This window comes from Patagioenas fasciata, chromosome 1 (genome assembly GCF_037038585.1).
Source record: "Patagioenas fasciata isolate bPatFas1 chromosome 1, bPatFas1.hap1, whole genome shotgun sequence".
Classification (NCBI taxonomy): domain Eukaryota; kingdom Metazoa; phylum Chordata; class Aves; order Columbiformes; family Columbidae; genus Patagioenas; species Patagioenas fasciata.
Genome location: NC_092520.1, coordinates 169,489,274 through 169,710,042, shown reverse-complemented (window position 1 = coordinate 169,710,042; position 220,769 = coordinate 169,489,274). Strand labels below are relative to the sequence as shown.

Below are 220,769 nucleotides of genomic sequence, written 5' to 3'. Positions count from 1 at the left end.
GGGAGGAGAACCTCTCTCGACCTACTAACCACCCCTCTTCTAATACAGCCCAGGATGCCATTGGCCTTCCTGGCCACAAGGGCACAGTGCTGGCTCATGGTCATCCTGCTGTTCACCAGGACCCCCAGGTCCCTTTCCCCTACACTGCTATCTAATAGGTCATTCCCAAAATCTTGTTGAGTCTTAAATTTTAAAAACTGGGAAATAAAAGTTCCTTGTGGATGCATGAGTTTTATAAGTTACTTTAGTAACAAGACAGCATTTTAGTTCTGCCTCCCAAAGATGCCCCAATAAATTCTTAGGAAAACACTATATTTGCATTTGCACTCCAGTGTATTCAGCCGTGAGATCTGCACCGATTTCAGGGAGAATTTTCAACTTGGTAGTAAGATTCTTTTTTTGTGCTCACCGACCAAACACATTGATAGAAGCACTTTAAGGAGATGTGATGGGACTTCAGTAGTTATGAGCTAATGAAACTCTCAGTGGAGATCTCACTTGACCCCATTAATGCAGACAAATAGTAAAATAGAAAAATAAAAAGTAATTCAAAGATGCTGTAAAATGTTCCTGCTATTAAGAACATATTTCCACAAAATCTTCTGTAGGATCAAGGTCACATTAAGGAGTTAATAACTTCTTTCAGCTTTGTGTCGCAATGTCCTATTGTATGGGGATATAGCGGAAGATTTGGGGAGGAGGTTAGTTAAATGTAAATACGCTCAAGTGACTTGCACCTGTCTATAGAAAAAGCACACACATCACACTAATTGTCTTACTGACCTTGTGTGCTTGAGGAGTAGAACGTCTGTGTTAGATAACATAGGCCTGTGAGAAACTCTGGGCACCTTATCACTATGTCTGAGATTCCTGCTTTGTTGTGAGAGAGAGTGGGAGGCTGCGCCTGCCTGAAGCCTTGAAATACAGGCGAGCTCAGCAGGCCCAGCGATCTTCCAGCAGGGCTGAACTGACCAGCACCTGCGTCCCCGCTGGTGTCACCTCTGCCTGGGAGCTCAGGTGTGGCTTCGGAGATCCCCCAGTAGAGAGGTAACTAAAATAAAACTTGCTCTTTGCAATGCATTTGTGGCCTCTGGCTATTCCTGCAAGTGCCTGCATATATGTACACACCTATCCTCCACAGTGGTCTGAGAACCACGGTGCCATGTGAATCAGTGAAGTGATCCAGATCTTTTTAACCCTTGGGGAAAAAAAATAAATTAAAAAAAAAGTTATTTCTGTGCCAGCAGAGAAAATGCTCATGGAATCATACTCTCAGCCAATGAAAATTATCCTAGTTACAGGAATCAGGAATAGGCTTAGAAACTGGTTCAAGAGTTGAATCTATCCAATGCTTCCCAATGTAAACTAAATTTCTTTCATACTTTACACTCCACCATCAGTAGTTTATATCAAAATAATGGTTTCTGTGCATGAAGTTGCAGACAATAAAACAAGTGAATTCTGACTGTAAATGTTCCTTCCTGTTTTTCTGCCTGCTAATGTACAATTATCTGAGCATATTTTACATATTTAATGAATTTTCTAAGAGTTTTGATTGTGAAAATGCAAATAACCTGCCACAAGTGTACTGATGCCTGAGAGCTACCATGGAAGAGATGCTGTGGTTAGAGGACTGAGCACTGAATCAGCAGGGCTTGCGTTTTGTGTTTGAACACAAAATCACTTGTGTTGAAATTAAAAAATTTTGAATGGGAAACTTAGACCGCTAGACTTTACATTGAAATGAGTCTTATATTTCCAAACTGCAAAATTGGCTGACAGACCTTTTTTCCCAACCTCATTTTCCTTTCAGGTTTAATGCCACCTATTTCATTTTTCACTTCAGCTCCAGCTTTGTCCCTTTCCAAATCCTCAGTTCTGACAATGTTAGCACCCAGACGCTTTTCTCTCTGTGCTGACAGCCAGGCTCCGCTGATCGGCCAGTGCCGCCTGCAGCACTGATAAGTCCTGCCTGTTCTGACAAGGTACCATGGATCTATTTTTGGCTGGCCTGTGTAGTCCTAGCCTTGTGAAGGTCAGTGAAGTCTTTTCTGCAACCTGCCAGATCAGCCCTGCAGCGAGAGCAGCAAAGTACTCCCAATGTCCACAGCAGGGTGATCAAAAATACTTTTTCCTACTGGTGCAGATGCAGGACAGTGGGACGAGACAAAGATGGCAGGGTGGAGAGATGAATGAAATAAAAGATACACATTCCTGAGTGGACCATGAGAGCTGGGAAAAGCCAGAGAGGGGCAAGACTCTGAAGCTCTTCTCTGACCATCACCCACAGTCTGCATGGGGTGAGATGTCACCTCCCCTGTCTCCTAACTTGATCTAGGCAATCCTGTACTCCTCACTGCCTGTCTTCTTAATCCTTTTCTCGTTGTTCACCTCTGTGAAATAAGGGACAGACAGGAGAGATTTCCATAAAAAGGAGCGGGCATCCCTATCCTGAAGTTGTCTCTTGCTGATCTTCACATGTGAGCTGTAGGCAAATGCTCTTTTATGGATCTAGACACTATGCAGACTGGAAGCCCGAATCTCTTGTGTCTTCATCAGAAAATCCCCTTCAGCAACTTTTAACAAAAGCCAGAAGAAGGGTCTCACTGGTGGGTATTTTTCTGCATAGTTGTTCTGTTACCACAAAGCAAAACACATGCTAGCTGCACTGGGAGAAGTGTGGTCTGCCAGTCCAGGGAAATTATCATCCTCCCCGGCTGGTCAGGCTGTACCTGGAACACGAATGTTGAGATCCTGCTGCAGCAGCAGGTTGTGAACAGCCAGGGACATAAGTATTTGTGAAAGCAGGTTTTGAGGGAGTTGTGCACCCGCTGCCTGGTGAGGAGGTGGTCAAGGGCATCTGAGTGCAGCCCACTGCTGTTGGCAGGAGGGTTAACAAGGATGATGGAGCCACATTCCTCATCCAAGCAGCTCACAGAGGAGGTGGCTGATGAGCTGCCTGTGAGGCCGAACTGTAGGAAACTATTACCTTGCCAATATAATAGGCCCTGGCAGGATCTCTCAACAAAGCATACTTTATTAAGCAGTGTAGGGGAAAGGGACCTGGAGGTCCTGGTGGACAGCAGGATGACCATGAGCCAGCACTGTGCCCTTGTGGCCAGGAAGGCCAATGGCATCCTGGAATGTATTAGAAGAGGGGTGGTTAGTAGGTCGAGAGAGGTTCTCCTCCCCTTCCACTCTGCCCTGGTGAGACCACATCTGGAATATTGTGTCCAGTTCTGGGCCCCTCAGTTCAAGGACAGGGAACTGCTGGAGAGAGTCCAGCGCAGGGCAACAAAGATGATGAAGGGAGAGGAGCATCTTCCTTATGAGGAAAGGCTGAGGGAGCTGGGTCTCTTTAGGTTGGAGGAGACTGAGGGGTGACCTCATTAATGTTTACAGACATATAAAGGGTGAGTGTCACAAGGATGGAGTCAGGCTCTTCTCGGTGACAACCAATGGTAAGACAAGGGGTAATGGGTTCAAACTGGAACACAAGAGGTTCCACTTAAATTTGAGAAGAAACTTCTTCTTAGTGAGGGTGCCAGAGCACTGGAACAGGCTGCCCAGGGAGGTTGTGGAGTCTCCTCTGGAGACATTCAAAACCCGCCTGCACGCCTTCCTGTGTAACCTCACCTAGGTGTTCCTGCTCCAGCAGGGGGATTGGACTGGATGATCTTTTGAGGTCCCTTCCAATCCCTAACATTCTGTGATTAACGATTTTGCAACCTCGGGTGTTTTACCAAAAGCCTCTCCGGTGCCCCTGAGAAACTTGGCAAGCCCCAACCAAACGGCGTGCGCTGCCTCAACACCTCGACCTTGCCGGTCGGACGAGGCGGTGCTGCCCCGGGAAGGGGCGGGCGGCGGTGAGGGGCGGCTCCGCCCCAAGATGGCGGAGTACGTGCAGCTGGTGAAGCGGGCGCTGAAGCACCTCGGCGGCCATGGCGGCGTCCGCGGCGCCCTGTGGCAGCTGCTGAGGTAATGGGGCGCCCGGCGCGCCAAGGACAGGCGGCGGGGGGGCTCCGCGCTCCCGCCTCGCTGCCCCGCGGGGTCACCTTGGCAGGTCGCGGCTGGCCTGCCCCGCACCAAGCGAGGGCGGCGGGGGGTGGGGTGAGGTGATGACGGGGCGTCCATCGCCGGCGTCGGGCCCCGCCGCGCCGGGGCGGTCGGGGGCTCTGGGGAAGGGTCGGGCGGTGCGCGGTGCCGGGCCAGACCGGACCGAGGCGGCTGGTGGCGGCGTGCAGCGCCCTGGAACCAGCCGTGCGTTCCCCCGGGGGCGGCGACCTGGCGGCTGCAGCCCTCACTCCCGGTCGGCAGCCGGTGCTGTACTCAGAGCGGGCCCCGGTATGGCTCCACCAGTGTTCTCTTTTCTTTAGGCATCTCAGTAGGTTGCTCGATGCTGAGCTGTCATTATAGCCCGGGCAGGGTTTCCTGGTGTCCGACTTCAGCCTCAGAGGTCGAGAATCTTAGACTGTCCTGAGTTGGAAGGGACCTACGGGGATCATCGAGTCCAACTCCTGTCCCTGCACAGGACAACCCCACAGTTCACACCATGTGTCTGGGGGTGTTGTTCAGTCTCTTCTTGAACACTGTCAGGCTTGGGGCCATGACACCTCCCTGGGGAGCCTGTTGCAGTGCTCCACCACCCTCTGGGTGAAGAACCTTTTCCTAATGTCCAACCTAAACCTCCCCTGGCACATCTTCCTGACATTCCCTCGCATTCTGGCATTGGTTACCAGAGAGAAGAGATCAGCGCCTGCCCCTCCTCCTCCTCTTGTGAGGAAGCTGTAGACTGTGATGAGGTCTCCTCAGAGAAGAATTAGTCCTGTTGTTGCAGCCGTGTCTGCCGTGGTGCCTCTCTTCTCTGCTGCAGCCACCTCCTGCGCTTCTGCTGAGCACTATTGCGCTGGCCTGACAGCTGTTTACTCCAAACCACCTCAGATTGGCAGTGTCCTTCTTGAACTGTTGGTGCACAGATCTGAAAGCCGTGCTTCTGCTGAAATCCTGCGGTGTAAAGCAGAGAAATGGTTCATCTGCTTGACCAGCTGTAATTCTTTAATACTTCAAACCCCACATCTGTATCTTTGGCAACAGGTTGTCACTATTGACCTGTGCTCAACTTTGAATGCCCTTTAGCCCCAGTGGCATTTTCTGCAGAATTAGTTACAGCTTTTGTTTTCAGTCATGTCTATGCACTTTGTTCCTCAACACAGAACCTTGCATTCATCCGCATTAAACTTCCTCCTATTTTTTCCTCCACTTGCATTTCTGCCTTGTTTCATGATGAATTGGTAGTAACAGACAGTTGAGACGGATGGTAATGTCTTCAACTAAGTGAATTAACCTGTGTCTCTGGGACTCTCTTCCACAGTATATAAGGTTTTGTGGATGTTAAACTGTGCTATATTGCAGAGTTGCTTTATCTTGCCCTATAAAGAGCTTTTAAATAAATAATAGGCCCCCAAAGCCTTTTTGTGTGATGCTTATTATCCTGTCAGTGCGGCACACAGTAAAAGCATGCTGACGTTAGCTGAAGGAATTGGTGATTATCTTTTGCAATCATTAAGCTTGAATAGTTTTGGGTTTTTTTAATAGCTTTACATAGGTGTGTTTAATAGTTTTCATTACAGATTTTTTACCATTCCCTAAGAAACTTCTATCACAACTTTATTCTAAGGTGATGTCAATTGGAACTGTTGTCTTTGTAATTTACAGGGTCAATGACTTGAAGACTGGTACGCTGGTAGGAACTGATAAATATGGAAACAAGTACTATGAAGACACAAGGAACTTCTTTGGTATGTGTGTTAATGTGAACATCTCCTGACTGACTGTCTGAGCATGTATAGATTGCGTGGTTTCTGCTGGTGACATAGAACTTGTTGCCTGCCCAACTTCCTCGCACTTGACTTGTGTGAGTCTTTGAAAGGGGGCTCATAGAAATGCTCTGAAACCTTCTGCCTCTCTACTGCTTCCCTCAGTCCATTTGCAAACATATTCAATCTGACATAATAATCATGGGATAAATCTAAGCCAGTCAGGTGCTTTCCATGTAGATATGCCGATATGAAAGTGTGGTTGAGTTTTTGTGATATATGATAATGGGATGAGTTTGGTCCTTGACTGAAAAGCTGGTAGCTTAACAGGTGAGGGAAGAAAGAGAACTGTCTTTAAAACTGCCTCATAGCTGTTCTTATTTATATGATCACTTCAGGGCAAGAAAACACAGGTTAGCTTAAACTTCCCCTTACCTTAAGTAATTGGATTTTAAATAACATTCGTAGAGTACTTAAAAAGGTAGCCCCTAAACCAGCAAGGGTGGTAAGTGAGGTCAGTTTGGGGATTTTTTTCCAAGCTCTGCCTACTGTAAGTTAACTTGTAGGGTACCTGGGGAAAGCAGCTGCTAGGAAACGTTGCTTGATAGTTTTATATGGCTGAAACTTGGTTTAATCTTAGGTTACTAATGGCAATGTCCTTTTGGAAAAAGACTCCTAATGGGGTGAAAAAACCCCAAACCTCTTTTTCTGCCTGAAAATTTTGTAAGTTCCTGTTTCCCATTCTTTATACAATAGCTAGTATTTGCTTCCTTGTGAGAGTGTTGGATTCAACCATATGAAAATACAGTAACAGTGGAAATACAGAAGACTTACAAAAATAAAGCTGTACTGACTTGAAATAAGTGCGGATAATGGTAAATACTTTGTCAAGATGCTTTTCGTTGTGTTTCCATGAATTCTCTCCTTTATATGATTTTTTTTGAGCTAATACAATATTTCTGTTTGTTTATTTAAGGTCGACACAGATGGGTCATCTATACTGATGAGATGAATGGCAAAAATACATACTGGGAAGTTGATGGAAGTATGGTGCCCCCTGAATGGTAAACCATTTAACTTAATAATGTGGACAGATACCAGTTGTGTAATTTCCTTTATATTTTCTTCTGTTACAAAGCAGAAGATTAAAGAAAACATAAAAATTTTATGATAATGAAGTTTTATTGGATACGGCTATCTTATGTATGGCTGGAAGATTTCAGGCTAGTTACTTTTGAATTTGAACTGCCTTCATAATGTTATATTGCTCCCTATCCTGGCAGTTGCACTCACTGCTTCTTGGAATAAGAAAAGCATTTTGCCAGCCATATTGAGCAGGTCAAGCCAGTTTTTGAATTTTCCTTATTAGCTGTGATCTCATCTTAATGGTTTGGCAAGGTCTACAATAGTGTTGAGCAGCCAGAGGTAGAAAAAGTATTTTTATTATCTGTTCTAGACAAGAACCTAAAGAATGTAAAGCAATGATAGAACATTCTTTAATTCACAGCCATGAAATAGGAGGCACTTGGTTGTACTGAACATTGGTAAACATTGGTCTTTATTCTTCATGTGATAGATACTCTGTGCTAAGGCTGAGTGGTTATCTAAACTCCCAGATTGTCGCTCTCATTAGAACATTTGCGACATACAGGGGTAGACTGTCTAAGTAGTCAATTTTGTTTCAGATTCTCCCAACCATAAAAATATGTTTAATGCCATCCATATTTTTTTCTGTCTTCTCCAGTAAGAGCTTGATGGCATTGTTTTACAGAAGTAATGTTACAATCTCCAAAACTAGCATGTTCCTGCCAGTATGGGGCTTTTCCTTGTTATCCATGTAATAGCTGTTGTTTGGTTCTGGTTTTTATCTTTTCACTAGTAGGCCATGCTGGTTTTCAAGATTTTATTGATTTTTAGGCATGTTTTTTGTTGGTATTCTTTGCTTGTGTTTGTGGTGTTTATTGTATCCTTACAAACCTCAATAAAGAATTTCTTCCCGAGCATCAATGTCATATTTCTAGGATTAAGCAGCTTGTTTAGATCACATAAATTAGTGAGGTAGAAAAACTTGTTTTCTAGTCAGCGGGGAAAAAATTGCCCTAGAAGAAAAATGTTTCAGTATTGTCAAGACTGCTCAGTGCAATGGAGCATGAAAGGGTGGACAGTCCTGTGTTCTGAGGTATTTTAGTCAGGAAACTTAGTTGTGCAGGACTGTTCAGGTTTTTCATTTGTTGGTTTTCATTTTGTTGTTTGTTTTTTTTTTCAGTTGCTGATAAATATTTGTGTACCATGGCAAACTTAGATGTTTATTCTTATGTAGGAATCTGATCTTTGTGACACATCTAAATCACTGACCTGTAATTCTATACTGCTTAGATAGATCTTTAAAAATAGGAGTATTTTGACTGGGAATAAATGCTGTCTTTTGAGACACTGGGGTTTTTTATCTGATGGTGTAATATCTTGAATTTTTAACATGGCATAAACTTCTGAATTGAGACAATATATTGTACAAGTTGCTGTCGATGTAACACTGGGGTTGTGCACCTATATAGAAAACGAATGGGTGGTTTTGGACCCAGAAGTTCATTGGAAATAAATTAGATTGCGTGAAATTACTTATATTAACAGAGATTAATTTGGTCCTGTATCTGTCCTGTCAGTTATAAAAAAATGTTTATTTCTTAAAGCACTAGCCTGCCCTTCAACAGATGGACATTTGAATTGCATCAACGGGGAAGTAGATAAAGTACCACTGTAACAGCTGGGTTGTGATCTGGACACTTCTTCTAAACACTGATTTTTGACTCTGGGTAGTTAATTCCGATCAGTAGAGCATTTTGTGGGTATTTTGTTTTACCCTCTGCAGGTGGAAGGAGCTTTTAGTACATCCTTTATGCTGGTGTTGCTTTCAGAAAATATTTTGCAACTGTCATGCCTAAAGATGGCACTTGTAACAAAACCAAGGTTTAAGACCAGGACTAGCCTGGATTTCAGATTTTTCCTTCTTTTTTTTTTTTTTTTTTTTTTTTTAATAGTAATGCTAACTAGTTTATAATGGTTTAGTAGTGCTCTTATAGAGATCCTATTGTACATGTAGTTACACTATTTTCTTGGGAAGTATAGAGAGCACTAGCAGATGTGCAGGAAAAACACTTATTTTTTCAGTATAAGTTGTAATAGAGGTTCTTTTTCTCTGTGTTTCTGGTTGTTGAATACACTACATCTTGAAGTGTAATTTTGTGGCCAGTTCTGTGCCTTCGGGATTGTGGAATATGATTGTTGAAATACAGTCAGGTGGACCTTGCATTTCATGTGTGATGAATGGAAAAAAGCATTTTGATATATTGAAAAGTTCTGAAAACAACTCTCTGGAAAAAAATAAGATGCAAATTTATTTATATACCCTTTACCTTCTGTCAGATACTGGAGAAAAGGAAAAAGCAGCAAGGAAAAACATCTCATATGTAATAAAATATGTACCATCTTTAGGAACAACTGGATATTTTCAGTATTCTGAAATAAGTGGTGTAAGGTCTTTTGACAATGGATGCACTGAAATCGCAGTCTGAAGGAAATCAAAAGAGTTGTTTTGACATATGTCTGCTATACAGGGAATTCAGTCTGTTGCTTTTTCAAAATATTGCCATATCAGATTATGTAGGCTTGTGGTTTATTCTGATTTAGTTGCGTTATTTAATGTCATGGTTACTCCGGGTTTTCTTTTCTTGTCTTCAAAATCTGATGTTAGTATCTACTTTGGAGACAAGTTAGATTTTTTTTTTTTTTTAAATTCCCTCAATACTTTTGCCTTGGGAATTATTAGTATTCTTCTTGTAATGGTATACAAGATACTGGGCGCATTTTTTTCCTATATGAAGACATCTTTTACTGTTAGGCAGTTATGAAAGCCAAAAGACTTGTTTCTTACTGTTCAGGGCATGTTGCTTGCAGAGACTTAGTGCTTACATTTTTGAACACAGGACTGAGTGTCCTCTGTGAACATCTGAACAATAAAAGTTAAATCTGTTTATACCGATGCCTGTTTGCACTCTGTTTAGTGCTTTCATACAAGTCGCCGTTACACAGTTGCTCTAATTGGTGGGCTGTGTATTGAGCTCGTTTCCATTTTACTGTTATGTTAGCAGGCTCAGTATTCCTCATTCATTTATCTCCCAACCTAAAAATGCTACAGTTAGTAAATCATCTCCAGGAGCACCAAGTGATGCTGTTTTATACCTCTGGTGTACGCTGCTTCACGCACATGCTCATATTCATGCGTGGTCACAACATATGTACAAATGTACTTGTTACAACCAAAACTGCCTTCTCTTTGCTCAAAAAAAATCAAAAACGAGGCAAGAAGATGGTACAGGTAAATTATTTCCAGGTTTAATGTTTTATGCTTTTGGTTCTGCAGAGAAGTTTTTGAAAGGTTTCAGGGAAGAAAATGTTAATCTTAAGAGGAACATGTGACTCTGTTGAAATCCCTGAGCAGCTTGTAAGTTCTAGTCAGGGAACCAAAAGTATTTTCACAGGCAAAGAGTTTTCATAGTAAAAAAGGGCTATCTTGAATGTGTACTTCTTGATAATAAAGGAGTCTGCTCTCTTCCTAGGGCAAGGGCTATAGGGTTTATAGTTCTCTCCATCTACGCGCCCCAGCAGAAGCAGATTTGGATCACAAGCAAGCTGAGGCCTAGGTGAAGTGTTCTGGGCAGGTTTGATAGTAAGGAAGTGTGCTTAAAGCAGTATTAGCTATTTATTTATTCATTCATTCATTTATTTATTTATTTTTACCCTCCTTAATCAAAGGGTGCACAGAGAAGTTAAATATTAAGGGTGTAAAATATAGATAGATGAATCAGAGCTCAGTTCTGCTTTTTTAAATGAATGTTACTACCAGCTCCAGATTATGTGCACTCAAAGGTTTAACAACATGGCAAGTTGCGTTTTCTCACTTTGCAAACACAAGAGGAAAAGGAGTGAAATCATATGGCTGGATGTAGAGATGGAGGGCAGGACCTTGCTCTTCTAGTACCAACAGCCTCTTACTTTATGGTGTGCAGGAGGAGAGCAACAGGCAGTGCTGCAGGATGATGTAGGTGTTATGGGGACGGCAGGTTGGGTGAGTCCATGTTATTGTGCTGCTGAGAAAGAAGTGTGCCATCCAGAGAAGTAGGAAGAATTACTGCCTGCACTCATGCAAAGTGACTTTTCCTTTCTGCTGTTACCAGGAAGGCTTATGTAGGGTATAATGCTCAACTGTGGTACCACGCTCTTAAAAAAAACACACACATAGACCAGTGGAAGAAGCCTAGGGAAGAGCAGCAAGAACAATCAGACCTCTGAGGACAGTTGGAAAGAATTGGGGCTGCTTAAAAAGGAGAGGAAATGACCATAGATAGAATCTTGAAGCATTTAATGTCTTGCAGGAGGCAGAGGCATGGTCTGTCTGCCACAGAGAGATGGGTAGAACAGGAAGCAGTAGGTTTAAATTACTGAGGAGGTGATGCAGGTTGGACATTACTATCCTTACCACTAAAAAATTCCTCTCATCCTCCCTGGCATAACTTGGTTTGGGAAGATGAAGACAGTATTACAACAACTGCATAACAACTTCAGGAGATGTCTGCTGGGAGTGACATGGATGTAACTGATACTTCTGTGGGTCTAAAGCACATGCAGAGACTCTAAATCACTTCCAGACTTTTATTTCTGGATTACTTGGCCCTTACAATTAAGGGTTTGTTGGTTATTTCCACTGAAACAAGAGGAGGGGAGAGGGCTGAGTATTTTACTGGTCTTAATCTGTTTGGGATTAGCAGAGAGAGTAGCCTTTTTTCCCCCCAGTATTTTCTATACCAGTCTTGATTTGCAGGTTATGTTCACATCTCATACAAAAGTTCCCTATTTGTCTGCTTATTTGCTATTCAGCGATCAGGGTGTGCTTGTAGCTGAAATTTAGAAGAGCACAGATTTGCATTTGGAGGATTCTGGGAGGTTCAGTTTGAGCCCGCTGAGGGGAGGCAACTTAGAACCCAATTTTCCACTTTGAAAAGGGTTATGCTGCGGAATAAGGGTTCCTTTTGAGAGTATATAAAGTCTGTGCAAGTCAAGGCCTGACATCCTGGATGCCGAGTGTGCTTTTCTTGCATCGCATTCAAAGCCTTTTGTGGCTACCCACACACTGTCCCTTTACCATTTATCTAGTTTAGAGTAATTTGGTTTGTGTTTTGGCCAAAAACAAATCAATGACTAGTTTATGTATACAAACTAGTTAAAAATAATTTGTTCTTTCACTATGTTATGTCCTGTGCTGTTTATTTCCTTATGGTGCAAATCTGACATCTTTGGAAGGAACTAAAGAAGTGCTAACGTAATACAATGAAATATTTCAAATTCAGTTGAATAACATACGTCTTCATTGTTAGTTGATCTGACAGCTGAAGGAGGGAGGAAGGTAGCATCTCAGACTTAAAGTGCCAGCCTACTAAGAAATGTAAAGAAATGTGTGGTTCTCTTGTAAAAGTGCTGCTTTTCAAGTCTGCCTCTAAGGAAAACAGAACAAAAAGATTGAACAGAAAAGGAAGGGTGGGGTAAAATTTGCATCCTGTCAGTAGCTTCACAATAAATTTGTGTGGTATATAATTAAACGCAATGCTGGTGTGGTGTTTTTAGGTAAATAGGATGCTGTCTTATTGCTGTGCAGTGATATCTTATTGTAGCTTTAATGAGAAATCAAAATTATCTCCCTTGCTTACACAAACAAAAACATGTTTCTTGTTCCTTTTTTTTTTTCCTATGCATAGACCTGGAATAATAAGTGAAGACTATCTTTAAAATAACAAATTAAAAGGCTGCTTCTTATGCTAGTCAAAGTTAAACCCCTAATTTCTCATTCACTGAAGTACTTGGGGAAACACTGAAATACTTTTTGCACTTTGACCATAACACACATCTTCACTTCTTGTTTGTCTTATTGCAACATGATTAACTTGTTAAAAAACTGGATGCCAACAAGTTGGCAAACGTCCTGCACTTACGTAGACGGTGCCTGAACCCCTTTGCAGATGCACATATGGTAGTAGCTACAGAGTTTGTGTAGCATCCGTTTGTTTGACAGCTTGTACATCATATAATTGGCTCCGGTCCTTTGCATCTTCACTTTGAAATCTGCTTGCTTTTAAATATTTGTCAAAGACTTGGGAGAAAATTATACATAGTCTTGAGAGCATTTGAGGGTGCTTTGAGATGTCTTTCTTCTGGGTACCCAAGGAGAAGTCCAGAGGCTTTGCTGGCCTCAGGCTGCTTGGCCTCTTCAGAGCTTCTGCTGTTCTCCTGTCTTCTTTCCTCTGCATAAGTTCTCTACTGCTTTTTAGGTTTTAGGTCACTAATTGCTTTTGAATCCTGTTTTTCCCTGCATGGACATGCAGAGTTTGTATAGAAATCTGGACATGTGCCAATATGAATGTGGTTCAGTCTAGTGCATGAAAAGCTTTTTCTTGAGCATCTGGGATTAGAGTCTGAGACATCAGGGCTTCAAAGAACTCTTTAAGGGAGATTCTTAAGGGGAAGGTCTTCCCAAAATACAGTTTTCAGTTTTTATATCTTTTAAGTGGAAAGCAGGAACTTTTGTTTGAGAGAACAGGCTCTTTGCAAATCAAAATAGTTTTATAAGTCACATTTTGGGCTTCTAAGGGGATTCTGTTGTGACCAGGCTTAAACACTGAAACTTTTATGTATAAGTGGATAGAGTTCCAAACAGACTTTTGAAATCTCTTCAGGTATTTCAGTACCTGTGACTGTACTGACATGTCTTGTAGGTGAGCAATTGTTTTCTACCTTTGGTGAGAAAATAGAATTTAAGGATTGGTTTTGCTGATCTGTTTAAATTTGAACCTGATTTCTTATTGATGTTACAGAACTTCAGAAAATCCCAAAAGCAAATATATCAATTACTCCAAAATAATGTATTTTAAAATACTTTGTGGATATAATATTAGAAAAGCTGCAAAACAATATTTTAAATGACAGAATGAAACTGTTCTGGTTTTGTCTTCTGAGTTAAATGAGTAAATAAGTCAATATTTTGATAGTTTTTCTGACATTTTAAGGAGTGTATGATGGAACTACGCTTGTAACAAAAGAGGTACCAGACATCATGCAAGCTTGAAATTGAGTTGATTTTGACTGCGCTTTAATAGAGTCATTGTGCTCCACTTGCTCCAGCGTGTCTTTCAGGTCTTTTGTAACTACATTTCTGTCTGAGAAAACATTTTTTAATTTGTCCTGCTGACATGCATGACTCTGGGGGGAGCGTGAGGATGGTGAGGTGTGGTGACAGGTGCACAAATTGGGTTTTGTCTGCAGGACCCCTAACCCACTATTACCAGAAGCGTCTCTAGGTGAAGATGTGTGAGTTCAGGTTGCCTCTGTATGTATGATAAGCAGGTTTGAAAAGCTGACGCTCCTCTGGAGTGATACTACGAAGCATTTTGAAATGCGGTCCTTAAGTCAGCATTGACAGAATGTGTGTGGGTACATGGGCTGTTCTCTTCCCCATCTTCCCATGCCACAAACTGTGTGTTTCTTTGTGTTAGCAATGGAGAGCTGGCTTGTTAGGTATGAGCACATGATCCCACCTCTGTCAAACTGGCTGTTTTACAGCGTTTCTGCCAACTCAGAGGCTGGGTGTCACAGGACACGTGTTATCTCAGGTAGCGTGAAGCCCACTCATGGTACACAGAATTTTTCTGATGGACATGAGTGAGGAGAGGGAGTTCACGTAAGGCCAGAGCTCTGTGTAATGTGGTCAGGGCTTTTTGGAGGCTGGTAATACCAGGTTTAAAAACGAGCAAGGCCTGATTCTGTATCCTCAGAGCACAAGCTAATTAGTAGTGTTATGGGGCCACCTTCTTCCAGACAAAAATCATTACCCCAAGTAATCTCTTTTTAACAGAAATAGTGGGAAAAGCATACTTCAAATGACAGCAGATTTACACAGGAGAGCAGAGGGAAGACAAGAGGAATCTCCCTCCCATCACATGCTGCATTGGGTCACTTCATCTGAATGTGTGTATAACTTTCAAACTCACTAAGTGGGTGCTTTTTCCCACAGGAGACCATTCTTTACCTCTAAACAAGCTTTTACTTCTTACTTTTAAAGGATCTTATGGTTCTGTCCAGTTTGGTATTGAAGCCAGTTTCCTGGTGGTCCTTAGTCCTACAATGTGTGCTTTTTGTTTGTGGATTTTTGTGTGGTTTTTACTTACAGAAAATGAACATATGGCTGACATTTTTTTTTAAAGTGAGATTTTGTACTGAAGTTATATCCAAAGTTGTGAGGTCTTTTTTTCTTCTGAAATAAATGTCTAGCATCTATTTGAAAAGATAATCAACCTTCTGTAGAGCTCTTCAGATTTAGAATATACTTGTCCATCTGTTTCTCACTACATTTATTGTGGTTTTGTTTTGCTGTATCAGTTAAGTGCCCAATTTGTTGCTGAAGGGGGAATTTTTAGGCTTTCTAATAACAACTTGAATAGAAGACTCCTTATTTTTAGGTCAAGTCTTTGGCAAAAGCTGATTAGCAGAAGCTTCTTTAATTCTACCTCAGAAAAAAAAAAAAAAGTTTGCAAAAAACAGTCATAACCTCACTTCTGTCATAACTGTGCAGACAGTGTGAAGTACATGTAAACTGGCAGATAATTAACATGTTATTCAGGTTTGAAAGTTGCTTTGGGCACTGAAATAGAAATGGGATGAAATAAATTCCATTAATCCCTGCTGTAGTGTTTCAGTAAATTGTTACGGAAAATACTTTGCTTGATCATTAATGTTGTTTACACAGGGGAGAATTGACATTTAGTTCATAGGTAAAAGATAATCGCTTGGTAATTACCCCATTACTGATTGGTATTAATCATTTTAGTGTGTAGTCAGTAAACATTTACGTGATTGTTGTAGGTGAACCTGCATCATTAATCCATATCCCAAGTGGCAGCCTCATTAATGCTTTGGAGATCATATTGATATTATTGTGCAGCGTAATCCTCTGCTAATTAAAATGAAACAAAACAAACCCAACACAATACCCAACAAAAAAAAGCAGAGACAGCAAAACAAAACTTTGTGGTTTTGTCATTTGTAGTGCCTACCTTGACCTGGCTGGCTGATGAAGGCCATACAAAACCATTAAATACTCTCTGCCCAAATACGAAGTGTACAAAGGAACAGGAGATTCAGACTCAGGTGTGCTTTCAGATGCTTGGAAGCAGAACTGTTATTTATCAATTATGGTTGTGTAATTACTTTAAATCATTAGTCTCATTCAGAGTCATACAAGATTAAAATTCTTTTTCTCTCCTCTCAGAGCAAATACTAGTGTCTTTTCAGAGGAGAATTCTTGGGAGTTGGGAGGAAGGCTTGTTACAGATCATGTAATGCTCTTGATAACAACGTGTCTTTTTCCTCTTAAGGCACCGCTGGCTTCACGCAATGACAGATGACCCTCCAACTACTCATCCACCAGTTGCTCGTAAATTTATCTGGGAGAACCATAAGTTCAATCTGAGTGGCACTCCTGGACAGTACGTACCTTACTCTACTACTCGCAAGAAGATACAAGAGTGGATCCCACCTACAACAGCTAGCAAATAAGTACAACAAAAAATGTGATCTGCCTCAGCTTTGGCTTTTGTTCAAAATAAAAGCCTCCTGTAACAGCTGTCGTTTAGTTTATTGAATTGGAGGGAAAACAAGTGAGAAAACATTGGGAAGAGGTAGAAGACAGAATACATTACAAGTCTTAATCTCATCAAGACATTGGGCTTTTTGTCATATTGTCAGTGGCTCTTGTCTTCCCATAAGCAGCTCTCAGACTCTTTTAGTATGATAACCAGTCCTGTGACAGTCACTTCTCACATTTGTGCCGTTCAACAGAATACAAATTTGAAAGACAGGCTTCTTCTCTTTAACATTATCCTCTTGTAGTCTCTGCATGGCAAATAATGTACTATTCATGTACTATTTTTAGAAAGCCATCTCTTTAAATATTTATAAGACTAGTTAGAATAATAAGGCAAATAGGAGATTATAGTTTTTATTCATAAATTCTTTGTGCATGAATATGCATGCATTGCTGTATTACAAGATGATATGATACGTAATATAAAACTTGCAAAGCTACAAAAATCAAATGACACCTCAGCCCCTAAGGGAACTTGACCATAAGCAGAAGGCCCTTGTCACAAAAATATTTTTTGTTACTTCTGTTACTGAGATTCATTAGGAAGATGTTCTCACAAAGGTTTGAGATGGGCTGTTTGCCCTGTTGTGACAAGACTTGAAAGGGCTTTGGAAGTTTGAAAATGCACACTTTTTTTGGAGGCTGTGTACACATATGCAGGCACTTGCAGGAATAGCCAGAGGCCACGAATGCATTGCAAAGAGCAAGTTTTATTTTAGTTACCTCTCTACTGGGGGATCTCCGAAGCCACACCTGAGCTCCCAGGCAGAGGTGACACCAGCGGGGACGCAGGTGCTGGTCAGTTCAGCCCTGCTGGAAGATCGCTGGGCCTGCTGAGCTCGCCTGTATTTCAAGGCTTCAGGCAGGCCCAGCCTCCCCCTCTCTCTCACAACAAAGCAGGAATCTCAGACATAGTGATAAGGTGCCCAGAGTTTCTCATAGGCCTATGTTATCTAACACAGACGTTCTACTCCTCAAGCACACAAGGTCAGTAAAACAATTAGTGTGATGTATGTGCTTTTTGTAGAGACAGGTGCAAGTCACATGAGTGTATTTACATTTAACTAACCTCCTCGCCAATCTTGCACTATATTCCCATACAGAGATAGAGAAGTAAAATGTACCAGAACCTAGTCCCAGAAATGTGAAGTTTGCAAGTTCACATTTGAAAGAGAGTTGGTTGGGGCTGTGGCTTTTTTTCTGTGTCTTACAGTTGGTTGATTCTTAACTCCAGCCTGCTTATATTTTTTTAGCAGAGGTGCCTTCTCCCCAAGGCTTCCTATATCTGATGGCCTAGTCTGTAGATAACCGACAGTGGTGGGATGTCCATGCAGCTCCTCACTCATTTCACTACTTCAGCTGGATGGGACAGAAAATAGAAAGCTCATGTGTTGAGATACAAATTGGGAGGCTGCTTGCCAGTCACCATCTTGGACAAAAGAGACTTGACTTTAATTTATTGCCAATTAAAATAGATTTGCATAGCGAGAAACAAAGGCAAAGAAATGTAAACCACCACTTTCCCCCCCAACCCTTCTTCCCAGGCTCAACTTGCCACCTTCATTCCTATCCCCTCCAGCTCCCACTGGCAGCAGCAGCCGCCATGTTGGGCAATGGGGCTTGTGGTCAGTCCATAATAGCTCCTCACAGAGGCCCCTGCAGCCCCCCACTGCCACAACCTTGACAATTACACACAATATAGACTTATAAAAATTGTTGTTCAAGGCAACTAGGAAGGGATTTTAATGTAGTCTATGCTTGCAATTGCCTGTCGAGAAGAAAAAATCTGCTTTGCTCCCTAATAGCCACAGCAGTGGCTGCACTGCTGGCTCTATGCTGGCATTTTTTCCTTCTCATCCCCTCCTGGCTGCATCATTTAACCCCCAGTTGCTTCCTTATTAAATCAAATTCCATAATAATTCATTATTTAAAGGTGGGGGGTTAGCTTTAATTGCTTTAAACCAGTTCTAGTTTTAAATTAGGTTCGGAAGTGCTACTACCTACTATCTAATTAAAAAATGATAATGTTTAATTTACTTTAAAGTCAACAAAAGCACCAAGCACAGCCGAAATGCAATTTGAGCCATACTGAGCAGTGTACATGGAAAGGACTCTTTCAACCTTTTCATCTTGATAGATTATTTGACGTTAAGAACAAAGTTTCCCCTAGCACTGTTGAAGAGCTTAATTACTAAAGCTCATCTATACATACCCTATGGGCACAAACCTGGGTATAGCAATTACTTCTTATTAGTTTCAGCCTCTCCTTCTTTTTAATGTGTTTTTTACTTATTTCATTCCTCTTTGTCCTGTGAATTTTTTAGATTGCAGCCTAAACACTTCAGGAGGTACAGCTGGGAATGAGATTCTCTGTTCAGGGGACAGACAGGAATGCGGTGACTCTTCTGCAGGCCCTGTGCTGAAGAGAGAGGCCTTAGAGCTGGTTTGTCCTTTTGTTGTCAGTTGGAACAGAAATACTGAGGGAGGAGGCAATTTTGAGCAGCTTTCTGTGCAGCAATACTGCACAGAAAGGCAGGAAAATGGGCTTGTCGTCCTGCCCTGGCTGGGCTGAAGCAAGCCTAGGACTCAGTAACATTGTTTGGGAAATATCATCGGCCCTGTTTTTGGAGAGGACAGAAACCCAGTCATCCTGCTTTAATCAATCAGCAGAAACCACAAATGCCAGAATTTAAATGCAGAATGTCACTGACATCTCTTGAAACACTGCTTCTCCAAGGTAGATTGCATAAGGCATGTACAGGAAATAAAGACTATGCAGAAGAATCAGAAGTCTTCTGCAGGGCTCTCTATATATGCTTCTGCAGTTCAGTCCTTTTGTCAGCAACCTCAGTCACTTAGGGAAGCTGATCTTTGCTGATATCTGCCTCAGTACCCAAGCTCAGTTGCTTTCCAGCCTAAATGACATTTTAAATGCCAATGATGTGGCTGAGTGTTGCAGCAGATGGTGTCTTCAGCCAAGTGCAGCTGAAGCACTGACAAGAATGCACTAAATGTCCAGTTAACATGGACAAGACAGCTGAAGACATCGTTTCAGGCTGTGGTGCACCTGCCTAGGACCACAAGGCTCAACCACCAAAAAAGAAGCCGAAAGCAAGCTTTCTCGTGCCAAAGCTGGTGGCAGCAGTTGCCCGCTCAAAGCCTGGGGCTGGCTAGGCACCATCCTTAGCAGATCTGTTTGAGCCAGGAGGTATCTCCTCAGCTGTGACAATGAACCTGCACAAACGGACTCTGCCTCCCTCCTGCCTCCAGCTGTGCCCTGTCATTCTGCAACTCCATGTCCTGCTCAAGGAAGCTCGACAACAGCCAGGCAAGAGGAAAGGAGCCGCCTCTGCTTGCACGAAGGCCCGCGGAGCTCCACAGAAGGGTCACTACGGGGAGCAGGCTGGCAGAGCAGGGCAGAGTGGCGCATCCGCTGGCTCCTGTCCCAGCTGGGGCGGGCCTCCGGTAAGGGCGGCGCTGTGGAGCCGGCCTGTCCCTAGGGTTTTGCGATGGTGTTGGCCCTTACTGGCTCTTCCAGCCAGAGCATGCGTATCTTCGCTATGGGCACTGCCCGCCTCTTACTGCTTGTTGGCATCCCGTGAGTGGATGTAGGATTTCTTCTGCCACCAGCGCTGCTGCAGCCAGGTCTCCACGGGCGGCCGCGCTGTGCAGCCCGCCCCGGCCCTTCTCCCGGAGCTCCGAGGTCCCGGCGGTGCTGGGCGCGGAAGCGCTGTCGGACGGCGGCCGCTCCCGCACCCTCCTGAGCAGTGCCATGAAGCTCTGCATGCTTCGCGGCAACTGGGCACAGCCCGTTCCGGGGTGAGCAGCTGCAGGAGGCGCCTGGCGGACTTTGCCAAGTCCCGGAGAGCAAGGGGAGTGGGCGCGGAGAGGGCAAGAGAAGCCCAGAACCGAGCCCCTGGCGGTCAAGGATAGAGAGCACGGAGAGGGCGAGAGCAGCCCAGAACCGAGCCCCGGCCGAGCTAGGGTAGAGGGCGTTGAGAAGGCGAGAAGGGCCGAGAAGAGGCGAGTCCCGAGCTGGGTCGCAGCTCCCGACGCTCCGAGCCACACACGCACTGCCGGCGCCTGCAGGGGGCGGCGTAAGAGCGGCAGCTCGGGGCGTCACAGCGGGTGGGGCGAGCGGGCTGCGGCTCCGTCTCTGGGGCTGGGGCTCCCGCGGGGCCGGGCGGCCGGGAAATGCGTTTGCGAATGTGCCGTTTGCACAGCTGCGGTTCAGGAGCCCAATTCGCTGCCGTGTGCAGACTGTTGAAGGATGCGTCCGTCTGCGTCGGACGCGGTTCTGGAGGAGAATATGGCGGGGGTGGCCACAGACGGGGCTGCTGAGGAAGCGCTGAGCGCGCAGCAAAGCTTCACCCTGTCCCACTGTTGCTAGACAGCCCAAAAGACCTGACCGTGAGGCTTACGCAAAAGTTCATGTTCCACTAACAAGAAATGAGAAGTCCAGCAGTAATTAAGTTCCAATTGTAGAGCCAAGCCTATGGCGGAATTGAGAAGTCAACCATGGACAAAGGCCTGCTGAGCTCCACGGATCTGTCACTGTAGGGAGCAGGCTGGCAGAGCTGGGCAGAACTGGGCAGAGCGGAGCATCTGCCCGCTCCACCATAAGGGTGGCTCGTGAAGGGATGGGTAGCTGGAGACTGCGGCAGTGGCTCTAGCACCCTGGCCTCAGCAGCTCCCTGTTATCCCTCAGCGCATGGTCGTGAAGCCGGTGATGTGGGTCCCCAAAAGTGGAGCTGCAGGCAGCCAGCGCTTGTCTTGGGTGGGCAGGGACCTCGGGAGCTCTCTCACCCAGCTCTCACTGTCACTCGCAGTGACACCCCCTCGGGACTAATGTGAATGCGCACCATGCTGGTTTGAGTCGCGTGTTTGCATGGCCAGATTTCCTCCAGTGAGCTCTTCTGCAAGGCTGCTCAGCTCCTGTGACCCAGAGGAGAATGTGCCTCAGCTGCTCTCTGCATGGTGCTGGGCACTTGAGGAGCGTGACCCCTGCCCAGAAACCAAGGGGGCAGAAGAGGCTCAGAAGGACAGCAAGGCAAGAGCTGGGGAGCTGCAGGCCTGCTCTATGGGCTGAAGTGCTGGCAGACCAGCCTGAGTCCTGCTGGTTGACTCCTTTTTGCCGGCGCGGTAGGGTAGCTGCGCCCCGGCAGGCTGCAAGCAGCCAAGTGCACTTCTGTGGGAATCTCGAGGTCCGTTGCCACCTGGCTTCCGCCTCCTTGCCTGCCTTGCGTCATCAGATTGTGTTGTGCTGCAACAGTTGGCTCTGACTGTGTTCAGTGCCACCTGAAGCCAAAACCCCAAGCAAGCCTGACCTTAGAAACTGAAGGGCAGGTAGATTTGCAGTCTGCTCCATTTTGCATGCAAGAGGGGGTGGGCTATTGAGAGGGAGGCCCAGATCTGTCTAGGAAAATGTGCCATTTACAGCATATGTGCTGTTCAGGAGCCCTATTTGCCTACCCCTTAGGAACAAAAAGTTGAAGGATGCGTCCCCCTGTGCAGTAAAATGCAGTAGGAGTGGACACAGAGGGGCTTGTTGACGGCCGCTGTACAGATAGAAAACCACTTGGTCTGGATACGCCATTCTTTCAATTCCTGCAGCTGTCAAACCACAGCAAGAATCCTCAGCAGCCAGCTTAGGTTTGGTAAAAAGGAGTGGCCTGCTTTGACTCTCATGACAACTCTCACAAGCCATGTTACTTCTTCATCTTTTCTACTGACCCCTCTCCTACATCTGCAGTGATTTCCTACAGCCTTTCTTCAGTGCTGTCACAACACTCGTCCTCACTCTCCAGGACTCCAGACACTCATTTGATGAAGGATCCGGGAAGGACAGCAGTTGTCCCAGAGCAAGAGCTGTCAAGTACTGCTGGGCCTTGTGTGCCTCCCACAGGATATTCTCCTGTCCTTTTGCAGCCCGCATATTGCTGCAGCTGCTTAGGAAGGCTACATACAGAAAGGAAGGAAATGCATTTGGTAAAGATACTGATAACAGGAACAAAAATCTTTTTGAAACTCCTAGGCATAATGTAACAAGACTAGGCCTGGTGTACCAACGCTAAGCATAACGCAGCATACACCTAACAGAGAAACAATAGCTCTATAGAGACTGGACATGAGGCAAAGTAGGATGTCCTTGGCTTGCGGGCTGTGAAAGTGGAAAATTCCACTAAATGAAGAGCGGGGTACATGACTTCTGTTGAGTAGCAGCACAAAATGACAATATGTTTGCTGAAGAAATTAGGTCAAGAGGCTGACACCGGGGCAGGGAGCCACACCAGCTGCAAAGACCATCGGGGAGCACTAGAGACCCCCGATGAAGACTCTCGAATACCAAAGATGGACTTCCAGGAATGGGTGGGGTTATGTAAATAATTTATGTGTAATGCATTAACTAAGGTAGAGACAAATGAATATGCAACAGGTAAGTGTAATAAATACCAAAAAGTGCAAATCACACGCACACTTGATTAGAGGAGCAATCCTGTGAGCGTCTGGCGTATTGTAATAAAAGTGCTTGCTTTTTAACACTTTCAAAACAGTGCGAAAGAGTCTTTTTCAGACAAATTTCGGTATCAATACCCCACACTTGCATGCACCGTGTACTGGAAGAGCAACAACCATTCATGAGCCATCCTACACATCTTCACAGCCAGCTGATAAAGAGCAAGGCACACACATGCACACGGAGAACTTACTGCACTTCTGCTGGAGACCGAAGCGCCCACTGCAGGCATGTTCACAGTGCAGGTGCTACTTTCTAAGCACCGCAGGGTTTATCTGGGTTGTGTAGCCGCCTCGCCTCGTGCTAACGGGAGCTGGGGCCTCTCTCCTCTGTGAAGGAGCGATCCACTTTTGTCTGGAGCGCTGAGGTGGAGGCAGCAGTCCCACGTCTGTGGGAGAGAGAGAGCTGGCAGCAGCTTGGGGTGGACAGGATAGCAAGCAAACAAAAGATTCCCTTGCACTTGATTGCTGTGCTCTCGTCAGCTGTTGCTGCCAAACATGGAGGGTGGCTGGGGCAGGGATGTGCCCAGAGAGTCTCCTGCGTGGAGGAAAGACCCATGTGTACCCTTTCAATGGGTGCTCCTAGGACCGACACTCGCACACTGCGGGGAACCAGTGCAAGACATGCAGGGATGAACAATATTGCATTTGGTCAGATGGGCTGCGTTCCCTGACGCGACCTGCTGCCAACTAGAGAAGAGATGCTGAGTCAGGCTTTTTGTAATGCCGGTGCTGGAGTTCAGAAGCTACATCCCGCCTAGCAGCGACCTGGTGGTGGACAGGAGGAGGGAGGGCCAGATCCGTTCTGGTGCTGTCTAGTGCTCTCTGTCACTGGAGCTGTCTCTCTCCCTACACACTCCCAACATCAGGGCAAGTGCTGTGCTCAGCTGTTGCAGAGGGGTTGAGCGGACTGCTAAGCAGCCAGATTGCATCTCCCTACACATCACCACAGAAGTTACTGCTGCTTATGTTCTTGGCCTTTATGGGGAGTTCACAGGACTGTTCCTGGGTGGAGGTCCCATTCCCAGTTATGTGAAGAGTGGGTGCAGTTTCCATTTTGAATATACCTTTGGCATCTTCTAAAGGCTGTTTTTTGTTTTAGAGCCCAGAGATCCCTTAACATTCACCAATGTGAAAGGTTCTTGCCTGGAGGGGAAATGGAACATAATTTCAGTCTGGTTTTGCCAAGTGTGCTTCGGCGTCTTTGTGAAGGTTGGCTTCTCAAAGTTGTAATGCCTAGCTGTCTGTCTGCTTGCACTTGAAGTGATGAGGACTGGGCCAGGTGAACCTCCGGAGCTGGCTACTTCTGCTGCTGCCCAGCCAGACCTGGAGCACGATGGTTCTTCTGCACTTGCAGGTCTCAAAGTGGGGGTTAGAAATTAAGATTCCCTTGACTAACCCTATGGCTGTTCTTCACTGGCAGCCAGCATCTCCAGGCACAAAGATGGCAACAACATTCTCAGACACCAACTCATGTTCTTATAAGAGCCACAACGCAGGAGTTTAGATAACCACTCTCAGCCTTGGCACAGAGTATCTATCCCATGAAGAATAAAAACCAGCGTTTACCGATGTTCAGTACAACCAGGTGCCTCCTGTTTCATGGCTGTGAATTAAAGAATGTTTGTCCCATCATCTCCCTCAACCGGTCCTAATCAGACTTGTGCTCCAGGCCCCTCACCAGCTTCATCACCCTCCTCTGCGCTCTCTCTAGTACTTCAATGTCCTTCTTCGGATGAGGGTCCCAAAACTGAACACAGGGTTCAAGGTGGGGCCCCGCCAGTGCCGAGTACAGCAGCACAATCACTCTTCTAGTCCCGCTGGCCACACTATTCCTGATACGAGTCAGGATGCTGTTGGCCTTTTGGCCACCTGGGCTCACTGCTGGCTTGTGTTCAGCCAGCTGTCAATCAACACCCCCAAGACATTTTCCACCAGGCAGTTTGCAGCCACTCTTCCCTGAGCCTGTAGCACTGCCCAGGGTTGTTGTGACCCAAGTGCAGGACCTGTCACTTGGCCTTGTTGATCCTCATGCAGTTGGCCTCAGCCCAACGGTCCAGCCAGTCCAGACCCCTCTGTAGAGCCTTCCTACCCTTCAGCAAACCAACACTCCCACCCAACTTGGTATCATCTGCAGACTTACTAAGGGTGCACTCAAGCCCCTTGTCCAGATGATTGATAAAAGACATTAAACAGAACTGGCCCCGATACTGGGCCCTGGGGAACACCACTCGTGACCGGCCGCTGACTGGATTTGGCTCCATTCACCACAACTCTTTGGGCCCGGCCTTCCAGCCAGTTCTTTATCCGTTGCGGAGCACACCCATGCAGGCCGTGAGCTGCCAGCTTCTCCAGGAGATTGCTGTGGGATACGGTGTCAAAGGCCTTACTGAAGTCTAAGTACACAACATCCACAGCCTTTCCTTCATCTACCAAGTGGGTCACCTCGTCGTAGAAGGAGTTCAGGTTGATCAAACAGGACCTGTCTTTCATAAACACCCGTTGACTGGGCCAGACCGCACGGTTCTCTTGTACGTGCCGGAAGGAGAAGGGAGGAGGCCTTGTCCTTTCCTACCCGACCTGTGCTGCACTGCTGACTCCTGCACGCTGTGCCACCCCTGGGGAGCACACAGAGAACATTTGGGTACCCACCACCGCCTCGCATTTCTAGGTCTTACAAGTTCGGGCTTCTAATTTTGAGATGTTTCCTGCTAAGGCTGGTGCTGGGAAGCAGCCGGGGAATTGCAAGGATGATTGTTTTGGATACAGTTGGAAGTCATCAGCCCAGCAAGCTGGGGTATATATTTTCCACAGCTGTGATGTATTCAGTGTGAAACCTGTGGGGTTTATTCTTCTATTATTATTTGTGTGGGGCTTATTATTCTTCTGGCAACTGAGAGGGAGAGAGGGAACAGATCCTTGCTTGGCTAGGAGGTTAAAACAGCTGCAAGTCTAAAGGTTCTCCCTTCAGGTGGCGTTCGCGAAGGATGTACACAAGTGGGTACTTTGAGGTGGGGGGACAGTGGCAGCATTTACATGGCACTTCAGGTTGCTCATGCAAATCCCACAGTAAATGCTGGGTTATGCCAGGGAAGGCCCACGTCAGTGGGAGAGGTCAGAGTGACGCGTGTCAGCTGGGAAATGCCCAGCAGGGATTTCCTCCCAGAGTCCTGCTGAGCTTTGAACCCCACCCTCCACTCCCAAACAGACCAGGGCCCACACACCAGAGTCAATGAAGGTTCTTGCTTCCAACCGAATTTCAGCGTGGAGTCCAGGAAGGGGAGCGCTTTGCTGCACGTGGTGTTCCCAGCTGCCAGCGGGACCACGACCGTGACCACGCTCAGCCCACAGAGGATCTCAGTGGCCCTGGAGACGTCTCTTTGCTGAAGAGCCAAAACCAGGTCCGGCCCTTTCCTTTCCTTGTTTCTGAGTCACCTGAATCCATTTCATTTCCTTGACACTGCTCTCTCACCACCCTCACAACAGAAAAGCATTTTCCTTTGGCGGAGGTGCCATTCCCCCGTCCCAGCTTGTGCCCACTTCTTCGCACCTTTCCCCTCGGTGGCCTACACATCCATCAGATCCCTCTGGGAACTGCAAAGGTTCCATGGCTACCAGAAGCTCAACGAACACCTTCTGCCCAGACCACCAGGAGGATTGCTCTAGGAAGGCAGGAAGAGTCTGGTAACTGATTATTAGCAGTAGCTCAGCGCTAGTCCCTGATCAGAGCACAATCATGGCTCAGGGCTCCCGAGAGGAAAAGGACACGGATGTGTGTTCGCTCCTGGAGACGTCTGCACGACTGATATTCCTTCAGAGCAAGGGCAGAGAGAGACGTGCTAAGCGCCTGCGAGGGTTGAGATCCTGAGTGTACCTCCAGCGATAGGACTGTCCTCATCCAAAGCCGCGAGGTCCCAAGCACTCCAATCGGGCAGCAAAACGAAGACACGGACTAGACAACACAGTTTATTAAACAGCACGCTGCAACAGTACAACTGGCACTGGATGCAGGGCAATGGCTGCACAGGATGGAATGTCAAGGTTTGTAGGCTTCATTCCTCTCTCTTGTGACCACTCTGTTTTCTGGCACCAGCACTTCCTCTGCTCTGGCCTCTTCTCAGTGCTCATGGCGCTGGAGGCTCAGCAGTGACTGCGGAAGGGTTAGCGTGGGGTGTTAGTTTATGCAGCAGGCTGGGCCAAAGCTGGCACTGGAAACTGGATTCTGGAAGTACAGCGCTAATGGAAGGGCACCAGAGCGGAGGCAACTGAAGAACTCCTGTCACAGTCTGACGATGCCACTCAGGCCTTCAGGATGAAGCCCTCGGCACCACCAGGGCCCAAGGAACATCTGCAGCTGAAGGTACCCAGTGCCTCTACGGCACAACTGTCTGAAGTGCTGCCTGAGGTCTCAACCTCACAGGCGTTCTAAAGCAGAAAATACCGAAGCCAGTCCCTGACTGCCAAGTCCTTCACAGAGGCGGCATTAGGTGGGACTGAAGTAGGACTGGCTATAGGCTCATGGGGCAACTCTCAAAGCCAGAAGGCTGGGAAACGGGGCAGCAGGACTTCGAGGGCAGCCTCAAAGTAGTCAGTAGAAGAGAGAAAATGGTCTCTCCCAGGCTCTCTGGGAAAACCTTCAAATTTCCCCACCCGAAGATGGAACTGGGCTCTGGTAGCTCACGAAAAGGGAAGGTTCTGATGAGCTTACTGAGGCTTGCAGGTCTTGCTGAAGGGCTTCCACGGTCTTGGCTTGTTGCTGGGCTGTGGCTGCCAGCCTGGCCATTCCAACTTGGAGCCTGAAAAAGAAGTGCAGGTCTTATCACACAAGTCCACATGAGCACAAATCCCAAAGGAAGAGTGTGATAGAACCTCATCTAAAACAAAAGCATCTTTGAAAACCATGTGATGCAGGAAGACAGTCCAGTTTTCCCACAATCGCAGAAAGCAAAGCCTTGCCCCACTGCGTGACTTCCTTACTGCTGCAGGCGTTCTTCCAGCTGTGGGGCAGCCGCAGTTCCAGAAGATTTGACCAGAGGTCTCTGCATGTTCTTGGAAGCTGTTAGCTCCTTCTCCTTATTCTTCACAGCACTCTCCAGGGACTCGCCATAACGCTCGTTCCGGATAAGCCGCTCTTTCAATTCCTGCAGCTGTCAAACCAAAGCAAGAATCTCCAGGAGTCAGCTTAGGTTTGATAAAAAAGGAGTGGACCCCAACTAAGGCTCCGTTCCTCACTCTGGTTTGCAACAGAGAAGGCCTGGGCCCCTGCCAAGAGGCAAGAGACAGGCTTTCTCCCTACCTGAGCTTTAGAACTGTCCAGTTCCTTCTGCAGCTGCAGTTTCTGTTCCTGCAGCTCCCTGCTGTTGCGCTTCTCAGCTTCAAGCGAAGCTTCTGCCAGGGAGCACTTTCTGAGAGCGCTGGCAAGCTCCTGCTGCAGCCACCTGACCCGTTCCTAAAGAAATGGTGCTCCATGAGCAGGGAGAAGCCAGGAAGAAGATGACAACAGGACACATGGGATCACATCATTAGATTGATCTTCAGCACGGCCAGCAGCTGGAGGGAGGTGATTCTCCTCTTCTGCTCTGCTCTGCTCTGCTCTGCTCTTGTGAGCCCCACCTGGACTACTGCCTCCAGCTCTTGGGTCCCCAGCAGAAGGAAGACACGGGCCTGTTTGAGTGGGTCCAGAGGAGGGCCACAGAAATGATCAGAGGGTTGGAACAAGGGTGGTGGGACACTGGAGCAGGCTGCCCAGAGAAGCTGTGGGTGCCCCATGCCTGGCATTGTTGAAAGTCAGGCTGGACAGCGTGTTGAGCAAGCTGATCTAGTGGAAGATGACCCTGCCCACAGCAGGGGGTTGGACTAAATGATCTTTAGAGGACCTGTCCAACCCAAACCATTCTCTGCTTCTATGACTCAGTGAATTCAAAGACGAGAGATTTTGGCCACCACCAGCAGGCATCTGCTGGCACCTTTCTCAGCTGAGCACATCCAAACGACCGGCAGCTCAGCATGATACTTTCTCTTCCCTGATACACAGAAAGGGCTTCCGTATTTTCCTCCTCGGAACAGAGGCTGAGCGTCTGTGCCACTAGCTTTTTTCTAACCGACTGTTTTCCCTCTTGATGCAGCACTTCTGCTTCACAACGGGAACAAAATGAGGTCTGAAATAGACTTCAGGTCCCAATTCAAAAACTGCCTCTCAGCAGCACTCCAAAAGGAACTTCAGTAGCACAAACAGGTCTCCTTAAACTGACGGGCTTGATTTACAGATATGGGCATCAGGCCCTAAGAGTCACCTGAGTGTCGCCTTGGCCATCGGTTTGTGTTGAAGCCTCCTTCTTGAGCGGAAGCTCTTCTCTCCCCAGTGCAAAATCCTGAGCGAGCAAGAACACAGACCGACAGACAGTGAGGAGAGGAATCCGCAGCAACGCTGCAGCATCGCACTGCCTTGCAGCAGCTGGGCTTAAGAAGCGCAACAATTCCGCTAGCTCAGGAAGACAAAGCACCTCATCCAAAGAAGAGAAGTCAAAATCTTCTTCTTCTTCTTGTGCTGCTCCTGCTGCTGGCAACACACCTGCAAAGAGGGAAGAAGCGCCACGCTGCTGTGAGTGCTTATTTCACTCTGCTTTTCCCCATCCGCTTCACTCCAGAGAAGCTTACAAAGGGAACCATTTAGTCCGTCAGGAAATTACCATTGTGGCGCTCCTCTGCAACAGGATGCGCACACACTCCTTGTTGTTTTGCACCTGGAAGCAGCACGGCATCCAGCAGCGCCATTGGACCTTCGGAATCCGTCTGTGGAAATGAAAAGACGTGAGTCGGAAGTGGCACAGACTCCTTCTGGACCCGTCTCCACGCACAAAGCTCCCGTTTCAGCCAACATGCGTAATGTGGTACGGAAAGATCAAAAATGCCAAACACAGCCAGCGTGTTAGGCATCTGTGTCAGTCCCTTTTGCCAAATATGCAGTAATAGTACAAGAAGAGCGAGCCTTACGTTGTTCCAGGAAAGGTTCAGATGGGATATGAGAGAAATTTTGTCACTGAAACGGTTACCAAGCACTGGAACAGTCTGGCCAGGGATGTGGCTGTGTCACCGTTCCTGGTGGTATTTAGGGGACGTGTACATGTTGTCCTTAAGGACGTGGTTTAATTGGGGACTTGGCAGTGCCAGGCGTGCAGTTGGACTCGATGATCTTAAGGGTCTATTTCGACCTAAGTGATGCTGGGATTCCAAGCCTGAGTCAGAAGCAGCAGCAGAAGGAAAAGAGCCAAAAAGTAAGCACGCCCAGTCGGACCCCACCTTCAGAGAAGATACCTCAAAATCAGACAGGGAATCAAAGTCTTCCTCTTGCTCTGCTCCAGCTTCTGGCAAGACACCTTCAAAGGAAATAAGAGGCACCATGCAGCTGTGAGTGCTTCTTTTACCGTGCCCTCTCCCAGCCCGCGGGCCCTGCATTTAACACAGGGCTCTCATTCTCCTTCAGGCCACAGCGATTTGTCCTCATCAGCTCCTCCACGGTGGGGGATCCTACCTCCTCCAGTCTGCGCAGCTGCTCCCACGGGAGAGGCAGCAGTCATCCCGGAGGAAGAGATCTCAGGTACTGCTGCACCTCCTGCGCCTCCTACAGAGCATTCTCCTGCCCTTTTACTTCTGCCGTATTCCTGCAGTGCCTTAGAAAAACTGCATACGAAAAGGAAGGCAATGAAATTGCTGACCGCACCCCCACACTTGCATACGCTCTCTACTGGAAGCGCAACAGCCATTCAGGAGCCATTGTTCACATATTCAGAGCCAGGTGCAATTGGCAACACACACACACACACACAGAACTGACTGCAGTCCTATCGCAGACTGAAGTACTCACTACAGGCATGTTCACAGTCCAGGTGCCTGTTCTTGTTGATGGGGTAACTCACCCCTGCTGGCTACAGTCTCATGTTATAAACCCCCCTCTCCATTTTGGGGGCCAGTGAGACTGGCATCTAACTACAAGGCTTCTACCTCAGCGGGATGCTACACTAATGCTGCAGCCACTCTTCACGCCAAGCTGGGGTAACGTCTCCTGAAACTCCTTCTGGACTTCAAAGGGTTTCAGAAATTCCCGTCCTTATTCTGAGGCCCTGAGAGTGTAGAGAGCTCCTAAGCGGGATGTCAAGAGGCCAACAAAGATTGTGGTCGCATTCCAAGCACTGCAGGGGTTAATTACATTGCACAGGTGCCATCTTCTAACAGCCCTGGCTGTTAGAGGGTCAGTTTGGCCTCTGGAGAGAGACCACTTTCAGGGTTGCTTCAAAAGCGCAAGTACAAACAAAACAAAAAACCCCCAAAGAAACTAGAAAATAGTAAAAACGTGCTGCAGGCCAAGGCTGCTATGCAAAATGGTGCACTAGCACAAGACTGATACTGTGCCAGAAGCCTGCTGCGAAGGAACCAAGCTCTTGTTTTGCTAGGGCAATCCCCAAAAATGCTTTGTTCCTAAAGGGGTTTTTACTCCACAGTTTACCATCGCTAGGAGAAAGGGCTATTTCCTTCAGCCTGGCTGTTAAGGACATGTAGCTGACCATGCAGCTGCTCTTAACAAGGATGTAAAACACTTACCCAGGAGTAAAGTGATCCAGATAACCCATATTTGTGAAGCCGTCCTGGTCTCGATGAGAAAGAACAGCACCGTGCTGAAGCAGAAGCCGTACTACATTCGTATTCCCGGCATAACCAGCAATCTGAAGAGGGGTCCTAGAGCGTCCAGGAAGTGATGGGAAATACATCAGCTTCTGCAGACATTGCCTTGCCATTACTTGAGCCCTTCTTTGCTCCTCAAACAATTCATTTCCCCTCCTACTGGCAGAGCAAAATTACAGCAAAACACGTGGACGCGTCGGAAAATGGAGGGTGGTGGGACCTCAGGAGGTCTCCAGGCCAAGAGTCTCTCTCCCCAAAGCAGAGTCAGGAGGTCTGTGTGTGTCTGTGTTTCTGTGTGCACGCGTGCGCACGCTCACAGGCGCGCGCGTGTGTGTGCGTGTGCGTGTTGGCACCACAGCCAACGCTTTCTTGCAGTCCTCGGTGCAGAGATCATCCCCTGAGGCAAGAGAGCAGGCGAGCGCGGGTCTGCTTTCACAAGCGGCACAGAAGGAGCTCCTTCTGGGCAGCTCCTGGTTCTTTTTCAAAGCTCATTCCTACGGCTCCCATCCAGCCCATCTGAACAACGCTCGGCAGTCCCACGCACGCTTGTGACAAAACTTCACCTTTGCTGAATATCTCGAGCGTTCACGTCGGCTCCGTTTTGAAGGAGGAACTCGACCATCTCTTCACGGCGCTCGATGATAGCAACGGCAAGTGGAGTGTATCCTAACTGAAAGGAGAAATCGTCTCCCTTAGAAGAACGCAGGAAAGTCAGGCGAGTTTGGGGAAGAGAAGCTTACCCAAAGCCCAAGCTTACGTCATTCCGAGCATCAATCTGGGCATTGTGCTCGAGCAAGAGCTCCACCATCGCTTTGCTGGGCATGAGGGCAGCCATGTGAAGGGCAGTGTTGCCGCCGGCACCTTTGTGGTCGGCGTCGGCACCGTGCTCCAGCAGAGCAGTCACGCAGTCCTTGTGCTGGTGCTGTACTGCCTGGAAAAGGCCACAAGGGAGGAGCAACTTCCAACGTGTACGTTCCTCTCTGTCAGAACACCTGCATCTTTGCAACACCGGAAAGTACCAGCGTCTTCAAAGATTAGGCAACATATGCCCCTTCCCCGCTGACTGCAACGTACCTGTGCCTACGCAGGCCTGCGTAAAGAATCACGCAAGGCAGGTATCGCTCAGTGCATAACTGACAAGCCCCACGTACAGCAGCGTAACGTATTCCACGTACCAGCATCAGTGGTGTTTTCTTATACATGCCATGCGGGTTCAGCTTGCACTTCTTTCCCGCCAGGAAGCGAACGACATCTGCATGGCCGTTCGCACAAGCAAGATGCAGAGGCGTCCTAGAAATTAAATACGGGCAGTTAACACGGACAAGACATGGTTCCAGGCTGTGGTGCCTACCACCCAGGGGCACAACGCTCAACTGCCAAAAAAGCAGCCAACAGCAAGCTTTCTCGTGCCAGAGCCGGTGGCAGCAGTTGCCCACCCAAAGCCTGGGCCTGGCTAGGCACCGTCCTCAGCACATCTGTCTGAGCCAGGAGGCATCTCCTCAGCTGTGACAATGAACCTGCACAAACGGACTCCTGTGCCCAGGCACTGCTCCCTGCCTCCAGCCAGGCCTGCCCAGCCAGCCAGCACAGCAAAGGGTACGGCGTCTTGGCAGCCTGGAGCCTCTGGAGGCGCAAGCCGCCTCTGCTTGCATGAAGGCCCGCGGAGCTCCACAGAAGGGTCACTACGGGGAGCAGGCTGGCAGAGCAGGGCAGAGTGGCGCATCCGCTGGCTCCTGTCCCAGCTGGGGCGGGCCTCCGGTAAGGGCAGCGCTGTGGAGCCAGCCTGTCCCTAGGGTGCTTGCGATGGTGCTGGGCTTCGCTGGCTCTTCCGGCCTGAGCACGCGGATCTTCGCTATGGGCACTGCCCGCCTCTTACTGCTTGTTGGCATCCCGCGAGTTGATGCGGAATCTCTTCCACCACCAGATTCCTTGCAGCCGCGCCAGGTCTCCGCGGGCGGCCGCGCTGTGCAGCCCGCCCCGGCCCTTCTCCCGGAGCGCCGAGGTCCCGGCGGTGCTGGGCGCGGAAGCGCTGTCGGACGGCGGCCGCTCCCGCACCCTCCTGAGCAGTGCCATGAAGCTCTGCATGCTTCGCGGCGACGAGGGCACAGCCCGCTCCGGGGTGAGCAGCTGCAGGAGGCGCCTGGCGGAATCTGCCGAGCCCCGGAGAGCAAGGGGCCTGTGTGGGGAGAGGTCTAAAAGAGTCCAGAACCAAGTCCCTGGCGGACAAGGCTACGGAGAGGGTGAGAGCAGCCCAGAACCGAGCCCCGGGTGAGCAAGGCTAGAGGGCACGGAGAGGGCGAGAGCCGCCCAGAACCGAGCCCCGGGCGAGCTAGGGTAGAGGGCGTTGAGAAGGCGGGACGGGCCGAGATGAGGCGAGTCCCGAGCTGGGTCGCAGCTCCCGACGCTCCGAGCCACACACGCACTGCCGATCCCGCTTTGGCGGCGACAGCACTGAGCGCCGGCGCCTGCAGGGGGCGGCGTAAGAGCGGCAGCTCGGGGCGTCACAGCGGGAGGGCCGGGGGCATCACAGCGGGCGGGGTGACGCCGGCCCGGGGCGAGCGGGCTGCGGCTCCGGCGCTGGGGCTGGGGCTCCCGCGGGGCCGGGCGGCCGGGCAATGCGTTTGCCAAAGTGCCGTTTGCACAGCTGCGGTTCAGGAGCCCAATTCGCTGCCGTGTGCAGACTGTTGAACGATGCGTCTGTCAGTGACACCCCTCTCGGGGCTGCTGGGAACGTCCTGAGGAGAAGCTGCTAAATTAATGGATACTGTGATTAAGTTCCGTACCCATCGTTACTGAGGTAGCCGTCATTAACCAAGTGACATGAGATAAATGCTTCCTGACCACCTGCAAAAGGAGGGGCCATTTTTCCAGTTTTGGACCCTTCTGCATGGCAAGAGGGAGACAGAAGATTAAGTGATACATTGCTTAGAAGCAGAGTGCTTAGTTGATATGTAACTAATAACTACTAGTTTTATTGTAAGTAAGAAACTAAACAATTATAACTAACATCATCCATTACTTCCTAGTATACTGTATTGTATGTCAAAATTTTCAGGAATTGGAATGCATATGTAATAATTGTGTGCATACAAGCAACACAAGAGCATCCAGTCTTTGGAGCACTTTTGGAGGATGATCTCCAGTGTTCCCCAGCACGAACAAAATAAAGATTGTCAACAGTACAACTGACTCTGCTGTTCAGTTTATTTCTCTGTTTCAGTAGACGGTGCTGGTTTGAGGCGCGTGCTTGCCAAGTGTGCTTTGGTGTCGTTGTGAAGGTTGGCTTCTCAAAGTTGTAATGCCTAGCTGTCTGTCTGCTTGCACTTGAAGTGATGAGGACTGGGCCAGGTGAACCTCCGGAGCTGGCTGCTTCTGCTGCTGCCCAGCCAGACCTGGAGCACGATGGTTCTTCTGCACTTGCAGGTCTCAAAGTGGTGGTTAGAAATCAAGATTCCCTTGACTAACCCTATGGCTGTTCTTCACTGGTAGCCAGCATCTCCAGGCACAAAGATGGCAACAACGTTCTCAGACACCAACTCATGTTCTTATAAGAGCCACAACGCAGGAGTTTAGATAACCACTCTCAGCCTTGGCACAGAGTATCTATCCCATGAAGAATAAAAACCAGCGTTTACCGATGTTCAGTACAACCAGGTGCCTCCTGTTTCATGGCTGTGAATTAAAGAAAGTTTGTCCCATCATCTCCCTCAACCGGTCCTCATCAGACTTGTGCTCCAGGCCCCTCACCAGCTTCATCACCCTCCTCTGCGCTCTCTCTAGTACTTCAATGTCCTTCTTCGGATGAGGGTCCCAAAACTGAACACAGGGTTCAAGGTGGGGCCCCGCCAGTGCCGAGTACAGCGGCACAATCACTCTTCTAGTCCCGCTGGCCACACTATTCCTGATACGAGTCAGGATGCTGTTGGCCTTTTGGCCACCTGGGCTCACTGCTGGCTCGTGTTCAGCCGGCTGTCAATCAACACCCCCAAGACATTTTCCACCAGGCAGTTTGCAGCCACTCTTCCCTGAGCCTGTAGCACTGCTCGGGGTTGTTGTGACCCAAGTGCAGGACCTGGCACTTGGCCTTGTTGATCCTCATGCAGTTGGCCTCAGCCCAACGGTCCAGTCGGTCCAGATCCCTCTGTAGAGCCTTCCTACCCTTCAGCAAACCAACACTCCCACCCAACTTGGTGTCATCTGCAAACTTACTAAGGGTGCACTCAAGCCCCTTGTCCAGATGATTGATAAAAGACATTAAACAGAACTGGCCCTGATACTGGGCCCTGGGGAACACCACTCGTGACCGGCCGCTGACTGGATTTGGCTCCATTCACCACAACTCTTTGGGCCCGGCCTTCCAGCCAGTTCTTTATCCGTTGCGGAGCACACCCATGCAGGCCGTGAGCTGCCAGCTTCTCCAGGAGATTGCTGTGGGATACGGTGTCAAAGGCCTTACTGAAGTCTAAGTACACAACATCCACAGCCTTTCCTTCATCTACCAAGTGGGTCACCTCGTCGTAGAAGGAGTTCAGGTTGATCAAACAGGACCTGCCTTTCATAAACACCCGTTGACTGGGCCAGACCGCACGGTTCTCTTGTACGTGCCGGAAGGAGAAGGGAGGAGGCCTTGTCCTTTCCTACCCGACCTGTGCTGCACTGCTGACTCCTGCACGCTGTGCCACCCCTGGGGAGCACACAGAGAACATTTGGGTACCCACCACCGCCTCGCATTTCTAGGTCTTACAAGTTCGGGCTTCAAATTTTGAGATGTTTCCTGCTAAGGCTGGTGCTGGGAAGCAGCCTGGGAATTGCAAGGATGATTGTTTTGGATACAGTTGGAAGTCATCAGCCCAGCAAGCTGGGGTATATATTTTCCACAGCTGTGATGTATTCAGTATGAAACCTGTGGGGTTTATTCTTCTATTATTATTTGTGTGGAGCTTATTATTCTTCTGGCAACTGAGAGGGAGAGAGGGAACAGATCCTTGCTTGGCTAGGAGGTTAAAACAGCTGCAAGTCTAAAGGTTCTCCCTTCAGGTGGCGTTCGCGAAGGATGTACAAAAGTGGGTACTTTGAGGTGGGGGGACAGTGGCAGCATTTACATGGCACTTCAGGTTGCTCATGCAAATCCCACAGTAAATGCTGGGTTATGCCAGGGAAGGCCCACGTCAGTGGGAGAGGTCAGAGTGACGCGTGTCAGCTGGGAAATGCCCAGCAGGGACTTCCTCCCAGAGTCCTGCTGAGCTTTGAACCCCACCCTCCACTCCCAAACAGACCAGGGCCCACACACCAGAGTCAATGAAGGTTCTTGCTTCCAACCGAATTTCAGCGTGGAGTCCAGGAAGGGGAGCGCTTTGCTGCACGTGGTGTTCCCAGCTGCCAGCGGGACCACGACCGTGACCACGCTCAGCCCACAGAGGATCTCAGAGCCCCTGGAGACGTCTCTTTGCTGAAGAGCCAAAACCAGGTCTGGCCCTTTCCTTTCCTTGTTTCTGAGTCACCGGAATCCATTTCATTTCCCTGACACTGCTCTCTCACCACCCTCACAACAGAAAAGTGTTTTCCTTTGGCGGAGGTGCCATTCCCCCGTCCCAGCTTGTGCCCACTTCTTCGCACCTTTCCCCTCGGTGGCCTACACATCCATCAGATCCCTCTGGGAACTGCAAAGGTTCCATTGCTACCAGAAGCTCAACGAACACCTTCTGCCCAGACCACCAGGAGGATTGCTCTAGGAAGGCAGGAAGAGTCTGGTAACTGATTATTAGCAGTAGCTCAGCGCTAGTCCCCGATCAGAGCACAATCATGGCTCAGGGCTCCCGAGAGGAAAAGGACACAGATGTGTGTTCGCTCCTGGAAACGTCTGCACGACTGATATTCCTTCAGAGCAAGGGCAGAGAGAGACGTGCTAAGTGCCTGCGTGGGTTGAGATCCTGAGTGAGCCTCCAGCGATAGGACTGTCCTCATCCAAAGCCGCGAGGTCCCAAGCACTCCAATCGGGCAGCAAAACGAAGACACGGACTAGACAACACAGTTTATTAAACAGCACGCTGCAACAGTACAACTGGCACTGGATGCAGGGCAATGGCTGCACAAGATGGAATGTCAAGGTTTGTAGGCTTCATTCCTCTCTCTTGTGACCACTCTGTTTTCTGGCACCAGCACTTCCTCTGCTCTGGCCTCTTCTCAGTGCTCATGGCGCTGGAGGCTCAGCAGTGACTGCGGAAGCGTTAGCGTGGGGTGTTAGTTTATGCAGCAGGCTGGGCCAAAGCTGGCACTGGAAACTGGATTCTGGAAGTACAGCGCTAATGGAAGGGCACCAGAGCGGAGGCAACTGAAGAACTCTGGTCACAGTCTGACGATGCCAGTCAGACCTTCAGGATGAAGCGCTCGGCACCACCAGGGCCCAAGGAACGTCTGCAGCTGAAGGTACCCAGTGCCTCTACGGCACAACTGTCTGAAGTGCTGCCTGAGGTCTCAACCTCACAAGCGTTCTAAAGCAGAAAATACCGAAGCCAGTCCCTGACTGCCAAGTCCTTCACAGAGGCGGCATTAGGTGGGACTGAAGTAGGACTGGCTATAGGCTCATGGGGCAACTCTCAAAGCCAGAAGGCTGGGAAACGGGGCAGCAGGACTTTGAGGGCAGCCTCAAAGTAGTCAGTAGAAGAGAGAAAATGGTCTCTCCCAGGCTCTCTGGGAAAACCTTCAAATTTCCCCACCTGAAGATGGAACTGGGCTCTGGTAGCTCACGAAAAGGGAAGGTTCTGATCAGCTTACTGAGGCTTGCAGGTCTTGCTGAAGGGCTTCCACGGTCTTGGCTTGTTGCTGGGCTGTGGCTGCCAGCCTGGCCATTCCAACTTGGAGCCTGAAAAAGACGTGCAGGTCTTATCACACAAGTCCACAAGAGCACAAATTCCAAAGAAAGAGTGTGATAGAACCTCATCTAAAACAAAAGCATCTTTGAAAACCATGTGATGCAGGAAGACAGTCCAGTTGTTTTCCCACAATCGCAGAAAGCAAAGCCTTGCCCCACTGCGTGACTTCCTTACTGCTGCAGGCGTTCTTCCAGCTGTGGGGCAGCCGCAGTTCCAGAAGATTTGACCAGAGGTCTCTGCATGTTCTTGGAAGCTGTTAGCTCCTTCTCCTTATTCTTCACGGCACTCTCCAGGGACTCGGCATAACGCTCGTTCCGGATAAGCCGCTCTTTCAATTCCTGCAGCTGTCAAACCAAAGCAAGAATCCCCAGGAGTCAGCTTAGGTTTGATAAAAAAGGAGTGGAGCCCAACTAAGGCTCCGTTCCTCACTGTGGTTTGCAACAGAGAAGGCCTGGGCCCCTGCCAAGAGGCAAGAGACAGGCTTTCTCCCTACCTGAGCTTTAGAACTGTCCAGTTCCTTCTGCAGCTGCAGTTTCTGTTCCTGCAGCTCCCTGCTGTTGCGCTTCTCAGCTTCAAGCGAAGCTTCTGCCAGGGAGCACTTTCTGAGAGCGCTGGCAAGCTCCTGCTGCAGCCACCTGACCTGTTCCTAAAGAAATGGTGTTCCATGAGCAGGGAGAAGCCAGGAAGAAGATGACAACAGGACACATGGGATCACATCATTAGATTGATCTTCAGCACGGCCAGCAGCTGGAGGGAGGTGATTCTCCTCTTCTGCTCTGCTCTGCTCTGCTCTTGTGAGCCCCACCTGGACTACTGCCTCCAGCTCTTGGGTCCCCAGCAGAAGGAAGACACGGGCCTGTTTGAGTGGGTCCAGAGGAGGGCCACAGAAATGATCAGAGGGTTGGAACAAGGGTGGTGGGACACTGGAGCAGGCTGCCCAGAGAAGCTGTGGGTGCCCCATGCCTGGCATTGTTGAAAGTCAGGCTGGACAGCGTGTTGAGCAAGCTGATCTAGTGGAAGATGACCCTGCCCACAGCAGGGGGTTGGACTAAATGATCTTTAGAGGACCTGTCCAACCCAAACCATTCTCTGCTTCTATGACTCAGTGAATTCAAAGACGAGAGATTTTGGCCACCACCAGCAGGCATCTGCTGGCACCTTTCTCAGCTGAGCACATCCAAACAACCGGCGGCTCAGCGTGATACTTTCTCTTCCCTGATACACAGAAAGGGCTTCCGTATTTTCCTCCTCGGAACAGAGGCTGAGCGTCTGTGCCACTAGCTTTTTTCTAACCGACTGTTTTCCCTCTTTATGCAGCACTTCTGCTTCACAACGGGAACAAAATGAGGTCTGAAATAGACTTCAGGTCCCAATTCAAAAACTGCCTCTCAGCAGCACTCCTCAGTAGCACAAACAGGTCTCCTTAAACTGACAGGCTTGATTTACAGATATGGGCATCAGGCCCTAAGAGTCACCTGAGTGTCGCCTTGGCCATCGGTTTGTGTTGAAGCCTCCTTCTTGAGCGGAAGCTCTTCTCTCTCCAGTGCAAAATCCTGAGCGAGCAAGAACACAGACCGACAGACAGTGAGGAGAGGAATCCGCAGCAACGCTGCAGCATCGCACTGCCTTGCAGCAGCTGGGCTTAAGAAGCGCAACAATTCCGCTAGCTCAGGAAGACAAAGCACCTCATCCAAAGAAGAGAAGTCAAAATCTTCTTCTTCTTCTTGTGCTGCTCCTGCTGCTGGCAACACACCTGCAAAGAGGGAAGAAGCGCCACGCTGCTGTGAGTGCTTATTTCACTCTGCTTTTCCCCATCCGCTTCACTCCAGAGAAGCTTACAAAGGGAACCATTTAGTCCGTCAGGAAATTACCGTTGTGGCGCTCCTCTGCAACAGGATGCGCACACGCTCCTTGTTGTTTTGCACCTGGAAGCAGCACGGCATCCAGCAGCGCCATTGGACCTTCGGAATCCGTCTGTGGAAATGAAAAGACGTGAGTCGGAAGTGGCACAGACTCCTTCTGGACCCGTCTCCACGCACAAAGCTCCCGTTTCAGCCAACATGCGTAATGTGGTACGGAAAGATCAAAAATGCCAAACACAGCCAGCGTGTTAGGCATCTGTGTCGGTCCCTTTTGCCAAATATGCAGTAATAGTACAAGAAGAGCGAGCCTTACGTTGTTCCAGGAAAGGTTCAGATGGGATATGAGAGAAATTTTGTCACTGAAACGGTTACCAAGCACTGGAACAGTCTGGCCAGGGATGTGGCTGTGTCACCGTTCCTGGTGGTATTTAGGGGACGTGTACATGTTGTCCTTAAGGACGTGGTTTAATTGGGGACTTGGCAGTGCCAGGCGTGCAGTTGGACTCGATGATCTTAAGGGTCTATTTCGACCTAAGTGATGCTGGGATTCCAAGCCTGAGTCAGAAGCAGCAGCAGAAGGAAAAGAGCCAAAAAGTAAGCACGCCCAGTCGGACCCCACCTTCAGAGAAGATACCTCAAAACCAGACAGGGAATCAAAGTCTTCCTCTTGCTCTGCTCCAGCTTCTGGCAAGACACCTTCAAAGGAAATAAGAGGCACCATGCAGCTGTGAGTGCTTCTTTTACCGTGCCCTCTCCCATCCCCTGGGCCCTGCATTTAACAAAGGGCTCTCATTCTCCTTCAGGCCACAGCGATTTGTCCTCATCAGCTCCTCCACGGTGGGGGATCCTACCTCCTCCAGTCTGCACAGCTGCTCCCACGGGAGAGGCAGCAGTCGTCCCGGAGGAAGAGATCTCAGGTACTGCTGCACCTCCTGCGCCTCCTACAGAGCATTCTCCTGTCCTTTTACTTCTGCCGTATTCCTGCAGTGCCTTAGAAAAACTGCATACGAAAAGGAAGGCAATGAAATTGCTGATCGCACCCCCACACTTGCATACGCTCTCTACTGGAAGCGCAACAGCCATTCAGGAGCCATTGTTCACGTATTCAGAGCCAGGTGCAATTGGCAACACACACACACACATACACAGAACTGACTGCAGTCCTATCGCAGACTGAAGTACTCACTACAGGCATGTTCACAGTCCAGGTGCCTGTTCTTGTTGATGGGGTAACTCACCCCTGCTGGCTACAGTCTCATGTTATAAATCCCCCTCTCCATTTTGGGGGCCAGTGAGACTGGCATCTAACTACAAGGCTTCTACCTCAGCGGGATGCTACACTAATGCTGCAGCCACTCTTCACGCCAAGCTGGGGTAACGTCTCCTGAAACTCCTTCTGGACTTCAAAGGGTTTCAGAAATTCCCGTCCTTATTCTGAGGACCTGAGAGTGTAGAGAGCTCCTAAGCGGGATGTCAAGAGGCCAACAAAGATTGTGGTCGCATTCCAAGCACTGCAGGGGTTAACTACATTGCACAGGTGCCATCTTCTAACAGCCCTGGCTGTTAGAGGGTCAGTTGGGCCTCTGGAGAGAGACCACTTTCAGGGTTGCTTCAAAAGCGCAAGTACAAACAAAACAAAAAACCCCCAAAGAAACTAGAAAATAGTAAAAACGTGCTGCAGGCCAAGGCTGCTATGCAAAATGGTGCACTAGCACAAGACTGATACTGTGCCAGAAGCCTGCTGCGAAGGAACCAAGCTCTTGTTTTGCTAGGGCAATCCCCAAAAATGCTTTGTTCCTAAAGGGGTTTTTACTCCACAGTTTACCATCGCTAGGAGAAAGGGCTATTTCCTTCAGCCTGGCTGTTAAGGACATGTAGCTGACCATGCAGCTGCTCTTAACAAGGATGTAAAACACTTACCCAGAAGTAAAGTGATCCAGATAACCCATATCTGTGAAGCCGTCCTGGTCTCGATGAGAAAGAACAGCACCGTGCTGAAGCAGAAGCCGTACTACATTCGTATTCCCGGCATAACCAGCAATCTGAAGAGGGGTCCTAGAGCGTCCAGGAAGTGATGGGAAATACATCAGCTTCTGCAGACATTGCCTTGCCATTACTTGAGCCCTTCTTTGCTCCTCAAACAATTCATTTCCCCTCCTACTGGCAGAGCAAAATTACAGCAAAACACGTGGACGCATCGGAAAATGGAGGGTGGTGGGACCTCAGGAGGTCTCCAGGCCAAGAGTCTCTGTCCCCAAAGCAGAGTCAGGAGGTCTGTGTGTGTCTGTGTTTCTGTGTGCACGCGTGCGCACGCTCACAGGCCCGCGCGTGTGTGTGCGTGTGCGTGTTGGCACCACAGCCAACGCTTTCTTGCAGTCCTCGGTGCAGAGATCATCCCCTGAGGTAAGAGAGCAGCCGAGCGCGGGTCTGCTTTCACAAGCGGCACAGAAGGAGCTCCTTCTGGGCAGCTCCTGGTTCTTTTTCAAAGCTCATTCCTACGGCTCCCATCCAGCCCATCTGAACAACGCTCGGCAGTCCCACGCACGCTTGTGACAAAACTTCACCTTTGCTGACTATCTTGAGCGTTCACGTCAGCTCCGTTTTGAAGGAGGAACTCGACCATCTCTTCACGGCGCTCGATGATAGCAACGGCAAGTGGAGTGTATCCTAACTGAAAGGAGAAATCGTCTCCCTTAGAAGAACGCAGGAAAGTCAGGCGAGTTTGGGGAAGAGAAGCTTACCCAAAGCCCAAGCTTACGTCATTCCGAGCATCAATCTGGGCATTGTGCTCGAGCAAGAGCTCCACCATCGCTTTGCTGGGCATGAGGGCAGCCATGTGAAGGGCAGTGTTGCCGCCGGCACCTTTGTGGTCGGCGTCGGCACCGTGCTCCAGCAGAGCAGTCACGCAGTCCTTGTGCTGGTGCTGTACTGCCTGGAAAAGGCCACAAGGGAGGAGCAACTTCCAACGTGTACGTTCCTCTCTGTCAGAACACCTGCATCTTTGCAACACCGGAAAGTACCAGCGTCTTCAAAGATTAGGCAACATATGCCCCTTCCCCGCTGACTGCAACGTACCTGTGCCTACGCAGGCCTGCGTAAAGAATCACGCAAGCCAGGTATCGCTCAGTGCATAATTGACAAGCCCCACGTACAACAGCGTAACGTATTCCACGTACCAGCATCAGTGGTGTTTTCTTATACATGCCATGCGGGTTCAGCTTGCACTTCTTTCCCGCCATGAAGCGAACGACATCTGCATGGCCGTTCGCACAAGCAAGATGCAGAGGCGTCCTAGAAATTAAATACGGGCAGTTAACACGGACAAGACATGGTTCCAGGCTGTGGTGCCTACCACCCAGGGGCACAACGCTCAACTGCCAAAAAAGCAGCCAACAGCAAGCTTTCTCGTGCCAGAGCCGGTGGCAGCAGTTGCCCACCCAAAGCCTGGGGCTGGCTAGGCACCGTCCTCAGCACATCTGTCTGAGCCAGGAGGCATCTCCTCAGCTGTGACAATGAATCTGCACAAACGGACTCCTGGGCCCAGGCACTGCTCCCTGCCTCCAGCCAGGCCTGCCCAGCCAGCCAGCACAGCAAAGGGTACGGCGTCTTGGCAGCCTGGAGCCTCTGGAGGCGCAAGCCGCCTCTGCTTGCATGAAGGCCCGCGGAGCTCCACAGAAGGGTCACTACGGGGAGCAGGCTGGCAGAGCAGGGCAGAGTGGCGCATCCGCTGGCTCCTGTCCCAGCTGGGGCGGGCCTCCGGTAAGGGCGGCGCTGTGGAGCCGGCCTGTCCCTAGGGTGCTTGCAATGGTGCTGGGCTTCGCCGGCTCTTCCGGCCTGAGCACGCGGATCTTCGCTATGGGCACTGCCCGCCTCTTACTGCTTGTTGGCATCCCGCGAGTTGATGCGGAATCTCTTCCACCACCAGATTCCTTGCAGCCGCGCCAGGTCTCCGCGGGCGGCCGCGCTGTGCAGCCCGCCCCGGCCCTTCTCCCGGAGCGCCGAGGTCCCGGCGGTGCTGGGCGCGGAAGCGCTGTCGGACGGCGGCCGCTCCCGCACCCTCCTGAGCAGTGCCATGAAGCTCTGCATGCTTCGCGGCGACGAGGGCACAGCCCGCTCCGGGGTGAGCAGCTGCAGGAGGCGCCTGGCGGAATCTGCCGAGCCCCGGAGAGCAAGGGGCCTGTGTGGGGAGAGGTCTAAAAGAGTCCAGAACCAAGTCCCTGGCGGACAAGGCTACGGAGAGGGTGAGAGCAGCCCAGAACCGAGCCCCGGGTGAGCAAGGCTAGAGGGCACGGAGAGGGCGAGAGCCGCCCAGAACCGAGCCCCGGGCGAGCTAGGGTAGAGGGCGTTGAGAAGGCGAGACGGGCCGAGATGAGGCGAGTCCCGAGCTGGGTCGCAGCTCCCGACGCTCCGAGCCACACACGCACTGCCGATCCCGCTTTGGCGGCGACAGCACTGAGCGCCGGCGCCTGCAGGGGGCGGCGTAAGAGCGGCAGCTCGGGGCGTCACAGCGGGAGGGCCGGGGGCGTCACAGCGGGCGGGGTGACGCCGGCCCGGGGCGAGCGGGCTGCGGCTCCGGCGCTGGGGCTGGGGCTCCCGCGGGGCCGGGCGGCCGGGCAATGCGTTTGCCAAAGTGCCGTTTGCACAGCTGCGGTTCAGGAGCCCAATTCGCTGCCGTGTGCAGACTGTTGAACGATGCGTCTGTCAGTGACACCCCTCTCGGGGCTGCTGGGAACGTCCTGAGGAGAAGCTGCTAAATTAATGGATACTGTGATTAAGTTCCGTACCCATCGTTACTGAGGTAGCCGTCATTAACCAAGTGACATGAGATAAATGCTTCCTGACCACCTGCAAAAGGAGGGGCCATTTTTCCAGTTTTGGACCCTTCTGCATGGCAAGAGGGAGACAGAAGATTAAGTGATACATTGCTTAGAAGCAGAGTGCTTAGTTGATATGTAACTAATAACTACTAGTTTTATTGTAAGTAAGAAACTAAACAATTATAACTAACATCATCCATTACTTCCTAGTATACTGTATTGTATGTCAAAATTTTCAGGAATTGTAATGCATATGTAATAATTGTGTGCATACAAGCAACACAAGAGCATCCAGTCTTTGGAGCACTTTTGGAGGATGATCTCCAGTGTTCCCCAGCACGAACAAAATAAAGATTGTCAACAGTACAACTGACTCTGCTGTTCAGTTTATTTCTCTGTTTCAGTAGACGGTGCTGGTTTGAGGCGCGTGCTTGCCAAGTGTGCTTTGGTGTCGTTGTGAAGGTTGGCTTCTCAAAGTTGTAATGCCTAGCTGTCTGTCTGCTTGCACTTGAAGTGATGAGGACTGGGCCAGGTGAACCTCCGGAGCTGGCTGCTTCTGCTGCTGCCCAGCCAGACCTGGAGCACGATGGTTCTTCTGCACTTGCAGGTCTCAAAGTGGGGGTTAGAAATCAAGATTCCCTTGACTAACCCTATGGCTGTTCTTCACTGGTAGCCAGCATCTCCAGGCACAAAGATGGCAACAACGTTCTCAGACACCAACTCATGTTCTTATAAGAGCCACAACGCAGGAGTTTAGATAACCACTCTCAGCCTTGGCACAGAGTATCTATCCCATGAAGAATAAAAACCAGCGTTTACCGATGTTCAGTACAACCAGGTGCCTCCTGTTTCATGGCTGTGAATTAAAGAAAGTTTGTCCCATCATCTCCCTCAACCGGTCCTCATCAGACTTGTGCTCCAGGCCCCTCACCAGCTTCATCACCCTCCTCTGCGCTCTCTCTAGTACTTCAATGTCCTTCTTCGGATGAGGGTCCCAAAACTGAACACAGGGTTCAAGGTGGGGCCCCGCCAGTGCCGAGTACAGCGGCACAATCACTCTTCTAGTCCCGTTGGCCACACTATTCCTGATACGAGTCAGGATGCTGTTGGCCTTTTGGCCACCTGGGCTCACTGCTGGCTCGTGTTCAGCCGGCTGTCAATCAACACCCCCAAGACATTTTCCACCAGGCAGTTTGCAGCCACTCTTCCCTGAGCCTGTAGCACTGCTCGGGGTTGTTGTGACCCAAGTGCAGGACCTGGCACTTGGCCTTGTTGATCCTCATGCAGTTGGCCTCAGCCCAACGGTCCAGTCGGTCCAGATCCCTCTGTAGAGCCTTCCTACCCTTCAGCAAACCAACACTCCCACCCAACTTGGTGTCATCTGCAAACTTACTAAGGGTGCACTCAAGCCCCTTGTCCAGATGATTGATAAAAGACATTAAACAGAACTGGCCCTGATACTGGGCCCTGGGGAACACCACTCGTGACCGGCCGCTGACTGGATTTGGCTCCATTCACCACAACTCTTTGGGCCCGGCCCTCCAGCCAGTTCTTTATCCGTTGCGGAGCACACCCATGCAGGCCGTGAGCTGCCAGCTTCTCCAGGAGATTGCTGTGGGATACGGTGTCAAAGGCCTTACTGAAGTCTAAGTACACAACATCCACAGCCTTTCCTTCATCTACCAAGTGGGTCACCTCGTCGTAGAAGGAGTTCAGGTTGATCAAACAGGACCTGCCTTTCATAAACACCCGTTGACTGGGCCAGACCGCACGGTTCTCTTGTACGTGCCGGAAGGAGAAGGGAGGAGGCCTTGTCCTTTCCTACCCGACCTGTGCTGCACTGCTGACTCCTGCACGCTGTGCCACCCCTGGGGAGCACACAGAGAACATTTGGGTACCCACCACCGCCTCGCATTTCTAGGTCTTACAAGTTCGGGCTTCAAATTTTGAGATGTTTCCTGCTAAGGCTGGTGCTGGGAAGCAGCCTGGGAATTGCAAGGATGATTGTTTTGGAGACAGTTGGAAGTCATCAGCCCAGCAAGCTGGGGTATATATTTTCCACAGCTGTGATGTATTCAGTGTGAAACCCGTGGGGTTTATTCTTCTATTATTATTTGTGTGGGGCTTATTATTCTTCTGGCAACTGAGAGGGAGAGAGGGAACAGATCCTTGCTTGGCTAGGAGGTTAAAACAGCTGCAAGTCTAAAGGTTCTCCCTTCAGGTGGCGTTCGCGAAGGATGTACAAAAGTGGGTACTTTGAGGTGGGGGGACAGTGGCAGCATTTACATGGCACTTCAGGTTGCTCATGCAAGTCCCACAGTAAATGCTGGGTTATGCCAGGGAAGGCCCACGTCAGTGGGAGAGGTCAGAGTGACGCGTGTCAGCTGGGAAATGCCCAGCAGGGATTTCCTCCCAGAGTCCTGCTGAGCTTTGAACCCCACCATCCACTCCCAAACAGACCAGGGCCCACACACCAGAGTCAATGAAGGTTCTTGCTTCCAACCGAATTTCAGCGTGGAGTCCAGGAAGGGGAGCGCTTTGCTGCACGTGGTGTTCCCAACTGCCAGCGGGACCACGACCGTGACCACGCTCAGCCCACAGAGGATCTCAGAGGCCCTGGAGACTTCCCCTTCGCTGAAGAGCCAAAACCAGGTCTGGCCATTTCTTTTACTTATGTTTTTGAGTTGCTTGTAGCCATGTAACGTTATTTCCCAGACTGATGGATTTTGCAAGCTCTCTTAGCTTTGCTCACATCTGACAAACACAAGGGGCAAAAATCAAAGTGGGATTATAAGGAAAAAAAGCAGTGGTTTAAAAACTTACATATGAAATAATCACCTATAAGATGGTTTGGGTTTTGAAAACGCATTTGAAACTTATGTTTATAATTTCCTCTCTGTGTTTTCCTTAGAGGTTTTGGTTCATATTTTTTTCTCCTATTAAATATTGAGTAAAATACCAAAACATGAATAAGTGTGCTAAGCAGTATGTGTATACACAAATATTTATAGACACACTTTTCGTAGGAAAAGATATACCCAATTTAGCATAAAGCTCATATTTAGCTGGAAATTCACGTCACAAATTTTCCAACAAACAATGCCAAACTTTCTTCGTCAGTTTATGAAGATATGTAAAACAAGCTAAAAACTGATTTTCAAATCAAAGTTTCTCGCTTGTTAATCAAAATAACGAATCACTTCATTTATATCAGTTTGTCCTGTGCTACAAACCTGGTAAGGCAGAAGTCATTGATTTTAAAGTTGCAACCAAAATACTAGAATTACTGGGCGATTTTTATGTGGGTGTTTAGAGCAAGAACAATGATCAAAAGCTTCACAGATTGCTTCTAAAATGTAGAGTGGTTTAGAATTTGTTCCCATGAAGAAGGATATGCAGCAAATGAGGTTTTAGGAGCCTTTATGTAACTTACCCACCAAAACCTACATTAATAGCTTAGTGCTATTTAACCTCTGTAATAACAACAGTGGTTACAAAATGTATTTAAATTATCTGTACTACTGTTAGTGTCACTTAAGCAAACTGCAGGTCAAAAGACTTTTCTTTTACAAGGATTTATATTGCTAGAATATTGTATTTATTTCTTTGTCTGTGGTGTCATTTCTTTCCCACTCCTCTAACAGACTACTCCATTTTTCCCCTGTGATATAAATTTTAAGTATTTGTTTTAGGGCAAGTGGTTGTAGGAGTATTTTGTATCCTTCATAGCCCAAAGGATTTTTAGTTGATGGAATAGCAATCCATCAAAACACAGTCTGAATGTAACAGATGAAGTCTCATGTGGTCGAGCATTCAGACACAGGCCTATTAATAGTTTGTTTTTTGAGGGTAACCATCCGTAAAAATTCAATGAGGCAAAACCAAATTCAGCAATATCTATCCATGTGGTGTTTCCCTCATGTCTTGCAATGAAACAATGGCCAGAGGAAGCAAGAAAACCATAGTATGTTCTAATTTGAGACTGCTGTGTTAAAAAATAAATGGATTTATTTACCCTGGCTGTTGAGGAGTCTATGGACCTGCTTTACTTTCCAAATAAAAAAGCCAAGTGCAAGGTTTTTATAGCATGAGCCTCAGGTACATCTCACTTGTGCCAACAATGGTCTTTGCTGCTGTGTTTTGGGCAAGCGAGAGGTTTTTGTTATTTGGTAAAGCTAAACTTGATCTTGGACATCTCCATTCTGGCCTTCACATTTTTCTGGGACCCAGCCTGGGGGTGGCTTGGGCCACTTGATGCAAAGTCACGCTGAGAAAAAGAGCCCTCCACCTCTGGTGGGGAGAGTCTATCTCCAAATCTCATTCTGAGCCTTGATACTGTGGGTCTAAATCACTCTCAGCCTTCTGGGTATATCAAAACTTCATTTTTGTATGTCTGTTCCCCAGAGAGCCCATTAATAATGTGAATCTATGCAGAAGAGTGAGTCTGAAAATAGAAACATAAGCCAAGGAGGGAGTTGTGCTGTCTTCTGTCTCAAGGGTGGGAAGTGATGCAGGTGACACCAAGAGCTCTGCCAGGCACCTCGAAGTCACAGAGAGGTCAGAGGTCTCTCCAGCTAGAGTCTGGCCAGGCAGTCAGGAAACAAGTCCGTCCATTCAAGAATTCATTATTTGTGGTGACTAGGTACGAAAATGGGGGAAAAAAACCCTACCACTAAAATGGGCCTGTTACAGGTCACAGAAGGTGAGTGTAAATTTTGACTGATCAACTCATGTTTGTATATTTGAAGAGCAAGAAATTAAATAATGAAGACTAAGGCAAGATTTAGATTTTTTTTTTTTTTTTTAATTAAAGTGTAAAATTCAGACTTTTTACTCATTTGAAGGAGGAAGAATGAGAGGAATATCTGGCTTTATTTATTCTGCCTTAGAAAAAGCTGTCTTCACTAACTCAGTATCAGATGTGAGACTTAAAACCCATAAGAGAATCATATAGAGCTGACACTGACTCAGACACGGGGTTGAGATAAAAGCCATGGGCTGCAGGTCAGGACACAATCTTATGCTGTCTGAAAGAGCTCAGTTTGAAGATGTTAATTTTTTTTTTTAAATTATTTTTTAGTTATCAGATTGAAATTTACCTGGCTTTCCTTTAAGTCCTGCTATTTAATTTACATTCCCCTCCAGTGTGATCTGGTTTAATTTTTATAAATAATCTTTTTCAATTTGGGGCTCTCCATCCTGCAGTGCTCTTACTATAAATACTAACAGGAAATGTTAATTTGTGTTTCATTAACTTGAAATTATTTCTGATGGAGTTCAAATGATGGACTTCAGATAGATTCTGATGGACTTTTCTCTGATGGATTCTTTTCTTAAAAAAAAATCCTTACACATCTGTTAGTCTTTAGGCTTTTAAAGCTTGATTTGGCCACTAAAGTTTAGGTTTTGTAAAGCAGGAACGGAAGCCAAGGTGTCCTGGCAGCATCACTTCAAACTGTGTGATAAATAGCAATGTGTCTCATGACACACTTGAAAGTACGGAGCTTAGAGGGCAAAAATTAATTCAGCACCTGGCTATTACTTGCTGTAACCAATTATCAGAGCTCAATGAAGAATTCAGTTATGCATGGCTTCTCTTTTTGCACTCATCAAAATGGGTTGCACAGCTTCAGTAGGTGGGTAGGTAGGGAGGTACCTGGCAGCACAGGGCTGGGGACGTGGAGCTGGCTCCAGGCTCCCCTGTCCTGCGTTAGTTTGTGGTTATTTACATCCTAACAAACGAAACTGAGGTGCAGAGATTAATCCCAAATGGAACATCCAGCTTTGCCTGGTGGCTGGGGAGCCGTATAATCCATTGGATGTGGATCTGTGCGTGCTGTCCCTGCTGTGCTCACACAAATCCACAGCGACAACCCCCCTGCAGTGTATACATTGTTGGGAGGTGGCTACCTGGCTCTGTTTACGCTTCACCCCCCAACAAATCTGTCCTCCTGGAAAGGTGCCAGCCACTCACTTTGATCCAAACAATCATTAGCTCATCTATCATCTCTATGCTATAATAACAGCCTTCATCCTCAGAACTGGGAAACTTCTCTGCAGCACAATCGTCTCTGTTGCTTGCTAATTACCACCACAGCTTACAAAAGAAGGGATGGTAATCGCTGTGTAACCCACACCATAACAGCCACCTTACAGATACAACCGTACTGGAGCTACAGGGGGCTGATGGTGGCTTTGTCACCAACCCCTGCTGCGGCTGCAGTCCTGCTTCTGGCAACTGAAAAAAACCCACAAACTGTTTTCTAAAAGGCAAACACCAGAACACCAAATATCTTAATTGCAGGCAAGCACAGACTTGGATGCTCCAAATACAACCTGTGAGCACAATTACATACCTGCAAAAAAGAAAAAAAACAGTGAGCAGCAATTAATCTATACTATAACACTTGTCAAATTGCGTTGAGTGAACCTGAGTTTCTTCTAAAGCCCAAGTGGCTTCTTATCTGTACTTGTAGCCCCTATTAGTTGGGATTGTAATTGCTGTTGTTACTCAGCAATAGGAAAACACAAGCCATAACTGACCATCCAGGCCTGACTGTGGCAGCAAATCTTTTGCCCATTTGTCTAACACGACACTGGGCAAAATGAATGCCTTCATGCCACAACACATAATTCTACAGTATAATTAACTTCATACTCTGCAATTAACAAAATAGCATATTGATACAGAAAGATATCAAGGAAACAAACAACTTTTATCACCCACCATATGCTGCCTACAATCAAGAGTTTAGAAGTTGCTATAGACTGGCAGTTGTGTGTTATAATTCATACAAGTCTTTCAGAGAAGAAGACATTTCACAGGCATCTAGACAACACTTTTCCTGAGCAGCTTGCCACTGTTAACAAAGAATTACGAGTGAATTTGTAGGACTGTCTTGTCCTCCTTTCTGTCCTTGCCCTGTGATTCAACTAAAATAACACTAAAATAAGAATTATCAATTAAAATAACAAACTCTCCTAAGAGAGATGCTAGCCTAAATAGAGTTAATAAACACAAGTACCTTTATACATATGTAATACAGGGAATAATTGTGCTTATCACTTGAGTTGCACCTTTAATTGTCTTTTGGTAGCTATTCAGTTGTACATTTAATCTATAGGGAACCTATTCTCTCTTCCAGCATTGCCTGGAACTCCCTCTGCATTTATTCCCCAAAAGCCATGCCATGGTGGGTCAAGAAAGCCCAAGCCTGTGGGGTATAGAAGTGTTTTGTCTCTACGTTTTAGTGAAGTTGTTAAGAGCACTGAAAAGCTTTTCACTTGCTCAGCTGGATTCTTCAGTTTTCACTGGGAAGCCCCACGCTTTTGAGAGCACTGCAGCAGTAGCCGATGAGATCCAGGAGCGACCTCCTCCCTGCAGCTTCGCTTTTCCACAGCAGGACATGCTGCTTGTTCAGCGATGACTGCAGCAGGCAGTGGGAGGCTGGTAGTGCAAACAGATTTTTGTAGCTGTAATCATTTCTGAGATAAAAGCAGGAGAAACTCTCCACCGATAATAGTTTTGCTTCTCTTGACCCAGTTGATGGGCTCGTGTGTTATTGCTCTGAGGTGCATCTGTGCATCTTTCCAGCTTCCCTGCAGCTCCTGCACACTGTATCAGCCGCCTTCCCTCCTGTTCAAGGCAACTCCCCTGCTGTGCTGCCTCATTCCAAGGGCTGGCACTGAAGGGCTGTGTGCTGCCTCGTGTCCCTCTCCCCTCATCCTCAGCCACAGGGTTTTGTGTCACCCCTTTCTGCATCATCCCCTGCCCTCCCTTGTGCCAGGAGCTGTCTGACTCTCCCCTTCCCTGGCAAATCCTGCAAGCTTGCCCTTCTGGGTGTTAATACTGTGCTCCTCACCGATGGAGCCAAGTGCTTAATGCAATTGCATCAGTCCAGTCTCCAGTCTAATTAAACCCGGTATCTCATTTTCTTCCCCCAGACATCCTAACTAACAGGAAAGTTGCATGACTGCTTAGCAGTATGAAGGAACTGAGCAAGAGACATGAGATCTCCATTTTGTCCTGCTAGCACATCTTTCTTGGCCATTTTGTTTTCAAATATGAGTGGCTCTTTGTTAGCCCATAGGGACTGGAAAGTTCTCCCCTTGTTCTCCTAATCTGACAGACATCCATGAACTGAGAAAAATAGACTAAAGAACACTTTAAACCAGAAATGGTTGTTGTTGTTGTTGTTTTTTAAATAGTATTTTAATTTTATTATTTTTTTAAAAAAGAAGGCATTTGGCCATTCAGTCTGTCCTCCTGGAAATTATTAACTTGCCTTTATATTTCTCAGGGTTTAGCAAAACATCTCAGGTTTGTTTAAAGCATATCCTCTTGCAAAGCATCCTGTCTTGCTCTGTGGAACTGTCTCTCCTTGGTCGTGTGTCATAATGAGCAGTCGCCCTCACTGTTACAAAGCTGGGCCTAATTCCTAATGGAATTTGGCTCCAGCTTTTAGCCACTGGATCCTGTTGTTGTCTTTCTCTGCAAGTAGAGAGAAGTGATGACTACCTACTATTTTCTGCCTGGGAAAGCACTCATACACTGTAATCAAGTCACCTCTCGCTTTTCTTGTTGACAAGCTAAACAAATGGAATCCTCCATCTCTCCATGAAAAGCACTTTTCCCTTGTCATTTGTGTGGTTCTCTACCCTCCCTAGTTTTTCATCAGCCTTTTCAGAATGAGGATTACCAAGCATAACAATCCTGTATACAAAGTATAAAAATTGGCTTTCTGCTCCTGCTTGCTTTATTCCCCTCATACCTGCAGCAAGGAGTCAAGGACATACTATTTTTTTGGTGGTGGTTTGCTGCAGAATTGCACAGGGAGCTCTCTTTAGGTTGCCCTGGAGGCATTGGGTGAAGCAGGTCTCATCTGAGAAGCTTGGCTGTAGTTTGGCACTTTGCACCCACCCCAGGGTCTCCCAGCGCTGAGTACTGCTCACCCTGTACTCCAGACCCGCCTTTTGTCCCGCTGTTCCCATCTCACCCTTGTCCTGCCGGGTGCAGCTCCAGCTCCTCTCTCAGACACATCCCTCTAGTTTAAGAGCTGCTGAATTATATTAGCAAACACGGAGAGGGAGAACAGGATGAGACATATCCTGAAGACAAAGGTGGAAGAGCCAAATAAAAAATAAAGAAAAACACATCCATGGGAACTGCTGAATTAGCCAGTTCTTTAATCACTTAGCAAGTGCCGTTCTGACATGGCATGTTGCTAACTTTTCATCAGGATTTACACAGTACAAAATTAAACCCCTTGCAATTGTCTAGGTGTGTTACCTGTACAAACCTGTAATCTGAAATGATGAAATAAGATTTCTTTGGCAAGTCTGGGAGAAATCACAATAATTGACACTCTGTGCCTGCCATTAATTCTTGGAGTGCTGTCACCCCCTCTTGTCTCTACTGGTATGTTTATTTCCACACTCCCAGTTACTATTAGGGCCAAATCACTTCAACATTTTATATAATAGCACAATATAAGTATTCTTCCAGTCTCCTGGAATGTGCCCAGTACTTTCAAAACCAAGGTCAGTGGAAAAAGAAAGAAAAGGATCCTCAGCCAACTCTTCTACCACTCCTGGGGTTCACTGGCACCTAAACATGCCAGGTTAGACAAATTCATCCCACACATCCTCCTTATCTACTGGTGACCCAAGAACAAATGCTAATTCATACAAATACATATTCCTATTTCTTTCCAGACACAAAATAAAAATATTCAACTGTTCTATGTTATTCATGCTTTTATTGTCCAGTTCTGAACCATCTACTGCCCTGAGAACTTTGGCTCTTTGTGAACTTCTGTATTGACCTTAGCCTCACGGTTGGTATGCAGAGCTCCTCAGTAGGAACTGCCTCATCTTTAGAGGCAAGGGTGAGAAGATAAATGCTTGTATACCTCATTTTTCCACTCGAGGGAACCTGAAGACTGGGGAATCTGCTCTCTCAGAGGTGCAACCAGGCTGATGACAGCTGTGGGGAAGAGCAGGCCACAGAGCAGCATTTGTTCACCACCCATCTCTGATAACTCTTAATCATTTCGACTGATGGCGACCTGCTCACAGCCTACTACAGGTTTTAAGATTGATGATTCACACCACTCTATCTGATAAGTGCTTTTTATGGGGTAGGTGTAGTCGGGGCAGGAGGCTGTTAAGGGAAGGTGGAAACTCCTGCTCTGCTTATAGTTTCCTACTGTTCCCAGTTTTCTACATTTCTACAGACCTAAAAGCTCTGCTGGGACCACATTCCCTGATCACCAGGGATGCTCACCATCACCGTGATTACCATCAGCTTAAAATCATACAGGCAGATGGGAAATTAGAATTAAAATGAAACAAAAGAAATTAAAATGAAACAAAATAAATCAAAATGAGGATGCTCATTAGATTCTGCTCCCTGTGATACTTCCTGTTACACTAGGTTTCATTTAAGAATAAGAGGATTTTCCCCTTGTATGTGTTTTGTGTTAATTCTTTTAGTGGATTTACATCTGACTGGCATCAGAGAAACTTCAGAGAATTGCAGGTCATTTTTTTTCTGCGTTACAAGGATCTAGCAAACCAGAATGTAGGAAGCAGCTAATACTAAAATTACACCTTGTTTATATATTTAATGAAAAATTACCCTGCAGAAGGCTTTGCTGTCTGGTAGGGGAGATGTGCACTCATTTCACAGACAGGACCAGGGCTGAAAACCCCTGTAAGGCTGCTCCGGGCAGCCACTGATCGAGCTGTCGTCATAAAACTGACAGGGTGGCTTCGCACCAGCTGAAGCTGCACTCTTAATTTAGCATTTGGTGACTCTAAAAATGTCATACTTTATAGTTGCTTGTAAAAATTACCAACTGCATTAAAATATCACATCCAACGGATCTTACCTGATGTGTTAGACCTTACTTCTTCAGTGGCGCAAGCTTTATTTTGATTCTTTTACTTTTGATTCACCCTGTCATTCAGAAATTTCTGAAGGAAACCAAATTACACTGCCTCTATTTTTGACTGTGATAACTGCTATACATTAGAATTTTTTATCAACACCGGTGCTTCCTGCATCATTGGCTTCCTCATGTGTCAGCCCCATGAAGAATTTGGCACAAATGTAAAGCTGTTTTTTGCTTTGAAGATAGGATCTCTTTACCAGTGAAAAAGGGAAAGCAGAAAGTGAGATTTACAGGTACCAGGGATATCAAGTCCCTACAAGTTTTGTGAATACACCTGGGTAAAGGGGACAGAATGAATTAGTACCTCAGGAGGAGAAGGGCTGCTTGCATGAACTTCCCAGTCACTCGTGCTGCCTGGCCTGCCCCACACACCAGTCTGCGTGTCCCAGCTAGCCAGTATGCGTGGGATGCAAACCCGTGTGATGGCAGGCAGGGAGCACTGAATGCAGAGGGGAATTTAGGGTGTGTGGAGGAAACAGGGTGCGTGATGGGGTCACACAGGGAGGAAAAAGCCAGAGTTATTTGGGTTGGTGCATGAGGTTGTAGGGGATTCCCTAGTTTCAGCCCTTGTGCAACACTGTATTTACCTACATTTAACATCTGACCTATTGAAAATAATGAACTGGACCATGAAGTGAAAGGTTGGTTCATTATTACCAGTTCTCCGTGCTGTCCAAGGTTCTAGCTATTTTGTCCTAATCAGAAAGCCATGGCCTTCTATGATATGACTGAACTCCACTGCAGCAGGCACATGGCTTTTCCTTTCCATTCTCCTGCCAGTCTACAAGATCCAAATCAGTTTAGTACACGCTGCCACAGAAGATTTATTTGCATTTTTTCAAAACATGAAGTCCTACTCTGTTGTGTAGACTAACTGCTAAAAACAAAAATATAAAAAATTCGATGTCAGGATACATTGTATATTGAACTTATGGTTCTAGCATTTGATTTACTGTTCAACAGCCAAAATACATAACAGCAACATCTGTGATGGGAATTGATTTTCATATGATGGGGTTTATGAAGTAGTAAATATCACAGTACTTGGCTAATTCAGTGTAGCCATCCATGGCTTTCTGTTTTGCTCTGCACAGCCCATGTACTGCTCGCAGCATAATGTGTTGACTTAAAAGATAGGAAAATGTTAATGCCAGCTAAACAAAAGTCATCTTTTCAGTGTCTCACTTTTGAGTGTGCTAATGCTTGCAGTGTTTTATCTGGTCACAGTTTACATCACTGAGGTTTAAGTGGAGATTATCTTGACAAAAACCTTTTTAAGCCTAAGAGATTTCAATTTTGTATTGGAATACCAGATGTTATCCCAAGATTTAAAATATTCTTTCATTCTAATCAATGGCAGACAAACTGTTTGATCTGACACTACACACCGAAGTTGTATTTTTTTCCATGCTGTGTGCTAAAGATCACTGTAAAAAGCTGTCAGTAGATGCCTGACAGCTTTATTTGCACTTGGTAATTAAGGGGTCCAATTTGATGTCCAAATGGCTCTGGAAAGTGTTCCATCTTCTTTGCCAAATTTTTACTTCATATTCTTATTACTCCCGTTGTTTAAAATAGTCTTTTCTCTGTTCTGCAGGAAGGGAATTGGCTCCAGTTACTGGCCTGAGGAGTGGGTTGTTGAGTAGAGATGATATTCACGATACCTATTTTAAGTGTTTGTCATATAAGGAGCCTCCCTATAGGCAAGGTAGAGGTAAACAACTCACCAGCAGCTGAGCTAGGCACTGAGCATCTGATGTGTGAATGCCCACCAAAAGGTACCCAAAGGGAAAAGCAGAGCAATACTCCATTCGTTCTGACTTGCAATGTTCCCAAGTCCTTGCTGCTTTCAAAAGTAGGTTATCATTATCATTTTGAAGTGGTCCATGGTGCTTTATATGTCCCAAGTCATGCCATATTTATAGCTGTATGTGGATGTACACAACTACAGGGACTGTTGAGAGCTATATCCTGTGTGGTAATTTGTATGGAGAGGGGGTCTGCTTCTCAGAATACCCTTCCTGTGGAGAAGATACTGGTAGTGGATTGTGAAGGAAGACAGCAGAGAAACATTTCTAAACTACATTTCTTCTACAGAGGCGGTGGAAAGCAATGCTAAGAAAGACAGCAAGTCATTTCAGGACAGTCTAGCACTGTACAGTGTGAGTGTAGGAAATAATTTCAACATGTAGTAAACTTTAAGCACTTCAAGAAAGTGCTTAAGGGACTCAAGGATAGTATTAAATGCTTTCCTGAGTCAAGACTAATATCTGATCATTTGAATAAAATTAAGAATTCTGTAAGTTTAGTTGGAATGCAAAACTGAAGTCAAAAACCCTGTTTGATAAAAGATCTACAGCCCACGTAACCTTCCAGAGGGCAGGCGCGCTCAGGTCAGTGCAATTAAGAGATGCAAAATATTTCCTGGATGCACCAGCACCATATCTGAGTTATCCAACCCTGGGGAAGGCTGGACTCATTTTTATAGCAGCTGAGGAGGAGGAGAATTACTTTACCTATAGAGCAGGTAAAGCCAAATGCAAACATATTTTTGTATCTTTTAGAAAATCTACAGGCTGGAACTTGAATATAAATGGCTGAAATTGCTACGAATATGTAGTGTTCTCAGCTCAATGAAGTTACGTTTAGATAATCTTGTAAGTAGCAGGGTAGCTACTTGCCATTACACCATGAAAACATTGAAGAGGAGCATAAATTCTGTCTGAGCTTGTTTCTTTAGACAGAGGATAATGTATTTCCATTCATTCTGGTCTGTTCCTGATTGAAAGATGTTGTTCCTTTCAACAGATTTTTAGTTCTTGAGTTTACTCATGTGCTTCAAAATCCATGCTTATGTGGTTTGATTGGTCTAGATTTGCTTTAATAATAACTGCTAGATAGTGGTACTAATGCCATCACTGTAAGAATTTTGATCTCATGCCTGGATAATGATGTTGAAATAGTAATGTTGAATGAATATATTACTCCCTTGTCTTTTCTGGGCAAAGCTGTCTTTGTAGTATCAACTCTTACATTCTGGTTGAGTTGTTCTACTAAGATTTATCTATCTAGATCTCTCTGACTGTCTGTTGGTCAAAATATATCAAAATAGCAATACCATAACCATTTATTGAGCTACAATCTTTTCACACTTGCTTCTCCTATGAATAGGCTTGAAGTACAAGTTCTATTTTAAATGTGATGCTTATTTAACAAAGTCAATCTCTTTCGTCTTGCATTAGCTCAAATGAAAATGTGCTCATGTAAAATTTTTTACTCCCCTGCAACTGCCTATGGAGACAGAAAAGGCAGTTTCAAAATCTTTGCTGGCCCAGAGCACTTGATTCCTGACTACTAGGCAGTTGGTCAATTCATCTAATTCAAATACTCAAAAGGGTGAGTAAGCAATAAACCATCTCAAATCAATCCATCTGGCAGTAGGTAAAATAGCTATAATGAACAGCATGTTTACAGAGCACATTTCCTACTCAGTCTAGTCATTTGCAGGATTCAGGCCACGGACGTCACAGGTTGTCTGAGAAGCATTAGTTGCAGGGAGAGACTGGATGTGAAAGGGGAGTTTGAGGCTAATTTATGATGATGGATATTTACTGTGTGTGCGTACTTCATTAGCTACGTTGGTCTGGCTAGGGCTCCTGGGACTTGTCTGCTTTCCCTACTGCTTGCTGATGGCCATTTGCTCTGAGTTCATAGGTGAGTGAACACAAACGTATGTTTTTGGGTAGACATTTTTCTTTATGATGACTAAGAAATGCATGAGGCATCTGCTACGGAGCTGTTAGAAGTTGCCATGTCCTTTGGTACAGAAGCTGGGAAGAATATATAATAGTATTTCCCTCTTCTGCAGGCAAAGACACAGTGTATTAAATTTCTATTTGAAATATTGCAATTTTATTCTGACTTGAGATACTCTAGTATCTAACAATATCCTAAATTTACTCCCAACAAGAGAAGCTCCGTATCTGCCTCAACCAGTACTATCAGCATAATGTCTTGGTGTTATGAATCTTTGGATTACCTTCAATAGGAACATGTGAGTACAAAAATAATAGCAGGATTTGGCTTTGTGTATGTAAAATTATTAGGCAAATCAGTAGGAGCAGCAAAACCAACTGACTACCTGTCTGAGAAGCAAGAGCATGAAGTGCTCTCTAATGATCCTAAACACAACAGCTAAATTCACAGCGAGTTAAAAGTTACACCACAATTGTGGTAGCATACTGTTTAGCAAGTTTGAGCCAATTCTTTTGCTTTGTGAATGAGGAAAACCACTACATTTTTACAGTTATAGTAAAATTCCTCCTGTAAGCACACACAGAAGCATTCACACAGACAGAGACAGAAACAGTTACTTGATCAATGTCATGTACCTTCCAGGATTCTAGGAACAAAGGACACTGTAAAAAAATAGATACTGTAATTGTGTCTCTTCATACTGAATGACAGCTTCCAAGAAATAGTGAAAAAGACAGTTCTGATCAGGGGATTGACTCAGGTTGGTTAGTGCAGCTTGAAAAGCATGATTAGCAAGAGAGCTGAGAATATTACAGTCAGATGCAATATTGCAAAAGATAAAACAAACCCTCTTAATAAATTCAACTTACTGGTGCATCGTTTGCCATTGTCATCAAGGCACCTCTGTAGGTGTAGGTGAGACCAGACAACCAGTATGCATCAACAGGAACTGTGGTTACGTGTCTACTACATGAGCATCTCAGCAGGAAAATTGCTTTAAAGATGTGCTCCCATGTGTTAGAGCAGTTTAACAAGTTTAGTTTAAGAACTGAACAGACAAAACACTCCAAGTTTAGGCACAATGGGAGCAACCTGTTATGCTGGTAACAGAAGTGTTTACATTGGAAAGACTTGTCCTTAAAACCAATATTTGCTATCCTGGTATAATTGTCTTATAACAAATAGCTTCCTTATTGTACCCATATTTTTAAAACTAGGATAGCTGCAACAGCAAGTGCTCATACTCCTAACTGACTGAGCTAATAAAACCATGATGCATAGAAAAGGCCTCAGGACCTTCTTCTGTGCTAATTTAGAAATGTCTTCCTTCTCCTTTCTAAGGTGTTATGATTCACACACTGCGGTATTGGGCATCTCCTCAGATCAATGTGGAACAGAGGTGAGGCAACAGACCAGTGTAGAATAGAGGTGAGGCAGCAGCCCAGTTTGGTCCTCTGCATGCTAGGCATTCCAGTGTTCAAAGCTCTCCTCAAGCCGGATCTCTTAATATTCACTCACTCAAACTTGGTGACATCCAAATACTTTGGGCTGAAGTCTGTTCAGAAAACTCTTTCTGCTTCTCTGGCTCTTTATGTTGTACAGATGAACAAAGCTGTGCATCTCTCCTGTCTTGCCCACCCTAGGACTTGCACTTCCTACAGTGACAGAAGATCTTAATATCACCACAGGATGGACTGAGCCTAAACCCTGCCCACTCATTCTGCATTAGCACCACACTTGACAGCAGCCTGGCTTGCACAAGAAGCACTGAAGTCTTACCATAACAGAGATCATCGCAATTTTCCTGCTTTAAACCTTAGTATCAAATCAGGTTCAGCTGATTTCAAAAAGTTTGTTTGAATAATGCTTATATTAGACCTGAGTGTAGGCTGATCTGAAATGGTATAATTTTTGTCACTGTAATTTCCTGTGTACCTGAAAGAACCACAAAACACAGATCATTCTCCTGCCTTGGGTATGAAGAAAATAACTAGGATGATACTCAGATTTTATTTTGGTTTTGTGCATATGGTGTTATTTTATTTTTATTAGAGGCCTTATGAGGAGACAGTAACTTCCTTTTTTCTATGGACTGTCTCATAGTGTTAAATTGACAGCTCCTAAAGGAGAGAGACAGCATGTGACAGCATGTGACATGTGTGTAGAATCCAAGACTGATAAGGGTGTGCTTTCATTCATTATAATGACTAAGACAGAGTGAAGATTGACAGTTCAATCACTCATTAATAAAGACTTACTGTATTCCCATTCATGAAAGTGTTAGTCAAATTCTAAAACATTTTTAAAAGGATATAATTATTATTATTATTAAAATTTGATTTAGTACTTCCCTGTCCTATGACAGTGTAGAAAAATCTCAATAAACTGAATTTTAATTAGTCTGAAAACTACCCCAAAATTACTGATCTTTTTCCTTTTTTAAAAAAATTTTGGGAAGCGTCTTTTCTCCTTACAGACTGATGAGGCAGGACTTAAATATATACTGACTGTAGTATAACAGGTTGCTAAACCTCAGTGGAGCCAGAGGACTAATACAGCACTCCAGACAAGAAAGAAACAATCTAGGTTATGTGGCTTCTAATTTGCTGTGGGCAGAGGTCTCAGACTCACATTGACTGAATTAAAACATAAATGACAGAGACTAATGACAGGGTCCACAGTGAAGGACTCAGTGGAGCAGGGTACGAGCCTTGTCTCACAGAGCAGCTCTGTCCTCAGCCCTTTTTCGTGGAGGAGCTGGTGCTTGATGACAGGCTGATCCACGCTCCTGTGGAGCAGCAGTGTGTCACACCAGTCACTGAGGGATGCCAGTGTTGACCTTGGGTTCTGCAGGCTGCAGCTCGTGTGAGAGCAGCCTGGACATCCCTGTGGTGGGATGATCAGCACAGCTGCTGTATCAGGGTACGTGGTACGAGCTCATGGAAAAGGAAGTCATCACATTAATCCGGTCTCAGCATGCATGCAGGGTAAAGGAGGTCATCACACAAACATGTTTAGTCTTGTCGTCTGTTACAACTATTCCTCTTCCAAATTCTTTGAGAACCTCTTCAAGCTTTCTCTCCTAAAACAAGATGTAGTTAGATTTGAGCACTTTCACACCTATTTCTTTCCTTGATTCCATTGCCAAATGGAATGTATTCGTCAGTTTGACTTATTGTCTATTCATGTTCTACAATAGAATGGCCCATCCCTAAAAAGCTTATAGGTTTTTTTGGTAGTGAACAAGTCATATTTTTTCACTGTTCGGCAGTGAAAATGATTGTTCTCTGTCTCGTGTCGACTGTTTAGGTGAAGTACAGATATAGACAATCATTATTTTAGAAAACCCACCTCTTGCTTCAGCTGATTGGGTGAAGAGAAGGTTTTGTTCCCATAGCAACATTTTGCAACGGAGCCTGCAGAAATCGGGCTGTCTAGAGGCATTTCAAACACGTTACATTTAAAGAGTGGGTTGTGCTCTACAATGTGTTTTAATTTTTGCATCTGACAGAATTATTTAGTAAATACCAGAGAAACAAAAAGAAAAATCTTTGCATCCCCATAGGTGAAACCAGAGCTTGCTAAGTATGAGTGTGCTACAGAGCATTGCTTGAACTGCTCTTGTGAAATGTGCTCAGTGAAGCAACCTGACAATGTTAATATCAGTTGTCTGAACAGACACCATGACTTCAAGTAAAAATCAGTCCAAAGCTCACATGAGAAAAGGAGGCTGACAGGAGACCTTATCACTGTCTACAACTACCTGAAAGGAGGTTGTAGCACGGAGGGTGTTGGTGTCTTCTCCCAAGTAACAAATGATAGAACAACAGGAAACGGCCTCAAGTTGCACCAGAGGAGGTTTCAGTTGGATTTTAGGAAAATATCTTCACAGAAAGGGCTGTCAGGCATTGGAACAGGCTTCCCAGGGAAGTGGAGAAGTCACCATCCCTGGAGGGGCTAAAAGGACTTGTAGATGTTGCCCTTAGGGACATGGATTAGGGGTGGACTTGGCGGTGTTGGGTTAACGGTTGGACTTGATGATCTTAAAGGTCTTTTCCAACCTAAATGATTCTATGATTCTATGTCACTTTTGTAAGAGTTCTTCTCCTACCTTCAGCGGAGACAACAATGCTAAGCATGGTGTTTGGAGGGAGCTGGCCAGTGGGCTGAGGAAGAGTAAAACCCACACAGGAGGTTATGTCTCAGAGACACAGGGCAGCAGTAGGGGAGGGGCTGCTGAATTCTTGCACAAGTCCAGGTGGGGCAAAGGAAAAAAAAGGTCTTTCCCAATACAAGGAGGTGCTGGAGAAAGACACCACTGGAGAAAGAATGGATGACAAAACCAATTTATGTTCTGGTTTTTTTTTTTTTTGTACTTCACTTTGTAAAGGTTGATCAGGTAGTAGCAGGGGTAATTTTTGTGGCTAAAGAAAAAGGAATTTGACTTCAATGATGACAGAGGGACAAGACAAGGAACATATTCACTCTGGTATTTTTGGTTCATTTGTGAAATACTGGGACAGAAGGACAGAGCAGAGTAGATGTGTAGTAGTCTTTAAGGGAGATGATATAAACTTCCTCTGCCATCTATCTGTGTTTCACTGGATACATCCTCTCACTCAGCATAAATCATGTTCAGGCAGAATCGGAAGATTCCATTAATTTGCCCAAGATTTCACTTTGGGAGGGACACAGCTCAGTGGCACAGTACAAACACACATGCCAGAAGCACAGGGCTTCAGGTCCAGGAAAAAGGGTGATGGCGAGTCACCCAGAAGCACAGAACTACAAACAAAATGCACACATGGAGTCGATGTTACAGTATTTTAAGAATTATATTGTTAATATACAATTATATTGTTAATATCCAAGCTTCATCTGAGTTGACCAGCATGGGCTGGAGTTCCCATTTATCATATTCTGATTAAGTGACATTGTTGCATGTGAATAAGGCTTTTTGAAGACCAACAAACATGGCTTTGTCAAGCTTGAAAATAATTGTACAATACTTGTCAGTTTAATTTTTCATTAGAGGATTTTTGGAGGAAGGAGTAAGTTTGTGTACAGGGAAACAACTGATCAAGGGTCTTTTCCTAGAGATCATGGATCAGTCCCACCAGATTGCTTCATGCCCAGACTTCCTCTGAAGATGCCTGGTATTGCAGAAGCATAAGTGGGCTAAAGCTGTAGGAGAAAAGGGGAACACAGAGTGATGTAGGAGTGGGTGTACCAAGGAGAAACATGGAGAGAGCTTTTGGCACCAGAAGGGCAAGAGAAAGGGTGGGTGCCAAGAGCCATGCAGAGTCACAACAACTGATAAAGATCACAAAAAAAAAAAAAAAAAAAAAAGAAAAGAAAAAGACAGTGATGAAATGAAAGAGTGGAAATGTAAGCAATCCTGATGCCCTGAAACAACATTATCTCAGACAAGACAAGACAAGTCAGCAAAGTTAATTATTTGCTGCTGTTTGGCCAGATGGCTCTGGAGTTGTATCAAAAATCCCTGCCGACCACGTTTCCCTATAGGTCTGGGTTCCAAACTTTTAATCTACCTTAAAATGCTTTTGTTGTCAAAGTAAAGGGATGGACTCAAACTTTTATAGCTTCAGAAAAAATGCAGAGGTCAACAGTGCAAGAGGGAGGCAGCAGTATTCTTGCTTTTATGAGAAAACAATTAAAACACATACGCTGAGTTAACTAATACAGTTTTTGAAAGATAAAGACATCAGGGTCTGCCTCCAGGGCAAATGGCTCAGCCCTGCATTCTGAGAAAGCAGAAGCTCTGGCCTTGAGGTGGGGACCTAGATTTCCAACAACCTGTCATTACAGATCCTGAGGAGGCTGCTCTATGAAAAAACATATTCAGTTACTGAGTTCAGGATTGCTGGCTTCTGGCTCACCAGGAAGGAAAGATTGCTATGAAACCTCTTCCAATGTCTTGAAGTCTCTTAATGCATAAAAGCCCAAGCACTGAGGTTTGGGGTACTCTAAGAAACCCATGCCTTTAAGTTAAGCATTATAACACCTAAATCTTAGGATTCCAGCTCTCTTTCAATCATACTCAGAGACCTTTGTCAGAAAAGAAGTGATTCTAAACCACACGTCTTTTTGTGAGTGTAACTACAGAGAAAACAAACCAAATACCCAGAGCAGATTCCCAAATGACCTGTGGTCCAGGGTTTTTGCCGATATTCTTATTCCTCTTGATTACATCATTTCACTTTTGGGTAAACTGGTAATTTTATCAAGCTAAAAGAGTCAACCCTCACACAAGAAGGACACACGCACTTCAGTGAGAAATGTCCGGAAGAAAGGGAAGCTGTTTTAGTGTCTGTCATGACTAGGAGTGACAGCAGATACATTAAGTGGGATGTGTCCTGTAGCATTTTACACAGGGCAGTAGACTGGAAGGGTCAATGGCTGTAGCAGGTAGTATTCTTGGAAACACCACCGATTTCTGTGAACAGTCATTTACACGGACTATGAAAACATCATATCACAGCTGTAAGCTGTAACACAGAAACTTTGCCAAAATTAGGAGTTCTTCATTTTCAAGAGAGAACAGAAAGGGAAGAGGTAACCAGAGCAGGTGAACAGAAGCATGGCTGAAGCCTCTATAATACCTGAGATAGAAGAAGTAAGTAACAACTGGCATCATGAGACACAAATTAATACGCTAATAGGAGTCCAGCAAATCCAAGGCCAATAGCTGTCACCAACAATGTAACAACCATTGGCTGACCACGACCAACATAAAATACCACTGGTCACAAAGGTTCCACTCAAGTGACCTCCCCCTCCATTTTAGCACCTTAACGCAACATTGTGCTGCGTGATACCTTGCACCACAAGATCAAAGGCAGCAGCATCTGACTCAGTCTGCACAGCATTGCAAACATGATGGCTGAGGTTTGGTAGCCGAGTGCTTCTGTGTGGCTCCCTGCTCTTCATGGCATGAGGTTACGAACTCTGCATTTAGCTGCCAACTCGTGTTCAGTTGCTTCTGCTAAACTGCTCTTGTCAAACTAATGTCAAGTGTAAATGTGATGGCAATTAACTTCTTCGGCTGTTTTTTACTTACTAACTAGCTTGCTGGAAATTAGTTTACCATGGGTCAATATACACTCACAGGACTGAAGTTTCATGAAAAGAAACTTGAGAATGCATAAGGACATAGGGAAAACTGGAAATAATGGGTTGCTGTGAGATAAGCCACAACCTTCAGAACCTGAAGAGTGTGGTCCTGTCCTCCTGACACACAGCACAACCTGCTGCTGTGTTGTCTGGGTTTGGCTGCTGGACGCACAAGCTCAGCTTGAGGGGGTGTGTGTCTGCAGATGTAACACACCAAGCAATGATTCACCTCCACACACCGGACAGCAAGAGCCTCCGGTACTTACATTTAACGTTAATACAGAAAGTACATTATAATTAGCACTAAATACCTTTTGAGATCGGATTCTATTTTAACTTGAGAACAGCTTGTAGCTCTGACAGTGTACTGCAGCTAGCAGGAAAAGTAAATTGCTCCTGGAATAGGTGTAATTTGCTTTGGGTGCAAGTTGCTTCGTTATGGGAAACAGGAGCACTATGGCCACATACAGAGTGTTTAAGCACCAGCCCAACGCGGTTCGAATGCCTTCCCACGGCCCAGATCTGGCCGGGGCGATGAAGCCGTCCAGCCTGGCACGTCTCTGCTCCCCGGGAGGGAACCAGCCCTCAACCCTGCCCTGCACTGGCCCAGACCAGCCGGAGCTGCGCCGCTGGGAGCAAGAGGCTGCAGGGGGGCGGAGCCCCGCACCCTGCTTTCCGTGGGGTGCTGCCGCGGCTCCCCAAATCGCTATGAGCGCCCACGCAGCGTGACTGAGAATCCCGCAAAGCCAGGCGTCTGGCTCGATCCCCGACCCTCCCGGCTCAGGGCACCTCTTCCGCCACGGCTCCGCCAGCCCCGGGCAGCGGACGCCCGGTGCGGGCGGGGACAGGGAGGAGGTTGCGGCCGGGGGAGGGGGCCGGACGGCGGGGCGGGTGGGCCCGGCCCCCCTCGCGGCCGCGCTGCCTCGTGGCGGGCGGCAGCCGTCGCGCCGCTGCTCAGTGTGGGCAGGCGGGCGGCGCGCGCGGAGGGGCCGCCGCGCCCGCGGGCTCTGGGCACTGCACGCCGTGCCGGGGCGGGCCGGGGTGTGTGCCCCCGGGGGCGGCCGCCGCAGCCGCGCTGCCCCCTGCATGGCCGCACCGTGAGGGGCGGGAGAGCGCGGCGCCGTGGCGGGGAGCCCCTGGCGCTGCCTGCCCAGCATGCTGCGGAAGGTAAGGAACCCGCCGCTGCTCCGCGGGCGCGCACACCGGAGCGGCGGCCGGGAGCGCGGGGCCGCCGCCGAGCCCCGGGAGTCGAGGCGGTGCAGGGGGAGCCAGCGGCGTGTCCGCCGGGGGGCGCCGCGGTGCTGGGAGCGGCCCCCGCGGGGGGCGGTTGCACCGGTCAGCGCGGCCGCGGGCCGAGCGCGGCGGGGACAGCGCAGACGGCGGCGTCCTACGGCGGGACCCGCCGGGCGCTGTCCATGGTGCGAGGGCAACGGGCGGGCAAACTTTGCCTCCCGCGATGGGCGGTGCTCCGAGCGGGCCGTTCGCGTGGTGGAGTTGCCATGGATGCCTGCGGGCACGGCTGGGGCAGCGCGGGGTGCGGAGGGGCCGAAGTGCCGGGTCTCCCCCTCAGGCCACGGCCGCCGCTGGCTGCGAAGCCGGTTGCGGCGGGGAAAGCTCGGCCGGCCGGCGCAGCGTGAGCGCCGAGTGGCTGGAGCCACCCGGGGCTGCTTGCGGGAGCGAAGCGCAGCTCTGGGCATCAGCCGCGGAGCGGGACCGGCGGTGCGTGGCTCGCCCGCCCGCCACTATTGTTCCTTGCACAGCAGCGGGCGATCCCTTCGCTGTAAAATTTTGGACAGGGAGAGACTTCGGCGACCGGAACAGCTCTACATTTTTACACTAGGCAGCGGCGCTGTGTATTTTGTGTGAGGGCGAATGCAAGACTCTCATGAGTGGTGAAGGCGCTGCTAAAAGCTTTATAAAAATAACCTGAAGGTCTGAGCCGAGGGGAGGGGTGGCTACACAACAGCGCCAGACCCCACTTTGGAGCTGCAACCAAAAGCTATTAAAGTCGGTAGGAATTCTTTCCCTGACATAGGAGGGTGTGCATACAGACCTTCCAGCTCCTCTCACAATGTTCAGTACTCCCTCTGAAAGGCAAGCTGTCCATCTAGGTGGACCTGGGCTGCTTCTCAATATTGCTGGAAACTGGCTGTAACAGGAGAGTGCTGGTATAGAATCATGTAATTTCTCAGGCTTCTTGTCCTGCCATTGTTCCTGTCTTGCTCTCATTTTGTGTTATCTTACCAAATTTTGTTTTTACAGCTTTAGACCCGCTAGCTTAAGTGTGCAGTAGCTCAGTCAACTGAAGTAGCAAGACATCCCTCAAAATTTGTGATAAAAGGTGTAGGAAATCTCTAGCCTCGCTGTGTGGTGAGTGGGGTGATTTGTGCCTGGGGTCCTCTTCAGTGCTTCTGAGCCACTGATCTGGGTTCTGATGGCTGCACTTGGTTTGGCAGAGCCTGAGCGATGCAGAACAAACAAGATGATTCAGGATTTCCCTTTGTTCTGGGAAGGAACCTTCCACTTAGCCAGATTCCTAAAGCCTAGCCTTGCTAATCTCTTTGTACAAATATTCCCAGAGCATTATCTTATACTGTTAGTGTTAACGATTATGTAGTTGTTATACAGTTTGGACTGGCTGGGTAAGAGAGAGCAGATTAATTCTATCCTCGCATTGTGAATAATGTGAAATTTGAATGCTTCATTTGAATTTCGCTTTCTTCCACTACCCATCATACTCCTTTGCTTATAAGGGGGGGGAGTGTAGAGATGGTCAAGATTTGAAAATAAGGGTTTATTAAAGGTCAAAATGACCTTGGGGATTGTGTATACAAGGTATTTGAGCCTTGTTTCTTTTTCATACCTAATTCTGTGGCTGAATTAGGGCTTGAGGGTTAGTCTATGTTGGCAGCTTGTTCTTTGCTGCATGTCCATGAGCCCATTGCAGACTGACCTCTGTGTGAATGATGTGCCACCTGTGCTAAATTCTGCTGCTGTGCATGAGAACTAGAGTGGTGCCAAGAGAAGTTAAACTTAGCTAACCTTAGCTTAAAAATGATGACATTTGTAATACCTAATTCTTAGGCAACATCTCAGGGCTAGTGAAGTCTGCATGAAGAACTGCCAGAGAAAGGGAATCTGCTTTTAGGCAAAAGGGGCAAGAAATAAAAGGAAATGCGATTGCAGCTCTCACTTTGCATCATGAGTGCCCAGGTCCTATTTTAGACATCCCATTGGAGAACATTCCTCACTGAGTTTATGAATCAGGTCCAACATGTTTTGGAAAAACAGTAGTTGTGTGGGCAGCCAACAGTTAACTTAGTGCTATGGGTCTCTAAGCTGGAGTATGAAACCTCAGTGTTGATTGCTTAGTCTCATCTTTATTCTCTACCATTTGTGACTTTGCATCCTCTTTTTGCTTTTATATCTGTCAGGAAGGGAAAATAAAAGAGGGAGAAACCCCTGTTTTTCTATTGTTCTGCCTGTCGCATGATTTTATGGCTGAGAAGAGGAAGCCTAACATTTGGGACCTCTCTGACTTTGCTGTCCCTAAATGCAGTTGATATTTCATTGATTGCATCAAAAATAAATTAAGCTGGAAAGGACTGGGCCACTGAGAGAGAAAGCTTAAATGCTTGCACAGGGTTTAGCATGGGTCAACAGCTCAGTGTTCAATCCACACTTTCCATTTGGATCAAGTTTTCCAGTGCCATCTGTGCTCAGAAAGTAGGAATAAGTAGAAGAGTTCTTTCAGATGTCTCAGAAGCATAGTAAAACCTGGATTTTGTTGCCAGAGACAAATGAAATAACACCCTTGCCCTTTCTTTTGGGGGTGTACTGAATTTCAACTCTAACATGGAGAAAATGGACCTGCAAGAATGAGCGGAAGCAGTGAAATGTTAGTGTCTTGGTGGAGTTGTCACCGAGTTGTGTGTGTGGGGTGGGCTTTCCCTAAGCTGAGCCCTAGGTTCCTTGGGTGGACTGATCTCTCCCAGGAGCCTCCCTGCTCCCTGTGCGTCCGTCACCGAAGCAGGGTGAAATCCTTCAGGTCATGATGACCTTCAGCCATAGTACATAGGTGCTGGCAGTCCTGTGGCTTCGAGTGACACAGTGATGTCTATGGAACCTCGTCTGCCCTTTTGCTCACAAATGCAGGGGTCCATCTTAAGCAGATGGCCCTCCATGTGTTCCTCAGGTCCCTGCTGTAGTCTGTGGAGGAAAGCAGAGCAGCTCAGGCTATGTGAGGTCTCGCACTGTGTGGATTTGAGCTGTGTGGTAAGGAAGAGAGACCACCGTGGGGAAGGATGGACAGTAGCAAGACATGGCTAGCCTGCTGCTTTCAGAGCTTGCTGCTGAACCAGGAGCCCTACTCAGCAGCTCTTACCTAGTGCTCCTGCTGGGAAGCAGTTCAGACCTCCCATCCTTCTGCCCCCTCCAGCTACACAAGTCCAACATGTTCTTCACGAAGGCAGTGCATTCTATAGCCCTCTGGATATTCAAGAGGTCAAGGTTTCCTCATTATCCTAATGCCTTATTGGAGATGCTTTACAAGAGTTTAATCCTTCAGAGAGCACGCTCCCGTCTCTTGTCTCTACACTCTTTTCAGACTGGAGAAACGTAACGGCCGTATGTGGTTTCCTGGCCACCGCTGCTTTTCCTCCCTCTCCAAGCTGTTCAGAATAGTTAAAGATGACATAGGCATTTCCAAGTACTTCCTTGCTTGAATGAATGCATGTTTTTGAGAACATCATTGTCTCCTATCAAGGTGCTGCAGCTGAGGTAGATCCACATGATTACATTACAGGTGAAATACCTGATTGTTTTTCTTCCATATGCTCCTCACTTTTCACTCAGTTTCTTACTAGTAAGAAAATACTAATGCAAATATAAGCTGGAAGAAAATCTGTGAGGTTTTTTTCCCCTGTTTTTACCTACCTTCATCCTGGTCATTCGAATAAAATAGATTGGCATTCTAGTTAATAGAGACAAGCTGTCTATTAGAGATTGCAGGAAGGCAATAACAGAGTTAAGAGAGGAGAGACTAAATTTCCAGGCAACGGATGGGAAGCCAGTGCTCCAAACCTCAGCATTATTGTCTCTTTGGACTTGTTTCTCTTTCAACTTCTCTTGCCAGGTAACCCACCGGTCTTAATTGACAATATTAGGAGCTAATTTATTCAGCCTAGACAGTCCCTCACCAGATCACTGAAGTACATATTTGATATAAATTCTCATTTGTATCTGCTTTTATTATCTTTTTGAATATCAGTTCTGTGTGTCTTGTTAATTTTTGCTAGGAAAAATAAATTCACATGTCGAACTCTACTGGAGTTATTTCTTCAGGCAACATGTACCCACACTTGGAAATTAATGGAAATCAAAGACATCAATAAGAAATAAGTTTTTAGAGACCAAAAAAAAAGAAGAAATTAGTATGGGCAGAATATACTCAAAATCCAGACTGGGCTAAATTATGTGTGTAAAGAAGATGAAATTGTGTGCTACTTCTTTTTTTATTCTATCATTTAATGTTCGTAGGTGGTTTTGTCTCTGACACTCAGTAATCAGTAGTTGCTTTTGTAGGAAGGAAAGGGAACAGCCTTGCTTGGTAATGTTCTGTTTAGTAGATAAAGTAGTTAGGAGGGACATACATACCTTGACATCACACTGTACACATCAGTGCTACATCTTGCTATAGATTGTATTCACCAGAAGTTTGAGCAGAATGAAAGCTTCATTTTCAATGAAGTTGTCATTGTCTGTTCTTTACAACTTGTTGGGCAAAACTGCACATACTGGGACAATTTGGGCTAATGGGAGGGGGTGGCACCATAGGTCTGCTGGGGAAAAAAGTTCCCTTTGGGTATTTTTAGTTGCACAGAGATTGTCTTTACATACTGAATATCAGTATGGCACTGGCAGATAAAGACTTCATTTCAGGGTTGAGGTAGTAATGCGTTTGTCTTTATTCAGCTATTTTAGAGTCTCTACTATTTTGGCTACCCCTGGGGAATACAAAATGTGTTACCAGTTAAATCCATGACAACAGATAACTTACTTAAGCATTTGATTTAGCTGAGCTAATGTGCAGGCAATTGAACCGGCTAAGACACAGGCCACCCTGGCACAAGGGAGCAGTGAATAAATCCTTGCTCCAAACACAGCAGAGTGGGGGCTTAGATGAGGCTCTCTGGCCTTCAGGGGAAACAGGACAGACAGACAGTCAGTCAGGTGATTTCTGCTACAACTTGGGCAGACTGTGACTGGGGTGAGTTTAAGTGGGTTTTATTGGATTTTTAGTGAATTTAGGTGCCTGGAGGCATTTAAGTGCCTAAAAGATTACATGTTGTACAAGTGAGGATTTTGGTGGGACATCAGCGTAGGTTTTGAAGGCTAGGATGATTTCCTGTGTTTACCTCAAGCACTTCTATTTGCTAAAGAGTTTATCTTCCCCACTGCTGCTTCTGCTGTGGGAAAATGAGATGGAGATGGCAGATGTGCTTTCAGCTGTCTTCTTTACTGGTCCTAGTTTTATCTGCCACCTCTGTTGGTAAAGCAGAGAGGAGAGCAAGGTGTAAATGGCACGGGATAGAGGAATTAGGGAGTGACAGATTGTTCACTGTCTGTTAGTAGAAGAACTGTGGGCCTTAAATGAAACCATAAGGCCCCAGGTTCAGAGCAGAAAGATGTGCTCCTTCTTTGGCCCTACAGCTCCTTGCCATTGGGCATTGAGGGGCGGGGAGTGGGGGACACACGAGTTTCCATGGGTTCAAAAAACAAGCAGGCAAATTTGGGAAGAACGTGTCAAAGGCCACAGAGTACAACATTAACACTGCTGGCTCAGAAAGCCCTTGGCCTGCAGAGCCCCAGCAGCTGGGAAGTATTTTCGGGAGCAGTGTTACATGATTATTCTGGTCATGAGAGTCTTCCCAAAGCATCTGCTGTTGGCCACTGTTTCAGCCAAGATACAGGCATGGATTTAATGTGAGCCAGTGTGTTCCTTATAGTCCAGCAGCACAGAACTGAGCTTTTCTTTTTTTCTCCTGAGGTTGCTTGTGAAATATTGAGCCTATTAGAGTCATACTGTTGATTAAGCAGGTCAGCTGAGAAATGTTTTACGAGTCTGTGTCGTCTCAGAGAATGAGTGCATAGCTTCAGACTGAAGGAAGCAGTGGGAAAACAAAAGGAGGAAGATGGAGATCTCTTAAACATGTTGGTTTCATTGAACTAAAAAACAAAGGATTTTTTTAAAGTCACTTCTTGTATTCATGACTCCCGGTCAGGGCAATGGTAGGTCAGAGTGGCTGGTTGCACGTTTCTTGATGGTTTGGCTGTACCAGGACCTACATTCCCCTGTCCTCATGTTCTGAGGTGAGGACGAAGCAGATTTTAGCACAAAAGACACAAAAAAGGGCAGTTACTATATTTTACTTTGTATGTTTCCCACTGCTGGAATGTTGTCTTGCTTGGAAGAGAGTAAAATCTGGACTTTAAAAAATACATATGAAAAAAATCTGCAAACACGTCTGGGGGAAAAAAAAAGGGACAGATGTGCTCATTGACCTTTTTGGTTGTGAGGAGAGGGGGAAATTTTGCCTTCTTTAGCAAATGTAGTTTTCAAGTCTTCCCAGTGATAAAACTCTGATTTCCAAAGGGGAGGGCTTTTTTCATTGTTTGGAGTATGGCTGTGCTGGACCGAGTGGCTGAATAAACGGAGTTAACAGGTTCACCTTGGTATAAGTTCCTAGGAAGTAAGCAATGTGTGACTACTTTTTTCCTGTCAGCCCTTCCTGCAGCGGTTAGCAGTTACTGCAAAAATGGTTTTCTTCAATCTGCTGCTTTATCATGTAGCAGAGGTCCCTGTATAAATTAGCATGGATGGTTTGCATTTTGGTCTCTGTGGCTGCCTGTTTCCTCTGAGAGAAGCAGTTTGTCCTGCTCAGGTGAGGATGTGGCTGGTGTGTCCACCCAGAGCACCATGTGGTAATGCTCATCTTCCAAATAGTTCAGCTGAGATTGAGCAAATCTGGGTGTGTCCCAGACTGACCAGATCATCTGATGTCATATCTGTGGAGTGTGATGACAACTACGGTCTCCTTAAGTTATAATATCCAACTAATTGCGGTAGCATCTTAACTGCTTTGTGGTGGGACTTCCTGATCAAATATCCCAAATACTTCAGATTCTTGTGAACAGTTAACCCTTGTAAAACTATAGTAATAGTTTTTCAGTTGACAACTGTTACACATTTCTGGTCTGTGTGCCATTTTCTGAAGCCTCAGCGATCGCTTGCAAAAAGCACCAAGCATTCAACTTATCTCCTACTTGCTGCCTGAGGAGCAATTTCCATCTTCAGAGGATAAGTGGCACCAACCTGTAGTCCTTGGTATGATGATGCCTCCCTTCAAACAGGGCTTGTGGCTCAGGTTTTGGGCTTGGTTAAACAGGTATGCTATTTCCACTGCGCTGGTGACTTGATATGTGATAATTTTAAGCAAATTCATTTGACATTTTTCTGTTACAGTCTGTTTTGGGCATGTTTTTGGTGAAGGAACCTTTTTGCTCATTGAAGAATAACTAAGACTTAAAAAAATCTTTGATAGTCTCCAGTTGTAAGGTGAAAAATGGCCAGGGCTCACCTTTCCTGCCCTCCTACAACATCTGCTTGTGCCCTGACAGATCTCATGTGGCTTCAGGACCTATAAAAGGAGGACACTGGCTCTTTGGTCACTGGTTTCCCGCTTCTAAACAACTGATCTTAAGCTCTTGTATTTAATGTAGTGAACCCTGACCTCAAATGCCAGAAGCTGCTATGAAAGGAAATGCTTCACTGGGCCATATTCTTTTTGTCAAAGCTGTTTTTAATAGAAAATAGAGTTTCTGTTGAAAATATATTTCTGTTGAAAATATTGATTTTTTTCCTGAAAAACTAACCTCTAGTTGAAAAAAAAAAAATGCTTAAAGCTCTTTATTGTCAATGAAAAGTCAAAATCTTTTCCAGAAGGGGAAAATATATATATATATATATTTTTTTTTTTTTTTTTTCCCAACAGCAATATAGGATTAATGCTTGCTAGTTTGATCCAGATATTCTACTTTTTTTTTTGTAAATAAGTTAGTGTTTACATCTGGTGTTTGGTTTGGTTTTGTTTGTTTTTTAATTATTCTTCATCTTGGACATTTGCATACCAGTAACTGAATTTGCAAATCTCCCAGTGGTTCTCCATCCTTTTCAGATGTTCTAAAAACTGTTCTCTAACGTGTTCTCTATGTCTTTTTGTGTTTTTCAGCTTATTTCTGGGCAGATGAATAAACACACTTTTTAATGCATTTCAATTATCTTCCTTTTTGTCAAGATATATTTTCAGGTAGCACAATTAATTAAAACTCCATTAGCTGTTTAAAAAGGACATCCCCTTGTGGCAGTCCTTTGGTACTGGCCTACTTGAGTTATTGAGCGCAAATGGATGGATGATACATATTAACTTGCTCAGAAGTAAAGGGAGATTTTTGTCCTTTTTTTTCTTGCTCTATGATTTATAAAGAAGGCCTGAAGAGATACTCTTTCCATTGCTTTTTACCATGTAGATTCAGTCTGTTTGGGTCTTCCTGAGCGTTAGATTGCTGGGCTATATTGTTTTATTTCATTTTGCTCTGTTTTATCCTACATTGTTGCAAGCAGGGCTGGTTGTACAGACTTGGGATGCTTTCTCAGGGAACGGATTCCCTGTGACCTTTAGTAAGAAAGAATTAGGGCAACTTTCCTAAGCTTTTTTGCTGTTTACATCCACTCTCAGCAAAGGTATCACCTTCAAATAACCTTGCAGCCGAGAAGCTGTGTCCAGCCTCAGCGGCTTTTTTCGTTCTGCTGCCAGACTGACCCCCTCCCATCCCCTCTTGTTCCCTTCCCACTGGAGCAGCCCATCCCTGAGGATGCCTGTTCGGGCCGTGGGAAAGCTCAGGTAGACCCAGTTGTTTTCAGGTTTCTTTGTAACACAAAGAAAACTTTTCAGAGAGGGCTGCTTTCAGCACCGCTTGCTGCTCCTCGTCTGGGCAAACTGGGCTTTTGTGGTTTGCAGAGCACCTGCACAGGAAAGCTTTTTGCAGCTGAGACTACCTTGATAAGGGAAGGGAGAAGGAAAAAGGTCTTTCAGCAGAGTGGTAAATGCTATATTACATGGATAAAGTTTGACTTTTTTATTTAATTACTGGGGAGAAGTGTAACCAGAGAGCTTTCTAGGCTGCAACCCTGAGTGCCATCATTGCAGGAATTATGTAGAATGAATTAAGGGTATGCAGAATAAAATGTTCCCAGCTTTGCATGATAATAGAAGCCACAGTCTCCTGACAATTATTTATCATTCCTCCTTTCAGTGTGTGATCCACAAGGATTTTTTTCTTCAAGAGTTTTTTTTTAATGTAGCCCTTCAACAGGTGACTTAACTACTGTTTTCAGATCCTAAAAAGTAGGAATGCAACTATAGCAAGCAAGAATATATATCTACATACGTAATACTCTGGTAATTCACACATATTGGGGGAAAAATAACAGTTTTATATTCTAATAGGCTGGCGTACCAGTTCTAGGGGTGGAAGTGAGCAGTCAAGACTTTTATACTTGGCACCTGTGCTGCTAGGCTCTACAGAAATTGGAATAATTCAAGAAAAAGATGCAGTTACTTTTATTCAGTACATCTCTTACAGAAATATGGCAATGGTGGAGAATAAAGGAATTTTGAATTGCTGGTAGTGGACAGTAATGTCTTGTAAATCCCCAGGCAGGGTAAGTTAATGTATTCTCGGCATGGTGCCCAGAGTAGAGTGGGGGGGTAGGAATGGGAAGGGATGAATCAGCTCTGATGTTTTGCAAGATCCTGCCTTCTAGTTCAATATTGTCTTGTTTTCTTTGCCTGAATTTATTCCTGACAGGTGGTGACAGAATGTTTTTATTAAAGAAAGGCAGATACCTTCCTAGAATCACAGAAATCATATGAAATCTCCTTTGGCAGACTGGTATTCAGACTTACAAGTGGCTGGATTCTCTTCACAAGTTCTTTAAAGCTTTTAAATTCCTCATTACTGGCTAATGTCCTTTTCTTTTCCTGGGCCCCATTACCCAGCAGTGCAAGGATGGGAGTGCTGGCTGCAAAGGGTGCTCGTCCCACCTTTGTAAGCCGCCAGTGGAGCTGGAGTAGATCGTGATGCTCAGGGAACAAACACGTGAAGTTTGAATCTTGACCATCCCGGTGGGGTAGCTATGCCTCACCTCGGATGTCCTCAAGAGCTGGTCGCTTGGGTTTCTTGGAGCCTGTGCCACCTGCACTAGTTTCCCAGTGGTGGTTTCCTGGTGAATTGGAAGGAGAATGTGGGTCACTGTCAGACTGTGGCACCGCTGGGACAGAGGAGAACGTGACCGTCTGCACCTGAGCAAGGTGGACAGTCAACCACACGGCTTCTATTTCCAGCTTCAGGGGCAGGGACTGTGTGTGGACCAGGTCTCCGTGTATAGAGTAGGAAAGGAGGGAGGAAGAGAAGCTGCCTGGTGAACCAAACTCTGTCGTCATGAGTCTTAGCAAAGCCGAGCATGCTGGAGGAGGTTTTTAATCACTGGCTCTGGTGTGCTGAACTGCCACCTCCAGAATAGCCTGCCTGTAACAAGTGCCCAGGTGTTCAGTCTGGCTTTACTGTTCTCTATGGTATCTAAATTTAGACAGAATATAATTTAGAAATGAAAGACACAAATCACTAAATCAGAGGGAAACATGACATTGAATCAAATGAGGAAAAAAGTTAATACTTTCCCCAAGCTACATAACAATCAGTTCATTTGTTTCTCATTTCTGGAGCCCATTTTGATTTCATAAGTACATTTGTTCCTTGGCACTGCCACTGTAGTGATTTTGAAAGTACATGTGTGTCCTCGAATTTTTGCTGTGCCTAAGATCAGCATTGTTAACTTTATGCATCTGAGTGCTTAATTCAGGCCCTGGGCCTATACAGTGATCAGCTTTGGTTGTCCCACAGAACATATATTGGCAAACAGCTTTAGAGAAGCTAATATGGGATGGTGGAAGGGGAGAGATACCATAGGGCTCAGTGTGAATTAAAAACCTATTGCCTTGATGTACATTAACAGTTGTATAGTTAGGACTTCTCATCTTCACAGTGCTTATAAGCATTAATGAATCCTCATGACACCACTATGAAGTGATGTAGATATGTATTGTCACTATATTAGATGAAAGGGCAAGAGATAAGGTTTTCCTGTGTAAGGCTCACCACAGAAGCTGAGGGGAAAACCAATAGTTTTAAATTACTGTCTTTTCTGAGGCAACTAGAATTTGTCTTTTTAAGACAATGCGTTGTAAAAGCACACACTTACATAGGCACATGCATTGGTACTTTCCTGAACAAAGAAATGTTCCTAAACTAGCACTTGGGAAACCAGGGCAGCTTTGAAATAGCTGATTGATTCTGCAGGGAAGAGCTGTCAGATTTTTATATCTGTTATTGAGCTTACTAAAGCTTTTCATCCTAATAGGGTGTAGGATTAGAGCTTGTTTAGCATTTTCAGACTTTTCTCATGTCCTCTTTCCCCATACCCCAATCTGAAAAGGAGGATGGAGGAGAGGAAAAGGGACAGGACCTCCAGAATGTGTGTGTAGTGGTGCTTAAGTCACTGGGTGTTGGGTGGGAGGAGAGAGAGCGGGTGAAAGAGATGGCTCAGGGCTGAGGATGCCTGACCAGGGTTGTGGTAGTGAACCTCCAGCTTGGGGAGGAGGCAATGCTGGGACCTTCAGAGGCTCCTTTGCTTGTTCTGCTGGAGCATCCTCAGCTGGATGCTGTAGGTCCTGGGCTTTGTCTGCTTCTACTGCCTGCTGTTGTCATCCTTCCATAGCCAAAGCCTTTTCAGCGTAGTTCCACCCTTGTTGCATCCACCTCCTCCCATCTGTATTTGTTCTCTGCTCCTAGCAGCGCCTTGGCAACCTGCCGCATGAGATATAATCTGCAGCCTCACTTAGAGAATTACTCAACTCTGACCTCCTCTGTATTGCAGACTGCTTCTGCTTCATAGGGCTTAATCCTGCAAAGAGCTAAACTCAGCTTAAACTAGGCACCCTTAACTGAGGCTGCCTTCCCACAGGTGGATTTATGGTGGAAGTACATTAACTGCTACAGGGTAGAAATAAATATGATGAACTAAATTTTTCAAATGAAGTCTGTAAGCTAATTCTGGCTGTATAAAATCACTTTTGGAGAGAATCTTCTTTCACAAATAAAAAACTAAGGTAAAAAAAACCCAAAACTATTTCAGTATTAAAAATTTTTAAATGCTGTAACGTATTTCTTTTACAGGTAGCACTAATGTTTTCTGATCAGTCACTGAACATCATTCAAGATTTTTTTATATATATATAGCATAAATCTAGAGATGAATTGGGAGTAATATCTTGTAAGACAAATACTTAGGTATAGAGAAGAACTAGGACACAGATAATTATGTTTCTGGTCAAATGAAGTTTCTGTATACTGAAATATCCATGAAACAACCGTTCTAAGGCATTTTAAATGGCATAAAGCTCTCCAGATGTATCCCTGCTGATTCTAATGCCCATTGCAACCCATGTGTTCTGAGCACTCCAACCTGACACTGTGATTTGCTCAGAGAAAGGCTGACCAGATTAATTTGCCTATGATCATTGGAGCTTAAAGAACATTTTTCAAATAAGTACCAAGGCCTCATATTTATTCTGAATCTGTTTTATTTTCAGGGAATACTGTTTAATTTAATTGTCTTGATTTTTTTTTTTCCCAGAAGCTGTGAAGGCCATTTTTTCTGTATCTTGGTTTTCTCCATTATGTCTTTATTTGCTGTCCTCCATTGAAGGACATGCTTTCACAAAGGCTGCCTTCCGCCTACAATATCACTGCTGTCCTCTTGGGGTCCATCCACCAGTGCCACCTCCTTTCAGACCATTCCAGCAGGCTCTGCAGCTCTGGCTGCATCAGCCCTGGTCCCTGTCTCCTGCTATGGGACCTTTCTGTAGCTCTTCCCAGTTCCCTCATGGCTACTCTGTTGTCCCCTTTTCGATCTGCTCCGTCTTTACTCCAGTCACTGGGCTGAGGTTGGTACCAGACATTTTCCTCCCTCTCTCCTTTCTCTAAGTCTCACTTAGAATCACAGAATCATAGAATAGTTTGAGTTGGAAGGGACCTTCAAAGCCCATCTAGTCCAACCCCCCACAGTGAGCAGGGACATCTTCAACTGGATCAGGTTGCTCAGAGCCCCATCCAGCCTGGCCTGAAATGTCTCCAGGGATGGGGCATCTACCACCTCTCTGGGCAACCTGTGCCAGTGTTTCATCACCCTCATTGTAAAAAATGCCTTTCTCACATCTAACCTGAATCTCTCCTCTTCTAGTTTAAAACCATTACCCCTTGTCTGGTCTTAACACGCCCTGCTAATAAGTCTGCCCCATCTTTCTTACAGGCCCCTTTTAAGTACTGAATGGCCGCAATAAGGTCTCCCCAGAACTTTCTCTTCCCCAGGCTGAACAACCCCAACTCTCTCAGCCTGTCCTCACAGCAGAGGTGTTCCAACCCCCTGATCATTTCTGTGGCCTTCTCTGGACCCTCTCCAACATGTCCATGTCTTTCCTGTTTTGAGGGCTCTAAAGCTGGACACAAGACTCCAGGTATCTTCCTGAAATCCCCCTCAGCACCAGTGCTTTTGCCTGGCATTGCCCTGTGACCAGCACTTTGTGTACAGGTCTCTTTCAGTTATCTTACCCTGTCAGGATGCTTTTCAGATAATAAGGTATGAAAGAATGAAACTATTTACTGAAAGATCTGGATTAGATTCATGTATCACCTGTAAACCTGTCTTCCTGAAAATGGAGCAGAAGCTGATGTCCCAGTTTTTGCTAATGATAGATTTTGAGATTTTTTTTTCTGTTAGCTGGTGGGACGAGCTGCTACCTGGGAACTAGGCTGTTGTGATGCTTTGGCAGTTGTGAACCTCATATGCTCTCTGTGGGCTCTTCCCAAGAAGATGGGCTGATTGCTTAGTAAAGTGTTCTGTTTCCCTCTAGACTTTGATTGTGTGTCTTGTGGTTTTTTTTTCCCTTTTAAGAATGCCAGGCAGATACTAGTAATGGTGATTAGTGAGTCTGATGCCTTGGTACTGTTGTGTGCTTCTGCTTTTGAGATAAACACATGGCAATTAATTCATTCCAAGGAGTTTTGCATAGTCTGATACCATTATATAAAACAGAGGTATGTGAAGTTGTATGCTTGGCTCGCTCTGTTTAAGTATCTTGCATTGCCACAACAGACTAAGAACTAGTAGCTGCATGCCACATTTTCATAATACTAGTTTCAACTAATTGAGCTGTGTATGATTTGCCTTCTGGGCTCTCACTCCTACTACAAACGACTGATGATCGCTGCCAGTGTAAGTTAGACATGAGTAAAACGCTGTTCAGCTAAACAAATCGAATAACGTAACAAATGGTGCCATTTTGCATGCCTGTTCAGAGCACAGAAAATCAATCTGCTTCCAAAGCTGGAGCCCTGCCACTTGGTTTGTGGGTTTCTAGCAGTTCCAGACCTAAATCCCAGTCTACCTTATAGTTAGCATAATCACACTGTCCTGTCATGAGCATATAAACTGTGTATATTATGTTCAGGAATTACAGTGTGGAAATAAAGATGGGTCTGTTTAATGAGGTACAAAACCTGTTTTGCATGAAATGTATAAACCTCAATTATCTATACACCACAAGAGAGCAAGGATAATTTTGGTAATCAAGCTTTCAGAAAATATCAGGAATACTCAATATGATAAGCGTTAAGAATCATGACCTCATCTGGGGTAACATACAGCTTGGATAATTGAAGTACTTGTACATCAGATGCAAGGAGTGTAATAGTATTTAATGTTTGGGTTCCAATTCAGTAATTGTTTTCAGTATCCAACTCAAAGAGATCTGTATGAGCCAAGTAGGTCTAAGTGCTTATCACTGCCACTCTTTAGTTAACTATTATTGCGGGGCAGAAAAGGAGAATTTGATATTCTGCTTTTTAAAGAAAGCCAGTGGGTCATTTTTACACAGTTAGTGTATTTGGTGACTCAAAAAAAAATGAGCGAGGCTCAATTTTCTCTGCAATTTGTATTTTAAAGAGGAATTATTTTTCTTTTTGTTCAGATTTGCAGCTCAGAATGTTTTGGAATATTTTTCTTGCTCATTTAGGGTAAATCACACTTCACTTGAATTAATTACTGCTCCTATGATGATATTTGAAATAAAGACAATTTTAGATACTCAAAAGAGGGGGAAAAAAGACTACAACTCATCATATGAGCCTTACGGAGCGAATCTTATTCACTCTGAATGCTGATGTTCACAAGTTCCTCCATCCTCCTGCCTCCCACTATCACTTCCTTTTGTTTTTTAAATGCATGGAGGGTTTTTCAGAGAACCCCAGTAGAACTAAGCTCCACATTTCCTTACCAGGGTGGTAGAGATTAACTCAAAATTATCTTAGTCGCTACACACTGCAGAGATCTATGTTTACTTTCTTGGTATGAATTAGCATATTCTCCTGTTTGAAATACCAGTTAGTTTATAGTAAATGAGGATGTCCTCATGTTTATATGGATGGACCGTTGTGGTGGCTCTCCAGCTGTTTTACGTGACTGCTTTGCATTCTGCCAGACTGTGTGCCTTCTGCTCCACTGGCAGAACGAGCAGGTGAATCCAAACAGATAGATGCATGATTGAGTGGATATTGTTTGTCTCTTCAAATGCAGGCTGGGTCAATGCATTGGCCATCGCACATCCTGAAGTCAGTCTGTAGCTGACATTGCTTCGTTATTCCACCGTGCAGCATGCTTGGAAAGAGGTCTGTGGCTGTCAGTCATCTCATTGCCTTTATGAACACTTTAAAAGGATGCCGGTGCAAGGTCACAACTGAAATGTAATGCTAGATCAAAAGTACCTGTGAGAAAGAAAATGTCTAAGGCTAGGCTCAAGTAGTTCTGCTCTCTGTCCCTAATGTGTTCTTCTGCATAGCATGTGGTAGCCAGAGGTGGGCCAGCCACACTTTGTGATAGAGGCTGCAGAAATAACAGTGGTTCAGAACCTTGCATGCTCAGAGTAAAAGGTCGCCTGAAAGCTGAGTTCTCTGCAGTGCAGGAGACCAGCTGGATACAGAAGATCAAGGGTGACCTGAACTCATGGCATTGCTGTTTTCAGATCAATAGGGTCCTTATCTTTGCGCTTGAGAAGATTTGTTAAGAATCACAGTCTTGCACTATTCTCTCCCAGATGGTCATAATCCCCTTCCTTCTTATACTTGGCTTTATGTCCCTTTTGCCATTCATTTAAAATGTATCACAACAGCAAATCAACAGTCACAGGGAATGTCTGTAGCTCATTTTACTATAACCACCATTCATTCCCTGTGACTCTGCTTGCAAAGCCTGCTTTCCCAAAGTATCTGCCTGTCTTGTCCTGCACACTAGGTGTGAAACACAATATTACTTCTTAGAAGTGCCTTTGTTGGCTGTTAATGTGGCACAGGAAAAGAGCAGAATCTTTATGGTGTCACATGCCAGAGGACAGTCAGTTGCATCACACACAAACATACATTTTGAAACAGGAGGTGCAGTGCTTGACCAAAAGTATCCAAGACATTTTGTTTTTCAGGATAAAACTTAGCAATTTAAGAGTAAATAATCTATGTGAAGGTACCTATGCTGATGATGTTAACCCTCACTATATCACTGAGATTTCTGTTGGATGACTTTATTCAGTGGATTTCAGAGGGAACTCTGTGTATTCTTACATAGAAAATGCCAGGGAAAATATTCGGAGGTAATGCTTCAAAGCAGTGCCACCTTATGGTTAATTTCAGAATGAGAATGTGCGGCCTCCTACCCATGCAAAACACGCTGTGTACCTGCTCTCCAACTTTCTTAAATGGTCCCCTTCTGTGTTTCTGATTGTGGGGGTCTGTGATGGCCTATGCCTATCACTATCAGGACTAATTGCAGAGCAACAAATGCAAATATTAGCCTGCTTCTCAAAGCTCTTCTCAAAGAAGAGCTGTTCCCTGTCTACAATAAGCCATCTTATTGCTCAGATGGGCAAAAAATACTGTCAGGAGTCCTTCTCTCCCAGATTGCTTGCAGAGCTGCATGTGCAATTACTGTCATTTCTACTGAGACACTGTGCTCCAACCCAGTGTCACAGTCTGTAATCCAGATAGCTGCAGCCCATATTCATCATACCAACCTCTGTGGTCCTGTCCTTCATGCCATGGGTAAATAATCGCTGACTGTCCAAAAGCAGGAGGAAGAACTTTGAAGCAGTGCTGTTGCTCACCTGGATCCCTGATCCCTGACCAGCATGGGTCTCATGGGCCTGGATGTGACCCTGCACCCAGGGAAGGTGATCCCAGGAAAATCCTTGTGGAAGAAGCTATTCTTCTCCATCTCTTCCTGCTCTTGTTCCAGTTTCTAGTAGGTCCAGCTGCTCCCTGGATGCCAAAAGCTTCTCAGAGCTGCATGGTTGTGTGGCTGTGTGGCACTCCCTGATAAGTCAATTAGGTATTGATGTGTGCTCAGGTGTTAATTACAGGTACTGGTGCAGCTTGGAGACCTCTTTTGCCTGCAGTAGCTTTTGCAGTTTGCAAATAGTTCTGGTTTACCTGTGAAAGAAGGGTCAATGAATTACAGGACAAAAATCTTGGCAATACTTTAATTAAATTCTAGGTTTAAAAGATGTGGTTTCTTCCAACAGCCACAATGCATAAGTCCCAGATGTGGGATTAAGGAGATGGGATACCTTGCTACCCTGCTGAATGCAGAGGAAATAGATTTCTTGAGGAAATTACTATTTGAACGGGAATGAAAAGTGGTACAGGGATGGATGTGGCTGGAGCAGCTGGGATTAATGCTCAGCTGTTCCTGCACTGCTCCTCAGTGCTGTTTGCACAACCATCACCACCACCATCCTCAGTGCTGGCCCACCACTGGTTGCAATGGGATTAAAACAAAATAGAAGCCATTAGCTAGGCTTAGGCGTTCTCTGTTGGACTAGTTTATACATATACAGCCCTTTCTTCTCCTTTTAGGCACATGGACACTACGCAGCAGCTTTACTGAGCATTGTGCAGAGATGGCCAGCCCAGCATGACTGCTAAATTCCCTCAGATTCCAGCAACACCCATTTAGTGTGGAAGATTGTAAAACTTAGTAATAAAAATCTCATGATTAGTGTTACCTTAAATATAGCTAGAGGTATCAATTCAGCGGGTTCACAAAGGTGTGTGTGCTAAATCCTGTGGCTACAGTGAGTATTGTGGAAACCCAGTTTCCTATGGTCTTGAGCCTTTTCATTCATGGACTTTTAAAAATTAAATTATACTATTATTTTCTGTTCTCAACACATATCCTATAGAATTCCCATCCTTTCTTATACAGACTTTATTCTGCCAAATATTTTGACAGCTACATGCAGCCCACTTCATTTGACTGATGTGGCCAACAGAATCAAACCCATAGCTCATGCTGGTGTTAGAAAATACACTGAGACATCATCATATTTGAGATCTCCAGTATCTGTCTGATTGCTCTGAAATCAGCATTAAAGGCTTACTATAGACACATACACTGACTGATCCTAGAAATATGATTTCTGTAGGGAACCAGGCTAACTAAACTAAGTCAAAAGTATGGGATTACAACCAATATAAGATGGAAAAAAATGAAAATTATGAGAGTATGGAGATATAAGAAAGCAGTCCAAAAATGAAGCTCATGCTACTCTAGCTGCCTTGTAAGAACATCTGAAACCCTTCACATGACTGCCTTCTGTGATTTAAGGAATATTGCAAGCTTTACTTTTGAATGTCTTGACCCACAGGCTGCGGTCAGGTTCTTTTTGGGAATAAGCTGCTACAGCTTTGCTGACAGCAGTTGCAACGCCAGCACCGTGCTGAATATCGGCTGAGAGCGAGCGCATTTTGCAATGTCTCTTGAACTGTGTATTTCCAGTGTCGCTTGGAAAGATCTGTGCTACTCTGCTTCAGGGCATCCTTGGCAACTTTACTGTGTGGTACGGGTTTGAGAGGCTTGTCTATGATTTACTCTTTTGCTTGATGTTATTTCTCTATAGTCAGTATTTCCCTCTCATTGCAATAAAGATTTTTTTTATCAAATAGTGATGATATCTGTTATAAAAAAGATTTATCCTAAATGGGAGAATTCACTGACGGGGAACTTAACTGCTTTCGGCATAGTCTTTCAACAGCATCATCTGTTCCTGGAGCGTATGCTCATTCCGATGTGTGATGGATTTACGGGTGTCACACAAACTGCTGGATATCAAAATGATATATATAGAGAGAATTAAGTAACTGCAGTGTTAGAGCAGTTTCCAGTAAGTAATTTCAGTCCAGATTCGGGTGACTTGTAGAAACATATGGCAGGTCATGCAAAAATTCTGAAATGTGCCTGTGACCATACATAGCCAGCCGTGACAACCTGGTATGCTGATGGCAAGGGCTAGATGTCGGAGCACCCTGCTCACCAGGCTTCTCTCGATGTGAGAACCTTACTCAGCCATATAGGACCCTGTGGCTCACAGGTGTATAGTTCTGATCGTGTTCAGCAGCATGTATATGTTCGCATTTATGGATTCTTCACTCTGCATTACTAAATCAATGGAATGGTTTTACTTCTCCCTGTCTTTATAAGAAAAGCGGCTAATTTTTAGGAAGAAAGCTGAAAAAATGAGTATATTTTCATTCAAAGAGTGATATTAACAGAATAATTGTTACAGCTTCATTTTGAAGTCTCATTTGACTTGTTAGCATTCTAAGTGTGTAAATTTATTTTGTTTCATGTATTTTTGAGACAGCGGTTACTGGTTTGCCTTTTTTTTCGGACACGTTTTATGGAGACAGAAGGTCATTTTTAGAAGTGTTTATTACCTTTAACATTACATGGTTGAATTTAAGAGACAAACAACTCACTGATATTGATGGCCAGATTTAAAGATGCGCTGATCTTTACTTGCCTCTAGCAGCATCTGTAGGTTTATAGTGTCTCTTGTTGTCAGCCTTGAAGGTTTGCTTGCATTTGCATCAAAGATCTCACTGCTGTGTTTGTAGCTAAATGTTGTTTTATTCCTCTACACAAGAAAACCTCTCAGTTTTGTGCAAGATGAGGAGACTGAAAACTATGTGGTGTCTTGGTAGTGTTTTTTACATCTGTCAGAGTATTGTAGTTTGTGACACCTGAACTGTGATCTGCTTCTAATTGCACTATCAGTAATTATTCATGTCTTATTTTTCTGCTGTTTTCTTCTTGATGCATTTGAAGCCTTTGTATTGTTTTCACATTTGTAACAGAGGAATGTGTTTTGGAAAATTTGGTCTGTATCATAAAAAGAAACAGGCTGCTTTTCTCACCCTTTTAACCTCAAAGAAGCACAAAGGTACAAGAATTTGTGCAAAGTCATTTGGTGTGCAACACAGAATGATGCTCTATACATTGCTTCTCGTGTGAGGGTGTTTTGTTTCAGGGTTACACCTCTTGGGTGTCCCTTGGAAAATTATTATGCTTGCTACAAGCTGGATGGAAAAAGTTGTGCTGCTGAAGGGCACGGGGTAATTAATGTTATGTGGGACTTCATGCTTGTGTGGATCCTGCTGCAGGATCAATGTGTGGTGTCAGTGTGAATGTGGGTGAGAAGCTCAGCCTGCAAAGTGGAAGTGACAGGTTTAGGGTCTAAAATGCAATATAATGCTGTGTCTTCCTGTTTGTTTTTCTGAGCTCTGCAGTAAATGCTACTGCTTGAATGCTCTCCACTGGATTTCCTCTTCCTCAGAGGCCCTGCCATGCTCAGCAGGAGTGTGTTGGGATGAAGAGCCTTGAGTAGTTGAGCTTTCAGCCTCCTGCTCTGTTTCATTCTTCCAACACAGTGCTGTGAGAGAAAAAAAAAAAAGAAAAAAGAATTATTTATGAAAGAGATCATACTAGGAGCTAGGCTTCCTGAAAGAGACAGGTTAACCCCATCTCCTTGCAGAAACTGAGCCTGTCTTGTCCTATATCCTAAATTCCTTGTATACAACCTGACTTTAACCTGCCACAAGCTCTGCATCTGCCAATGTGATCAGTTCCTTTTGTTCTTGTGTACTCAGTTTTCTGAAGTTTATGTTCTGTAGAGAAATTGCACAGAATCCAAAGCTTACAGAAAGCCGCAACGTACACAGTGACTCCAGTCATCTCTGGATCCACTCCTAGATCCTAAATTCACTGATGCCTTTCAAAGGACCAAATGATTAGATGGAGTTTCGAAACAGGTAAATCAGCAGGATCTCTGTGCAAGGTAGAACACATAAGTCCTTCTGCTTCACTTGTTCTCAAAGTTATTGCCTCCCCTCAGATCAAGGGATGTGATTTTATACCCAAACTAGTCTGTGATGTGAGACTGTAACACAACTTTCTACTTTATTTATAGTTATATATATTATACATAATGCATGAATGTATAATTGCAGTAAGACCTTGCTTACCCAAAGAGCCATGGAAGTCAAATGCAGTCATTTTTTACTGCCATCTCTAATGTGGTTTCGGATCAACCCCTTACGAGGGGTAACAGCTCATGGTGTTCCAATGAGCAGGTTCTCCTTGGACCTCCAGGAGACAGGCTCATTGCATCCACTTTTCTGTGAATACCAAGGCTGGCAGACATGTAGATTTATGTAAGGTTTAACATGCTTAGAGGGAAAAATAAAGTTTAGATCTGTGTGTAGGCTGCCAGAAGAGACTACTGCCTTCAGCTGGCCTAGGCAGTGTTTACTAAGATTATGGGAACTTCAAAAGGGAGCTGGAATATTTGGAAACTCAGCAGAAGGCGGGGAGGGGGAGCAGTTTTACCTTCACAGCTACAGTCAGGTACCAGCATTTGCTGAACCCATTTTCAGGAGCAGATGGTAATATTCCAAGAGAAGTAAATACAGATTTTCATTTAAAAATGCCGTGAACTTGTAAATTCATACTTTTAAAATCTTGTAAAAATAAAATTACAGTTATTTGACACACAAAAAAGATGCACAGACTGAGAAACTCATGTATTTTGTTCATAAAGAGAGATTAGAAAGTAACTTTGTTCACTGTACTTTGTTCATCTCTCCTTTTCAGAAGTGCTAGAATGTGAGTTTTAACTGTGTGTAGCTTTGGCCTTTGCTTGGATCCTGAAGTTGTTAATATAGCAAGTACTCATTTTATTCTTGCTCAAGGACTTCTCTGGTAGCACAGAATAAAACAGTGGTTCTTATGGGGAAATGCAGTGCCATTCTCTGGCTTTAGAAGTGGGATTTTATTGTATTCTTACAGAAATTTTAGCTCTGGTTTGTTCAGGGCCACGTGGAGACCTCCCACACCAAGGCTGTGTAAATGACAAATTCAGATTCATCTTCTTGCCAGCAGCAAGAGACAGTGAGGCCTGAGCCCGGTTCTGTGTTTTCCTTACTGTTTAGTGAAAGTGGGCGCTGTTTTTGTCAATAGGCTCTTCCACTGCTGTGCCCCGTGTTTGGGAGGGATGCGCTCGGGAGAACGCCGGTTGCCCAGGGCAGCGAGGGGATGCTGGTGTAAACTGCCTCGGGGAGGCATTTATTAAACCTCAGATTGTGTGTCATCTCACCCGCCACAAGCCTACTAAAGAAACACATTCCCCAGGTCTTGTCCTTGGACCCTGAAGAGGGGCCCGTGCTCTGGAGTCACCACAATTCCTGTTTTGGGAGCAGCCGGGTGAGGGAGGCACAGGGGGGCTTTTGTGAAAGTCACTGCTCTGTGACTTCCAGGTGGGGCACTGCACTTTTCTGTGCATCATTTGCTCCCCCACCCCTGCAAAAAAGAATGCCATTCAGTGGACTCCGCAGCGTATTTTGACACACTTAGACGTAAAACAATCTACAGAAATAGATCTGTTTACATTTAGCTAAGACTAAAACTAGTCATTTGAGTTTCACTTTGATGATGCAAAATTACAGGACCGAAAGTATGATATAATAAATCTCCCAAGATCACACAGTTCAAAGGTTTGTTTTATGCTGAACAGTATACGCCTTGTGAAAGATTTGTTGATTAGGGTTGTATCTGAGCCAGTCTCTCCAAGTTGTGAAGCTAATCTCACTTTAAGAGCATAAGGTGAAATAATTCTTTACACCTGCTCTTGCAGTTCAAAAGAGGCTGCTTTTGCTGTTTGATCTGATTTCAAGGTCTGCCACAATACAAACAGAGCTGTTTTCTTCCCTGCCTCTGCTGAGGAGTCATGCGAGGCTTTTCAGCTGCTGTTGCTTCATTTGAACAAAACAACAACAAAACCTTCAGGTCCAGCACCCCTTTCTGGAAAAATGTTCAAAGTCTACTGAGTTATCATATAAATCAGCACCTAGCAACAGATCACTCACAGTACATATGGATGTGATGTGATTCAGTAATAAACAACTCAGTGATATTCACATTGCCAAATGTTTTTCCCAGAGCTACAGGACAGCAGTGCCAGCTCAGGATCCGAGCCTTTTGATTTCTGCTTGTTTGTTTGTTTGAGTAACAACACGTAGGCTGTGATTTTCATTTCAACCCCTTATTCTCTATAGCTAGCTAGGTTTCTGCACGATCTGGAAAGAGGAGGTGGATCCTGCCAAATCAAGCTCCTGTTGTGTGGTGGCATCGGCAATGGAGCTGGCTGGTGCAGTGGTGCAGTGCCCAACTGGATGCTGATGGTCAACCATGAGTGAGCTTGAAGGGGAGGCGTTGATCAATCTCCTTGTTTACCATTGATAGCCAAGGATTCAAGATCTTGAGAAGGCGAAGAGCTAGAAAAGGGCTAGAAAGGTGGGGAAGATGCCTCCCTTCCCCTCCATTTTTCATTTTGGCCAAAGGCTCTTGCTATGGACAGTGGCAGCCATCAGTCTGCCCTAGGAGAAGTGATTGCTGCGTTTGGTTCGGGAGGTGGATCTGGCAACTGAGGGAGGCCATGAGTTGAGCTGAGCTGTACCCCAGACTTCTTCCGTGACCCTCAAAGCAGTGGTGGGGTTTCACAGTGCCTCTTGCTCTGCAGCAGGAGAAGGAACAGCCTCTGTCCTTGGAGGAGGGCTGAGGTTGTACTCTTTAGAATTGGGAAAACCTTACGAAATGCAACTCAAAATACCATTTTTTTGTCTTACACAAGAGTATAATTCACAGCAAATACTTCCTTTTGAAGAGGACAGCAGTTTATTTAAAGATGTGGTTCGTAGCCATGTTCTTAGTGTGGTTTTAAAAGGGCTTACTTGTTTCTGTTGCAATATTTCTAAGAGTGATTTGGTGAATGAGGAAGAGGAAACTCTGCAAGTGGCTGTATAAAAATTTCTGTCAAAGGCCCAAAATAAACTTAAAACCAGACAGACGATGCTATTATATGTTAGCGCCTTGTTCTCTGGTAAACTTAGGAGTTGCTGCAACTATGGCAAGTAAATATCAAGCCATAAGTGTGATCTTTCTGTGTCTATAACAAGATTTTTCTTTCCCAAATGGCGGCTGAGAGTAGCGGAAGCATTTTGTTCCTTCGTACTGTATTACTTAAATAACCCTTTTTTAATAGTAAAGGGATTAGCTTCCATGTGTGTATTTATCTTGGGTCTCTTTATTAGATTTGTTATATCAAATGATGTAGAAGTAAAGGCTCAAACCCCTGAAGATACAGCACAGTATTCAACACAAAAAAATAGGAAGAGAACAAAGTTGCAGTATGTACCTCAGCATGTTTTTTATACTAGATGGAACGTTATTTGTATTTATAATGCAAATGCAGGAATTAGGTTTACATGATATGTAACATTATCAGTCCATGCCATGAGGCCAAATATAAACATAAGGTTGGGGGAAAGAGAAGGGAAGGGGATGGTCTGGCATCCTTCCTCATGAAACCAGGAGTGCACATGAGCTCAAATAGCATTGCTGAGGGTTGGTGCTGCCTGTGGTTACCTGGTGCCACTTTACCTTGGTTTAATTCCTTCAGGAAAAAAAAAAAAGAAAAGAAAAGTTAAGTCACTCAAACTTGTAAATAGATGAAGTGGAACAGATTTTTTTTCCCAAGAGAAAAAGCAGATTTTGTGGCACTATCACGTTCCATATGTATGAGACGTTAGTCAGATTCTGTGTTCTGAAAGCCCAGGTATAATTACTTTTCTAGAAAATTGCTGTTTTTAAAACTTGAAGTAAAATTAAAAGTTTTAAACAATAATGAATGATTTTGTGGAACTTGAGAATACTTTGATTTTTTTTTTTTATTTTGCTAGGAATTTAGAAAATGCTTATTTTTGCTTTGTAACAGATAATCTTCTGGGGAAAAAAACCAAACCATATGAATCAGTTTTTCACTCACCAATTCAATAAAATGCTATGGGAGTGATAATTCTTTTTATTAACTTGCTCCAAGAGCAAAAGCTAGCACAGGGACATGTTTGTCTCGTCAGAGACCCAGCAGACAAATTTTAGGGGATTCTGTGACAAGTGAAGCCTGCCAGAGTCCTTCAGGATCAGTACCCAGGGCTGTATTTTTTGAGAATCATCCCTGGGTTTCTGAAAAGCTTTTGATTGATATCATTAAACAGAGGCCATCGTAGAAGATCAAGATGCACAGTGTCCATGAGTTAGGTATGTTACCTCCATCAGTGTTTATTATAGTGCTAAGACAGGTCCCAAGCTCTTACTGTCTTGTCGTCTTCTCCATTTTCTTGTAAAACATCTGAAATCCTATCCTGAGGCACAGAAACGAGGTTGATTGATTTCAATTTCATGTTCTTTAACTAATTAACTTACCCTATTGCTTTGGCTGTCTCATGGTAATTGATCTTGTAATTCTTGTATAAGCTCTACAGGCACCTCAGGAAATATTAAGAAAACTGCAACCTGTAACTTGGAGAGGACCACTGTGAAAGACTGACCATGATACAGAGCAATGCCGGTTTTGAGAATGTTTCTTTATCAGTGGAAATAAAGCTATGTGACTGTATACTTCCAAACCACTTTTATCTTGGGTTACATAGGTAAAAACAAAGCTTTTAAAAATGGCTATTTTAAGCTGAACCTATGAAACTTGTGTGTGTGTGCAACCTCCAAGAAGTGTGCAGTGGGTGTCCCGAACAGGCAGATATGTCAGCAGGGCACAGTTCACCCAAAGAACTGAATTTCTCATTCATTTGCATCCTATAGGTTTATTTTCACATTTATGTGAAGGGAATGACAGTGTTTCACACTGAATTTACCCAGAGCAACAAACAGCTCATGAAACCTTCAGTCTTGCAGCCTTGGACATTTAGCTTTGAAATGTTTGCCCTTCTTTTTCAATGTGTGCATTCAGACTTTATTTTTTTTTAATGTTACCAATGTGATGAAATGCAGAGCTGTGGGCTAGATTCTGATCCTTTTTATAGTCTTCTTCCAGTGTAACTTGGCTGAATTTGCTGGAGCCAGTCTTGATTTACATGGAAGGTTAGTTCACAGATCCCCCCTTTTTTCATCTTTTGCCTTCTAGATGACTCTGGTTCCCTTAATTTTGTGAAAAATGACTGTTGTTACTAACACATGATTATGATGTGACTTTTCCCATGCAGACTGTAATCCCCAATAGAGTTTCCAGGCTGGTTTAAGATGACATCTTTGGTGAGGGGTTGTAAAGAAGAAGCTGAAGTTGCTTTGCTACAGGGACACCACCACCCCCCATCCCACCGCTGCTACTGCAACCACCACTGTGCTCAGGCAGTAAACACTGTGTTGGTTAGAAGGAGCAGGATGTCCCAGGCAGGAGGGATCTCAAGCAGAAGTTCTAAGGCCACTGAACTTTATCCCCTGCTTTTTGTTTAAACTACCAGTGCTGTCTGTTAGGGGCAAGGACAAGGTTTGCTTTCTCATCCTTTCACTCCCTTCTTTATTGCAGAATGGGGCAAGGCTCTGCACTAATCCCTGGCAACACTTAATATGTAGGTGTGAACAAAACCACCTCATTGATGGTGAAATATGCTGACAGACACAGATTTTGAGAATGTCCAAGAGTCCTTAGGCTGACTTAGACCTACTGACAGTCTAGATGCATTGCCCTGCTTGTTATGGAACATTGTTCCTGTTCTTAGACAAGCATATATTGCTCTAGACAAACCAGAACCCATCAAATGATTTGTGCTTTTAAAGTATGCTTGTAGTATCAGGGCTGAAAAGGGAAAAGTGGGGATTTTTTTCAATGCAACCGAATAGAATTGGCATGTCCTGCAGGACTCCCAGGCAGCAGCCTCATCACCCTTAATCCCCACTGCAAAAACAAACACAGCAACACTCGTCTGGGTGCCAGATAACTTTGCTGTAAATGAACTGGAAGGAGTAAAAGCTGCTTACTGTCATCTCTCTGAACTACAACAAGGTGGCAGCGTACCTCAGCACATCATTGACACATCTGCAGCTGGCTGGCCATTAGCCACCCCTGCTCTGGGACACCACTGGGCGTATGTATTATATATCCTGCATCTACTGTGGCAACAGCACCCCATGGCACCCAAGGGTCATGAGAAGAGATGTTATTGATTTTCTGTCTCTGGTAGAATAAGGGCCATATCAGGTCATACTGTAAGTCTCTCATGACAATCGGAATTAGATAGTAAACCATGAATCTAGGCATCAAGCTGCATGAGTGTGTATGTACAGAAATATCTATAGGTATGTATGGAAGGGATCATTGCGACAATAGCCCACTTTTGGTAATCAGTGCTTTTAGGGGAGCATCCTGAGGCAAAGCTTCTGTCCAAGTCACCAATCTTCCTGGCTACTGATGGTCACAGCCTCCATGAGATTTTCACATTTTAGCCCATTTATACTTCTGTCCTCCAGAATATCAGTGCAAACAACTATCACAATTTAATTGTGCCATGCAATGTGGGCGGCTCTTAACCACAGGCAGCTGTGTGTAGTTGTCGCAGGCAATGGATCAAAGTGGATGGTGGAGGAAAATTGTTTTTGTTGGGTGGTAAATCCATAGATCTGCTTGCGCTTATATTAGGCTTTCAGGAATCCTACTGCTGCATGTTCTCTGACTGCTGGGAAGAAGAACTGACTTAAGTCACCACTTAGGAGTCCCCACATAGATCTACCGAGCACCTCAGTGTCATGTCCCATTTGCTCCTTCTGTCCATTGCTCACTTTTCCTACTTGCTTACATCTGTGCACACAGCAACTCTTTCTGTATCCTAAGCTGAGGTTCCTGTGTGGCTCTGCACATGCCAGCAAGGACCTGCTGAGCATGGGGAACTCTGCCTTTGTTTGGGAAGATAGAATCACAGAATCATTTAGGTTGGAAGAGACCCTCAAGATCATCAAGTCAAATCATAACCTAACTCTGGTCCCTAAGAATGTCATCTAATATGTCTTTTAAACCCCTCCAGGGGTAGTGACTCCACCACTTTCCTAGGCAGCCTTTTCCAGTGATCTTGGAGCAGGAATGAGTATTTGTACCTGGGTGTGTACAGACCCGTAACAAGTGTCCAGTACTCTGTGGGAAAGGAGAGGAGGAGATCCCGGTGTTGCTTTCTCAACAGCATGTGTTGTTTCACATGCATGTTGCTCTGTCACTCCTGCTGCACCCACCAAAGTAGCTTGACAGCCCTCAGGGACTCATAGTGGGCACAGATCGCAGGGGTGAGACACCCCTATGCTCTGCGAAAAGAGGACACTGATCACAGCCTGCGGAAGAGCTTATTTGTGCTTCTTCCGCAGCTTCCTCGCTCCCAGCTGATTGACTTCTTTGGCTGCTAAAAACTCCTTCCTTTTGTTTCAGTCTGGTGCTTAGGGCTATCCTTCACACAGTTACATTTTGCAATGCTGACTGCAAGCAAGAAGCTTAGAGCTGGCTCTGTTTTACAGATCATGACACATGAAAGTCTAGAAAAGCTACCTGAGATTGACAACACAGTGTATAAGCACTGGAGAGCTGAGGAGTCTAGGACTATCTGCACCCTTCCTGAAGACGTGTCTCCATCTGTGTGTTTCAGAGGAACAAGTCTGTGTTGTTGTTGTGTTTGTTGTTTTTTGTTTGTTCTTTTCTTTTAAAACTGTGAGTGATTTTGCTTGGCTGCATGTAGGTTCAGAGATGTAGCTCTCTAGAGGAGTGGGAAAAATAATAATTTGGAAACAAGATAAAAACAGGAAAAAAGGCAGACATGATCTTAAGAAGTGTAAAATGGAGGACAAATATCCTTGCTACCTTGTAGAGATGATACCAATGTCTCATTCATTTGGAATAACTTTTGGGTTTTGGTTTTGCCAGCTGACATATGAGCTTTTTACTTTTTATTGTGTATAGAGGGTCCTGATTTATAGCTCTGTGGGAAAGTAGCATTGAGTCTTTTAGTTAAAAGAAGACTCTCTCTGAAGTAGTTTTGCCTTCAAACTTCTTCTCAGAGTCAGGTTACCTGCTTCCCACTGGAATTACATTCTTGTATTACTTTCCAGCCTGACTTTGTGGTTGGAATGAATTTGGCTATTCTTTTGCAGTCAAAACAAGAACATGTTTCTTCTGTTATTTTTGCTTCTGAGTCTTTTTGTTTTGTTTCTCCCCCCATCCCCAGGACAGTGCATGGACAGATACAGACTTCCTAAAAGTACTTTTGGAATGAAACAAGCTTAAACCAATGACTAGTCACACAGCTTTGTCTGACATTGTAGAGATCTTTCTCTTTAATAAGTGGTCCTATGGCTTCAGAGGAAATGACTGCAGAATTGGATTCAAGCTTGAATCCCTGGGGATTCATTATAGGGATATTAACAGCTGCTTCTGTTGGTTGTAAATTCTGTCACAGAACTTCAGGATTTGGTCATAAAGGTGTAAATTTCTTCTGCTAGAGTTACTTGAGAGAGACAGCCCTGGCCAGGAGAAAGGTGAGACTGGAGCAACAGGGTACCTGAATTTTTCAGCAGTTTGTTCTGAAGGAGTGTAAAGCAGAACTGCAGCTGTCCTCACTTCTCTGAGAAGATTGCATGGCAAGAATGTTGCCTAATCTTTCCCAAGAGAGGTGTTTTGTTGGAAAATATTGATTCACTAGGAGCTATTCCTCCTGAATTCTGATTTTGGGTTGGAACAAATTTCTATCTGGCCCACAGACTAGAAAAAAAATTGCTGTGGTAGATGATAAGAATATGCAGTCCTTGGCTGAAACGAGTACCTGTAATCTGGTTGGAAAATGGAGAAATTAATCAGTATGTGACAAGTCGTGGGACACGTGTTTGGTAGTTTCAGAACGTATTTCACCGCTTTAAACTGCTTGCATAACAGCAGGAAATAAAATCCAGCTCTGAGGTTTAAAGTGTTTACTCTGTGAAAATCCTCTGAGTTCAATCTTCTTCAGATATTTATGATCCAGTGCAAATTAAACCTTAGCAGAAGGTTTATGAAGCATGAACATATACATAAGCAAATGCACACACTTGGATATGCACATCTGCACATTTTGCATTAAAGTTGTACTTTCCTACTTGGAAAAAAAATAATTGGCTCAGAATTACACAACTGCATTTAGTTACTTGAAGTAATTAGGGCAGTGTATGTGGCTTAAGGAGGAGCCATGAGGGTGACTTTTTATATGAAATAATAACATCTCCTAAACTCCTAACTCATTAAAAGATGAAGTATATAAACTGGCTCCCTTGTTTCAGTGGTCTCCTGGGACCACAGACTGAAGAGCCCTGTTGAGTTGGCGCTGCAACTCCTCCACACTATGATAATGGTTCAAAAAGGAATTTCCAGATAGTGTTTTGAGCCTATCAACATACTAGCTACTTTGGAGATCAGATTCAGCTGCCTGCACAGGATGGGATGTGAAAGGGTTAATAACATATAGTTCTATTTTCAGTAGTGTTTGTGTATTTTTTACATATAGAGAAAATAGTTTAATCCTTTGTGGTAGTCCTCCTTTTGGAAGTGCATAGGTCTATCATTATGTATGTTCTGCCTTCTCTTCTTTTCCAGTTTGGGGTGTGTGTGGTGTTAATTCATATAACATCTGGGGAAAGAATCACCGTTTCAAAAGGTTTTCTTCTACCAGTTTTCATTAGCAGTATTCAGGCTTTTTTGTGGCATACTGTGTAAAAGATGCTGTGTATACAGTACATGGAGCAGTAGCAGAAGATAAACTGGTCTGGAAAAAAAGCAGACTTGGGAGACCTAGAAATACTAACACCATTTTGAGCTAAATTGCTAACACACACTTTGTAGTAGACAAAAATTTTACTGGAGTAATTTCCTGGCATTCAAACATATGTATGAGAACACCTGCTATTATAATTCCAGCTTTATGCTCCAAGTGAATAGAATTCAATAAATGTTACATTTTATTCTCATTTTCCATATACAGACTTCAGTTTCAATTTACATAAACCATACGCTGTGGAGTGTTTTTTCTGCTTCCTCTCTTTATCGTTCTGTATATTTTCTTGTACATGACAACACTTTGAAAAGATTTGCTATCTTTCTGAGGCATACTGAATGAGGAGACTTATTGCCCAGATTTATTCTCCTAGTGTTAATTATCTTACTTTGTAAATAAATCCAGCAAGCCTAAGGCAGAATATTACATTTTATGTGAAAGATAATGATAGTCAAGTGAATTGGCAAACATATGGAGCCTGTTTGTTCCATGCTTGGTAGTACTTGTATGGCCATGGTATTCTAGATTACCTGTCTTTGGTCAACAAATTGAAGTATGATAAAAGGGTTTTTTAGCCCATGTTGTGCTTCTAAATGGCTTGATTTAGCAACGTATGTAGTGATTGGCATGTTGGGAGCCTGAAGTTATAGAATATCTTGATTTACAGTACAGATGGATAAAATGATTTGAAAGTTAGTACTACTGCATTTTCTCATTTTCCTGCTACTTCTGATTGTTTGTAAACTGTACTTTCCTATTGTTTCTACTAATCCTTGGTACTGCAAGTATTATTAACAGGTTTAATAACAACCAAATGAGTTTTATTTTGAATTTTGATTTCTACATTCACATAATAACTTTGCAATTGTAACATGGAGTAGTAAAGTACTGCTTTGTTAGCCACAGCTTTGTTAGCTATGTAAAATTGTGATCATGTTATGTTTTAAAAGTAGGCATAATTGAATTATTGCTAATCAAGAAAACAAATTAAAAGTTCTTTCACTAAAATATTTAATTTGCAGTGTTAATTTGCAAAAACCCAGGGGATTAAGGGGATAGATCCTGTGGTGGGTGCTTAATTTGATGCTTCTGGTGCACGCAGTGCTCTAATCCTAATGACTTTGAAATGCTGGAAGAAATCAGTTGTGCTCATCTACCATCGCCTGAGAATCTTGCTTGCATGTAGCAAATGTTGGAATCACTTGAGAGGACTGATGGAAAACGACAGCACATAATCTCATTCCAGTGAATCTGTGTGCTCCCAGCAGGTTATTACTGGGCTTGTCTTGATACCTGTAGATTTTGCACTTTTATTTTTTTGTTTTGTAGACTTTCTAACTGATCTTCTAAAACCTGTATCACTTCTGAGGATGCAGACAGATCTCTGGTTCCTTTCTTGCTGTTGCAGAATGGCTCTTGCAGGTAGAGAAAAGCTCTAAATGGGAGGGAGACGATTTGCTCTTGTAGCTACTACACATGTCACAGAGGCGGCCATGATTTCATTAATGGGGAGGAGAGCTGGGGAGAAAGGAGCAAAAGGCCTTGTGGTCTCCCTCTTTCTCCCGTGCCCTATGGGGCAGATATTCAACCTGTAGCCATAAAAACTTCATCTGGTTGCATGTTATCCTGAAAACAACTATGAGAAAGAGATTTGTTTATAAAATCTGCCAGTGATACCTATTTTATTTCTTGGTTCATCCCTCGTTTGTCATTAGAGTGAGCTTCCAAATAGAAAATGAGTAATGAATTGATTTCATGTAGTTGACCAGAAGTGTACTGACGACATCTATGTATTAAATATACTTTTTTTATGATGAAGGTTGAAACTCTTTCCTTTGGCCCCCATGGCAAACTGAAGAAGAGCTGGATTTTGTTTGCCCTCCGACCTGTGCGTTAGTCAGTAAGGACTGGGCGATGGAGATGCCTTTGTTAGCACTGTTCTTTCTCCAGGCTAAAGTGATTCTGCTTTCCTTATCGGGCAGTAGTATCTGAAGCAAACAAAAGAGGGCTTGTGAGCCAGCAGATATCTTGTATGACATGTATTCGTACAGAAGTTGCCGTGGCCTTTGGGTTACCTTTGCTCATGTAAGGGAAGGAATGGCAGGGAGGGAGGAGGGAGGCCTGCTCCCAACCCAGTGGCAAAATAACTTCTTGTTCTGCGGAAAACAGTAAATAAGAAACACATTCTGAGGCAGTGCAGAGTAGCCTTAGCTTCCTGCAAGCACTGACATTGAAATGAAGATGGTTTATGCTATCTGGTCAGAGATAAACTTATCTTCTCCAGACATTTCCGTAACATTCCCTCAGCTGGAGGAGCTGAGATTCCTGACCCAGCTCTCTTACTTGTCTCCTCTTAAGGTGCAGTGTTTCCCAAGCATTTGGTGAGCTGAAAATACAGGTATCTGCAGCATCTCACAGCAGGTAAATGTCAAGGCTTTCTCATGAATCTCTTAAGCTTTTGACGTACTAGTAAAGTACAATAAACAAGCATGGACCCCTCTGAATTCTCATGCTGCTTCTAAGACTTCTGTTGCTTTGTTTTTTTTTTGTGTGCTTGGTGGATATTAATTAACATAAAAATAAAAGAGATACTTTTCTATTTCTTTTGGAGCTCCTTTTGATGCTAAAGTTGCCCAGGAGTGCATTTGTACTCTCGAGGACTATAAAATACAGGGAGTTCTTCAATTAGCACGAACTCTCTCCCAATACTGGCTTTCCTGCTCTGTCTTTGTAAATACGCCACTTCTGCTTCTCCTTTTGTCTTTTATCTGAGTGTTTTTTCTCCCTGTCACTTTACAGTAGCAGCTGTAATGTCACTGAGCCACTTCTGTGCCTCCCTGTCCTTTCTGTATCAGTCAAGCCATCTGGGACAGAGAGAGCACTTTGAAGGTCACAGCCCCACCTTTGCTCTGGCTGTACATTGAAATAAAAGGTAGAGGCACAAAGGAAATTAGCCATGATATTAGCAGGGTGATCTGAACCATGGGCCTCAGTTCTAGTTCTGATGCTGGCTGTCCCATTTATAACTTGCAGATGCATTTCCCTATGAGAGCAGTGCTTTGTGGTTGTTAAAGGAACTGGGATTTCTGTAGAACAAAATTTCCCATGCTGCAATATGGAAAATGCCATCTGACCAGTCTGTGATGCAGGTTGAGCAATGGGGATGGGAGTCATGTGGAAAATGTAATACGGTCAGGGATCCTGAGCAGTAGCAGATAACAGAAGGAGAAAAATCCTGGACTAAACCAAACAACTCTGGTTAGTGTTCTTATTACATTTAATTACCTGTATTCTTCTTTGGCCACCCTGTGGTAGTCCATGCTTTCTGAGAAGTGCGGTGCCCAGGCTGGGTGAAATACCCTTGCTGAAGCATTAGCATCTACAGGTGAAACAAATTTTTATATGTTCCAAGGTGACAATTTTTAGGGTCATTGTTTGTTTCTCTGTTTTTGCAACAGCATGACTCCAACATATATTTGTGACCCTATCTGACCTCCACATCCACCCATTGTCCATGTTGCATTTGTGCAACTGATGATTACTTCATTTGTTCATACTGTATCATCATCTTATTTTAAATCTGTTCCAACCAATTTCTCAAATCCTTTTAACTTGTAATTCTGTCCTCCCACGTGCTTGCAACCCCTTCCAGATGCTTTCTATACTGTGTATATTATAGAAAATGCATGTTCTCTGTTTCACTGTCTCAGTTGAGACCTAAGCAAGAATCACACGGTATGACCTTCTTGTCTGGCAGGGAACCACTGAGAAACACTTTATAGTTTTGTATTGTGAAAGAGCATTAAAAAGGCTGTATATTAACTAAAGACAGAGAGCATCTCCCACTTCTGTCTTACAGAAAGGCCTTTTATCCTGTTGTAGGAGGAAGAGTGACATGATCTGTCTCCGATAACTCCACATTATCTTTTCCTTAATACTTTACAACCTTCTGGGTGCTTGCAAAGAGAGAGCTTGTTTCCTCTCCTGTTGCCACATTTCCTGTGAACTGAAGTTCAGCGAGGCCAGGAAATTCCTAATCAGTTAGCATATTTGTTGCTCCCGGAAAGACAGCAAATTTTCTGCTGAATGGAAGTTCCCAAACACAGCCCACTCTATCTCTTATGTGGAGATAACTATTATCATTATAACAGTTTAGATTTTCACTGCTTTTTTACAAAAACTGTGTTTTCCAGCTATACTTTTAATGGAAAATTTCTGTCAAGCTTACTTTCAGTAGTCACTGCTGAATATGCTGTCCTTTATTTAGTGAATTACTATGGGAGTGAAAATTGTGGTATTCTACTTTCCAAAATAGTGGGAGTCAGAAAGCAAAGTCCTATCCCTGACGCAAAAACATTGATCTGTCTGTAGCTGTTACTATTGGGAGATCTAAATACATCAGCTCAAATTCACTCCAGAGAATTAGAAGCTTTTACATGACAACTCATTTCTCTTTCCACAGAATGTAGAGAGTGCTTGGATAGCAATTTAGGTGCCACAGTTAGGGAAAAGAAGCTAGGTGGATGATTTTGGGCAACAGGGAGACAGTAAATGCACTTTGAAGTCAGTGATTTACTGCCTGAAGTGATGCAGTCACTTAACCTCCTGAAAAAAACATGGGGACCTCACTAGAAGTGGAATGGCCTGAGAGGGACTCTTTGTAAAATCAGTTTTGGCCATGACTGTAACTGTCCAAAATACTGAGACTATAAAGACAGGCTGATCAGCCAACTAATTTAGGTCGTGATCCAAATTGCACTAAAATTAATGGATGGACTGTGACCTCATGAGAGCTGAACTGGGCTCTAATAGAATAAAAAATTCACTCAGCACAAGACACTTCAGAATAGTTTTCTTGCTGTTTAAAAGTTATATTTAGTTTAAAAGTTTCAAGCCTGCCTCTTAAATTAGTATCTGCCTATGGTGAACTGTGAATGACTGGTCTGGATTACAGCAGAGCAGGAGCTAGTGAAACCTTTGCCTGTTCTTGTCTTTCCTCAACATTTTCAGTTTAAGATTTATTCCATATCTTAAGCCTATCAAATATAACCTCCTTTGACTTTTAACTTCATGGTTTTTCTCGTTAATGTCTTGCACAGTTTCGGCTTGCTGGTTTTAGGGGAGAGACGAATCACAGAATCAGATAGGTTGAACAGGACCTCTGGATGCCTCTATTCCAACCTCCTGCTCAAAGCAGGCCCAGTTAGAGCAGGTGTCTCGGGTATGTTGCTGTTGAGTTTTGAGTATCTCCAAGGATGGTGACACTATGGCCTTTCTGGGCAGCCTGTCCCGTGGTCTGGCCAAAACAGAGCTCTGCTGAGCAGATGGCTTCTAAAATGAAGGTCTGAAAGTCATTGTCATCATCTCAGTGGATGGACAAGTATACTGGGTTTTCTCTGGAAACAAGCAGGCATTCATAATTGTAAACAGGCCTAGAGAGTATATGTGCAATAGATACCCCATCCTAGTATTTTTTGATAGCCTCTGTATGAGTTTAACTGTTGTGTACATGATCTGTAGTCTTGTTGGAGTTTTTCAAACAGGGAGAAAACCCAGTCTCATCTTGACTACTGTATCTGTCATTAAGTTTTTCTGGTTGGATTTCTTTGTTGGCTGCTACAGAACTTGCTATTTAGGTTTGATCCTTCAGATGGGCAGAGAAGATCTCCAGGAGGCCCTGGTGGACATGGAACTGTCTGAGCTGGCTGCTGAGTCCTTTATCTTGACCTAGTTGCAGTGGCACTTTCTCTTGGGGTGTTTGATGTTGGTTTGGTAGAAAGCCCGTCTGCACGCAGGCAGCGGGGAGAACATCAGCTCTTGCAGCCTTCCAGCAAATGCTTGGGACCAAAGTCTGCCATGGTGCTGGCCTCCATCCCTGATGAGCTGCAAAAATCAGTTTGAGAGGACTAGAAAAGCCCGGAGGAACTGTAAGGCCTAAGCCTACAATTAAATCTGGCTTTCTTTCCTTCCAAGCCAGGCCAGCAGACTCCAGAGCTTGTCTCATACAAGATTTAGCATTCTCATTTCTTGTGGCTGGGCCCCGCTTTGCTTTTGGGACTGCAGGCAGCTGCCTCCTCTCCTCTCCTCTCTGTTAAGGTCCATCAGTAATGCTGCAGTAAGCTACTTTTTTCCTCTTACAGCCTCCTGGAGATACGTCGATAAAACATGTGCATCATGTTCTGGGAAATACTAAATGCAGTATCTTTCTTATAATATTCAATTTTCTTCCCCTCAGTAAGCATTATATTAAGATTAAATATAATATTAGCTGAACAGGTTGCTTATATTACTAGCAGCATGCACTCATAGGGATACTCGCTACACTGCTGGGTTTAGAGTTATTTCTTTTTGGGATGATTACTCTCAGTTCTCACCTTTAAGTGCCATTTCTAGTTTCCCAAGCTCTGGAAAAACCTGGCAAAATAAGAATTTTGAGACCCATAAATCAGAAGAAAAAACCTTTAAATGTGTTTAATCTGACATCTCATTATTTTCTTTAATCTCAGGGATTCTCTCAGTATTTTAAAATGCTGAAATTCTGCTTTGACTAGCCTTGCTCTGCAGCCTTATACTGTCTAGGGCTGTTGAAAACAACCTCAGTTTGGGTCTCAAAGCTCAAATGTTAATAATGCTAATTAACTTCTGGCTTGCTAAAATGGCAAGAGTATTAAAATAGTTTTTCATTTTGTATCCCCATTTTGATTGATTGGATTGTTTGTATGTCATTAGGCTACTTATTTATAGCAAGAATATGAGTAGTGCATTATGAGCAGTGGAAGTGATTTCTGGCTGCTTAGCTGGAAGTCCAAATGTTAGTTTTTGTTAGTGTTTAAATTCAATGAAAGCACCATTTTGTTCAATTCTTCAGTATCCAAAATAAATTGATTACATAAGTGCAATTAAGAAAACAAGCTTTATCTCCCCCTTTATTGTGCAAGTTGACAGTGCCAGTATTAGCCTGCAGACTTCATGACTTGCTTATGAATATTGTACATTGTTTTGCAGTCACCTAATAAAATTAAATTTCCTGAGCTGGAGAAAAACAGTACAATTATTTTTAGAGTAACAGCCCAGATATCCATAGCATGGAGATAAGTCATATTTTATCAAAATACATCTTCAGTAGAAAACACTTTGCAAAACATGTCTTAATAGAGATAGTGTTTAATCTCGCTGTTGTCTCTGGATTTTACGTACATGATTGAGTTCATGATTTAACACTGTTTTAAGTCAGTGGTTGTGCATGATACAGTCTTTAGATTGCAGAGCTCAGCTCTTAATTAAACCAATCCTTTAAGGAGATAAACAGTCTTATGAACACACACACACACACATGTGCACACACGCAACCCCCTCCCTAAAAAAACCCCAACAAACCAACAAGAACAACAACAAAAAACAAACCAAAAGAACAAGAAAAAACACCCACACATTAAAAACAATACTTCCTGATAGGAAAAAAATTAGGAACAACCCTTGCCTCCTAGCAGAGATCTTTATTACAGACTCTGCATGTTCCTCCTGCACCAGAACTCAGTTAATAGACTTTTTTTTTTTTAATGGCTAGAAAGCACTCAGTCTTGGAGAACTCCTACCTCCCTTCTTCCACTGCATTTTTTTCACTCTTTTTCTCACTTATTCCCCTCCATCTGTAGAATAGCAGTGTAATTTTTTTTGTCGTTGTTTCTTTTACAATATTTGGAGTCTAGTTTAAGAAGTTACCCATTTGTGTTGATTTTTACCTTGAAAACTGTGTGCAAAACTTGGGATCACCTAGGGAGTTTGTTCTCTCGGATCATCTTGTCATGGTTTGATAGCTATGGAGTCCTTCTGTCCTCTGTGAGTGGAGGCTGCTCCACCTCCAGGGCCTTTGCATGGTCCTGATGACCGTGGTGTTTATGAAAAATGGTATTATTTGGTTGCACAGCAGCCTGGGACCGAGCTAAGAATAGAATATCAGTCCCTGGAGTCTCATTTTGGTTTCACATCTCCTATTTCCACCCAGACAGCCAGGGCAATTGCCGTGCCTGCGACTTTTCCTGTCCCTGGAGGTTTCTGCCCATCCAGGTCCAAGGTATATTTTGGGTCTGGCTTCAAGCTCAGGTGGACTAAAACTGAATAAATACTCCTGGCGTGACTAGGGACTGAAGGAGGAGAAGTGATCTAATGATTTTAGTTTGTTAGGTAGATGAAAAAATTACTGAATTTTAGAACTACAAAACAGTTTCTAAGTTTGGGTAGGTTTTTTTTTCCAGTTACATCTGTTAAGGTTGCCTGCTGGAAATAGAAGGAAATGCAGACGCAAACTCTGCATAAATAAACCAAAGTAGACCATCATGATATCACCAATGGTCCATGCTTTAGTATTAACTGACAGTTATGTGTTAAGTGTTCAAGTGAGAGAGTGCTCTGCAATGTTAATGTGCTTAGCCCTGAAGTAGGTACCATGATGGTCCCCAGGGGGAGAGTAAATGTTACACTTAACTCATTATATCGCTATAGAGTTAAAATCTGATTAAGATATCTGAAAGAAAACAACACAGAGAACGTATTTACAGGAACACAGATAAAAGTATGTCTAAAAGGGAAATTTAATTGAGTGGGAAACAGACTGGAAGTGCTAGCGAGCTAAGTGCTACTGGTATGTTTTAGTTGTCTCTCAGATTTTCCTCAATAGGGGTTATGGTTTGGTGCCAGAATGCTGTAGAAAGACAGCATACAGAGAAAGGCACAGACGTATGAGGTGTGAGCAACAAAATAATCTTCCTTTGTTGTACCTGTAATAAATAATAAACCCGGAATAGCGCAGGATGATGAAAGGACTAAATGATTGTCCTTAATGAATGCCTGTGTGCAGATTTAAAAATAATTCAGTGGAAACAGAGGAGTCCAGAGGTTTTCTTTGGCTGGTGTTTTGCAGATCAGACTGGCTGATGAGTATAATAGTCTTGCCGGCCTTAATATCTATTAATTCAAATCATACCAGTCATTAACTGTTCTTTTACCTCTTCTTTTTTTAGAAGAGGTACTCACGTATTTGATCAGTTCTTAATGAGGTGGCTCCATTAGATTTCTTCGTGTAATTGCAATTCGTGCACATCTGTGAGTAGCAATTTTGAGGCTTGCTTCTCATTTTCCCTTCTTCCAGTAAATCAGTCACAGAAGAAAACGTGGAGGCATCCGAGGGGAAGATCTAAGGCCAGGGGAAGATCTAAGGCCAGGCTGCCTTAAGATCAGACATCTAACAGACTGGCCCAGAAAGAACAGCACCATCTGGGCATGGAAAGAACCCTTAAGATGTTCTCACATCACACAGGGTTATTTACATGGTAAAAGTGCATCAGTAAAGCCTGTCAGAAATCTGCAAGCTGGTCCGTGTGCTTTCCAGCAGCTGTGGGTGTTAAAACTCCCTGGACTAGCAGCCTGCAGCTGTCCTTTCATTAGCTCCCCGTGAATTTCAGCTCTCACTGAAGTTCAGTTTCTAGATGGTAGGACTACTTGAAGAAAAACAGTATCTTCTGATTTATTATTTTTGGTTCCCTGGTATGAATCTGTCCCAAAAGCTTTTTCAATGTCAAAAGCTGAAACATACTGCTCTATCCAATTTAAAAGAGCACTAGTGTTCAGGGTCTGTTTTTCAGCCATCTACAAAATTCAGCTATTTTAACTAAAGCTGTTCTCAAAGCTTAAAGACTAAGCATTCTGTTCATGACCATTATCCAGCCTTAAAACTTCTTGTTCTGGATGAGCCTTTGAGATAGCTCCGTTGCGCTGTTTACCTAGCAGAAGTTCAGCTGGCCCATGTGTTAGGACGGCAAAGGCAGGCAGGTGTCATGTTTGGCCAGGTCACTCATTCAGTGTCAATAACCATCACTTACTGTGAGGGTGCCTGAGACTGGGCTTTGGGATGCAACTGGAACAATGTGTCGGCTGGCAGCAAGAATGAACTGCCTTATCAAGTCCACCAGAGTGATAGGTGCTTGCTACTAATTTTAAATTCTCAATCAGTATTTTTAGCCATTGTACAGGTAGTGGGACTGTTTTTTCAGAAGCTCTCTCTTCAGGTCTGGAGGACACAAGTGGATCTTATCCCTCCGACTTGAAGAAAGAAGATATTACATCCTGCCATGATATTGCATCTGTCTCGCATCTTGCATCTGCATCTGCACCCTCTCGCCACCCTTCAACAGCTGTCTAGGCTTTGGAGATATGTGATGCCTTCAGTGTTCTGTTAAGCAGAACCCTTTCTAGGAGCTAATTCAACCCAAATCAAAATGTGATGAAAGTGATGTGGAAAGAAAATAGGCTGAAAAGCCAGCCTGTGCTGTAATCACCGAATCACCCCATGAACCTTTCCCTCCTCATTTGGATTCATCATCCTACCTGAGGAAGCTTAAAATCTGACCAACTGCAGATGTTATCAAGTATGACTGTGTATTCTGTATGCAGAGTCCTGTGCTGCCTCCTGACTGTTTCGTTTTTAGCTTCAGAGTAATGTAGTGCTCTCATGATTTATTACACAAAACATTCTGGCAACAGAAAGGTTCAAGAGTAGGTGGGGCCATTATAGCTGTTATCTAAACCCTTTTGAATCAGCCTTTTTCATGTGTGCTCCAGGCTTTTCATTTTGTGTGGATAAAGGAATGGTCTATCTAATAGCCAGCTGACCCTTTCTAAACAGGGTATGATCCAAACACTGAAAATCAACAGCAAAAACTCCCAGTAACCTCAGAGGGACAGGCTTTTTAATCCCTTTAGTGTGACCATAGAAGAATATTCTCCTTGCTTTCTGGAGGACAGCCTGGATATCTCCCCTCCCATCTGCCAGCGTGCCTGCTTTTGTGAGATGATGCTGGAGGGGAACAGGAAGCCCCTTCCGAGTCCCCTCCTGGTGCATGGCTCCCCCAGCAGACGCCTCTGAAATTACCTGGATCACGGTGTAAGGAAGAAGAGGGAAGATGGGAGCAGACTCATACCTAGTAGTTTCTTTGCAGGCTCCTGTGGATAAAAGACAGCTCAACATGGGAGCACAAGGAAGTACTGGCAGCTATCAGAAACCTCAAGTTCAAGCACAGCATGATTATTTTCCCAGCAGAGAGGCACCACGTGTTGGATGATGCGATGGGCCAATTGATGGTCATGTGAAGAGGGAATGGCCATAGCACTAAGCCACATCTGTGAGTTTTTAGTGGGACTGAGTAGAAGGAACAGTGTCATCATATCCTCAGCAAGAATATAGGGCTGTGGCCTCTCTCCTGCTCCATGTCCCCTTGTGTTGGGTTTGTCTGCTCAAGGAGTCCATATATCACAGCAGTGACCTGTGGATGCCTTGTGTGGCAGAGGGACGTCTGTGTTTGGTACAACCCAGGCCTGACTGAAAACAGATGTGAGGTGGGAGCCAGCATTTGCTTTGTACTCAGTGTAATGAGGAGCAAATGCTGTGTCCTCAAGATACAGCTAATGCAACCTGCAGCAACGAAACAGTTGCAATTGGGTGTAGTAGGGCTATGCACAGGATGCCTCTTGGATGCAACTAATGCAGAGAGCAGGAATGAACTGGCCATGAATAAAATATCTGGAATATTTTAGAAAAAATAGCATCATAAAAAAGAAAAAAAGGCAGGCTGGTAGTTGCAGTCCTTCAGAGAAGCTTGCTCTGCAGTGCAGAAGCAATGAAGATTGTTTTACTCTGGATCAAGAAGGGCATTAGTCAAATTATTTGGTTAGTCAAATTATTTATTCATTTGCTCTTTTTTATAATAGCCTGAGAATAAGCCATGGCCAGTCTCTCCCTGGGAGAGCTTAGAGCATCTGCAGTCTGCAAGCGCTCACGTCTGATGAACTTCAAACTTGATTGTGTGTGACCATGTAGGGAGGAGGAGCAAAGGGTCCCTCATTGGCCCTAGAAATCTTGCAATGAAAATTCAAATGGGTTTACGTTTTTTTTGGTAGACTCTTAAATGAAGTTTATTAAGAAAAAAATACATAAATGGGAAAAGAGCAAACCCAGGTCCTCTTTGCAGTTTCCATTTATTGCGTATTCCTACAGGCTCTCCAGCCTTTTCATTGATATCGAGCTATCAAAATTAAACCTGGGAAGATTGCCCGCACATTTTTGCTCTGAAAGAACAGCCTCCAGAAAAACCGTGGGCACCGCATGCCCTCCAGCACCGTCTGTCCATCGTGGACAGCTGGGACGAGTAGGCTGATGGCTCGGTGCCGGGCAGGACATGCTCCCGCAGCGCGAGAGGCTTTGCATTCACGCAAGAGGAGGAGGAGTTTGGTTTTGAGGAAGGCTCTCATGCTATCTTTAGCAGACAGACCACTGCTGGGCTGCACTTCCAGAAACAGAAACAACCCTCTAGTCTGACTTCAGTGTTGTTCACATCCTTGCTGCTCAGCTTGCGCTTTTGTTTCTCTCCAGGGAATAACTCCTCCGGACCCTACATCGAGGCAGAAACCATCTCCCTTTCCAAGGTAATGGTAGCTACTTAACCCTTCTCACCTTGCTGGGAGAACACTGTCCTTCTGGACTGTTTAGGGAACACTTGGCTTCCTGAGAACAACTTGCCTGTATTTAGATATTGCTTTCATCTCCTTTTCCAGCAAGGACTTAGGTGGTCTGCTGTCATTGCAATCTAGGAGTAAAGATGTTCTCCAGATGTGCAAACACACAGTTTGCCTGTGTCTTCTGCCCTTTTATAGAGGCCTTTGCCTCCACAACAGCAAGCTGGATTATGTATGTGCTGAACAAGTAGTAATCAGCCTGCAGAGGTGACTGTTAATGTGGGATGGATTGTGTTTGTATCCTGACTGTCAAGAGTTTGGCAGTAATAACTACCAGTGATTAATTAGATTAAATGAGCTGTATGTGGTAATACCAGTATTTATTGGAGTGGTTTTACTTTTGAAATTCATGCAAGATCAGAAAGTAGGTCAATCAGCATTTCTGTAGTCCTTATTTGCAGCACTTACTGGTAAACACAGTCATTTGGCTTCGTATACCTCACAATCTTCCTTCAATCTGGAAAAACAGAGAAAGACTTGCATTTACAATGTTCCAAATATATTTGTCATGTTCTTCACTCATCTCTTGTTTTGCAAGGGCTAGTTTTGAGCATTAATTTCTCAAGTTAGCAGTTGAGTCAGTTTATGAGTCTATTATTATGTTTTTGAAAAATTCACCAGGAGACCAGTTTCACTGGTGCTGGCATGAATGTCCACATACAGAATGCAGTGGTATAAATGAGCAACAAATTTATCAAAGGTCCGAGCTTCTTTTATCTAGTACTGATTTTTAAAGCTGATTAAAATCACTGAGAATTGTCACGTTCTTTCCTTTACATGTAATGCGGTTTTCCTTTCTGATATAATAGCCAAGATACTCCACACCATATGCGTATTCTTATTGTATTGACTATAAGAGAAGAATATGTGACATTTCTTCAGAATAAGAACATATTTCTGGATTTAATGACTCTAGATTCTGAATAGCAGTTGACAGTGCAATAATGTGGGATTTTGGGGGTAGAGGTGTTCTTGTGAGAGACACAAAATACTAATTGAAAACAGAACAGGTTATTTCACATCATTATTCACTGACTGCATGGTCATCTGCATAGTAAATGCATTTTGTGGATATGGCAAAGCCGTTTTTTATAGGCAAACCTGAATAAGAATAGTTTCTGTGAGCAACACATTAATACAGAAGATAGAAAGCAGTTGACATGCGAGTCAGAATGGGGAAAACTGAATTGGGAAAGAACAGCAGAGGTAGAAAATGAACAGACAAGCAAAATCGATATTTAAAAAATGTATTGTGTGTTTTGTTTTTATGCAAAGCAACAAAATATTGGGAGTTGGGCAACCCAGTAGGAATTTCTGCTCCATTGCAGTGTAGATTTGGACTGACTGCCTGGTTCCGGGTACTCCTCACCTAACTTCAGGTAGCTGAATCTTCACAAGGACAGCCCAGGTCAGCCACCTGATCACCAATGGTAATCAAAGGGGTTGTAAATATGTGAACACCACAATGCAATGGTGTGAATAAGACCATTTACAACCTGTTTAAAAGAAGACAGTTTACAATCTGTAAGTCATGTAGATAGATGTGTACAAGGTTGTTCAAATGTTCAGGTTAAGTGGGTATATATGACTGGATTTCTTCTGAGACTGTCAGAACTCTTTCCTCTTATGAGTATTGAAGCATCAGGTGATGTGTGTGTTGGTGAAAAACTGGAGGGCCTCAGGGGAACTGTGAAAGGAAGCTTTGACAAGAACAAGTGCCCTCTCTTCCCTGCCTCAGGGAATGTTTCAGCCTAGTTAGATGTTAGAATCATAGAATCATTTTGTTTGGAAGAGACCCTTAAGATCATTGAGTGTAATCATTAACCTAACTCTGGCACTAAACCATGTCCCTAAGAATCTTATCTGCACGTCTTTTAAGCACATCCAGGGATGGCGATTCAGTTACTTTCCTGGGTCGCTGTAATTGTGTTGCTGTAATTATTGTGTGTAAATGTGCTTGCAAAATAGTAGTACTCCTGACAGTCCAGGGCTGTATGGTTGTTGTGTAGTGTCCACACAGCTCAGCACCTGACAGGATCTGTCCGTGCAGTACAGTGCAATGTACCTCTACTAGGAGCACCAAAGGTAAAAAGGCCCAAAGAAACCTGGGACACCAGAAGACTGTAGAAAGCTCAAGTTCCAGAAAATGATGTAACATCCTGCCCTTGTTTGAAAGATAGCCACTCAGGATTAAAACCATGGGCTTAGTTATCTTAAGCCAACTGCTGTTCAGGCAACTCTCACTCTTACTCTGTCTATTGGGTGGTGCTAACGGGGTAAGTCAGTTGTTCCAGAAGATGTCTATATGGAGCAGGTTAGTGGTTGTCTCCTTGTGTGTTCATGCGTGCCTGTGGGCCAGCAAACAGTGAGACTTGGGCTTGCCTTCCATCTTAGACTCAGTGTCGAAGGTTTCATCCACTGATACATATGTATTTCCCTACCTGTACAAGGATCTCAGGATTTCTCTGGCTAAGAGCAGAGGCAGTGCACAACATCTGCAGCAGGGAGTCCTTATCCAGCAGTGTGGACAACCTGTGCCAGGTCTCTGCCACATCTGCCCATTCTCTGACTGCTGCTCGCTGGTAGTACAGATGGGACATGGTGAAGCTGTTTTGCCTTGTGCACTGTCAGTGTTACTAGATAAGCTCCAGTAATCAGTCTTTACTTCCATGGGGTGTGCTTGCTTGCTTGGAGTTTGCCTGAGTGACCTGAATGAAGAGAAATGAAATTTCATGAATGACACCTGCAGGAGTCAGGTGAAATAATTGAAACCCCTGAGGAAGGGACTTTCCTGTGGTATGTGTAATTGACAGACCAACAATGGGGTTCCTAGTTGGTCTCAGTTCTTTCTTATGTCATCTGCTAGTCTTCTTAGCAGGAGGAGATTTAAAAAATAGGATCTCAAATCCACAAAAAGGGATAATTATCCATAATAATTGGGAATGCAGCATGTGTGTTAAAAATGTACAGGTAAAGGGAGGCTTTTAAATCCTTGGAGAGAAATTAGCCTGACTCATGCTTGGATTTTGAACTTCTTAAAAGTAATGCATTGTAATAGCATTACCAGTGCAAATATCAGTGAGCAGTTGCTCTGGGCTTCCTCTGACCTAACATGATTCCCCTTGAGAAGGCTGAGACTGTAGCATTTACATCCAGTTGCGTTCAGTTTTTGTCAGTCACTCCACCTGAAAGGCAGCATCTCCCCTCTGGCTTTGGAGCCTTGTCCATAAAATTATGCATCCTTTGATACCAGTCCTGGGGCCAGAGGTGTGCTGGGCTATTCTCTAGCCTTCTACTGCCTATGTACCTTGGAGAATCTGTGCTGAAGAGGAGTGAATTATATTTAAGAGAGTATGAGGTGTAGACACAAAATGAGAGAAGCCTTCTCAAGAAGGACAAGACTTTATTCTGTCTCCAGTCTACCCTAGCGGGGTAAAAAACCTCGAGTGGATGTGTGCCAGTCTTATTGCAAAACATAACCAGGCCTGGGATTTATTTCATCTACAAACTCCTGAGGCCAGTGTTTGTTCCTGAGGCTCAGGAGAAGTTCTCTCTTTACTGCGGGGACTCTTGGGTGACTTCTGTGTCCAATGTGGTGGAAGAGATCAGAGCTGCATGTTGTGGTCTTTGTTGACCTAAAATGTCTGTGCTTCTGTGAACTGGGGAACAGCAAAAAGTGGAGCGGTTCTTTGTCAGAAAAGCTAATAGAATGCATCAGCACTGTGTTATTTTGCCTCCCCTGTCGTGTTAATTAGATGCTATTTTGAGTTCAACAGTGTTAACCAGACCCTTCTTTTGCTGTTACTTCTTTGAACAATTAACTTGACACCAAGTCCCACAAAACAATTATCTCCATTATTAATGGCTTTCACCGCTAAGGTATTTTTAACCTCGTAAGAAAGCACACGAGAAAAAGGAATTCACTAGCAGATAAACATAAAGGCTTAAGTAGGGCTTTCACTGCAGCAGTTTTTCTTACTGCCTTCGATGTTGGCTGCCTGGAATGTGTATAAGGAAGAGCCCCCGTTTGACTGTGTCCTAGCTGGTGGTGTCTGTCCTTCCAAGACAGAGAATTGGATGAGATGATCTGGCACTACTGTTGAAGTTTGCTCTCTTTTCTGTTAGGACAGGGAAAAGTTTGACAAAGGAGATGACTGAAATGATGACATTTCTATCTCTGACATCCACATGCATGTGTAGCCCTTTTCTGGAAAATTAAAAGCGTAACAGTGTCAGCTGTTCAGGCCTTGCAAATTTACACCAGTCCTGAGCTGTAAAAACCACTGCTTTCCTCTTGCTTTCTGGTTACAGGCTTCAGGCAGTGTTACCTATAGTCAAGGTGACTTGGCCAACTAGTTTCAGCACTTATTAAACTGGAGTCAGAAAAAGAGAAGTTTGTAAAAGGAGAAATATAGAAGAAAGAATGGCATCCACCTTTTGGGAGGCTAGGATTTAGATGATGTTGCTAATAACAGATTTTGCATTCTACACTGGCAAAACTTTATCTCTGCAGTTTTCATTAATGGGAAGAATGGAAACAACAAACATATTTCCTGCACAGCTGAACTGAAATTTGTGCACATTTACTCAAGATGGAAAATAATAACATACATGCTGTCAGAAGAAATTAACGATTTTTCAAAATTGGGGTATTGCAGTGTGATTGCATTATTGATGGGATGCTAGTTAAAGTGTTCAGTTACTTTCTTTTTTTATATAGTTTCTAGATCAGATTCAATTTCATGTTCTTTTTACCTTTACAAACTGATAGATTTTAGATATCTTGAAGCAAAGTTACTGAATGTTTTAGGTTTGCTGTGGGGAAAAAATAAAGATACTTATCTTTCTGCATTAAACAGTATTGCCAAACCTGTACAAAAATATGTACAAAAACCTTCAGGGCAAAAAGAGCACAAGCTTTCTAGCACCTGGGTTATAGGAATTTGCTAGGATTTATGGCAAAATGTATAAATTTACAAATGTTTGCAACAGATCTATACAATCTACTAGCAAAATCTATGGTTAGTTTTTCATTGTTTAAACAAATTTAAAATGGTCTCATTTGAAGGCCAGTTGAATTTTGCCTTTCTAGAGACTTGGATCACACTGATATTTTAGAAGTTTAAGTGTTTATCTTCAGGGTACACATGTTAAGAGACAGCGAAAGCCTGTTGAATCATATTCTTGATCATTGTGAATCTTTCTGTGGTATTTATATGGTTCTTTCCACATCCAGTTGTGAATCGCTTCAGCAATGAAGCCTCCATCAGCTGCCTAAGGAAAGCGTCCCACAATTCAGTAGAACTTTCTTCCCCAAGGCTCAGCATCCATGCTCTCTCTCTCAGTTGAAACCCTCCCTCTTAGTTACATCCTGTGGTGGCAGATTGTACAACATCCCACTTGGAAAACCTGAGCTGACCTTTGAGGACATGGGGCTGTTACTTCTCCATGGAGTTTGTTTCTAAGTATTCTCTAGGGGAGCGTCTGTCCCCCTGTACTCAGTGCTGGTGAGGCTGCACCTCAAATTATGTGCAAAGTTATGGCCCTTCACTACAGGAAAGACATTGAGGTGCTGGAGAGAGTTCAGAGAAGGGCAACAAAGCTGGTGAGGGGCCTGGAGCACAAGATTTATGAGGAGCAGCTGAGGGAACTGGGGCTGTTTAGCCTGAAGAAAAGGAGGCTGAGGCGAGACCTTATCACTCTCTACAACTATCTAAAAGGAGGTTGTAGCATGGAGGGTGTTGGTCACTTCTCCCAAGTAACAAGTGATGGGATGAGAGGAAATGGCCTTGAGTTGCACCAGGGGCAGTTTAGGTTGGATATCAGGAAAAAATTTATTCATGGAAAAGGTTTGTCAGGCATTGGAACAGGCTGCCCAGCGAAGTGGTTGAGTCACCATCCCTGGAGGTGTTTAGAAGACACATAGGTGAGGTTCTTAGGGACATGGTTTAGTGCCAGAATTAGGTTATGGTGGACTCAGTGATCTTGAGGGTCTCTTCAAACCAAAATGATTCTGTGATTCTTTCCTCTCTCAGGCTAGCACTAGACAGGGGCTGCCCTTGTTGCCTTGGAGGTGTGAGAGGGGACAAGTCCTGCTTTGCTCTTCCAGCACTACCTGCCCAAAGCAAAAGCCTGAGCACCAGCAGTGATGTTCTGCTCCTGCTCTCCCATCTTCTGGGCAGGGTGAGCTCCTTGCAGCACTGGTAGGGGAAGAAGGGATAGCACTCCAAAACCAAGTGACCTGTATTCGTCCTGGTAGAAGGAATAACTGCTGCTGCTACTATTGCTAACTTTAGTACAATTACTGTCATTGTGGCTTGCATGTTTTAAAGAGCACTGGTAGGATTGGGCATAAGGCCATGGCTCTGCAAACAGAACCACCTGGATTATATGTTCTGTTCAATGCTTGTAGTGTGCCAGGCACAGTGGGGTCTTGCCCTAGACTGAAAGCGCCACTATGTTATAACTAATAAATAATAACATCTGACAGTAATTGTTTCATTACTGTAAGAGTCAGATGCTTTAGTGGGAGATTTGCAAATTGATAAACATGTTGTTCAGCTCTGCATTCCCATTAAGGAGACTGACTGTATCAGGCTTCTCTGCATCTTTGTACTGAGAAGGTGACTTGAAGTCACTAATGGTAATAATTTAAAAAAAAAAATAGACAAATAAGTTGGACTTAGGTTCTTAATGGCTTGTTTTAGGATTCTCCCCACTGCACCAGGCAAGTGAAAGATAATGAGAGATTCCCCATGCTGGTCACAGCCTGTGCCTGTAGGTGACAGGAGATGCAGGAGGCAAAGGGAGGATGGAATGGTGATCATCACAGCTTGGCTTTGACTTGCCAGCCCTTGCAGCCACACAGCTGCCCTCCCAACAGCCTGCTGGATCATACCTGGGGTGTATTGCTCCTCTCTGCCTTGGCCACCTCAGACTGCTTCACTTGTGCCAGGGGAAAGCTCCAGAGCATGAAGAGGCAAGTTAGTTTTAGAGCTAAAGCAGAGGCATGAGAGTAATCTGAATATGGAAATCCCCCCTCCTGATTCTGGCACACACCTGGGACAAGCTGCTTCTCTCCCAGTTTCCAAAGAACCATGGAAACACTTAATTTCCCACCACTTTGCCTTGTTCCCTCCCAGAAATCCCTCTGGGGAATTTGGAACATTTCTGCACTTTACTGATAAAAAATGTTTGCTTAACCTTGGCAAAATGACATTTAATCTACACCAGTGTCCTCTCATGGAGGTGAAAGATGTCAGCCCTGCAGTGATGCATTTCTCAAGAGTTTCCATCATGAATAAAAGGGGCAGCAATTCTGACTGAACTGGTGAATCTTGCTATATTAATTTCTTGTTGCACAGATGATTTTGAACAGCTTGGAAATTGTTTTCCTGCTTTATGAATAAATCCTCATTTGATAGAGGAATGACATTTTTCTCTATGATGTTTTTCAATTCAGTTTTTATCTTCCACCCTAGTTAGAGATCAGTATCTCTTTACATTCATTAATTGAAGGGAGGGAATGCTGATTTGATGGATAAGTCTCTACTATTACTGTAACCTGACTTCCCTCCAATAAACTGTGTAGCACGTGATTTTTTTTCCAACTACAAGATATGAAGTGGGATGAAATGAGAGGAAATTGTTCCATAAATCACATTTCTTACTCCACCAGCTGCGAGACCCCTTGTGTGCTTGGGAGATGATTTTTGCAGGCAGTTCTGGCTGCGATGTGTAGGCAGGGTATGGCCCAAGCCCTGTCCCTCTCTTCCAATGCAATTTCTGGCATGTAAGGGAAAAATCACAGCATTCATTTTCTTCCTGTCATTTAAGCAACGTCACCAGTCCATTCATAGCTCTAATTTTGGCCTACTAAAGCACAGAAAGATTATCTGTGTCAGGATACGAGCACAAAACCAGAAGTGATGGAATTGATTTCTCTCAAGTCATACCCACCCATCAGCTGAGCCCAAGGAGCTACTTGTGTCCCTGGAGCAGCCTGCCAAAAGCAGTGGCAGACAGAGGCACTTACTGCCAATTATACCAAGAACCTTGAGGACAGGGGAGCTGAAAGGCAACTGAACCTTCTTGGGCATTTTCCACCTTCCATTGGCTCTAGGCAGGGTTCTTGGCTAGCAACTGGCTTTCCTGTGCTTTGGTGACATCAGAGAGACTTCTCAAACCACACTGGAAATAAAATAAAATAATGCTGTCAGATCAAGGAGATCCAAAATTTCTTTGGATCAAACCCCATTTTACTGTATGCGGCAAAACTCCTCCTTGCACTCCAGTTGAGCCAGACTTTCACAGATCAAGCCTGTCTTGCCCATCAAGCCTGTCAAGCCCAAATACTGGCACAGGTTGCCCAGAGAGGTGGTAGATGCCCCATCCCTGGAAACATTCAAGGCCAGGCTGGGTTCTGAGCAACCTGATCTAGTTGAAGATGTCCCTGCTCATTGCAGGGGGTTGGACTACATGACCTTTGAAGGTCCCTTCCAACCCAAACTATTCTATGATTCTATGGTTTTATTTCAGGGAGTTTGCAGACGTGGAGCAATTTGGGCAGTATTTACTCATCCATGATGTGAATGTGTAAAGCAGAGTACTGAAGTAAAGCCAAACAAAGCTTGTAGTTTGCAAAATGCTGCAATGAAACGTTTATGAATTTTGCTACTGACCTTGGAGGGTGGAGAATAGCTCATTACCATGTAGTCCACAACATCAAATGGTCCTGCTGCTCTGCAAGAAGTTCTGATGTTTCAGTGTATTTTTCAAATTCGTTTTGAATCCAAAATGAACTGAAATACCAGTTTGTAAATGTTGCTAAATCAGTTGTTTTGGAGGGAGAAGGAGATGGGGCAGAGTTTAGATCAGATCAGTAAAAAAGCTGTTTAGTTTTGACCTTCTCTTTTGTTTTCCTGATCTCATAGTGTAAGATAACTCAAATTTTGAAAGGTATAATTCTTTCCAATTTTTGTATGTGTTAAAACAGGATAGATTGAACATTCCCATTTTTTTTTTCTTAGATTAAGATTTCCACAAATACAACATTTTCTGAGCAGTTTCTTTTAAGAAATGGAAAGATGTCAACAAGAAAAATCCTTAGAAAATGCTCAAGTAAGTTTCCAGTAAATGACAGCCCACTTCTTGCGTCTTCCTTAGGAATCAAATAAAGCGCGATCAAAAGGACAGTACATATATTATGTTTGCTAGAGGTTTTGTTTTGTATAAGGTCCTTATCATAGCTTAACACAGAGTGCTTCAGAAGCAATGAACTGTGCCTTGTATTTGGGGAGAGAACACAGTGGAAGAGCAGGAAGACAAGTTTTCTTGAAAGACTAAGTTAAGGTTACAAAGAAACTTCATTTTCCATCTGAAAAATAGGATTCCAGCCTCCTGGTGCCCAGGTCAGTTTTTGGTAGTGCAGCAAAAGGGATCTTCACTCCACTTGGAGCAAACATTTCCAGAAAACTTTCAGTGCCAAAACTAATGATGTAGCAGTTTCTTTTTCATCATGCTTATTAAACACAGATGCTGTGTTCTGCACTATCTGAGAAACAGATTTCACATCTGTCTCACCAGTAAGTAACTTCTGCTTATGAGAATCACCACACTAAATTCATGCAGCCACATGGATGCAAGAACTTTTGCAGGACATTGGTCTAAAGCAGGGTGTAAATATCCTACTTTGGAACCAAAAAAATCCTTTAATCAAAGTGTGACTTTCATTGTCAACTTCTGGTTTTTGCTTTCAATGTATACCTGTGTGCTCAATGATGGGACAAAAATTTTCCATGAGCAGAATTCAAATGTGCTGTTTTAAACTCATATAGTGGAAAAAAGCCTATTAAATATAATACAGAAAGGACCACTAGACATATTTCAGATTTTAGTGGGCACAGGAACAGAGGTAAAATTAGCATTTATTCATTATTTATCTACTTTTTAATATTTATGACTAACTCTAGTTAGAATCTATTTCCTTTTATATTTTTTTGAGAATGTGAGTATATTTAGATTCTGTAGAAGTGGTATTTTGGGGCGAATAGCAGAATTGCTGACGTCAAGCATTTAAACCCAAGACTGACCAAAAAACTTGCTTTCTTTGTTCGTCTTATAATTCCTGAGCCTTTAGATGTACTGAGATCCCATTTCACTTTTCCTCTAGGGAAGCTAAAAACTTTGAACTTTGGCATTGTTATTTTCCCTACTGGCAGGCGTTACGTTCATCTGATGACACTGATCCAGGCACTGGGATCCTTTAGCATCAGTGTGGGATTCATTATAAAATTATGAGAGCTGGAAGAGTGCTCTGGAAGGCTTGCATTCCCATGGGAGTAACTTTGCAAGCCTTTAAGTGTCTGAGCAGAGGTGACAGTGATAAAGATCCAACTTGGGCTGAATGCTTTGTCTAAAATTTGAGGGGAAAAAAAGGTTCATCCATTTTAAGGACGTAATTAAGAAAAATAGTTTGGTCTTATCTGTTTGCTGGTCTTTGAGAGCAGACTGGCAGGCTGCAAGGACCAGGTCTCCTGCGAGGAAGAAGAGCAAAAGCTTTTTGTAATGCACAAGAAGAAATAGTTTCCGTTCTTGCAAGGAATGAAGGATGTGGCACATGATCGTGGCTGATTTGCCTCCTGTCTCACGGGCTTGGGGAAGGGACTCAGGTCCCAGATTTGCTTTCAGGCTCCCCTCTACTCCAAAACACAAATCCAGAACCATTCCATCCCTTACCCTTTGCTGACCCGTGGGCTAAGAAAGTGCCCAGGTAGAAGGGTGGAAGCCTTAGTTCTGGGTAGAGTTTAAGTGGAAAAAGTCTTGCAAGAGCTGAAGTCACAGCTCACAAACACGAAGGCTTCCCAGCTCTAAAACACAAGAGTTCAGAAGCCAGATATACTTCTGTTCCTCAAAGAACCTTTTGTCTCCTTAGAAAATTTGTGTAGGAGAACCAAGCAATCCAGCTGGAAACCATATCAATTAGAGATGCACTTTGAATGTACTAAGTGCTATAAAAGCGCAGACTTCTGTGTGAAATTAACTCAAAATTTGTCAATATTATGGCACTAATATTTCTGTGTCTCGTTTTCATTCCTGTAAAATTGTACCCTGTACTTTTCCAATGCATTTAAGATAACTTCAGAAAAGTTTGGGAACTGTGGGAGCCTGATGATCCCACAGTAATGCCTTTGTAGAAGTACAGGGATTTAGAAGTGATATTACAAAATCTCAAAAACATAGTTGGAATGCTAGATAGATAATAAGAGCAAATGCCATTTTTTTCATTCAGGTGAATGATGTTTAATCATTGTCCTTTTTTCCATATTCTTCAGTGCCCATTGAAAGTACTGCTGTTGTGATATGTTCTGACCAAGCTCCCTGCAGGGGCAAGCTGAAGTCCAGGACATATTTTGCAGTCCTGGAAAACACGGCAGAGCATGGCAAGTCCTGCTCACCTGGGTGTAAGCATGTGGCTTTCCGATGCTGGCTTTATCTTACTGCTCCTGAGAGCAAGGATAGAAGTGAGAAGTACGGGCAGCCAGAAAACAAGTGTGTGTTAAGATGTGCTTCTTCCTGGGGTGTTGCTGTGTGCACCGTCTCCCAGCATGGTGAAGTTGCACCAGCTTCTGCAGAGGTGGTTGTGGTGGCTAGAATCATAGACTGTCCTGAGTTGGAAGGGACCCACAAAGATCATTGGGTCCCTCTCCTGTCCCGGCATAGGATAACCCCAGAATTCACACCATGTATCTTGGGGTGTTGTCCAATTGCTTCTTGAACACTGTCAGGCTTGGGGCTGTGACACATCCCTGGGGACCCCGTTCCAGTGCTCCACCACCCTCTGGGTGAGGAACCTTTTGGTTGTATGTCCTGCAATGTCTCTCAGTTAACAAGGCAGAAGAGCAGCCAAGCAGTGTAAAAGCTTCTTTCTTAGCCAGCCTGCTGTGTTCTGCCTCCTCCTCGGAGAGGCCTGAGAGGACTTGTGTTCCGGGAGCACTCTCTTTCCCTAGTCTCCTGGCAAAGACTCTTCGCCATTCTCTTCCATCTTTGGTTGCCCCTGGTCTACTCAAGCCTTCCTTTTTCATTCCCACCTTTCCCTTGCAGGGTCTCTGCCTGCCCATGATACTCCCTGTTCTCTTCCCCTCATCTCCTGTGCAAAGAGTGCTAATGTGTACTTTTAAGCTTTTCCTCTGTGCATGCTGTGCCTTGTGTCTGTACCTTGAGTCAGCAGACAGTGATGCAGCTTTGTTCATATCACAGGGGTCGCGCTGATCTGTGCATGCTGAAGCTCCGGCTGTGGTTAATGAGAAGCTCTGGGGGGCTGATCCCAGATGTGGCAGGTGAAGCTGGGGAAGAAGATGCACTGCGAGTTATTAATTGTGTGTGTGTGTTCTAGCCTGCCTGATCCTGTAAGTGAAGGTCTAGCATTGTGGATCCCAGTATTGAACCCTGGAGATTACTGAGTAGGGATATTTGTAGGTACTTTGGCGCTGTGTTAGTATTAAGAGCTACTTAAAATAATGAGGTGCTGCAGATTTTCTAATGATTTAGGAGGTTCTCCTTGCATCTCAGTGTGAGGCTGATCTGATGCAGCCATCTTCATGATAGCATCCCACAGTGTTTTGTCTTTATGAGTACATCTTGTTCTGGCTTGTTTCAGAAATCTGCTCTTAGCTCAAAGGTCTGCAATTGTTGGCCTGTAATTAGTGCTATTACTGTACTGGTCTGACCTGCTGGCTATTTTTAGATATGACATTGTTCAGGTTTTTGTTGTGTAGCTTGTTTCTCTCCTCATGACTCAGCAGGCCACTGAGTATAAAATAACGCTGTTTTTTAAAACAATTAGTGAAGATTTATGTAGCTACCAGTTACCCAGTATTTACATAAATGTATCTTTAAATGGAAACCATGGTCCAGTCCCAGGCTGAGGGGGACAGTGGTCAATATTCCCTTCCGGTGGCTTGAAATACTGAGTACCTGCCTTGCCCATGGGCCAGATGGTTGAGTGGATTTACACTTAATCTGCAGTGAAATCAGACACTTAGTGTGCACACGGGTCAGGTAGGCAATATCTACCATAACTGAAACTGAAGCTGAATACTATTGATGTTCTAGTGAGAAAGAGACAAGTTTATGCCTTATGGAGGGCTAATAATAGGAGGCTTGATTTCTTGAAAACTTGGGTAAGAACTAGGACATGTGCTGTGTCTGAACCCTCCAGCTAATGTCTGAATTCTCTCAACTTGCATCTTCTCTTTGAATAGTAAAAAGTTAGCCCTCCGGTGGCTGTAGCACGCTTGAGTCCCATTAAGTATCAATCATAGATTTTTCAGCTTTTGCAAATAAGTGGCAGCTTCATATTTTGGAGATCTTTGAAAGGCCTTAGATCCAATTCAAAAATAAAACTGTATTCTCTTTTTCCTCTCAGCACTGTTGTTAAAGGGAATTTGCTTTCTGTTACACCTCTAAACCAAGAACATGAGGTGCTAAATGTAAAAACCCATTGAGCCTGGTGAAGAAAAAACCCATGCAGCTATTGAGGATAGAGCCCTTGATTCTGCAGGAGAAACTTTTAAGACTCAAATATCCCAGAGAGCAGGCTGGTCCACTTAAAGGTGCAGGCTGAATGACACTTAATTAAAGCTAAATCAGAAACAGGCAGTTTCCATTTCTGATTTTTTGAATCCTAGAAAATACCTCAGAAAGGAAGTCATTGGAGTACAGAAATAGAAAATAGAAATCAGGAAGCTACCCCCAACATGGATGTCCACTGCCTATGCATACTAAGCAAGTCATCACAAAGAAAGATAGAAGTGGGGTCAGAAAACAAAATGGAATTCACCCTAAAATAAAGCTACATCTGAGGATAAATTTTCATGGAAAGAGAAATACTTGAATGGTTTGATTTTGAAACAAAATAGCAGGAGTGAGAGTGTGCAGTTAATCAGTTATGATGTTGCAATTAATATGAATTATACTGTATGATTTGATAGCATTCAGAGGTATCAACGACAACTGAGTATTTAATTTTTTCTATGGAATTTGTCATTGTTTTACCGATACTGGCTGGCTAATTATTGCTTAAATCTCAGGAGTGTTATGAAGCTTAATTCATTAATGTTTTTAAAGAGCTCTGTGCTAGAAGATGGCATCAATATAAAAATGCTGATAAGGACTTGCATTTTAGTATAATTTCTGGATTTTGTTAGTTGATCAATCTCTCTAACATGTGTCCCCCTGTACATTTATGAAAATGTGTACATTTATGAAAATGTGTACATTTATGAAAATGTGTACATTTTACAGTTTCAGATTTCAAGAATTTGTACACTGCTCTACTCTTTTACACTTTACTTCAGAAGGAAATTTATGGATAGTTACAAAAACTGCAGTTCTATATAGTGGTATTTTAAGCCTTACTTACATTTCAAGTGAGAAAAATGCATTCTGAGATATGGCTGACCAGGGCTTGAACTGCTCCAAAACAGACAGCATGCGGCAAGCTGTGGGTCCAAGCCTGTGACTCCACAATCTAGAGGGCTGCCAGCAGCTTTACCTGTAGAAGACATGAGTCTGTTCTGTGGATGGAGAGAGGATGTTTCAGCTCTTTCATAGAGGCTCTGTATCCAGCTGTCAGAAGAGACAGGACCTCATGACTGGAGTGACTGAAGGTTGTGACGTTCAGTCAGAAAAACCAAAGGCGTTGGGAGCAATCTGGTGAAAATCAAGTCAGAACACTCCCGAGCACCTCCAGCTGCAGCAATCACAGCCTTGTCTCTCTGGCTGTGAACAGGAGCCTCCTTTGCAGGTAAATGCAAGAAATGAATAGCACTGATAAAACTGTCCTGTGGACACTCATGCAGAGACATGAAATGCTAATGTGGCTGTTCACCAGAATGAAAAACTGCCTTATTTCGATAAGGGACTGCAGTTAACAGAACAGAAATATTTCTCAGGCCAGTTTTCCTCTCTGTGATTACTGAGCAATCTGCCTTCCACAGGAAAGCAGAAGAGAAACCCTTCTAAAAAATTTGGTTACTAGCTCAACTGAAGTGTAGGGGCTTTTTAAAATTATTTTTTTTTAGTTCTGGAAATATCTCTTAAGGGAAATAAATATGTCTTTATTAATCTTGTCAGGAAATATAGTGCTGAAGATTAGCTCTTTTTAGCATTTCATTTCTAAATGCATACATGCGAAGTTTTGAGGTCTCAATGAGCTTTCTCAGTGATGAGCATATCTCCTCATTTTGCCCCACTGCACACCCTACTTGTTTCATGTGAGCTGAATCTAGCAACTTCTTTCCAAACTTCAGGAAGTCATGTACCCCAGGCAGGCATCAGGGTGTTCCTGTACCTCATGCTACCTCACCCTCTACTTGAGTTGCAGCTGGTTAAGGCCTCAGCCCTTGCCTTTCTTCTCCTCTACCTCCTTGCTTGTGTGTTTGAGAGGGCAGGAGGATCAGGAGGTCTTCATGAGGACCACGTGTGCATCCCCCCTGTCCTTTGCTGTAGCTCCTGCCTTCTTGGCCAGGCTGGGTTTTATTCTTAAGAGGCTGCCACACACTCAACTCACTCAGCCTCTCTTCTTTCTGCTTCTTCCTACCCTAGAAGGTGCACAGGGCAGGCACCCAAGCCTGACAGTGTTCAAGAAGAGACTGGACAATGGGTTGTCGTATGCAGGGACTGGAGTTGGACTGGATCCTTGTGGGTCCCTTCCAACTCAGGACATTCTATGATTCTATGACCACTCCTGCCCCATTCCTGCTGTGGCTGGCTTGAGAAGCTGAAGTAATTTTAATGCCAGATCTTGTTTTTTCAGTTCTTCCCTTTCTTGGCCACTGCAAACCCACAGGAAGGTGCCGTATATGGGGAGAATCGGAGTCTCCCAGAGTGTCCTAGAAAATGGAAGGCTGTTGACCCCCGTTGGGGTGCTCCAGGCTCCAGAATTGAATATTGGGCACTACCAATCAGTCTACCTTTGTTCTGTGACAAAATACAGCTTGAGAATTAATATGAAACAGGGTGACAACTCCAGCTGCTTCTAATTTCCTTACTAGGAGCCCATCTGTCTAGCTGCCAGGTTGTGATACAGTTCTATTGCTAGTTGTGTTGACTCATACTCTCTTTTCCTAATGATGCACAGAGATCAGTTACCCATATATTGTTTCCAGTGCATGTATCTGCCTTTGATGCAGTCCTTCCTGTTGGGTTATTGATGTTCATATAGAGCATGAGAAATGAATGGGACTCTTGCAAGCAGCCTCTCTACTCATCTGTGAAGAGACCCAGAGGAGGGAACTAGGAAATTGTTTTCCTTCCCTTACAGTGTTGTGTGATATATATGCATATGAGTCCTCTCCAAATGGGTTTTTATTTTTTCTGGATTTCTTCATTAAAAGGTGTGTCACACATACCTTCTTCCTGTTCCTTATGGCTAATATGTAGCTGAGCAAGTTTTTCAGTATCATGTCAAGACTGGAAGATAGAAGAGAGTGAGCTGGCTCATTCTCAGTGTAGATAAAAAAATATCCTGAGTATGCCTGCCCCCTCTACCCCAGGGCAGTGGTTGCATTGTGGGCCACTGAGGGCCTCAGTTTGACTCCCAGATATGGCAAAGAATGAGCATGTGCTCATTTATGGTACTTGTTTTATTTGTATTCATTTACTACCCTTCACTGTTACTTTAACATTGGAGATGTTTGCAATGAATTATGTTCCGAGTTGCTTCTTAGTTGCTCCACTAAGGACTAAGCATTGTATAACACTATTAAACAGAGCATTTTGCTTCAATCATATTATATTATGTTTTGCTTTCTTACTGGAGGCTCTTGACTTTTCATTAACTGTTGAAAACACTGTTAACCCTTAGGTGGACTGGGATCTGCATGGTGAGAGAGAAATCCTATCTCAGACTGTATTATCACAGATGAAACATAAAAGTGCAAGAGCTCATTGGGTTCATTTTTCAAGAGAACCAAGTGGCTGGATCTGCTGGACTGTTTGCTCGCAGCACCCAGAGCAAGACAGTCTGTGGTGGGGCCCAGATATGGTGTTTGTCAGTGACGCTTCTCATCATCCTTGCAGAGACTTAAATCCTCTGCTTCAATAACATGCTGATTACTAGATTAGAACAATACCTCATTAACACTTGTTACTTTTAGTAGGTTTGTTTTGACTGGACACAGTGACAAGGTAGGAAGTAACAACTTTTTGTACAGAAATGGAGAGTTGACATTCTTTATCTTAGCTTAACTTGGCAGAAGCAAAACCATGCCACTGAACCTACCTTTTCAGTACATTGGACTTGGAGTATTTATTCATTCTTATCAATATAAAACTTCTTTACATGAATATATCCTCACTTTTGTTGAACAAATATTTTAAAATGCTCAATTCTTCCCTAGTTTCATTCTTCCAGTGTCCTTACCATGACAGAGTCAAAGAATAAAATTCACTGGCAGTGTTGTGGCTCTGTCTTGTGCTGTTGTACTTCACCAGCTCAACATTGCTGTAATAGGTGGTGTAATGCTGATTTGTTAGGCTGGTTGGTCTGTTTTAAAAGAATTGAATTACAGTATGAGGTATGAACAACCTGTCAATAAATAGCAGCGTTGCTGTCTGCAGATATTTCTGGGGTTTGGTTTGGCTGAATGTGGTTGTGTATATTTTTTTCTTTTCCTGTTTCATTACTTATATTTAGTGAAGGAAGCAGACTACTTAAAGGCACACAGGAGTTACCAATTTGGATCACACTGGTAGTTCACCAGCTCTAGTTATGATCACAGCTAAATATATGTGAGGAAATTATAATAATGTGCAGCACAGAGTCTACTTCATAACTTGTCTCCACAAAAATGACCTTCTTCACCTCTTCTGTCTGCTCTGCTTCCCCTCTCCAATTGTGAAGATGTACTTTCTAACATTACTTTCAAATTTTCTATTCGTAAGCTGTGTTATTGTTCCTGGGTTGTTCTCACACAGAATTGTTTGGTTCCACAAGTCCTGCCTGTTCCCCTGTCTGATGCCATTCCCTAACCCTGCAGGTTAGGTCCAGACTACCTGGGCAGACTTTGGTGGTAGCTGACCCCCAGGGAGCCACAACAGTTATAGGGTGTCTGTGAAGCAAGGGGAAATGTCTTCAGGACAGAAAGAAACCCTGCAGGAAAGCTAAGAATAGACAGATTTGGGAATTAACCTTGCATAGCAAGAAAACTGAGTATCAAAATAGGCAGGATGGAAGCTTCTTTGTGAGTTTTATATTCTTGGAATATAATTCCATCAGATGACAGTGGGGTGTGTCTCGGGCCGAGTGGAAATACTTTTGCTGCATATTATTCTGTGGGAAACCCCCAGCCTCTAGTGAACATTTTCTTGCCAGCTCATGTTCACCACTCCTTGCTGCATTACTGGCTGCCGGTGAGTCAGATGTGAAATGTCAACACTGTGCTGTGAACATCACCCAGGTGAACCTAACAGGACTGGAAGGTGCTGATCTCATCCCGACCGTTCCACAGCTAAACATAACAGCTGTGAGCTTAATTTCCGCCCTCTGTCAGGTCTCCATTTACACAGACGTCAACAGGTGACAGCAATGTGTTGAAACGTACTGATGCAGGAGGCACCTCTACAAGAGGTGAGCCTGGTCGCACTCTGGAGGCTGTGCACTTCAAGTAGTCCAGCTAGGAGAAAAAAAAATAGGTATATTTGTACATTCTTGGAAATTAACAGAATTGCATAAACAGCCCGCTTCCTTTAGTGCAGAGGAGTCAGTCAGTAACCCAAGGCAGTGTCCTCGCTCACATCCCCCACACCTGGGACAGCCTGTAACTCCCCAGGTCTCTCTCTGGAAGCTGATGTCGTCGCCTCCTGCTGCTCAAAGTTTCTGCTGATGCAAGCTGTGTCTTCAGGCGTCTCACTGTGAGCTGTCACTCACACATACATTTCTGACCAAAGATGTTCTCTGCAGAGCTTCACTGTTCAATGGCCTTTGGCCTTCCCCCCGTTTGGGTGGGGAGGAGGGATGAATACATACATCTCTGTCAACAAGCATCTGTCAAGGTCTCCTTAGCTAGCTGGTCCCCAAGGCAGCTCTGTGTCTCTTCAGCTCCTTCCCATGTTTTTTTAGGTTTCTGTGAATTTGGGGTTTTCTGGATTTTCTTTTAATTCTTTTAGGAGATTAGCTAACTACATGCCCATTTTCACAGTTTAATCCCAGCTGGCAACTAAACGCCACGCAACCACTCACTCACCGCCACCCCTACTCACGCCAGCAGGCTGGAGGAGACAACTGGAAGAGTGAAAGCAAGAAAACTTTTGGGTTGATATAAAGACAGTTCAATAGATAAAGTAAAAGCTGAGTGCACAAGCAAAGCAAATAAAGAATTTTACACTACTTCCCATAGCAGGCAGGTGTTCAGCCATCTCCAGGAAATCAGGGCTCCATCACACATAAGGGTAACCTGGGAAGAACATAAAGACATGTGATGACTCTGATTTTGTGGAAGATATGTAAACTTCTGGTGAATTTAGCTGGAAGACTGAACACTACATTAAACTAATTGTTTTAGAAATACCTGACTTCATCGACTTCAACCAAAATTTTTGTGACTTCTGGTTGACTCGCAATTTTCGCGGAGTCAACTGCAACTGCCCTCTTTTTCTGGAAAAAACCCTGTTTGTTAATATACTGGTAGCCACTCTTTCATGCTAGTCTAGTGTCCTGTTTACAGCAAGTTGAAACCATGCTCATGTTTCCTGTGTTTTTCTAACCAGTTTTATCAATTCTTTAAAAAGTGGGAAATTTTATCAATTTCTCATCACTGTCGTGGAGGCACTACTCTGGAAACGTGAGAAATATGTGCATCTATCAGAGTTTCAGTTTGATTAGAAACATTAGGTATCATCAGTTAAAACAGGAGATTTGTGAAGTGGATGCTCATTAGAAACTCAGGAGTACTCCCTGAAAGGCTAAATGAACTGGGGGACAATGTGTATTTGCCTTTCCTCCTGCTCCCTCAGATCAAGAGGAAGAGATAGATGGTATTTCCCAGACAGGTGCATCTCATGGGTGAATCCCTCTGTATTTTTTTATAATAGAACAGTGGCTTGCAAAAATAACTGGTTTGGTTTGGTTTTTTTTCCCCTAAATATGCAAGAAACTATTTCCAGCTTTGATAAAGGTGTTTTGTAGTGTGTAGTGTCTATTCTGGTGTTACTAAAGCAAGCCATTACCATTTAAATGGCCTTAAATGAGGCAGTTTATATAACGACTGAAGAGCAACAAAACCAAAACAAGGTGCTTCTAATACATACCCTAAACACATGCGTATTATTTAAAGATAGTTCAAGGACCTAGTTAGATTTGGCATCTTTCAATTAGAAACTTAACATTGAGCTGTACTAAAGCCACAATTAACTTGGACTGCTACTAATGAATTTTCTAAATACATTTTAATGCAAGTTGTTACTACCCAGTTGCTGGAGGCAAGGAAGTGCTGGGGAACCTTACAAGCAGTTTCAATAATGCCTGGGACTAATTGCCTCTTAGGGCTTGGCCTTGCCAATTGCTTGGTTTTCATCAGCTTCAGTGATTTGTTTTTCACAGAATCCGAAATATGAAAGCAATCAAGTAGGTTTGCTTTTGAAAAGCATCATCTGTTGTTCATTTTCAGTGAGCACTGAGGCAATGGTATCTTTGAGCTGCTGCAGAGAGAGTCCAGTTCCTGGTGTAGGTGAACTTTGTGACTTGAGTGAGTTGTTTCTGCCAAGACAGTCCACAATATTCATTAATTTTTAGCCTCAGCAGAGTTTGGGGGCAGGATGTACAACTTTTTTGAGGCAGCATTTAGATACATTACGTCCCCTCTGCCAACTTTTGTACTTAGCAGCTGTGAGTCAGACCCTCCAAAGTAATGAGATTAAAAACAGTGACTTTTTCCTCTTTGCCATCTGTTTTATGAGTTGTCTGGTGACACTCTTCACAGATTTTTAGCTTTTCTTTGTAATCACAAATTTACACTATTGAAAAATATGAAAGCTGAGAGTCTCTCTCACTTAGTTGTATCCTTCTGGGACAGGGAGCTTTGAGAAACTCTGAATGTCAAGAAATTTGGATAAAATTATGAGGGTTGACAGGACTGCAGGGGGACAATGCAGCCCTCCCTTGGTTCTGGAGAAGGGCTTGCACACCTCTCTCAGTGATGTCAAGTGATCAAAGTTTGTCAAGGAATCAGGGCCTCCTGACGCAACAACCCAAGAGGACACAAGCCATGAGTGACTGACAAGTAAAAGACACTAAGGAGACACCACACCACAAGCATGGTCCCCTCAGAAGGGTTGTGTGGGATCCCAGCCACTGCTCGCCCATATCCTCTATATTGGCTAGCTGTGTACGGATGGGGAGTTGAGGAAACTATCTCTTCCTCAACTGTACGGAATACCTGTCAAAAATTGATTACTTGGTCTGTGTGCAGCCATCCTGTAGAGACAGATGGTCTTCACATACATCTTCTGAGTTATGTGCCATGAGACTCTTAGTTTTGATGTAGGAAAAGTTGTGGTCTGACCTAGCCTTTGTCTGTGACAATGGTGCAGTGTTTATCTGCCCTTGAAGAAAAGAGAGGAAAGTAATATCTGAATTTCCTCTCTGGTAGTGAGTATAGGGGTTTATTTGTTTTTCATAAAGAACTGTGCAACATTAGGAAAACAGCATTTTCAAAACAGAGCTCCGGATGGCATTCAGAGCTGGTTTTCAACTGCTTGTCAAAGTGACTGCAGTATGAGCTACCAGGGCACAAGAATAAATCCTAAAATTAGCAGTAGTGGTTTGCAGTTGCATGTTCTGACCTCGTCAAGATTTTGTAGCTGCCTCCAATAAGGAATTAAAAACAAAGGGATGCTGTTAACCTTGTATAATTCTTACGCAATGGCCAAATAGGAGAATGATTGGAGAAAATGTCAATGGATAAATGACTCTTGCATTTCACAGAAATAAAGTAGAAAGTTTGTCTTTCTGAATTTCCACATTTGCATTCCATTTGAAATTGATATTTCCTAACATGATTTAAATAAGTTGTGAATCTACTTCTCTGGCTTTAAAAACCTGATTATTTTATCCCAAGGAAGATCTGTGCGTCATCTGAATGACACACATTCAGGAGCTGCTTGTGTTCTTCTGAAAAGTCATTAGACTACGGATGAGGAAAGGCATGTGTTGGAAACTTAGCAATGTAATTACATGCAAGAACTGCTGCAGCCTTTGGTGATAAACTGCAGTCTAGATCCAGTCCTTGAGGATCCAGACAGAATTACCTTATGAGTTACTTAGCCTGGCTCACTGCTGAATCTCTGTAGTCTAATGCTGTGTGGTGTGTTCCCACCCTGTGGGAAATGTGAGGGCAGCGGCCAAAAGAGCATGTGTGCGATAAAACCATTTCCTTTCAGTATTTGTATTACAGTATCACTTCCTTTTTTTTTTTTGGATACCTACAAGTGAAAGGTGTCAGCTTTGCACGCAGAACTCAAGTACAGTCTTTTCCATCCACCAAGCTAAGACTTGGTGATATGTACTAAAAAACAAAACCTCAACAACTAGGTATCTGGTAGCTTAGGCATTTCGGTTATAATGGACACGTGCTCTTTGGTCCGTACAGGCATTCGGAATCCACAAGGTATGTTATGACATTGAGGGAAGTTGTGAAATGAGCATTTAGAGCAAGATGAGTTGACTATACAGAAAGCTTGATTTCCCCACCCCCGATGACACTTTCGCTTCGTACCAGCTCTCTCGCTTATGCACCATGTACTGCTGTTCTTACGACTCTCTGTTGGCACTTTGCATGCTAACAACCAGCTGCTGCGTGGTGCTTATGGAAGTGGGCTGGCTAGAGGGAAGGATGTCAAGAAGAGGAGGCACAAACCACACTCAGCATGCAAAGAGGGCTTGAGAGGAAGAGGTGGGTCATTTTCTTCTCCTGCTTCTGTTCTGGCAGATATGTTTGCTGAGATGTGCAAGAAATTGCCTTATTTGTTTGTTTGTTTTTTTAATATAAGCTACAAGAGGGGTAGAGCTATGAGAACATTAATATTACTAAGGAACTGAGAAGATTGGGACTTGTGCTGCAATTTGCAGTAGGTATTATATTTAGTATATGCCCAGAGGAATTTTTAAGTGCTGTATTGTCTGTACTTACTGAACCCTAAAGGGTGGGTGTCAAGAGGATGAGACCAGACTCTTCTCAGTGATGCCCAGTGACAGGATGAGGGGCAACAGGCACAGACTGAAGCACAGGAGGTTACATCTAATATGAGGAGAAACTTCTTTATTTTGAGGGTGCCAGAGCGCTGGAACAGGCTGTCCAGAGAGGCTGTGGAGTCTCCTTCTCTGGAGACATTCAAGATCCGCCTGGACACATTGCTGTGTGATCTGCTCCAGGTGAACCTGCTATGGCAGGTGGGTTGCACTAGATGATCTCCAGAGGTCCCTTCCAACCCCAATCATTCTGTGATTCTGTGTGATTCTGTGAATTCTTGAAGAAGATAATGTGATTTCAGAAGACTAAAGAAATTCAGAGGGAAAATGGGAGAATTGGACAAAACAATAGGAGGTCTGTCAAGCTGAAGGAACCCAACTTTTTCTCAGAAACTGAGGTATCTTTAGGTAAAACCAGGAAACCCATACCAAACCTGCTGCAGGTAACTGTTTATTTTTTGATGTTATAACTCAATATGGTTTATTTTGAAAGTGGCTGGCAAAATTATCTCTGTTCTCATAATTCAGTCCAACTTGGTCACTGGCTACTAAGGCTGGTGTCAAGAACAGGACCTAACTTTTGCTGAAGTATTGAGGATCACAGAAATGTTATTTGCTGGATTATTTTTAGGTATATCAAACTGTCTTAAATGAAATAGCATTCTGGATTCCCTGATGCACTTGTTAGGTCAGGTCTTTAACTTTCCTGAGCTTTAGTTAGTAAAATTTGCATTCTCTCTCTTTTACTTAAAATTAGGTATAGCAAATGACATTTCTGTAACTGTTTTTTTGTTGTTGTTGAAAAATGGGATAATAATTAGCTGTTCGTGTATTTGATTTTCTCATGTGGAGTGCAAGACAACCCTCATTGGGGCTGGTTATTTTGCTAGAATGGCAGATGCTCTTCTATGGTCTTCATCAAATGAAGACATTGGGAAAGACTGGGATACTATGTTCAGGTGAGGGACACTGTCCCCACACCTAATTTAAAAAATTCAGGCAATTAGTAAGCTGCTAAGAATGGATGTTTTGGCAATGCAGATTGCACCTATGACTAGAATAACTTATGTCTAAGTGTGCCGTCTGAGCCAGACAGGTGCTTTCGATATGCCTCGGAGCCTTTTTTCGCAGGTGACACTGGGCGGCTCAGTTGGCAAAGTCTTCTTCTTGTACCAGCAACCCCCAGGTATGTGGCACAACAGTAGCTGGAGATGGTGGGTGAGCCTGTGGGTTTGAGATCCCTGAGGAAACCACCTAGAAGGGGTTGGAGGCAAGTTTGGGTGCTGTGGGACCCCCTGTGGCAGCCATTTGGCTGCTTCTGAAGAGTGGATCAGATAGAACTGCTTGAGATAATCTTTTAGCTCCCCACAGATTTACATCTATATTTGCCTTTTGTGTGGCAGTTCAGGTACAGGAAACGCCTATGTTTACACAGGAGTTTGGATAGATGAGCGAGGAGCCGTACCAGTGCGCTGCTTGCAAAGGGCTGCTTTGGAGATGTGTGGTAAGTCTCCAGCCTTCTGCAAATCAACTAAAATGTGTCATTCTATTTATTTCTGCCTTTCCCTGAGAGGCATTATTTACCAGACAAGAGCCCAAGTCACAGACTCAAAGACTTGCAGCTGAATTTTGTCATTGACTCAGCACATGCCTGTTGGTGAGCCATCTGCAAATAAGATAATTGTCTGTAATTTGGGTTGTCTCATCCAAAGACCTCAATTTCCATTGCTAAAAAATGAGCCTAGTGCATATGACACAAGCATATTGTGTAGAAAACTCACTCTATCTAAATATTGAAGAGCTCTTTGCAGGTGTAGAGTGCTTGTTAATGGCTAATTAGCATTATTTAACTGTACTTCCAGACATTAAAACTCCACTGTCCCAAATGAAACCAAATCAAGGTTTTATTCTAACCTGTATATAGAGCATAATTTTTCCAGCCATAACTGTGTGTAACTTGCCATTTGCTCTCATCTGTTCCACTTACTAGCTCTTGACAGCGAATTGAGTTCAATCTCTTCTGTCTCCGTAGCTCAGATGTTCCTAGACTTCATCCTGAAAACCTCTGCGCACAGTTAACACATTAAATCCCCTTTTTGTTTAAGGGAACAGTTGTCTCATTTCAAGCAGTTGAGAGGTGAGAGCCCTACTCAATAAGTAGGGCTGCAGGTTGAAAAATCAGTATATGCCACATTCAGCAGGAAGCTTTTTAGACTGATAGAAAAGGGACGTGATAGACTGAATCGTTGGGCAGTAGCTCACCCATTGCAGGTATCACAAAGCTGCAGAGAGACTTTCTCAAAGAAGGTACCTTCTTTGTTCAGACATACCCCGAACCAGCATGTGCTTCATCTCTGCCTATACCAAGACAAAATGAATTAGGATAACATAGGATTTTCTTTTTTCTTGGTTTCACTGGCTGGAGAAAAATTCCTTATTCATTTACTCAGAACAAGTGTCAGAACAGGCTGTGGAAAGTAGCAGAAAAATGCTTATCATTATCTTTGATTTCACTGTGATGTGTATTACTGTGTTTCACAAAAGTGATTGGCAATTTCATGCCTTACTACTTCCTAATACATTTTGCTGCTGCTTTAAAATGTACAATTTAAAAAGACATTTCCACAAAATCCTTTTCAGTTCAAAGATTTTAAAACAGTCAATATACTCCAGCGTGAATGTCATTGGACTTCAGAATCTATAGATCTACCATGTTTACTTTTAAATTTCATTTTCTATATATACTCAGTTACTTATAGCAACGTGAATGACGATACTTTTGCAGCCTGGTGGAATCCAGTTATCTGGTTCAGCAAAAGTTCACTTTCCAGGGGGTCACAGTGACAACACATTATCCTGGAACGAGCTTTTTGGCAGTTCCCGATTTCCTCCTTCTTGTGCGTATTTAGTTGCTTCAGTGTTTGTAACCCTGTGCTGAAATCCTGTCTCTACAAGCTCAATTTCTACACTGGGCGGATGGTGTATTCTCATTTGTATCCCTTCAGGTGAGCAAGCTGAACTTGCTTTCTAAACAAGATAGCAGAGCCTTGACCTAGACATCTTTGAAATCAACCTTTCTATTCTGTTTACTCTTGTTGGGCTTTACACTGAGTTACCACGGTGCTCCAGTCAACTGCAAAAGCAGCATAGCCCTTTCTCCACATTTCCCTCCCCAAGGCCCAACACAACACACCTTGTCATAATTTCTTTCATCCTTCTGCCAGTTTTTTTTTCAGCTCAGCCTGAGTGTCTGCCGTCTGATGTTTCTGTCATGGAGTGTATGCTTTAGAGTAAACAAGGATGGTTTTAATTTCTCCAAGATAAATTACCTGTTAAAAATGTTGCTTGAAAAAGCTAATTGCACTTAGTCAGTCTAAAATGCACCAGGTAATGTGTCTTGCTGCAGAGCTGGAGGCGTGTGCCTGAGCCCCTGCCCCTGGTGGACACTGTACTAACCCCATCCAAGTGAGCTCTTGTGCTCCAGGCTACAGAAAGGAGTGACTTTGCTGCACCCTTTAAACTGGGGATGGACCAGGAAGATCAAAAGGAATCAATCAGATGAACCTGAAGCTCAAACTGTAACTTAGCGGTGAGAAGTTTGTATTAGTGTGGAAGTGGGAATGGCGCACATGTGTCAAGAGAGCAAGAAAAACGAAAGAAAAATTCACAGTTATTGGAAACAAAAAGTTTTAAAGCTATATGTTCAAAAATGATTCTTGCCAAATTTCTTAGTAGTTCTGAATGATGATGAATGGAACCCCTCCGAACCTAAATATCCTTATATTGTAGTTAGTCCTGCTAGGTGTACATGGAAATCTGACAAAAGAACTTCTGTGTCCACAGATGAAAACATACCTGTGTAAATCCTCTCACCCTTCCTGCCTACCTTGCCCACCTCGAACTTCTAACTAGGAGGAATCGGGAAAGGACACTGTTGGATTTGCAGTAAAATATAGCTATGCACATATGATGTAATTGTATGTCATGCCAGATAATAGCTGTATTATGTCACCCTGATTAAAAAATGGACTGCTGCATCAATAAGCTACTGCCTATCACAATGTCAGTCTGCACAATGCTGTTGATTTGGCAGACTTTTAAGAAAAATAATTATAACCTCTTTCCCCCTGATTACTTTATTAAATCCAGACTGATCTTCCAGCCAAAATGTCAAGGAATCTGCCAGCAGCTTAGCAATTAATGAGAATAATGACCTGCTGTAAAACAAGCAACAGTGATTAGAAGTACAGGTCATGTCTGCATTTGCCAACAAGACACAGATAACTTTTTTTTTGAGCTGTTCTTAGTTCTCATCTTTGAAAAAAATCCCATGGATACTAGGGAGAGTCTGTTAATTGCAATTGAACTCAGGTTCCTATTTGAGTGTTCAAAGGTTTTGACTCACAAATAGGGACAGCTTATTCTAAGTCTGCTGCAGTGATTCTGGCCACAAGCTTTTCACTCTGCTCTTCTTCAAAGATTTCTACCCCTGCTGCTGGAATCACTCAGCTATTCATAAAGCAGTTGCAGATCTGCTTAAATCATAGCTGGATGCACTGGGAAGGACCAAAATTTATGCCAGTTTACATTAATATGCTGGAGCAATACAGCATCGACTTCACCAAAAGCTGAGCTGGTTCTGTAAGGAGGGAGGGAGGGAGACATCTAAAATGGGCAGATTACTGGGACAGAAAATTATTCTAAGCTTTTCTAAGCTCATCTATATCTACTAATGAGTCAGAACTTTAATTCCCAATGAATTAAACAGATCAACAACAGATCAGCGAGTGTTTTTCTTGAGTAGCTTTAAGAATCCAGCCCTTAAATTCTTAGGTTATTTTGGTAGTAGGACTGAAGCTCCTGAAGCACTTCGACTTTTCAGTGTTGTACCTAAAATACTGTAACTCCATTTAAAAACTCATACAACTTGAACACTATCTGTAAAAAATATTCTTGATCAAATAAAAGGTGCATGCTCCGAGTGAATGTGTTGTTTCTGGTTCACCTTTATAACTAAAAGGGCTGTATTTTAAAGGTTAAATGCTTTGTATTTTTGAGAAACATGGAAGTGAAACTGTGTTATATTTTAGTGTAAATTTTAATAGCACTTCTGCTTTCCTTTCATGTTGACATAGGCCACGATGGCAAGATTTTATCTGCATAAAAGATAAGAAACATCCCTATTACAATATCAAGGAAGAGAGGTGAATGCCTAACTTAAGTCAGAGGCGAAACTCTTGCTTAGTTTAGTGAAATCAGAGTTTTCCCAGTTTGTGTAAGAATTTTTAGTTCTTTGTAAAAAATCTTGTTCTTTCCCTTAGAATAAAACACCAGAATCTCTTAAGTATGAGGGCAAAAAATAGTCATTGTAGAATACTAGCAGAAGCCACTGAACACCATTGTAGACATTATTGCTTGAACACTGTGATTTTACTTGCTTGGATTATCCAGCACGTGAAGATACCTCAGTTGTTTCTCATATGTGTATTAATATCAAAACCAAAACTAATCTTTGTCAGATCCTGCGTGGGGAGAACCTTAGAGCTCCCAGTCACTTTGGATACAAGTCCCAACTTCTTGCTTGGCCTCCAAGCAGATATGTCAAAAGGTCTTTTTCACTTGTTTTTGAAACACGAGGTCCTTTGCAGCTCTCTGTGCTGCCTTCTCAGAGCTACAAACTGGTGGCATTGTCAGCATGGCCATCAGCTCCCAGCCCTGCTCTCCCCATCCCTCGCTCCTCTCAGCCGTGCAGTCTCCATCGCTCTCACCTTGGGCAGAGGGTGCAAGTTGCATCTCTTCCAACGCACCGCGGATTTCTTGGTGAGTGGCTTCACGCCACTTCAGGAAGATACACTATAATTTCTCGAAACCAGTGTTATTTTCTAGGGATAAAATGGCAAATGGTTGTTTTGGCTATAATGCTGCCCACCTTTTAGCTGGGGTACCAACCCAGCTGTGAGATTTGCAGTGGTTTGTGAGCATCTTCAGACAGTGCTTTTCATGCTGCTTATGCCTGTTCAAATGCTCTGTGTTTTCTGCTCTGAGACATTTCCTGACCACACAGTTGAAGTTTCTGATTAATCAGGTATCACCACGTTGAAATGTAGTTAATTACAAAACCAGAGGTAATTACTTCAAGGACAATGATTGCATATATAATTCTTTCCTGCTGTTTATTTTTTTATCTCCAAATTCTACTGTTGAAAAACAACGTGGTTTTTTGTTTTGCTGTGGAAAGACCCCATACAAAGAGGAGACACAGCTAGACTCAATTGTGTACAAAATGTTGACGAATGAACGTGTGAGAAAGTGAGGAAAGGGAAATAGTTTTTTTCACTACCTCTTTGAAATCTAGTAAAGGGGTCTGAGACTGGTAAAGTTCAAACTTGGCCGTTTACCTTAAAAGCAGAACACTAAAAAACAGGTCCTTCTAGCAAGAAATTCCTATAATTTCTCTTTAAATAGTGTGAACCTGCTTCTCCTGAATATAGAGGATTTTTGAGATATCCAGGGTAATAATATATATCTGTTTTGTACCTTATTGCATGGAGCTTCGCATACAATTGGATTTATCTGGTATGTGGTATTTAAGTGGTGGTTTTGTTTCATTTATAAGCTCATAATTTTTTATGCACATAAACATGACAAAAGGCATGCCAAAAGAAATACCTGCATTTGGACTGAAATGATCCATTAATATGAAAGACCAAGATATATCAATATAATTTGTATTCTGTATACAAGCATATGCTAAATAATTGTGGATAAAGATCAAGAGTGGATATATCATGGCTTTCTGACTGAAATAATTACAAGCATCAGCTGTAGCTGAAATGTTAGTCACACTGATTTAGCTCTGCTGGTAATGTTGTGCATATAAAAACTATTAATATGGTGTGGGGCAGCAATGGTGAAGATGAATCTGTGGATGTACTGAGTGTTCACCTTTCCGGACAACACCACTTACTTCACTGTCAGTACTTGCACCCATCCACCTGTGTAAAACTTGGAAAAACTGTTAAAATAAAATAATTGTTTCCAGTATTTTTTGTTTTTAATTAAGGCCATTATATTAGTTAATTTTCCAAAATTTTGTGTACCAATTCCCATATCCATCCTCACATGCCCTGGTGTCTCTGTGCTCTCAACACTTTTTAGTACTGCCCTATTCTATTTTGCTAATATTTTGGTTTCTTCAGCTTTTCTCAAGGTGGTTAGCGCTCACAGCTTCTTTTATTTTCCAGTCGCATTTGCAGATACTGGGTATATCTGGAAATTACAGTGCAAGTAACTAAAATAGGAATTCAAATAAGCTTAAGTACTTACTTCGGAAAACTTTGCGATTGACTTATTCATAAGCGCTGATCAGTCTGAGAAACAAGTATTGTAGTCACCACTAAAAACTATGAGTAAATTAACTTTTGCTTAAAAAAAAATATATTTCCAAATGAAGAAAAAGAAGTTGCAAGTTTAGTGAGGCTGCTCAGATGGCACTCTACACCATCCAAGTGTACGTTACCTTAAAAAAAACGAAGGCTGCTGCTCCCCCTCTTAGACAAATACAGACAACCACATCCTTGCTGTGCACTTTGTGTGCTCAGCTGCAGCTTGGGGGTTACCAAACCCGCTAATTCCTCATTCAGCAGGGACCTGAGCTAACTTTGGCTTCGGCTGTAGGACTTTTGCTGCCCCAGACAAGCTTGAACACTGGCACGCTTCACTGCCTGGGGTATGCCATCAAGTGTGTCCTCTGCTGGTTTTTACTGCCTGCAGAAGCTATCTAACTACCAAAATAGTGTCTGATCATATAGAGCAAGTCTTTTTTTATCTAACTAAACAGAATTTATATTTTTAGGTTTTTTGCCACTGAATATTTTAACGTTTCCCCCTTCAAATAAGTAGCAGTTTACTGAATCTTACAGTGGATGTTCAGTTGTAGCTCGTACCCAGAGAGCTCATTATGTTACATCTTCAGTGAATTACACGTTAACAATTGAATTTATCAGAGTATAGTGCCAGGACAGCATGTTTCAGAGCATTATTTTTTGTAGTGAAGAAAGAGAAGAGTACCTGTAGGTGGCAATAGTACTGAAGCCATAGCCACATACCATTGTGTTTTATTTAATTAGTAGGTTACCATCAGGTTAATTTTCAAGATATCATTCTGCAACTCCAGTTCAGTGAACTGCTTTACTGATGCTGGATGCCAGGGCAGGATGGTCCCTAATATCTGACTGCAAATCTATGTACCAGATCCTCCACACTACCAGCACTGGTCTGGCTTAGGCAAATTCATGGGTGGCTTTATGCATTTTGTTTCAACGTCTGTCTGCCTGTCTATCTATCTATCTATCTATCTATCTATGTACCTGTTTTCAGTCAGTGAGTGCTGACATGGATTTTTAATGACAGCACTGAGAGGAGTGTGACATTTTTATTATTTGCAGTATTTTAATGCACAGTATAAGAAGCTACAATAATGTAGTCACAAATTACAGAATTGTCTCAGTGAACTGGTAAGATAAAAGGTTGTGTGCACCCAACATATAAAAAACAGTACTGTCCGTGGATGAAACCCAAGTTCTAGCCTGCGGTTGCTCTTTTAAGGTGAACTCATGGTGATGGGCAACAGCAACATCTGCGGAGCATAGTGGTACCTGTTCAGGGCAGGGAAGGAGTGAGGGAGAAGGTGTTCCATGAGCATGAGCAGCCACACAAGGGACCCTGTCAGGGTTAACAGGTGATGGGCTGAAGAGCTCTGGGTTTCAGCTATGCTCAGGACAGACCTCAGGCATCTTGTACATAGGTTGCTGTAGCCCAGGATTGCTATGATTGCTCTGGGAGGTGTGGCTGGCTCCAGGTGTGCTGGACTCAGAGCAGCATGTCAGCTGTTCTGTATACAACACTGCATTCAATGGGTTGCATGATGCCTTTTGCATTGCACTTCTTGAGCCAATAATGTGTCCTTGTGGTCAAGAAGGCCAGTGATGTTCTGGAGTACATTAAGAAGAGTGTGACCAGCAGGTCTCCCTCTACTCTGCCCTGGTGAGGCCACATCTGGAGTACTGTGTCCATTTCTGGGCTCCCCAGTTTAAGGAGGACAAGGAGTTACTGAAGGGAGTCCAGCAGCCAGCTACAAGGATGATGTGGGGTCTGGAGCACCTTTCTTATGAAGAGAGACTGAGAGAGCTGGGTCTGTTCAGCCTGGAGAAGGCTTAGAGGGGATCTCATCAATGTTTATAAATATCTCAAGGGTGGATGTCAAGAGGATGGGACCAGAAGGTGCCAGAGCACTGGAACAGGCTGCCCAGAGAGGCTGTGGAGTCTCCTTCTCCGAAGACATTCAAAACCTGCCAGGACACCTTCCTGTGCGATCTGCTCCAGGTGAGCCTGCTTTAGCAGGTGGGTTGAACTAGATGATCTCCAGAGGTCCCTTCCAACCCCAACCATTCTGTGGTTCTGTGAGCACAGCTAAAGTGTCAGAAGTTGCCAGTTCAGTTGGCCTTTGCACCGGATTTATCACTGCAGTGGTTAAAGGCCAACTGGGATTACAGGAGTATTGCAAACAACTGCACAGGTATGAAGTAATAAACAGTTCTTAATTTACAGGCTTAATTTACAGTACTTCTTCTGCATTATTACTTGGTAGGTTTTTTAAATGCATACGAAATATTAAGTAAGATCTCACTTTAACACAAATACTTTGTGTTAGATGAAACAATGCTAACTGAATAGAAAAACCTAAGTTCTATTTATGTCCCATTGTATGTGGTGGCATTTTTATGAAATTCCACAAAATGGGGAAGCAATACATCCACTAAAAATTCTAGTTGCCACTAGAATAACTATTTGTCCAGGATATTATTTTCTGGGGGAGTATGCATTCCAAGTACTCTTCTGGTTGATTGTACTTCAAAATAAAGAACTTTTTTTTTTCCAGAAATTTAATCATTACCTTCAGCTGTGAATGCCCATTGCTCAGAGAAAATTGTCCCTGTAATTGTGCTACCATTTTAACTGGCATTTTAATGAATGCTCTTCTGCTTATAAGTGTAAAACCGGGGACCGTTTGTTGTGCACCTAAATCCACCAACTAAAATTAACAAATTGGAGAAGTAAACTCCTTGTAAAATGTCAGAGAGTTATTTGAAATAATGAAATAGTTGCAAGTGCCAAAATAACCTGTCAAATCAAAGCCAAAGACAGCAAGTCTGTTGTAACTCTGGTAGCAGCAGGTGGGGTGGTGACCCCGTGAGTTACTTTGCTGTGCTGGTTTATTGGCATTAGTCATCTCGGTATAGCCGAAACTAAAAATTCTGTGTCTGTTGTGTTGTTACCCAGATGCTTGTAAAGGAAAGTCTGTGATGGAGGTTTCAAGCACGGCTGTGATTCACAATACCTGCCTAGACTTGTTGTCTTAGAAGGTTAGCATGGTGTTTTCCCTGACGTATTTTATCCCTCTTTTTTTCTGTGCAGTTTCAAATAGTCCAGGTCTTTGAGGAAGCTTTCATGATGGTGGAATTCAGTAGGCAAATGTCAGAAAATATATAGCTAAGGCTAAGCCTCCAATTGGTGTGTGTAGGTCTTGTATTTAATTATTGATCCTCAATTATTTGAACTGCCTTGTACCACATGCCTGTGTTTTTGGCAGTCTTAGAGTTCAGCCTTCCAAAAAAACAACGTGACAGCCTCCAAAGGTTAAGAAAAATGAGCAGCCAACACACATGAGATGAAATATAACATTTAGTGAAATATAACAAGGGAAAGTGTAGAGTATTGCATCTGGGTAGGAACAACCCCAGGTTCCAGTATAAGTTGGGGAATGACTTATTAGAGAGCAGTGTTGGGGAAGGGGACCTTGGGGTCCTAGTGGACAGCAGGATGACCATGAGCCAGCACTGTGCCCTTGTGGCCAAGAAGGCCAATGGCATCCTGGGCTGTATTAGAAGGGAGGTGGTTAGTAGGTCGAGTGAGGTTCTCCTTCCCCTCTACTCTGCCGTGGTTAGACCACACTTGGAATATTGTGTCCAGTTCTGGGCCCGTCAGTTCCAGAAGGACAGGGAACTGCTGGAGAGAGTCCAGCACAGGGCAACAAAGATGATCAAGGGAGTGGAGCATCTCCCTTATGAGAAAAGGCTGAGAGAGTGGGTCTCTTTAGGTTGGAGAAGAGGAGACTGAGGGGTGACCTCATTAATGTTTACAGATATATAAAGGGTGAGTGTCACGAGGATGGAGCCAGGCTCTTCTTGGTGACCACCAATGATAGGAGAAGGGGTAATGGGTTCAAACTGGAACACAAGAGGTTCCACTTAAATGTGAGAAGAAACTTCTTCTCAGTAACAGAGCACTGGAACAGGCTGCCCAGGGAGGTTGTGGAGTCTCCTTCTCTGGAGTCATTCAAAACCTGCCTGGACACCTTCCTGTGTAACCTCATCTAGGTGTTCCTGCTCCAGCAGGGGGATTGGACTGGATGATCTTTCGAGGTCCCTTCCAATCCCTAACATTTTGTGATTCTGTAAATTTATAACAGTAGTGGTGGGTGGAAACAAGGTTAAAAACCTTTCTGTGAACCAAAGATCAAATGCAGGTTTCTGTTGTCAGGGCTGGAAACACAGTTAAAGACTGATGACCTCAGCTGAACTTAATTACCTTGTTGTGTAATGATCATAAAAAAAGGGAGAGGCTTAGAAAACTGCCTTTGCTGTCTTTGTATACATGCTGGGCAAAGAATTACTGAGTAACAGAAGCTGATGTTTTTGTGTGTGTGTGTGTGCGTGTGCATGTGCATGTGCATGCTTTCAATCTGTGCTAGTGTCTGTGGTTTTTTTTAATATGATGTTTTAGAAAGATCATGTGAGAATTTCAATCTTTACTTGATCACACAGGTTACTTAACTGCTGAGGAATCTAGGGGCCACCCAACCCATGATAGTTGTGCTAGGTAATGTAAACATATGGTTTACAGACCAGCAGTAATATTCTAAAAATACATAGCATCTTCTCAGTTTTACAACAAGGGCAGATCCTACACATAAGCTACAGGGTTCATATTCATATCAAAACATCCTCCAGCAAGTTACAGACTTCCGTGTTTGCTGTGCTGCCTTTTTCCAGTTCATTGTTGTGCTCCCTTGCAGCAGTCCTCAGAGAGATGGTCTGTCTTGGGCTGCAGTGGGCACAGGGCTGGGGAAGAGAACACTTGGAGGTCTTGCCTCCAGCTTTCTCCATGCTGAACATTTGCCTTTTGCTCTGCTTCAGCTTACTAAACCAGGTGATGTTAAAGTCTGTCGGGAGGGGTGGCGCAATCCTCTGGGCTTCTTACTGTAGAGCTAACCATAGAATTACAGAATGTCCTGGGTTCGAAGGGACCCACAAGGACATTGAGTCCAACTTCTGTCCCTGCATGTGACAACCCCAAAATTCCCACCATGTGTCTGAGGGCGTTGTCCAATCTCTTCTTGAACACTGTCAGGCGTCGGGCTGTGGCACCTCCCTGGGGAGCCTGTTCCAGTGCTCCACCACCCTCTGGGGGAAGAACCTTTTCCTAATGTCCAACCTAGACCTCCCCTGGCACATCTTCCTGCCATTCTCTTGGGTTCTGTCACTGGTGGTCAGAGAGAAGAGATCAGCACCTGCTCCTCCTCCTCCCCTTGTGAGGAAGCTGTAGCCACCATGAGGTCTCCCCTCAGTCTCCTCCAGGCTGAACAAACCAAGTGACTTTAGCCGCTCCTCATACGGCTTCCTCTCCAAACCCTTCACCAACTTCGCAGTCCTTTTCTGGACACACTCTAGTAGCGTGATATCCTTTTTATACTGTGGTGCCCAGAACTACACACAGTGCTCCAGGTGAGGCTGCACCAGTGCAGAGTAGAACGGGACAATCACCTCCCTGGCCCAGCTGGCAATGCTGGCAACCAGCCTCTGACCTGGCCATTTAGCTCCCATCTCCTTCCCTGACATCTCTTCCAAGTGTGGTGGTACATGGCTCACAGACCCTATACCCTGTCCAAAGCCTCCGTTGGTCAGTGTGGGACTTACACAGCCCACCGCATCCTTGCGGAGCCTGGGGGCTTTTAGATCAGTGAGAAGTCACTCTTGGTGTTGCTGCACATTCCCGTGCTGCATGTGCCAAGTGGTGCTGCTGTGTCTTCTGGCTCCTCTCAGGCAATTACTGTCTTCCCCGGGGAACCTGAAGTGGGGATGGTGGTGTATGAAAAAAACAACATGCTTGTTGCTCTGAAAAAAGCAAGCCTAAAGCCACTGCTTGAGTTTTCCCAGTCTCCTCTCTTGCTCTTCCCATACTGCTGCTTTCTCCCCTGTGCTATTCCGTGCCCTATTGCTTTCTCCTCCCTGTACATCCAGGTGACGATGCAGCACGTGGGTTAAAAATAAGTCTGTTGAATGATAAGCTTGTTTACAGCGACAGCAAACGGGGAAACAAAAATCAATAGAAATAGTTTTCTGTTTCACAGTTTCATTAATGTCTTCAGCTTTAAAAGGATTTCAGATTTTTGTGAGGTAAATGTCCTGTTGCAGGCTACACAGACATTTCAAGCTACATAAAAAATTTAAGGTGTAATAAAAGTACTCGTGTATACTCCTGCTCCTAGAGATCTGAAAGATTACTGCAGATTTCCTTTCCTGTTGCTATACATTTTATTTTCATTCCAGGGAAGCATAGATGATGACAAAGGTAGCAGCTGTTTCGGGAGGCTGCCCACGAAGCAGGAAAATTTTGTCAGTGTTCTAGGTACCTTTTTCCATTCTTGTTCCATGCTGCAGGAGAGCAGACTTCAAGTACCATGTGCTCTCCTATTTGGTCAGCTTCTTACATAGGATTTGTCTCTGCTGCTTGTGTAAAGACCTCCAAGTAAGCCTCAGCTGCTGAGCCTGTTCCCCATCCCCTTCTCCATTTTGTAAAAATGCACCTGGAGAAGGGTTACAAAATTGTATGTGGCCCAGTCACTTCGTTTGGCAGTTCCTGGGGTCCTGTACAAGCAGCGTAACATCTGAAAATATTTGAAAAATATAGCAACAGGAAGATGGAGCTACCAATGGTCCACCTCTTTTCCTCCCTAGATGAACTGGTGCAAATCAGACCTTGCTGGGCATTTATCCAGGGTAACTGGCATTAGTAAATAAAGCCGCAGGCAGATTTTAACAGGAAAAAAATAGCTTAAGAATTTATCATATCACATCAGCAGAGACAACGATATATCTTATCGGAGTTTCCACCCAGGCCATGAGTAGATGGAGCAGGATATGTACCTGCACGTCAGCTCCTTGAGGATACAGTATGTCACGTCTGCCACCCTACCTCCCTCCTCCTCTGCTCTTGCTGGAGGAAGGATCAGAGGTATAACACCACACCAAACGCAGCAATGTTGGACTGAAAGAAAGTGCTTGCTCTCCTCTGCCTGGAATGAAAACAACTTTTTTTTCTTTGCTGGAGCTACCCCCAAAACATCTGCCATACACACTGGTTTTATTTTTTTAGGTTTCTAGTTATCAGTATGCATTTAAAGATGAATGTTGACAAGTATAAGCGATTGTTTACATTGAGTTCTTTCACCTCAGGGCAAATTTAAAACATGGTACTGCTGGATTACAACATGCCAACAGATGTGGTGGATTGTTTCGGGCAAGCTTTCATGTGTCTTGCAGCATCACCTACACAGCAGATTGCTGAGTTTTGTTGCCATGCTTAGTATCAGTTATAACTTTCTCAGTGCCCACGTGCTTTTAACTTCCCTTGGAAACTGGCTGCTGCCACAGAATAACCCAATTTCTGTTATTATCGTAACATTGAAATGACATATCGTGGTCAAAACAAACCATCTGTGCTGACAAGAATTTCCATCAGTATACAGCTGAGGCATCAGCCTTCAGCAGGAGAGCCAGTTAACAACATCTATCTTCCTTACCATTTATTTCAAATTCATCTAAGGCATCCATCCAATTCCTTCCATCTTTGAGAGTGGCTGACAGAAATGAGATTAGTTGGAAACTGAGGGGTGAAATTCATCCTGTGCTGACAATGTAAAAACATGTGGCGATATACCTGAGGTGGTATGGAGCCCAGGGCACAGAGTGGTCAAGAGTTTCTGTTCTGGGAGCAATGTCATCTCTAATTTACTTAACAGTGTCACTCAGTGTTTGTGTTGTATTAGAGCACAACTTCTATAAACAATTTATATATTGAAAAAAAAAATCCTTCAGACTGGTATTTGAAAGATCCCTGTGTGTATCAAGTCTTTCAAGTAAGCCACAAAATCAAACGATGCTGAAAGATCAAGGTTGAATATTAATAAAAGGTTGCAGTGGGAGGCCTTTCAGAGTCCCTGTTTAGCAGTGTTGGTGCTGTGGCCATATCTGAAAGTTAACTCTGTTTTTTTTTTTCCTCTTGTTTTGGTAGTGCCTTACCTTGATGCTCTCTAGATCTCTTTTAAGGAAAGACAGATTTAAAATGATGTGAAAAGACCAAGTAGATTATCCAGGAAAAGCTAAGTTTTAATAAATGATGCATGTACCATGGCCCCGAGTGATGGATAATTCAGTAAAATGTCAGTGTGCCTTTGAAATAACCTTACAGAAGAGCCATTGGCCATAAATTAAGTCAATAACTTTTATGTCCACGTTTCTAAAATCTTGAAGATAGTTTCCATATTCTCTCCCAGGTGCCGAATGATTTGACAAGGTCAACATTTTCTTGAAAGTACTGGCATAAATTTATCAGTGTCTTTGCAAAACTCTGTGAAATTCAAAGTGAAATTCAAATAATTAGTCCTGAGTATCCATTCCAGCAAGTATCTCACCTATGTGGTAAATTCTACCATAGCTGCTCCAGAGGCTGATGTTGAACAGTACTGACAGTGGGATCTACAAGATCTGACTAAGTCGTGATGTCTCATATATAGGAATCTCCATATATCTAAGCAGCAGCACTACATGCTGACCAAATCCTTGATGATCCAAATCAGTTTAATTGCTATAATTGGATGTGAATCAGAGATAACATACATACAGAAACCGAGAGACGTATTTCTGAAATTTCTTACAGGGAACAAACTGTTGTTATGTACATGGTTCTTAGGCAGCTTTTCTGCACTCATTCAATTAAATCCTAGAAAATGGAATTAGGGAAAGCCAGCTAGAACAAATTATGTATTTCTTCCCTCCTCCTGAGATGCTGCCCTGCTGGAAGTGCTCCTGCTAGCTAGCAGCCTACCTATTAATATGAAAACATTGCAGCTACTCAGTATTAAAACTGCAAGTTTTCATACAGCTTCTCATACTTCTGATTTAAGAAATGATGTTATTGCTTATTATTTCTTTTAGATGTATATATATGTATCTATAAATACATGGATTTGTCTGTAAGTATAATTTGTGCATATAAATTCTAGCTTGAAATAGCTACACATACGTGTGACTGAGAGCTCCGTATCCGACATTCAAAGGTACCCAAGTGGCATAGAATTGGTGGTGAAAATAATTTCAGATCTACTAGTGGCTGAAAGCAAGATTTGATTGAACATCTGTAGTAAACTACAGACACTGATGCTGCATCTTATTTGAATGGTTCTGTAGAACATGAGAACTTGCTCGTTCCAGTTACAGGACTGATTTTTTTCCCTACTTTAATGGCTGTCCACAATTTATTGAACTAAAACCCATCATCAACAACAGAAGAGATCTGAGAGATTCCTTAGCTGTTGAAAATGGGTGGTGTTCACAGAATTAAAAAGGTTTGTCCCAGTTTCATGATATCTTAAAAATCTGTTGCAATAAATTGTTACTAAAAATCAGCTCAGAAACCACTCCAATCAACTTGTAATATGCAGAACAAGTCCAGCCTTTTTTTTCCTTTTTGGGGTAAAAATGTACCAAGACTGGTAACATCATTTCTCAAAGAAACTCTTAACTTTCTTTGCCCTGCCCTGTTTTACTGTTTACTGTCCATCCAACACTGTGCCTGGCTGACAACTGCTCAGGCTTCTAGCAGACCGAAGTCAAAGAGGCACAATGTGGGGGTTCCCCCTACACACCACGCAGTGCCACGTGTAAACTGCTCACTCTGCTGATAAAATGCTGTAAAAACTGGGGAGACATAAAATCATAATGTATGGTTATACATATGCATGTCTGTGGAATACCTAATGAACAAAGAGAAGGTGGCTTGAGCAATGTATTTTTAACCTCAAAGTTTTCCGTTTATTGTTTTTCTTATTTCTGAGATTACTGGCCAATATAATGTTGAAAATAGTAGGGATTTGTTTCCTGGAAGCATCATTCACAGCTGCTGAGGAATATTGGAAAACCAGAGGAGGGGAAATGCTCATGTACGTGTATTTACCATTGCACATTTGTATGTGTGTAGATGTAGAAGCTACATAAGGAAACAGGAGGGATGTGTCAAGAAGTTTGGGGCGAATCAAGTCAAAAAGATCTTTGTTGCAATGCAAACAAGTTCCAGGGAGTTCGTGCATGCAAAGAGGAAAAGAAAAGGTTTCAGTAAATAGAAAACACCTTGCAGGGGAAAAACCTGCTGATGTGGGGTCTGTTAATTTCTTCTGTTTTAAATTCACTGTATGATTTTGGTAGATGGGTGGAAAATATCTTGCTGAGAGCAGTTACTAAACATTTGTTTGTTTTTATTCTCATTTTAAGAAGAGGATTCACTTTAAGCTATTTAAATGCTTAGGGACATTGTTTAACTTTTAAATGCTTACTCAGCTGCCTACAAAGGAATGCAGGAATTCCCTGCTGATTTAGCTGAGTTTATATACTTCTTTGCTGCATCATTGAAGCTGAGTTGTGTACAGATGCACCATTATTTGTTACTGTTAGGTCCCTTAGAAAAATAAATAAATTATAGTTTTGGGGACGGACCAGATGAAGTTCAGATAACTAAAGGTAATTTCATTGTTAGTAGCAAGAGCAAAGTTTATACAGATTTAGTGAAGCACCTGTGGAGATGACACATTCTCAGAGAAGACAAGAGCATAGCTTTCATGCTGGTTCACTTATTTTTGTTATATAGAAAGATTTTTTTTTCCCTTTTCTAGCAAATCAGATAATAGTTTGCATACCTCAGATGTTTTATCTCCACAGATGTTCATTTGCTACATTTGCATTATTCTTGGTCGTTCCGGCAGTCCTGTTGCTTTTCATCTTTCTCTCATCATAATTTCAGCAGCTGGTTTTGTGATACTCATATAATTGCTGATCTCAGCTTCACCAGAAGATTCACTCTGAAGCTTCCAGATAGGTTTTTGCTTGGATTAAGCTGTTTGTTATTTTTTCAAGGCCTGAATGACTCATACTATTATTGAAGTTCTGTTAGAAAATGAGAAAATAGTTCATTTTGAACTTTTAATAGTTCGTTTTGAGATGCCCATGCCTTTCTAGATTTCCGTAAATGTTAGATGGTTTTACATTTGACTGTATCCTCCCTCCATATTTTTTACAAGGATAATTAGCCTTTATAAAGATCCAGAGAATATTGATGTTAAGAGTCTTTGGATGGAAATGTACCCAATATGCCATGACACAATTAAACCCTTGGCAACTACCAGTGTGATTGCATGATCTACCTTAGTCCTCCTGACTTCTGCGGGGTTCTGCCTTGTGCCCTCAGGCATGATTCCCTGCCCACTTTCCTGAGTCAACACCATGGCCTGAGGAACTGTGCAGCCAGTCAGATGAGGGAGCCTGTGAAACTAATATGTATGTATTTTTGCAATCTAACGATTTATTCTGTTTCGACAGAGGTGGTTTTCACCTGGATCAGCTCTTTGACCTGCTAACTGTTGCATCCAAATTACAAACCAGCCTCAAGGGTAAGATAGTAAAACAAACACAGGCATTAAAGGTACATCTCTCTGCCCTGATAATACATACACATAGAATCACAAAATCATTTTGGTTGGAAAAGACCTTTAAGATCATTGAGTCCAACCATTAACCTAGCACTGCCAAGTCTACCTCTAAACCATGTCCTTAAGAACCTCATCAACCTCATCTCCAGGGACAGTGATTCAACCACTTCACTGGGCAGCCTGTTCCAGTGCCTGACAACCCTTTCTGCAAAGCAATTTTTCCTAATATCCATTCTAAACCTGCCCTGGTGCAACTTGAGGCCATTTCCTCTTGTCCTAGCTCTTGTCACTTGGGAGAAGAGACCAACATCCTCCATGCTACAACCTCCTTTCAGGTAGTTATAGAGAGCAATAAGGTCCCTTCAGCCTCTTCTTCTCCAGGCTGAACAAGTCTGGTTTCCTCAGCTGCTCCTCATAGGACTTGCTCTCCAAACCCTTCGCCTACCAGTCATCAATTCTACATAGGAACTCTTCAGTCAGTGGGGTTTGCTGTAGCTTAAGTACAAAGCATGAATAGGCTTCTGCCCATGGTACTGCCTGTGGGCAGCTCACATGGGCTGCTTCCAGGTTGGTATCAGTCACTGGCCATTGCTGTTTATGGGCCTTCTGATCCCTTCCCCTGCCCATAGTTTCAAGGCCGCTGATGTCAGACAGTGGCTGCCCTATCAGGAGGCCCCACCTGTACCTGGGATCGTTCTTTATCTACACAACAGGAGCATTATATAAAGAACGCCCTTCTGCAGCTGCTTGCTATTACTCTCTGCACAGTTACAGCACAGCTCCAGGTATGTGACCAGCACGGCTTTGCTCAGCAGCCAAGGCAGAACTCTCCCTGTCAGCTTAAGCAAATCCTCAAACCATGCCCAGAGTTTCGGCAGCGCAAAACAGAACTGCTGGAAAATGGTAGGTGGTGTTAGTGAAAACTTGTGGCAGAAATGAAAAATAAGTAAAACGAAAATGGAAATTAAAAAAACCCTTCTCATAAGAGGTTTTTCCTGTTAAGTTTTCAAACAGTGGAAGGTTTGTGATATGTTGTTTTAAAAAGATAAAATATGTGAGAATTGTATCCTTTAGGAAAAAAGGCAACCTTTCAACTTAAAGAAATGCAAGGTTTTGGTGAGTGTTAATGAAGAATATGCTCTGTTGTTTTGTAATTGTACCAGACCCGTGTGTTTGAGATGCTGAAAATCATTGGACTTGGTGAGTGCCAGAGTGAGTTGCAAGGCAGGTGCTCTCCCTTCATGTCCTACACCTCTGCAATACCACTTGTTTCTGAAGGATTTATTTTGATTTGTATAACACATCTTCTCCTGAGCTGTGTTACTTTGTCGTTACTTTTATATGCCTGGTTGCTAGAACTCCTAATTATTTATGATATATACTTACGATATATGATACATGCTTATGATATATGACATATGCTTATGATAACATGTTGCTATTAGAGTATATATTGCTGCAGTGCTTTCTGCTGAGACTCATGATTACAAGTGCTTCAAAACCTACATTTAATAATGAATCTTTTTTTAGCAGAATAGGAAAGCTGGAACATTCAGTTTCTCCCCTTATAATAATTTCAATAAAATTGTTTATAAAGCTGTGTATGTGTGAGAGATACACACACAGACACAAATACAATTAAGGAAACATGGTAAAAAATAGTTTCACTAGTTAGCCTATAATGATTACAGTTTTTTTCCTCTGTTTAGATTTGTAAGCGTGTGCCTGTGAGATTCTTGTTGATAATGTCATGCCTTTATACTGGGCTTGAAAAATATGTCTGATATCTGTAAAATTGTTTGCCTGGGGTGGTTACAGAAGAGAAGTCGGGAGCTGCTCGTAGCTTGAGCTGAGGCAATTACCTGCCAGCTTTCCAGATCAAACCAACCTAAACCTTGCTGCCAAAATTGGGGGTTTTTTTGAGGCAAGAAGAAAGAGGGCTTAATCTTTAATCTTTCAGTGCCACTTGAGGTTAGCTGGGGATGGGTATGGCTGACGCTTCGTACATGGTGGGTGCTGGAAGGACGAGGGGTTTCACTTTCTTCCAGCCACAGAGCTGTCTGGTTGCTGCAAGGTGTCTTCCGCTTGTGCCATCCAGCCCCTGTGGACACTCAGGTTCTCCACCTTGAGTACTTATACATTCTTTATCGACATAGCTGTATTGGTTAAGAAAGTAAAGACAAAGAAATCCCACCCTGCACAGATACAACTTCAGTAAGAAAAGCTCAGTTACAATAATAATGGGGAAACAAGTTATTAATTTTGTTCCAGAAAATGATATTCCTATATAGCAGAATAGGAATTTTTATTGGCAAAAGTATTCCATTTTCTAGTGACCTCATACTGTAATATTTTCCATAATGGGAGTTCAGGGGAAAACTCCCCTGAAATGCTAGGCGTCTAACTTGTGTTGCTACAGTTTCCAAAAACAGTGCAAAATAAGCTGCTTCTTATACATTCCTGCTAAAACTCATGTCCCAGGGATAAGCAAATGGTACTCTAGATCTCATTCATTTGGTGGTTGTATGAGAACAAAGCAGAAGACTTCAATCTTTCAAAAATTGATCCCAAAATTTCCTAATTAATAATAGCTGATGAATTTACGATTTTTAAAGGCCCAAAAGGATGAGTGTATGTTAAAAATTCAGGCTTATTTTTTTCTGCTTAAAATCTGTATTCTCTCAGAGACTATTCTGAAGCATCTGATAGCACCAGGACAGTTGAAAGTAGGAATCATATTGTATCTTACCACTTGCCTCCATGGTCAATTAATCACATGTCTAAACTCACTCAATCTAAGTTCCAATCTAAATGATGATTCCAGTAGTCATATAGTTCTGATCCAGGAACATATGCATACAGTTTGATGTTGTTAAAAATGCTTACTTACATGTAGGAAGTTACGAAGCTCTGCACCAATCTTTGGGACATTACTAGTGAGTGAATTTGCTGTGGAATATGCAGAAATATGTGATAAAGGTCTTGCATATTGAAGCAATTTGTAAAACTTTAATCAGTGGACCTGGATTTTATCCATAAAAAGCATTATAAAATGAAAGTAAAATGAATGTAATAGCTATTAGCAGTACAACCAAGAAAAGCATATATGGTGAATACTTCATTCAGTGAAAACTATGGTGTAGAATTATATAGCAATAGATAGTAATAAGCCAGAACCAGCTCCTTGATAAATTACTGTGTTGAGATGAGTGAAGGGAGTGTGTTGCTGCATACTTGTAAATGATAGCTGATACACATTTATTTAGCCTAATGCAAATGTCTTTGCTACGCTGTGGTTTTTAAAATATTGGTTGTGAAAATCAGGCACTTAGAAAATTTATGCTAATTAAACATAGTGGCATTTGGGCTTTTCTGCTTAGTTGATGTCAATGTTTCAAGACCCTGTCACCCAAATCAGAGCTGAATGTTTTATGTTTAGGTCTGACAGATTGAGAAGTAAACTGGAAGGAGCTTTCTGTTTTTATTACGCTTATCTCAAATGAGCTCTTAACCGTATTTATCTAATGGCTTTTATTAATCCCTTGTTAACCCATCTGATAACTGACTGAATGCAGTTCCCTGTTCATGTAGTTTTAAAGGAGAGCTTTCATATTCCATTGAATTAGATTTAGCAGAACCACAGTTAGATGAGTTGTAGGTGGTCCCCTGCAACTTGAATCTCCGTAGATGGAGAGTCACTGTAGTGAACCCCAAAGGGCTGTGCTGTAACAATGCTCACCAGGAAGATGTGCAGGCCTGCTTGTATAATCATTCATTTTGCTCTCCTTTCATAACCCATCTCTGTTTTCTGGTTGACTGTCAAAGAAGTCCTAATCCTGCGCTTGACATTGTCTCTTGATATGGAAATAATTATGTCACGCATTTAGCATGAAGTAACTTACACAGAGCTACAGCCGTGCAATGCGTAGACAAATAAAATTGACAGGTTCCTATCCAGCACAATCTCTTTGTGCAACCATCAGCCACACGCTCTCGGAGATGTCTGTTAAGCTATGGCCATAAGGCAGTAGGGTGAAAGCGGTGATGTATTTACTTACAGAGCCTTTGGGAGCTCAGGTGTCAGCTACCCAGCTCCCTGCCACTTCAGGGGGGCTGTGTGCGCTTCTCTGAACAGCAGGTACAGGTGGCACATCCTGAGAGCAATTCTTGTGCTTGAGGGCTGTCTATAGTTTGAGGTTGTGGCTTGTTTGTTTTAATTTGGTATAAAAGGTCTCACTGATGTAACCATCAGGATATGCAGTAATAGGAGATTCAGGCTGTCTATCTTCTGGCTGCAGTCTGAACGGTTTGGATGCAAGTTCACATTTGTGTTTTGGAAAGGGGTACAAATTTTTGTGCCAACAGGCTGCAGCTGTTGGTCCAGCATAGCTCATGGCACTATCACAGTGGCCGATTTGTGACAGACAGGATACGGTTATTCCCAGAAGGGTCCCGCATCACATACTATGAGGCAGACAAACATTTTAAATCTGATGAGCAGCAGCAGTTCACATCGCCCAAGGGATAATTCTATGCTTGCCTCTGCAACACAGGTCACCTTTAATGTAAATAGCTGTGCTCCAAGGAAGTTCTTGGGTACACAGAAGAGCTGTCATTCAAGTCTGCTGAAGAGGTGGCTCTTATTCCCAGCGTTTGAAATGCAAAACACTGCCACCATCCTGTAGGTACTCTTTGCACTATTGCTGTCACTCAGCAGCAGCAACGAGGAATTATATAGCAGAAATTACCTAGACTGTACGAGAATGAGGAAAGGGCTTGAAATTGCCTCTCATCACACAGCAAGGGGCGCGGGATAGTAGGTTCTCCCAAGAGGGAGAACTTCTGTTACCCTCAACTGGAATTTTTTACTTGCTTCTCTATCCTTCACCCCCTATCAATGCATCTCACTAATGCACGATAACAGTATTAGCTTTGGAATCTTTTTCCCGTATAGGAAGTGGGTACTCACAGAGTGTCCATGGCTATAATATCCTGGAAGTGCATAAAACATTTTTTAATGAGGAGAAAACAGGGGAGGAGAGGAGTTGATTTAAAATTTTACTTTGATATCTGAATGTTTATCGGCATCTTCTGAATGAACATCACAGCTTGACAATTCAAGCAGTAAGTCTCAGTGTGATCCCATGGTAGCTTATGCTGGGTACAGACAAGCGGAGTATCTCCTTTCCTGTGGGCGTGAAAGGCTCATGCTTTGGCAGATAAACTGAGCACTGTGACAGTGTGCTCATGGATAACTGCAAGACCGACGTCACTCGGCACTGTCCCATTTGCCGTCAGATTTAGAAATGGCACTGACAGTCTGTCATCACGTAAGCCTTTTCCCTGGAGGCTGGCTGCTACAAGCTTTTGGAAAAATGCTTTGGAGGGCATGTTAAAAAGTCTCTCATAAGAAGCCCCAGTATCCTGTTTGGAGTACAGATGTTGCCATTGTGGAAAAAGGGACCTTTGCCTTCTGCCTGATTGTAGCTTTGCCAATATACACCTGACACGTTTAATTGCTCCCAGCAACAACAGAACACAACATTCAAACAACATTTTTAATTCTGGAGAGCTCAAAGTTCTCCGCAAAAGAAAGATATGCTGTGCTGCTCCTTTTACAAATGTGGCAGTGGAAGTCCAAAGAAATAAATTGTCAAGATCCAGATTCCTGATAAATCTGGAAAAAGAAGAGAACCAAACCTCAAGAGAGCCTCCTAATGATGGGATTTCCATGCTTCCCATCTCCATGAAGGTTTCCTTTCTTGTGATACTTCCCAGTGTGCATGCACGGCTCCATCTGTGGGATTACATTGTGTGAGAGTTGGGTTTTGCTAAGTAATCCCGCTGTTGCCACTGCCGCTTCTTCTCCCTCCATGGCCTATACATAAGTCCATATAGATAATTCATGGCTCACAGGTGGGACTGCTGTGTCTGCTGTGCAGGGTCATGCAGCAGGACATGGATGGCATAGATGCAGCTTTCGCAGAGAAGAGTGAGACGGGAGTTGTTAGTAGAAATCTTTGCCTGACAGGGCTGTTTTGGTCAAAGAGGTGCCTCTGCTGCCCCTCCAGAGATTTGACATTGCTAAAACAGGGAAATGCAGGCAAACCCAGTATTAATGTCAGTCCCTCTGTATGATGAATACAGTGGTGTATGCCCTTTTACAGTGATCTTAAGTCTAACCGGACCTTCCGTTGCTAATTGGCATTATTTTTTGAAAGGTCACTTTAAAAAGGCAGGCAAAATGTAAATACCAATCATTAAGCACTGAGGGTCATGCCAGTATGCTGGAGTGAGGGAAAGCGCTGGAAAAAGATGAAAGTACTCTCTGGCTTTTAAGGACAGCTGGGCAGTCAGTGAGGGATTTTGAGGTATTTGAACTTTAAAATTGACATGATGGCTGGGATGATTTAACACTCATCATTAATTTAAATCATAGAATTTAATTTAAAAAGTACTTTGTGAGAAAAACAAAGGATGAGGGAATTCATCTATGGGCTGCCACCTCTGTCTGTGTCACTGTGAGTCCGGCCTCATGCTCCTGACAATAACTGAAAGGATTTGCTTTAGTGGGTTGAAGGTTCAGTTGAGAGTAGGGTAGATGCAGTGTGTGGGAAGAGCATTTATTCAAACTCCGTGGGCTTTTGAAAAATAGCAGTGAGAGAAGTATCTGGTGAGGCTGTCAGAAGTACTGTGCTGTGCAGAGCTCTGCCATGTTCGAGGAGTCATGCCTCTTGCTTTGGAGTGAGGAAGGGGAGCTGTACAAACCAGTTGTGTGTGTGAGAGGAGGGGGAGTTGTCTTTGCTCAGCCGAACAAAATGAAATGTATTCTGCAAACATGGCACAGGAGAAAAGTCCATCTGCTCCTGCTACAGGCCAGGAAGAGAAGTTTGATCATTTTTTAGCTAGTCTGCTGGTATTATTTAAATAAAGCTGAGATTATTTAAATAAAAGTCTTAAACTTTTGAATAAACTGTGATTTATAGTAAGCCTTGTATTACTGAAGAGCCAAGCAGCTGAAGCCTTTTATGTGCCCCTTTTCCCACTATTTACCTTCTCTATGCTTTGATCAGCTACATTTGGCAAAGCTTAAAAAACTCCCGAAAGTTTCTGAGGAAATAAGGATGTTTCATCCTAGATGCTGGAAACTGCACGGTCCCCTTTAGAAATGTGCAATTATGACTTCAGTGAAAATTCCAAACCCACAACATTTGCCTACTTAATTTCTTATTGACCTTCACCTCCAGAGTTCCCCACCCTCTGGCACATTTTGAGTTGTGAATTAAGTTTCATGTCTGAGCTGAAGGACTGAAAAAATCCAATTCCCATTTTCAACCTTTTTCCCAGCAGCCTTCCCCCTTTATCTCATTCAGCTGTATAAGAAGTACAGGAAGGATGGCAAGTCATCACCTGTGTGCAGGTATCCTGTGTTAGTTTGGTTATTTTGAATACTGCATTGGGCAAATAACACTTCCTTAGTAAACCCACTCACTACTTAATTTGGGATAACTTTGTAAAAACTCAAAGAAGAAACACCTGCCAAGAAGGTGAGGTCTAGGATTTATTTTTACTTAAGAATTTCAGGTCTTTCATTTTTGAAGACCTCATTATGTGAAAACACCAAGGAAGGCCTTGTGTCAGATAATTAACCTCTGATAGTAGTGGTATCTCAGAACAAAAAATTCCAATTAAAAATGTAAATGGTGCTGGGGAAATATTTTTAAAAGCTGCAAGCCCTTTCTAGGGTAGTTAGTTGTCTTTGTTTATGTATGTATATATATGCACATGCCTTGAGACTGTTGCTGTCTCCAACGAGAGAAGAAAAGCAGTGTGACTGGTGCATGAGCATCCTAATAACTGTCCCTAAAAGGTGAAGTCCCACTGCTGTTGCAAGGGAATCAGTCTGAAGGAACTCCAGATTTACTTTGTGTAAAAAGGTAGAAGTGATAACGCAACTACTCATTCCAGAAAATAGAAAAGTACATCTCCTGTACAACTTAGTGAGTGATTATAAAAACAATACTCTACTTACACTTTCCAGTAGTTTAAAATGTGTCAAGTGTTACTGATTTAAATGCATTCCTCAGCATAGCAGTTCTGAAGATGAAAGCAAAAATTAGTCAGGAGCTCTGCTCAGCTCTTAGGAATTTAAGTACATTGGCATACATATGTCGCAAAAAGCATGTTTTGTTTCTCTTGGGTGTTCACAAGTATGGCTGAAGCTCCCCTGTGCTAGGACACTGAAGGATGTATTTTGTTTGTGTAATACGCAAAAATGGGGACTGAATTGGTTGTCATGCTCCACTGACCTCTTTGAAAAATGCAGACCCTGATTGTTTAGTTGGTTTGACAGAATTTTTGTAGCATGTTTATTGTGGAAAACTCTACATATCACAGGCTTTCCAGCAGCAGCACTCATCTGCATCCAGGGTGCATTATGCTACCACAAACAGCCAAAGCCTGACAAGTGAGTTGGCCACAAAACAACAACATAGTTAATACTTATGGTTTCTTCCTTCCTTTCCACTTCGGATTTCTGAGCATTTAGGATGCGCAATGTTCTGTGAGGTTTTGCTGTAGCCACAGGGTCTAGATTTAACAGAAGTCAAGGTAGTTGATTGATGGCAACTCCTTCCAAGAGCTGAAGCTTTAGTGAGAAGCCTGAACAAAACCAGTGCTTGTCTGCAGGAGAAATGGGACTGTCACACACCCAGCCATACCTCTGGGAGAGCATCCTTGACCCCCTCGGAAGCTCTGGCCTTCAAATTTTTTGTAAATAAAAAAGCGATTTATCACAGAATCTTAGGGATTGGAAGGGATTTCAAAAGATCATCCAGTCCAATCCCCCTGCCAGAGCAGGAACACCTAGATGAGGTTACACAGGAAGGCGTCCAGGCGGGTTTTGAATGTCTCCAGAGGAGACTCCACAATCTCCCTGGGCAGCCTGTTCCAGTTCTCTCACTGAGAAGAAGTTTCTTCTCGAATTTAAGTGGAACCTCTTGTGTTCCAGTTTGAGCCCATTGCCCTTTGTCCTACCATTGTCACCGAGAAGACCCTGGCTGCATCCTCGTGACACTCACTCTTTACATATTTATAAACATTAATGAGGTCACCCCTCAGTCTCCTCTTCTCCAAGCTAAAGAGACCCAGCTCCCTCAGCCTTTCCTCATAAGGGAGATGCTCCACTCCCTTCATCATCTTTGTTGCCCTGCGCTGGACTCTCTCCAGCAGTTCCCTGTCCTTGAACTGAGGGGCCCAGAACTGGACACAATATTCCAGATGTGGTGTCAGTTATGGCCCACTCCTTCTGCCCGTAGGTCACCCCCACTCTCTCCTCCCCTCAGGCGTCCTCCCTGTTTCCAAGAGAGGGGGAAACACCACAACCCCGACCCCCTCACGACCGGACCGCTGAGCGCTGCGACCGGCGGCCGACACCGCCTCCGCCCTTGGGGCAGGAGCCGTGGCGCGGAGGGGTTAAGGCGGGAGTGTCTCTGAGGAGCGGCTGCCGGCGCTGTACACGCCCCCGGGCGTGCCCGGTCCTCCCGCACCGCTGCGACCGCCCCGAGCCCCCTCAGTGCCGCGGCCGCTGGGCTGGCGCTTGGGCGGCCGGTCGGCTGGAGTCTCTACCTGCGTGTGGCGGGTACCGCTGGGGAGGAGGAACGGGAAGAAGGGCAGCATGCCGGGCAGCGACACGGCGCTGGCCGTGGACAGGACCTACTCAGACCCGGAGCGGCACCGGCGCCGCAAGACGCGGGTGAGGGCGCGGGCAGGGCTGTCGAGGCGGCCTCGGTCCGGGGGTGAGGGTTGGGGGGCCGCCGGGCTCTGAGGGGCAGCCGCCAACCTACAGCTTGTTCCCCAAGAGGTCCCTGTGTTTTGTACATTGTCGCTGTAAAGGGAAGTTTTTTTAGCTGTCTTTTTTTTTTTTTTTTTTCATATTCCTACTCTAAGTACGCTTTGGTATAAGAAAATGGAATTAAACTGGTTGTTGACAGAAACCGATCTTCCCCCATAGAAACTAGTTGAAGGTGAGAGTAGTAACTTACTCACCAAAGTTAACAGTGCTGAGGATTTAATGAAGTGACTCAGTGTCTGGATCACACCGGTGGGTACCTGGTTTTGGTCTCGTTTCTGTTTAATAAACTGCGGATCATCAGGTGATTGCATTTAGCAACAGAGACTGATTATAGTTCCCTTCCTGAAGTTGCTTCCAAGAGGGCTGTGGCAGGGATGAAGATGGACAGAAAAGGTGTATCTGTGTGTGCTGGGAATCAAGTAAGAATATACTGCATATTCATGATGTGTGGCTTTATCGGATAGTTTTTCTTATAGTCTGCTGACAAGTTTGTCTTTCTTTACCTTACTGTTTTGATGATTTGTTCATACAATATACAATAGCCATGTATAGGTAATGCTTATGATCCTTTCATATATTTTTAGTAGCCTTTGTGGTGAATGTCACACTGATGAAGGCTCTCCAGTTTGTGCACAGATTTCAAAATCTTACTGAAATGCTTAGCTCAAACAGGTGTATAACAAATGACTCTTTCTTCCTGTGCATTGCAGAAAGACATGAAAAAATGGTGGTTGCTCTGGCTGACTTGGGATGTCAGCAGGAGTTCTGTTTTCTGTACTGAGATCCTGCATGTCAATAAGTGAGCTCTACAGTTTGAAGTGTAGGGATTAGCTATTTGTTAAGGAAAATGTTTTTGGGGGAAGAGTTCTTGTTTTGATTGGGTTTGCCTTTTTTTTTTGCCCTGTGCTGTACCTTAGCTGTTCTTTCCATCCTTCCAGCTCATTAATTGGCAGTGCTGGAAAAGAGATGGTGTGCTTCAGATTGTTGCTGCATAATGAAATGTTTTAAGAATAGGTAACCCTGTACACTCAACCTTTACTACTGGAGTCTGCAGTGCTCTTCACAGTGTAAGCTGGGTGCACATACTCGTCGTAAGCCAGTTAAAAATTGTATGTATTTACTTCGGGTTTTCTCTTCGCAAGTTGAACTAAGTAGTGTTTCTTCATTGTTCTTGCTGTAAGAATAATGTGCTCCATAGCCTACGGCGGCCGTGGAAGGAAGTTGCATACCTTCAAGGATGATTTTTGGTATGTTTGAGAGTTAAACCTGAAGCCTCCACTCTGTAGTCTAGATGATCTGCTTGAAAGCATGAAGTATCAGGGCTAACATGCAATATTGTGTATTGTACGTGTGTGTTGAAAAAGTTAAAAAAAATCTCATCCTTAAGAAATTTTTATAAAAACATTGTGCTTCTGTCTGATTTTGGGTTTCTTTACATCAGGATCAGCCTGCCCTTTCTTTGACCATAAGAACTGGAAATATATCTCTGTAACAAGTTTGTAGAGTTGTATGTAGTTATATTGCTCCAGGGTTTGGGCTTTATAAGCTGTGTGTCAGATATCGCGGAACTTGTAATATAATTGCTAGAGGTAGTAGCAGCAGGCTGTATATTCCAGACGATGGCAAGAGCTAGCATTAAATCCATTTGTGCTTATTCCAGACAAACAGGATTTTTTCCTGGGTAAATTGCCTGGATAACTTCAACATTCCTCTCACTGCTTTAACCAAGGGTATGGAAATGGTCAGGCACTTGGAGGAGCAGTAACTTATATAGGAAAGAGGTGAGAAAGCAGGATGCTGTTTTTCTTTTAGAGACTGAATAGAAAGCGTCAAAATAGCTGGAATTAAAGCTGCCATTCCCAAACATTCATGGAGGAAAGCTACGCAGAGCATGAACACAGCAATACAGAGCTGATGGAAAGGCACTCAGAAAACCTGAACAAACCGGAGGGACTTGTTTGTGTGAAGGGAGTCTTGGAGTTGGTTTTGTCAGCAGGATAGGGACAATGTATAGTAAGTAGGGTGAGATACCTCTTTCTCCCAGGCTTTATTAAATGTGTCAAAGTAGTTGTTGGATCTCGTAGCCTGTATAATGTAGGCTAGAGAGTCCAGTTTTTGGGTGGGCGGGTTTTGAAAGACTTCTCTATCCTATAGGTTACTGCCTGTGTCTTTCACATTCATCTAAGGACTTTCCTGACAAGAAAGTGAAGCCTTCTCTATGGACAGGCAAGACGACTGTTCCAAAATTGCAGCTGCATATATGATAGGAAAGCATCACCCAATTCAATTTGCAGAAGTGCTGGAACAACTTACTGTGAATATAGCCTTATGAGTTTGTAAATGGTAGAATCTGAGGGGAAAAGGATTTTAAAATTCCTGCTGCAGCTAAAGAACTCCTTCAAGGAAGGCAGCAGGTCTCTTCAATACCTTATTTGAGGCCTTTTGAAGCATAAAATATCCTGAGCTCTGCTAACAACTCTCCAATGAAACATATGTCACATTTTGTGTGAAGTTCCCAGGGCCTGAAAGAGATAAAACACTTTAATGAAAAACAGCAGAGTTGTTCTTAACATGGGGGGAGTTATTGCTATCTAAGGAGGCCAAGTATTTTGAGGGAGAGGCAGGATTCCTGTTCTCTTACTTGGACGAGTCACAGGAGAGCCAAGCCATGCTGTGCATGACAGCACAGAGTGAGCCATAAAACTGCTATAGCTCATAATGTAATGGTATCAGTGCTTTACAGTTTTGGTATTATTTGGTGGGTATGGATTTACAGCCGTGTGGTTATCTTGGTTCTGATAAATCATCCACCACTGGCTTTAAGAAGGGTACCCTTCCAGGGGACTTCTCTACCTCTCCTTGTTAATGGTATTTGGTTGGAATAATCTGGATTACTGTATCTTGCTCGGGTGCCACAGATGGAATCAATGTGGACAATGAACTGTGCAAAATGTTTCACTTTGCCTTTCCTAAAGCCACTTGTTGCAGCTTCACTGTGCTTCACATCCGCTGCTAGTCAGTTCTGCAATGCTTCAAAAACTAATCCAAATCTTTCAAAATCAGGATCTGAGACATAAAGTAAGACAAGATTTGGGAACAAGGGTTGCATATTAAGCTGTCATGCACCAAGTACTGTTCTTGCTGTAATATGCAGCTTGCAGGATAGCTTAATAGTGTCATGGTGATTTCTTAAGGGACTTTTTTTTTCAGTGAGTAGTGTGGGGGACTAGAGGTGCTCAGCTTCTGGCTACACTGTGCTTCTTAGGCAGTAAGTCCATGCAGAAGTCTGTGCAACTGAAATAGTAACATTCCTGATGTTCAGACTAGCTTGGCTATGCTAACTTCTGCCTCACTGTGTTGACTTCTGCTTCTAGAGCATTATGTCAGGACTACCTTTCAAGGCTTTATTAAAGTAGTAATCTCTGAATGCTCACCAGGTTGTCCTATTTAGACCTCAGAAACCTATCTACACTTTTTTTTTTCTGATGATGATCAGGGAATTGCTCTTTACTCTTGATCTCTTACCCCTTACAGTACAACAATCCTCCACATCTCATTGGAATTATAAATTCATATGGATGGATTTGTAGGAGAAAAATCCTTTCCTAGTATAAGTGAAACATGTGAGTTCCTTTACTGAATCCTGTCAGAAATCTGTGCAGTGATATCTTTTAACAAGTACCAGATGCAGGAATCCTAATTATGTAATTTCTTGCACACTGGAGCCTATTCAGAACTTTCCCTTATTAGTGGTAGACTTATATTTGAAATGGTAAGAATTCTTCCTTTATTTACAAACGAAACTTACCTGGAGCAGATGTGGTTGATTTATTAATGATTAGAGAATCTGAATTTCAATCTTATTGTGCTTTCAGCCTTAGTTTGCAAGAATAGCAGTAGAATCAGTGTTTTGTGGATGAACTGGTTCTTGCGTTATCTCACACACACACAAACTTACACTAAAAAGAGAATCCAGAAATCCACTTGGTTTCTAGTAATGAAAAATCATTCTCTGGAAACTCTTCTCTCTTATGATCCCTCCCATTCATCTTGTCTATAATCGAGGCAGTCTTTTTAATAATCTCTCCTCATATGGAAGTCTTTCTAAGCCTTTAATCACTTTCATCATCTGTCCTTGGATTCCCTTTATTTCTTAAAATCTTTGCTGTGTTTAGAGGAAATAACATAAAGGGACCTAGAAGGATTAAAACAAACAAACCAAACCCAACAACTGAAACAACCCCAAAACAAACCAAACAAAACCTCACTCAAAACAAAAAAAACCTAACATCCTACCCACTCTTTAGGGAGAAAGGGAAATTTAATCTCTTGGCATCCCTTTAAATGCAAATGTCACCATAGAAGAAATGCTTATTCTGGGCTTTTGTGACTTGTAACCAAACCTCCAGATATTTTGTGCTCGAAGAACTTATGCACGCTTTTCCCACAGTTCCCTCATGTTTTGACAAGAGATGAAGATAATTTGATGAGACTGAATATTGTTAAGACCTCCAGGCATTGGTTTTAAATCCATGGTGTATCTAGAAATGTGTGAAACCTGTCAAAGAGTAGGCTGTGTGATGCAGGAGTATTGGGAGTAAGAGAGGGAAGCCACAATTGTCATGTGAACCTAAAAAGACTGATTAACTGGTTACAACTGAAGAAAAGCCTGGTTTGTTCATGTGAAATAGTAATCAACTTTTGATTATTTTGTCATGGCAGAACTGTTTGGAAAACTTGTAACTTTTTTTCCCAGTACCGGAAATGAATGTTTGGAAGTTTACGAGGCTGGTATCTTTTGTTAATATACTTTGAGGTTTGGGGATTAAATACATCTGAAAGCTAAATGTCAGTGTTAGGCGTAAGTTGTTGTTGTCAAATGAAATAAAGGGGGAAATTGTTGCTGTACGTCTTAGCATAGTAGTGCTGTGCTCCCCTGATCCTGCAAGGTCAACCTCTTTGGTAGAATTATAAGCCATAAAGGTTGTATTTTCACCCAATCCATCTTTTCCCTTCCAACCCAAGAAGACAGTTTTAAACAGTAAGTAGAAGTGGGGATGCATGTTCTTTTCAGGGTTTAAGCTGATTATTAGGTTTGGAAGTTTTATACTTAGAACTTTCATATTTTCATACCTGGAGAATTAATGTCTCTGAAGATGATACAGTGTTTTCTTTACTTAGCTATGCTTTTGATTCATCCTTATTGCAGCGAATGGTATTGCTTGCAGGAATGGGGCATCTCTTAACACCTTTTGAAACATTAGGTATGTTTTTAAAAAGTGGTCACTCAGTGAAAATCACCAACCTTCTGGTTTGCTTTCTTTTTGAAGGACATGTAATTGTCCTTCTGTCAGGTTGCCAGTGGTGATGTAGAGGGATGCCAACAGCTCTGAATCCCTAGCTTGCTTATTGTCATCATCTCCATAGGTAAGCCTTTAAGGTTTTGGCTGGATTTGATGTCTGACATTGTTGAGGCTAGAAAGATTGCCACTGCCTGTTGTTCAGTTTTAGTTGTTTTGACACCATTAGCAAATGTGCAGCTTTCATCTTCGCCCCTGCAGTGAGTGTGGTTTTAGGAAAGACCTGTGTGGGAGACTAGATTCTATGTAGTGTTGGGGAATGGTGGAACATAATTCTTGCTTTTCATTTATGTATTCAGATAGAGAAACTTTGCTAAAGAGCATTTACTACTACTAATGAGAGTTGCAGATATAATATCTTGGCTATTGCAAGCTTTCTGCTCTTGCCTTAGTCCGCAGTAGGAGTGGAGGATTAATATGCAAAGCTGAAAATAAACATGATGTTCTGAAGCCTTGACATATGGGACTTGGTATGCAACTGGGATGGCTTGTGGTTGTGCAGCTAATCTTTCTGAGATGCCGAGCAAGTGAAAACTCCTTCAAGGCAGTTTTTTTGTATCATTTTACATAATCTATGCTTTAATTTAGGGACAAGGATGAGAGTGCAGTGATGTCTGTACTGGGTGAGGCATAAAGAATATCTACAAATTGTGAGTTGTGATACTGTTCCTGTAGAAAGCTGAAATAAGGCCTTTTGTTTTCCAAAAAATTCCAGAAAAGCATAGTAATATTAGTAGCTGCTTGACTTCATTATTGTTCTATTTAGGTGTTGCAACTGGATAAAATTCCAGAAGACAGAAGTTATGGAAACTACTGCTATTAGTATTTTCTTGGTTACCTCTGTATTGCACACTGAGACTCTGATGTAAATGGACCACCTTTACTATAAAATATTTGGCCTCAATTCTGAATATTTCTCAGTTAACCATTAGTATAGTAGACGCCTTTTCTTTGGTTTACCTCTTTGTGTACAGTTTGGTAACATTTACCTTCCTTTGTAAAGTTTTGTTTCAGTAGCTCTGTATGAAAAACTTACATGGGGGTGCAAAGAATTAACACTTTGCTATTGAATTAAAATAAAAATGTGATCCAAGTTGTCCTGAATCCATTGGAGTATTTTGATTGATATCAGTGGCCTGCAGAATCAATCCAAGATGAATTAGAACAGTCTTACGGAAAATTCTCAGTGTTCTTTACAGAATGGTAGATGCTACTTCCAGTTTGTGTTATAGTCTCATCCAGCTTAAACCAGGATGCTGTAGGTGAGTTTTCATCTTTGTTTTTGTTTTGTAAATAAATGCTTTTGTAGTGGGTTTGCCTAAAAATCTTTGAAAACCTGTTTCATTTCTTGGCAAAGGTTGTGACAAAAAGAGCAGCCAGTGTGTGTGTGTGTGTGTTTGTGTGTATATTTAAGGATTGCAAAATTTAAACACTGATTATCTATGTGATCTGATTTTGTTTGTTTGTTTTTGGGGGGGGGGTTAAAGTTAATAGGACTGTGGCTTTCAAAAAGGCCATTTACATTTAGAAGATACTAGTAATTGGCTTTTTAGGTATTAAATAAGATTTTTTTTTTTTTTCCTATTGACTTGCTAATCCTGTGTTTAAAACAAGGCTTTTCGGTTGATGAAGCATTGTGGTGGAAGTTGGTGTTTTAAAGATAGAGAAGACTGCAATGCTCTGAGGTCTGTTTGTATGTACAGGAGGTGTTGATTTATAAGGTGAGACAAAGCCTTGCACAGAGCTCGTGGAAGTGTAAGTCAGTCCTCCATTAAGAAAAACCTGATGTTGCCTCCCACCACCAAACCAGCAAGTGACACAGCTTACAGGAAACGACAGGGGTCAATGCTTTGGGGCTATAGACATTCACTTAGATTTAAAAACTAATAATCTAAGTGAGCTTTCAGTGCTACACTACAAGAATTACTGTGACAGGAAGAGAAACCTGGTTAGGGTAAGCTGACGTAGCAAGTTTCTCTGGTTTTACAGCTTTCACTCTTCCTTTTATTCCAAGTTATTCCAGTACATGTAATACAGAAATTACAATTAAGCTAGTCTCATTGTTCAAATGTAAAATTATATAAATATGCAGAAAACGTGCAGCTTTATACCCACATGTCTGTACAGGTGAGTGATGCCCAAAGACCAAACTGACAGACCAATTAGAACTGACTGTTCAGGTTTTTTTAATTGAGGGCAGTACATCTTAGTAGCATACTGTATTGTAAGTGTGCAAAGGGCTTCTGAGGATTCACTGCTTCACCTTCACTTTCTAGGAGATAAATTTAAGCCATACAGGAGGTGGCTGTTGGACTCCAGTGGCCATTGACTGTGTTTTGGATTACTGTAGACAAGCAGCTTTGGTTGAACACTGCAGACAGCTGCAAGGAAAAGTGGAAGCTCCGCAACCAAGTAGGATCAAACCCAGTACTATTCTCGAAGAGACATTTGGTATTAGAAAAACTAAATGAACATATTTTGTTGTGTGAGAGTCGCTTAGATCAAATGTGAGGAATTGTTTTAGTTAAGGAGGGCTAGAAAAGGCTTTTGACTACACACGCATTCACAGCTTCTCCTCCCGTCTGCAGCATTGCAGGTTGCCACCTTCACCCTGCCAGCTTTCCTCCAACTGCTCAGAGCTATCTTGTATCAAATCCTTAGCATGGGGCTCCTTCACCCCAACTGTGGTCGTATTATGCTCACGGATTTTGCACCCCTCTCAGTGCCAAGCTGCCTCGCTCCCTGTCCCAGGGCTGAGGGGCAGGGGAAGTGTGTGGGTGTAACTGGGCAGCTCTCAGTGGCTTTTGGTCATGGCCAGGACAACAGTGAGGAATGGAGAGAACAGAGGTGGGACTTCACATGTTCTATCCACACTGGAGTCACTTCGCTCCCACTTTTTTAAATTTTTTTTTTGAGAAGTGGCTAAATGCTGTAGGTGCTGTAAGTGAAACACAGGATTCTGTCTGCGCTAAATTTTGAATGTACTAGTCTGGAGCCTCTGAATCTATGATTTGATATTTGTGCTGTATGTGGGTACTGAATTATCAGTGTCAATAGTATCATACCAGTGTCAATATATTATAATTATTTTATTATAATAAAATATTGTCATCTTATAGAAGTTTAGAAGAAATATGGGTTCAAATATGAAAATTATAGTAACTAGGAAAGGATAGCAGAAATGCTTCTTGGTGTAGTGGGTGGGGCACAGATTTAAAAAAGCAAAGGAAGGAAAGGTAATAAAATATCGTTAACATGAGAGTGACTTAATACAGTAAAAACATTAAGCAAGAAGTGTAGATTGCTCCTGTGATATATCTTTTTGTTAAGGCGTTTCATTGAAGGAAAGCTTTGTTAAATGCTGGAACCCAGTCTTCTCATACCTGCCTCAATTCTACCATTTACCAATAACCTTCTGATACATGGGGTTATGAAGAGGATGCCTCCTGTATCTCATGCCTTTCGATCCTCTTTGGTCCGGTAAAATGAACTTGACTGCACTTCTTGAATTATATAACAGTCTTTATTTTTGTTTGTTTGTTTTTAAACCACTAAGAAGAATTTGTGATGTGTTGAAGTAAGTGTGAAAAATGTGGATTTGTCTAGAATCAGGCTAACAATTTGTACCAGAGATCAGGGTTAATTTTCTTGTTTCCTTTCTCAACTCCACACAGATGACTTGAAAATGTAATAGAATGCTTCAGTACTTGGTGTTAGTCCAATTACTGATGCATGTGTGTAATATGGGGGTGTGTGGCTTTTACTATGTTAGGAATCTTCGTTTTACTAGAGGTTTTGGCAGGAATAACACAATTCTGTGTCATGGTTGTCCCGGATGTTTGTTACCAGATCAGCAGAGCGTCTCTTCACATCATCAGGCTTCTGGTTTCTTTCTTCCCCCTTTGCCTACTATGTCCAGAAAAAGTGGTTATCTTTGTTCATTCCCCCTTCCCCCATATCTTATGGAAGAAATCTGGTTACATCTTGTCGCACGCAACTGGTCCTTTTGTGGAGCAAATTACACTATTTCGGTTTTGATGAACAAGAGGATGGCAGCCTGCTCCTAATAGAAGAGTTAAGGGGATATTCTTAGGAGTCTCTTTTAAAGCCGGGTATTAAATGGCAGCAGACTGATTCAGTAACTGCCAGGCTCCTGTTGCCCTAAAAGGGGTCCAGAAGGTTGACAGTGAGTTTGCTATGTTCCTAAGTTGATGTCCTGCTCAGCTTTTTGTGAAGATGTATACAGTGGAACCCTTTCCTCCCACACGAATTCAGTCAATGGGTGATACTTGGGCCCTTCAGAAATACAGCATCATCAAAGAGGTGCCTGAAGAGGGCCTGTGGTCGGTACGAGAATTATGCTACTTCTGTCCTGTGCTAGAGGGCTGAATTTGGCAGGCTTTTGTACCAGAGGCATGGGGAAGCTGCGGAATGAGAGAGGGAGTCAAAGCATTTATTAACGAGACTTGAGGAAGACTTGAGAGTGAAGACAGTGAGAGCTTAGACAATCAGTGAGAGTTTCTCCTCTGTTTGCAGTAGGCACATGAACAAATTCTGAGACTGTCCTTGTTTTGGCCTTTGTGTGTTTTGTTCCCATAAATTGTATGGATTTGGTCGTAAGTAATTTGTCTTGGAAAGTGCCAAGGAGCATGACTGTCTGTAAGAGCTAGATGCTTACTGGTAAAGGAGATAGGCCGTAATCAGGTCATTCTGTTGTGTTTTTCCACCGTGAATGCCTGTGGTATTCTCTCTCTCATGCACAGAGAGATCCTATTGACCAAATCCTCTATTTCTGCTATTTATAAAACCGGCTTCCTATGGATTTCTACCTGAGGGGCATCCCTGTGTCTTGCAATATAAATTTGATGTAGAAAAAAGATGCACCTTTCTTTACTGTGCATTTTGGTTTTTGCCTTCAAGGAACTCTATTTTTCTCCTTTTTAACAAGGAACTGGAAGGTCTTGGATTGCAGTTGCATTCAGGAGGACGAGTAAGACATCAACTGACAAAGATCGATTGGAAGGTGATCAAGTGGAATCTCTAGTGACATTCATAAATCTTGGTGTCAAGCTTTTGTTTGTGATTTGTCGAGGCCAGAAGCTATGATGTTCTTTTAGGTTTGGGAAGCTGGGCTTTGAGTGTAGTAGCTTACAAATTGTTCTTTCACAAAATGTTTTGACCTATGTTGCCACTTTTCATGGATAGTTTGGGTGGGATTTCTCATTTACTAGTTAATATGTACACAGCATTGTAGCATATATGTGAACTACTTTTCAGTTTTGAAGAAGTACTCTTAACAATGAAGATATACCCGCTTGTGATGTTTTGAAACAGCCCAGCCCTTGTTTCAGCTATTCTTGTTTGGATTTGAGAGAGTCCATTAGAATAATCTTTGTGTGCTCTGTGTCATTATGTGGTGTGGCACTTAATGTCAGAGAAGGTTGGTGTCCTATGTTTTTGAAATGAAGCCTAGAGCAGTGTTGACAGTGTTAGCCTAAGGCTCTGGTGATGTGGGTTCAGGCTACTGGGGCAGCTTTCAGCCATTGTGTAATGATGGGAGTCATTTAATTTCTCTGAAGAGAGTCTGATCTCTGAAAATGTGCACACTGGGGAGAGGATAAATACCGTGAAGGATATGTATTTCAGAATCATTAGCCATCTGGATGGATACTTCAAACAAACAAAACCTTTTGACTTTTTTTTTTTGAAATCCAAAAATGCGCAGTGGGTGCATGTTCCTGCTTTTCGCATCAGGCAGATTTTAAGATTAGCTGCCATAGGGGTTTCTTCCTCCCAAATTCTAAGTGTTTGAAATTGGGCATTTGCTCTTAAAGTAGTTGTGCAGGGCACCCTCTGTAGCTGAGAGGGGTACAGCTCTTGTAGGTGATCTGTCTGATCTCTCTTGATTTGATAGAAGCTTAGAGATTTAAACTAAATCACACGAAGGTGGGCATCTGAAACTGGATGAGACTAAATCCAGTCTGTATTGCTTTGTGGCAGTGGATATTGCAGATACTGCATAAAAAATGCGAGTTTCACCACTTTTCATGTATTATAGAAATAGATATATGTACTGAATATCTAGGCATTTGTGCCAAGTCAGCTTTACTCTGGAGTGGGACTTGAAGTTCTTTTGATTAGGCAGAAAAGCAAAAGGCTTTTCTGGCTCTCCCTTTTGCACAATCCATTCTTAATATTACTGAAGATTCATTTCACTTATGCATAACTGTTCTGTTTTAGGAATTATTTTTTTTAACATTTCTGTCTTCTGCCAGCTTTGCCATTATGCATGGAAACCATTGGTCTCTGCTCAGAAATTTGGCAGTACAGCATGTTACCTTTCCATTCTTTTCTCTGTTTTGGCTCTGTTATGATTATCATGGAGTGTTACTGCTGTAAGTGCTGTACAGAAATTATTTTGTGTAGTTAAGCCAGAATTAAATTGTGGGCAGGTTGCTTTTGTTGTTGTTGGTTGGTTTGTTTGCTTGTTTTTCTAATAAAGGAAGAAGGGTGAAAAAATACCGATGTGTGACTTGGAAAGAAGGAGGGTAATCTGAAGTTTGCCTTATTGTTACAGCAAGAAAGTAAAAGATTGCTTCTGTAAATCTCTAGGGCTCTTATTACTTCTGATAACAGTATGTGCTTCTGATAAGGTGAAGTTTAGCAGTGTTTTGCACTTTTTAAGTGGTGTATGGGATTGGAATTAGGCTGATACTGTGTTCCATGTGTCATCTCGTGGGAGACTTGAGCTTATGAGACCGCTCTTAGGGCATTCCCATCAGTTGTGCCCGGCTTTGGGATAAACCAGCAGCAACACGTGGTAATTTCAGCGGTGCCAGGATTAGACCTTCTGCAGATGCTATTTGCCTGTTTTCATTAATAAAACTATTACAATTATGAACTTTTAGCATGTCAGTAGGTAGTCAGAGAGAGACAAGCTTTTAGTGTTAGAACTGGGAACACATAACCACAGTGTAAAGTATTTGAATTGTCTTGTTATAGGTGTTGCTGATGGGGAAAAAAAAATCGAAAAAAGTTACTTTCAGCAAGGTGGGCATCACCAGGTTCAGAAATTCAGAACCTGATTTTTGTAAAGCCTAAGGCAGAAATTTATATAGGAGTTTTTAGGATGTGGAATTGGAAAGTGTGATCAAACTTCTTTATATGTAAAGAGTACTACTTTGGCTTTGAAGTAAACTACTTTTTTTCAGTTCATTTTTCTATTGGTTTAAGGAGTTCATCTTGGCCTTGCCTAAGTTACAGCAAAAGGTGTACTGATAAGACATATTAGATAGTTTACTGTTCCTCGTGTGTCCATCAGACCTTGGTCTACCGTAACTTTTTCGGCAGGTTCTGCCAATTAAAATTAATCCTCCCTGAGGTGCAGCAATCTAGTTTTCCAAGACTAAGCATAAAGTCATATAGTGTTCGAGTATATGCAGCCAGTCTTTACATCTTGACAAGAAGTGCTATGTGGTGAGTTTTCAATGTCACTCTTACATGTTGTTTATATAAGACTATGCCTAGAGGATGGCAAGTATTAGTGCTGCTGTGTTCATTTTGTAAAGTAGGTGTGGCTGAAAAATAAGCCCATGTAGCACAGTGGCAGGGGTAGAAGGGTGAAGAAGGCCGAAGTGTGAGTTGGAAAGACTGTCTTGGAGCAATACTGTTGTATTAAAGCATGTATAGAATTTGTATTCAGTGGCTCCAACAGGTCTATACTAGAGGCTGACTGAGAAAATATGTAACTTATCTTGCATAAATCCTGGCTTTCCAAATACAGATGGTACTGTGTCCTAATTCCTTTTAAACTTTTAGTTTCTGTGAAGATCTTCTAATTTCCTCTGTTCTAGTCCTCAGAGTAAGAATGCATTAGTTCCCCTTGTAAGTGCTGCTTCAGGATGATGTGTCAGGGAATTCCCCAGACTGCAATGTCTTCTTTTCAGAGTGTGCCCTGTAATCTTCAATATGAAATTGGTTTTGCTATTCCTGAGTGGACATTTTGAAGAGAAAGGGGGAAAGGAAGGAACTGTGGGAAAGAGGAAATTTTTGCTGCAGTGCTGTGGCTCAAATCACTGTCTGGAGTTAAAGAATTTTGGGTGTGATGCTCATCACTCCTCAAGGGTAACCATGTAGTTAGTATTTGTGCCTGCTTGCTTCTGATGAATGGTATGTAGGGTGTTGCAGCACTGGTCCCTGTTCCTGCAGACACATAGCTTCTCTTGCCACTTTCTATAGCAATGAGGATACAAAGGTTGTTCAGCCTTACATAATTGTTAGAGGTGCTGATTGAGTGAACTTGTACTGAAGTTGTTAATATGGAAACTGAAACCTTAGCTGAGGACTTGGGTTAGAATATCTGTCTTTAAAAGTGGAGAAAGTAATTTTATGTGTAAAACAGAACCTTCATACTGGTTTGGGTTTGTTTGTTTTTAATCACATTTATGTCTGATTATAGGAAAACAAAGATCTACAATTAATATGTAGACTGCCTAGGAAGACATCTTTAAAATGTCATATAGAGTTAAATTCACATTATTAATATCCCTTGCACATTGCAGTAGACTCTTTAATTTCTATTTTTACAAATAAATTTTTGTCTCTGGTTACATCCAGTGTAGCTTGCTAATTTTAGAGGTGTGAACTCCTCATAGTTTAGTGAGACAAAGTTTCAATAGCTGCCTCTGAACACTTACTTAAAACTTACCACTGTGTGTCTCTATGTAGGACCAAATATGTTGCTCATGATGTTGCTCTTTTGGTGACCAACTGGCTGATGGACTGTTAAATACATACTGTTATTAAAGTAGTGTTAATGAATTGGAAATGGGAAGAAATTCTCATTCCAAGATTATTTTGATCAGTTTCGTGCTTTAATATGCTGAATCATCATATCAGCGTGTTCTAATGCTACGGAGTTATAATTGACTTGGAAGTTCTGTATTTAAACTGAGTTTTTGAAATTTTCATGTAATGGGCAGTGAATTTGCCATATATTTTACTAGCCAACACATGTAGCAATATCTTTATTTCCTGTAGTAATTATTCTTTGCTAAATTTGGGGAAGCTTTAATTTTAGAAAGGTAGTGCCTGGTACCTTCCAGTGTTGTGATTAGCATACTGAGAAGATTGAGTTCTCAGTGCTCTGAGACTTGTGATAAAATTGCGTCATTCTTTGAAATGCCTTTTCCTCCTGGGGTAGACAAGCCTATCTGCTGTCATTATCTTTGCAATAGCAATAAGATTTAGGAGACAGTCATGTTAACAAAGGTACAAAGTGTCCTCAATGCAACAGCTCATTTCCAAATACACAAACCCCATAGCATTGTCACAGCTGATGCGCTTGCTTTTTTGAATGATGAATGCTCAGAAGTATTCCTTAGGCTCCTGCTATGCTCAGCTTTCTTCTGCCTGAGCAGGCTTTGCATTGTTTATTCAGCCCTTTGTCATTTTAGAAAGGGAGGATGACTGTTTTTCAGAAGTGAACAAATTGGCAGTGTGAAAATATTGCAATGTTCTGATATTTGAACTTCCCAGAAAACACACTCCTATTTTTAATCTCCTTCTTCTGAATAATGTCAACCCATCCCCATGTTCCCAACAAATAATGGTGTCTTTAGAAAGCTCTTTTTCTGGCAAGGTGCGTTCTTCATGCAACAGGGCTCTCTCAATATAACTTTGTTTTTTTCTTCCCTAAATGGACTCAGAACTCCATGTTCTTGGTATGCAAGATGTTACTCTTGCAGGTGCCAAATAGAGTTTCCTAATTGCTAGACATTAATTTAAAATGACAAGTTTGAGCCAGATACGTGTTTTCAGTAGTAACGATTTTGGACTTGAGGTTGTCTGTGTTTTCTGGGAGAGGAACAAAGAGGACACAGATGTAATTTTGTTGTCTTAAAATATGCCATTGTGTATTTTATACATATGTATGTATATGCATGTATAAAATATTTAAACTGTTTATACCCTTTCTATATTTTATGTATTTAATGTTTCCTTTTGGAAAAATGAGCACAAACAGATCTGCAGGATGAATACTGTATTTATCTTAGAAAATCTGGCTGATGTTTTCTTCCAATTTTTTATTTGTTAAAAAAAAAAAAAAAAAAAAATTGTAAAATCACACCATGTGAAATGCATGGAATGTAATTATTTTTCTTTTTTTTCTCCGGGAGCTAGATTTGATACCAGTTCCTGCAGTTTTCCATCCGTGGGAAAACTTGTATAGAAATTGTAGTTTATCCACTTCACTATGAAAGGATGAAGTAGAGAGAATAGGGGTGAGGGCTGTGAAGATTAGGAAGTTACTCGTAATTGTTCATCTGCAAGTTACCCCAAGAAAAGAGAATTTTATTGTTCTTGGCTCAGGACATATCCTCTTTGGGGATTTAATGTCCAGTGTGAATTACAATAGCAACACATATTAAATATTTTTATTTAAAACATTAGTATTTCGCTTGCTAAACTGCTCCTGTTCTTGTGCGTGATACCATGATTTTAGCCAGTAGTCTCATAAATTGAATTGCCTTTGGTGGCTGTAGTGCTGACAGTAGTTAGTTTTGGTAACAAAGAACCTGTGATACCATATCAGTATAGATTTTTCATCGCATTAAATAGAACCAAGAAGCCCTCTAAACAACCTTACAAAATTCCTCACGTTAGCAGCTCTACATCTCATCTAGAGCTTTTATGAAAATGATGCGTTTTTCAAATTCTTTGGGCATGTTTTCCCCAGTCTGAAGCATTCAGATTGCCCCTTATCTCCTAGACTAACCTTTCGCTTATTTTTCCCCTCTGCATCCATTTCATTTTGGACTAACACATTCTAAGCTTTTCTGTCTCATTAGGTTTCATCTCTCTCGGATGCCTTTAAATCGTTTGTTAAGCAATTCAGATACTTGTTTCCAAAGTGCTTACTTTATTAATCTCTTAGGATTAGAAAAAGCATGTTCTGCTATGTAAATAAAAAGAGAATAGGCAAATTCCTCAGTGAAGGTAAACTGGGAATGTGATTAGCCTTTTTAGATAAGTGTATAGAATTTAAATGTTTAACTTTTGACCTGGTTGTTTGTCAAGACACTGGTGTTTAAGAGCGGAGGCAGAATGACAAATCAGAGTGAATGTGTAGAAATTAGAGGTACTTGTAATCAAGGTGAAAATAAAACATGGACTTGTGGAGAGAAAAGGGCGAGGAGTTAACAGGACTAAGCTCCTCCAGGAGAACAGCAGTTGTAGGACCTCTTTGTAAAAGAGAAAGGAAGTAAATACAGACCTTAGTATAACCTCAGTGACCTGGAAGGCTTTAAAGCTAATTGATCTCTGGGCAAATTTTCAAGGAACAAGTAATGACAGACTTAAAGACTTGGAGGTAAATAGGAAACGAAATAAATTTAACTTTTGGGTTAACCGGTGGTGGATCCTGGCAGTTAATATGATCTGTTACCTTAGCAAAGATAAACACGATGTCTGCTGAACTCCCGGTGCTTAGAATTATGAGTGTGGACCTGAGTCAGTCTTGCTATGGTGCCATGTGATAAACAGTATGTGGAGATTTCATGGAGCATAGAGAAATAGAAGAGAGATCAGGTTGCAGATGGTTAATAATCTTGCAAAACATCTGGTATAATTTTCCTTTAAGCAAAGAAAACAAGGAGAAATGATTGAAATCTGCTTGGGTGTAGAAGAGAAAGCTCTAACTGCAAGTAAAGGCAGTAAATCAAGATCAATTTTTTATTTATGGGAATAATGATGTTCTGAAATTACTTTCCAGACTTGAGTAGAAGGAAAAATACATGGCTTCTTTGGGAAGGAAGCCTGATAATTTTACAAATGTAACTTCAATGTTAGGAGCCAGGAATTTCCTTTAAGTCCTTTGTTTCTGTCTTGGAAATTATTTTCCATGTTTCCTGAGGCTTTTGCATCACTCACGTCTCTTGAAGTGAATATATTCTGACTAATAGATTTGACAGGAGACTTGAGACTTCAAAGGTAATGATCCCAGACATCTTACGAAAATAATTTTATCTGTCCTCACTACGTACTTATCCATTCTTGTAGGGAGTGAAAGTCAGAGACAATTTGCCTGTTATCCACTGGCCGGCCTGCTGGTTGTTCAGTAGGCAGATAGTTTAAGATTGTCCACAGAATATGCTTTCTTGCTCACCTGTTTGGGCCAGAAAGGTTGTGCAAGGGACGCTGGTGAAGTTGGAGCCATTATAAAGGACAATTAAGGACACTGGAAGAAGGAGAAAATATTCTTAGCAGAAGAGAAGGGACAGAAGAGAATCTGAGGGTATTGAGGTGTGGGGAGTGAGGGGATCTGGGAAGTTTTTGCTGGTGTTGTTGCTGTAAGAAGCAAGTCTGGAGTCCAGATGATACTGTCTTTCATTATTTTTGCCCAACTAGTGCTTCTGCTGGATTGCGGGGAGATTATACAATGTACTGTACCTGTCACCTCTCTGTCAATTTATATGTATCCAAGGGAATACAGCAATTGTTCCACGCTGCTGCTCAGGCTGAGCAAAGGCCCAAATCTCTTAAGCAGTAGTGGATAATGTTGCATTATGGAACACTTTCCAAATTTCTGTTAGGAGTAGAGAGCTGTCAGGTCTCCTGTCTCATGCTTTTCCACACAGAGAAATATATACATGCTTGTATTTCAGTTCGAATGATGTTATTATGTTGAACTGCTTAGCTAACAATGCAATCCATTTAGTGATGGATAAGCTTTAATTTTACTGAACGGTGTTAGACTAGAATGCATATTCAGTGTAGCCCTCTGCCTTAGCTGGTGGTCCTGAGACCCTCCAGGTGTATTGGAAAAAGTTATATGATGAGCAGTGTGGTGCTGGAGTTCATAGCCTGGGTAATTTAAGCCACGCACAAATTACTGCTTAAAAAATAGCAATGCTGTGTTAACACATAGATGTTCTTGCCCATAGTGCTCGCCAGTTCAAGCATAAAGTCACAGCATAACAGAAAATTAATGTTCCAGGGACATCCAATCTATTATTAAAAAATGGATTGGATAGACTTAGTGGGCATATGTGGTTTCTAGCAGTGATTTAGAGATGCTTCTTGGAAAATTCACCCAACTTGTCACAGTAATTGCTGTTCATCTGTCAGTTGTCAGATGGAAGACAGTTGGGTTGCTAGTGTCTTTAAAGCAGTTACTGGTATTAGCTTTTGAGCTGTAGAACCACAGACAGCTTGCTTAATATACAGGCCACGCTCAGGTATGTGGTTTCCTATTTAGCTTCTTTAGTAACCTTAGAAGCAGATGCCTGTCTGCTGGTTCTGAACACAGTCTGGTGCTGCTATCTTTGGGTTGACCGTCAGTTTGTGTGTAACCAGCCCTGCAAAAGGGTTCTCTATCTCTCTGTGAAAACAAGTTTTTAATAATCTGTGGTCTCCTCTGCGTTGTGTTGCTAATGATAATGACACCCTTCAGAAGGAGCAGGGAGTTAATATACAATAAAGTTAACCATCTGATGCCTCACTAGCACTTATTCAGCTGCCAATCAAGTGTAACATGTGCCCTCTGATAGTGTCTGACTACCATGGAGCTGTCCCACAAAAGGGAGCTTTATACTCTGACTTGAATGAAGTTTCCATATCAGCAGGGTAGCAATAAATTGACAAAAAGTGTGTTCCTAGTGAAAGCTCTACTAATGATCAGCTCTAAGTGCTTGGGCGAAGGTGCTCTAGCATCTTAAGTGTGTCATGTTGGAGTGTAGAAAGAGAAAATGAGCCTGCCAGAGAGGGCTCTGTAGGAACATTGGAAAGGCAAGTTTTAGTTGAACACAACATCCCAGCCAACTCTTGTGCTCTTAGCAGCAAATATGTGGCCAAAGAAAACACTGTGGAGAAAGGTAGATGTCCTCAAAATGAGATGGTATGCCTATGGGAAGGCAAAACACATCAAGTGAAGAAGCAGATACTGACAGCAGAACATTTTAATCTGGTGTGGTGGTTGGTGTTACTCAGAGTGCTTCTTTCCACAATTGATGTGCGCAGTTAATCTTGTATCCACTGCATTTTGATGTGACTGTTTCCTGTTACACCATTGCTCTCTTCCTTGAGCACAAGTGCCATAGGAAGTGTTTGTGTTGATACATATAGAATGGGCCACTGAAATTTTAGAATGGGTTTCTTTTTTTTGTTTTTGGCCACTTCCATGGTTGCATTTGTTACTGGAAACTAAAAATCTTATGGTTTAGTTTTAAACAGTTGTTGGTCTTGTTTGTTTGTTTTTTTCCATCCATGTTCCATGAGTTAAGATTCACAGAAGACTAGTGTTAACTAAATTTGGACACATGCTTCATGTGGCAGGGGATAAATGGAAAATTCTTGTCAATCTACATTTTGAATTTTTCCTCTAAGAACACAATATGCTCATTGCTGCCCCGTGGTTGTTTTTTTGGCATGCTTGATTCCGTTTGACAGCGTTTCATTCTCTTCAGGTGCATAGTGTAGTGATGTTCCTGAAAATTTTTTTGAGAATCTGGATTCCTCCATGCTTGTAATCATAAAAAGCAATTGATGTTACTCAAATATTTGAAATGCCTTTCTGCACTACTTAGCTGCCACATAGTGTGGAAGAATGGTCTTTACTGAAGTACCTCTGGTTGCTGCTTCTCAAACTTTGGATCTGGGTGCCTTGACAGAGTTCTGTGGATCTTCAGTATGCCTAATTCCTGTGCATGACATTAATATTTCACTTTCATGGCCACTGAAGCAAGAAAATCATGACCTTCATAAAAAATTAGCAAATGTTACTTTTTGGGGGGTGGACTGTTGCATAGTATCTTACCAAGTGTTAAGTGTTTAACAGCTTGTCTACACTTACTGTGCTTTCATTAAAGAAATAAAATCAGTTTTTTTAGTATGTGTTGGGCTTTGCTGCATACAAAGCTGGATATTGCAGATAAGTTTTTAGCTCTTGTTCAATTTTGACTTGCCAATCTGTAGACATCCATGTTAAGGGAGACAGAGCACTGGAACAGGCTGCCCAGAGAGGTTGTGGGGTCTCCTCTTAGACATTCAAGACCTCCCTGTGCGATCTGCTCCAGGTGAACCTGGTTTAGCATTTGGATTGGACTAGATGATCTCCAGAGGTCCCTTCCAACCCAAACCATTCTGTCATTCTGTGAAGATGCATAATCTGAAAATTGAAGCATCAGCTGATAGAGGTGTTTTGTTTGACTAGTTTTGGTGGTGTTGTTTGTGTGTGTTTATTTGTGTTTTTTTTCAGAATTTTCCTATCACCTTTTCTTATACTTGACATATAGAGCAGGATTGGCTAATAAAATGTTCCAAAGGTTGTAAGCTCTTCGGTGCAGGTACTTACTGTCCTCTGACTAGTTGATGAAAATCTCTTTTGTGGGTATATTTAATAGGAAAAAAATAAAACCAGTAGGGTTTTAAAATAACACAGAGTGCTCAGGCGCAACAGTTAAAATTGTTGTAACCAACACCTCGGGGTTCTTAAGTGGGGAAATATGCACAGAGGAGTCTGAACAGCGACAGGCTGTCATGTCTTGATTTCAAGCTGGAGTGCAATCACCTCTCTTCAGTGGTGAATTATTTAGGTATATAAACCAATTCCAGCCTGTCATGGTTTTAGAGCTAACTGGATGGCATTACTTGTGTTATGCATTTAATGAAGAGGTAAGAACACTGTAGGGAAATTGAGTTCTGCCTGCAGTTCATTTAAGCATTCGGCCTTGCATACCATACAATTTTTCAAGTTATTCCTGTAATTTTAAGTAGTGATGGATGCATTTTTTTGTAAGCTCCATTCAGGTCATGTCTGGTGGGGAACATTACAGCACAATTACTCTTTTAAAGGGAGAGATGTGTGGCTCAAACCCTGGTGATTAGTAATGTGCAGGAAAAAAAAGGTCCAAAATACAGTTTTACAGGAATAGGATAAAAATTAGACTCAACATATTTCATAGAAATAGTGCAGTATGGGTGAGCTGCTGCTGAACTAAGGAAAGAAGTCTGTTGGATGTCTTGTGCATTCCCCACCATCTTGTTTGAGCTGCTTGGAAACTCGTGTTTCTGAGGCACAGAATCTGATCAAGGCCTCTGCACCTCCTGGGGCAGGTTGGCCCCAGCACTGCAGGGGCTCAGAGCAACAAACATCACAAGAGGAAGCCTGAGAAGACAAAGCAACATGCTAGTGTGTTTCTTTAGAACGTGTCTGTGGTGTGAGGACAGTTTTCCCCTTGCTGGGGTGTGTCCTCCCTGTCCTACTGTCTTTTGTAACCTCTCCATAAATCTCAGGATCTGGTGGCCGGAGCTCTTCAGGAGAGGCAGAGGGATGCTCTTTTCTTAGCTGTTGGTTTGGTGATTGGGGTGTCTTCCTTGAAGCTTCCTTGAACATGTCTTAAGCTGAAGAAAGCCTAGAACCCAACTGTTGTTTCTTTCATGAACAGTCTTGACAGGCAAGCAAACCTACAGGTCATTTCTTTCCTCATGCCCATTGCTGATGGCATATATGACTAAACATGTCATCCATCTTTGATGGAGTATTTTTTCCCCATTCATTTCTGCAGTAAAGTCATGATGCATTTTGCATCTGAACTGATTCCCCTGGCAACAGATTATGATATCAGTGCCTTTGTTAGTGGACTACTATGAAGTCACTGCAAAGAAATTCCTGCAGAATGAGGGAATAAACTCTTCAGGAAAATGGATTTTAAAGCATGTGAAATAATAAGAAAAAGAACTCAGGAAATGACTGGCTAAGTGCATCTGACTTGCAACAGTGACATTTGCCTTAGTACAAAGTCTTCAGACTACCTACGTTAGTTCTCTTGAAGATTGTTTAGAATCATGGCTCTGTTTCATTCAGCTACAATTGCTTTTGAAATATTACTTACCATCCTCCCAATCTTGGTTATTTGAGCGGCACAAAAGAGAGACAAAAAGATGTTGGCAATTCTTTTCATTATATAGATGCCACAGAGCTTTAAGTTATTCTTTCAACTGCTGTAAGCTTTAAAAAAAAAGCCTCACGAGTAGATTATGGCCAATAGTAACTCAGCACTTAAGCTTTCACTAATGGCCTGGGTTTGTTTGAGTTGTGTTTGTATTGGTTTTAAATACAGGAGCCCTTTCATACTTTTTTTTTTTTGTATTTCTGAGAAGTGAAGGTGCATACAGAAGACACTAGAGAGAAAAAAGTTTCTTTCATGCACTGGCAGGCTGGTGGGGAAGGCTCATGGTTTATAGAGCTGCTCGTTCTGCATTCATTGTTTCTTATTTCTGCAGCTACATTGTGTTGCTGCTACTAACTTACTGTTAACTCCTAGAATTAAAGCTGCTGTTGTTTTCCTCTTACAATTATATGTACTGAAGAGTATCTGTACATTTCATAAGGCATGTCTTGAGAGATTGAGAATGACCTACTGGAAAGATTGTGCTTGGATTGTGAGATTATTTTCTCCAAATTTCCTAATGCGAGTGGATACTGATATGATTTACAGGACATTGTATGACAAATTGTGTGCTTCTGTTGTAGATGTTATAAAGCTAGATCCAAGCTTCAAGACTCCTTGGCTCAGAGATAAACCAAATCTAAATTGAGTCAGGAAATTTTGCGGAGTCGGTAGATCCTGTGGAAGTTCTGGGTGAGGGGAAGTTACCTACATATTGCAGGGTATATATAGAGAGAAAAGTGAGAGGGAATCAGTGACAGAAGGAACTGAGAACCAAAGAGTTCACGAAAAAATAATATAAAGGAAGGGTAGAAAGTAGTAAGGTGAAAAGCCTGAGCTCATGTGGGGCTTCTGTTCATGCAAGTAGAACTCCTGAACTTGTGCTCAACCAGTAAGCTGTGATTTGAAGCGAAGTCTTTATATGTGGCACCCTCCCATCCTCCAGGATGGAGCAGAACAGGTCCTGCCATGTCCTCTCTGAGCTTAATACTTAAAAAAAATTCAGGCCTTCCTGTTTCACCCAAAATAGTGACTGGTTCAGCTTCCACCTGCCAAAGTAGCTACCATCATCATTCACGGATGCCAACCATACTATGGATAGGAAAAAGTGAAGACATTAAGAGCCCAGGTTATGATTTGCAGGTAGCAGAATCACTATGTGCAAAGTGCCAGATGCCTGTGGTATCAGACTGAGGATGAAATTTCACCTGAGGTGGCTACAGGAGCTATGTGGGATCTAAATGTAAGCACAGATCAAGTGTCAATGGTTGTCAAAGACATACTTTGTTTACTTTTGGCCTAACAGGAGTCCCTGAATGTTTCAACAATGAAAGCAGTTGTGACACTTGATCTTCTGTGGGCAGGAGATCACAAAATCTTCGTCTTATGAACACATGCCAAGCAGGTTCAGGAGGCAACACTAACCAAAAGGGAAATAAATAGATCATGTTTTAATACTTGGAACTTGTGGTTGGTTTGAAAGAACAATGTGATGATTAGCTTTTGTTCTTTTAATCTCTGGCTCATATTGCCCACCAGCGTGTCTGTGTGCTTTGGGGAAGGGGGGAGAGGCAAATTCCAATGGCACAGATCACTGAGTACATCAGGCATGGCTTTCTCGGTGCAAACTTTGAGACACAATTTGTCACTGGTGCTTCTCTTGCAACTGGTGGAGATTTTCTAGGATTTGTCTTTTTACAGGTTAGAAGTACAGCTCTGATCATTCTGGCAGGTTTTGCCAGAGACAGATACCTAGAATTACCAGTTGTGACTTTTAACTTGTACTATTAAAAATGAGAACTCTTCAGAAGGTGATCATAAAGATGTAATACCCCAACTCTGATCATTTCATTCTCAAAATATTTTGACCTTGCCAGACTCGCTTGCTGTAAGGGATATTGGCAGGCTGCCGAGTCTCTGGGTAATTCATTTTATGGACATTCGCGTGTATCAGTCCTTTACATGACCATCTGATAGTATGTCTACTAAATCTGTTAGATTTTCTTCTAGTTGCACTGTGAGATTTTTATCTGACAGTAAACTTGTCTTGTAGTTGGGTCTTACCTTTCTAGGCTATAACAACATTTCTCCGGTTGGTTTAAAACTTATATAGTGCTTAAACCATTGTTGCTGCGTGTAATGAAACTACGTACTTTCTGTAGCAATGCTCTTTCCAGGAGGTATTTTCAGGAAGAGTCCTTTTGTTTCCCTACAGATAATAGTAAAACTGTAAGAAAACAGGTGATGGGTTCTCACAGAAGTTTCAAACCTAATGCATTAGGTAATCAAATATCACAATATTGTGATATGAAAAGTTCTTCTTACTATGTTTAAAATATCTGTTACCTCGTGTGACCCAGAAGCCATCTAGAGAACTTGAAAAGCAGTGTCAAAATGGTATTAATTTTTTATTACGCCATGTCATAAGTGTCTTAAGTTATTTACATTCTAACTCTCAAGCTCAGCTCTGCACGCTAGACAAGAATGCATGCACAGAATTGTGCATGAATCTTTTAAATCCTGTGTTGTGAAGTCAATATAAGAAACTATACATCACCTACATCAAACTAAGAGGGGTGAAACAACTTTTCAATAAAAAGCTGAATAATGACAAATAGTTGTTTTTACCAATCTATTTGTACTACTTTAAATGTGCTAGAGAGTTTTTACCTGGATATACTACACTATAGAGCTTCCAGTATCTGTTACTAAGCAAACCTGAAAGTGTTTGAACGTGTAGCTGCTTTTATTTTGGTGAATCATTGGCTTTCAGCTAGCAGACAGTTTTAACAGGCTTTTTCAGTAATTTTTACTGTATCTTTTGCTTTCAGGCTATCTGACTGTTGTCTAAATATTGTTAAATTACACAGAGGAACATAACACCTGGTGTATTTATTTCTGTACTGACCTTTATTTTTGTAACACTCTTGTTAAAGCAGTAAATGAACAAGAAACATTATCAAAAGCAAGGGAAAGGCCTACAGACCAAATGGGATGAATAATTAACTACATCAGTTTATTCCATAAAATTAAAATGATGCAATGTTGCCTGATTAATACCAGAATTGTATGTAGAGACAGACTTTTAAAATCTTTAGTTGGAGAGCTGATCAGTTAAAGAAGTGACTTGTCATTTGCTCTTTTGTTTGGTGAGGTCAGAGTTACTTGCACTCATGTTTTGTTTCTGTTGCCTGGAAGGTTTGTGGCCTGTGCAAATCACTGAAACAGTGTTATTAAAGTTTTCCAAAGCATTTAGTGAATGTTTGAAAATCTATAAGCTTCCTCCTTAGCTGATGTACAACATAAGCCATTTGGGCCACTTTGAGTTGCTGAAGTGTTGACTATTCTTAATTTTATTTATTTATCTATCTATTCATTTGTTTGTATGTTTGTTTGTGTGTTTGTTTTTAGACCAGGTATTTCAGAAAGATGGGCCCAATTTGAAATCACGCTGCTTTGAAATTGGGTCCATCTTTTTGAAACACCCTGTGGTTTACTACCTGCCTTTTTTTCCCCCCACACTTTTGTTTTATTGTAAGCAGTGTTAAATCTGTACAGGCTACTTTTTAAAGTATTTTTCTGTCCACACTTAATGCTGGTAGCAAGTACGTTTCTCAACTTTGGAAAATAGCTGATACTCTGGAACCAAAACCCGAACTGCAGCTCAGTTGGTGTGTGTAACTCCTGTGTACAGAAGGTGAGGCCTCCAACCTGCTCCTTCCACTCACTGTACATGCCAAGAACTAGAGGGTGTAAGCTGAAGTAGCTTCCATTGCAGTTCGCACTATAATTTCTTGAACAACCCTCTGTTTCTCTGAATTCAAAGGTGTGTCAGCAAAAGCTTCTTGACACAGCAGCAAATACAAGTTGTTCTGGGAAGGGAGTCTCTAACATAACCTCTATGCATGTGGCTCCTGAATTTTTGGATTTGGCCATAGTTGTGAAACCCAAATGTACGTTGTGGAGTTTTCACTGAGGCAAAAGGTAAAAGCATTCCTTGGAAAGAATGGAATTGAAGTTGAGGCAAGACAACCTTCACGGATGAGCAAAGAGCAGTAGTTGAAAAGTGGGACTTGCTTGAGAAACCGTTGATACCAATGGTTTGTGAAAGAGCTATGGTGTGATTTTTTGCATTACTCAAACTTGTCAAGTAACCGGGTGCAGAAAAGGAGAGTATTTGTCAGTCTGTTTGTTTAGGAAGAGTATCTGGAAAATATTTTTTCGACATGTCATACAGTCTAGAGTATTAACGCACTGTGCGGAAATTGTAGCTAGGCTAGCACCATTGGCTAATCTCACAGGAGGCACATTTTTGAGGGTTTGGTAGTGAATATAGGACTTCATCTGATTGATGGTAAGTTTATGCAGGTAAAATTACTCTAAGGACATGACCAAATGAGAGATAAAAGGAAAAGGTATTTAGACAATTTTCTGCTGCCTTGATCTTTTAAAACGAGTACAGTGTGTTGGGTTTTGTGTTGCTTTCCCACTTTCAAAGCTTTGAGGTCTCCGGTGTCAAATGTCGGGCTGTTTACTCCAGGATCCTGTGGTGGAGCAGAGCTCCCTGCCCAGGTACGGAGCTCTGGCTCAGCGCAGTGCCAGGAACCGCTTGGGCTCCAAGGACAGCGTGACTCCCGTCCGCTTCCTTTCCCACTGAGCTCCGCTTTGTTCCTTTTCTCTCTGCTGTTGCTATGACTGAATATGGTAATATGTTTATAAATCTTTTACACCAGAGGTAACCATGTGATAAAGCACATCCTTTTAGACTGTCTGAATAGAAACTTAAGAGAGGGGGGGGGGAAAAAACGAATCTATTTAGAAAGTTCAAAGGAGAGGGAGGCAAGCAGGCAAGCTAGGAATGGAATATTGATTGCAGCTTCATTTCTAATCAAATCATATTGGTGAATAGGCTGCTAATATCCCCACAACTCTAAAAATAGAAAAATCTAATTGGAGTTTAATACGTAGGAACTAACATTAAAAGAGAATTGACAACTAGCGTTTATGTCTACGTGCTTTTGAGAAATCCTTTGTTTAGCTTGAATATAAGCTGAACACTGTTGATAATTTTTTTAAATGCTCAGAATTGACATTCCAAGCTGCCTTAAAAAGACCATCAGGCTTATTGCAGTGTTTTATGGCATAATAAAATAATACGGGGAAGGTAGGTAGGGAAGCACATGACTGAAGTTCCGTATCCTGCTTTAAATGGTTCTGTTGTGCTGTAACAGCCGAAGAATGTGGGGAACAAACTTATGTGAGTTGGGCAGCCTGTAGCTTCATACAGAAATGTGGTGAGTGCAACTGTCTGTCTATGGCAGTGGCTTGAGAGAGGCTCTCCCAGTTTTCTATGGTTAGATAAGGGAGGCAGTGACTTTCAATAAACTGAAAAATGACTCTTAAAAACACTCTGAAGTATCTTCTATTGTTTTAATACACTGAGCAGAGAAGTGTGACTCAGTTCCTGGAAGGTGTAAGTCATGGATGGCCAGTGTGTGTCTGACAACTCGACCAAGCAGAAAAGCAATAGCGTGTGCTCTTGTTTCAGAAGTGCATAATTATTATTGCTATCCTGGTCTAACTAACACAGGTTATGGCTATATAAGAATCTGAAATATCCAGTCCCTTCTTGAAGTTTTTGTTAGATATAGAATAAATAACTCCTGTTGCCATTTCTGCTTAGACAATATAGGTGGCTTTTATGTTTATTCAGAGCATGTGAAGCTTACCAGCAGTGCTGGAAGAGATTCTCAGTGTAAAACACAGCTCTACACTAAAGTCTAAATTGAAACTTTTGTTTTTATCATATGTATTTATACCAGTTGACTTACCCATCACTGTGGATTTAATAGATGACACTGTTGAAGTTATAGCAAAATCTATTCTCATTTTAGATTGTATTTTATTAATTAAGCAAAATTATAAGTTATTTTGTCAAGTATCCAGTCAAACTGAAATGCATGGACTGCATAAAATCATGCACTTCGAATTCTGCAGTATCCAGAATAAAACACTTGTCATTTGTGTGGTGTAATATAAATCGTCAGTAGTATTTAAAAAAGACAGATTCTTGTGGGATAGTCTTGATGTTCTATATCTCTTTTTGTAAGACTCTTAAGAAACCTAATGCATAGATAAAAAGATTTACAAAAATTGCCTAAGTACTGTACCAGGTAAAATATAGCCCAGATGAAAAGCATGATTACACTAATTTCAGATGAAAAGATGAGGTTTCAAATACTAGATGAGCAAAAGCAAGAAGATTAGAGGAAAGATATAACTGAAAATAAAAATATACAAACTTAGAGTGTTAATAAACACATAACTGTTAGCATGCTACAGAAATAATATTTACACTATATTTGTTCTTACTTATGTAAAGTTGACTGTATGACAGTATTCTGATTACAATATTAAAGTTTCTTCTTCAAAAAAATCTCAGTTTGATTAGCTAGTGGTTTTCATTTATATGAATTGACAAGTTTGCCTTCTTTGTCTTTATCTGGCCATATATAAACATCTTGGTAAAGTAAACTTCTCTGGACTTTAATTATGTTTCAACAAATATTATTTGAAGAATAGTTTTATCATTACCTTAGAGACGTTATCCCAGAACAGTTAAACATTGTAAGTATTGCCCTATTCAATTAAATAAATAATCCCTCTGACACCATCGCTTGCCCTGGAGGGCTGGGATGAAACACCCAAAATATCCTTAATGATGCTGAGATCCTAATTAAATTGTGACTCTAAAAACCTCAAAGGCCTTGAATGTGAAGTACGGGGCCTATAGCACTTATCCAAAGGCAAGAAAAGGCAGTCAAAGCAATACAGGCTGCAGAGCTGTCATGGCTTGTCATTTTCTTATGTGACTCTTACTATTGGTGTTGCCTTTTTAGCCCTGCTTGACTCCTGTGATCATTCTTGAGTAGATCTGTGCCACACTGAGCACAGTTCTGTGTAAACATTAATATAGCAAGGAACTTGCATAGAATTGGTCTATAATATTAACCCTCTCAATTGTGATACCTGAGATAAAGGGTTTTAATTTCACTGTATTAAACGCCTGTTAGATTAGCAACGTGGCTTTAGCAGATTAAGAAAGACCAACTTGAACACAGTTGTTTTTACTGCATCTATTCCATTCTCTGCAGTTCCATGTGCTATACAGCTGTATGGTTTCTGAGCTCTTTCCAGCAGTCTGTTCAACAATGTCACTACTGTTTCTTGCCTGTGATTCTCATCTCACAGTCCTGCCTTTGAGAATGGTTTTTGTGTTGGATGATAGAAAGAAAGGAGCTGGTTTGATATTTATATTTGTTTGATATTTAATTTAGTTAATGAGCACTGAATTTGTGCCTAAATGCATAATATTACATTATCCTGCGTATTTATATTACATGAAGAGATATTCCCCAAATGTGCTCTATATTTGGAGTGGAAGGCAGTGAGCTTTGTAAAGAGCCTTTAGTATCTGCAGGAGTTCATTCTGCAGTAGTTCGTTCCACCCTTGACATTTTAGCTCTGGCCAAACAGAGATAGCTGTATTTTCAGTTTCCAAACATCGCTGAGAGGAAAAGTCTGCTTTCATTTGCTGGTACTACCCTGGCAATACATAAGTTACTACTCAAGATTCTTCAAAATGACATGAGAGGTTTCGTACAGTACTCTCAGAATTTTGTGAATCCCCATTAAAGGCAGTTGTTTGAAAAATAGTTTCATTCTTTACTCCTAAAACTTAAAATAATTGTGATTTGACACTTCTGTTGCAAGTAATACGGTGACGTAAGTATAATTTAACCTAGTTTATCTTTCAGAATTGTCTGAATTGCTATCTCAAAGTAATTAACTTAAATAAATCTCACTAATTGGGGAAGGATGTTCTCAGGATAGGGATATTTTTAAGACTAGATAATAATTTTACTTTAGGGTTTTGTTCCTCTCTAATTTAGTGAATCTCTTTGATTTTCTTTTCAGTTAGGCAAGCCTTCTGCTTGGTTTTTAATTAATTGATGTTATCTCATTGACTTGTGGAACTTCTGTACGGTAGTTTCTTTTATGGGCTGAATTATTTTCTGTAATGTGCATTAGTATTTGAAGTGTATGGTGTATACAAAAATTTGAAAGAAAAAGGAAAAACAAGACTATGGAGATGAACTATCACTGAGTACAAATGGTGAATTATTTTACCTCAATAAAATTGATATAACAGTCTCAGCTGAACTTGATTCAGAGAGAAAAGACTGATAGGAAAGTTGTTTGTATTTTTTTAAAAAGCAACCCCCCAATCTCTCATGACTCCTTCCAGTATGAACTCATAAACATTTTAAAAGATTGTGGGAGAAACTATTCAAAATCATGTGCTACAGACAGTGCTTTAATGTACGGTGATTCCTTCAAGACACTTCACCTAAGAGTTTAATTTAAAATTTTTGTAGGCTTCTAAAAGGTTTGTATTCTTTTGCAACTAACAAATAGACAGCTGGTGCACACTCAGTACATTTTTCTGGAGAGGATACGAAATATGAGCGGAAGTCATTCACTCCGCTGTGTTGCTGTTATGTGCACATGGAACTTCTTCAAAAGGAGGATTTTGGGAGACGTGCTCATCTTCAAAATGTGTGCTATTCGTATCTAATTTTCTTCTGGAAAAGTTCTTTCTCTCCCCACCCTCCCCCCCCCCCCCCAGTTCATATTTAGTTGTAACTATTTGAATTGATTGTGAGGTTGTAAACTTAAAATACTGTGCCAAGAGCAAGCCTGCCAGAAGGTGCACATCAGCTGAAACATTGCATTATTTTTTTTAATGTATATGAGATTTTCTGTGGACTAATACTTGCTTGTAATAATAATTTGATGCATATTCTAAAATATTTATAAAAGCATATTTTAATACTGTACATTTATATAAATAAGAAGATAATAAACATACAGATAATACTTGAAGACATTTCCTCCAGAGAAAGGAGAACTGTTACTGTTGCTCTCAAGAAGATTTGATTAATTCTGTTAATAAATAGAAAGCATCGCCTGTGACCCAGTTTAGTAGTATAGTCAAAGCAGCAGAAAACCTTGTTCATTATATTTTTACTTTTTAAACCAATGCTATTTATATTAACTTGAGGGACAATGTTTCATTTTCTTCCAGGAGAAAGATAAACAAAGAATACTGAGCAGGAGTTTCTTGGTGGTTCTTTTGCCTAATGCTGTATATTGCCCCTTAAGTGAAAAGAAAGGAAAATACTTTTGCAATTTTAAGAAGAAAAGTAAATAAGAAAATGCTTTAAATTTCTGTTGTTGTGGTGTTCAGGAGGTAGAGGCTTCAATCCATTGAATCTGCAGGGAATTTTGGCACTTTGTGCGTTGCAATTGTTTTCTTCAGAGTTCACTCAGAGCAGTGTTAATCAGTTACGTATAATAGCTTAAAATACCATTATTGCAGCGTTGTTTATGGATAACAAGTAACCTGTATGATAATGCACCCGTGTGCTTCCAGTTTTAGTTGTCCTTATCTTGCATAATGAAATACAGTTTTGTTAATTAAAAAAAAATTAGAACTTTTTTTTTCAATAGGGCAAAAGCAGGCTTTAAAAGAAAACCTTTCATCTCTCTTTTCCGGGCTTGTCTTTGTTCTTTTTTTTTTACTTTCAGTATATGCAGATCATGAAGTATGACCAAAGCTCCTGATTTTTGGTGGCCCAGTCTCCCTGCAGTTGTCTGCTTTGGGGTTTACTTTAGGTATTGGCTACAAATATGAGCCTTGGATATCAGGTGTGGGACAAAAAATAATATATGTGTAATGTGGCGAATAGTGAAAATTTGCTTGTGTATTGAAGTAACTAAGCTTTAAAAAAGAAAGTTACCTTGTTAAGAGATGTACTAGGTATCATGGAGGGGTAAATAAAATGCTCTTCAAAGTGAAGATTATTTCCTGAAGGGCAGCCTGAATTATAAGGGCACAGGTAGAGAGGAGGAGTGGGGAAGGAGCGACCTCGTGTCCAGCACACATCCAAGTTCCAACAAGTTGGTTTGTTTGCTGCTGGCACCTGGAAGGAGGGCTTCCAGGTATTCAACTTAACAGACAAGCAAAGCTTAGAGCCCCTCATGTCTAAAAGTTAGGGAGATGGGAGGAATGTCAGGTATGTGTGAAGTCTTCTTAAAGAGGAATCAAAGCCACAGCTGTAAGTCTTCCAGTAGTTCCCATAAAAGTGAAAAATGACATTTCAGCTGTGTAACAGCCTGTGGTTGTTAGTCGCGTAATGTAGTGAAGCAGACCTTATCTTTTGATTAGGCTTTCATATCAAAAAATGAACTGAAAGTCCTGTGTATAGGCAGAACTGCTGATAGAACAAAAATGTGTTTTCGAAATTTTAATTTATCAGCCTAGTGTGGAGCGAAGCAGGGAAAAAAGGCAGAAGCAAGCAGGCTGCTTTGAATAAGTGACTCAGTTCATGTACAGGACAAGATGTGATTGTTTACATACTCAGGATGTGCTGCCGCAGCATTAACGCAAATGAAGAGATCTTATGCGTGATGGAGCTATTGTTCTCGTTTAACATAAAATAAACAAAAAGAACCCACGTCTCGGGTCTTTCGCCCACGATGGCCCGTCTATCAATTTAGTGTTTTTTTCTCTGAGTGATAGTACTTCCAAAATCCCTGCTGCCATGAAGTCTAAATGTTCTTGTTACAAAATAGGTTTTATATAAGTGTTGAAATCAAAAAGCAATAAATAATAATGAATTAGACTTTCTAAAATCAGTTTTGGGTTGTGGGTTTGATTTTTGTAGTTCTATGAATCACATATTTATCATTTCCTTTAAATTGTCAGTATTTTGGGGAAAGGAGGACTTGGTTGATTGTTGACTATTAAGTTAGATGTACAAGTTATTTCTTTGTAACTGTGGGCAAGAAACTTCATAATATACCTTGGAAGTCTCTTATGTGTTTGTACAGTTCCAGGAGCTTGGATTTCAGGAAACGCTTAGACAATCTGAATAACAATGAACTTAAGAGTCGACTGTGAAACAGAATGAACCAGATGGAGGGAGCAGGCGACCTGTTTTAGCCTTGTCAGCATGGAATAGATAATTTGTGATGTGAAGTTAGCCAAGGGAGTGCGACCAAGGAAAGCACACTCTAAATCACAAGTGGTGGGAAATCAGAAACACATGCTGTGACTGTGAGAAGTGGTTAGTCATGACGGGGATTTGGCTGGCTTTTCCTCAAATTCTCATTCGTAGAAAATGATTTAATAATTGAAAATGTATAGCAGGTGGCTTTTCACAGAGTATTTCACAGTATTCTGGAAAAGTTCATTCTTGCCACCTATTTGGATATATTTAGAAGAAGAAAGCTTATTACTGAATAGGAGGGGAAGAAAAACTATGGAAGCTGGAGCAGGGAGGGAGGAAAAGCGCTTATTAGAAACACCAGAAGTGAGTTGAACAATTAGTGTATAAGAAGAGATACAGAATGTCTTGCATCACTCTTCAAAAATGTGTCGCCCCCACACTGATTCACGGTGGATGTGTTTTGAAGGATTTGCGTCAGGTGAAAGGCGCTCTCCTTCGGTAGGAGTGCAGGCTTCTCAAAGCACCTCTCCGTTTGCCACCCATGTAGCACCTGAGGCTCCCAAGTATTTCCTTATATTGCTATGGAAACCTGCGACAGAAGAAATATACACAAAAAGTCGCATTTATTTTTATTTGAGAAGTTAGGAGAGAGTATTTTAATGGCTCCTCCTTCATTATTGGCACTTATCTGAAGAGTGGGCCTGATCTAAAGCAAAATAGTTAACTGTAGGGTGTGAAGCCTACCTCTTGCCTGCTTAAGATCCTTAAGCATAGTAAATCTGAGTATGTGTTCATCGCTGTGTTGTTTTCCCTAGCCGTGACTGTGATTTTTTTTGTCGTTGTTGGTTTTGTTTTTACATGACTGTCTGTTGAAGTTTGCAGTGTCTAGGCACAAAAGTTGTTTGTGTTGGAACTGGTTTGCTCATGTCACTTTTATGCTGTGGAACAACCTGGAAACAGGACTGAGAGCGAGTCGTGACACGGGAGACTTTCCAGTGGAGATCGTTGGATTTTGAAGGAGCTGGTGTCAGCAATGAAGCAGAAAACTGCCTCTTCCCCTCATTGTTCTGCCATTGTTGGTTTAATCTGAAATAGTACCATATCTAAAGATTTATTTACACACAAGCAGTGACCTAGCTAATTTGGCCTTGGTTCAGTCTTTTAACGAGCAATTAGATAAAAGGTTATTTCTGGGATACTTCTAGATTGAACTGGGCATGTCCATAGGATTTGAGGCAAAACAACATTGGTGTGAACTTGGCTGCCTGAGTTGCAGGTTATACATGGCTATTTCACATTGACCAGATTATTACAGACCAAGAGAATAAAAGCTGTCCTTCTATTAACGCTAAACGTATGTTTATATGCCTTCTTTGGCATTGCTTTCTGCAAAGTTAGTTTTAAAGCATTTTGAACTTTTTTTTTTCTAAACTAAAATTGCAAGTACATTTCCATCTTTCTCGAAGTGCCTGTGCTTGCAGTCTCAGCTCTGTGGTGCTAATAAAAAGAATTAAGATGGAGGGAAAGACAGGTGATCAAACCAACCCTGAGAAGGAGTGGGTTCTGTATCTGAGGTCTTGCCCAGTATGCTTAGTTGCGTAGTCTATATCTGAGGTCTTGCTAAAGTTGCTTAGTACAGAAACTGAAGTGTTATAATTACCAGACTATGTTGGCATAATGGGGAACAGTCTCAAAAGCATCCAGACTCTACAGTTTATTTTGCCTCTATGTTATGTCTTACTCGTGAAATGGCCTTGAAGCTCCCCAGCCTTTAAATATTGAAGTGCAGATACCTGCCAAGGGATTTCTGGGATTATCTTTGAATACTAACTGGAATAAACCCCTGATGTGTGTCAGTGAGGTGTCTTACAGCCTTAATGTTTGTCTTTTTGATAGATGATAAACTGCTGATGGTAAAAGGACAACCTTCATTGTTATTTGACCCCATCAGACAATCAGTTGCCCCGGATCTCTGATTTCCCTGGTAAAAAGTATTTTAGAAGCAGGGTTTGCTATCTCCCTCCGTTCCTATACTCTCAACCCTCTGCATGATTATTAGTATGATGTTCTGAGTGCAGGTACTTCTAGATATTGTTATTAAGTAGCTCTAAAAAAACATGAGCAGAAGGTGTTTTGCTGCAACATACTGTACAGGAGTTTTGGGGGCTGATTTTGTATAATTTAAAACCTTTTATGATGATTAAGCATGATTTTAAACCTTCCAGTAAGGAGCAGAAGGAGCAGTCAGTTTGAAAGAGGTGGTAAAACTCCCTCCCTGAACAGTCTGTTTTTGAATGTCCTGAAAAAGTAACATAACCTCCTCTGCATGCTTCTTTACCCATTGGAACCCCTGTGCTGCTGGTATATGTGTGCTTCTTGAAAAAAAAGATAATTACTTCTGATTATTTTTGTTGCTATTGCTAAACCCTAAAAGCTTTAGAGTTGCCTTAATTCTATCTTGTACGTTTCTTATGGGATTCTTCTTCTAAGTGCTAATCAGATACCCCTCTAAAAGTCTTGCAAGATAGACTTAAATTGTCATCATAAGCTTTTGTTTAGCTTGCACAGCTCTGACTAGTGATGGTAATGGTGCTGTTTGGGAGAAGAAAAAGCAAAACAAACAACTACCTTTAAACTGGGCTTATTTGAATAAGCAGATCACTTTGTGTCTTCATGGTTTGCTTCTGTTAGTGAGGCAACCCAAAGATGTGTGCTTTCTGGAGCCTGATGCATATATGCAATGACTCTCTCTTGCAAATGGTTTTTCTCTGTGCTTCTTTCAGCCACCTCTTAAAAGAGTATAAAACAAACTGATGAAATAAACAGCAGAATTCAGTTTAACACCTAAACATGGGCAGCTGAGCTCTCTCACTTACCAGTGGAGAGTCATTGACACACTCAGTGGAATGGAGGAAGTGATTCACCTGAGCAGCCATGAGATGTGTGCTTGAGGGTGGCCTGTGTGCTCCCTATGCTCTATTCACTATGGGTATCTTTTTTTCCCAAATGGTTCCCACCCAGGATCTTTGGAGAAGAAAAAACTTTATGTCTACTTTGCATTTTGCAACCAGAGGATGTAGTGGTCAATCTACATAGGCTATTAAGCATGATGTTCTCGCCCGTTCAAACAGTTCTTGTCCATATGGAATCCCTTTCCAGCAGTCTTACCTCTGGCTCTGAGCTTATTGTTAGCACAGACTGCAAATCTGAGCTTTGGCTTGCTTTTGCAAACCATAAGTCAGAAAACATGTGGATCATTATGATGCCAATAAAATCGCTATCCCTGCTTTGGTGATCGGATTTTCAAAGCACTATTACAGAATCACAGAATATTAGGACCTCGAAAGATCATCCAGTCCAATCCCCCTGCTGGAGCAGGAACACCTAGGTGAGGTTACACAGGAAGGTGTCCGGGCGGGTTTTGAATGTCTCCAGAGGAGGAAACTCCACAACCTCCCTGGGCAGCCTGTTCCAGTGCTCTGTCACCCTCACTGAAAGGTTTCTTCTCATATTTAAGTGGAACCTCCTGTGTTCCAGTTTGTACCCATTACCCCTTGTCCTATCATTGGTTGTCACCGAGAAGAACCTGGCTCCATCCTCATGACACTCACCCTTTACATATTTATAAACATTAATGAGGTCACCCCTCAGTCTCCTCTTCTCCAAGTTAAAGAGCCCCGGCTCCCTCAGCCTTTCCTCATAAGGGAGATGCACCACTCCCTTCATCATCTTTGTGGTTCTTTATAAATATGTGCTTCTTTATAAATGACAGATTGCCTTTCACCCAGTCCTCCCTTTACCATTTAAAATGGCAAGCATACTTGCCATTTCATGCCTAGTGAAAGGTTCCTAGCAGTGCGACTGTGGTCATTGCACCGAGCAGTTATTCTGCCATCCCTTTTGAAAATCTGGACTTTGGCTTGGGATGGGCTGCATGAACAGCGTGACCATGCAACCAAGGATCTGCTTGGCTCCTTGGAAAAAAGGGGAGTTGGGGCAAAATAAAGTTGCTTTATCTCTGAGATTTACCGATCTGGTCATCTGTAGTGTCCGGCTCTGATGCAGGCAAGAAGCCTGAATTGCTGCACTCCTAAATCACTTTTTTTAAAACCTAGTCTGTAAGCAGTACAAATGTTACAGTTAGTTCTCAACTGGATTGTAGCAAAGTGCATATGTGAACTGCTCCATAAAATGCAGTGGTTTCTCCAAGTCCCAGATTTCTTCTTTCAAGCTAACATCAGCTATGGCTATCCCAGTAATCATGTGCAAATTGGTTTTTCGCTGTTTTTCTTAGAAGCCAGGTCCTGGACATGCCTCTGGTATTTCCTCAGGCTCTGGGCTGGTGCATTGCATTCCTTGTGTTACCACTTGTCTTGGGATTGTTTCGACTCATCTCTTGCTCATCATCTCATCTATTGCTAATCCCTAGCTTCCTATTAATTGTTATCATGATAGGAGAGATGAATAATTATTTCATTCTGTTTTCTTTAATTGCTCTTCACTTCCAAAAATATGGCTGGTCCTGGGTAAATTGTTTTGGCTATTGGGGCCACTACTGTGTGTTTGTTTTGTTTTGGCAACCATAATGAAAATCTTAGAAAAACAAATCAGTCTCTCAACAACTTCTTTATTATTAACAGCTTGGTGCCCTTGTCAGGTGCTGGTGACCAGAGAGTCACAGAAGGAACAAAGGCATGGGTGGCATTCATCATTTCCTCCCATAGCACAGCTGGAAGAGCACTTCTGTACTTCAAGGGAGATGTGCGCTCAGCTTCTGCCTGTGGGAGGATTCCAGCCCACATCACAGGAGAGTGATAGGTCACTTGTGTAGACACATGGGTCCTCCAATGTCTGCTTGCTTCTGATTTAAAACAAAACAACAACAGACCCTAAAAACAAACCCTCTCCCCTGCAAACCCACACAAACCTGACCATCAACCAAAAAAAAAAACCCTACAAAAAAACCCAACAAACACAAACGAAAAAACCTGCTCCACCAACAAAAAAGTATATTACATCAAGAGAAGATTTAAGAGCCTCTGTTGCTTGGCCCAACTTTATTTCATGATGGCAAGAGGACAACTACCATTTTGGCCAAATACGATCAGGTAGAGAATTGTCTTGGATATGAGTATTCTGTACCCTTCGTGAGCTCTGAATCCAGTAAACTAAAAAACTACTCCTAGTAGTGTTTTGGGAATTTAGACACAGTTCTTTCCTAAACTTTACTGAATTTAAACTGACCCTATGGTTAGTTTTACTCATTTCGGAAGTAGATTTGCCACATGCTAATTGATTTCCTCAACTCCAAAAGCAATGCAACTTTCAGCAGATGTATTCCCTCGACACTATTAGTCTTTTGATCTCTGCTGATGCTGTGACCTTGAAGTTCCAGGAAGGCAGGGGGTACATGGCGATGATAGACCTTGCTGACCGCTAGAGACTATAGTAAGGGAAAGGACATGGGAGAGAAGGGATCTGATTTGGGCTTATATCCAATTATTACAATATATTTTTAGACTATTTTGTACTAAGGAAGTAAACACTTAATGCTGTGTAAAGGTTAGAGATAGACCCACCCATTCTTGGAATTATGTACAGCTTGTCCTGAGTGACATCAGTGATGGATCTGTCTTGTGTATATATGCAATTCAGTGATTTATTACAGCATAATTTTGTGCCAAAGCTTATTCAAAAATGTCTTAGGTTGTTTCAGGAAACTGTTGTTTTATACTGAGCTTTTTATCTTTACTGAGTTTATCCAGACCCAGTAAATCCATTTAAAGAAATATTTGGAATATGGAGTACAGATCTAGTGCGTAAGCTTTTCAGCTCTTTGCCTCGATTGCTTTTCTTTGCTGTATGAGCCTTTGAAAATAGACGAGTATCCTAGGTCAAGCTATTTTGGCTTATATTAAATGCATATTTTAGCTATGAGTCTTACCACTTTACAGCACTGTGAGTGTTGCCACTTTAAAAAGTGATCTTTAAAAGCTTTTTTTATTATTAGTTATATTTCTAAGACTTGTCCAGTTAAAAAAAAAAAAAGTCAATAAAAATTGGAGTTAGTTTGTGATTTTTGTTATTCTTTAAGTTAGGTATCACCCTGAATATAGAATGCCATCTGTGTGTGTTGTATCTGTGCAAATGCTAAAATGAGATCTTGTCAATAAAGTCAATTTTCTGTGAAGCACATATGACTGATGATACTAGATATATTGATAAAAATTACTTGTACCTCTTTTTAATAATTAAGCCTATGGCTCAATGTCATGTATTTTTCACAAACTGGTAAAGTGCAGAGCTATTAGGCCACAGCACTGGTTTAATCCTTGGAACAGACTCTGAGTCTTAAAGGTCACCATTAACCAATATTCTTTGGAAAATCTTGTCAACTCCAGAACTCTTCAGTTTGCATTTTTCAAGTGTCAGTACAATAGAAAAAGAAAAAGGCAAATAAAAAGTACTGTAATCTTCAGTAATTTAAGAATATAAGGTCAGAGTAGAGATGATCTTGTCTCTGAAATGGTCAGGTGCAGATCCAATTTTATGGCTGTATTATCGCCTCTGTGTTTGTAACCCATCATGATGGACACCAGGTGAGAATAGTTCTCCTGATCCAACTGTGCACGATACCTGTCACTAACAGTAGGACACCATGGCTGGTTCCTCAGCCTGGATTTTGAGGGCAATACAGGAATGCTGGAGAGACTTTCCAGGAGGGCCACCAAAACTGTACAAGAATAGGGAAACAAACCTTATAGCAATGCTTAATGACGGTTTTGTTTGTTTAATCAAGAAAAAGATTGACAACTGGGCATGTATGTGTGCATAGGTCTTGCTGCAAGTTCTTCAATATTACAGACAATAATAAATACTGTAGTTGGAAATCAAACTATATACTACATAGTATATAGAGATACATAGTGTCTCAGGCATTTTGAAGCAATGAGTAGTCAAAGCATTTCACAAACGCATCTTTAGAAGATTATTTAATACAGCTTCTGCCTTGTCTTTGCAATGGTCTTGCCTGATAATTGTAGTATTCCCTCTGAAGCTAAAGCTCTGAAAACCCATTATGGCTAGAGCATTTGTTAACCAGTCTCTACAGATACGATGTTGCGGCACCTTTAATGAAATGTACTTTCTTTGTCACAGAGGCCAATACAAGATGATAATAGGGATGAAGCTGTTTTGATTAGATCATTCTTGTCTCATGCCTCCTCCATGGCTTTGACTTTATATGAGGAAATACTTTTAAAGTTTGTATCAGACTATCTTTTCTTTCTGTTGCGGAAGATGAATAATCTGTTTTGTTTGTGTTGTGACCAAGTTGCTTGATTGTTTTTGTTACACTTCCTGAGAGCGTTGTTAAGGTGTATGGAGCCTATACTTGAGTGAATGTGGTTTTCTTTACCAAGTTTCTTACTGTAGGTCACACTCAGTGAATTTCTATTAAAACAGACTTAGCCACAGCAGGTAAAGCTGTTGAGCATCTTCATGAAGCATGGAAAGTCAAATCTGGGCCAAATCTTTCTCTGTGCTCTCTGCACTAAGAACTAGCAGCCGCTTCCTGCTGAAGCATGAAGTAAATTTCCAAGAATGTTCAGCTAGTTGTGCAAACACTTTGAATTGTGTGATGAATTTGAATGGGAGGAGCATGTATCAAAAAAAGGAATTCAACCTGGTAAAATATACTGAATTGTAGAACACTGCTGTAGAGGGGAGAATCTGTTTACATCTCTGTCAGTGTTTGACCATTTCTAAGAGAAAGATGGAGTGGTTATCAGTTATGAACTCTTTAAAACTCTGAATAATAAACAATATATTTAGGAATCTTTCCTAACTAGGTGTTCTTCTGATTTTGTAAACTACTGTAAATTATTCTGAAAAACTCTATACTTGGATAATTTTCACTCTAATTCATCTTGCTGCTTTTCTAATAGAGACAGGCAGTTCCTTGGGCTGTTTATCAACCTAGGGAAGTTGAGAAAAATGCTTCTCAATTTCAAAGAAAAGTTAGTTCTATTTTGCTACTATAAGCTGCTTTGTATTGTGTACTTGTCATAATTACATGTGGAAAATGAAATGGAAGGTTGGATTTTAATAAGTAAAATTCAAATTCTGTTTATCTCTTTTTTTTTTCTTTCAGGTGGAAAGACATGACATGAATACCTTGAGTTTGCCGCTTAACATTCGCCGTGGAGGCTCTGACACCAACCTGAACTTTGATGTACCAGATGGGGTCCTAGAGTTTCACAAAGTCAAACTCAGTGCAGATAGCTTGAAACAGAAAATCCTCAAAGTTACAGAACAAATCAAAGTTGAACAAACAGCTCGAGATGGGAACGTGGCTGAGTATTTGAAACTGGTAAACAGTGCAGACAAGCAACAGGCTGGGCGCATTAAACAAGTCTTTGAGAAAAAGAACCAGAAATCTGCTCACTCCATTGCACAGCTGCAGAAGAAATTGGAACAGTATCACAAAAAGCTCAAGGATATTGAACAAAATGGATCTTCCAAAACTGCTAAGGATGCCTCCAAGGATAACCTGAAGGATATTCAGCACGGAAAGTCCCGTACCTCTGGGCATGCAACAGAGAGCAGCAAGTCTGGTGTGCCCGGTGTATCTTTGACACCACCTGTCTTTGTTTTCAGCAAGTCTAGAGAGTTTGCAAACCTGATCCGAAACAAATTTGGTAGTGCAGACAACATCGCTCATCTCAAAAATACCTTGGATGAATTTCGGCCAGAAACAAGTTCTAGAACATATGGAGGCAGTGCCACCATTGTTGCCAAACCAAAATATGTTAGTGATGATGAATGCTCAAGCGGGACCTCTGGGTCAGCAGACAGTAATGGGAATGCTTCCTTTGGTCCTGCTGTGGCAGGTACCCTGGACAGCCAAGGAAAGCTTTCCATGATTTTGGAGGAACTAAGGGAAATCAAGGAGACACAGTCCCAACTGGCTGATGATATTGAGAATTTGAAAACACAATTTAAAAGAGACTATGGCTTTATTTCTCAGATGTTACAAGAGGAAAGATATAGGTACTTTTTAAACTGTTTTCTTGAAATTACTTTTGAATGGGTATAGAAGCTATTTGGAAAGTGTAAATGGCGTGTGTGCTTGTGTGTGTGATATTTCAGAAACAAGAAAAAAAATATTCCAGTCAGTATCTGGTACCAAAATGTTCCACTCCTTCCAATAACTGAAAATACATGCAGAACATTAATATTTCCTGTCAAATGATGTGGTAGTTCTTTGCCTTTTGTTGAAGGCTTGTCAGAAAATTCTCTCATTTGACATATTGTGTGATGTGAATACTGCGTATAGGAGATGCCAGTTGTTTTGTAACTGGTGGAAGGATTCTGATCTATTGCGACTTCAAAATACTAACCGATCTATGGTGTAGCAGAGCTGATGTACAACTGATAAATAGACCATTCAGTCCTGAGTACCTTGTCCAAAGACTTCTCAGACACATTGGCATCTTGTGGATGCACTGTCACTTTGTACCCTGTTATAACACACAGCTATGATATATAATTTTAAGTGCTGTAGTAGAACTTCCCCTTGCATTTGTTACTTGACAATTCATTCCTTTATCATCCACTGTGGGAAGTGAGAGACGTTCTACAGAGGGCTTGCACCTGCTGTACCTATATCCCAATTGTCATATTGCTTGTTAAACTAAGTGTTGATTCTTGCATTCTTTACTACACTAATGGGCAAAAACTCAATATGAAATGCAATATTTAATATTTCCCATGTTTAAAGTTCTTGAATACAAGAGAAGGCTGAATATCAGGTGGTAACATGGTGGGGGAAGGAACAGAGGGAATGGAGTCCTGAACTCAGGACTTGGGTTCAGGAGAAGGCAGAGCAGCCCTTTCTGACAGCACGCTGCCATTGAGATCTGCAGCCTTCTGCCACTGTTTCCACAGCTAGACAATTTCACCTCCATCATTTTTGTGTCAACTGCAGTGTTTGCCTTTGTGTTTCAAACTGACAAAAAAAAATCTGGTTTCCTGATGGTTTAGTTGAACTGGTTTACCATGTAGAGACATTAGAGACATGCCAGAACAGGCTGGACATGAATGGCAGACCTTGCAGTTCTGTTTGAGAGGAGATCCAGGGAACATATTTTTCTTTTCACTACTGGCAAGCTGTTAACTGGTTCAGGCTTACTTATGAAACCATATCTTCTTGTCTAAATGAAGAGGGAGAAATTGAAAAATGTGACTTGGATACCCTGAGCCACTGTTTATAGTTCATATAATTTGCCAATGATGTACAAATATTTGCTTTTTAACATCCACTGCCAGCAAGAAACACTCAAAAAAGGCCTTCAGTTCACTGAATAAATGCTTATGGAGAGTTTCCAAAGTTTTTACCAATTTCTCTATGTGCTCTGTAACGCCAGTCAGATGAATCCATAGTAAGTTACCTTTTAAAATGTGGGATTGTTTTCATGGTTTGGAATTACTTGAATAGAAGGCACTAAAATTAGACCTTTTTTCCTAATAAGATACGAAAGATTGGAAGACCAGTTAAATGACCTCACTGATCTTCATCAACATGAGACAGCAAACTTGAAACAAGAACTAGCCAGCATAGAGGAGAAGGTGGCGTATCAGGCATATGAGCGATCACGAGATGTTCAGGTACTTTTTCCTTACCCATAATCTTCCAACATTTTGTAGCAATCATGTACTGTAACACTTGGATCTTTGTAGATAAGAAATCTGGGGAAATAGTTAGACCTGTGTTTTGTCTGTTTTATGGTAAAAACCGAGCACGTTTAATTGGTGACAGTCTCCATTTGTTTCAGAATTTTTTCTGTTGGGAATTATAATATAGCCTAGGCAGACTAGTGGATGAAGAATGGCCTGGTTTAATTTCTTGCATCAGAGGAAGAAGGAATTGTCTCTTTGTATTGTGTAAAATGCCACTTTTTCCAACACAAACCTCTTGCTTAGTTTCAACAACATGTAGCCATATCATTGGTAAGGTTTATTATAAATCGAGTGTAAGGTAAAAAGAAAGACAGCTAATTGATAAATAGACTTGTAGATTTGCCAGTTCTAATTTAAGAGTTTTAATCCATGGTCACAACAGCCCCTATAATCAAAGCTGTAGGCTGTGTTCACCTCAGTGATCGGTTGTCGCTGTGTCTGGCTTCAATCAAAAGCCAGTAATGATGTCTACAAGTTTGTCCTGACAGCATGTAGTTACATACCTGAATATTTATATACAATATAATCGTTCATAGAATGCATATTTCTACCTAAAGTCTGAGCAAGTGGTGAAAAATGGTGAAAACATTGTTTTGCCTTACCTTGGGTTTAAATTCACTAACAACCTGAGGAATGCTTGACAACTGTCTTCAGATTGGCTCAGATGGTAAACAAAAAAAACCCCACCAAACCCCAAACCAAATAAACAAAACAAACCACCCTGTCCTGTGCTCACACTTCTAACCATAGAGAGGACTATCACCCTGGTCCCTCCTCGGTGTGAGAGTCAAGAACCCTCTGGGAACAGAGTGGGAAAGGGATGGTACTGAATCTAAGTCTATTAGTGTCCTTTGTAGGGTTAAAGAAAAGAGGTCTCTTGTGCAGGACTCCTTTCTGTAAAGACATCTTGAGGATGCAAAAACTCAATGAGACCCAAGTTCCTCAGCAGAAGGGCTGTGAATGTTCGCCAACTTATTGACAGAACCCTGGAGGGGTGTCAGAGACTTTTAAAACTAATTAAGCGCTACACTGGTACAGCCTTGTTTCTTTTATCTCTGTACAGTTGGGCCTGCTTAAGCCTGTCTCTTTAGGGGTTTGGCAAATAACCTAAAATAGAATAAAAGCATTTAAGTTGTGGATATTTTAAGTAACAACCTGGCTTTGGTGCACTCTGTCCCTAAGGGATGGGCAAATCATTTTTGGAACACTTGCTCGGCCTCTCAATGAGGAACTGCAGGTATCATACTTCTGCAGCTGGACTTTCTCTAAAGCAGCATGAGATTATTTGAAAATAACTTAGGGTCAGGGTGGAAGAAGGACCTGGAAAGTTCTTTAGTGTGTAGTGGAGGGCGTGCATGAACCCAAAGGGACTTTGTGCCACCCGTTAAGAACTGTCTTCTGTATTAGGACTAATTCCTGGAACAGTGAAAGGGAACAGCCCTCTGTAAGGTGCTGTGCTGTGTGCTTTATGCTGACTTTGATGCCCAGCTGGTCACACAGCAGGCCAGTTCAGCTTGCCGAAACAACAGAGAACTGTGCAGGGTTTTTGTTTGTTTTTACACAGAGGATTGGGTTGAATCAACTTACTGTGTGATCAGGGGAGTGAACGCCCCTGCCTGTGCAAGAAAAATGTTTGAAGTTCAAGAGTGGGAAATAAAGTAGGGATGCCGGAGCATAGTTTTTCTCTTACACAGTGATAAAAGATTATGTCAAGTTGATTGATTTCATTAAATTATAGCCTTGCACTGTGTTACATAGTGGTGCCCAAGTCCCAACTCCAGCAAAATGTGGCATTTTGGCAAGGAAGTGAAGCAGTTGGAAATTTTTCCATGTTTCACTTTGAGAGAGCTCAAGCATGGTGTTAGGGACTTAGGAACCATTTTACTCAAAGACCATTTTTAGTCTACCCTCAAGCAGAGGAGCAAGGTGAGAACCTAAGGTTTCGTTAGAACAAAATGTGAAGTGGAATATATCATGTGAGAGAATCCCCTAAAAGCATCACCACGTATTTCTCCATTGCACGCTGCCCAGTTGGGATATGGATTAATGAGGCTTCACAGTGACAGAGGGGGAAGGCAATCTCTGCCTGAGGACTCCGTCCCAGCACTGGGTGATGGATGGCTTTGAGAGGAAAAGTAATGTAGGCAGGAGAAGTGGTGTGAACCAAATGGTACATGTTGCAAAGCATATTTAATTAGTATCACAGCAAGCTTGTCCTACCCCAATGTTTTCTATAGCATATACAAAGAAACTAACTTTGATGCTGTTTTAATGCAGTGAAAGTTGCCATGGCAACAGCTTTGCCAATACTCTATCTCATCAATATATGCAGAAAACATTATCTCTCGCAAACATTAATTATGATACTTTTTCTCAGGCATGAAAAATGTAAAAACAACATTTTGGACAGTGTTGTCAGACTTGATTATGCCTGAGCAGGCAGTGATACACACATGCAGATATATATGGGCATTTATATTTAAAAGAGCTGGTGGTTCATTCAAGTTTTAGGAGTCTATAATAAATTGCACTTCAAATCTAGCTGATGGATGGCTCTGCAGCTAAAATGGGAAAAGTGATGTATGGAAATTCAGCTGCCCTAATTCTTGTTTTCTGTCTCTAGGAAGCCTTGGAATCCTGCCAGACCCGGGTTTCAAAGCTGGAGCTTCATCAACAAGAACAGCAAGCACAGCAGTCTGAAACAGTTAATGCCAAAGTGCTCCTGGGGAAATGCATAAATGTTATCCTGGCCTTCATGACTGTCATCTTAGTGTGCGTTTCTACTATTGCAAAGTTCATTGCTCCTATGATGAAGAGCCGTTTTCATATCATTTGCACTTTTTTTGCAGTGACGCTGCTGGCAATATTTTGTAAAAACTGGGATCATATCATTTGTGCCATAGAAAGGATGATTATACCAAGATGAAGCTGCCGGTCTGGCTGCTTTCCTCCTTTTTTTTTTTCCTTCCTTCCCTTCCCTGTTTTTTAAGTGCTGTATGTATACAGATTATTTTTTGTCAGTTTAAATGTGCGGACTGGATGGAGAAGGCTACTAAGACTCTTGGACTTTAAGCTGTAAATACATAAATGCATTCTTGTTGGCAGTCAGTTGCCTGTTCAATCAGATTGTGTCTAACTGGCTATGTCTGCAATGAACTGTTCGCTTATGTCAGTCTTCTGCCTTAATCCAATGGGTTTTCCACTTTACAAGCCCACGCCCACAAAAGATGGTATGATGCTCTGGAAGGGATCCAAGGAACTGCAAGTGTCAGGTGTGCTTTTTACTAGGCTGGAGTGCAAAGAGTGTGATCAGGAGAGAGTGCAGCATAATGTGTATCAGCCCTAATAAGTAAATTTCCTCTCTGAATCCAATTAGAATGACAAGGCAAATTACACAGTCATATGTATTAATGGTTCTCAATTCTAGATTACTGGATATTTGTATATAGAGTTTCTCATGTTCTGGACGAGCAAAACTTGATGCATCTGCTAGTAACCCTTTGCACAGAGAGTTTATTGTTTGTAAATTAGAGCAGTGATGACTGTTAACCACAGTCAGCAGTTGTTCTGTCCAGGCACTGTTCCTCAACACACTTGGGAAATAACACAAATGTAGCATTAAGCTTCCAAAGATGAACTGAATTGAATGACAGGATCTCCAGGCCACTTTGTCAAGGAGGCAAGTAACTGGTGGGTATGTTGTCATGTAGACCAAAGCACTCACATGCTTCAAGCTCTGCAACCTTCAAGAGGAAAGGAGTACTCAGGAAGGCAGCATTTGGGTTAGCCTTTGTTAGCACTGAATTGTTGGGGTGCTCTAACCAAATGCAAAGCAGGTGGTGGTGGGACTCTGGCTACAGTGGATTTCTCTTTCTTGTGTCAGATTAAGGAATGTGGAAGAAGCCTGAGGGAACAGGCCCTCAGGGGAGCAGGGAGGTAAACTTCTGTAAATATACAAACACTGTGCAGACTCTTTTGATAAACATTCCTGAATATAATGTACTAGCATACAGTGCCACTACTAGGAGACAGGGTTGGTCTTGTTATCTTACTGGAATTTACATTGCTTGATTTGAGAACTGCAAAAAATTCTCCCTGAAGTCTGCTTGGCTTTCAGCCACGATGTAAAACAAGATCTTTATTTAAAAAACAAAACAAAATTTAAAAAAAAACAAAAACAAAAACAAAAAAAAAAAAAAAAACAAAAACAAAACAAAACAAAAAAACCAAAACACAACCAACCACCAAAAAACAAACACACAAACAAACAAAACCATCACAACCAGAATCCTTTTCCACTCTACATTAAATAAAAACAAACCAAACCAAAAAGTGTCTCCGGTTATTGGAAAATAATCAAGTTGTATTTTCCTTTCAGTTGATCTATTTGTAATGCTTGTTTTGCAGAGGGAGGAGGGGATTACTTGATGTGTGTATTTGTTTTTAATCAAGTGCAATAGTTGGTGTAGAAATTGAGGAAACCTTGTTCTGAGGAAAGGGAGTGGAGGAGAGGAGGCAGGGGAAGAACTTTGACATTTTACCATGATTAGATTAACAGTGAATACAGTTACTTTTTGTGGCTTCAGGGACTGAAGGAAGGACAGAATGAACTGCATAAGTAATGTTATGACTCAGCATTTAGAAAATTCAATTAAAACACTTTAAGAATCGTTAAAGAATTATTTCCATGCGTTGTATCTTTGAACAGAGAAATCAGGAAAGATTGTGGTGGCTCGCAGGCACAGGAAACAGATCAGATCAGGCACACCCATGTTATCCTAACCCAGCCCTGCCTAATGTTCAGGGGAAGGTGCAGTGAGAAGCAAAAGTCCTGCTGAGAGGGCTATGCCTTGATGAAGCCCAGACTTACCGACTGGTTTACCCCTGGCTGTGTTACAAATAATAATAACAAACCCCCTTAATGTTGGGGTTTTTTTCTCTTTGCTTGTAGCCCTGTATTCCCAGTATCCCCTGAAGGAGGAAAGAGGTATTGTGTTACGTATGAAACCTTTCTGTCTTAACTGTTGCATGTGCTCCTGCTGCTGTTCAGTTCAGGGAGACCTTTCTACCCCTGTCTCTCAATCCATTTTGGCTCTGTGTGCATACATTGCAACAGATCTTTAGCCCCACCTGACAGGTTCCTGCCCTCAGCCTCCTTTTACAGCTGGCTCATAAACTGAGGAGATTGCTTCCACAAGTGCAGCTGATGAACTTATCTTCTCAGGGAAGCCCCTTCTGCAATGTAAAAAAGATTAAAAGGAAAAAAGAAGTAGCACTTTCCTGGCCTTCACATCATGAGAAAGGGTTTCCCTTTGTTTATTTTTATGCCCTTTTGATGTGTCCTGACATCCTTCTTGTCCTTTTCCACTGTTTTAATATAATTGGTTCCTGTCTTTATTTTTGAAAAGTATAGCCTTTTTGTAGCCTGTACTTTCCATTTCTTTACCCAATGAGTGTGCTTCTATTCAGAGTCTCTTCCCTTCTGAACTCTCTTCCTAAATTCCACCACCCCTTTCAGTAATCATCCCTATGACTTCTTTTATTCCCCTCATTTGCATAGGCCACAAGATTATACATCCGTTACAAAAGAAAAAAGTCCTGGTTCTGATCCTCAGAAAGTTGTGACTCTTCATCATGTTTTCTTGGCATCTCTATTATAATCTCCATTCTCTTATTCACTTCACACAGCCACCTTCTGTTTTGGCCACTTGCGAAAACACTGTCTAGCATTTTGTTAAATAGGATCAGAAGGGTACATGTGCAAGAAAGAAATAAAAGTTAATAATTTTTACGTAATAATAACTCCATTGCTTGTTGCATGTTTATATGTTTAAAGAGACAATCCTCCCAGTTCTAGTGTATATAGTTAAAAATATGTCAGGTAGTCTCAAGGTCAGGCAGGAATAAGGTTAGTAATTTTTCATATAATGAAGTTGGTGTGGTACAGCCTGGGGATGTGAAGGCTTCTGCTTCAAGGGCATCCTATTAGAATCTTGGAGGATGACCTCAATGCAAAATGAGGGTAGAACATAAAATCAATGGGCCTATGGAAGATTGTTCCACTGTCTTAATAAAATCTGATTAGGTCCAAATTGGAAACAGAAGGGTCTTGCATTTCCATATTGGCTTTATATCTGGCAGAGGACACAGAAAAGCTGTAAAGGCACTACATAATGTAACTCATGCAAATTAAAACAACCCCAATTGGTAAATGGGCACAGCATTTCTCTAGGTTATTTTCACTGCTGGATTTAAATCACTAGAGCATGTGACTGCATCAAGAAATGAAGATGTGAAGGGCAAGACCCTGCTTTTGGGTGAAACTGTTGTAGTTTTGCACAGAATAAGGCTGCAGTGGGAGTTCTGCCAAGTAGAAGGTCATCCAGAGAGGAGGGTGCCTTCACCTTCCTGCCTTCGCTCTCCCATTTCTCACCTTGTGGTGCCACTTGTGTGTGTTGCAGTCTGCCATATGCCACATTTGCTCACCAGGCAGGAAGAAAAACCTAGCAGAAGAGATGGATAGTTCTCCACAGCTAGAGACTTAAAGGGCTGATGGAAAGGTCTTGTGAGTGTGAAGCAGGGACAAAAAGGGAGATTAGCCTTTTTCTTTCTTGCTGCAGTGAAGCGTTAGCTGGCTCTAAAACTGCACTGTAGGCAGCCGCCCTGCAGAATGATGGGGCAGCTTCAACATATAAAGTTTCTTTGTAGCTTTTGCCTACATGGAAAAGATTCAGCCAGCCAGAGGATGTGGTAGCATGGGGTAGCCAGCTGCGCCCATACTCAGGAGCAAGGGCAGGCTGGTGGCTGGGCTAGCCAGGACTGATGCCTCTGCCAGTAACTTTGGTATTGGCATCAGTTCCACCGCTTGGGCTGGGAGGATAGTTGTGTAGGTATCTGGCCTGCAGTCAGAGCTCTGCTTGCTGTGGAAGTACCCCCAGACAGTCTCAAACAGTTCCAAGAACTCTCTTAATGAAAACTTAGTTCAGCTTCTCAACCAATTAACCGCATTCTGTGAGGATACCGTTTGCTTTTATGTTCTCACACAGTACAGTAGACACCCTTAGTATACTCCTTACACTTACTCATCGTAAGCCTCTAAAACACTCCCACTCAAAAAAAGTTGCCAGACAGTCTTTTCTGTTTGGTGTTGCCTGGTAGTCAGTCATTTCACATCACTTTGACAGTAGTCCTCCAACTGAAAAGCCTTTCAGTTAGTTGTTAACACCTGCTCCATGGGCTCATGGCAGCTTTTTGCTGTGAGATTTCTGGAGATTTAGTTTCTCATTAAGGTTAGTACGATTTTCCTGATCTCTCCCATTTCAGCATTCAGGTCTTAATGATGTTTCCTCTAAAACTTGTATAAGGGATCCCTCCACTAGCTTCAGCTCTAACTCCATTATTATTGAACATCCAACTGGTCATTGACAGCACTGAATGAGACCCAGTTTAAATTCCTTCTCCTTTCTGCTTTACATTACATACATTTGTGCAGCTTTTGCTTTCACTGAACTCTTGAGATGTCTACTTGTTCTGAATTCTTAGAGAAGTGCTATCAAATCAGGCTCCTTTTTCATCTAGCATCAAAATGCTTCTGTTATGCAGTGCCTCTGCTGCAGGACCATCACATATAGATCTGATAGCTGCCCTACATGAAGAATATTTAAAAGCCAATGGTTTTCTTTGAACAAATCATGACTGCTTCTTATCTGGGGAATAGAAATTCAGTAAGTAAAGGCCATTTGCTGTAGGAAAGATACACAATCCACTGTTTGGGAGTTGAAGCTAGACAAATCCAGTGTAAGCACAAGCTTCAGTTTTGTAATCATAAGGTTACAAGCTAATTATTAGCTACAGAATAACATAAACAAGGACTCCAACATTTGAAGTTAAAGTTGAATGCTGCAGTTCAGGAATAAGTTCAGGCTTATTTTCAATACAAATAAAACTGCATAATCACAGGCAGTGCTTTCTGAAGTTTAAATAAATGAACAAGAAATGACTTGGGAGGGATGAAGAAAAAACAACATCAACCCACAGAAGCCTGTGGTTCATTTAGCTAGTAAGAAAATCAGTTTTGGAAACCATGCCCCTTTCCACTGTGATACAGACATTTTACTTCTGGATTCAATGGTACAGCAGAAGGCAAACACAGATTGATGTAAGCAAACACTTTAATTTGGATTACAGAATATAATCACTTGTGAAATTCCATCTAGGAATAGCAATCAGGCAAGTGTGTTCTCTTTTTTTAATCAAGCAAATATTTATCTGTCATTTTCATTTACCATCGTGCCAGAATGTGGCCTTTAATTATATTGTTCCCCTTTAAAATGTAAGAAATTATAAAAGGCTTGTTTCAGATAAAGTTTGAATGGTCTCTAATGCTGAGTTGAATCTAGCAGAAAGAATCAGACAATTTTACATTACAGCAGTGAAAAAGTAAGAAAAAGTTAATTTCTAGTTCACTGAATTGCGTATTTTCCCTGAAAAAGCAAACTGAGATGATGCTGTATATAAAGACTGCATGAGGACTAGTCAAACTATCTTGTAAGGGTGATTTGCTATATGCTTAGCATATTAAGTTGTACTGTTGTTGGAGAGTTTTGCACAAAGCCACCTTTCCTTTTTACCCAGGGAACCTGGGTCTGGTAGTATCAAGGTGTACCAAAAGTTGTCTGGTTTTCTTGACTAAGTTGTCTCCGTGTGTGGTCTACAATGTTTCTCACACCATTTTCATTTTGTGCAGCACTGTGGACAGATGCAACTATGAAAATGTAATTTTTGTATATTTTGTTGTGTGGTCATGACTGCCTCTAAGGTGCCATTAACATTTTTTAAAATAAAAATATTTACATTTATTTGACGATGAACATTATTTCTTAAATTTACTGTCTGATCAAACCCCCTGATCAAAAACTAATAAGTTTTCCTTTGGCAGTAACAAAGTTATTCAGTCAACAATGACAAAGTTATTCAATTGAGCATAAGCCCTATCTTAAAAGTACTGATGAAACAGAGCATTCTACTCTGTTGCAGTTTCAACCAAAACTGGTAATTTGGGTTTTATTTACAGCTACGACATGAAACTGCGAACATCAAATGAGGTACCATCATTGCTCTCCAGAGCTTGTGTGAACATGCTATACAAACACAATGCTATTGTGCCAAGTACTTGGGCTCGCTTTGGATTTTTTTTTGAAAACTAAATTAGAAACCTGAGCTGAATTTTTACATTGTTGTCAGAAATCTTGATGATGTGCTCCAAAAATGTAACACTGACATGCCTAATAGTTAACATAGCTGACATAAGCCAAAACATTTGCATTTATTTTTCACAAAGCAGAGGTCTTGTCAGCTGGCACTAGCAGCCATTGGGAATGATATTCTTTTCATACCAAGAACAGACACAGTGCAGTAACAGCATGTTGCTTTGCAATCATGCTGTACTTCCTATTTCATCCCATTTGAGGAAATGGCATACCATGGCTCCCCTGTCACCCGCAGACTTTCCAAGGTCTTGCCACGCAGAGTTTCACATGGCTGCCTGGAGCTCAGTCTATATTCAGGCTAACTCCATTCACAAACAGCAGGTTCCCCTCCAACTGCTGATAACTTTTGCCTGTTTCTGGCATGGGCTGTATAACCCCTGCTGACACACTGGAAAACCAGACATAAAAAAACCATCTCACTCATCATCGTTTCTCAGAGTTGTTCATAACTCTGGCTTTAGAGAGCACATAACACACCCTGGTAACTGTTTCAGCACCCGAAAGCAGAAAGGCAGAGAGGAAAATACAACAGTGCAATTTAACTTAGCATAGAAAGAGAAATGTCACTTACAGCCAAGTAATGGTCACTGTACAGTGTTAGCAATCAGTGCATGAGATGAACAACCCTTAGCAGCAGGGAACGCTGAAAACACTTTGTATTGGTGTCCACAATAGCTCTGAGAACCAAAATTGTATGAATGTGCCAGAAATCTGAAAGCGCCCAAGACTTCATCTGCAACAACACTGCAATTCATTTAGGCACATAAAAAACTACTTTGAACTAGCTAGTTCAGACACTGCTAGCAGTGTAGTTTAAACTTAGTGATAAATGCTTCCGTGGTGCACATGTGTCATTGCTCTACTCATGCTATCATGGAAGAGTACAGCAATCAAAAGGCAGGTTCTGCCTCCTCTGGCAACAGCACAGAGTTGATGTAATTGAAAGGAGAAGTTTTGACACTGTATCCTCCTCAGTTCCTGTTAGGACTGTGGACTTAGGTGGCAACTCATTAGTTTTGTGAAGTTACCTAGTAGATTGATGCCATTGCCTTTTACGTACAGCCTACCAGATTTAGACAGGCCTACCAGAAGTCTGTCAGCAAGGCTGAACTCCCTTGCCTTAGGACAAGCTTGAAGCTGGCTGGTGCCAGGCTGCTGAAAACAGCATTCGTACTCATTTGACAGAAACTTTGGGAAACTGAGCTTGTATTTGATGTAGTCATGATCTCCCCAATTGGTGAGTGTGTCATTCTACCCATCTGCATGTGAACTTGGAAAAACTCCTCTTTAGTTAGCGCAGCTAGAGTGGCATCAATCTAATGGAAATGAAGGCATAGTCAGGACTGAAGCCTGTAATAAATGAGCAAAATGTGAAATTTCCTTGTAGCCCTATAGATTCTCTCTGTATTTTCCTGTTCGATAACATTTTTATAAGTTGGTACTGGTCTGGGAGACATTGTTTTTCCTCATAGCCACAGACACGTGGTTAAAGGGGAATGATGCATAATATCAGTGTTCACAAACAAAAGACGCTATATGTACCTGCTGAACAGAAACGTAGCAAACAGAGGCCTGTGTGGTCAGCAGACTCATACCACACATTCACCTGAGTTATGGCTTCATAAACTGCCTCATGCTTTATGCCTCATGCCTCACTCATGTCCTTTGTGCTAAAAATTATGTTCCATCCTTGCTGAGCTCAGCAGTAAAAACCTTAGAGTTTAAGCAGGAAAGACTCTTATCACAGCACTATGGCATTTAAAAGAATCTTCTGATATTGCAGTGCCAAAAAGATAATTTTTCTCAGCCAATGTATAGACAACAATGTACAGTTTAAATTTTCCACCACAAATAACACACTACTCGGTCACAGACATGTCTGCTGCAATCGTATGTGATGATGATACTATTTGCACGCTTTCAGGCTCTGCTCACTCAGGGGTCGAACAGAGCTTGTACTCCCAGCGCTAATTCCCCACTTGACCTCTATCCTGCTAGGTTGGATTCAGGTCAAGGTGACATGAACTAAGCACAGATTAAACCACAGGTATGAACAGCAGCATATGTGCATAACAGCAAGACCCCTCTCTAAAGCTATGCCACTGGGCTACAGGAGCTTGAGGATTTATCTAATATAGCAACTGTTTTCAGCTTGCTCAGCTGAGCCAGCAAGGAAGTCTAAATGAGCTTTCAAACTCATCAAGACATTTTCTGACCATACACACAGCATCTTCCTCCAAAGAGTGTATCTGCAAAACACAGAAAAATATTTTCCTGGGCTTCTCCACATATTTTACACCTTTTTGTGTGTTGCTTTCTTTGTGTGAGGATGAACCTTGCTGCTCTGTGAAATGCTGATCTACCCAAAACTAATATAAGATGACATTTAAAGAGGCATAAATAATCTCTAATACTGTCAACCAAAAACCTTGCGGTCTCTAAATGAAATCTCTTTCCTTTTGCTGGAGTCCCACAGTGAACTTAAGTAGTGTACCTAAAAAAGACTTTATTTTTTTGTAAAATAAATTGACAAGATATGTAACTGCAAAAATTTCTATACCTATGAAAAACCGGCATTGTAGAACATGTTTCAAAAAGATGAATTTGTCGCTGTTGAAATAATGCAACATATATGAAGGTATTATACCTGCTTCCTTTCTGTACTGACTTAATTAGAAGACTAATATAAACAAACAAAAAACAAGCAAACAAGCCCCAATACGTTTCACCTCTCTTCTCAACAGAACAGCTTCCTTTAACATTTATTCTCTCTTTTTATTTTTTCATTTGTCTTGTAATATTTATAGTCTTCATTTTCTAGCTGTTTCTCCCTCTTGGTCTCTAGGCTCACATCTTGATTGATCCTCAACTCTTTCTGCTGTGTCTGTAAGCCCCACACCCCTGCTTGCTATTCCTCCTTCCTTCAGCTACCTCCTCCTCGTGCCCTTGAACTCCATCTTGTCTCTTGCTTTTTCTCTCTCTTTCCTTGTACTCTACAAGATTCCCAGGTCAAGCTCACCTGAGTCACTACAGCAGCTCTATTTTTAAAGCAAACAGAGGTAGGAACAGGTTTTCAGCATTGCTCCTTGCATTGCTGTGAGGTGTGGAGATGGGCACTGCAGCAAAGAAGAGCATCATTACCGCCCATGCTTCAAAAATGCTATCAGGTGATTAACTGGAATTAACTGACTCAGCGGGCCTCTGAGGGTAACAACTACCCTTTTTTTGATCAGTATGAAAAACATGGAGGCAAAAATAAAGTAGTAGGATTTGCATCATCTTGAGTCATCCTCTTAGAACAAAATTTCACATCATAAATTATTGCAAAAAAAAAAAAAATTGGAGCATTTTTCAACAAATCAGCTAACAAGAGGCACTCAACTACTTTAGTCACATAAATAATTTTAGATTTTCTAAGTTCTTTCCT

The 220,769-nt window shown here is 42.8% G+C and overlaps 4 protein-coding genes across 6 annotated transcripts; 2 read left to right on the top strand and 2 right to left on the bottom strand.

Annotated features, from left to right (window-relative positions):
* Window positions 1-3,830: 3,830 nt before the first annotated feature.
* NDUFA12 (NADH:ubiquinone oxidoreductase subunit A12) lies at window positions 3,831-16,540 on the top strand. 2 transcript variants are annotated; one of them, XM_065849981.2, is made up of 4 exons: window positions 3,831-3,978; window positions 5,716-5,798; window positions 6,793-6,880; window positions 16,295-16,540. In XM_065849981.2, the coding sequence occupies exons 1-4, from the start codon at window positions 3,890-3,892 to the stop codon at window positions 16,473-16,475; spliced, it is 441 nt and encodes a 146-aa protein (XP_065706053.1). In that variant the 5' UTR covers window positions 3,831-3,889; the 3' UTR covers window positions 16,476-16,540. The 2 variants fall into 2 exon arrangements, with proteins under 2 accessions (XP_065706053.1, XP_071656208.1); XM_071800107.1 differs by lacking the exon at window positions 3,831-3,978 and adding an exon at window positions 4,776-5,047.
* A 10,656-nt stretch (window positions 16,541-27,196) lies between these two features.
* Window positions 27,197-33,481, bottom strand: LOC136100144 (uncharacterized). Its single transcript, XM_071804069.1, has 14 exons — window positions 33,276-33,481; window positions 32,934-33,048; window positions 32,516-32,689; window positions 32,322-32,428; window positions 31,678-31,812; window positions 30,611-30,759; window positions 30,237-30,455; window positions 29,769-30,137; window positions 29,583-29,650; window positions 29,373-29,450; window positions 28,376-28,528; window positions 28,057-28,226; window positions 27,788-27,875; window positions 27,197-27,229 (listed from the first exon to the last, which is right to left on the bottom strand). The coding sequence occupies exons 1-14, from the start codon at window positions 33,479-33,481 to the stop codon at window positions 27,197-27,199; spliced, it is 2,064 nt and encodes a 687-aa protein (XP_071660170.1).
* A 9,571-nt stretch (window positions 33,482-43,052) lies between these two features.
* On the bottom strand, window positions 43,053-44,382 carry LOC136100223 (uncharacterized). The gene is made up of 4 exons (XM_065835147.2): window positions 44,180-44,382; window positions 43,669-43,840; window positions 43,251-43,424; window positions 43,053-43,163 (listed from the first exon to the last, which is right to left on the bottom strand). Exons 1-4 carry the CDS (start codon window positions 44,380-44,382, stop codon window positions 43,053-43,055), a joined length of 660 nt encoding a protein of 219 aa, XP_065691219.2.
* A 23,816-nt stretch (window positions 44,383-68,198) lies between these two features.
* On the top strand, window positions 68,199-216,931 carry TMCC3 (transmembrane and coiled-coil domain family 3). 2 transcript variants are annotated; one of them, XM_065850625.2, is made up of 4 exons: window positions 68,199-68,321; window positions 205,486-206,384; window positions 207,866-208,001; window positions 210,697-216,931. In XM_065850625.2, the coding sequence occupies exons 1-4, from the start codon at window positions 68,310-68,312 to the stop codon at window positions 210,997-210,999; spliced, it is 1,350 nt and encodes a 449-aa protein (XP_065706697.1). In that variant the 5' UTR covers window positions 68,199-68,309; the 3' UTR covers window positions 211,000-216,931. The 2 variants fall into 2 exon arrangements, with proteins under 2 accessions (XP_065706697.1, XP_065706686.1); XM_065850614.2 differs by lacking the exon at window positions 68,199-68,321 and adding an exon at window positions 163,645-163,850.
* Window positions 216,932-220,769: the final 3,838 nt, after the last annotated feature.

What these genes read in the sequence shown, in the direction of transcription:
- NDUFA12 (XM_065849981.2), top strand. Translation starts at nt 3,890, where the DNA reads ATGGCGGAGTACGTGCAGCTGGTGAAGCGGGCGCTGAAGCACCTCGGC. An exon ending in AGACACAAGGAACTTCTTTG is followed by an intron (nt 5,799 to 6,792) that starts GTATGTGTGTTA and finishes TGTTTATTTAAG; the next exon opens with GTCGACACAGATGGGTCATC. An exon ending in AGTATGGTGCCCCCTGAATG is followed by an intron (nt 6,881 to 16,294) that starts GTAAACCATTTA and finishes TTTCCTCTTAAG; the next exon opens with GCACCGCTGGCTTCACGCAA.
- LOC136100144 (XM_071804069.1), bottom strand. Translation starts at nt 33,481, where the DNA reads ATGCGCCACTCTGCCCTGCTCTGCCAGCCTGCTCCCCGTAGTGACCCT. An exon ending in ACTTCTCTTCTTTGGATGAG is followed by an intron (nt 29,451 to 29,582) that starts GTGCTTTGTCTT and finishes TTGCTCGCTCAG; the next exon opens with GATTTTGCACTGGGGAGAGA. An exon ending in AGCAAGACCTGCAAGCCTCA is followed by an intron (nt 27,230 to 27,787) that starts GTAAGCTCATCA and finishes ACCCTTCCGCAG; the next exon opens with TCACTGCTGAGCCTCCAGCG.
- LOC136100223 (XM_065835147.2), bottom strand. Translation starts at nt 44,382, where the DNA reads ATGCCAACAAGCAGTAAGAGGCGGGCAGTGCCCATAGCGAAGATCCGC. An exon ending in GCTCTGCCAGCCTGCTCCCC is followed by an intron (nt 43,841 to 44,179) that starts GTAGTGACCCTT and finishes CCTGGGTGGTAG; the next exon opens with GCACCACAGCCTGGAACCAT. An exon ending in AGATTGATGCTCGGAATGAC is followed by an intron (nt 43,164 to 43,250) that starts GTAAGCTTGGGC and finishes TTCTCCTTTCAG; the next exon opens with TTAGGATACACTCCACTTGC.
- TMCC3 (XM_065850614.2), top strand. Translation starts at nt 163,773, where the DNA reads ATGCCGGGCAGCGACACGGCGCTGGCCGTGGACAGGACCTACTCAGAC. An exon ending in ACCGGCGCCGCAAGACGCGG is followed by an intron (nt 163,851 to 205,485) that starts GTGAGGGCGCGG and finishes TTTTTCTTTCAG; the next exon opens with GTGGAAAGACATGACATGAA. An exon ending in AGCGATCACGAGATGTTCAG is followed by an intron (nt 208,002 to 210,696) that starts GTACTTTTTCCT and finishes TTCTGTCTCTAG; the next exon opens with GAAGCCTTGGAATCCTGCCA.